A 288,358-nucleotide genomic window follows, 5' to 3' on the forward strand; every position below is an offset into this window, starting at 1 on the left:
AGCCCTCTCCTTCATATTTTTGACATTTTTGTTTAAAATGGTTCTGCGAGCCAAATAGCAGTGTGGAGTCCATTGTCGCTCAAATGCCATCACTGTGTCACGCACCTTGGCTCCTGATACCAGGACTCTTCACCCTTTAGCGTCTATCCAAAGTCACGAAGAACCAGTTGTTACATCACTGTTGGATTTATGCGCTTCAGTGTTTCCCCTGTCTTTCTCTCACCTCTGATCTGTGCAGAGTGACTGATGTGCGCTGCTACCGGTGTGTCAGTTTGACAGAGCGAGCCTGAGCTATTCCCACACTCCCATATCACACAGGCCACAGCAGGATAAAGCAGGTGTTTCGGCTGCATTCCTGGTATCCAACAGTCTTACCTACCACACTCTTCTAGTTGGTCTTGAGGGATGATTGGGAGGGATTCTTATGTCCATACATTATTTGATTGGAAAACTCTACATGTTATATATTTTTACATTTGAACTTCTTCTGTGTATCCTTTCAGCTGTGAGGAGCCTTGCCCTCCAGGTAAACACGGCTCCCTGTGTGAGCAGCGCTGTCCCTGCCAGAACGGGGGAGCGTGCCATCACGTCACCGGAGAGTGCTCCTGTCCCGCAGGATGGGTGGTACGACATCTGCACAGAAACCAGCTAATGTGCATGTTTATCTGATTTTAACTAATGGGGATTTTATTAATCCAAAATATGACGTTAGCATGTTTGTATTTTGGGCATCCATTTTCTACGTCAAAAAGTGGAATGTACACCCATGGCAAGAAAAGCCTCATTAATGGCATTTAACTAGGCTGGTCCTTCAATTATCTCAAAGAAAATATCAATAACAAGCAGTTAAATATAAAGATAACAGATTATGACACAAAAAAAACATCCAACTATCTAAAAGATGATTTTGAATTTCGAGCAAGTAAATGATGTGTCACCCTGAAAACTTGGTCAGAGGTTGTCTTTAGATATATTCGATAGGCTTAAAAAATAAATCAGAATGTCTTTTTATGTCCGGTTAAGACTATTTAGTTACATTTATTGTACGGCTAGTAATGTTAGAACAAATTTAAACACTGAAAAAATGAGAATTGTTATATTTTGATCAAAAAAACAAAAAAAACATGACTTTGGTATATTCACTGTAACTCAAAATGTGTTGAGCAAGCAATGTTAACATGAGGCTTTTTTCACACAGTTATTCCTCTTAGGTTTTGTATTCTCATCACCTTTTCCTCCCCAGGGTCCGGTGTGTGCACAGCCGTGTTCGTTCGGATCGTTTGGCATCAACTGCTCTCAGGAGTGCACGTGTCGTAACGCAGGCCTGTGTGACCACATCAGCGGTCAGTGTCAGTGCACTGCAGGCTACATCGGAGAGAGGTACAGTGGAAAAGTGGACTAATACAATCATATGAAAACTTTATTGGACCCCTCCTGGGAAATTAGCTTGTTGCAGCTAAAAATATTGATAGAATTCACCGGGGGGAAAGATGAATGTGGGCTCACAGCAGCATATATAATAAACAGTAAGTACAGAGGGGGAAACTAATAAAAACAATAAGGCGCTACAGTTGGTGTTAATGTAAATGTCTTAGTATTAAATATTTATGTAGAGTATAAAATGCAAAGTTTGACAGCACTTGAGATGTTTATACCAAGCCTGAGCGCTTCTTTAAATACTGCATGGTTTACTAAATTAGTAATAGCTGGTATTTACATAGAATGCAGCATACTAACATGTTGTTTACACAGTGTGGAATCATTTTGGTGTCAGAATTTTGCATTAAAGTTATATAAAGTTACCCACTATAGCTTGTTGGGCATAGTAGCTAACGGAATGATGTCATAGCAGAATGTGTGTATGGATGTTTACTAAACAATGTGCTCACATTACCATACAATTTGACCATGCATACAAACGGTTGACCGATTTTTACGTCAATTTTTTTTTAAACAAACTGCAACACAATCCATCAAATCAGGTCGAATCTTCAGGACCACATTTGCCTTAGCAAGCGGTAATCTATGGATGAAGTCATGAAAATCAGTTAGCCTGTTGGTAGTTACTAAAGATAACAGTGTGCTTGTGCGAATGAATGCTACCCATCGGGATATTCCGTTATATTCAGAGATAGGTAAGTTAAATACGCAGTAAAAAACATTTCAAAAATATTTGGTTTAAACATGCCTCTTATAACTTAAATACACAGTTTTTAATCTACCGGTAACTATTACAATGATTTGAAGAGACCAACTTGTGTGTTGGTTCTGTTAGCACAGCAAAACAAATCAATATATTGCACCATTTGTAAATATAATTCAGAGTAGCAAAAAGGTAACGCCAGAAAAGACCCATATCCTTGCATTCCCAATGTGTACTGTATGAATATAATTATCTGACAAGGTGCATTTTTGAGATGATTACCATTTCACACGATTACCCTCTTTTCACAGAAGGAAAGTCCTAAGGACATAGTTTAAACAAGTCTGTCGATACAGTCAGCGTTATTAGAAGTGACGACAATCGAAGACCATATCTTCTCCTAGTCGAGTAGATCCTATCTAATGTAGTTCTTCAGCTCCTAAGTCAATACATGTTTAATGGATTGAGCTTAATTCTCCTACTTCTTAAGCTAAATAAACTATTTAAAAAGCCTCTTGGACCAGCTGGAAAGTGCATCGGCACCCAGCTAAATACAGGGATGTTTTTGTAAGCTCATTAAAGTTAAATTTTTCGTAATTGACAGCTTCAAAGCTACAGCAGTAAATGCTACATACACATGAATGCAGCAGTATTATTAATAAAAAAAACATCATATATAGTAAAATAGTAAAACACCAGGATAGAAAACAGTTCTTACTATAAGTACATTTTTCAGAACATTTTGTAATATCAACAGTTTTGTATTACTTTAGTATAATATGCAAATTAAAGCATCTAAATATGTTACAGTGGAGGCACAAAATATACAAATATTAAAATGAGCGTAATAGGGGCACTTTACGTTAAGGATCTGTATTCTGTATGGGGGCGGCTGTGGCTCAGTGGATAGAGTGCTCGACTTCGAATCAGGGGCTAGCAAGTTCGAGTCCCTCTGCGTTCAGCATTTCATTGTGTCCCCGGGCAAGACAATTCACCCCAAATTGCTCCTGTGGGGATTGCCCACAGTACTGAATGTATGTAAGTCGCTTTGGATAAAAGTGTCTAAGTGACATCCCAGCTAGACATTTTTGGTTCTAAAAACATTCTGAGAATGTTACAGTCATTGTTCTAGGAAGGTTTTCAGCGGGAAGTTTTTGTTTGGTTCCCAGAACGTTCTTCTGAAAGGTAGGATAACGTTCTCTAAAAACATTCTTAAAATGTTTGGTGATAACATTGTTAGAACATTATGCCCTCCTATTCTTAAAACGTTTTCAGCGGGAAGTTTTTGTTTGGTTCCCAGAATGTTGTTCTGAAAGGTAGGATAACGCTCTCTAAAAACATTCTTAAAATGTTTGGTGATAACCTTCTTAAAATGTTTTTGAAAACATTGTTAGAACATTATGCCCTACTGTTCTTAAAACGTTTTCAGCAGAAGCTTTTATTTTGGTTCCCAGAATGTTCTTCTGAAAGGTAGGATAACGTTCTCTAAAAACATTCTTAAAATGTTTTGATAACATTGTTAGAACATTATGCCCGACTGTTCTTAAAACGTTTTTGCCAGAAGCTTTTATTTTGGTTCCCAGAATGTTCTTCTGATAGGTAGGATAACGTTCTCTAAAAACATTCTTAAAAACATTGTTAGAACATAATGCCCTACTGTTCTTAAAACATTTTCAGCTGCAAGTTAGATTTTTTATGTTGCCAGAATGTTATTATTTTAGAGAAGGATAACATGGTTTATGTTAAAGAAATTATGCAAATGTTCTATGGTAACCATTTACTAAAATATGTTTACATTATTTGAACATAAAGACATGGGTAAGTGGACTGACCACTGTGGTCATTAGGATGATTATGATAGTTTACTTAACTATTGGAATTTACTATTAACACATGTAAAAGGATGACACTGAATCAGCTGGTGAAAGTAACATTTGTTTATTAGAAAAGGGGAGCTGGGAGTGGAGGTTGGTTATGGCGGCAGTGGGAAACAGTTGTTCCAGGGTGGGTAGAGAGGCCTGGCTGGTCTTGGGAGTGTGGAAGGCCTTGGATTCCTCCTGGGAGAGACACAAAAATCAGTGTGAGGCAAAAGCAGGCAAAGTTGTCAAAGAATATGCTGGTAAAAAGCTAGAGCGGCACGCAACAAACCGTTCACGGCAACAATCCGGCAGGGAATGAGTGCAGGCTGCAGGCTTTCATAGTGTGGCTGACGAGCAGGTTGCAGGTGTGGTTGATTGGAGATTGCTCCCAGCCGTGTAGAGCATACTAGCAGGCAGAGAGAGAGACACACAGTAGAAAGAAACACATACAAACACTAACAGGGGTTCCAGGGACGGGCAGTGATAGTTGGTCCGTTCTTCTATATGTCTGTCTTTGGTTTTCTAAGTGTTATTCGATCCATATGACAATAGAGATACGTATGTGCATAAACAACAAAAACACTTGGGGTATAATGTTCATACAATGTTATCACCAAACATTTTAAGAATGTTTTTAGAGAACGTTATCCTACCTTTCAGAAGTACATTCTAGGAACCAAAATAAAACTTCTCGATGAAACCATTCCTAGAACAATGAATGGTAGCATTCTCAGAATGTTTTTAGAACCAACAATGTCTAGCTGGGAACTCAGACATGCCTGCGCAAACATGCAATATCATGAATTACGTGCTTGTTTTTTTCTAAAAAGGAAAATGTGGTGACATCAGATTTCTTTTAAACATCCTTTTCAAACAAATGCAAAAACTTTGTTTTTTAAAGCGCACCACAAATAAATCTGACGTTGACCATGACCCTGTTAATATTTCGCATCACAGGAACATTTTATAAAAAAATAATAACCTCCTGAAAATATTATCCAAATGTTGCTTCCAAAATGTTCTTCTTTGGTTATCATGTAACATTGAGGGAATGTTCTATAAAAGAACATCTTTAATGTGTTACCCCAACAACGTCCAAAACACATACTTAGAGTGTTGGAGGCAAAACATTCCACCTTTGTTGACTTATCACATTAAAGGAACATTTTATAAAACACTTTCTCTCATCTCAGGCCTCAATAACATCCTGAAAACATTTTCAGAATGTTGCTTGGAGAATGTTCTTTATTTGTTATCATGTAACATTGAGGGAACGTTTTATATAGAACATATTTAATGTGTTACCCAACAACGTCCAAAACACATCCTTAGAATGTTGCAGGCAAAACGTTCCACCTTTGTTAACATATCAAAAGAAAGGCCTCAATAACATCCTCAAAACATCCTCTGAATGTTGCAGTTAAAATGTTATGTCTTAGTTAACCTTAAACCTTATAGGAACATTATTTGAACAAATAAAAATCCTAAAAAGGTTCTTTGAACATCAGATTAAAACGTTTCTTTAAAACCTTGTTAGAACCAATAGGTAACGTTAGCCAAAGTTGTGAGAACGTTCCCCGCTAGCTGGGATGTATTTATTATAAACGTTAGTCCTTAACATCTATCACTGTGTATATCACCATTCAAACATATTTCAAAAGTTGAACAAATCCCACACAGCTCTGTGAAATGTTGACTTTATTTAATCATTTCAGTAAAAACTAACGTTCATATTTCTCTTTTTGATTATAATACTGATGAACGTTCAAAACAAAGCACTTTGGCAACTTACCACATACGTTTTAAAATGCTTAATAAGCACCGTAAGTTTCATGATATAATTTCTCCGTCATAATCGGTTGTTTCCGTGAACGGCCGACTGTTGTGTGATGGCAAATGCTGCGGCTCCAAGGCATTGTGGGGCAGCATTTTCTCCTCTCCTTTCGGTAAGGGAGGTTCAGTGGTTCCTAAGTTAAAGGAGGTTATAAAGGAAGTTTGAAACCTCCTTTCCTATCATGTAGAGAATTTGAACGGCACTTATTATTAAGATGTATGCGCTCATACATCTTAAGAAAGTTATCACCAAAAATGGTAAGAATGTTTTTAGAGAACGTTATCATACCTTTCAGAAGAACATTCTGGGAACCAAAATAAAACGTCCCTCTGAAAACGTTTTAAGAATAGTAGGGCATAATGTTCTAATAATGTTATCAAAAACATCTTAAGAAGGTTATCAAAAACATCTTAAGAAGGTCATCAAAAACATTTCAAGAAGGTTATTACCAAGCATTTCAAGAATGTTTTTAAAGAACGTTATCCTACCTTTCAGAAGAACATTCTGGGAACCAAAATAAAACGCCCCGCTGAAAACGTTTTAAGAACTGTAGGGCATAATGTTCTAATAATGTTATCAAAAACATCTTAAGAAGGTTATCAAAAACATCTTAAGAAGGTTATCACCAAACATTTCAAGAATGTTTTTAAAGAACGTTATCCTACCTTTCAGAAGAAAATTCTGGGAACCAAAATAAAACGTCCCGCTGAAAACATTCCAAGAACAACTAATGGTAACAAACATTTCTAGCTGGGAACTCACACATGCCACCGCAAACATGCAATATCTACTTACAGCTTATCATGAATTACGTGCTTGTTTGTTTTTTTCAAAAGAAAATATGGTGACATCAGATTTTTTTTAAAACATCCTTTTCAAGCAAATGCAACAAGTGTGTTTTTTAAAGCGCTCTAGAAATAAATCTGACGTTGACCATGACCGTGTTAATATTTGCCATAACAGCAACGTTTTATAAAAAAAGAATAACATCCTGAAAACATTTTCAGAATGTTTCTTGGAGAATGTTCTTCAATTGTTATCATGTAACATTGAGGGAACGTTTTATAAAGAACATCTTTAATGTGTTACCCAACAACGCCCACAACACATCCTTAGAATGTTGCAGGCAAAACGTTCCACCTTTGTTAAAGTATCACATTAAAGGAACATTTTATAAAACACTTTCTGTCACCTCATTCCTCAATAACATCCTGAAAACATTTTCAGAATTTTTCTTGGAGAATGTTCTTCATTTGTTATCATGTAACATTGAGGGAACGTTTTATAAAGAACATCTTTAATGTGTTACCCAACAACGTCCAAAACACGTCCTTAGAATGTTGCAGGCAAAACATTCCACCTTTGTTAACATATCACATTAAAGGAACATTTTATAAAACACTTTCTGTCATCTCAGGCCTCAATAACATCCTGAAAACAATTTCAGAATGTTTCTTGGAGAATGTTCTTCATTTGTTATCATGTAACATTGAGGGAACATTTTATACAACCCTTTCTCTCATCTCAGGCCTCAATAACATCCTGAAAACAATTTCAGAATATTGCTTTGAAAATGTTCTTCATTTGTTATCATGTAACATTGAGGGAACGTTTTATACAGATCATCTTTAATGTGTTACCAAAACACGTCCTTAGAATGTTGCAGGCAAAACGTTCCACCTTTGTTAACATATCACATTAAAGGAACGTTTTATAAAAAAACTTTCTGTCATCTCAGGCCTTAATAACATCCTCAAAACATCCTCTGAATGTTGCAGTTAAAACGTTATGTCTTAGTTAACCTTAAACCTTATAGGAACATTATTTGAACAAATAAACATCCTACTGTAAAAAGGTTCTTTGAACATCAGATTAAAACATTTCTTTAAAACCTTGTTAGAACCAATAGGTAACGTTAGCCAAAGTTGTGAGAACGTTCCCCGCTAGCTGGGATGCAATGTAATGTGTTGTTTTTTCCAACAATGACATGGACCAACAGTATATTTTAGCGAAACATTTTGTGAATTTGTCACCATTTTTTGTGGAGGACTCTGACACAGTGTTTCTAAAATGTCAATTTCTAACCCTGACCCTGTGTGTGTCCCTGATCTAGGAGTCTAAAGGGCATTACAAGTTCAATTCCTTGTTGCATGTTAGTCCACTTTGCTCTCTCATTGTGTCTTCTATCTGTCTCTACTGTAAGTAATCAGATAAAGGCAAACTGCTGAGAAAAACAATCATTTTAAGGAAGAACTAACCCATGCTAATTCATAAATCAGTCCTTGTTGAGCTAATACATCTCTCCCAGTGTATATGAGAAAAGAGTCCTGCTACTAAAAACAACTGGTCTACACCTCACTGCATTTCTCCTAATTAGAAAAAGATTGGGACATTTGAACTGTAGCTACAGTGCATTTGTCGTGCAGAATATTACTTTACTGGCAGCGTTTCTTCCATCCTACTCCCTTCCCACATAATAATGCTCATGATCGCTTTCTTATCCGCCCTCGCATCACCAAGAGTAGGGGATTTTAACCAAGAGCCATTTGAAATTGTTTTCGTTTGTATTTCTTCCATCATCTCAATCTATTAGTTGAAATAGACTTTCTGCAACCCAACCTCTCCTCTGGTCAGCGCTGCCTCCTCCCACTCTCTCTATCTCTCTTTCTCTCGCTCTCCATCTTTAGTCTCAATTGAGCCAAATTACCTCCATTCATTAAGGCCCCAGACAGGTGAATTAGCCTACACGGAATAATTCCTAGATTGAGTTCTCCTCCGCCCCGTCCACGTTCTAATGGAATTAGCCGAGATAAGAGTCCTGAGGAAGTCGGCATGATTTAAACGTGACACGATACAGAACTCCTCACTGAGCCAGTTTAATTGAGTGATTTGTCTATTTCTTGATGGTTTCAACTCGCGGACGTGTCGAGAATGAAGCCGAGAGGTGCGGCTTCAACTTCAACATTTTCTGTTCAATGCAGTTCTGCGTGTTCAGTGGTGCTCATTATAAGGACCACTCGGGGTCCCAGCATAATGTTGTAGCCTGTTGACCTTATGATGGTGTGAGGGTACGTGGCGGAATAAGAAGAGCTCTCTGCCACTGTGGCATGATACCTCTCAGGTTTTACTGTCAGGTAGCAGCGGGAGAAGGATCAATCCTTCTATGAATTGGTAATGTCTTGAAAAGGTACAACGTGTAAACAATGGAGAGAATTTTCGAACGAACTTATTATCAACAGAAGAGGTTGTAGTGATGCATTTTTTTTAAATAAGAGTCTTGGAGATATCTTCCAAAATTAGCATTCTAACTGACAAGCCCAATCCATTACCGGTATGTAATACCTATAACAGCACTTGATCTGGTATCAAACATAATACCAGAAGCACAACTCTTAATGCATTCAAACTTAATGTGCAATCTTTTTGGTTTATTACAAAGCGTTGAATAAAAAGAACGCCATGACTGTCCTTTAATGTAGAACATTTTAATGGACAAACCAACAACTTTATTTATTTGACATGCAAAAGCACTCAATCAATCAAAGACATGCTCATAACTTTGTGAGAAAGAAATCATTCGGCATTAAAAAATCTATACAAAAATGACTTATCAACTAAACATGTCTTAGCCCTTTATTTTATGCCTGTCATTCTCATTTGCCATGTTTGCCCAGAAACACTCACATTTAAACCAACACCATCTTCCATATACTTCAAACCTCTCCTCACCACTCCCCCTGTATTATATGTATACCCCCCAGATGCCAGAACGAGTGCCCAGTCGGCACTTATGGGCCGCAGTGTGCCCACAAGTGTGACTGCCAGAACGGAGCCAAGTGCTACCACATCAACGGGGCCTGCCTGTGCAACGAGGGCTTCAAGGGCCCCAGCTGCCAGGACCGCTTCTGTCCCCCGGGCCTCTATGGACTCATCTGCGACAAATACTGCCCCTGCAAGACTGCAAACACTCTCAGGTACTGAACTGCTGGTCAAGGAAGAAGGAAAGCTGCTGTGCTTTTATAATGTATGGAATTACTGCTTGTTCAAGTGCCCGTAATGAGTCAGTATTGTGGTTGTTAGCCTTGTACTTTTTATCTAGTTCTATAACCAAATCTAAAGCCACATTTATAGACTTTTTTGTTTTTTAATTACGTGTGTTAACAGCATTAAGGATTTTAGGGATTGATCATCTGGATCTTATATGTTAATTATCAGGGAAATAAGTGTGAAAACCAGCAGCAGCCCGACTCGGGGAGAGAGAGAGAGAGAGAGAGAGAGAGAGAGAGAGAGAGAGAGAGAGAGAGAGAGAGAGAGAGAGAGAGAGAGAGAGAGAGAGAGAGAGAGAGAGAGAGAGAGAGAGAGAGAGAGAGAGAGAGAGAGAGAGAGAGAGAGAGACACAGACACAGACACAGACACAGAGACAGACAGAGATCTTTTTTTTTTGTCGCAGGTTCCATTTTTTTTTTACAAGATACAAAACCTCTTCAATGGGGAAAAACCTCTTGGAAGAAGCTGAAGTAGCATATTTACGGATCTGCAAATTGTTAAAAAGTCTCTTAAAGTCTCTTAATTTAAATGTGAATTTAAAGTCATTAATAATACATTTTAAATGTCTTACAAATGAAATAAAAAGTAGGATTTTCTAAATAGATTTGTATGATGTTGCGTTGTGAAACATAAAAATAATTAATAATAATAATAATAACATGTTTTTTTATATAGTTTACCAAAGGCATTTCACATTATTGTTTAAAAAATAAAAATAATTGTTAACGGCTGTTTTTTGGAAAGACCTATAATGCATCTAAAAAAGGTATTAGATTTAATTCCCAGCTATATTATAAGACAACAACCCAGCTAGCGGAGAACGTTCTCACAACTTTGGCTAACGTTACCTATTGGTTCTAACAAGGTTTTAAAGAAACGTTTTAATCTGATGTTCAAAGAACATTTTTAGGATGTTTATTTGTTCAAATAATGTTCCTATAAGGTTTAAGGTTAACTAAGACATAACGTTTTAACTGCAACATTCAGAGGATGTTTTGAGGATGTTATTAAGGCCTGAGATGACAGAAAGTTTTTTTATAAAACGTTCCTTTAATGTGATATGTTAACAAAGGTGGAACGTTTTGCCTGCAACATTCTAAGGATGTGTTTTGGACGTTGTTGGGTATCACATTAAAGATGTTCTTTATAAAACGTTCCCTCAATGTTACATGATAACAAATGAAGAACATTTTCAGAGCAACATTCTGAAATTGTTTTAAGGATGTTATTGAGGCCTGAAATGAGAGAAAGGGTTGTATAAAATGTTCCCTCAATGTTAAATGATAACAAATGAAGAACATTCTCCAAGAAACATTCTGAAAATGTTTTCAGGATGTTATTGAGGACTGAGGTGACACAAAGTGTTTTATAAAATGTTCCTTTAATGTGATACGTTAACAAAGGTGGAACGTTTTGCCTGCAACATTCTAAGGATGTGTTTTGGGCGTTGTTGGGGTAACACATTAAAGATGTTCTTTATAAAACATTCCCTCAATGTTACATGATAACAATTGAAGAACATTTACCAAGAAACATTCTGAAAATGTTTTCAGGAGGTTATTCTTTTTTTATGAAACGTTGCTGTTATTGCAAATATTAACACGGTCATGGTCAACGTCAGATTTATTTCTAGAGCGCTTTAAAAAACAAACTTGTTGCATTTGTTTGAAAAGGATGTTTTAAAAAAAATCTGATGTCACCATATTTTCCTTTTTAGAAAAAAACAAACAAGCACGTAATTCATGATAAGCTGTAAGCAGATATTGCATGTTTGCGGTGGCATGTGTGAGTTCCCAGCTAGAAATGTTTGTTACCATTAGTTGTTCGAGGAATATTTTCAGCGGGACGTTTTATTTTGGTTCCCAGAATTTTCTTCTGAAAGGTAGGATAACGTTCTTTAAAAACATTCTTGAAATGTTTGGTGATAACCTTCTTAAGATGTTTTTGATAACCTTCTTAAGATGTTTTTGATAACATTATTAGAACATTATGCCCTACAGTTCTTAAAACGTTTTCAGCGGGGCGTTTTATTTTGGTTCCCAGAATGTTCTTCTGAAAGGTAGGATAACGTTCTCTAAAAACATTCTTGAAATGCTTGGTAATAACCTTCTTGAAATGTTTTTGATAACCTTCTTAAGATGTGGTTGATAACATTGTTAGAACATAATGCCTCATATTCTTAAAACGTTTTCAGCGGGAAGTTTTAGTTTGGTTCCCAGAATATTCTTCTGAAAGGTAGGATAACGTTCGTTAAAAACATTCTTGAAATGCTTGGTAATAACCTTCTTGAAATGTTTTTGATGATCTTCTTAAGATGTTTTTGATAACTTTCTTAAGATGTGGTTGATAACATTGTTAGAACATTATGCCCTACTATTCTTAAAACGTTTTCAGCGGGAAGTTTTAGTTTGGTTCCCAGAATGTTATTTTGAAAGGTAGGATAACGTTCTCTAAAAACATTCTTAACATTTTTGGTGATAACTTTCTTAAGATGTATGAGCGCATACATCTTAAGAACAAGTGCCGTTCAAATTCACATTAACAAAGGTGGAACGTTTTGCCTGCAACATTCTAAGGACGTGTTTTGGACGTTGTTGTGTAACACATTAAAGATGTTCTATATAAAACGTTCCCTCAATGTTACATGATAACAAATAAAGAACATTCTCCAAGCAACATTCTGAAAATGTTTTCAGGATGTTATTGAGGCCTGAGATGAGAGAAAGTGTTTTATAAAATGTTCCTTTAATGTGATAAGTCAACAAAGGTGGAATGTTTTGCCTGCAACATTCTAAGGACGTGTTTTGGACGTTGTTGGGTAACACATTAAAGATGTTCTTTTATAGAACATTCCCTCAATGTTACATGATAACCAAAGAAGAACATTTTGGAAGCAACATTTGGATAATGTTTTCAGGAGGTTATTATTTTTTTATAAAATGTTCCTGTGATGCAAAATATTAACAGGGTCATGGTCAACGTCAGATTTATTTGTAGTGCGCTTTAAAAAACAAAGTTTTTGCATTTGTTTGAAAAGGATGTTTAAAAGAAATCTGATGTCACCACATTTTCCTTTTTAGAAAAAAACAAGCACGTAATTCATGATATTGCATGTTTGCGTAGGCATGTCTGAGTTCCCAGCTAGACATTGTTGGTTCTAAAATCATTCTGAGAATGTTACCATTCATTGTTCTAGGAATGGTTTCATCGAGAAGTTTTATTTTGGTTCCTAGAATGTACTTCTGAAAGGTAGGATAACGTTCTCTAAAAACATTCTTAAAATGTTTGGTGATAACATTGTTCGAACATTATACCCCAAGTGTTTTTGTTGTTTATGCACATACGTATCTCTATTGTCATATGGATCGAATAACACTTAGAAAACCAAAGACAGACATATAAAAGAACGGACCGACTATCACTGCCCGTTCCTGAAACCCCTGTTAGTGTTTGTATCTGTTTCTTTCTACTGTGTGTCTCTCTCTCTGCCTGCTGGTATGCTCTACACGGCTGGGAGCAATCTCCAATCAACCACACCTGCAACCTGCTCGTCAGCCACACTATGAAAGCCTGCAGCCTGCACTCATTCCCTGCCGGATTGTTGCCGTGAACGGTTTGTTGCGTGCCGCGCTAGCTTTTTACCAGCATATTCTTTGACAACTTTGCCTGCTTTTGCCTCACACTGATTTTTGTGTCTCTCCCAGGAGGAATCCAAGGCCTTCCACACTCCCAACAGAGCCAGGCCTCTCTACCCACCCTGGAACAACTGTTTCCGACTCCCACCATAACCAACCTCCACTCCCAGCTCCCCTTTTCTAATAAACAAATGTTACTTTCACCAGCTAATTCTGTGTCATCCTTTTACATGTGTTAATAGTCAAATTCCAATAGTTAAGTAAACTATCATAATCATCCTAATGACCACAGTGGTCAGTCCACTTCCCAGGAATTTTGAGTTGAACAATTACAGGAATATTATGTCTTTATGTTCAAATAATGTAAACATATTAGTAAATGGTTACCATAGAACATTTGCATAATTTCTTTAACATAAACCATGTTATCCTTCTCTAAAATAATAACATTCTGGCAACATAACAAATCTAACTTGCAGCTGAAAATGTTTTAAGAACAGTAGTTATCAATGTTATCAAAAACATTTTAAAAATGTTTTTAGAAAACGTTATCCTACCTTTCAGAAGAACATTCTGGGAACCAAAATAAAAGCTTCTGGCGAAAACGTTTTAAGAACAGTCGGGCATAATGTTCTAACAATGTTATCAAAAACATTTTAAGAATGTTTTTAGAGAACGTTATCCTACCTTTCAGAAGAACATTCTGGGAACCAAAATAAAAGCTTCTGCTGAAAACGTTTTAAGAATAGTAGGGCATAATGTTCTAACAATGTTTTCAAAAACATTTTAAGAAGGTTATCACCAAACATTTTAAGAATGTTTTTAGAGAGCGTTATCCTACCTTTCAGAAGAACATTCTGGGAACCAAACTAAAACTTCCCGCTGAAAACGTTTTAAGAATAGGAGGGCATAATGTTCTAACAATGTTATCACCAAACATTTTAAGAATGTTTTTAGAGAACGTTATCCTACCTTTCAGAAGAACGTTCTGGGAACCAAACAAAAACTTCCCGCTGAAAGCCTTCCAAGAACAATGACTGTAACATTCTCAGAATGTTTTTAGAACCAACATTTCTAGCTGGGAACTTTCAGAATCAAGTCTATTGCCAAGTTAGGAATTTGCTTTGGAGTATAATAAGAATACTTATTCATAAACACAGTAATAGGATTTAGGTAATAAAAAAGGAGAACATATAGAACTATTATAATAACTTATTTTAAAAACAACTACATTTTTTTTAAAAACAATAAGATATATAAATATACAAAAATCCAAACATTTATATGCAAAATAAAATATGTGTAGTATAACAGAATGTGGAATAGCTGTGCAATTGTAAAAGAGGTAGCATTGAACAGGTGTATTTTCTGGCTTCTTATTGTTAATGCATTCTGTTCCTAATTCCAAAGAAAAAAATAGCTTTTTTTTCTCCTACATGCAAATTAAAATATTCACTTCACTATCTAGAGGACTAACTTGTAACCTCTTTCCCTCTCAGCTGCCACCCTCTGTCGGGGGAGTGCACCTGTGCAGCAGGATGGGCGGGACTCTACTGTAACGACACCTGTCCGTCAGGTTACTATGGCGAGGGCTGCCGAGAGCTGTGTGCCTGTGCCAATGGAGCGGACTGTGACGGCGTGGCCGGGGCTTGTTTGTGTGCTCCGGGATATATAGTAAGTGTTCAAACACAAACGTGACCCCGCTGATTTATATCTCATGCTGGAAAGCTTTCCAATTGGCTAAGTCATTCTAATCTGCTTCTACACTTTGAATTAACATCCAGATGCAGGTGTTTCATGAGATTGCTTCTGAATACTCTCATTTAATGCACAGTATACATTGCAGCAGATGTAGATATGTACACTGCAAATATAGCAAGACCAGGCACTAAAGAACAAATGGCAATGAAATGTTAAAAATGTTTTATCTTTTTCCTTAGAACCTTCAAACACCTGTATACTGCATTACATTTCTAAATGAACAGTTTAAAACAGAAATCCACCTCAAGCAATAAAAAAAGGTCTAGATTTGTTTATGTTTCACACATAATTGAAATAAGTTTTTAATAATAAGTAATAATTGATGGTCTCTCAATAATATTATATATATATTCTTTATAACATATCCCTTGTAGTTGACATTGGTTAACTGATAAAAAATATGATATCAAGGAGCCGTTCTTATGATTTTTGTTGTTCTCCCTTTCCTGGGAGTTCTCTCCCCCCCCCCCCCCCTCCCCTGCCTCAAATGCCTCCATTGGACTCCATTGTTTACTTTAATTACAGTGACATCTCTATGTAACACATACTCTTCTGTTGGCTAGCGCTCCAACATATTGTATGTGATATGCTAAGGGACGGGACATCTCTAAGCAGTTGACCAATCACAACAGAGCAGGCCAGCTAACCAATCGGAGCAGACTGGGCTCTGGTTTCAGACAGAGGGTGAAAAGAGGTGCTGCAGCACAGGCAGTATGAGAAAAATAAAGAGCTTGTTGAACCCTAAAGCATGGAAACATGTCACAGTTGAAAATGGGGAGAAACAAGCAAAAGGATTTCCCATAAACATTACATGTCACTTGTTAGACGCTTTTATCCAAAGCGACTTACATTCTCAATACTGTGGACAATCACCACAGGAGCAATTTGGGGTGAAGTGTCTTGCCCAGGGACACAACGACATGCGGACTGCAGTGGGGTTTGAACCTGTGACCCCCTGATCTGAACACCAATGCACAACCCACTACACCACCACCATAAAGCCCTTAAAAGTTAAAATGTATATTTTTAACGTCTACAAAATAAAATGCACACATTGTATCATAATCCCTTTAAGACTTATAAATAAAATAACATCCTTTCAAAGAACAGATATTACTTTTTACAACTAAATTGATTGCAGGGTCTCAGGATTGAAGCAACATTACTTGTGCTTATGCTTTGCGGCAGCAGGTGCAGAACATGCTCTGAAACATGCTGAGGTTAACTTATCAGAGGCTGTTGACTCTGCAGGTTTACAGTGCACAGTTTGTAATGGAGAAAAGCTGCTGCAGGTGCAACCCCATCATGTAGGTCAACCTAAAGGAAAGGGCGTGGATGTCAGGGCAGTGTTGTGTGTGTAAGCAGTAATAAGAGTGCAGGTGAGAGGGGAGTCACTTTATCCAGATCTCTGGAACAATGTTCCGCATGTGTGTTTGTGTGTGGACTTGTTTAGCTTGCATTGTGAGACCAACTTTTGAAGTAAGAGTGTCTCATTTGCACTTGTGTCCACACTTATTCCAAGGAGGTTGTTTTTAGGCCAATATGTTTGTCTGTTTGTCTTTTAGTTTGCAACACATCTAGACTATGACTACCCTTGTTGAGAGTCATGGCCCTGCCTGAAACGCTTCCTTTGTTTACTTCTGTAACATAGTGACATCACCTGCACCTCTCTTGGCTGGCGCTCCAGCACATTGCACGTGATAGGCAAGGAAGAAGAGGGCCTGGGCCGGCCACACCACGGGTCGTAGGACCCAGAGCTCCCCTCCCCTACCCCGAGATCTAACAAAACCCTACGGGGAAAATAAAGCCGCGAAAACCTATACTACCAGGTCCTCCAGAGTACACATATAGACACAATAACAAAAGGGATCTACAGATCCAAACAGCAGAGAGAGATTGTCCAGGGACGGAGTCTTCCGGCATAAGGATAGGGAGAGACCTCTTCCCCTCCAGCTTCTCCTTTTAAGTCCCCAGCTGAATGGAATTAGGACACCTGGGGGAGGCGGAGCCAGGGGCGGACCAGGTGTACCTGCACAGCAGAGAGACAGAGAAGACAACAGAAAAGGGAGCACGTAACACCCCCACCATGAGTTAGTGATTTAAAAAACAAAAACAATCACAACAATCAACTCAGTTCACGCGCTCACGACTATGCTTGTCTTCACCACATTAATCCTTGACTTGTGTCAAGCACCCAATGCAAAAAAAAAAAAACGCAAGGGGGCTGTGATTGTTATGAACAGTGACACCTCAAAGTGGTTTAAAGCCAGAACCATAGCCAGTGCCTCCTTTTCGATGGTGGAACCAACGGTGAAACACACCCACTGGTGGGGATTGAATTTCTTGGAGCGGTATGACACAGTGCGCTCCACCTCACGATCAGTTCCAATACATCTGCAAGGCTTAACGAGCACTCTGCCACCGGCTAAATCATTCCCCAAGACCAAATCTACCCCTTCAATGGGAAGACATGGCCGAACCCCGACAGCTACCGGACCTGTGACCAGATCTGACTCAAGGTGAATATTATGCAATGGCGAACCCACACACTGCATACCAAACCCCCTCACAAGAACACCCGAACCCACAGCAGACTCCTCAGAGAGGGGCAACACACCCCTCGCAATAAAGGATTGTGACGCTGCCGTATCCCTCAAAATGGACACTGGAACCCTGTTGTTCTTCCCCGGTAAAGACACCATTCCTTTAATGAGAAACGGAGCAAAAACTTCCAGTTCTGATTTGAGAGACCCTGGCTTCGAAGTACTCACCTTAGTCTTAACAGGCTTCTCCTCATCCCGTAAAGCATAACAATTCGCAACAACATGACCTCTTTTCTTGCAGAAATAACACACTGGGCTATCCCTAGGTCCCAAATTCACCTCCCCCGTTTTTTCCTCAATATTTCATCGCCTGCTGGACTGCCATGGCACGTTAGTGGAGACTGGGGTTTCCCTGATGTTGTTGTCCACAAACCGGGTCTGCCCCCTACCCCTCTCACTGAAGACAGACTTGTGAGTAAGAACATACTCGTCAGCCAAAACCGCAGCATCAGACAGTCTTACGGGTTTCTGCTCGTTAAGATATGTGGCCACTCTGTCAAGCAAACAGTTTTTTAATTCTTCCATGAGTAATAAGGTTTTTAGGTCCTCTAGAGACTTTACACCCGTAGACGAGCACCATCGTTCAAACAGAACCTCTTTCTCACGGGCGAACTCCACAAAAGCCTGACAATCTTTTTTTTTTAAACCACGAAACCTCTGACTGTATGGCTCTGGCACCAGCTCATAGGCGCGCAGAATCGCAGCTTTTACACTCAGTATTTCAAATAGGTATTTTATTTTGTGTTACTCACCTATTTCTATTGTACAAAGAAATATGGGACAATAGTTTACACTAACTATAATGCTTTTATTTTTGTTTGCATGATGGCCACAGTTCAGTTCAAATACACAATATAGTTTGAATACATAATATACTCGACCCATGTTGAGGTTAAAAACGTTGGATCAAGAGTTCAAAGAAAAATAAGTTGATGTTAAATGAATTGGAGGCAAGTTCAAATAATAATTTTAGACAGATTTGGGCCAGGCTCGTGTTAATATTAAAGAGACTTGTATCAGTGTATGTCAGTGTGTGTGGCTTCTGCCTGTGTGTGTCGCTGTGGCCGGCCCTCCTGCTGCGCTCCCTGATCTCACAGTGACTGAGCGGAGATCAGACACCTTTAAGAGGAGCAGGGAGACGACAGGGACTTTGATAATTGGACTAAGAATATCAGGGATTTTCAGCTGATGAAAGTAAGATGTGTGCTGTTATTGAATGTCCGTTTGGTTTATAGCAGCTAAAAGCAGATAGATGTTGCTCTCATCTGAGGGGTTATTGATTTGAAGAGAATTTATGCTGCGCTGATAACTCTCCATGTGTGACACTGTGAGGACAGGAAGACAACTTTAAACAGAATCTCTTCAGGTATTTTCAACACTTTGGACAGCTTCGATCGATATCTTTAAACCGGTGCAGCTCTGAGCCAAGGTTTGAAATCTAGAAAACATTACTGATGCGTCGTATACCATGACAGACTTTTGTGTTGGTTTCAGGAAAAAGGAAAGAATTACAGAAAGCTTTCTCCAAAAATCTGAAGTCTCTAAATCAGAAAATGTAAACCCTGCAACTATCAACAAAACGTAATCTAGATACTGTCAGAAATGTTATTTGCAGTCCCTAATTGTTTCCGCACACAGGATACAGTTCTCCCCATGGTGGCAAACAATCCACCAATGTGCCAGCAAAGTCATCAGTTGTAGTTAACATAGATGCAACAATGCAGGATTTAAAATACTTTTGAAAAAACATAGACACAATTTAATTTGGTGAGTAATGCTAAAGAAACACAAAAAACTCCAAAAGAGAACTTTATTGTGTACTCTTCATTAGAGAAAAACTAAATTAAGTAACATTTTTAGTCAAACTTTGTATTTATTTATTTGTTGTTTAAGAACTCTGACAGTGAGCCACCACATGACTTGAAACCACATAACTATAAATCGTTCTTTTTAGGTTAGGACCTAAAACATAACCCTATCCGCACAATGCACACATGAACGTGAGGCAACTCAAACATGTGGGTAAGGGGATATTTTTGTAAAAAATTTGAAAATGTTAAAAGCGAACCTATTTGGGGATAGAACACATGAAAGATGGATGCTCTTCAAATACCATAATTGGTGGATGTGAAGTCGGTGATGTGATGTTGGACGTAGCTTAATATTTTGAAATGTCAGAAAACTGACTGCAACTTAAAATTATAAGATGTATATGGGTAAATTGGCTTCTCTGACATTGTCAACATATATATTTGTATCATATACATCTGTTATGTACAGTGGGCTTAATTAATTGATTTACTAACTTTAAAATGAATCCTTTAGTCCCTGAATATGCTTTTTTTTATTCACTCTGATTTTAGCTGTAATGTTGCAAAGATATGATACAATATTCAAATCCTCTGAGCTCTGAGCCAGGTATCGGAGAGGATGCCCTCAATAACCAGGGCGTCCCAGTGACCCCCGGTTGAACTCCTACACACTCGCAGGTGTCTGAGTGCCGTCTGTGGAAATCTGCCCAAAAGAGCTTTGCACCGCTTTCTTTTTAGTTTGGTCACATTCTGATCATTAAAAGGTCATTCCACAGGTTTGTGCCGTTTGGAGAGTCTGATTGTTTTGCATCAGCATAGTATGGGGCTCTAACTAAAAAGGAACTGTAAGAAAAACATCTATTTTGATTAACTAACCAGTGTAGTTTTTGCATAGAGCACATCCTCTGCTCCACATATTCAGGATAGATGTATGTCTATATGTTTGCCATTACTATCTAAAGGATGTTAGAGGGATCCTAGCAGCTGTGGGATGTAACTACTTGTAAATGCATTTACTCAGGAACATTTTGATTTTGTTGAGTATTTCCACTAAGTTAGTTTCTCTGCGGATTAATAATAAACCTCAAATATACAGGACTGTCTCAGAAAATTAGAATATTGTGATAAAGTTCTTTATTTTCTGTAATGCAATTAAAAAAACAAAAATGTCATACATTCTGGATTCATTACAAATCAACTGAAATATTGCAAGCCTTTTATTATTTTAATATTGCTGATTATGGCATACAGCTTAAGTAAACTCAAAAATCCTATCTCAAAAAATTAGAATAGTTCCTCAGACCAAGTAAAAAAAAAAGATTTATAACAGCAAAACACAATCAAACATTTGAAAATGTCCATTAATGCACTCAGTACTTGGTTGGGAATCCTTTTGCACGGATTACTGCATCAATGCGGCGTGGCATGGAGGCAATCAGCCTGTGGCATTGCTGAGGTGTTATGGATGCCCAGGATGCTTCAATAGCGGCCTTTAGCTCATTAGCATTGTTGGGTCTGGTGTCTTTCAGCTTCTTCTTCACAATACCCCACATATTCTCTATGGGGTTCAGGTCAGGGGAATTTGCAGGCCAATCGAGGACAGTAATGCCATGGTCAGTACACCAGTTACTGGTGGTTTTGGCACTGTGGGCAGGTGCCAGATCATGCTGGAAAATGAATTCCTCATCTCCATAGAGCTTTTCAGCAGACGGAAGCATGTAGTGCTCTAAAATCTCTTGGTACACAGCTGCATTTACTCTGGGCTTGATGAAACACAGTGGACCAACACCAGCAGCTGACATGGCTCCCCAAACCATCGCTGACTGTGGGAACTTCACACTGGATTTCAAGCAACTTGGATTTTGCTCCTCTCCAGCCTTTCTCCAGACTCTGGCGCCTTGACTTCCAAATGAAATACAAAACTTGCTTTCGTCTGAAAAGAGGACTTTGGACCACTGTGCAACTGTCCAGTGCTTCTTTTCCTTAGCCCAAGTCAGACGCCTCTTCCGTTGTCTTGAGTTCAGAAGTGGCTTGACCATGGGAATACGGCTATTGTAGCCCATTTCCCGGACACGTCTGTGAACAGTGACTTTTGATACCTGGACTCCAGCTTCAGTCCACTGTCTTTGAAGCTCCCCCAAATTCTGGAAGCGACTCTTCTTCACAATGCTGTTAAGGCTGCGGTCATCTCTCTTGGTTGTGCAGCGTTTCCTGCCACATTTCCCCCTTCCAACAGACTTTTTGTGGATGTGCTTTGAAACTGCACTCTGTGAACAGCTTGCTCTTTGAGAAATTTCTTTTTGTGTCTTACCCTCCTGATGGAGGGTGTCAATGACGGTCCTCTGGACAGCAGTCAGATCAGCAGTCTTCCCCATACTTGTGATTTAGTTTACTGAACCAAGCTGAGTGTTTTTCAAGGCTCAGGAAACCCTTGCAGGTGTTTCGAGTTAATTAGACGATTCAAGTGATTCGTTGAACACCCTACTAGTATACTTTTTCATGATATTCTAATATTTAGAGATAGGATATTTGAGTTTTCTTAAGCTGTATGCCATAATCAGCAATATTAAAATAATAAAAGGCTTGCAATATTTCAGTTGATTTGTAATGAATCCAGAATGTATGACATTTTTGTTTTTTTAATTGCATTACAGAAAATAAAGAACTTTATCACAATATTCTAATTTTCTGAGACAGTCCTGTATATAGCACCTTTCATGGAAGATGCAGCCCAAAGTGCTTTACGCAAGAGAAAGATAAGATACATAGAAACAATGACAATGAGTACAAATCAAACGTTTTATTTTGAAAACAAGTATTAAAAACTAAATCAGAAAGAGTTAGGTCAGAAAACCATAAATCAAATAAAACGTTTAACAATGATAGGACTAAAATGAAACCAAATCAAAAGTCAAATAAAACGTATACATCTTAAACTTATTTAAAAAGAATCCAAGGCAGTTTGCTGTTCTAAGATCTGAGAACACATTACATCTAAATCAGTGAATAATTCATGAAGTATTATTATTATTATTATTATTATTATTATTATTATTAAGCAAAATAGCTTTGTGATGAACACATTATCGCATGAATAATTAAAATGCAATTATATAATATAATGTAAATATTTCAGAAATATTAAATAACATTATAGAAATATTATAAATAATATATATATATATATATATATATATTTATATATATATTTATATACATATTATTATATACATACTATAAATAATCATGATATAAAGAATTATAAAGAATATGCCACTCAACATAATGAGGATCAGCATCGTTTTTCGACATTGTGGTATTAGTCGTTTTTTGTAGAGGATCTAGCAATCTTACCATCTTGTTATTATAAGAATATGATATTTAAAGTGATTACAATAATCCGGATCGAATACAGTTTTTAGCAACAAAAAAAACGTACCAGTTTATTTATTTATTCGTCCTGATTTAGGATTTGATATGAGAAAAAAACACTGATAAAGCTCCAAACAACTCCTTTGAAGATAAAATAATGCACGTTAAATATCAGCATCAATCGATCCAAACTTATTTATTATTCCAGAGATCACTTCCCCTTTGAAATTCTGATGATACGCCTTATCGGGCACATTATTTATTAACAAAGTCTTGTTTTTTTTAAATATATATATATACATTTTAATTAGGCTTCTCTCTTCTCCTGTCTTTGCACACTTGGCTGGCTTTGTGAATATTAGATTAATAGCGATTTAAAGGCAGCAGGTTGTGAACGGGCCGCTTTAATTAGCACAGTTTACATGTCGAAGGGTCTGATCAATGCCGGAGCTCTAGGTTTACACAGAGCCTGTTTCACAGCGTGCTGAATAAGGTTAGACATCCTGCTAATGCCAAGCTGTCTCAGACCATGTCCTCTGCTGATTGGACAAGCGCAGACATCATGTTCCTCTGCAGGGAATGCAGTCAGTGATGATCGCGTCCCTCCTCCATAATACATGCGCTTGTTTGCTGCATCTCCGCCATCAAATTCAAAGCAGTCTTGGGCTCATAATAAAAAATTCAAAGGTGAACCCTGAGCAAGACCTGTTTCCCTTGAGCTAAGCTGCAGGAGAGAGGCAGTGAGAGCTTGCTGTCTGTCAACTTGTTACTAAAACTCCAAAACCTGTGCGCTCAGTCACAGGACGGCTCATGAAGAATTCAAGAGGCAAAGAAAAAAACATCTCCGTATTTATATTTATTTATTTAGCTGACAGACACAATGTAATTTTCACATCTATGATATACAGTCTAACAGAAGACTGTTTGTGTTGGTAGAAAGACATGCCACGGACACTGCTTTTTGTTTCCAATGTGGAACTATTGAAGATCTAGCATATATTTCACATTTTTTATCCAGACTTTTCAAAAACCAGGAGCGATTTTATGGAAAGTCCTTACTTTATTTTAAGATGTCTCTAATTAACTTGTATTGTTACTGATAACATGGTCTCCTTACTGTTAATAATGTTTTACCCATTAAGCTAAAGATAATACACTCGGTTAACTGTTTTCTGTATGCCTTCTTCCTTTCTTCATTTCTCGATATACTATATTACATCATTTATACAAATCGTAAGTGAGAGTTAGTAAGTCAAATAATGAAATGCATCATTTTTAAATTAAATAAGCCTTTGGTATGAGTGGTATACATTATTTAAAGGGCCCTATAGGCTAGTTGCACGGGATGACGTATTTCCATTTCCGGTTCATTGAGTGTGCGGTTGTAAACTTCCGGTCTACGGTAGAGCGGTAGAGGGAAGAGCGATATATAGCGTATAGATAGCAATAGATAACGAGAGAAATAGCGTATAGATATTATATAGGTACTATTTTACACTCGATGTCTCCAAGACCTACTGAAGGTTAACATCAGTGATGTACATCGGCTGGTACAAGCGGCAGGCTTAGCCCCGAGGAGCAAAAGAGAAAAGGGGTTCAAGATGTAGCTACATATCCAGCTATGTCGACAATTATGAAGGTAAGTGACAAACAAAGCTGTAGTTACTGGCTAACTTTGACAACTTGACAGTCTTGATACAGTGTAAAGCGTTTTAATTATGTACTATTACGTTTTTTTGGATAATATGAATGATATCCAATTCCCCACATTTTCAAACAAAGATCTACCTTCAGGGAGATTGAGCATCAGGGCTAGCTGTTACAGGTCCATGAGAAAGCATGAAAAGCCTCACGATCTCAGAGTAGGGAGGAAAATAAAAAGTGTTAATCGGTTCAAAGCCTCAATCAGGTTCATGTTCTGGGGTTTTGATGTGGCTAGAGTAGGTAACCTGTGATTTAGGATTCAAATAATCCCAGCTAGCTGACGTGTTGCAACAGATTACATAGTGACAATACATTTGCTCACATCAACTGGTAGCTAGCTGTGTGTATCTAGCATGAAGGGACTACAGATTTATTTTCGTTTTGTAACCCTCTCGTGTAAAATGATAAATACATTAGCTAAATCCAAACTTAGCTTTCATCAAAGATTCTTAATGAGAGGTTGAAGACCGTCTCTGCTTTCATGGAAACCCCAGAAACTGGTTGTGACAGCTGCTGTTTTTTACTGAATGGTTAGTATAATCCATGTAGGGTCCAATTATTTGTATTGGCCAGTGTTAGGTAAGTGCTGGTTTTGTACCCTACATCTATGTTAAGCTGTTCAACGTTCCACTAACACTATTTCAGTTATAATACAAGATAATAAATTGAGAGAGCTGAGACAGGCTATACAAGCGTATCTGTTTGAATGTCCTTAAATTACAGTATTCCAAACAGCAGAACTTCTGTGTATGTGATGTGACTGACAACCTGACATGGTTTAGCCTTTTCCCACACCTATTACTTGCCTGATCAGCCTGCTCTCAGCTTTCTCATTTGTCTGTGTTGTATTGAAGCAGTGTTCTAAATGTAAAATGACTGACATTTTGTTTTAAGAACTGCTCACCTGTGGAGATTGCAGTGGCAAAGTGTTCCTGTGTAGCTGGAACAGCATTCTGCAACCACAATGTTGCACTGCTGTTCCAGACCGCACACTACTCCACACTCAACCTGGCTGCTGTACCCCCTGTCCTCAGCTGCACTGAAACAGAGCAGCGATGGCACAGGCCAAGAACCATGGTAAGTACAGTATGTGTTCACAACCAATCCACGGTTTAATGAGTATTTCCTTTGTGCCAAGAGCTGATTTAGTATGTTGCATCAACAACCTTTTCAATTAATTTGACAATTCTTTTGTGTAGTTAATAGGGTGTGAAACCAGGCAGAGTGAGTGACATGGTGTTCACTTCCACTAAGCCAAAGCAGTTTACAGTTGCTGACGGTCTAAGGTAATATATATTGTCCTAAGTAATTGTATGTAGCCTGCTACAACTTTGTGATTGTTGTCTGAGTGTAAAATTGTTCTTAAAGTCCTAATTATCATATAAACATGTTCAAAGGAGTACACGTTACAAGGCCGTGCGGGGGGAGCTGCCAGACCCAGATGTCCTCAAAGTCAGCGAGGCATACAAGGACTTCTCAGCAGACATTGCACCACGAAAAAAAAACGAATGGCTCACTACTCAACTCAACGACTAACACTCTTTCAGAGGATATGTTGGAAATGCACACATTATATATATTTTTTGCATCTACTTTCTGGATATTGTACATCTGTTCATCTGTTATATAAACTAGCATTACTTAAATATGCAGAGACTAATTGAAATGTTTAAATATGTAATTTTTCCCCCCGATATAACATCAACCTATGTTTTGTAAAAGTTTATTAAATTAATCTGTAAAATGTTATCATATTGTGGATTTATTAAATTATGTATTTTCCTTTGTTATTTATCAGTGTGTTTGTTTTGAGGATATAATTCATTAGTACCTAAACATATGGTATAACTGCTTTTTGTAATGAAATACACAATTGGTTTGGGAGAAAGAAATCTTTCAATCGTTGTTGCCCAGGCTTGCCGAAATGAATGGAAACTTATCTCCCGATTATAACATTGTGTAACTTGCTGCTGTTAAATACCGTCAAACTATGTGCTTTATGTGCAATATAGACTTGATATACTTTATATACATATGCCATCTTTAATAACTGTAATATATACCGGGCTGCTAAATCCTAAGAACTGCTACAGGATTTGATTTGTAGATTTGATTTGTTTTTTATCTGTATTTTTGAAAATGATGTAACTTTTAATTTTTAAAAAGCCATTAATTTTTTTAGCATATTGTTTATTATAATATAACTTAGTACTTTTTAACGCATGTAAGATATGCAACACTAAGCTGTCTGTGGCTCTTTCCTGCTGTAACGCTGCAAATTTCCCCTCAGTGGGACTAATAAAGGTATTCTGATTCTGGTAACGGGACAAATTTGTACAAAGGGGCACACAGCAATGTAGTGCCGACTTTCTTACACGCTGGAAGGTCAATCGCTTTTCTTTACCCCGAAATCCGCTCATTCTTGCTCTCGATGTGTCATAACAAACTGTCAAGCTGTCAAAACTCAAACCGGAAGTACTCAGCCTCACACCCAGCCGCCGGAAGTTGATAGACGCCATCTTGTGCACAGAGCCTATTCTGCTCATTTCCAGGTTTCATATTAGTAGTTAGTGTCTCTACTGTGACAAGTCTCCATGCTTTAATGTTCAAAAAGCTCTTTATTTGTCTTGTACTGCCTGTGCTGCCGCACCTCTTTTCACCCTCTGTCTGAAACCAGAGCACAGTCATCTCTGATTTGATTGGTCAACTGCTAAGAGCTGTCCCGCCCCTTTGGACAAACAATGTGTTTGAGTGCAACATCTGTAGCTATGTTACAGAAGTAAACAAAGGAGTCCAATGGAGGCTGTGGATGGAACAGTTGTAAAAGTGGACACAGGAAAGTAGAAAAACTGAAGTACTGAGGTGCGTGTGCGTGTGCGTGTGTGTGTGTGTGTGTGTGTGTGTGTGTGTAGGGGGACGACTGCTCCATCAGCTGTCCCGCCGGACTCTACGGGACAAACTGCACCTCCTCCTGCTCCTGTCACAACGAGATCTCCTGTTCACACATTGACGGATTCTGCATCTGCAGAGAAGGTACACTGGTCCTGTGCTACACTTTTATTTACTCAATTTCTCCAAACTATTCCTTTTTCAAACACAACTAATCATTACAGTAATTTAGAAGTACTCAGATCCTTGAGCAGCAACAAAAACAATGACAAAAAAAAAAATACTCCATTACTAATATGAGTTCTTCATTCTAAATCTTAAATTAAACCACAATCTAAATGTGACACATTTAACAAATACACACTACATATGTGTGCAATGTCGCAAGAAAATCATGTTTAAAAAAGTAAAAACGTATTGTATTGTAGTATTTTTTTTTGTTTAATGTTTCCCTGTTATTTAGTAGAAATTAATTACATTCTCAAGTTAAATACAAACACCTACATTTTTAAGAAAGATACAGATACTTTACACCACATTGAATTTCACTATTGGTTTCTAGCCTAAGAAATACTCTGAGCAAAAATACCAAAGTTTAGGTTTTCTTCATTTTTTGAGGGTTTCCTGCTTTTCTTTGTATTTCTCATGTTTTCACTGTTGGTCAATTAATTAGAATAGAATCGGAGGGATGAAACCCTCTTTAATGGTCACACATCCAGAGCACACACAGTGAAATGTGTTCTCTGCTTTTAACCCATCTTATTACAAGAAGTCTAGTACTAGGAGCAGTGCCCGGGGAGCAATGGGGTGACTTGCTAAAGGGCACCACGGCAGGGCCCAGGAGGTAAACTGGGACCTCTCCAAGTAGCAGTCCAATCTCCATATTTGAAGTCTGTTCATGGACTTTAACCGGCAACCCTACGGCTCCCAGTCCAAGCCCCTACTGACTGAGCCACAGCCGGAATTACTCAATTTAAATGGATTCAAGAAATTGTTATGGCCATTTTTCACAACCATTTTCTGACATTTTTAAACTAAATTCACAATCACATAGAGCAAATAATGGGCAGAGCAGCCCTTATCAATTAAAGTAAATTCCTTATTTGTTGTTTAATTTTGGTTTTCTTTCCTGCTCTAAACTCACCTGTGAATCTCGACCTTGACAATCTCCAGAACTTTTCCCTGCTTCTTATTTCTGTTCTCCACTTCACTTCCCTAATATATCTCAATATCAGCATCCTTAAATATTTATGTGCCACTGGGACTCGTGGGGAACACAGGTAATTAAAGTGGAGAGGCATCTGAGCCCGAGCGCGGGGCCAGGGGCCCGAGAGGCTGGAACAAGTACCCGGGTGTCTGTCTTCACCCTGTGAGCCCTTTTTCTCTCAGAGCTTCTGAGGGGGAGCTCTAGTTCAGGCTGATGAAAAAGGCTTGTCAAACATGAGTTGTACTTGTAGATGCATGTAGAGCAAACGTTCCATAATCTATACAGTTCATATACTGTTAGGACTCCTAAAGAAGCATGAGGTATAATTGGGGGCCAAGAAAGAAAGGATATTTGACCATTTTTACATCTGAAGGAAGGAGAGAAAATCAGGACACATACGTGTCCTTTCTTATTTATAAATCCAAGGATCAATGTTTCAGCACATGTTTCTATCTTCCAGATAAAAGCCAGTCATAACTGAAATGAGAGAAACACTGTATTAGAGATGAGATTAGAAACGTATAATTAATACCCGACTCATAACTTCAACGTCAACACGTCCACAATATTTTTAGAGGGCATTTGTACGCTGTGTGATAAAGCAGACAGTAGAGAAATGACAGGAAATGAGGGGAAGGCAAAGAGGATTGTTATGAGACAAATGTCCCTGGCCGGATATGAACCAGGGCAGTAGCAATTTAATGTTGTGCCCTAACCCCAAGGCCACCAGGGGGCCCAAGTATGTACACATTGTAAAACCAAGCATGTAAAAAATAGACAAAAAGGGCACAAAATGAAAAGAATAAAGTTACTTAATTTCAACATTAACTATACTAATCCACTTCATTCATAACAATACCTTCCAGGTCTGGGTGAAAGCAAGAACTATTTGTGCATTTATATAGTTATTATGCATGAAATGGTATCACTTGTTAAGCTACAATTGGTGATTGTGGCCAAAATGTTATCTGATTATAACTTCTTAATTGTGGTGCATGCAAAGTGAATCATCATTTTAGTTTTCTACAACTTGGGACCTATTTTCATAGTTTTATCCATTAGTCTAAATAATACAAATGTATTCCCATTGTGGATTGCTGATATCAGAACATTTTACCGCATTGCTAACATTTATTAAAACGGTTCTAAAAAACACAAGCAATCAGATAAGTTTTGTAAAGAAACCCCCAAATAAAACCAATGTTAAGTGTTAAGTTATTTTCCAAATATTCACAGTCAACAGATTGACTTCCTACACTTCTCTGTGGGTATTTTGGGTATAAGTAGATTTTATTTTCAAATAGGCATTAAACATTCAGTGTCAGGTAGTTAAATTGTACCCTCCAATAAAGTGGTTTACTTCTTATAACTTCTACAACTTGACAGCTTGTGTTTCTAGCCCTGTATGACTTAATTGTAGCAATGTAACTGTGATCCAAGATCTCAGCAATTACTTAGTTGAGTACTTTAAAATAACTGATGGAAATAATGGAGTTCACAGGTGCTCAGGAAGTACAATTGACTAAAACTAAGTGCTTTAAATGGCTTTCTGATGGTCTTTGGACGGTGTCTCTGTCTCTGATAGGTTGGCAGGGTGTGGACTGCTCCATCCCGTGCTCCAGTGGTACCTGGGGACTGAGCTGCAACCAGACCTGTCAGTGTGCCAACGAGGCGGCCTGCGACCCCTCCAACGGGACCTGCACCTGCTCCCCGGGCTGGAGGGACGAGTACTGCGACTTACCGTGTCCTGTAAGTGGAATCTTTAGTTCTTTTGAGGAAAATAAGGTGCAGCAAAGTTTGGGGGAAAAAGGGTTTGAGCTTCTTTAAATAACAATACAATGTAATGCAATAGAAAATTGTATAATAAAATGCAATATGATACAACGCTATACAATACAATGCAAGATACGGTATGATACGAGTACAATGAGTTACGATGCAATATGATATGATGCTGTACAATACAAGGTACGATACAATAGAAGATACGATACAATATACCATATAATACAAGATACAATGAAGTATGATACGAGTACAATGAGATACGATGCAAGATGCAATATGACACATCATACGATGCTGTACAATGCAACATACGATACAATAATGATGGGAACAATTCAAATGTGCTGTTCTCGACATGGTTTGGGTCAGAGAGTTGTAATGGTAAACGGATTCAACGTTTCTCGAAGGCTTGACCTACAATCTTTAATCCATTGATGATATGGAGCAGTTTTGACTTTTAAGTGATAAACAATATTTTTACCATCTATAACAGCTATACTGTAGATGCCTGACAAACGCAGATGTGAAAGGCAAAATAAGAATTTGTGTTATTGCCCTAAAAACCTAATGCAGTGAAACAAATTCTTTGTTTGGTCCTTTTACCAACATATTCCATGTAATTACTGGAAAGAAGATGATCTATCATCCCACTCGAGTTTGTATATGATAGTACCTTGTGTATTTATGAGAGATGGATGGTGAACCAAATAGTGTTCTATAACTCCACGCAAACACTTTGTTGTTGTCAGTGTTACCTTACAGAGATGATAACACTGTATCATCAGAATACTTAACAATTCTGATGTTAAGACAGTCAATTTTGTTAATGCAATATGTCTGCTGTGTTCTGGCTGTTAGGAGGGGTCATATGGGCTAGACTGCAGAGAGAGATGCGACTGTTTCAACGCAGACGGATGTGATCCGGTGACCGGCTTCTGCCGCTGCCTTGCAGGCTGGACCGGTGAGTTTTGAGGCTGCTGTTTAAGACTGATAAAACACTGGGATCACCAGAGTTTAAGCTTCTGGCAACAGGAATGACGCCCGAAGACTCAAATTGTCTGGTTTCACAAAACTTCTTCCTTAAGTAGGTCTAAAAAGGAAACAACTATTCTTCTGGAGGTAAGATGTACAACAGTTTGATTTATTTTAGGATACCGTTTGTATTAGACCAACATAATAAGAAAACCATTATTTTAAAGTGAAGATTTTATGAGGGTGTTTTGTGCAACTGATTTTATTTTAGGTAAGCTGTCACAGTTTGTGAAACAAGCGGGACCCAAATGCAGATATAAACTGAAAAAACTCCTTTATTTCAAGGCTATGATATATATACAATGACAAAACAGAACACTCACCTCAGAACTAGTCATGGCACAAGACGAACCGACAAAGACAGACAGAAAAAACCCAGCACTTAAATACACAAAAGACTAATCACACAACAAGACACAGGTGAGGAGGGAGGAGGAAACACAGGGGCCACAGGTGAAAACAATTAGACACCAGGTGAAAGGACCAGACAATAAACAGGAGGAAAACATGACAGGGAAAACAACAAAACACCCAAACCTAGACATAGAATCGTGACATAACCCCCCCCTCAAGGGACGGATTCCAGACGTCCCAAAAAATAAAAGTCCAGCAGGGTGGGTGGAGGGGGTCTGGAGGACGGGTCTCGGGCGGACGGCCCGGGGGCAAGGCAGAGTTCAAAAAAGGGGAATTCGGGCGGACGGCCCGGGGGAAAGGCAGAGTCCATGGAGGGAATCTCGGGCGGACGGCCCGGGGGCAAGGCAGAGTCCGAGAAGGGGTGAAGACCAGACAGCTCCGGAGGCCGGTCAGGAGCCGGTGTCGGCAAGATCCCCCATGGAAGAGGACACAGGACCGGCAGGACCCCCGGCAGGAGAGCAGTCGGCGGAAGCCCCAACGCGACAGGACATGGAGTTGCCAGGACCCCGAGCGGAAGAGTAGTCGGCGGGACCTCCAACGTGGCAAGACATGGAGTTGGCAGGACCCCCTGGAGTCGGAAACATGGCTGTGTGGGCCAGCACTGGAGCCGGAAACATGGCTGTAAGGTCCGGCTCTGGAGCCGGAAACATGGCTGCAAGGTCCGGTTCTGGAGCCGGAAACATGGCTGTAAGGTCCGGTTCTGGAGCCGGAAACATGGCTGCGTGGGCCAGCACTGGAGCCGGAAACATGCACGGCTGTAAGGTCCGGTTCTGGAGTAGGGGCCATGGCCGCTGGGGCCGGCACTGGAGCCGGAACCATGGCTGCTGGGCGCGGAGCGGAAGCCTGGACCCTGGCTTTGTAAGCCAGGTAATGGAGTATGGAAGCAAAGCTGCGTGGGCCGGTACTGGAGCCGGAACCATGGCTGCTGGGGCTCGGGCTGCTAGCCTGCCCTTGCGACTCCTTCTCTTCGCAGCCGCCTGAATACTCCGTGGACCTCCATAAGCCAGACGAGTTCCATCATACGACTCCTGAACAGGAGCAGGAACTGGGGAAGAAGCAGGGGTTGACTCCGGACGGTACACACCGAGACGTTTGTAGTCAGCAGGCTGGAAATCACACACTGAGAGAAAGTTCAAAATCCAGCCAGGTAAGAATTTCACCAAGTCTGGCCTCCTTCTGTCAAACACTGGACGCTCCCTTCCACCAATCAACGCAGCAAGCCAGATAAAAGGTAAAACGCTGCAATTCTACCTCAAACGGATCATCTGCTGGGTCCATTTTTGGTCGGTTCGTACTGTCACAGTTTGTGAAACAAGCAGGACCCAAATGCAGATATAAACTGAAAAAACTCCTTTATTTCAAGGCTATGAGATAGAGATATAGATAGAGATATAGATAGAGATATACAATGACAAAACAGAACACTCACCGCAGAACTAGTCATGGAACAAGACGAACCGACAAAGACAGACAGAAAACCCAGCACTTAAATACACAAAAGACTAATCACACAACAAGACACAGGTGAGGAGGGAGGAGGAAACACAGGGGCCACAGGTGAACACAATCAGACAATTAGACACACCAGGGAAAAGGACCAGACAATAAACAGGAGGAAAACATGACAGGGACAACAGCAAAACACCCAAACCTAGACATAGAATCGTGACATAAGCCTTAACTCAGAATGTAAGGAATATCAAAACTAACAATGTTAAGTGCAACTCTCAAAGCGAAGACATTCTGAAGGATGTGTGGCTGGCGACAAGAATACACAAGAAGACACAACAGATCAATATGACACACAGAAAAAATGATAAATATATTATCTCTTATCCTAAAACTGATGAAATTCAAGCATGGTTTTGACAGCTTCACAAGATGAAGCACCTTTTACGACTCTTTTAGTTGTTGTTCTTTTTTTACATTAAACCAACATCCTCCACAGTGACATTGCACTTAATACGCCATATTTAAGTTGCTAAACTTTTATCCATTAATTGTCAATCAGAATAGTGGTGATCGATATGAGAGCTGATGAATATGGAAAATATTTTATGCATTGCCTCAGGGATAAAAAGGTTATGAAATGACATTGGGAAAAAACTCAACATATTGATGAATATCTCGATTCAAATGTCAGACTAAATAACTAATAACTAAATAAATCCGGCTTGCAGAAGTAAAGTGTTTTTTTTGCTCTATGCAATTACAGTGAAGTGGTTAATCACTAAAGATAAATGGCCCTATGAGATAATAGGAGTGTAGCTTTTTATTCAAAGTAACTAAACAAGCAAAACTTGATATGTTTATGTTATGCCACTTTTTCCTAATGTGGATACTCATGAGGAACAATCATATTTTGACTGAACACGTTATTTGTTAGACATATGATGACATAGCATACACCAAGTTTATCAGACATTTCATAACAATTTTCATTTTTTTCTCATCTGTTGTACGATCGCCAGGTGACATTGAAATGTGCCATTTGTGATACAAGTTAATCTACGGGCATCTGCATATACACAGTATGGTGTGCTCAATCACATTTAAAGACGGTCTTTTGAAAGACATTTATAGTATTGCTCTAAATCAGTGGTTCCCAACCTTTTTTCCCAAGAGCCCCCCAAATGACTCCTGTTGGTAGTTGCGTTCCCCCACACACACACACACACACACACACACACACACACACACACACACACACACACACACACACACACACACACACACACACACACACACACACACACACACACACACACACAAGGGGGGGGGGGGCAACAGCGGTAATTAAAGTTTCAAAGTCTCAAAATGCTACAACTACTGTCACAAACTGGATGAATGTGAAGTATTTTGTTAAAGGAGGATGAAAGCATAATTAAGGAGCACTATTGTAGTGACTTTGATGGTTATTGGACTCAGGATTCATCCATTTGGATTCCCGCTGTATGAAGAAATTAAAGGACGGCGCGGAAGTGGAAACAATTCACAAAGGGATTAAACTGTTTAAAACACATGCTCAAAGTAAACCGGATTTTGCCGATGTGTTTATGTGGATTCAAAAGTCGTAAATAATCTACAAAATGGAGGAGACCGATCTGATCGGAGCAACTGTGACAAATAATCCAACTGAAACCGGCATGGACAATGACTATGTTTTAAAAATGCGTTTATCCAGAAAAGCTCGGTTTGGACACTTTACGGGCAGAAGAAACATTTCTATTAAAGAAAGAATTACACACTTCTGTCTTTTTATGCCTTTAATAGCTACTAACTTGAATTGTTATTCAAATTAATTAATCAATTATTTTTTTGACAATCATGTATTGCGTTACAATTATGTGTAAAAAATAAATAAATAAAGAATAAAATAAAAAAAGGCACGCCCCCCAGGTTGGTAACCACTGCTCTAAATTGTTAATTTGAAAAGTGAAATAGTTGCGTAATATGTAATCAATAATAAATGAAGTTCCAACCCTGACTTTAATCTCACCTTCGCACAGTGAATATGGGATTGTTGGTTTCGAAAGTTACAGCTATGGTAGTACACAGCTGCCAATAGTGATGTCGAAAAGGTGTGTGATTTTTCGTGTCCGAAGCTATCCAATCTTCCAACAAACACTTCTGTTGAATATACTGGCAATTAAGAAGGCAATACATTTGCAAGGTTTAGAGGAGGTATAATATAAATATGTGACATTAGAAAGTTTAATTCTATTCCAATTTTAAGTCATTTATAAAACTTTTTTGACGTTTGATTCCCTACTACCTTTCATTTTGAAGAAGAATTGCATTCTTTAGCAATAGTGTCTATAAGCTACGCTCATCCACGCTTATCCAAAAATATTTTTGTTTTTGCATACTGACATCTTTAACATGTTGAATTGTGTCACAGAACAAACTCCAAATCCTGAAAAAATATATTTAGTGTGGAGGGACACAAGATAGTATAACTAGTAGGTGCATACACTTGCAGTAACCCAACGTTATACCCAAGCACAGTCACTTTTAAGTGTGTGTCTTTATTTGTTTTGGACTGTGTCTTTCCTTTACACCGAGTGTTATGACCTGAATTGTTATGTTTTATATGTCAAGGCAGAATTTAAAAAAGCATTTCAGTGCTGCTGCCTCTTGAATACTAGGTATTAACATTTGGCCTTCTTCTGCTTCCCATCCTCCACCTTCCTTTGTTTTAACTTCAACGCATACAGCTCCAGACTTTCACCCACTTTGTGGCTCAGAGGTAGTTTATTAATTGAGTTATAATGGCTTCCTGTGCCTCACTCTCATATTCTCTCATATTCTATGTCAAAGGAAGTTTCTAATGAGCTGCAGAGATGCCAGTCTGCAGAGAGGAGGAGGGTGTTGTACTGTATTTGCACATACACTATTCTTACTCTGTCTGTCTGTTTTTCTTTATTTAGATGTGGTGTTGAGCGTATTCCTGTGTGTGTGTGTGGTTGAGTGTTACCAAGAATGAATGTAATGTGAGTCTCTCGGGCGCAGCAGTCTCCAGACTGTCCCCGGTGAGCACCGAGGGCTCTGATCCTTTCTGCAAGCCTGCTTTTGTGTAGACAGACTGCTGCCTCTCAGGACACGCACACACACACATGCAAGACTGATGAAAGAAGGAGACACTTCAGCAAATGATTAAAAGGCAAAAAGTCCTGCGCAGATATTGTGGAATTAAGGTTTTTGGCTAAAATGTTTGTTAATGAAAACGTATATATCAAGTGAAGCCAATTGTATCTATATACTCAATATAACAAACGCACATTTGTCTCATGTGGCTTTACAATCTGTAAACCATACCACACCATCTGTGCAAAAACACCTTCAACAGATAATTAAATGAAAGAACCTTAAGGAAGAGCAACAGAAGAGAGATCCCTTTCCCAGGATCGAAAGATGTGTAAAAGATGTATGTCTCTGGAAAAAAACAAGCTACCAAAAATCCATGTGACAGTGCTAACATAATGTAAAGCTAAATCCTGAGCAACTGAACCTCCTCCTATCTGGACTATAATTATTTAATTCTGAAGTTAAAGGGATCTCAACTTTACTTAGCTAACCCTTTTCATACTCACTTCATGTATGTGCCTTAAGAGTTTAGAGCCATGCTAGCAGCTATGTTAGCTGTCATGCTTTGAGTTAAATGCTAATGTCAACATGCTAACATGCTTATAATGAAAAACCAAGCAATGTTTACTATGTTTACATACAGCGCTAACAAAATGTATAGCTACATTTTGAGCCACTAAACCTCCTCCTGAACATAGGCCTATCCGGACTTTAATAATCAAATAAGTAAAGTTAAACTTAACTGCACTTAGCTTACACTTGATCAACTACATAACCACTGTTTTGGCTCTCCATACCTCATATAATTCCATTACTCTTTATTAAAAAAAAAATTAAACTAAAGGTTTGGAGCTTGCCTTCTAAGTTTAGCATGATAGCACACACAACCAATGCATCACCACATGCTAATTGTATCCAATATTCTGGCATTTAATTGAATAATTACTCAGATAAGCACAATATAAAGTAACTAATAGATTAATTCAAAGATCCCTGAATAACTGCCAGTGCTTTACGTTATTTCCTTGGAGGATTTATATCTGTTTGTTTAAAAAATAAATGTATTTATATTTCCTACAGTCAATCTAATGAAAACAGCCAAAACCAATAATGTGTTTAGTCAACTCTCAATATTTCCGGTCTGTGGTTGCATCCCAAAGGCCATTGGTTCCAACTGAAGACGTTTGTCTTTAAAAACACCTCACAGATATATAGGTTGTGTTTACAAAGGCTCATTTATACCCTAAACAGCTGACATTGTAGTTTTTATAAAACTTTACCCAAACGAAATAAATAATGTGTTTGTTGTGGTTGTATTTGTCTGCCACTTGCCTCAGACACAAAGGGAATATCCAAAATATAATAAAAGCAACTTGCACCCAACAATGGAGATCTGTGGCACAGAGGAATAAGATATTCATTCTTTGATTCAAGCACAATACTTGCTAGTATTTTCAATTTTGGTTTTAGTCTTTTTATTCTTCTCATGTGAATACCACCAGCTGTATCCTTCAACAGGGACTTCAAAGGACTTGTCTCTTTGCGTCTCTGATCTGTCACGTCTGTCTTCTCCGTATGTCTCCTTCACACTCTTTCCTTCAAGTACAAATATGAAGGTTTGTGAGCAGCGTGGGGGGAATCAGTTTGACTTCACTAAGCTTCACGATAGACTAAAACTGTGTGTGTGTGTGTGTGTGTGTGTGTGTGTGTGTGTGTGTGTGTGTGTGTGTGTGTGTGTGGGCGTGGGCGTGGGTGGGCGTGGGCGTGGGTGTGGGCGTGGGTGTGGGTGTGTGTGTGTGTGTTTTCTGCAGGTGTCCATTGCGACAGTGTTTGTGAGGAGAGACGCTGGGGGCCAAACTGCTCCTACAGCTGCACCTGTGAGAACGGAGGCTCCTGCTCCCCGGAGGACGGCACCTGTGTGTGCGCTCCGGGCTACCGTGGCACCAACTGCAGAAGGGGTAAGAGACATTTTGGACACTCTCATTTCCCCCACATATACTGGGCTTTCACTATCGTAGTTGCTGGACAGTGGAGGAGGGACTTGTGAAAGTGAAAAAACAACATAAACAACTATACTACAGTTGGAAAATGTAAATCCTTAAGAGAGCTTAAAAAAATAAACTAGTATTTAAATACATTTTTCACATTAAAGTCTGTGAAGAAGGGCGCCTGTCAGACTATACCCGCCTCATGTTCATCAATAAGGAAAACCGACAAAATGATGAAGTAATCATTTCCCTTTATTAGAGTCATTAGAATATGATATGCTCAATTACAGGTAGAGAAATCTTAAACACTAAAATGTAATGTGTCACTGAGCTGAAAAAAGCATTTTCCAGAGTTTGAAGCTTCTACACTTTTTAGATATTCCTGCTCAATTAAATGTCATACTAATGGTCCCATCTGACAGGGAATTTGGTTAAAGGGCGTCTTATGATCAAAAGCTTGACGGTTATTAAGTAAAAATTGCAGATGCTCCTTTTGTATTGAAATGTGATTATGTTTCCAGTATCTGCCAAAGTCTCAGATGTCAAACGTTTATGATTTGTAAAAGTTTGAAGCCTAAATTGTTAACATTAATTTTTTCTCGCTTGCACTCTTCTTTATCTCGCCTTTAATGATGGGTTGTTGCTTGTATGTTGTTACGTTATCACCGTCTGTAGGTCATTGAAAAAGAATAGAGCCAGTGGCAGGATTGTTTATCACATGACCCAAACGTTCACTAGAACAAAACAAAAAACCAACGTGAAAATGTGTTTCATAGTGCCGATAGTGCTCACAAACCCTCTTTTTATATTGCAAGATCCTAATCTGCAATACAACCACCAATTGCAGCCAAATGATTAACAGCTGAGAAATAAAATGTTTTAGAAAAAAGCGAGAAATCCTCCCAAATTGGTTAATAAAGTACCTAAAAACAGTTGTAACTAACAAACATGCTTTAAAAAAAACTGTAATCATTAAGCTTCAACATTAAGAATCTCTTTGAGAAATGTTTATCTCTCTTCATTCTTTTTTATTAGCAAAGATTGAATGGAAAACATTTAGGTTGGTCACGTCCTTGACCTAAAGAAAACATAAACATTAACATAAAGAAAACTATTATTTAATTTTTGCATTTCGATCGACTGAATTTATCACAAATTAAACAGAAATTGACAAAAAAGGACAATGGTGCATTCATGTGCTCCTCAGAAAGACAATGCTATGGTTTGCTACCAGCTGCATTTTGTTCTAACAAAACCCATGGTATAACAAGCAAAACATCCTGCAATCTTCTAGCATATTTCCCATCTCCATGTTATTTATAATATTTTATGGGTGGATAATGCAGTAGAAATTCTTTGTTTTCAGATAAGTCACCGTGTTTTTTCAGCAACCAGCAAGAGCCTAGTGAGAAACGAACCTCAGGTCTAAAAAGGGTTTATGTTAAATCTGAAGGATTCGGGGACCATAAATCAACGATTGTAGAATCTGCTTAAAATAGAGCCTACCTGTTGATGTTGCTAGCAGTGAGCTGTTCTGCTGATACGTACACAACACACACCAGTTTCTCATCAGCCTCTCTCTGCATCAGATAGATACTTGTAAGGGCTCTGGGTTCACAGTTTAGGCAATTATCTTAATTAGGAAAATCCTGTAGTGTGAGGGAGGCGGTGGACCAACCTGCACCGGCTTGTCTGACCACTTAGAGTAACATCAATTAAAACAAATTAAAGGCCTCAGGAGGATACACGGCAGAAGTGAAAACAAAGAAAAGCTAACTCTGCCAACAGGTTGACAGCGGAGAGGAGACAGCAGCCATGTTTTCACACACACACACACACACACACACACACACACACACACACACACACACACACACACACACACACACGCACACACGCACGCACGCACGCACGCACGCACGCACACACAAATATACAGATATGGTGGACAGTAATAAGCTTTCACATATGTGGGATTTAGTTTAAATTGAGACTAGGTGGAGCATGAAATCAATATATAAAATGACCAAAGAACTAATCAGCGAACTAATCAGAAGTTCTCTTTACACTCTGGAATTGACTTTTCTCTCACACACATACATAGACATCTTTGTAACAGTGGTGTGTGTGTTTTCCTGCAGCCTGTTCCCCTGGTTTCTACGGACATCGTTGCAGTCAGTCGTGTCCTCAGTGTATCCATAGCGACGGGGCGTGCCACCATGTCACCGGCCACTGTGAATGTCTCTCTGGCTTCTTCGGCTCCCTCTGTAATCAAGGTCAGTCTAGTTTTACATTTGTGTATCATCCCAACAAAGATTACCCTGTGTCTGTTTAAAGCTGGAGTACAGAGCTTATGTCCTCTCGCCCTCTGGCAGTGTGAGAAATCACTCTACAGGAGAGATCGTAATAAAGAGCAGCAGATAGGAGAACGGCTAACGCTATTTTTCTGAAGTGGATGATTCAGATAAAAACAAAGCGATCAGAGGAAGTATTAAAGTAAAAGAACATTTCACTGGAATTCTTGAAAAGAGCGGGGGAGATGCAGTGAGCTCACCTGGAGGCACCCATGCACCACAGACACCAGACAACAAATATTTAATGTTCTGCAAAACACAGAAAGCTTTCCCTGACGGCAATAGGCTTTGTTGCTCAGCATCATCATGGCCAGGGCTTAAATGTAACAATCTTTCATTTGTATGTAAAAGTCCTGCACCTGTTACATTGTTGTATTCATGCAATTAGAAAGAGGATGTTTTTCACTCCTCATTAATACAAAAAATGATAGAATTAACCTTGATTGACTGAAAATAGTTACATATTTGTAATAAAAATGTGCACGATATGGGCAGTCGTGCAGCTCTCTTGTTACAGTTAGCAGCCCATATACCTCTGCTTGGTCCCCATGCAGAGGACCCGGGTTCAAATCCGTCTGAGACCATTTGCAGCGTCTCATGCCCTCCCTGTTTAGTTTAGTATGGAACTTTAATAATTGTGTGGGTTTTTGAGAGGAAGATTATTATAAAGAAAAGCTGGCTAAGATATCCTTCATTCTGGTTTAGGCCAAGCTTCAAAAACTCTAAAAACTACATTTCCCAGAATGCAATTCTGATAGTGTCTTTCATTATAGGAAATAGGAAATCCCTTGTTTGTTTGTCTAAAGAACCCTGCACCCTGTATGGACTGGTTATTAAAAGGGTTTAAAGCATTGGTACAACACCACTGTGACACACTTCCACCCACATCAAAATGTACCCAAAGTATTTGACCGACTGTTGCCACCGTATTTTTAGACCCATCTCAAACAATGTCAAATGTGATAAGCCTCTTAGATTGCTGTGTGGGTCTGTGTGAGTGACAGAGTATAAGAACATAAGAGTCAGAGATGCCCTGTTCTGGTCAAGCTCCAAAAACAATCAATCTTACATTTCCCAGAATGCACTTCTGATAGCGTCTTTAATAATGGTATCCTTTGCTGATAGATGCCCGAATCTTTAAACCTCTAACTTTTTGCTGTAATGTAACAATTCTATTTGTAGTCTCCAACCCCAAAAGACTGTGAGACACTTCCACCCAAAACAAATTGACAAAGGATTTGACAGATTGTGGCCAGTGTATATTTAGACCCATCACACACAATGCATGGAATAAGCATGTCAGATGGTTTCATGCTGTGTGTCAGCATATGCTCCATACAGATATTATTATCATTTGGTTCTTGAGTCAATAGAATTCCCAGGAAGTTGCTGCTAGATTTAACTTCATTTGACGCTGTTTCGTATAGTTTCGTTGGTTTTTTGGAACCAGACAGAAAACAGCTGCTATACTGTTTCAGATTCTTGATATCCCCATTCAAACAACCTATTTTTTTAGTAAAACGCTTGAATCTCTTATTAACTTTAGGCTAGTTTTAAAGCCTTGCACACAAAGCAAAGCCCTTGAATGTCTGCGTTTGATTAGAAGAGTAAGTAATGAAAGAGAAATCGAAACCGTTTAGCTCATTCTTTGTCCCCCTTTGAACAACTTCTTGCACCTCTTACTTTTATCGGAATAATCTTTTTGTCGGCTCCTCCTGTACATCATTATTTCAGTATGCTTCGGCTCACGCAGGTTAACCAGGTGTTAATTCTCCTACGAAGGCAGTTGGCCCAGGATCCGTTGCCAAGTCGAATTTTAAATAGAGGCGGTGCAGTAGTATGCTGTGAAATATTCATCATCATTAAACATGAAGACGGCCTTAGTCCTGCCCTGTCCTACATTAGCCATTCTGCTGGCCAATGAATTTTTGAGCAGGCCCATAGATAACTGGGCGAGCCTTGATAAATCAGACGTCTGGCGCAGGGGCTTCTAACCGCCTTAAGAGCCAGTCCTGCTCCATCCCTGTCCTCTAGACGTGTGAGAGACTTTGGTACCAGCTAATGATGTTATTGACTGGAGTGAAATGAGACAAAATGGGTTTTCTCTGCTTTAATCAAGAGATCACATTTCTTTTTTAAGTGGAAACTGTCCAAATTGTAACTTTTGTATAAAAGATATATCCTCATAAGAACAATACATTGTTCTCTGTCTCATCCGAACCACCAACATAAACCTTAAAGAGGCCCTCTTGTGCTTTTTGGGGTTTCCCTTTCCTGGTGTTTTTGTGCATGTGAATGGTCTCCAAAGGCTAAAATCCCAAAGTTCCCTCCAGAGGAAGTTTCTCTCCCATTATCAGATTTATTTTTCAAAAACCTACTTCTTCGGTGGCTATAACAGCAGCAATGAAACACACAATATATTTTACCCTAAACCACATGAAATAATGGCTTCATATCTGCATATAACCCTTATTAATGGTACCCGTTCAAACCATGAACACTTCCTTATCTGTAAATTATATTTGACATATGGTTCGGTGTTGTTAGTTTATTCTATTTGAATATAATGTCCTCCTTCTATACTCCTTGAGAAATATTGTATTAGTTTAATGGTTTTTCAATCAATATTAAGGTGCAAATTCTATCTAAAGAAATCATACTAGAAGGTTGTTTCTTGGCCAAAGCAAGGTGCCTCCGAATACAACATCTTTGAATACAGTGTAAAAAATCAAACACAATGCTGCTTCAATGCTATAACTGTAGGCTGATGGAGATTTATTATATAGAACCATTACCTGTATGTCAGATATGCACTCACTGCCACATATTCTGTAATAAGTGCAGCGACACATCATGCTGTAATGGCCATAGCACATTGGATTTTAAAGTTGATGGATGATTGATTGATGGCTTTCTTCCTCGATCTTTACCACCTGTAGAGTAAAACATTTAAACATTTAAAACATTTAAAGCTTGGCACTGGCCATCTGTCTAACGCTGTCAGAATCATTTGATGCAAGACTTGGACCAGCTGTGAAGTTATTTAGAGACCTGTGGACCATGCTCCATGATGGCGCTCCATTGGTTCTAACAAAAGCAGATTACCAAGCACATACGCTGAAAACAATTTTCGGGCTTCGAAAGGCTTCCGTGTTTTGGGTGCATTACAGTCTTTAAAGTTATTACATTACAGTTTTGCCTGAGCTGACTGACTTCCTGCTGCACACATGAATGCCGTGAAATCATTTCACTTTAGCGGAAACCTTCTCAGCTCATTAGCTCCCCTAGCTTGTAGCTCTTCAAGATCTTTTTATTGAAATCAATTTCTTACTTTTTTTCAACACAGAGTCCTTTTGAAGTGTTTTTATGATAATGAGTCATTTGTATTGACTGAACTGCTGTTCCGACTCACCATTCGTCTTCATTTTTGTCTTTATCTTGTTTTCACAACTTTCTATAGGCAATATTATCCAGAACTCACCATGTTACTTTAACTAAGTTTTTGCTTACGGTCTTCGATTTAATTAATTTGATCTTTAAACTAACAATTATTCTATATAACTTTTGCACCAATTGAACGTATACATCTCTCCAAAAGTTGTCAAAAATATTTAGCTTTGGACCAACGTTTTGTCCACACTTGATGACATCACCAGAAACTGAAGCTAATTGTGTGCTCAGTGAACAGAAGCTCATCAGGGATCCGCCGAACGGTCCCTCTCCTGCTAATTATTTTAGCTAAACTTGGTTTTATTCATGTGCGTATATGTACGTTTATTCCTTTGATCCAAACTTTACAGACACTAGTCATACATTGGGTACTGTTACATAAGTTTAGGGACATCATTAAAGCTTTCATAGTGATCTTTATTGCTCTGATATTTCCGGGTAAAGAATTCCCTCCTGGGTTTTATTATTCCAGCAAAAAAAATATCCATGGCTCGCTAATGGCTATCATAAACATAGACACGAGAACCTGTTAATAAAGTCTATATATTATGTGTAACAGGTAGAAATTGTAGTAAAATGCAAATGAGCGAAGAACAGAAATGTAATATCATGAATATCTATATAGCTCATGTATGTATAATTGATCTTAACTAAATATTAACATGAGGAAGTAGCACACATTCAGGAAATTGTAATGCGTCTTTAGTGTTTAATGAAGATTACCAAAGCATGTGCTGCATCTTTATTTTTGTCCTAATTATGCAAATACTCATTAAACATTTAAATGTTTAGTGTTAGGAGGTTACGTCAGGTTAAACACCAGCACTTCATATTTTAACATTTTAAGAATGTTGAACATTTCACATGATAGTTCCAAAGCCTCTTTCTCTCCTTCCCTCAGAATAACACCTGGGAGCTTATATGTATATATATATATATATATATATATATATATATATATATATATATATATATGCTAATAAAATGTACTTTAATTTAATAAACTTACAAATGTAAGTTAAACCCAAAGTCTACATTGATGTATAACATTAAGTAGTGGGAGTATGTTCTCTCATTTTAATTGGCAATTTTCCAAAAACCCCAGAGCAGGCTGACAAATGACCAAGTTTGCCTCACGCTAACGTCATTTAGAGATCTGAATATAAAATAAAGTTGAATTATTACATCCTTAAGCATCCAGGATGTGCATTCCCTAAAATGATTAACTATAAAACAATCTTCCTCCAGCTTCTTTTTATGCACGTGGCATGATAACATGTTTCTCGACCTTGTACTATTTTCTGCAGAGACGCTTATCACATTAGAAACAATCAGCAGAGATGATTAAATTAAGACTGTTTAGTATAAGGACGTATGTTTCAAAGCAATTTGCAATCAGGCAGCGAATTGAAAACACACATTTCTCATTGTAAGAGAAGGTCAGTTATTAATGCTTCCTGTTGAATGAGTGTGGAACTTCTGAAAAGAGACATTCCGTTGAATCCTATTTTCCCTTCAATTCTGTACAGTTTCTGTTTTAATATGTTCCATATTTTATTTGTTTTGTCCCTCCCCCACTTTATGAGAGTTTGACAAATACAAATTGAAATATTTCATATATTTTATGAAAATGTAAAATAATTGAATCATCACAATTTTTAATGTTGTAGTAATCCCTTGTGCAATTAATCGAGATGGCTAGAGTGAGATTAGTGCTGTTCAACTGATACTAATCACCTTCTTTGTTGGGGTGTTGTGGAATATGATACAAAATAAATAACATGAATATAAGATATGCAGAGATAAATAAAATGTGTAGTAGTAGTAGTAGTAGTGGTAGTAGTAGTAGTAGTAGTAGTAGTAGTAGTAGTAGTAGTAGTAGGGGGAGTAGGGGGAGTAGGAGTAGTAGTAAAACACATAAGTCTTTTAAATTCCCTTCTCGGATCAACATGTCAAAGCTCTACCCACCACCACGAAAGAGAGTAACCTAATGATGCCTGTAATGTAATAATGATTTACACCAAGCCATTATTTGCGTATACACATTCATGTTCCTCAGAGGTTGAATCCTAATGACTTTGATGATCCTCTGAATTTTCCTATAGCTACACCATGAGATCTAGTTGTGTGTATTTGGTGAAATATGATGGATGTATTGCAGTTCAAATTTCATACACAAATGTTTTCACTCAGGATGAATTTAAATAATTGTTGTTCATTTTACCAATATATTGATTTACAACTGAACCTGTCAAACGAATGACTAATGAAGCTATCGTGTTATTATATATACTTGTGTTACAATATAGATACATGTTAGCATTTTATATGCTAAAAATCTCCATTTTAGCATGCTACCCCTCAAAAAGGAAGATAGATGTAGAAGAAGAAGTGAACCGGCGACCCTTTGGTTCAAAGTCCAAGTCCCTACAGACTGAACTACTGCCGCCCAACATATACTTTGGTTCAGTACTTTGGGTTCATTGCAAATAAGCAAGCATGTCAATATGTATACTTTAATGGGGGCCATTTTAGCATTATATCTGCTAAAAACCTGTATCTCAGCATGCTATCAGGAGTTAGCATGTAGCTCAAGTACAGCAATGCAGAGCAATGTTAGCATGGCTGTGGATTTGTTTATTCAAGTTCCACTTCTTCACTTTCCATCCTCATTCCACTATTTTTGACATTGACAATTAATAATGAATCAGTTTATAATGTGTCAGGCTGACTGATGGTATTGCTCTTTCAGATGACATATTATTTTTAATCAAAATCATGAATTTCCTTTTAGCAAATCTACATAATTCACTATTTATCACAACAAGAAAGTCTTATGTGGCATACTTGTCAGGAAATATTAGAACATGGCCGCTAGTGTAATTTCATTTTTGTGCTGACAACATTGTATTATACAGAGTTACTGTAAGTAACCCAGTACATCTACCCACGTAATGACTGTAATGTACAATTTGATGAGTAGGGGAACACTTTCTGATACCTTATTCTTCTACTCCACTACATTTCATAGAGAAACATTTTACTTTTTACTAAACTATATTTGTTATAAAACTTAAATAGCTTTGTAGATTCAGACCTATACAGTAATAAGAAATATAAGGAAATAAACATAATAATAAGAAAACAATTATGATGCATCATTATAGGTACGATACAACTTGATTGATACTTGGGGGGAAATCACAAGCTATCCTGCAGTAAACATAGTAAAAAGAAATATGTTTTAAACTTTACCAGCTGCAACATTATAATCCAATGATATGATATACAATATATAATTCAGAAAAAGGCCGTTCTGCATAACGAGTACTTTTTTGTGTGTTTCAAGTACATGTTGATGCTAATGTTTTTTCTACTTTTACGTAAGGTTTGTTGTATTTCTTTTACGTGTCTCAAATAATCTTTACAATAAGGTAAAGCTTCGTTACAGAAGTAAAATATCTGACGACTTCTTCCACCAAATCAGCCTGGGGCCTCATTTATAAAACTTTGCGTAGGATTCATTTGGGAAGGTGGCTCACGTAGGACAAAGCAAATAAATATGCACAAAAATATTCCGATATATAAAACACTGCGCACACACGTCCTACGCTGGTTGCCCTTTATGAATCACAATCAAATCACAAATGCGGTGCAGCTTTTGCGGGCTTCACGTAACGCCCATATTTGCCTGTAAATAGTCAAAGAAACGCCCATTCATTCATTTTGGCTGACTTTATGAAGAAAATAGCAGGAAATGATGACAGAACAGCTAAAAAAAACATCTCACACCATGTCAGATTTTGGTTATTTTGGGGAGGTGGAGATAAATCATATTGTTTGGTTGATGCAGTTTGAACCAGAGTAGCAGCATGGAGGCCGGATCGTCACCAAAATAAATAAATAAGTCGTCCGAAAAAGTTTAATGACAAAAAAAATACACATAGCCTTCCTCAGGCATTGTATTTGTACTGGGGACAGGAGACCCCCCCTTGATGAGAAACTGTAAGAAATGATCGGGGAACCCCTCCGGAGTGGAGTCATGACGACTGGATATTTTTTTGTATTTGGTGGTTTGTGTTCCAGCTGTTGATCAGCTGTGCGCAGCGTCTCCACTGCAGCCTGTGCGTCTCAACCCCCCCGCAGCAACTCTATATCCACCAGTTAAAGGAAATAAAACTAATGTGTTGTGTTATATTATCTGTACAATTTACCACATATGGTGTTCTTAGTTTCCATACCTCCTATGTTTTACGAGCGACTTATCAAGTAGGCTATTGGCAAACGGCATAAAACATGATTAAACATGACAGTATATAAAACCATGCTCTACAACCTATAGAAATGCAAAACGGTGTCAGTTTAAAGTAATTATATCCTTCTGTTTACCGCATCATTTATGAGAATACATTTCTTAACAAGAGAACATATTCGAGGGGTGATCAATAACATTTTCGTATTTATTTATTTATCCAAGTTATGTTTTTGTGCACTGAGGAGTCTCAAACAGGCATTTGCTAAATCATTTTAAGATTGGCTTGAATCAATTTGTGAAAATTAATTCTTCATATATGATACATTTAATTTCATTTTCATTTAATAGTTTATTTGGCAGGGACAATGCACAGTAATGAACACTTAAAACATTCAAATGTATCAAGCGTAACAGTGCCAGATTTAGCTTTGAGCCAATTTCCATCCGCAGTCCCTCACATAAAACATTTAAGAAAATTACATTTTACAAACATAGCAAAAACAAAATACATGATATGCAGAAAGAGCATGAGCAGCATAAAAGCATTTACCACATGGCAGTACAATGTAGCAACTACGACATATAAAGTGCACGAGAAGATAAGAGCTACAAGTGCAAGAGGAGAAACCCCTGTGTTAAAGTGCATTTAGCGGTGATTGCACGTCTGTTTGTTTCTCAACCATTCTTTGAGTTGACCTTTAAATCTATTGAGAGTGGGACAATCCTGTATCTCAGTTGGGAGGCTATTCCACAATGAGCTGCCTTTAATGGAGAGGACATTTTGTCCAAAAGTGGTCCGTCTACAGTGGACTTCACAGTCTCCTCTGGTTTCTGACCTAGTGCTGCATCCAGTGTGTTTTTTTTGGATGAACTCCCCTAAGGGAGGGGGGGCCAGTCCATGTAAACATTTATAAAAAAAACACATACTTTTAAAAGACTTTAAATTGTCAAAACTCAAGAAATTGTGTTTTTCAAGGATGGTACAGTGGTGGTATGAATGTGGCTTTCTGTCAAACACCTTGATAGCTCTCTTGTACAGGTAATGAGAGGTAACATTTTATTTATGGTATTATTTCCACATATTTCTTTCCATTCTTCCTTCTGCCAACGGTGTCGCAGTTTCTCGTCCCTCCCGTTTTTGTGCGTACCGCGTACTGATGTGTCAGAGTGTGCAAGGAGGACCGCACATTTTCCTGTCATGTTAGTTTTTTATAAATCGCAAAGATTGCTTAAAACTGGCGTACGCCATCTTTTGAGCGTACGCAACGTTTATTAATGAGGCTCCTGGTCATTATGACTCACTCTATAGGATTGTGTGTGTCTCCCTGCCTGCAGTGTGTCCCAGTGGGAAGTACGGTAAAGCCTGTGCAGGGACGTGTTTGTGCACCAACAACGGCACGTGTAATCCCATCGAAGGCTCCTGTCAGTGCTACCCGGGCTGGATCGGCGAGGACTGCGCCAAACGTGAGACACTACAAATAATCTCCCTTCCTCTTTCACACTCACTCTCTTCTCCTTCTCACCTCAGCATTTATCGACCACTTCAGTTGATCACGAACCAAAGAGAGACAACTGGAGAAAAATAACCCAAGGCAATTACTCCATTGGCTCTGACATTAATTATCCATCTTGCATTGAGCAAAGCTGCCACAATCACCCAATCACTTGTGAAGCTAATGAAGGCACTGCCCGTTCTGATGACTGTTACAGAGGGAGACAGTTAAATGGAGTGCGTGGGCGTTTGTTCATCTTCCCTTTTTGATTTTTCTCACTTTGTGTGTGTTTTTGGCAGCGTGTTCTCAGGGCTCATGGGGTCCCGACTGCATCCACACATGCAACTGTCACAACGGAGCCCAGTGCAGCGCCACTGATGGGGAGTGTAACTGCAGCCCTGGATGGACGGGACTCTTCTGTACTCAGCGTGCGTTAAACACACACACACACACATTAAATAAGGGAAACAGTGTCTTCTCCTTACCACTTTTCCTAAACCTCAGTGAAAACCATCATGGAGTTAAGGAAAAATGTGAAGGAGAATTCACCAAGACTTAGAAAAAGACAACTTCTGTACTAAAAAAAAAAAAACTGCACTTAAATTAGGCGCTGTAATTATGATGCACCAGCAGATGTTATTGCTGTGCATCTGCTTTGGGAACATTTTCCCTAAATGGACTATTAAAAGCGCATATACTGCAGATACTTTCCCCAGTGCGTTCTTATCATGTTGTTTTATGCGGTCTTTATAAACGTGGACAACAGTAAAAAATATACTACTTCATTACCATGGTTTGAATTCAAATTTAAAAAAGGGAAATTAAAGTAAATGGCTGCTAGCGCTCTCGCTCAAGCCACATTAATCTCATGAATCCCAATACAAAACTATTTAAAATAATTATACTTTATGCAATATAAACATTACTTGCAAGGGCTAGGCATATACTACCGTGCACCATTCCAACATTAAACAAGTCCAAGAAAGACCACTCAACTCAGGAAACACTGAAATGTTGACTTTATTTGATCGTTTAGCAACAATATTCAGTGTATCGTTCAAAGTTCGCATTTGGTTTGGTTTGAGCACTTTGAATAGATATGGCATAAGTTGAACAAATTGTTAATAAGGAATGTAACTTACCTGATCTGTGTTTTTGGGTCACAATCTCTTTTTTTTTAAGTCAACGGCCAAGTGGTGCGTCACTTTGAATGCAAGGAATTATGGGGCAGCATTATCTTCTTTCCTTTCGTCAAGGATCATCCAAAGTATCCAATGCTAAGTAGATAATCATCCTATCACCTAGAGAATTTGAACAGCACTTATCAAGGCTAACACCCAGGTACTTCCATGTCATTTCACTTCATTAGCAAACGTCCTAAGCTAATATCCTCTCGCACCTCCACCTCATGCAGTGTAGTCACAGAGGGCCCCCGCTTTGAGCATCTCAAACCTGCACCTCCATCTGGTGGCAGTTTGAAAAAACGACATGCCTGAAGACATTTCTTCCTACTGCTCCTTAAAGTCCTTCATTCTCTCCTTCTATCCCTACTTCCTTCTTTACTTCAGTAGTTCAGTGCCACCGAAAAGTCATAATTTGATGTATCATACATACATTAAATGCCAAGACGTCATGAAGTCGGGTCAAGATTCCTTAGGTTGCTTTCACTTAGACTTTATGTCCAATTCATTTGGTTCACACTTTTAAATGTTTCACTTTTTTCTGGACACTTTGTGGAGATGGTTGTTATATCTGTAATTATACCCAGTTTTGATTTAATGTTATGCTACCCTATCTAAACATCTGAAAATAAATCAACCAAATGTATGCTATCATGTAAGTATTTGTTAAACCATTGAATTGGAAAAAAGAAGAAGAAAGTATTTATAAGTATAAAGCGTCAAAACTAAGCCTGGAACTCACTGTTTCCTATAGATGACATGGTTAACATTTTTAAAATGTGCATTATTTTTTCCTCCACATTTGTTAGTTTGTTTAAAACCTGTGTGAACATCACGCTCCTTGACTAACTCTGCTTTAGTGATTGTTTTGCATCACAAAGACAAACAACCACTTGGGTTTCTTCAGTAGTTGCAGACTGGGTTGGTTCATAACTGCAGAGATGATCCATTGTGACGGAACAGATTATCCATTCACAGAAAAGATGCTCTCCAGATTCATGGATCATCTCCCAGCTGATGGTGATAGGTGGATCGTTTCCTCTATTTGACACCTGATGCACTGATCACCATAAGACCTGCTGTTGTTGTGTGTTCCTCTCCAGGCTGTTCTGCAGGTTTCTACGGCTCACAGTGTGCTGAAGTGTGCCGCTGTCAGAACGGGGCGGACTGCGAGCACATCAGCGGACAGTGCTCCTGCAGGACCGGCTTCATAGGACAGAGCTGTGAGCTCAGTGAGTGACGGCACATCCTTATTGTTGTTAAAGGAAGACCAGAGGTGCAGTCATTCCATCATCTTTCCATAAATGCAATAATAAAATGCTGTTTGGCATTGGTGATCTGTCTGTTCTGATTAGACTTTGGCCTTTCAAATCATTTTAATGGAATAAACAATTATATCTTCTAAGGGGAGGCAAAACAAACGTTTTCCATGTACTGGTCAGTCTCAAGATCTATTTTGCTCCCGGAAAAGTTGATAGAAAACATCCAAAAAACCAATTTTGGTGTTTATTTCACTAACTGTGTCTGTTTGCGTCTGTAGATTTTTTAAACGTCCACTAAAATTCGCATTAAATAAAATTAGCATTAAATAATTTGCATATTTAAATGTACATTCTCCGAAAACCTGTAATACAAAAAATATATTGACTTTCGGTTGGAAATGTATATATCTATCTACCTATATTTTGATGTTTTTTATTGAACGGGAGTTTGTACTTATGTCATTCAAAACCTAAAAAACATGGAAATTATTTTAAAAAATTGACATTTAGTGATGAAAAAAGATACATCCCATAAGTCTAACGTAAACAAAAATGTAATTTTGTCAAATGTTTCCAGATTTCTGCTCCGGGAATGTTTGCAAACTAGTACATATTATAAGATAATGCCTAATTTGCATTTTATCTATACATAATATTTGCATAAATTCCTATAACATTTTAGTCCACTTACATTTTTAAATGTTCTTCTGGAAATCTGATCAAGATATCAAATAACATAAACCCACTGCTAAGTAAAGATAGTAGAAGAAACCTCGTGAAAATAGGAATAGAATTCTCTTTGTAATGAACGTCTGCTATACATTTTTACATGAGGACATAAGTGTAATATGTGTGCCCCCACCTGTAAGATTTGAGGACATATTAAAGCTCTGCTCCTGCGTGCAGAGTGTCCTGCGGGGACGTTTGGGTACGGCTGCCAGCAGCTGTGTGAGTGCATGAACAACGCCACCTGTGACTACGTGACGGGAACCTGCTACTGCAGCATCGGCTTCAAAGGCATCCGCTGTGACCAGGGTGAGAGCTCATGGTCTCTGTACGGAGGGAAATGTGTTTGATGCAGCCTGCTTCTGTTGGATTCAGATGACAAATAAGGAATACAATCACAGGGGGACAGGACATTCATTATCTCAGACTGGAATACAGAAATGTACAGAGGAAGTGTTTCTGTAAAGGTAGTCATAGCTCTCTGGTGGACTGATGGAGTAACATGTCTGCACAATATTTGATCCATTATACAATTAGGTTTTTGTCTGTATAACTTTTTGAAGGCTCTGCACTGGCGATGTGGCCAAGGACCCATTGACATGTCATTTGTCACATTTTTGTCAATTTGATATCTCAGGAACGCCTTAAGGGAATTTTATTTGAAGAGATCATTTTATGCTAACTTTTTAGTTTGTATTAGTATTTTGTGCCAAGTGATATGTTTAAAAGCTTTAATGTTCAAAAAGGTCTATTTTGTCATACTGCCTGTGCTGCAGCACCTCTTTTGAGATGCCTCGCCCCTTAGAAAATCACGTGCAATGTGTTGGAGAACGTGTGTGGGAGAGAAACTCCCTCTGAGGGGAACTTTGGGATTTCAGCCTTTGCATGCACTAAAACCTATAACACACTACAGGAAAGAGAAAACACCAATAAGCATAATAGGGCCCCTTTCCATTTGGCACCATCTTTCACTGGGACTTTAAGATTAACTGTTTAAAATGTGGTAACCCAAGAATTCACTTGCTAATTAAGTGAATTTTACATAGCCTAATTGTTGACTATGTAAAGAAGAATTCATCAATCCAAGCTCATCATAATGAATTATATCAACACAGAGAAATAGTGGTCACAAGTTCAAAATAACCAACAGGGATATAATTGGGTTCAAGAAATTACAATTAATTGGCATGCAACCTTATAAGACCCCCATTTACAGCTTTGCAGACGAATACTTTGATGAGTAAGATTTGTAATGAAAAATACCTAGATTTAGAGCCAGTAGCAATAATAGATTTTTTTTTTTAAATCAGTAATTAGTTAAAAGTTAGGACTCAACATTTAACATGAGGATTTGTTTGGAAACCCTGAGAGGCCACTCAGAAAAATAATGAGTTCTTATCTAAACTGTTTACTTTCTTGTGTTCATGACTTAATTTGAAAAAAAGGGATTGCCAGGGTATTCTTCTTAATTTATGTAATTGTTTATACACACAGGTAGAAAAGTTTTGCTGGAATAATTTGTCTGAGATGCTTATTTTATTCTTCTGTGAACCACTAGACCTGGTTCTAAATATTCCTTAAAACATTCATTTTTTCTTTAATACATGAAAGGAATGTTCCAAAAATTGCTAACAAATATATATGTATATGGTGTTTATTATTAGAAATGAAAGCTCACCTGGATGTGAATATAATTAGTTATATTATGAACACCAAGTAGTGTTGCACTTTAACCTTTTGTGGCCCAAATAAGTATGGAAAAGAAACTAACACACAAAAAAGCCTGTTTCAACAAATGCAACATTTCTTTTGAAATATTATCCTTACAAAACCCATTTTCACAAGTCATAAACAGAGGAGAAAACTATTTAAACAGACTTTAAAAAAGGCTCACCGTTTTTTCTTCTCAATAACCTCCTAGGGCTTTGTAGGATTGATATAAGCTATAACTGTGTTATGTGTTAGTTTTATGAGTTTAGTTGTTACAAATGTGTAAAACACCAATGTGAAACCCCTGTTCCTGTCTGCTCAGCGGCTCTGATGATGGAGGAGCTGAACCCCTACACCAAGATCAGCCCGGCCCTGGCGTCAGAGCGCCAGTCAGCCGGGGCCGTGCTGGGCATCATCTTCCTGCTGCTGCTCATCATGGCCATGCTGGGCCTGGTGGTGTGGTTCCGCTATCGGCAGAGAGAGAAGGGCCACCACGTGCCCAACGTCACCTACACCCCCGCCCTGCACATCAACTCCACCGACTACTCCCTCTCAGGTAAGACAGCCGCAGCTCTGGGTGTTTATCTACTTTCAGGTGCTTTTCTCGCAGATTGGAAAACCTGAACATCGACTGGAACTGATTATTTTTCAACCAATCTTTTAGTATATAAAATGTCAAAAAGTCGATACAAATTGCTAAGGTGCAAGTGCTTTAAAATGTTTCTTTTATCTTTTAAGAGGCTAACATAAAATACATTATCTACATTTAAAGAGGAAAAAAGCTTTAAAAGGAAAAAAATCAAAATGATAGGAAAAAAATCAGCATGTGTTAAGCATTTTTGCTTGATAATCAAATTATTGAACACGAATCAAGTCAATATTTCAGATCTACAATGTATAAGATCATGAATGTGAGTGAAATTTGTGTAACCCTTAACCTTCTCTGACCATAAACAGGAATAAGCAGGAAAAACAAACCGCACTAACCCCTAAGTTCCCCCTTTTTATTCCAGTTGGACGTCCTTTCATTTCAACTTGCAGTTTTTTTCAGGACCACTGTGTGCATGTATATATGATGTTGTTGTGTAGAGGGGAGGATGAGAACATGTGCTGATGCTGTGCACTGCAGCAGGGCTGCAGTGCACAGGCCTGCTCTCCTCTCCAGACTCCTCTCCCAGTAACAGCTCTGCAGGTCGCTGCTTCTCCAACTCCAGCTACCGCACCCTGGGGCCCCGCACCCTGGAGCCCTGCACCTATGCCGCGCACTACGCCAAGCCCGACAAGAGGTGCGCCGCCAAGGTGGGTCTCAGGACTCCCACAGTATGTCCTCAGAGAAAATAAATGTTGTTAGTTTGGGCTGGAGGATGCTGACAAGTATTCATAAAGCAATTTAATTGCTGTATATTTTAGACGTGAACTCATTTGCATTTTGCTTTATGCACGATTTTGTGGTCATAGTCACCTTATTAGACCCCCATGTATATGTGTGATTGCAGAGGTAAATTAGAAATACATTCTGGTGTTTTATTTTCTTAGTCTGATCTGAATAGACTTTTTTCCTGTGACCTCATTTGCAGCTTGGTTTATCTAGAGACACATACAGTGTACAGGATCCATTCTAAGTTATAGCTTGCTAGCTATGGTTAGTAAAACATCTGCAAGTGACATCAAAATCCGGCAGAAATGAGAAACAGCTTTTGTCCGGCTGAAATCAGGGATGCATCGTCTTTAAAACTACTATAAATTTAGAGGATATCGATGGTTGTAAACCTTATTTTTTCACCAGTAAGCTTAAACTACATGGCAACAGTAACCAAGAGGGGCGAAACTAACCAAATGTACATTTTAAAATAAATAAGTTCCTCCCTAAGAATTGTATCTACTGTATACATCTATTTCCTGTCACTACATCCTGTTTCGTTTACAAATAATTCGAGTACCATTTCTTTGGAGCACAATGTGTTTTGTTATTTCTTTAACAATGTTTCAGTGTGTGCTCTCTCTTTGTACATTTCCCAGATGAAGTCAAAGAAGCGGCACAGGAACAGTGCTCCAGAGTGTGGGGCCTACTGTAACCTCAACGACCTGGGTCAGTCTGACTCTGTTTTAGCCAGTTTCACTAGCAGATCTCCCACTCAATGGCAGCCATCTTGGCTATGTAGCTTAGTTGCGCACCTAGCAGTGGCTTGTTCCGTCAACAAAGCACTATACAAATAAAGGTTATCCATGTTATAAATGTTTCTATATTAAATAAACATTAATCTACACTGGTTTTGAAAAAGAAGCCACTATTCATTTTATCAGGTTAATAGCTCAGTCTGTTATGATTTGGTACAGAGAACAATAGTGTTTCTAGCTAGGTAACAGCGGTGGTCGTCTCTTCTGATAAGGGCACAACCGCAGTGTGGGATTTGGGAACACTGTGCAAGGGTTCACAGTGCACAACATAGCATTATACTAAGGATAGTATGCAAATGAAGACACAAAATCTGCCTTAATCCCTCTGTTGGCGAAATGTTTCCATACCACCATGGAACCATTGTATAACCATACAAATGTTGACTAAATAATCCAAGAGAGTATTCAAGTTTTTGCCATAAATGTCCAACTTACATTTCGAAGGTATTATTCTTTCACTTCAGAATAGATCTAATACTTCGTAAAATGTGTTTTTCAAGAACTGTTGTGGTCTTTTCGTTCTTTAGTTTTTTTCACCTTTTTGCGCACCTTCTCTGTGATTTCTGTGCAGGTGTTTACCGCATCGACCGGCGCTTCAGCTACCATGTGGAGCCGCGCTACAGAGGTACAGTGTCAGGTGGACTGAGCCTGTGTGACCTCCTGACTCCTCAGCCAATCCTCTTGCTCGAACAGTTCCCTTGGCCAATCATGGCCTGTGTTGCATTTTGTACCTCAGCCTCACGTCTTAGTTCCCTGTGTTGGCTGTGGATCGCTGCATGTGTTGTGTGACGGGAGATGAAACAGTCTACAGCAGGCATGGGCAAACTAAGGCCCGCGGGCCATATACGGCCCGTTGGGCTTTTGAATCCGGCCCGCCGAATATTGGTACAAAATTGTCCAAATTATAGTAAAGACCGCATTCATTTTGCCTTTTTCCTGCAATACCCGGCATTTCAGTTGATCCCACTAGATGGCGCACTAGACATAATTTACCTTTGCTGGAGTCTGGTCTATTCTCTCAGCTGGCCCCACTCGGCAACCCGGCAAGGTCGGCAAATACAAGTAACAAGCAGTAGCGCTGAGCAAAGTGACTAGAACGCGACCACACACTTATAAAAAACACTTATAAAAGTCAGGCAACACTAACCAGGCTTAGTGTGATTCTGTTTATTTTACCTTACTTTAATAACCATCCGTTCACCGTTATTAACTATTGTGAAGAGGCAGATGTTTTCCTTTTGTTTTGTGTTATTGCAACTATCGGATGGAATCAATACATGGGCCCTTTCTCATTTCATCAAATCCCCCTCCTCGACTCCTCGACTCTTCGACTCCTCGGTCCTCCGGTAGTGACCCGGAAATGAATTTCAGCGAAGTTGAAGTTGAAGGACATCTCATTTCTCTAAATGCACTTCGAGGACCGAGGATCGAGCAGGCTCTCTGGAGGAGCTATAACTGAGGATACACTGATGGGTCCTCCACGGCTCCTTCGTAGATGCATTTCCGGGAACAGAGATGTTTCAAAGAGTCGTGACGCACGGCCGGATTTATCTCAGCCAATGACAGCTCTGCATGCATCATCCCCTGGATATTATTTTATTAACTGCTTTCATCGCGACGCGATGTTTACAGTGGGAACTACTCTCTTTATTTGCTTTAGTTTAGTAGATATCTACAAACAAAGAGTCGATATTTTTCTAAGACCATATAGTGCTTCAAATAATAAAATACACAACGGCTGTTAGGCTGTCAGCTGTAGGTGCGTGTGTGTGGTACAGTGTGTAGGTGTGTGTGTGGTACAGTGTGTGCGTAGATGCGGCGGACAGACAGGTCTCAGTTGCAGTTGGTTTGGTGTCCTCTGCTTACTTTTAATACTTGTAAATAAAAACTTTTGGCCCGTAATTTATTTTCCTCATTGTAGCGACCAGAGAGAGGGGGGGATATATCCACTCTCTGATTGTGTTACGTTATTATGAGAGTAGGCCTACTCTGTTTGATTCTGAAATTGTATATATTAAAAAATATATACGTGTGTGTGTGTGTGTGTGTGTGTGTGTGTGTGTGTGTGTGTGTGTGTGTGTGTGTGTGTGTGTGTGTGTGTGTGTGTGTGTGTGTGTGTGTGTGTGTGTGTGTGTGTGTGTGTGTGTGTGTGTGTGTGTGTGTGTGTGTGTGTGTGTGTGTGTGTGTGTGTGTGTGTGTGTGTGTCCGAATCTGTAGCCTGTTATTGTCTCATTATACCGCACTGTGAATGAATTAAAAGTAAATATATAAGTCGTCATGAACACATCTGTCCATCAGACAGAGGGCTGCTGTGCCTCCTGTCACCATTAATGGACGTCTCTTTAAAATGACCGCTCAGAGGAGAGGAGTTCTCATTTCTCTAACCGCCTGCTGCTTCCCCTCTTCTCTACTCGGTTCCCCTCCTCGGCTCCTCCGCTCGCATCTCCTGTGGGCGGGACTAAGTTTCGAGGATAGGAGTCGAGGAGGGGAGTTAGAGAAATGAGAAAGGGCCATGGGCTACATGTGGCCATCACAAGTAAAATCATAACGAAAACTACTCCGGTAAAATATGTGTGAAAACGGCTTATTCCACAATATGATAGCAACAAGTAGTCAAGATAGTTTGATGAGCTTGCTATGCTAACATCACCTGTAGAATTCCCACATTCATAACAACGTTGTGATGCCAAACAGCTTTCAGACTAAAACACATTCACTGATGGGGATGGGGGATATTTATCAGCTGCTTGTGTGTGACAGTCAGACAATGAAAACTTTACAGCGGCCGCTGCCGCGAGTTAACGGGAGAATAAACTCCGGTGCACGAGACATGTGATGATCATGTCAGATTTTCTTCGTCCTCTTTGCCCTCATTATTCAGATTTTCTACAACATTGTACCTGTCCAATAGTGAGCCACATGTTTTAGACCAGAGAAGAAAAGCCTGATTGCTTCAATATTTTTGCCTTGAATAAACGGATGAATAAAGGGCTTAGTATCTAAATCTGAAAAATAATATTAACAGATGGCATAAAAATAATTATTTTTTACTAAATGCAAAATTGAATTTGATTTAAATGTACACATAGGATAATTTATAGGAGAAAATACAATTTAGAAACAGAAAATAATCAGAGTCTGAGCCCTCCACAGTCCCTATTATCAAAGGTTTAAGAGAGGACATCATCCTCTCTTTTTTGGGCAACTTTCAAGCTCTCCTCCACTCTGTTTTGAGATCAAAGGACCCTAAGGAGCGTCGGAGTCTGCTTTTTGTACATTTTCGGGTCAATAATGTGGCCTTTTTGGCAGATTTACTAAAGGTGTGCAGCTGCTGCTCTGAGGAAAGATCAGGCTGAATTTACAATGGGCCTTAATGGAGACTTGTTGAAAGTTTGTGTCACTTCATGCCCTCAAGAGGCATTTTCTGTAATTTGTTTGCTTACATTTTTTTTATTTTTCAACGTAGGAGAGGTTTTCCTACAATTCAAGCATAAAATAATGTCCAAGGAGTGTAGGGTTTTGGAGTTATGGCAGGTTTAAAACATTTTTTTGGGCGAATTTCAAGCTCTCCTGCACTGTTTTGAGATCAAAGCACTCTAGACTTAACTAGCTGCGCAATACACACTAATGTTAAAATCTGAAAAAGGCCTCTCTACCAAGCTCCAAACTAAGTTAAATATCCCAAAAAGTGTAAAATAGGATTTTATAGCTGAAGGTCTTTTGATCAATTAAAAGTTGGAATGAAGTGTCTAGCTGAAAGTATGTGGAAGGAGTAGCATTTGGCGCAAGGTGTAGGAAAAAGACGATTTGAAGGTTCCTCCCATTGAGTTACATGTTAAAAAAAGAGTTTAAAAAGCTGAATATTTTGAAAAATATAAAATATTTTGAAAAAGTTGAACGTTTCCCATCATGTGCTGAAAAGGCTGAATATTTTTGATATTTGATTGGTTTCTGTAGCTGAAAGTAGGCTGAAGTTGTAATTACAACCCGTGCATCTTACAACAGAGTCCTGCTGTTGAGAGAAGGTGCAGCATGAAGCCCCTCTCAGACCCTGTACCTGACTCAGTGTCCTGGAATGTAATGATTGTTACTGACTTGATATTGTTGATATGTACCAACAAGAGCTCACCTGTGTGTTTGTGTCTCTGCAGGACGACCTCTTCCCCTCTGTGTGTTTCCCGTCTCTGCTGTGGTCTTCCTCCTGCTTTGACCCCCATCACTCCCAAAACTCACCTGGGGAATCTCTCCTTCACAATAACTGAATGCTGTGTGTTTTCTTTTCTCTTCCTGAAGCTGCTGTTTTAACCTGAACTGCTTTTGAATGTTGATGTTAGCCTTGCAATGTAACCTTTGTTGTCCAGCTATGTAATGACTCTAACATGTATTGTTTCCTAAAGGCTAAGAATGGTTGTTTTCTAGGTGTTTTTACTGCAACACCAGTGAAAACACCAAAACCAACCATGACTTCAGTAGCCATGTTGATTGACCATACAGCTCAATTTTTGTCCAAAGACTTTGTTGAAATGTGTGACATGTCCCTTTACATCCTGAACACACACACTATCATTTATTTTTGACTCAATCTAACACACCGTCCTGCTGCCTCAAATAATCAAAAGAGTACCAAACATGGATTAATCCGCTGCTGAAAATAGTCCCAGACAAATGTTTATTTTTTGTATTTTTAGCTACTGATTTCTGATGAATGCAGTCACTTTATATAAGGAGTGTGAGTCACAGAGCATTATTTTAAAGTTCAAATGATTGATATATATTGTTTTATCTTTTAGACTACATGAAGGGCTCCTTGTCCAGCACCTGCTCCCTCAACAGTGAGAACCCGTACGCCACCATCAACGACGCTCCGGGTGCGTGCAAACACTCAGAGAGCAGCTACGTGGAGATGAAGTCGCCGGTTCACCATGAACACATGACACACTGCTGCCCCGCCGCCATCATCACCACAGCAACCTCCACCACCTTACCCAGCAAGAACATCTACGACATGGGTAGGTTTACGGCTAGAGGCGGGACAAAATCTCTTTAAATCTTTTTTAATCTCCCATATTTGCTGGGACAATATGTAATATTTATATTATAAGAGGGTTTACCCAACCACATAATGCTACACAAGTGAACATTTAATAAATATTTTAGACAGCTATGACTGTAGGGTAAATAAAATGACTAATAAATCACAAAATCTACAAATAAAATAAAACACAGAAAGGCTTTAAAGCTGCAACTAATGATATATGTGTATGTTTAATTAACAGCCAAAGAACCCAAATGCATTCAGTTAACAGTCTCTTAAAATTTAGAAAAAAGCAGTGAATCCTCACGTAAAAAAAAAGATAAGTTACTTAAATCATGAAGCAAAAATGATTGTTTCTCTAACTGATTAATCAACCAAATAATTTGTACTTGAATTCCTATGTTTCATTTCCCAGAACCTTCCATCAGTATCATCCAGGGGGCCAACGGCATGGTGGTCCCCAGTTACCCCCAGAACCCGTACGACCTGCCCAGGAACAGCCACATCCCGAGCCACTACGACCTGCTGCCTGTGCGCCCCAGCCCCTCCCACAGCCACAGCCTCACCCTGCACAGCCACAGCCCCCCGCTGCCTGGCAGCCCCTCCAGCTCGCTGCTCTAGACCCCCTCCAAACCTGGGACCAGACTGGACTCACAGAAGCAGCAAACTGTGAACTGGGATAAAACGGGGAAAGATTATTTTGGCAGTGCTCTAACTGCTGTTTATCACTGTATTATATCCAAACAGTTTTTGTGCCAATCAATACTACATGTGTGTTGTATTGTAAATTCCCTTTCATCAACGACATGTCAAAAAAGGGAATAAACGTTGTAGTATGCACAAAGTATACCTTTTTTCTGGTATGCTGATACATCAGAAGATGGAAGGTCAAGGACGACCGGAAAAGAGTCACAGAGACAGACTGCGTGTAAATGAATCTATATTGCAAAGTAAATGTGAGAGCCAAATATAAGACTGAGGCCCTATTTACACCTGGACTAAGTGGATCTACCAAGCAAGGAAGAAGCGTCACACGGGCATTATTTCTCTAGTGCAAACAGACTTGTAATTTATGGAAAAATGGAGGAAAGGTGCTCTTTACCCCCGTATTCTCCCGGAAAAAGGAGATAGTGAATATGTGAAATACGCACAAACCTCTGTCTGGTCAGTTCCACACTACCTGTATAATTCTGGGATTTTTACATATGTTTTTCTTATTTCCTGTTTACATATTTAAAGGTCCTGACAGGGATCTATATTTTCTCTCTGAAAAGTTATCTTTTTGTAATTACTGTAGACAGAGTGGTGTATTGGATGTACACTTACTGTACACTAGTGATTATTAATATGATTTCCTTTTGTGTCAAGTTTAATGCACATGCATGCCAAAGAGTATTCAAAAGATAATATTTAGCCAGAATTCCCTTAATACGTCCTTTGGTGCAAACTGAATACTCTCCTCTGACTGTCCAACATGTGAACGGATTCAATATGCTTTTTGCGAACAGATTGTCATGTTTGTTTTTCAATGAATCGATAAATCATTTGACCAATGAAAAAGTGGAAATTGTCCATGATGATAGCTTCAAATGTCCTTAAGCAAAATATATTCAGTTTATATCACATAATGGAAAGATAAAGCAGAATGTTATCACTTTTTTTGGCTTGAAAACAATCAATCAATCAACAAAATAGTTGAAAAAATGTACTTATTATTAAAGCATTAATGCACTATGGTTTTTTGCAGCAAGGTCAAAAGTAAAAGCTACTAAACAGGCCAATAAATGATTTCAACGATTTTCATATTAAATAAGAAACACTTCTGTAATGTGTGAAATCCTGCTTGATTTTTCGATGACATGCAGATCACTTTTGGTAAAAATGCTCATGATTGTAAACAAGCAAATAGCAATTACAGGACATGTTGACAATCAGATGTGAACCGCTTTGTTTTCCCATGTATTTGGTTTCCTACCCATGTATTTGGAATCCCATTTGCTCTAACTCTATCTTTCTAGTTACGTCTTTCCTTAAGCTTTGTTCATAATATTGAATAGTTTAAACTACAATAGATGTATAGAGTGCTCGGTGGTCATTTTGTTTCAAGCCCTTAACTTAATAAAGTTGTCATAGCTCAGAGGAGTGGTGTCGTGTCTTGTTACGCAGCAGAGAACTTGCTTCTGGTACAGCATTTAAACAGTTGTGATCATCAAGAAATGGGGATAAACAAATGTGTGTCTTCTGCATATCAGCAATGTTTTTACATCATGTTGACTGACCATGTTCCCCAAAGAGAGTTTCTTAGACTCAAATAAATATAGAGCAGCCTGTGTGTTAAAGATAAAGTAGGTAGCATTGTCTGCTGCTTTTTGTATACACACAATCAAAGTTGGCCCCTCCCAAACAGCTGCGTTCAAGTAAGTAAGCATGTGGGTGTTTCTCAGGCCGTTTCTCAATCTCGAGGATACTGGCTTCCAAGCCTATAGAGTGGCGAAGTCACGCCCATTTACTTCCGCATCAATGGACCTTATTACGAAAAAATAATACATTGAAGTCAATGGAGAGAGAAAACTTATCTTTTGATCCCGTTTGAATTGTGCCATGAATTACACATATGTTGTTTGTCAATCTTAAAAAAACATTTCCATGTCAAAAAATTCAAAGTTTGTCTTAAAACTGTTGAAATATAAGACTATGAAAAATACGCAACTAGAAAGACTACAAATCCCAGAGTCGCGTAAGTGCTGTCATAACTGATGTATTCCCTCCAGATAGCTAAAAATAAATTTACTTACAGTGCAAACAAAATGCCTGTGTGCTTTGTACCAGGTTGTTATCATACCAGTAATAGTACCTCTTGCTCGTTCTCGAAGAGCAACTAAAACAAAACACGAGAGTGTACCTTGTTAGCTAATGTTAGCTAGCTGACATTAACGTTACACATTACACTCGTGTTACTCACCGAAACCTTGTAAAGCCGGTTCCGCATGCTGGCTCTTACGGAACCGACTAACTCCCCTTTTTCGTATGTACAGCTCTCAACATGCCCAGACTTGTAGTGATTTTCACCTCTTTTAATACTTTTCGCCTCATTCTGAAAGAAAGAGGTGAAATGTACCAATGTGACGGCCATCTTGGTGTTGGTGACGTGTGCAAGACCAGAGTTGTAGTTCATTGAGTGCTTCACACAAAGCAATGCGTAACTTCACAGTTTTACGACACATTTGAATTTTTTTGACTTGCAAAATTATCTTTTAAATTCACAAACATCATATGTGTAATTCGTGGCACAATTCAAACGGGATCGAAAGATAATCTTTCTCTCCCCATTGACTTCAATACATTATTTTTCCGAAATAAGGTCCCATGGAGGTCCACCGGAAGGGGAGGGATTTCGCCACTCTATATTTCAAGGATGCTACGTCATTGAATCCCGACGAAGTACTGTTCCAATGTCCAGGATCCTTGGAATTCTACCGAGGACTGAATCCTTCGTTGCGGGAAATTTCGACTATGCACCAATGTATCCTCGGCGGTCTTAAAATCTCCACAATGCTTTGCGCACGGACCAATTTCCAAAATCTTTGGGTCCTTTTCACTTCGGTTAAATTGATTCCTTGGCCGTTTCTCAATCGCGAGCATACTGGCTTGGTAGTCGCATACTTCCAAGTCACTTCCTTCAGAAACGAAGCAACTATACTTCCAAGCCACGGCTTCGGAAAACAAAGAAGAATGGAACAGGCTAACAAGTGTGCCACTCTCTCTAACGGTTTCAACATAAATTGTACCGAAAATAAATACCTCACGATGTCTATCTAATTATGAACTTGCTTTACTTTCACGGAACACATTTTTGGTGATAACAAATGCAACAAAGTAACATATTTACCAACACATGTTCTACGCCACTACATACTTACATTTAAATGTGTGCTGTGATGCGTCGGTTCAGCTAGTAGGCTTGTTTGAGACGCGTTGCGGCTCGCCTCGAAAGTAGACGAGAATAGCCGATCGCAGCCGGGGGAGGTCTCAAAAAGCTCGCCTGAAGTTGGACAGCTCCGAGTCTGCTTCTTCTTCGCCTTCTTCTTCTCTCGGTTTTTTGGCGGATTGCAAACAACTTTAAGGTGCATACCGCCACCTCCGGAGTCGGCTTGACTCGGTTTGCATTTATAGAGAATGCACACGTGTGTTTAATCGTTAATGTCAGATATGTACTAAGTAAATACATTTGTTCCTGCTCAAGATTAGATTAAACTTTATTGTTATTGTACAGATTACAGGTACTGAGACAACGAAATGCAGTTTAGCTTCTAACCAGGAGTGCAACAAGCAGTAAAGTGAAAAGTAATGTACACAATCTACAGAATAAAATATAGAATGAATTGAATGATGAATAAACAGTGAGGGGTATGAATATACACAGCAGCCTGTGAGCAGTATGAACAGTGTGTATGAATATGCTAAGATATATAAAGTATGAAAATGGTAAGCAGTGCAAGTATAGTATATAATTTCATGATGATAAACATTGTGGAACAATGATGAAAAATGTTAATGGAGGGGGCGCAGTAGGGCCTGGCTCATTTTGTGGCATCTGCAGGCAGTGGCAAGTACTTCCGGCATCTGCCACAGAGGCCGCTACTCCGTGGTATCTGTGGCAAGTATATGCCACAGATGCCACAACTTGCCGTGGCAAGTATATGCCACAACCATGCCACAACTTGCCGTGGCAAGTATATGCCACAACTCGCCGTGGCAAGTAAATGCCACAAGTTAAGAGAAGGTTTATGGTAGCTGCCACTCGCCTTCCGTGGCAAATGCTGATATTTAAACCCGTATTTATCGCGTAAAATGTCGCTGTTTTGGCATGACTTTATCGGACTGATCTGTACACAAGACTGATGATCTGTTACTGATGGTCCGATCTCTATTTTTCAAAAAGATAAAACATGATATGTTCTATAGATTTTACTTGGAGAACGTGGTTTGTTAAAATAAATAAACGTGCTATTTTTATGATAATACTCAAGATATATTATTAGTAAGTTGACATAAAGATCTAATATTGTTGACCAGAGGTGGGAAATAGGCTAACTTGTATACTCAAGTACTGTACTTGTGATTTAGAAATAGCCTACTTGTGCTATAAGGATAAGGACAACCAAGCGCAAAGCCTACAAGCACTGAAAAGCTGGCAAGGGGAGACGGATGAGCCTGACTCAGCGTTCTGTCAAGAACTCGAACAATATAAATTGTTCGCCAGTTTCAAAGCGCAATAAAAGGGTGGATAAAAAAGCATGCATTGTGTCTCGATTTTTAATATACTGTCATGATTGTCTTAACGGAATAACATGGTTTGTTTAGATTTCACTGATATCAATATCTAATAAGAATAATCTGAAGCATTTAAATAAAAATGTTCAACCAGAATTAAAATATTAAACAACAAAACAGATACAATGACATTAATCTGTTTATTAACAACGAAAATAATACAAATTAAGTACATATGCCTGGATTTAAAATAACACATTTATACATGTGTACAATCAAATATATACGGAGCCCCCAAGGGGACATGGAGAAGAAAAAAAAAATAATGTTTTGCGAGATCTCGCAAAGGTTTTGCGATATCTCGCAAAACATTTTTTTATTTTTTCTTCTCCATGTCCCCTTGGGGGCTCCGTAAATATAACTGTCCTTTGCCTCATTTATAAAATATAAATCTTAGCATCTCACTAGCAGTGGCAACTGCAATCAGTTACAGCTGTCCTAAATCTGTAGCCAAGTCTAATAACACCATTGTACACGTTGCTGTGTCAATACAGATATTTATTTTTTTAATATTTGTCTTTACTAGTAACAATACACCTGGTTATCGTAGCAAGCAGTGGAAACTCCCCTCAAGAAGCGACAATTGCCAAGGGCTTGCGTTGCAACGCTCACTTGCCAATATTTCTTTTTTTATTACAATATAGGCCTATGTTTAGCCTACTATCGCACGTTTGTTTATTTTAGCAAACCAAGTAGGCTATTCCAAGTAAAATTGAATATAAATGATAATTTATTATCTTTTTGAAAAATAGAGATCGCACATCAGTCCTGTGATAGTCCAGCGACATTTTACACGATAAATACGAGTTTAAATATCAGCATTTGCCACGGAAGGCGAGTGGCAGCTACCGTAAAACTTCTCTTAACTCTGGCATCTTGTGGCAACTCCCGTTCAGCATGCGCAAATGCCACGGCAAGTTGTGGCATATACTTGCCAAGGCAAGTTGTGGTATACTTGCCACGGCAAGTTGTGGCATCTGTGGCATTTACTTGCCACGGCAAGTTGTGGCATATACTTGCCACGGCAAGTTGTGGCATCTGTGGCATATACTTGCCACAGATGCCATAGAGTAGTGGCCTCTGTGGGAGATGCCACAAATGCCAAGGCACATGCCACGGCGAGTAGTGGCAACACTCATTGTGTTCTAGTATGATCAATAAAATAACATTGTACCTTGAAAATCAATGCATTCGTTCATTTGATACGTTGGTGGTTTTAGGTAGGCTATACAGCGACCCCTGGCGGTTCTAGTGTGAAGTAAAAGTAGAAGTAGCCAACCTAAATGTTGGAATACTCTGTTACAAGTAAAAGTCATGCATTAAAATGTTACTCAAGTAAAAGCGCAAAATGATTAGCATAACAATATACTTAAAGTGCATATTACATGTTTTCATTATAATGATTGATCATGAAAGTGTTCTCAAAGCTGGTAAAGGTGCAGCTAGTTTTAATGACTTTGTATACTGTAGGGCAGGGGTGCCCACACTTTTTTGGCCGGTGACCTACTTTTGAAATGACCAGCTCACGGAGGTCTACCAACCAAAAATAAAATCCCAAATTGCAAGGGGCTGAATAACACGTTTTATTTATACTTGGGATAACTACAACAACTCTATTTGGGTTCTTGAACAGAAACAAATACATGAATACATAAAACAAAAAGGCATGTTAACCTCTCTCTCTCTTTCTCTATTTCTCTATCTCTCTCTCTATTTCTCTATCTCTCTATTTGTCTCTCTCTCTCTCTATTTCTCTATCTCTCTCTCTCTATTTCTCTATCTCTCTCTCTATTTCTCTCTCTCCTCTCTCTATTTCTCTATCTCTCTCTCTCTATTTCTCTCTCTCTCTCTCCTTCTCTTGCTGACTGTCCCTTCATTACCCTGTTAAGAAACACATAAAAACAAGCAGGGTAAGAAACCTCTCTCCATGGTCCTGATATAATGCTGCAAAACACAATTCAATATATTTAGGTGGGTCCCTACCATATTCGGATGACTTGCACTGAATGGAGTCCGTCAATGTTGCATAATCAGGACAGTAACTGCTGATGGCTAGTCTCAGACAGGCCTCCAAATGTTTATCAGTTAATTGGGAACGGTATTTCGACTTCACTATCTTCATTTGGGAGAAGGCTGACTCGCATAAATAAGTTGAGCCGAAGAGTGAGGTCAGTGAGGTGGCACATTTTCTGACGTTTGGATACTTTTCAACCCTGAATAAGTTCCAAAACTGTCCGGCATGGGCAAGCGCCTTTAACTGAATGTCGGCCTGCAGCGACAACATCTCATCCTCCAGCGCAGACGGGTTCAGATGAAACACTGCTCCGATGTTTTGGGCCAGCGAATCAATATCATGGTCTTCACTAAACGGATAGCACATGAATGTGGCAATTGGCTCGAGCAAAGCGAAGTCTCGGAAGCGTTTCTCGAAGTCAGATGTAATGTTATTGACTTGCTCTGTGTAGCGCACACTGTCAAGGAGCGCGCTGTCCTTCCCTTGCTTCTCCAGCTCAGAGGCGATGTTTTTGAAGTTGGACAAATCTTTGCGCTGCAGCTTTGAACACAGCAGATGCAGTCTTCGTTTGAAGGCATTAACTGAGCTGATCATGTCAACCACAGTTCTGTCTTTCCCTTGTAGCTCCAAGCTCATTTAACATGTGTGTAATGCAGTGGTGGGCCGTCAGGGCCAGCAAGGCCTTCTCTGTTGGCCTAAACATCATCAGAATATAAATTAAATTTTGATATATTTTTTCCACAAAGATGTATTAAATTATTCCCTGTAGTCTATTCTCTTCATTTCATAGCTTTCCTCTTGGTTGCGCTGCTTCCAGCCTCAGAACGAGATTTGGAGGGTTGGCCTTTATGTTAGAGCTTTTATCCAATCATATTTCAGCCATAATGTGTTGCCAGGGTCCAAGAAATCTGCCCTTAGGCCTTCAGAATCAACAGTGCGGGCGCCTGTAGATTAAAGTGAACGGAAACAAAACTGTGGCGTTAACCAATCAGATTTTGAGTTGGCGACAACGGGCCAGCTAGCAGGCGTACGATGACGTTAGCACGTGCACGTCTTTTGATTGGATACGCACTATTGAGAGGCAGAGCTATAGCTAGCAAACTGAACTTGAATTTGAACGAGCTAATTTGTGTAGATTTCTACAAGCTGTTTTTTTTCAACCCACAATGGCTGAAGGAGGAGAAGAGATCGATTTGGTCGCAGATATAATTACAACGCCATTTTCAAGACGAACTTTTCAAGAAAAGCTAGACATCGTGAGAAGAGAACGGCCAACCCCGACGCTAGCGAGCCTATCACAGCGGGGGAAAGGGTTTGTCCGCCACTTTCAAATCACTAACTACGAGCGGTACCCCTGGCTCACAGCCTCCGAGAGGCACTGCAAATTGTACTGCTGGGAATGCCTGCTATTTGCAACTGATCGATTTGGTGTTTGGAGCCACACTGGATTTGCAAACTTGAGTTGTCTAACCAAGGCAGCAACGAGACACCAAAGCACGGCTGGGCACTTACAAGCAATGGTGCTTTTGAAAACCTTTGGGGACACCCGAGTGGATCTACAGCTCAACGAACAAGTGCGCCGGGAAACGGAGCTCCACAACGAAAGGGTGAACAAAAATAGGGAAATATTGAAAAGACTGATTGATTGTGTCCTGTTTTTGGGTAAACAGGAACTTTCATTTAGGGGACACGATGAAAGCGCCGAGTCCAGAAACAGAGGAAACTACGTGGAGCTTCTTTCTTTGCTTGCTGAGAACAACACAGACTTGCATTACCACCTGTCCACAAACAAAGTGTTTACTGGGACGTCAGGCAAAATACAAAACGACCTGATTTATGCTATTGCTGAAGTGATGGGAGAAGAGATCAAAATGGAGATTTAAAAAGCACCCTTTGTCGCTGTTATGGTGGACGAAACGACAGACGTGGGTAATGTAGCACAACTGGCACTTGTCCTGCGTTATGTGACGGACACAGGTGTCAAGGAGCGGTTTGTCAGATTTGAAGATGTTACAAGCGGCAAGCGAGCTGATGACATTGCCGCTCTTATTTTCCGTTTCATGGAGGAATATGAATGTAGTCTGGATAAAGTTGTGGCACAGTGTTATGATGGCGCAGCGGTCATGGCATCTGGACTAAACGGGGTGCAGGCTAAAGTTAAGGAGAGGGCACCTATGGCCTTATTCATTCACTGCTATGCACATCGACTAAATTTAGTACTGACTCAAGGGGCCTCAAAGCTTAAAGAATGCAAGGTCTTTTTTGCCAGCCTCAATGGCCTTGCAGCATTTTTCTCCAGATCCCCTAAGCGCACGCAACTGCTGGATGACATTTGCAAGCGTCGTCTTCCTAATGTTGCACCAACGCGGTGGCAATATACATCGAGATTGGTCAATGCAGTCTTTGAGAAGAGAGTTTCCCTAAAGGAGGTGTTTGACCACATACTGGAACATCATGAGGAGTATGATGGGGATACTATGCTTAGCGCTGATGGATTTAATGCACGTCTGGATGATTTTGAGTTTTGTTTTTTGCTTGAAACATTCAATGGGATTTTTAAGCATTCAGATGTGCTCTTTGGAATACTACAGAAACAAACATTGGATGTACAATTCTGTCTGACAAGGGTGAACGAGTTTTGTGACACAATTGAGCGAGAGAGGTGCCAGTTTCGTCAGATCTACGAGGACACAGCGCGCATCTCAAGTGGTCCGAGCGCACGCAGAGGCCCACGTACAGCACAAGGAGACCTTCGCGCATACTACCAACAACTCCACAGCAATATTCTGGACAACATTCTTTGCCAGATACGGAGTAGGTTTCAAGACCACGAAAAATTAATGTTTCTCTCCCTCCTGGACCCCCAGGACTTTCAGACCTACCGGAAAAAATTCCCGCATACAGCCTTAGCCAAATTAACACAGAGTCACGGAACACTGTTCGATCTGTCCCGGCTAAAAACAGAACTGACTGTAATGTATGCCATGACTGATTTTGAAGGGAAAAGTCCCATTGATCTCCTTGATTTCCTTAAGCAGAAAAATCTGAGTGAGAGCATGGGGCAGCTTTACACATTGGCATGTGTGGCAGTGACTATCCCTGTGTCCACTGCTTCTGTCGAGCGGTCATTCTCGGCCTTAAAGCGAATTAAAACTTATGCCAGAAATTCTACTGGACAGACTAGGCTTTCATCATTAGCCTTCATGTCTATAGAAAATGACTTATTGGTGGAACTGAAACGCACAGATAAACTGTACAACAGAGTCATTGAAGTCTTCTTGAGGAAAGAAAGGAGGATGAATTTTGTATTCAAATAATCAGTTGTTTTGGTGAGTACAAAGCATTTTATTTTTTATTTTATTTTAATATATTTTTGTCATTTTATGTCGTTAATATTAAATCAATATTAACGAATTAATATATATGTAATTAAAATGACAAATATATAAAAAATAAATGTTTGATGCTTCTGCAAGAGATATAGAGATGTGTCTGGCGCACTGGCTCAGCTGTGCAGTAAAAGTATTCAAGGAGACTTGTTGAATTGTTTTGGTTTAACCTTTATCAAAGTGGACATTCAGTGCTAGGAATACACTTTCACCACTGTCGCAAATATATCCTCATGAACAAATGCAAATTATTTGTTTGTTTTCTTTTATTTTCAGTGAATAGTTTGTGTCTTTATCGTCACGTTTCTTAAATGAAACTGCTTTGGGTGCGACAATGCGCTGTTTAGTGAACAAACTTGGTTTGGTGGACTTAATAAAACTTTGTAGACTAATGCCTTAAAAGCCCCTTTTATTTTTAAGTTTTGACCGTATCCAAGCGATCTTAAAGCTGGTAGTTTAACACTCTTAATTGTAAATGCGGATATATTGATTATAAATGCTTCGGAAATATTAATATAACTCTGTTGTACTTGACTATGTTAAGGTGATGCAACGCCCGGTTATACTGCGTTTCTGTCTAAATGTATAGTTTCTAGAGCCATGGCGTCATAATGATGGTATTAAGAGGTGGAATAATTCAGGTAGGACTGTGTAGGACAGGGGTCCCCAAACTTTTTCCAGTGAGGGCCACATAACTTTTCCCTTCTCTGATGGGGGGCCGGGTCAGTTTGTAACAGAAAAAGTGTGACGATCGCAGTGGTGCCTAAATGTAAGAATTTATTGTTTTCCAAAAAGCCACACATAAGCAAATATGAATAACCCTTTCTGAGATCAAATAACCCCCTCTGTGTTCTTCACAGAAAAATTTAACTCAGGAAATATATAATAACACTATTTATGAAATCAATAAAAATCAAATAACCCTCTCTGGGTTCTTCACAGAAAAAAAGTCAGGAAATATGTAATAACAGTATTATGAAATCAATAATACCCAAATAACCCTCTCTGGGTTCTTCACAGAAAAAGAGTCAGGAAATATGTAATAACAGTATTATGAATACCCAAATAACCCTCTCTGGGTTCTTCACAGAAAAAAAGTCAGGAAATATGTAATAACAGTATTATGAATACCCAAATAACCCTCTCTGGGTTCTTCACAGAAAAAAAGTCAGGAAATATGTAATAACAGTATTATGAATACCCAAATAACCCTCTCTGGGTTCTTCACAGAAACAATGCTTCTATTGTGCTGTGCACAATCTTGGTAAAAGTTCAGCTTCAGTTGTCACAGCAAAATCTCTTAAATGACTCATATGAGCAGTCTCTCAAAGTTCTTGTGTTCTTTCCTTATAGTCCAGTTGTGTAAGTTCCAGTATTATAGCCTAGTAGACACCAGTGTTTGCTCTCTCTCATCAACTTCCCCCTGAAAAACACAAAGCAAGCAGGCTGAGAAACCAAACTAAGTGATACAGCACCTACACAGCACAATACATTTCAATACAAGTATGGTTGTGGAGATGGATTTTTTATAGTGAGCTTACCTATGTACTGTATGTTCATCAGTGTGAACTGTGGGCCTGCATCTGGCTGGTGAGAAGTTCAATGTCAGGTTCCATTCTAGTCACAGCCAGTCTCAAACACTGATGCAGATGTTCATCTGTCAATCTTGATCTCCTCTGAGTTTTCAGGTGTTTCATGCGTGAAAAGGTTTGCTCGCAGATATACGTGCTGCCAAAAACTGTGGACATCTTCATTGCGTGTTTTTTTATGTTAGGGTACGTGTCTTGAGGGAGGGCGGCATAGAAGTCAATGAGACTGGTGGGCTTGAATGAGTCTTTCAGAACATCACAGCTCTGTAACTCGGCCAGCTCAAACTGATAAGAAGGCTGGGCTTCATCGATGTCGGCAACAAAGGGGTTCTGGAAAAGACGGATTTCTTTTGCATGAACATGTAGTTCACGGAATCGCACACCGAACTCCGCCTTCAGCATTTCTAGTGCTTCCACACACTTTTCAGCTGGGAACGGGACCGCTGGTTTCTCTGCAGAAAGCTTTTGGGTAGCAGGGAGATGGGTGAAGTTGTGCTTTTTCACTTGCTCCAAAAGCAGCGCTTGTTTCACCTCAAATGCTTTTATGTGGGAATACATGTCGCAAATGAGTTTCCCCTGGCCTTGTAGCTGCAAGTTAAGGCCGTTCAGCAGTTCTGTCACGTCTGTAAAAAATGCGAGGTGCCATTTCCATTCTGGGTCGATCAGCTCTGGGACCGTTTTGCCTTTTGAATGAAGAAATGCGTTAATTTCAGGTAGCAGCTCGTAAAAACGCCTCAAAACTCTGCCGCGGCTCAGCCATCGGATCTCTGTGTAGTATAATACATCTCCGTGCACAGACTCCAGGTCAGACAGGAATTGTTGGAACTGCCTGTGTTTAAGTCCATTTGCTCTGATGAAGTTTATGCATGATACCACCACCTTCATGACAGAATCCCACTTCAACACTTTGCAGCACAGTGCTTGCTGGTGAATTAGGCAGTGCACTTGTAGCGGGGCGGTGAGACCCCGCTCTTCCATCTCCCGGTTCATGCGTCCTATCAGACCCCGAGTCGCGCCCACCATACTCGGAGCCCCGTCAGTCGTGATGCTGGCAAGCTTTGCCCAGTCCAGATCCAACTCTTCGATGGTTTGACATACTTTGCCGAAAATATCCTCCCCCGTCGTAGTGCCTTTCAGACTTTGGAGGGCTGCCAGCTCCTCGCACATGTCAAAATGTGCGCTAACTCCACGAATAAAAATAAGAAGCTGCGCTGTGTCGTGCACGTCCGTGCTCTCATCAAGTGCTAATGAAAAAAAGTCAAATTCTTTTGTCTTCTGCTGCAGCTGGGCATATACATTACCCCCAATTTCTTCAACGCGTCTGGTGATTGTACTCGAAGACAGACTCACGGCATTAAAAACATCTTTCTTCTCGGGACACACCTCCTCCACGACAATATTCAGACATTTCTTGACAAACTCTCCCTCAGTGAAAGGTTTACCGCAGCTTGCTATCAGTTGAGCAACACGGAGGCTGGCACGAACAGATGAATGGTTCAGCTGAGTTTGGCGTACAAATGTAGTCTGCTGAGCTAACAGTCCACTTTTTAGCTTTGCTAGTTTGTCTGCTCGCATTTGGCCTCGCAAGCTATCATACTTGTCTTTGTGATGGGATTCATAATGTCGGCGCAGATTGTATTCTTTGAATACCGCCACGGCCTCTTGACAGATGAGACAAACAGACTTTTCTTTGCATTGAACAAAAAAATAATCGTGTGTCCACTGCAGGTTAAATACCCTGCATTCTGAATCAATTTTTCTCTTACCTAACCTTTTTGCCATTATTCCGTTCTGGGGGGGGGGGGGGGGGGTAGGTTCACGTTTTATGATTAGGGCAAAGACAGTGAGGTCGTTAGCAACATTTTTTTAGCGTCATAATTCAATTCAAATGAGCTTTATTGACATGAGGAAACATTTCAGGGATTCAGTCGGGGAGGCTCACTTCACCCAGTTCTATGCGTGCATTGGTCTCGATCGCGTGGCCCGACTGAAAAAATAATAATGCGGGGGGGGGGGGGGGAGGGGGGGAGGTAATGCGTCTCTGATATTGGAAATTGTTCAAGGGGCCGGGTCAAATGTGGAGGCGGGCCGTATCCGGCCCGCGGGCCGTAGTTTGGGGACCACTGGTAGGACATCACTGAAGGCCTAGGTGTGCAATGCACGGCCTGCCACTGGTGTAATGTCTGTTAAAAACGCCAGATCTAACAGCCACTCCTCGTCATCTAGACGTGCGTACTCCGCGAGCTTGGTGCCATGGAGAAATTCCTTTATCTCCGGTAGAAGCACTCGAAATCTCTGGAGAAAATTGCCCCTGCTCAGCCATCTTACGTCGGTGTGTAGTAAGAGGTCAGTGTGAACACAGTCGGCATCCTCCAGATATGCACGAAACAGCCGTCTTTGAAGAGGTCTTGCCCGAATAGAACAGGCCACTTTAAGTGACACATCCATGACCTCTTTCCTGTTTTCAGAATTTTTGCACAAAGTGCGTGCTGGTGTATGATGCAGTGATAATTCAGAAAGTCAGGGAATGTGTCATCCTCTCTGCATTTTGCAATGAAGCCATTACAACGGCCCACCATCGCAGGCGCACCATCCGTTGTGATGGAACTCAACTTAGACATGGGGAGTTTAGTGTTGTCAACAAAGTTTTTAAATGTCCGAAAAATGTCCTCGCCCCGAGTGTGTTCCTTCATTGGCAGAATTGTCAGCAATTCCTCTTTCACCGTCATGTCTGTGAACACCATCCGGATAAAAACGCACAATTGCGCTGTATCGCTCACGTCAGTGGACTCGTCTAGTTGGAGTGAGAAACACTCGCAGTCTTCTATGTCCTTCCTGAGTCGCTGGGTCAAATCCTTAGCCATGACTTCACAGCGACGTGTGACTGTGCTCCGTGATAATTGGACGGCCTTGATAGCGTTTACTATTTCTGTTTTGTTTGTGTAATCCCTAAACAAGGCGTCTGCTGCTTCTACGAAGGCTTCTTTCACCATCTCTCCATCTTGAAAGGATTTTTTGTGTTTGATTATAGCGTGACTCACTCGTAGAGATGCTTCAGTGGCTGCCTTTGCGGTGGATGTCGGCTTTAAGAAAAGTGACTGCTGTCCAGCTAATTGTGATTTAAGTTCCCTCACCTTTCTCTTTCTTTACTCGCTACTCGGAGGGAAGTCGCTGTCATATGCCTTGTGAACACTCCGATAATGCCTCTCCACGTTAGCTTTCTTTGGCAGAGCGACACTTGCTTTACAAATAAGGCAAATAACCTTTGAATGTGACATCACAAAAAAATATTCTTCCTCCCATTCTGGATGGAAGTGGTATGTTTTTAGCTTTTTCCTCGGTCCCGCACTCATTTTGTTGGTTTTATCTTGTTTATCTCTTTAACTTAATTTGAGTTTTCCCGGCACTTGACTGATTTTGTATCGCTTTGCATTCTGGGTTAACAGACTGGAAAGTGATAGGTCGCTTTTTCTGTCAATCAAGTAAACTCCTGAATTAAGTGGCAGGGAGGCCAAGGGAGGAGGGATCAAAACCTGTTTTGTCTATTTTAACGGAGCTGGATTTTTGTTTTTATGAATGACTCGCGATCTACCAACATTGCCCCTGCGGTCGACTGGTCGACCGCGGTCGACGTACTGTATCTTGTGAATTTACTCCAGGAGTAACTATAAAGTCTGATTTAAGACTTGATTATATGTATCATCATTAATCAGAATCTGTAGTAAGTAACTAAAGGTAGCGTATTAAATAAATGTAGGGGAGTAGGCTACAATTACACAATTTACCTCTGAATTGTAGTGGGGTAAGTAACCTACTACGTAACATACCATTTACATACTCAACTAAAGTACAAGTAGGCTATTTCTAAATCACAAGTACAGTACTTGAGTATACAAGTTAGCCTATTTCCCACCTCTGGTCAACAATGTTAGATCTTTATGTCAACTTACTAATGATATATCTTGAGTATTATCATAAAAATAGCACGTTTATTTATTTTAACAAACCACGTTCTCCAAGTAAAATCTATCATGTTTAATCTTTTTGAAAAATATGATCGGACCATCAGTAACAGATCATCAGTGTTGTGTACAGATCAGTCCGATAAAGTCATGCCAAAACAGCGACATTTTACGCGATAAATACGGGTTTAAATATCAGCATTTGCCACGGAAGGCGAGTGGCAGCTACCGTAAACCTTCTCTTAACTCTTAACTTGTGGCATTTACTTGCCACGGCAAGTTGTGGCATATACTTGCCACGGCAAGTTGTGGCATATATAAGTTGTGGCATATACTTGCCACGGCGAGTTGTGGCATGGTTGTGGCATATACTTGCCACGGCAAGTTGTGGCTGTGGCATATACTTGCCACAGATACCACGGAGTAGCGGCCTCCGTGGCAGATGCCGGAAGTACTTGCCACTGCCCGCAGATGCCACGAAATGCGCTTGCTGTCTCTCAGGGGGCGACGTAAAACTGACACAAAACAACAACAAACTTTTGCCGAGCCAATTGGAGAGTTTCATCACCAGCACGTGGTAAAAACCACCCATGAGCGCTCAGCTCGAGATACCAGCGAGTCGTTTCCCATCAAGCATTTCCCTCTGCAGCCCGTGGAGAGGAACTGCGCCGCCTCGCCGCGCCTCGCTCTCAAGGCTGCAGGCACATGACATGCCGTGTGTACATTGAAAAGATAATACATTTGCAACATAGGTAGTCCAAATGTTTGGAAATGCATGTGTGTATAATAGGAAGATCCAGGACTTATGATCCAGGACCACAGCCACGACTCAAGATCCAGGGCTCGCGACCCAGGACACAGGACCGCAGGATCATCCATGACTCCGGATCCCAGCATATATAGACACCAAAAAGAAAGACATTTGGGGAAGCTGGGTTAATCGGAACATGAGAGTACAAAGGTATAGACAGAGAGAAGGAAGAAGTAAGATGTCCCCCGACAAACTAAGCCTATATCAGCAAAACTAGGGTCTGAATATAATCAGCCCTAACTATAAGCCAGGGCTGCCAGTGCCAACACTCACGCATTGAGCGTGAGAGTCACACAATCAACCCATATCTCACGCACTCACGCCACACTTGCCTTTCCTCACGCTAAATGTTCGTCCAAAATAAATGTAGGCCTATATAAATATAAAAATAAAGTGAAGGAACAGCAAACCGAGCGGTCTACGAAATGAGACGGTCTTCTGGCTTAGTTCAGTAAAGTTGGAACGATTTTGGGAGATTCTGATTTCACGGATCAATAACTCATGAGAAAAACGTTATTCAGACACAAATGACGTCTCCTAAGTACCTTGGTAAGGTTGACAACGAACTACAGTCACATTTTGATTAAAAAAAAGCCAATACGCGCCGTCCTCCGAGCTGGACACATTACATTGGTCTCTATCCCCAGCCGGAGAAGAAACGAGTGCTCAGGGACCGTCTGCAAAGTGCAACTCCCAAAAAAGAGAATACAATAATATTCAATCACTATTATACAGCTTATTCCTACCAAACTCACTACACACATCAATAGTCTCCTGTCTGTCATACTACAGCAAGGAGTTTGGAAGAATATGCTTTTGAATAATTTTGGGGAATATTTATAATGTAAAATCTTCAATAAATATGGCATCATCTTAAATAACTGTACTATTATAACAGTATATTTCTACCAAACTCACTATTTGCATTGTTGTTGTTAACATCTGGTTAGCTTAACGGATATTAGAAGCTGTTTCTAACAAGGAGAGGGAGAGCTCTGTCCTGTCAGACTGAGAGATAACTACAGCTCAGTGAGGTCAGGGCAGGGGCGGACTGGCCATTGGGAATACCGGGAGTTTCCCCGGTGGGCCGGTGCTGTGTGTGGGCCAGGGCCAACAAGTGTGAGACCTAGCTGGCAGTTGCTTACAGATGGATAAACAAGCTCCAAAGCGTAAAGGCGTTTTTGTATAGTTTGTGAATACAGTATACAGTAGCGAGCCCTGGGTTCAGAGGGAGGGGCTTGCATAGGGGAGGGGGGGTTAGCAGGGAAACGGGGTTCAGGGGGAGTGGCTGTACGGCTGTACCCGTAGGATAGAAAAGGGGGAAGTGACGTCTGACTCAGAGGTCGCGCGGCTGTTGAGAAGAACGTGTTGCCCACATTCTGTTACTGAGTTTAGGCTTTTGTCTCCACTTGCTGTTCAAATAAATGTTGAAAGAAAAAGTAAAACTGTTTACAGTTCTGTTTTATATGGGTGTTGAAGAAGAAGAAGAAGAAGAATTGGGAGGGATGAAACCCTCTTTAATGGTCACACATGCAGAGCACACAGCACACACAGTGAAATGTGTTCTCTGCTTTTAGCCCATCCTAGTACCAGGAGTCTAGTACTAGGAGCAGTGGGCAGCTATTGTACAGCGCCCGGGGAGCAATGGGAGTGAGGGGGGAAGGGGGATGTCCGGTGCCTTGCTCAAGGGCACCACGGCAGGGCAGGAGGTGAACTGGGACCTCTCCAAAGAAGTCCACACTCCAAATGTAGGTCTGGTCGGGGACTTGAACCAGCGACCCTACGGCTCACAGTCCAAGCCCCTACTGACTGCAATAGATTTAGTCCCTAATTTTGCTCTCAAAGTGCACCAGATTGATGCATTTAACTTCAACATTTAAAAACAAATCTTCCCGGGAGAGCTTGCCCCCTGACCCCCCTAGAGGAGGTGAGGTCCAACACCTGCCCACACCCCCTGTTAAATTGTCTCACCGACATTGAGGATGCTTCCTACGCCCATGTTTTATTCCATGTGTCAAGTCAGGCAAATTGGGTCCAAATGTTATTGCATCAATGATCTGTTAACATTAAAATCACTAAATATATGCTGTAACTATTTTGCTCTAGGCAACTCAAGGGCTCAGGTAATGTGATTACTATATGAATAATTGTCCAAAATAACATAAAATGCTTAGGGTTTTGTTAAGTAACATACTTCCGTCGCCGGCCGGCCGATACATGCCGCGCATTAAGTGGGCCTGTCTGTCAATTAATCCCCGGGCCACTTTTCCCCCCAGTCCGCCCCTGGGTAAGGGACTCTCTGTTTAGATAGTTACCTTTAGTCTAGTTATCTCAGTGGGTCTCAAACGTTTTGGTCACCATTTATGAGAATAAATGAAAAACAGTTATGAAATAGGCCTACTATATGACAGTAAAACAAGAATACAGTTTAAAAGGTGAGTGATTTGTAAAATATCCATAAAGAAAAATAAAACCTGTTTTCCATAAATTCATTTTGCTCTCAAAATGCACTATATGCCATTGTATATGCTGTGAGCTGATTACCGAGCCTTCATTTTAAGGGTCGTGGGTACACTGTCTGTGTATGTGCGTAATCCACTTTAGCGCCCGGTACATTAATGGGAAACCCTAGTTTGTACATGTTCAATACATTTGTAACACTGTACACATGAACGTTTCTTTTTTCGGTTCACCAAAAAAAAAATCTCACTCCAAGCTGAATTCAAATGTTGGCAACCCTGTATAAGCTTTATCAAAAAGCAAGGTCTTAAGCGCACTCTTAAAAACGGATAGGGTGTCTGCCGCCCGAACACAAACTGGAAGCTGACTCCACAAAAGTGGAGCTTGATAAGAAAAGGCTCTGGCTCCCATTGTACTTTTAGGGACTCTAGGAACAACCAACAACCCTGCATTCTTGGAACGCAATGCTCTAGTAGGACAGTAGGGTATAATGAGTTCTTTAAGGTAAGATGGCGGATGCCCATTAAGGGCTTTGTAGGCGAGAAGAAGAATTTTAAATTATTTTCCTTTGTTCTATAGGGAGCCAGTGTAAGGCAGCCAGAACAGGAGTAATGTGGTCCCTTTTCCTAACTCATGGTTAGTACACGAGCTGCAACATTTTGAATCAGCTGAAGCGACTTGACTAACTTCTTGGTACACCCTGATAATAAGGAGTTACAATAATCCAGCCTTGAAGTAACAAATGCATGGACTAGTTTCTCTGCATCGTTTTGAGGCAAGATATGCCTGATTTTTGCAATGTTACGTAGATGGAAGTAGGTGGTCCTTGAAATTTATTTTATGTGGGTGTTAATGGATAAATCCTGATCAAATATAACGCCAATATTCATTACAGTCTCACTGGAGGCCAAATTAATGCCATCCATAGTTAGTATATCTTTAGATAATTTGTTTTGTAGATTCTTCGGGCGAAGTACAATAACTTCAGTTTTGGTCGTGTTTAACATCAAAAAGTTTAAGGTCATCCACGTTTTTAAGTTCTTGAGGCAGTCTTGAATTTTATTTAGATGATTAATTTCATCAGGCTTGATTGATAAATATAGTTGAGTATCATCCGCATAACAATGAACATTTTGAATCTTGATTTTTGTTTTTACATTTATTTTGATGTGGCTCCAAAACGTTGTGAACTTTATCGGCACCCTATGGCTCTGAGAAGGTCGTGCGGGGAGACATGGGCAAATTGGCGACCCAATGGAGATGTCAGGGGAGGCCATACATTTTCACCAGTAATTGGTTTTAAAGCATAATAAAAAGGGAGGTCAATATCCCATGAGCGGAGGTCAACCAGACATACAAACAAGACATATTCATAATATTTAATAAAGAAGTGCTAATTAATGGAAGAACTTCCTTCAACAGCTTAGTTGGAATTGGGTCTAAGATACATGTTGATGGTTTAGAAGAGAGAATCATTGAATTTAATTGTTCAAGGTTTATGGCTGAAAAGCATTCTAGTTTACTATCTAGTGTAATATTAGAACTTACGTTTCCGGGAGCTGTTGATAACACTATACTGGTCAAAGGCAAGAGGTCATTGATTTTGTTTCTAAGAGTAACAATTTTATCGTTAAAAAAGCACATAAAATCATTACTACTGAGTGCTATGGGAATAGAAGGCTCAATAGAGCTGTGGCTCTCTGTCAGCCTGGCTACAGTGCTGAGAAGAAATCTTGCATTATTCTTATTCTCATCTATTAATGAAGAGTAGTAGGCTGCTCTCGCTTTACGCAGTGCTTTCTTCTATTCATTGAGAGTAATATGGCAAATTAAACGAGATTCTTCAAGTTTAGTGGAACGCCATATCCTTTCAAGTTGTCTCGACTTTTGCTTTATTTTGCGGGTTTCGGCATTATGCCATGGAGCTAGTCTATGTTGTTTTATTTTCTTCTTTTTCAAAGGAGCAACAGAGTCTAATTTTATTCGCAGCGCATCTGTAGCACTATCAACAACATGATCAATTTGGGGTGGTGTACATTTTGTATAAGTTTCCTCCCTTACATGCAGACATGCTATCGAGTTAAGTATTGGTGGAATCTCTTCCTTAAATTTGGCTTTAGCACTAACAGATAGGTTTCTGCTGCAGGAGCTTTTGACTAATGCTTTGTAGTAGTAACAGTACTTCAAAAGTTACTAAGAAATGGTCGGATAAAGCAGGATTATGTGGTTCGACTAATAGTTGCTCGATTTCAATACCATAAGTCAGAACAAGGTCGAGAGTGTGATTATAGCAGTGGGTTGGTTTATTTACACTGTCAGAAACCAACAGAATCTAATGATGTCAGCGACATCGGCTGTCATGTCAAAAAATAATTATCCAGGTTTAAACACATATATTGTATAGTTGATGTGTTGGCAGCGTATTAAACCATGTGAATCATTAAGCTAAAGATGACTCCGAATTTCAATGCTAGGATATTTTTTCTAAAATGGTGGCTATGGGGTAAGTTGAGCCAGTTTTTCAATGGAGAAATTAATGAAAGTAGGCCAAGTTGATAATAAGAGCTCATTGTAGGCTACATTTAAAGTTGAATTTACCCTCTCATTGTAGGTTACCTTTAAAGTTGAATTTACCCTGTGTTTGATTGGTAAGATGTATAAAATTGTATCACCATTTGTATGATTGCTTTTCCTTTTAACATGTTAAAAAAAAATCAATCAATTCAATCGAAATTTATATTAAAAATATTTGAAAAACTAAACTTGTATTTGGTTTGTTATTTATTGTTTATAGTTACCTTTAAGATGTGTTGTAGGTATGCCCATGTTTGAACAGGTATGCCCAGGTTTGAACAGTGGTTCAATTTACCCCCTGACCTGGATCAACTTACCCCTAACCCGGGGCAAGTTGAGCCACAAGACCACTTTTTTTTTAGAAGTAATATTTTCACTGCCCTTGATCAAATATGAATTATTATCATTGCCATTGATAGGAGACATCCTGAATTATAGGTGTGTGTTTTCATTTTTACTATGTGTAATTTCTCCGTGCTTAGAGGACAGCAAAACTAAAAATAGCTCAACTTACCCCACTCTCCCCTAAGCGTGTTACCGAACTCTGAAGATGGTGAACCTGTTAGCACTGTCATATTGAGCGTGTTAGCATTGTCAATTTGAACTTCTCAGCATTATCCTTGAGCCAATGCCAATGATATAAAGAAGTAAATTAGATAGGGTTTAGTGGAGTTCAGTGGCAGTTGATGTCCAGAGGCATTTCATTCCACAGACGGTTTGAATTTGAATTAGGGCCAGTAATATGAATTGCTTGTTATTTCAATTAACTCTTAAAAACAGTGAAGTTGCCAAAAACCTAAATATATTGCTCGTTTGTTCCAACAAAAAGTCAAAGAATATTCAATTTAAAATGATCTAAAACCGAAATGCAGCAAATCCTCACATCTTAAAAGATGGATCCAGTTGTAAAAACGGACAGAGATCCAATTCATCCAAATTACATTTTTAACATTGGTATTGGATATTTATTTAACTATACTTTACTGTAAACTTATTACCAGATACATTTTATTTGTATTATTTCCAGATAACATGCAAGTTTAAGTCTGCCTGTTATAAGTAGCTACGTATTTACTTGAATTAGACTAGTGCAGAGTTGGCTAACAGTTTAGCTACAGTTGCAAGAAAAAGTATGTGAACCCTTTGGAATTACCTGGATTTCTGCATAAGTTAGTCATAAAATGGAGGAAGCCACTGCTGTCCAGAAAAAACATTGCTGCACGTTTGAAGTTTGCAAAAGAGCACCTGGATGTTCCACAGCACTACTGGCAAAATATTCTGTGGACAGATGAAACCAAATTTGAGTTGTTTGGAAGGAACACACAACGCTATGTGTGGAGAAAAAAAGGCACAGCACACCAACATCAAAACCTCATCCCAACTGTGAAGTATGGTGGAGGGAGCATCATGGTTTGGGGCTGCTTTGCTGCCTCAGGGCCTGGACAGATTGCCATCATCGACGGAAAAATGAATTCTCAAGTTTACCAAGACATTTTGCTGGAGAACTTAAGGCCATCTGTCCACCAATTGAAGCTCAACAGAAGATGGGTGATGCAACAGGACAACGACCCAAAGCACAGAAGTAAATCAACAACAGAATGGCTTCAACAGAAGAAAATACGCCTTCTGGAGTGGCCCAGTCAGAGTCCTGACCTCAACCCAATTGAGATGCTGTGGCATGACCTCAAGAGAGCGATTCACACCAGACATCCCAAGAATATTGCTGAACTGAAACAGTTTTGTAAAGAGGAATGGTCCAAAATTCTTCCTGACCGTTGTGCAGGTCTGATATGCAACTATAGGAAACGTTTGGTTGAGGTTATTGCTGCCAAAGGAGGGTCAACCAGTTATTCAATCCAAGGGTTCACATACTTTTTCCACCCTGCACTGTGAATGTTTACATGGTGTGTTCAATAAAAACATATAATTGTTTGTGTGGTTTTAGCTTAAGCAGACTGGGTTTGTCTATTGTTGTGACTTAGATGAAGATCAGAACACATTTTATGACCAATGTATGCAGAAATCCAGGTAGTTCCAAAGGGTTCACATACTTTTTCTTGCAACTGTATTTGCTATACTATATTGAGACAGTCAAAGGACAGATTACTTCCTGTATACGTATATGACGTTACCTCATCACCCCTTTTGGCCAAAATGGCACCACATTTGTCATGGTCACTGGGATGTTGCATTTACACATTCACTAAATTGGAATAACATGGAGTTTAGAATTATATTATTGCTTTTATAAAATAGGCCCTGCACACAATTTTTAAGCAAACTTTGAGGCACAGCTATAGCAATTTTTTGTACAGACTTCTAAACTTAGTGAAATGTTTAGGTTGGTGTTGTCCCAATACAGTATGCGAAGGATGAGTTTAAAGAAAAATGATACTCACAGACAGATTAATTATTTTACAGTTAAACAATGTAGATCCTAAGTAAAATACAAGATTATATAAAGGTTTATGACTGGTGCGCTTTATTAAGATGAGCTGATAACTTAAGATATAGACAGAATTGTACAATTTATCAATCTGTACAAAAACATAAAACCATTCAGTTTGACCCCCCTCTCACATTGTAACCCTCCAAGTTCATTGAAATGACATTATTTCACTTTTAACACGTTTTCACTGGAATTACAGTCAGTCAATATAGTAAAAAAGAAATCAAAACACACTATTTAAAATAAAAAAAAACAGAACAATGGAGGTACATGAATCAGAAATCATATTTTAAATAGAAAGGAATCACTTTGTCCTCAGCTCGTTGAGTGTTGGGGGGGCTCGGCTGGCGGCGCCGTCTGTTCTATGAAACGCCATTGGCACCGCCAGCCAGGCTCACACACTCCGGAGCTGCCCATCCACCCTCAGCCTCTAAACAAACACACAAAGCTCATGTCTGCCAACACCACCACACACTGACACGGCTATTACCTGGAAACTCAACAGAACACACACTCGGGCAAAGTAGGTTGTTAGCGAGCATTCTGGACACATCTATTAGCTAACCCTTAGCGGATTTCATGGACAGTAATGATAGCTACGTAAGGCGATACGACACAGAGTTGCAGTCGTAACAGAAAGCCATGCATTGTGTTGAAGTCAGAGGCAGCTCGGTGTACGTAGGCTTAATGTGACGGGGACAGCACGGGGGGCGGGGTTAATGGTGGTGGGGGGGTGACGGAGAGCTGTTAGCAGGTGGTGAGAGGCGGGACAGGTGAAGGAGGCACTGTGACCAGAAGTTGGCAAGAATGTGTCTGAATCCCTAAAGTGTTTCCTTGATTCCTCGCCTCGTCTTCAAGCTTTTTTGTGTTAGTTAGAGGATGTAAGGAAAGACTTTGAGACTCAGGCCATATTTTTGTTTTTTTGAAAAGTGGCACCGTCCTAACAGCGGTTCATAGTATCTGACAAAAGAGGTCCAGATTCTCCTCGTGCAGTACAAATCTAACCCTAGACAAGAAAGCATGTATTAACGATCAGTGCAAGGTTGTGACGCTCATGAATCCAGCCTACAGGGTGAAAGACATTTCATATTTCTCAGGTGCGTCCTAACTACAGTTCTGTGGTTACATGCTAAGTATAATTCGCAGGAGAATTTTGATTATAATATCATTGAGTATCATAAGAACGTTACATCTCATACTTCCACTGCTTTTTAATTCCTTCATTTGCACTAAGAAACAAAAGAGCCATGTGATTCTGCACAGTCTGCATTCTGTTCCCTAAGCAAGAAAAGGACTAATATGTCTTCAATCAGGAAATCATTCTCAGTATTCTCTGCGTGAAGCCACACGGAGACTTAAAGTGGAACATGAACAATCTGCATATACATGAGTTGTGTTGAGCTTTCACGGCGACATTACACACACCCTCACGGCAATGATAGTGTTCTACAAAGAGTCCAGATTGAGTCTGTCGCCTGAAAGACATGCAGCGCAGCAGAGACATGCAAAGCTGGCCCGACCCCGCGTGGACGAAGACGCCTGCTCACGCCCGACTCTCTCCACTGCGCTAACTGGAGCTCGGCAAAATAAAGTGTTTACATTTCAATAGCATGGTATTCACAGCAATCAGATCAAATGGTATGACACTACCGGAGCAGAGAGTCTACTCTGAGCTCCGTACATCCACATGTTTCCAAAACAGTACATTGCACTAAAGAGGGAATACACTCAGAGCAACTTTGATGTGCCTTAAATTCATATATACCTAGTAGTAGATAGAGAAAGATCATACAAAATGTGAAGAAATCAACATGAGCACAAAGTATGAAAAGGAAAATCACATTCATATATTAAGACATTTGTGACAGCGCATCTACAGTAATGAAATCTAAAGTGATATGAAATGCCTGCTGTCCTGCAGTAGCCTAACGACAGGGGGGGCTTTGCTTGGGGGGGGGGGGGGGTCTCCCCCACGCGGTGACTTCTTATACCGGGATATATTTACTTGGGGAGGGGGTGGGGTCAGGGCGGGGGAGGCAGGTACAGGTGAGGTGCAGAGGGGGGGTCCTCCCGCACCAACAGTACACTGAGGCAGTCTATTTTCTGAGGGAGGGGCTTCAGGAGGTGAGAGACAGGGAAGGGAGGGGGGGAGGCGAGGACCGTGGAGAGAGAAGGGGGGGGGGGTAGCAGCAGATCCGGAGCGGGCTAGATGTTCTGACAGCACTGCATCTTTGGTTTGTTCTCAGTGGGCTGCACCTGGATGTTGACCACGTTGTTGCTGGGGGACATGTCGCTCTCCTGGCGCTCCGACATCTGCTTCTGGGACACGATGCGGTAGATCTCTGGGGGGGGTTACATTCTGTTAAACTCTTACCATGTCCAGCTTAAAATCTGCCACAGACAGCGCACAGAAGGTTGCTTTTGCTGAATTATTTATACGTTTTTAGAATCAGAAACGGGTTTCTTGCCAAGTAGGTGAACACATACAAGGAATTTGTGTTGGTGTTTTGGAGCATACATAAACGTACATACAAATTCAAATAAAACAGTGATAACAAACTATTTTAAGAAAACTATAATAACATAAAAATATAGCAATAATTACACTGTTTACAGCTTGCTTTCAACTCTGCGTGCATTTTTCTGCTAATATTCATATTTGTCTTCTTTATAAAACTTCAAGCAGCAGCTCTTGTATACTCAGACCACAGGATTATTCTTTATCTATATATTTACAGAAGGCATGTGCCATCTTTTAAAATGTGTATGACCCTTTCAGTCCTATGTTAGCATGGCTAACCTACAGCTAAACGTGCTGATTAGCTTAAGATAAAAGGCAGCAAGATGCTCCCCTCCTCCACAGATAACTACTTTCTCTGACAACTTATTTGAGAAGTGCATTGCTAGAAAACAAAAATGTAAGTTTTAAGTTAGTGTAGATGTGAATATACTACCTGGGAATGGCACCTCTTTACCAATGTCTCAAAACAATGGAAACGCGCATGCTAACACGGCTAATTAGCAGCCACAAGACTTCCCAGATATACGAGGGCTGTGAGCGGGGTAATTCATTTACAAGTGGTTGCCCTGCGGTGAATTTTCTTGGTTCAAAGCCTAAGACTTAATCAGCAAGACTATAAAACAACTGGAAGTGTCACATTTTGCTTTAAATGACCTGCTGTACTGTCTAACCAAGGACAAAGCAGAATGACTTTTGTTGAAAGACTATTTCCTTTTAGCAATGTATGATAGACTTTGGGCTGGAAAATGTACATTTAGGAAATAGGATATGTACATTTTATATTTCGTAATACAAAGCCATATTTATTAAATGTTCTCAGTAAGCATCTACACACTCGTAATATAGGCGGTGGTGTGCACATTGCTTGTTAGATGCGGTGAATCAATCAGCTGGGAGTACACACAGTGTGGTTTTTGCTTTGTCCTGCAGCTGTAAATGCTGTAGTGGAATACTGCACTAGAGCACAACATGTGGATTATTCTGCCGCTGAATATAGTCCCACACAAATGCAGTGTCACAGCTGTTCAGAGCAAGGTAATACATAATGTAATCATGAAGCCTTTATTTGGTTAAATGGATAAGGATACCGATAAACTAACAGTCAATGTAGTGATGTTTAAAGGATAAGTACTAGAAATCACATAAAGACACATTTTGAATGTTTTCACAGGTAAAAAGTACCAAGACATTATTGGTTTTGGTCTTTTTATGAAATTTGTTGACAATAAGATGAACACAACAAACCGATAAAGGCTTTGATACAGATTTTGCAGCAGGACCATTAACACAGAGAAACAAAGTGTTATCTTTGCACTCAGTCATCTCACCAGTGATAACAAAAGGCAAGCCACTCCTATATGGGCTCAGAACAGTCTCATAATACACACATGCACACAGAAGGATTCACACTTGTATTTCATGATCCGCAAAAGGATTCACACTTGTATTTCCGGATCCACACTTGTGTTTTTCAATGCACACACAAATGTGTTCCGTTTCATATGTATACGTAAATAAAATCCAAATACAGAAAAAAGTTGTACATATGTATTTTTGATCCACACATATTTGTTTTCCGTTTAAAACCCCTGAACCTGCAAACACAAACCGCTTTCTGTGCACGGATCGCTGTGCATTCGTGTGTGGGTTTTTTGAGACTCCCCTCACGGTCAGCCGATTCGTACTTGTAATTTCTCTCATCTATAGCCAATCAGATGTCTCCTCCAGTCTAAGCCAATCACATGAGCGCGCCCCCACGAGGGTATGATTTATTGCGTTCATGACACTTCATATATACGCATTTTGCGCAGTCCGGTCAGCTCGCTAAACAGAGGGCGGAGCATCAGGTGATCATGCAGAGCTGCGTCTCTCCGTCAGACTCAGCAGCTGATCTGATCTCTCTCTCACGTCCGGTTATACTTCACTCGCGTTTATGTCCATATCGATCAGATCCAGCTTTCCTGATCGGCCTTTATAGAGAGCACTGATCAAACTATTTAGAGGGAATATCGGCCGATAATGCCTGGCGGGGCTCCCCCCCCCGTTGACAGTTCACTGTCTAGCACTGGCTTCGTAGTGCACTGATCGATTAGGCTAAGCTAACCTGTAGCTGCTCCCTCCACACTCACAACAACTTCATACAGACATAAATAAAGCAGCTGTATTCGCCATTCAGGAAACACATTTAAAACGGTTTTGCCTGCCGTGTTAGTGAACACAAGCATTCATCAATGGTTCGGAAAGTGGCGCTGTACCTTAATAACATAAAGGCTTGTATTTGCGTGCATTTCCTGTTCGGAAAAGGTGGCAATGTACTGAGAGTGGAGGTGTCCTGAGATTAGCGGACATGTCAGCTCCGGACTGCGCAAAATGCGTACATGAAGCGCTACGTCATGAACGCAAGAAATCTACCCTCGTGGGGGCGCGCTCATGTGATTGGCTTAAAATGAAGGAGACATCTGATTGGCTATAGATAGAAAAAATTACAAGTACGAATCGGCTGACCGTCAGGGGAGTCTAGAAAAAACCCACACACGAATGCACAGCGATCCATGCACAGAAAGCGGTTTGTGTTTGCGGGTTCAGGGGATTTAAACGGAAAACAAATATGTGTGGATCAAAAATACATATGTAAAACTTTTTTCTGTATTTGGATTTTATTTACATGTATATGAAATGGAACACATTTGTGTGTGCATTGAAAAACACAAGTGTGGATCCGGACATACAAGTGTGAATCCTTTTGCGGATCATGAAATACAAGTGCGAATCCTTCTGTGTGCATGTGTGTATTATGAGACTGTTCTGAGCCCATACTCCTAAAAGATAAGCCGTTCATATATTGCGTGATAAAAAGTGAGTCCAGTATCTCTGCCCGGTAGCACAAGTTCACTCCCCACCTGACTTCCCTCTCACTGTAATCTAACTTATAAAGAGGACACTGTTTCATTTCCTCATTCAATGTGAGGTCTGTGGACTAGTTTTACAATGTGTTCAAGTTTAGGAGGTGGTTACTGTGGAGTATGAAATTGCAGAAACAGGCATGTTAAGCATTAACGCAGTACACACCTGTCAGGATGGTCTGGAAGGCTGTCTCAACGTTGGTGGAGTCCAGAGCCGATGTCTCCAGGAAAGACAAACCATTCTTCTCTGTGGGGGGGAGTGAAGCAACACGTTATATGTCCAACATGTCACATTCCACAGATAGCAGAGCAGTGAAACCCTTTAAACACAGATTTGTGAACGTGAAACTCGTACCAACCACCATTACATCATTTCACCACTACATTACATCCAATCCCCATTACAATGCTTTTATCAGAATCATTAGGAATTTGAGAGGAGGGAGGAAGAAATTGTTTTGTCAGTCACAACGTCACAAGTCCAGAGTCAAGTACTGAGTCAAATCAAGTCGCAATTCCTATATGACCGCAAAGTTATCATATCCAAACTCATTTATCTTTGGTAAAAAAAAATGATAGCATATCATCTTTTTTTTCCTTTGAGCTTTGGAGAGGGTAGCAAGTATTTATTTTCAAGTTTAGGGCGAGTCACTGGTGTAAAAGGGGCCCTATTATGCGTTTCTCTTTCCTGTTGTGTTATATAGGTTTGTGTGCATGTAAATGGTCTGGGAAGGCTAAAATCCAAAGGTCACCTCCAGAAGGGTTTCTCTTCTTTTTTATATTTCTTTGATATTTGTATAAACACTACGACAGTCTCACCAGCAAAAGCCCGCGCCTCGTCAGTGGGGACGGCGCGGAGGTGACGCAGGTCGCTCTTGTTGCCCACCAGCATGATGACGATGTTGCTGTCGGCGTGGTCCCTCAGCTCCTTCAGCCAGCGCTCCACGTTTTCATAAGTTAGATGCTTTGCAATGTCATAGACTAGGAGAGCCCCCACCGCCCCGCGGTAGTACCTGCAGCACAGAGAGCCAAATCACAGCAATATTAAAGGAGAGCACTATGATTCCACTCCAACATGTCCATGTCAGCCTGTGGAGTTATTCCAGCAGGAAACCTCAGAGGCTCATTGGGTTTCAGCACATTGTCTGACATTTGTCCAACAGCTTGATATTTCTGATGTGCTTTAGGTGTAGGATTGCAGGAAGTGAGAGATTGAAAGCTCCAACATGGACATTGTTTGTGTCTTGATGTCACCTCTACCTCCTGTTTAAGCAGGCATACAACGGCTCAGCAGGAGTTCATAAGTCACACACTGTGGAGAAAATATGAATGACTGGACTGAGAACATTTTGTTTTTGAAAAGAATAAAAAGCAACAAATACAGATTAAAGAAGAATATTTATTTAAATAAAAATATGTTTTGATCTTTCTTCATTTGTTCAATACATTATTGGCATTTAGAAAGTAGAAATACTTGCTTTGAACAACATGAATACATGCACAAAAAAACATACAAAATGTTATTTGTTGTTTAGAAAAATCAATACATCCCTAACATAATTTAAAAAATGCAGTTCAGGAGGAGGTTTTTGAAATGAATCTGATAAATAACAATTCTGGAAGATTGAAAGGAGCCGCCCTTTAAAGTACACTCTGAATAGTTGAATCAGCTGTGTGTATTGGACTAAAGTCTGTTGGCAGACAGTTGTACTGTTTCTCTCCTCTGAACTCACGCTGAGGTGATGGCTCTGTAGCGCTCCTGCCCCGCTGTGTCCCAGATCTGAGCCTTCACCGTCTTGCCGTCCACCTGGATGCTGCGCGTGGCAAACTCCACTCCGATGGTGCTCTTACTCTCCAGGTTGAACTCGTTGCGAGTGAAGCGGGACAGCAGGTTACTCTTCCCCACCCCCGAGTCACCAATGAGGACCACTGAGACACAGAGTACAGAGAGCAAGGTTTAATACAAACTATAAGAATGATATACGTTAGAAAATGTACTTCTCTAAATGTCCACCTGTATGCGTCTTACTTTATGAGATTGTTTTACAGTAAAAATGTCAAACACTCTGGTTTATGATACTCATTTTGAGGATTTGCTGATTTTTAATTTATTTTACAAGACACTAAACTGAATAGCTTTGGACTGATTGTTGTTATGATAAAACGAGTTACTTCAATTATATATATATATATATATATTGTTACATTATTGCATTTTTTGTGACAATTCAAATAATAAATGATAACCGAAAACAATTATGAAAACAATTGTCGGATTATTTAATGTTGAAAAAGAGATTCACCCTAGTGTTAATGATGCATTACAACGTGTTATACACATATTGCCTACTCAGTTAGGTGTAATAAAGGTACTCATACAGTATGTAAGCATGCTTAAGCTTTTTATACTTGGTGCTCTTTTATTCCTTTAACTTTTTTCATCAATTTCACTTTATAATCTATACTGTATTCTTATTTGACTTTGTGCATGTTGTTGTGCGTTGTGCATTGTAGCTGCCAGAATATGTTGAACCTTTAGAACCTGTATGTGTTAGGGTATTAAGTCATCTTTAATTTATTACCAAAGAAACATTTATTCCAAATGTTGTCGAACTAAAATTGTTGCCCGAGGAGGTAACACAAGTTTACTCCACCACCTCAACAGAAAGCACTCATTGGAGTACGAAGAATGTATGGTAATATGATCTGTTTGAACAACCAACGCTGGTGAGATTTCTAAAGTCATGTAGAGTCAAACGTATAAATGTAAATGCATTTCCAATTATTGAAAAATAAATAAATACCGTGATAATGTTATAACTTTGAAAAATACCGTGATATGAGTTTTTTGTCATACCGCCCAGCCCCAACTTATTGTATGTTGTTCAATAAGGCAGTATATAGACAGGTAATAAGGACCAAGTATGCGGTGCTAAAGTACACGTAATGCTAAAGTAGTGTACACGTAATGCAAAACCAGTGTCAGAATGATCTGTGTTGGAAAGTCAAACATTCTTGAGAACTGTACCTTTTGTGGTCATTGTACTTCACTTGAGTATTTCTATTTGTTTTACTCCTACTCTACTAAATCCCAGAAGGAAATATTTGAGTCTTTACTCCACTACACGCGACTTTCAGATTATTATTATTATAGATTTAACAACCCAGCATTATATAAAGTAGTTGAATTAATGGAATACACTTTAAATAATCATAGAAAACAAACCAAAAATATAACACAACCACATAATATTAAGCACATCATTAATCCATTAAAAAAATTAAAACATATTGTTAAATTGAAATTTTTTATATCTAATCGGAACACTATAAAATAGTCAAAAACAATTTTTTGACTCTATAACAGTGGAGTAAAAATAACAATATTACTAAAATAAAATAAAAGTACCTTAAATCTTAATTTAGGTACGGAACTTGAGTAAATGTACTTCGTTACTTCAGGAGGATCTCAGTTTGTTTACACTGACCTCATTTTTTGCCAAGCCGGAGCTGCAGTGCAGTTAATAAATTAACACTTTAACTGGAGCTAGTTAACGTTAGCTGCAGGATTCAACGTAAACTAATGATTAAGCGTACACTTAGATTTTCGTTTCGTTAATTATTCTGTTCGCTTGGCTGGTTAGATACTATAACAAAATCAGCGATACGCACAGATATAAGTGCTTCACAATAAAAACATAAAATAAAACAGTAGACACTGTAATGTTTGAATAACCAGGTAAGAATAAATATAGTAGAGGAATAAAGTTAAACAATGGATGATTACAATATAATGCAATAACGGTGAACGTTAGGTGTGTCGGATGTGAAGCTGGTCCGCGCCCACTGATAGCAAGCTAACATCAGCTAACTGCTAACGTTAGCCTACGTTCAAGACGCCCTGTCGTTTAACGATAACTACCGTAAGGTGACGAACTGACTGCTCATATAACCTCCATTGTTCACAGAAGGGTGGCTTCAAGTCCTGCACATTGATTAAACATGCTGACATCTCTCCTAAAGCTCGGTGAAAAGCACTCGGAGCACAAAGGTTGACTGCGGCTAAGTTAGCATAGCCTGACAGTTAATCAGCTGGCCCGTTTTACACTGTCAGCTAACAAGACAATAAGGAGAAAAAAAGGCTTTGGTTTTACCTTTGAACAAATAATCATATTCATCATCTCTAGTACCCATCGTCTTATTGGGAAATGGCAAGTCCAAGATTTAATTTGTGTTAATTAAAGAAAAGCGATGATCTACTGTATTTTATTCTTCTTCCAACGGGAATCTGTTTGGAAGCCCTACTTCCGTAATTCCTTCTTCTTCTCTGGCAGAGTGTCAGCAGCACACAGAGGACACTCCGGAACCTAGTGGTCAGGAAAGGAAACTGCAGAACACTTTTGAGCAGATAATTAACTTAGTTGAAAGTAGTCTAGCACAACGTGAAAATTCTCCCCTACAAGTAACAGAGTTATTATTTAAACTACCTGTTTTTCTATTTTTCTATTATTGCACCACATGTTTGTTCTACATTGGAAAATAGGTTATAGTGGGAATGTCATGCAGCAAAGGGACAAGGGTCATATTTGAGACCCAGGTCTCTGAGGATTCCAATGCGGACATTGTTTGTGTCTTGACGTCACCTCTACCTCATGTTTTGCATTGGAAAGCAGGCCTGCTGCAGCCGAGCAAAAGAGGTTATAGTGGGAATGTCATGTAGCAAAGGGCCAAGGGTCATATTTGAAACTCACGACTCTAAGGACTCAGGCCTACCAGGAGAGCTACCCTACTACATACTTGATATGTATGCATGTATGTGTATGTAGTGTGGACATAATGTACTGCACTGCATACAGATAGATGACAATAAAGCATCTTATCTCTTCTAGTATTGTAGCTTTCTCTTAGCGTTTCAGCCCTATAGAAGATTTTTTTGGTGTTTTGAAATAAAGACACTTTGTACTCCCAAACACCTGTTAAAAAGCTTCAATATTTACAATCAGCGGTGTTCCCCTTTAATACACATCATATGAACTTGGTTAACACTCGGATCATCCAATCAAGTCAAAATACACACCTTATTGACATTGTGAACTACTGTGGGATTGTCACTTCATATTATTGACTATTATATCTACAGCAGCAGCTGTTACGATGTTTCTGTATTGCCTCAGGGTTGGATTCAAATGTTAGGTGTGACAGACTTTCTTCTGTCAAACATGGCTGCTAGTGAAAATAATTCTTGATTTGCATTGACGTCATTGTGGTTTGGGGCCAGTTATAAATGTTATCTCTTTTTGTTTGCTGTTTTTTTTATAGATTGATAATGAGAGATTAGATAGAGATTATTGTTTATTACATTTCACAAAAAAGTAAAGTAAAACAACACAATTAACATAATTCAGGGCTCCACTTCTAATCGATTTTCTTACTTATTAAAATGTTTTTATAAAATGACCTTATTTAATACTAATCTAATTTTTAGTGTCAGGTAACAATGATCAACAGTCAATTCCACACGCTGAGTCCTTTTTATTTCTTATCCTCAGGAAAAAATGTCTTCCAAACAATATTCTGCAAACAAAAGAAAAAATACATCAAATTTGATATTTCTGCTCTCAATAACATCCACACCACTCATTATTCTTTCAGACTTACATTTTTCCCCCAGATGGATTTGGACTTCTTGGTCTTCAGCTCTTCCAGAGACTCGTACATGTTGCCCTGGGCGATCGCCGCCTCCCCTAAGATCTGCTCATATGTGTCATCCGGCAGCTTCTGGGGAACCTCGGCATACATGGGGTCTCCCTGCGGAGCTGAATCCCCCCCAGGCCCCCCCGAGGTCTGGTACAGCGGGTTGGACTTCAACATCTCCAGACCACCACCCTGCTTCTCTGACATGGAGCTGCTTGCCCTCGGACTGTCCCTGGGGCTGTGGAGGGAGTAGGTGTGGCAGGTGACCTTCTTCAGAGGAGTGGGTGAGTAAGATTCTGATGTTGCTAAGGAAAGCGTGCTGAGCCGATTGGAGTGCTCCTCCAGCTCCTCTTTCCTTTTTTCTTCTTCTTCCTCCAAGTTGCTGCTGTTTAGTCTTGGTAGAGATGTGCTCCTGCTCCCCACATGTGTCAACTCAGAGTATGTGATCCCTGGAGGACTTAGATCACCTGGATAACTCATGTTGGAGGTGTTGAATGAGTCTCTGTCAGAGACTTGGTTTGTGTTTCCTCTGAGTCTCTCTGATCTGTTTGGTTCGGCGTAGGTTTCACTTGGATGTGATGTTGTTTCGGGGAAAGATCCTCTCAGGGAGAAGCCCAAAGGAATACCTCTCTTTGGTAATGGAGGAACACCCTGAATGACATAATGGAACTACAATGACAATATAGTTGATTAAACAATCTGTCCTCATGGTCGCTTAGTTGCAATCTTACATGATCTTCCTCAGTAGGGAAATGAGTGTAAACATCAAAACTAACAATACTTTCTTACTTCCCTACCTTAGCTTACACTAATCTACCTTTGCTTTTTTTTTTGCCAATTGGATACCACCGAAGACTATCTTTACTCACGGTAAAATATGTTCATTTTGTTGTATTGCCAGCGATTATCTCACTAGTTTAGCATACTCAGCCTGGTTGTTGGCCCGGAAAGAACCTCGATTTTGGAGAGCCAAAAAACTGTGAAGTAGTACCTGCTAACCGGAACTACGCCTAGTGGAAACACAACCAAAAACGGTCCGGGCCAGGCACGGCACGCTTAAGCCGCGCTCCGCGCTGTAGTGGAAATGCCATAAGTTCTCTTTTTGGTGTGAACGCAAAATTCCAGCCACTAACCGAACTAAACGGGAAAAGTATGGGTCAAAGTACTCCAGTGTGAAAGCGCCTATTGTTTTGGATCTTTCAAATATCTGAATCAAACATACACTTTTTGTCTCAATAAAACCTTTATTTTTTTAGCACATTGGCCTTAATTTAACAGAGGGCTATGTAAAAAAGGGGGAGAGGAAGGTATACGACATGCAACAAACGTCCGGTGGCCAGAACCTAACCTTGGACATTGTGATTATGGTATGCAAGAGAACCAATTGGGTGCCAAAGATACTTACTAATAAAACCTTTTAATGAAGTTCAAATGTTCATCATACCTGTGAGAGGGACACTGTGTCTACAGAAACCACTCCTGTCAGTTTTCTGTTTTTGGGTTTCAGCGGCAGTGCAGGTGTAGGAGGTCCATTTTGCTGCTGGGTCCTTTGATTGTTGCTAGGGCCGCTGTGGTCATCTTGTTTCTGGTCCCAACGAGTCCTCAGGGCTTGGACACTCACCCCAGGCTTCCCTTTGGTGTAATTTACCACATCATACAGCTCACCTGAGTCTACCTGAAAATAACAACCATTTTATCTATTCTTTGAGACATAAACATGATGCTGGTACCAGTCAAATGGAACCAGTGGTGTATAACTATGTCCTTTCAAATGTCAAAGTTAGAGTTGAAGTGCAACGCCTAGTTGTTCAGCGCATTATAATGTCTGGCTGCAGGATGGAGGTGTGTCAGCAAAATAAAGTAGTAGGCTACAACAGTAAATCATCTGGTTTACAAAAAATGTATGCTGTTTCAATTATTTCATTTCCAACAGATTAAAAAAGCAAACTCTTGCTAGCCTCATATCATAGCCAATAATGTTTGCTGTGTTCGCCGTTTTTAGCGTGCTATTATGCTAAAGTCTCCTTATTCGCACTAAACAACAGTACAGCGTAGTCACCTAAGTTATTGAATTTTGTCCTGTGGGCATCACAAAATCATCATTTTGTTTCAATCAATCCAATAGTTGTTGAAATATTTAGTGAAACCTAAGATGTTAACCTTATGGCCTAGACTAGATGAAAAGTCAGAAGATGATTAGGTCTTCTGGGATCCATGAACGTTTGCTGCCAATCCTTGTAATATCTTGGAAAATGTTTGACAAAATTCTTAATAGAAAGAGGAAGAAAGGAACTAATACACACTTACATCAAATTCTTCATTCTTCACCTCATAAAAGCTGGTGGTCAGATATTCTCCAAAGGGCTGGATGGGGCTGACTTTGAAATGTTCCATGAGCTCTGTGAGGCTTTTGTATGTCTGACAGTCTCCTGCTATGACAAATTGTCCGTATTGATTCTGGGTGATGACAAAATGGCGGCACCTGTCGTGTCCCCTTTGGAAGAAAAAGCACAACTGGTGAGATGAAACAGAAAGGCGGTTAAGAAGCAAAGGAACAATGTTGAACAGACTTGATTGGCCTCACTTGTAGGACAGGATGTAGCCGATGGCTTTATCACTGAGGCGAATGAGAAAACAGCCCTGAGCCTTATCTCTCAGCAGATCTTCTGTGTCCCTGAGGCAGACGGCAAAGCAGGACAAATTAAACAGACTTGTAGGCCAATTAGATTTGAATATCCATGCCGTGTGATGAAACCTCTGTTTTCTCTGAGTGAGGTGAGTGAAAGTGAATCAAAGATAGATAGGCCTACAGGCTGGACCAATATGATTCATTCCTTTTACTTCTAGAGTTATTGATACTGTCAAAAACATTGATTTCCCCCCTGCACATAGCCTTAATATCTGGAATCAATGTATTATCATGTTCTCCATACCTTTAAGCAAGACTATGTTACTTTTATAACTAATGAATAAAACGCCCTGGTGTGAAAGCTACAGACTGGTAGCTTTTGGCTAATGTTAGCAAATTAGGTTAATCCTTTGAAACTGCCAACGAGAGATCAAAGGTTATTAATTATTGAAATCATTTAGATTTGATCTGTTTTGTTCAGTTAAAATATTAAAATACTGTTTAGATATGCCTGTATATTGCATTTTATATTTGAGAATCGAACTTTATACACAAAATTGAATTAATTATGTGTAAATAGCACTTTACTGTTGCATCTTGAGCTGGAGTTAATTTTGACTTGTATTTGGTATTTGGCTTGAGTAATAGCCAAATAGCAAAAAAAGGAAGTTACATTCCACCACCGCAAGACTTCATAGCAATGTAAAGACAAAAAAACATGGATGAACAAAATGTGCCTGCTTCAATCTATTCAAAGTCAAAGTAGAACCTACAGAGCCAAAACAAATGTAGCTTCTTATATATAAAATAAGTCAAAAATAAAATACTCAAACTTCTTTCCACTCTGTCACCACATCCTGTGTTAGGATTATGTTCTTACTTTCGTGCAACGAAGCCTTGAAACCAGTCAGGGAAGTTTCCGTTGTTGAGGATGAGCGGCGCCTGAGTCTCAGTGAACCACCTCAGCACCAGCTCCTTCAGGCCTCCCTCGGATGTCTCAGAGTTCAGGTCAACACCCGACATCTTCTCCGTCCTCACAGGTTTGCCAGGAGCTGACAGAGCAGTGGTGGAAAACCATGCATGCTCTTTGCTCAGTTGACGTTTAACCCTCTAAAGGAAGAGGATAGGATGTATCTCATTTGACTATTTCTGATAGCATCACTCTCATCTGAATAGTGGCATTGTTTTTAGTTTATCTACAAATGACTCTAGCCTATTGCTCATTGGGCTGCCAGTTTCATTTTACTATCTGTGTTCCCTGTCCAAGATTGAACTTTAAAGGTTGATCACGCAGTATTATTTCATTTTGTTTGTTCATTAATTTATATTTAAAAAAGAACTTTCTCTACGATACTTTACAAAATGTAAACGAGCAAAGAGCTTCAAAAATAAATATCTCTGTGTGCGTACTTGTATTGATCTGAGTTGAAAAGATGTGATTGCACAGTTTTATCTCTCCCATAACATTTTTACAAGATAAACTATTCAAATGTAGGTTAAAATGTGAGCAACCATTCCAAAAAGCTGGAACCACATTCATTATGCAGGTGATGTGTCCACCAACCAGAGAATTGGTAAAATGTTGAACGCTGAATGTGCACCAAAGTTATTACAATTCATCCTGAAGGCCAGGAAACATAAATGTTTCAGTTCAATATATTTATCAATATGGATTCATCTTCTGGGGAATATGAATATCAGATATCACAACGGATTTCATGAAAATCCATTTATAAATTGCCCATATTTTTCACTCAAACATGTCAACCTCCCAAAAGGGCAAGTTGAAAAGTCAGGGGATCATTACTCATTAGGATTCATCTTCTGGGGCACATGAATGTGAACAAACATACTAGATGTGTTCAAAAATGTGATCAGAATTAGCTCATTACATTTTTCTAATGTGTTGTTTGCTAAACGTTTTGGTGGAAGTGTTATGGAGAAAATATCAGGTGGGCCATAGTGTATTATTCTAATGAATACATTATAAATGGAAATGATTATAAAAAAGTGTATATGTTCTGGATCAAGACATGTAACCAGCAGGCTAGATTAGAAAATGTAAAAGAAAAGGACAGCCAGCTGAACAAGGGAGAAGTGCCAATGCAAGTGTGTTTTTGAAATGCTTGAAATAATTTACATTTACTGGTACAAAAATCAATAATGTTTTTTTATTAATGAGGCTGAATAAGAAAAGGTACACAGACAGTATACTAGAACGCGCAAAACAACAGGTGTCATAGTTTCACGTGCGAGCAGAACAGATGGCCGGACCAAGGGGCACAGCGCGCGCACAGACACGTCTACGCCAAACCTCATTTATATTATTGCCAAGTAAACATTTACCTTAATTTCTACAGAACTACATACCTGATTTCACACATTCGAATTTGCATTCTGAGTTGCCTTGTCTTAGTTTTTCATTCGGCATGAACAAAATACACACAATATGTGTAACATTTAAGCAGCAGTGTAAACACAAAAACAGGAATATGTTCAAACTTACTGATTTGCTCGGGTCAGTTACCATGCATTTACATTTGGCCATGGGTTAGGTTTAACCATTGTAGTAGGCTATGGTATTCGGGTCTGTGGGATCCGTTTTCATTATTTATCTAAGGAAAAATTATATGATAAATTATTTGTTCAAACTCATGCTCATTTGGCAAAAGAAGAGGATGAGATTGAGCATCAGCTAGTTACAAAGAAAAGAGGAGCCAGTACCAGCTGGTCAGCACGCAAAAAAACGAGTCGCACTTTAATTCATTAATGTGATCTAACAAATGTAAAAGGGCAAATATTAACCATACATGCTCTTTATATTACTTGTAATTAGGATGAAGTAAACATCTGTTGAGTATTTTAACTTAAAATAGTTTGATTGTGTTGAATTGAAGCCCAAAAAGGCAGCGGGTCCACCAGACCCACGAACACTGCTGAATAACAAAAATATGAACACCACATAAGGGTTAACAAAAAGCGACATATTTTAGCATCTCAGTTAAAAGTATTAACACGAAATGTTTTCACACTGAAGTGCAGTGTGACTCTCTCCCCAGGCTGGGGGGGCGGGATGTGTTGTTGGGACGTCGCAGAGTCCTCGTGTGCTCAGCGTTAGAGACGCACACAGCTGGGCAGCAGGAGGACAGGGGGATCGACACGTGAATTTCTACATGGTAATACATTTTCTAAACTATTCATTGATTATTTGTATTTGTTGTCCTATTATTTTTGATGACTTGTAATAGTTACAATTATAGTTTCCTTCTCCAGACAAAGTCAAGTAAGCCAAACTGTCAGTGGGCGTCTACATTTCAACTGCATGACATTATTTTTGTATAACAGGATATTATTTTAAATCGTATCATTCATTTTTATTAGCTTTTTTTCATGATATTTGGGACATTTCTGTTCCAGATGGTGAAACAACTGTTGTCTGATATTTCAGGTAGGCCTAAAGAGTAATGAAGAAAATGTATTCTCCTACAGACATCAGTGAGGACTGCAGCTATGGACTTATTCAAACAACAGAAAGTGGAGGATTTCTATGAAATTGGTGAAGAGTTGGGAAGGTACACTTATGCATGCATCATATCTACTCGTTCACTTCTTAATTTTTTAATAATTGCATCTTGCATTTGATTTAATCAATAATGCTGGGACAGTAATCAAAATCCAAATATCGTGTAGCGTAATGCAAACACTTCTAACAGTATCGTACATGCCAGGAAATGACTTCATATCAAGAAACTGAGCTACAACATAGGTCCATATTTCAACTCTATGTTACAATCTATGTATATATTCTTTAATTTCAGAGTCAGCCAGGATCACTGATATAAAATAATGATCTATGCTAAATCTAAATAGTTTAATTTTTCTTATTTTATTTTAAGGCATACAGCACAAAATTAGATGAAAATATTTGGAAATGTTGTTGTTATTTCTTCACATAACTACCACAATATTCCAATATTGTACATCATTGGTTAGACATCCGTAATATACCCGAAACAACTTCGTGTTTATTATGAAAGTTTTGTTTGTTTTTTTGGTTGTAGAATGCTATATGCCTTTCAAAAATAAAACATCACTCAGACTGAAACATTTGCACACAGAAGTTGCCTTTTCTCAAAAGCATGTAGGTCACGGCCCCAAGCAGTTATTGCTTTGCTATAACAATACGAAGATCACACTGAATCATTGACTGCATGCTGCAAATAACAGGAGTCAAACTGTGTGTGCCTAAGCCTCCTGCACAACACAAGTGTTTTAAATTACACCAAAAGACCCCTGGTCTACTTGTGTAGTTTGTTTCTGTGCGTTGTCAGGTGGGGACAACTGTTATGCATGTCAAGCTGCTTTTTAAAGGACACTTCTATCTTTAGCCGCAGCTATATCTACTCCCAGACTGCCGATGTGGAAGTGGAGTGTTAGATTACAAACCATTCTAGTGAACCAGAACTGAAAGTATGCAGCTGTACAGTCCTGTGACATTTGCATTTCAATGACTGAAAGACACAAAACCCTGTATTTAACAGAAGTGTTTGCATTAGTGATATGGAGACCAGTTTATCGCTTTGGGGCATAGCAGACTGTGTTCGACACTATAAATAAACTGCAGTGGTGGGAAAATGCAAGTGACAAAAATAAACCACAATCCAACCAGAGTTCTGTAGCATGTGTTATTGTGGGGTGCCTAATACTTATTAAGCTTTCAGTAACAGACACGATTAAAATAACTTGTTATTTAATAACTTACATGAATGTATAACCATCCCTACATGTACAGGCTTATTTGATATTTATTTTTAAAGTTAGATTTGTTCTCCTTTCATTGAAGTGCAGGTATCAGGCCAATCTTTTTAACTTGTATATATTTCCAAATTAGTTATCCATCCTCATTGGGCCTATCAGTATTCCATGACTCTTTAACTGCTATTTATTGAAGTGTTTTTAGTTTAGCCTCCTACCTCAAGACAGACAAACTGTGTGAATCTAGCTGGTGTGTTTAATGGGGAGAAGAACCTGAATAGGATCAATTTGCCTGTAAAAAGATTTTGTGATGTTATAGCCCATTTCATTACTTGATTAATCACGAAAATGGTTGTAGCAATATATATTGAGGTAAGTGTTACAACCCGGCTCCCGGGCTGTAACAAAAAGCAGGGAGGCGAGACGAGGGTTGTAAATAAAGAAGACGTTTATTTTAAATGCCACACAATGATCCAGCAGCACCAGCAACAGATCCCCGAAGCTGGCCCGGCGTGAGTGCCCAGAGGAGTGAGACAGACGTAACCGGCTGGGCTCCTCTTGAAGGCTTCCGGCCAGGTGTAGCTCATCAAGCTTCATGCAGCTCGTCCACAGGTGTAACTCATGAACAGCTGCAGCTGGAACCTTCAATCAAACACAAACACACACACATCCAGAAGGCACCCCACGCGGTGTGGAGGGGTCGTCAAAGTAAGCCACATAGAAGACTTAAGCGATTAGAGTACATTGATGTGAAGCATCTTCCAAATGAGGTGATGGCCCCAAAACAGTGACAGGACAAGGTTAGGGTTAGGGATGTAACATGCTCAGTGCTATCTGCTGGACAAATAAACTAATGATGATTTGTAAATGACCTCAAACATTTCAAGGACCAGTAACAAATATATCTGTGATTATCCAGGCGACAATCAATTTGGTCAAGCCACTCATAGTTTTTCAGACGTAACCCCATGTAATGCCTGCTCTGTGTTTCAGTGGGCAGTTTGCCATTGTAAAGCAATGCAGAGAGAAAAGCACAGGGCTGGAATTCGCCGCCAAGTTTATCAAGAAGCGGCAGAGCATGGCCAGCTCCCGAGGAGTGCGGCGGGAGGAGATAGAGCGGGAAGTGGACATCCTGCAGCAGATTCAGCACCCAAACATAGTCACGCTGCACGACGTCTACGAGAACCGCACTGATGTGGTGCTCATCCTGGAGCTGTGAGTGAGGGGGATCAGTTTATTTGAAGTCACAAATGTATTCATAGTACTGTTATTAAAGCATGTTGCTGTTAATCATAATATATAAAGCGTCTTTGGCTCATATCAAACTGGTAGGTCAGTCAACACATGCACACACTCTGTGATTTAGAACAGGGTTCAAAACTTTATTTGAAATGTTATTAGACAGCCTTGGGTCAACACACATACCTATGGGCTACATATGCCAAATAAATCATTGGAGTGTGTGTGTGTGTGTGTGTGTGTGTGTGTGTGTGTGTGTGTGTGTGTGTGTGTGTGTGTGTGGCAGGGTATCTGGAGGAGAGCTCTTTGACTTCCTGGCACAGAAGGAGTCTTTGAGTGAGGAAGAAGCCACTCAGTTCATCAAGCAGATCCTGGAGGGGGTGAACTACCTACATGCAAGGGAAATCGCTCACTTTGATCTTAAGGTTTGTCCAGACACGTTACACGGTTTTCCCGTTCTAGAAAAGGTTTGAGGTTCTTTATCGTCAAACTAACATAGCTACAGAGTAATTATGTCGTTGAAAATCTTATGTCACAGGCTTCTCCAACAATGCAACACAATAATACAGATAAGCAGACAATATTAAAGTATATTATATTAAAAGTAATACAAAAAGAAAAATAGTTCTAAAAAAAGTGAGAAAGTGGAATAGTGCAATACGAGTCTATACAAGCTATTGGAATGATATATTAACTTGTATATAGACTCGTATTGCACTATTCCACTTTCTCACTTTTTTTAGAACTATTTTTCTTTTTGTATTACTTTTAATATAACATACTTTAATATTACTTTAATACCACAAAAGAGGTCACATTTTCAAGTTTCAGATTCACTCTCAATCGACCTCATTCAGCTTAGCTGTGACATTTCATCAAAGCGGCAAAAGCTTATTTTCTAACTAAAGGATACTGCTCATAATGATTCAGCATATTTTGTTCGGCAAAAGAAGGAAGGTTCATTTTTACAGCAAAGTTCACAATGTGCAAGGCAACTTAAAGAAAAAATATTTTATATATATATGAAAAATATAGTGCAAAAGAAACCCAGTATTCAAATATATTTATATATCAAAAACAAAAAGAGTATTTTAAATATTATTACTAATATGATTTGTACATACTATTCCACATTAAATCAATACAATGTTGCATTGAATGGTTTTGGGCACCTTTTCCTTCACATTTTGTTTCACTTGTCAGAATTAAGATTGATGAATCTAAACTTGACTTGACGAAGACTCAAATGAGAAATGATCAAAAGCTCCAGAACAGACACTAAATCGACCTTTGTAAGATCATTATCTCCTGTTTCCCAGGTAAAAATATAACTTCAAACCCCAGCAAATGTTTTTTTGGGTCCATCTTGACTCCCTTGAGTTTATTTTTCTGTAAAGAGGAGCGAAAATGTTTGGATGTTTTTACTGCTGCTGTCCAAGTGGAGGTCTAACGAGGACGATGACCTTGTCACTTTAGTAAATTACAGGACACATATTTGTTCCACTAGGGGGAGCAATAAGGTCTGTTTAATGTAGAAAGTATAAATTGCTACATTTGCATACAAACTTAGCTATTTCCTGTGTGTCTATTTTTTCCTGATTTTTGATGAGGATAAAAAAATGTGTATTATGTCAAATAAATGCCTTTCTCTCTCATACCTGCAGCCAGAAAACATTATGCTGCTGGACAAGAATGTGCCGTTACCAAGAATAAAACTCATAGATTTTGGTCTCGCCCACAAGATTGAAGCCGGGGTTGAGTTCAAAAACATATTTGGAACACCTGAGTTTGTAGGTAAGACAATGTTTTTAAACAAACTCAACCAAGAAACAACAGAAATGCCATCAAGCATCACTCACCGGACAGTCAAAAAATGACATACAGTAAAACTGCATTCTTCCTCTCATCTATTTGCCTTTCAAGCACCGGAGATTGTCAACTATGAGCCACTGGGATTAGAAGCCGACATGTGGAGCATTGGGGTCATCACCTATATCCTGCAAGTGAACCACAAGCACCATATTGTCACTTCTACTGCAGCTACCGTCAAACTGGGTGATGAACTTCTCTCTCTGCTCTTTTGTTTTGCTCCAGGCTGAGTGGTGCTTCACCTTTCCTGGGAGAGACCAAACAGGACACTCTGAGGAACATTTCAGCCATCAATTATGAGTTTGATGAGGAGTTCTTCTGTCACACCAGTGAGCCGGCCAAGAAATTCATCAGCCAGTTGTTGGAGAAGGATAAGAGGTACAAATAAAATGACATTGTCCTTATGACAAGGTTGTGCGTCAACAAGAAAGTCAATCTCTGTCTTGCTTTATAATTGATTCAGAAGGAAGACTCTTAAGTCAGATGTAGTGCTACATGTTGAGGAGGTGGATGTTGGGGACCAGTGTAAATGTCAAATCGCCCTGAATTAAGAAAATATAATATGAATTAGTTTATTGGATTGAATTGAATTGAATAGCCACTCAGTGATTATATGTACGATCATCATTTTTTGGACTTTCACTCAAATGTTCTCTTACAGGAAAAGATTAACAATTCAAGAAGCTCTTAATCATCCATGGATCAAGGTAAAGAAAACGAACTCTCTATTTTTTTATTTATTTTTTTGTCTGCAACTTATATTACAGGTATTGGAGCCTGAATTTGAGATTAAATCAACATTTTATTTATTATATATTTTATTTAACATTTATTTCTAGATCTAAACTGCCTGTAGAAGGTTTAATCAGCTGCTATATGTTTTCCGTCTTTGCTTGAAAAAGGGATATTTTAAAAACAGATTAATTCGAAGTTTTTGAATTTGAATCTGTCCCTCGATCATTATTTGACCAGAAACGTTGCAATTTGGCTCTAAATATTGCACTTTTCTTTTGGCCCTCTGCAGTTTACACATTGGTTAGGGTTAGGAGGTTAAATCATTGATTTGTCAGCCCATAGTATGTCCAGCTTATTTTCTATTGTATTTTCATCAATCGTAGAATATGTGTAGAATATTCACATTTCTGACTCTGCATTGCATGTATTTGTGCCTGGTCCTCCCTCTTTTGGACACAGATCCTAACTCTCCCTTCTTTATCCCTAAAGTCCAATGAGCACAAGGAGGAGAATAAAGCCAAGGAGCCAAAGAAACGGGAGCGGCGCCAGCTGAAGACAAAGCGCCTGCGGGAGTACACTATCAAGTCCCACTCCAGCATGCCACCCAACAACACCTATGTAAACTTTGAGCGCTTTGCCCAGGTGGTGGAGGACATTGATCAGATGGAGAGCTCATTTGTCAGCCTGGCAGCAGCCCATGACTCCCTGCAGGAAGACATCGATGCCATGGTCTCCATATATAATGAGAAGGAGGCCTGGTATAAGGAGGAGAGTGAAGATGTGCGCCATGAGCTCTCGCAAATCCGCTACGAGTTCCGTAAAGTTGAGGCCTATAAGAGGAGCCTGCAGGACGACATGCAGGCCTTCAGCTCCAGCCTCGACGGAATCAGCAACCGCTACCAGGAGAGACAGAACCACTTCGATTCGCTGCGTCAAGAGCTCAGCAATGAACTGAAGTGGGTGCAGGAGGTGATGGGTTCATTTCCCATGGATGGAGGTGGTGGAGGATACCCCAACCGCAGCTTCTCCACCGTCTTCAACAACGACGTAAATGAAGCCCTGAAGGAGCTGCTGAACCGCTCCTGTGGAGGAGAGCTGCTGTCCGGGATCAACCTGGACTTAGAAACCGGACAGCAAAGATAAATGCTTCAGTTATTCAATAACCATTTTAAATCATGGTGACTAGTAAAATATAAGAAATAAGGCTTTCAAAAGGGTTTAAGTTCTACCTACAACCATTTGCTTCTGATGAGAACATCAAGAAAGAGTTCCCTTGTAGGAATAAGGGTTCAATTAAGAACCTTTTTCTTCCAAGTAACCATTTTTGGTAGAAAGAGTTCTTGAATGATTGATGACAGCATGGGTGTTAATAACCTTCCTGGCCACACCCCCATAATGAATGTGATCCAAGAATGTTCTGGGTAGCCTCATCAACCTGGTCCTTAAAGTAGCCTATATCAAAGACTAAAGCCACTGGATATGGTTTCCATAGAAAATAGCTGATATGTTAAAGTAGAACCAATTTTAGGTTGCTCGGACTTCCCTAACCACAATATGTAATTAATGGGATTCAATCATTTTGGGCTCTAAAGTACACTGCAATGTGGTTCTTCGAGAATTCTCAGAAGACAGGGTGATAATGGGTGAAACCCTTTTTAAAAAGCTTCTGTTTAGGTCCCCTGTGAATGTTCTAGATACAATCCTTATAATATAAAAGGATTCCCAGTAAAAAATCATGGGTTTTTGGCAGCACCTGTATACAGTGTAAAGGTTCTGGATGGAACCCCAAGAGAGGGGTTTTGGGTAAAAAAACATTCACGGATGGTTCTAGATATATCCCCTTTTATGCTCTGATAGGTTAGAAGGTGGGACCTTGAACATAAAAAGGGTTCTCCTATATAATGGGGACAAGCTGAAGAATGCTATATTGTTCATGTAAGACCTTTATTTCTAAGAGTTTACATACCCAATGTCACAATAGGGAGGTCTGTGTCCGGCCCTAACGGATTATTTCTGTTGCAATACAAATATTTCAGTCAAGTCAGAAAAGTATTACCCAATCTTCACATTTTTTAATTATTTGAACAACAAGGTATGTCATCACATACAGTGCATACAATGCAATGGTCAGCAGACTCATTTTGGTATAAGTTTTAGTCAATAATGTCAATCGTTGTGCTCTGTCCTGGAGATAAAGGTACTATAGATGTTTGTATTCTTAAATGCTTAACTGTATCTTTCAATGTCCAATCAAATATTTAAGAAAAAATAAATAGAATCGTGTACACACTAAAAAGCAGGTTATTTCAGATCAATGAATACTATGACAGCCAGCTGATATTTACACAAGCATGTTTACACAATAGTGTTAACTTGGTACCACTTTACAATAAGACTACCCTTATAAACGGTTTACAAATAGTTTGTAATTTATTAATTAGGTTATGAACACTTATAAATCATTAATAAGCTTTTATAAGACATGAGATAAACAGGGCAACTGTGACCGGTTGCTTGCCAAATAGAGAGCACATTTGAGCCCAGTGACTCTTTGTCATAGTGTTCCACATTCAACCGGATCGAATCAGAGCTGGTAGCATTTTAGAATGTCAGGGGGTTTGCAGGTTATGGAAAGATATCTTTCTTTATACTTAAATATCCAAACTGAAGTTCTTAAATGGCTTCAGTTTGGATTATAAAACACTATTTTGGTTGATGGAGAAGTTCTGATGATTAGTCCTGTCATGCAGCAAAGTTACAAGTTGTTTTTGTTTTTCTCAGTTTTTTTCGGTGGTAAAAATGTCTCATGATTTATCTGAAATGCCATTTCATTTCAAACTTGAAGACACACTTGGTCACCTTGTGAATCTTGGTTAGTTATGGAGCATTAGTCATGGTGGCAATGATGAGAGGTGCTGTCTGCCGGGATAAGCTGGAACAGATCAGAGACAACATGGTACTGGAGGGTCATTTTTACCCCTTTTTTGTGAATGGGTCCACTTTTGAGGAATTTCCACATACTCTTTTTTTCTTACAATATTTAACCACCAACTGAAGATTAAATGACTATAAAAAATTGATGAATTATCTTAATGAGATTCAGTAAACGTTATAAAGGCAGCATGACTGAGAGAATGCAACACATTCAACCAAGGGTGTAACTTTGGTTTGAGAAGTGGGGGGGACACACAAAACAGGGGGTCTGTGGGTTTCCTTCGCAACGAAAAACGATTTGAATCCCATTTACTGCCTTTCTACAGATATGGTGTTAAAAAATCCAAGCAAAATGTGTTGTGTATAATGAGTGTGCAAATGTATCTATTATCCAATCAATGTCAACCTGCTTTATTTGGGGCTGGACCTCACATCAATTAGGGGGGTCCAGGGCATCCTCCCCCGGGAACAATTTAAAAAAAAAATGTTAAAGTTAAATGCATCGATCTGTGGAACTTTGAAGGGAAATTAAGGGATTTATGGATACAGCTCTCAACACTCATGAAACAGAACTGTATATATTTCAATAATCAAAAAATCCTTAGGATCACAAACAATAACAAATAATTTAAACTTGTTTATTTTATAAACTCCTCACTCCCTCCTCTCCCCTATCCTTATCTTATGCTTCCTAGTTAGCATTCTTTATCATATTTATGCATATTTTACTAATCACTGGCCTTTAAACTGTATTTTAAAAATGTTACTGTCGTATAGTACACATTGGAATGATTTCTTACCTTATTTTTTTACGACTATATTAAATAGATTCTCTCTCTCTCTCTCTCTCACACACAAAATGCGCACACACACAGGGGCTGTGTAATCCTCCGTGGTGATGACCAATTGCATAAATAAAACAAAATTAAACACTATTGAAAAGTGGGGGGGGACACAAACAGGATTTTGAAAAGTGGGGGGGACATGTCCCCCCTGTCCCCAGTGGAAATTACGCCCATGACGCACAAGAAATAACACGTTAAGCCAGTTTACCTCTCGGAAATGCTTTAAAGTGGCTATTTAAAAGCATTTCACTGAGCTGAACATGTACTGGCTGTTAACTTTTTCACATCACCCTTAGAAACATTTGCTCTTTGAGAATAACATGGCACTTTTGATAGGCTCCCATGCCAGCAAACTTTTTTTTTAAATGATGTTTGAGCAGATAGCCAAACCAGAAGAGGATTAATGAAACACTATTGTTTCAGGAGTAAAAATGTATTGTGGATTGGTAATTGTTTGTTGAGTATAGAAGTGGTGTTGAGAAGTAGTGTGGGGAAAAAACATCTTCACATGCCTGGCCATGAGACTCAGGAATGATGATATTGTTATGACGGACAGTAAGACAACCAACCTCATACATATCAGGCAAAAGCATCAGATCTAATCTATTTTCATTTGTATTCTTTTAAAGTCCATCAGTGCTGCAGCTTGTGCTAGGTTAATTCAAGGGCTTTACACACATTATTGACCCGGGGTTGACCGAAGCTCAAAGCTAAATGATTCACACTGCACTTCCAAGACCTTAAAACAGCCCTTGTATACCTAGCTATTTGTAACATCCTGATTTGTGTGAACCTTTTTTAAAAACATTTTTTTTAAATGCTAGCATATTATGTTGTATCAGTTCCTGGCCAAAATAGTTCCAGGCCTACTTGAACATCCACCCCTGCCCTTAATTACTCACATGCCCCTCAATTTAAAATTAATTTCCCTGTTTATACATAATACTGCCTTGCTTTCTTGTTACCCTGGCAGATTGTCTTTGTGATTTAATAGCTTTCCAGCATTTCCTAGTATTTGATTTCTATGATCTTGACTTTACCTTGGTTATTGGACATTTGCCCGCGCCCTGTCTGAATGAGTTTAATCCTTTTGGACAGACTATCTCTGAATGACTGCCTGTTTCTTCAGCAAATACCTTTAAACCTTAACCTTGTGTCTTGTGTCTCTGGATGGGAATCTGTGTTGTGACCAGGAAAAAGTTGCAACGTTAAGAGCAACAAGAAGAAAGAATGGAAGAAATATATATTATGACTCTTGTTAAAGGGGCCCTGTTCCCTGTTATGCCTTTTGGGGTTTTCCCTTTCCTGGAGTGTGTTATATAGGTTTTTGTGCATGTAAATGGTCTGCAAATGGCCAGACAGTCCCAGACACAGCCCCCCCCCCCCCTTCCTGAAACGTTTCGATGGGACACTTTTGTTTACTTTAAAAACAAAGTGACATGACTATGTAACACTTGTGCTTCTTTTGGCTAGCACTCCAACACATTGTACACGATTGAACATTAAAGCATGTGAATGTCACAGAGTAGAAGCACAAAACACAAATATGAAGATGAAAACTTAGCATATTAGGGCCACTTTAAGTAAATGACAGACTTGAAAACATAACAAAATGTTATTCAACTGAATAAATATACAAGCGCAGTGAATTGAAACAAATATGTGCCATAAAAATATTAAAGCTTTGCAATATTGCTGACTGTTTGATCACTGAGTAAGAGTATATTAAAATAGGCATTGATCGCATTGATGATTCGAAAAAATGTGTAAATGTATGTTTAATATGTTGATCCATACAAATCTCCTTCTATGCTAACACATTCATCCAAACATTAATTTCAATCAATCAATCAATCAATCAATCAATCAATCAATCAATCAATCAATGTTTATTTATATAGCCCAATATAACAAATGTTACATTTGTCTCAATGGTCTTCACAGTGTGTACAGAATATCAGTATGACAATACGACACCCTCTGTCCTTAGACCCTCACATCGTACAAGGAAAATCTTCCAGAGAAAACCCCACAGTTTAAAGGGGAAAATGGGAGAAACCTCAGGGAGAGCAACAGAGGAGGGATCCCTCTCCCAGGACGGACACACGTGCAATAGATGCCGTGTGTAAATCGAAAAGGTAATAGGTTTGCAGCGTAGGTAGACCAAATGTTTGGAAATGCATGTGTCTATAATAAGAAGATGAATCCACGAGGATGTCAGCAATCTTGTGGGAGCCATCGGGGAAGTAGTATGGTGAGAGTCAGGCAGGACCGCAGAGAAAGGTTCAGCCACGACTCGAAGTCCAGGACTCAGATCCAGTGATCAGGATAGAGGATCCAGGACACACGACCACAGCAACAGGATTAGCCTCGACTCAGGATCCCGGCATATATATGGACACAAAAAAGAGATTTTGGGGAAACTGGGTTAATCGGAACATGAGAGTACGCAGGTACAAACAGCCAGAAAGACTGAGTAAGGTGCGCCCGCCCCAACAGTCCAAGCCTATAGCAGCTAAACTAACATGTCTACATACATGCACTCCCTTAGGATAGGTTGAGGGAAAAGGGTAGCAAGTAAGAAGTAGGAAACAGAGGTGGAGAGGCACACGCAGGGAGAAAGGTCCCCACTGGAACTTGAATTGGTTAGAGGTATAGGAGTAGGTCAGTGGCTACAATCCACACTCCCCGGCCGGGCTAGGCGTTCTCTGCAACCTGTTACCCTCTAATAGAACCTCGAGAGGTCAGAGAGGGGAAAGGTTTTTGGATAAAGTTTTAAATATAAGATCTAAGTTTTTAGGATTTAAGTGAAAGAGTAAGAACTAAAATGTATAGGTGAAGAGGCACAATGTATCTACGTCAATGCACTCTTGTTAGATTATTTTATTTTATCACTATAATCTTTATCAAAAAGGAAGGTCTTAAGCGTACTCTTAAAAACGGATAGGCTGTCTGCCGCCCGAACACAAACTGGAAGCTGATTCCACAAATGTGGAGCTTGATAAGAAAAGGCTCTGGCTCCCATTGTACTTTTAGAGACTCTAGGAACAACCAACAACCCTGCATTCTTGGAACGCAATGCTCTAGTAGGACAGTAGGGTATAATGAGTTCTTTAAGGTAAGATGGCACCTGCCCATTAAGGGCTTTGTAGGCGAGAAGAATCATTTTATATTCTATCCTGTGTTCTATATAGGGAGCCAGTGTAAGGCAGCCAGAACAGGAGTAATGTGGTCCCTTTTCCTAACTCTGCACTGTAAAATATTACCATGATTTCACAATATTTTGCTGTAATATTTTACAATAAATTACTGTTTTACCACTTTACAGTCTTTACCTGTAATGTTCACAATATAATACTGTAATTTTGAATTTCACAGTGAAATCAATACAGGCACAGTTAATTACTGTGAATGTACAGGATAAATGATTACCAGGATTTCACAACATGTTACTGTATTATTTCACAGTAAAATACTGTATTCAGACCTCTGTGATAATAACACAACAAATTAAGGGATTTTCTTGCTTTTATCGCTCTTGCTTGGCTTTAAATACTAATTTATTTCTTTGGTGCAGGTTTTACTTAAATTGAAAGGGGCACCGCTGCAGGTGCCTTAAAAATAAACGATGCAACATATAAATCTATGTAAAATTGAAATTGTTGTCTTGGCTTATTGTTTTCAGGTGCTTCCTGGGGCCTCATTTATAAAGGGATATACGCTTGAAAAATGGCGTACGCCAGTTTCTACGCAATGTTTGCGATTTATAAAATACTAACTTGATGGGAAAACGTGCGGTCCTCCGCGCAAACTCTAACCCATGCGTACGCACTAAGCACAAAAACGGGAGAGACGAGAAACTGCGACACCGTTGGCAGAAGGAAGAATGGAGAGAAATATGTGGAAATAATACCATAAATAAAATGTTACCTCTCATTTATCATATATGAATTCTTTTTTCAAACATCGATCAAAGCCAGTCTTAAAATGATTTAACAAACGCCTGTTTGAGACTCCTCAGTGCACACAAAAACATAAATTGGAGAATACGGATATGTTATTTAAAACCACCTCGAATATGTTGTGTTAATGTTATGAAATGTTTTCTCATAAATGATGCAGTAAGCAGGAGGACAGAATTACGTCTAAACTGACGCCGTTTTGCATTTCTATAGGTTGTATACGAGCATGGTTTTATATATCATGTTTAATCATGTTTTATGCCGTTTGCTAAGACTTGATAAGTCGCTCATAAAACACAGGAGGTATGGAAACTAAGAACACCATATGTGGTAAATTGTACAGCTAATATAACGCAACACATTAGTTGTATTTCCTTTAACTGGTGGATATAGAGTTGCTGCAGTGGAGACGATGCACACAGCTGATCGACAGCTGGGACATAAACCACCTAATACGAAAACATAATTCAGATCCAGTCGTCATGACTCCACTCCGGAGGGATTCCCCGATCATTTCTTAGAGTTTCTCATCAAGGGGGTGTCTTCTTTCCCCGGTACAAACACACTGCCTGAGGAAGGCTATGTGTATTTATTTTTTGTAATTAACCTTTTTCGGACCACTTATTTATTTATTTTGGTGACGATCCGACCTCCATGCTGCTACTCTGGTTCAAACTGCATCCACCAAACAATATGATTTATCTCGACCTCCCCAAAATAACCAAAATCTGACACGGGTTGCGTTCCGATAATCCAAAAATCAGCTCCTAAATTCTAACCCTATCTCCTATTCCTTGACCTCTGAGTGAAACGTCACGGGGTTAAGCGATAGTGGATAGGAGAATTCAAAAGGATTTAGGAGAAGAGACTGCGGTACTTTATTAGAGAATCCGAATGCACTTTCACTATCCGACGTGTTTATGATGCGCCAGCGGACGTCATTGTGTGCGTCTGCTGCTGTGGTGAAACTATGGAAACTACAGTGTTCTATACGGACTACATGGATGTTTAATAAGAACGAGGGACTCATCTAGAGACTCTGCACCGTGCTCCAATGCTGTTGTTTTATGCTTTATGAACGTGGACAACAGAGAAACATATTCTTCATGACCAAAGTTTTAATTGAAATAAAAAAGGAAAGTGAAATGTATGCTCGTCACCCTCTCCCTCCGGTCCACATTAATACAAATGATCCCAATACGTATGATTGTATGAAAGTATCTTAAAATCAATACAAATGTATTTATTATAAACGTTAGTCCTTAACACCTATCACTGTGCACATCACCATTCAAACATATTTTAAAAGTTGAAGAAACCCCACACAGCTCAGTGAAATGTTGACTTTATTTGATCATTTCAGTAAAAACTAACGTTCATATTTCTCTTTTTGATTATAAAACTGATGAACGTTCAAAACAAAGCACTTTGGCAACTTATCACATACGTTTTAAAATGCTTAATAAGCACCGTAACTTTCACGATATCATTTCTCCGTCATAATCGTTTGTCTCCGTGAACGGCCGACTGTTGTGTGACGCAAATGCTGCGGCTGCAAAGCATTGTGGGGCAGCATTTTCTCCCCCCTTTTCGGTAAGGGAGGTCCAGTGGTTCCTAAGCTAAAGGAGGTTATAAAGGAAGTTTGAAACCTCCTTTCCTTTCATTTGGAGAATTGGAACGGCACTTAACATGGCTGCCACTGACGTACTTCCGGGTCATTTCACTTGGTTAGGAAGGTTCCAAATGGACTATTGGAACGCAACCACGGTGTGAGATGTCTTTTTTTTAGCTTTTCTGTCGTCATTTCCTGCTATCTTCTTCATAAAGTCAGTCAAAATGAATGAATGAATGGGCGTTTCTTTGACTATTTATAGGCAAATATGGGCGTTACGTGAAACCCGCAAAAGCTGCACCGCATTTCGAGTCGATTGTGATTTATAAAGGGAAACCGGCGTAGGAAGTGCTGTACGCACTTTCCTCACCGGTACGCAATGTTTGGTGAATCGGAAAATGTTGGAAAAATGTCTGTACCTATTTTTTGGATTTCTACTACGAAAGCAACCTTCCCACGTGAATCCTACGCACGACGTTATAAATCAGGCCCCTGGGCATTAATCCAGAGACGGGCTCGAAAGCCAAAAAGAGGCATGGCAATTTAAACCCCCATGTCAGCACATTCTTCAGAAAAATGGTTGACTTTGAGTGGATGTTTGTGTAGACATGTGTTACGTGCTCCCCTCCTTGTTTTCTGCACCTGGTCTACCCCTGGCTCCGCCTCTGCCCAGGTGTTCCAAATTCCACTCAGCCGTATATATAAAGAGAAGCTGGAGGAGAAGGATGTCTCGCCTATCCTAATGCCGGGAGACACTCTCCTCAGAATACCTCTTTGCCATTTTGAGCTGTAGGCCATATTTTTGCTATTTTTTTAATGTGTTTATGTTTATTCTGGAGGACCTGGTAGTCCAGTTTTCGCGGCTTTATTTTGTTTCCCACAGGTTTTATATTTGATGGTTAGGGGGGGGGGGAGCTCTGGGTCCTACGGTCCGTGGTGTGGCTGGCTCGGGTTCCCTCCTTCTGTTTGTTCCTTTTGGCCAGTCCTCCAGACCTCTTTTTGTTTCCCATTTCGCTTGTGTGAGCAAACGGCTGATTATCAATAAATGCTCGTTACCAAGTACCGGTTATTGCGTGTATTCTTTCATGTTGCGATTCTCAGCACAAACCACTACTGCGGAGTAGAGGTTGGGGCCGTAACAACATGTCCAAGACACTGTTATATGTACTTTGCACTTCAATGGAGTAATACAAAGTTTTCTCTTTGTTGATTGAGCTGATTGAATTGTGTAGTTATGGTAAAATCCCAGTTAACTAGTCAAATTTACAATATATTATCGTATTATTTACATTTGTATATTTAAAGTACATTACTGGCTACTGTGTTGCATTACTTCTACAGTAATAGTGTGAAAATACAGGTAATTACTGTAATTTATGTACAGCAAGGTACCATAATACCACAGCTCTGTACTGCTATATCACAGTAATTCCATGGGCATGGCAACTGTAAAGTCACAGTATTTAGTTGTATTTTTATTCTAATTTACTGTAAAATATCTACAGTAAATTACTGTGAAGTATTTACAGTCAATTACTGTGAAATATTTACAGTCAATTACTGTGAAATATTTACAGTAAATTACTGTGAAATCCATGCAACTAGTAGCCAGTAATTTACTGTAATTTTACAGCCAAAGATTTTACAGTGTGGTTAGTACACGAGCTGCAGCATTTTGAATCAGCTGAAGCGACTTGACTGACTTCTTAGTACTGTACACCCTGATAATAAAGAGTTACAATAATCCAGCCTAGAAGTAACAAATGCATGGACTAGTTTCTCTGCATCGTTTTGAGGCAAGATATGCCTAATTTTGGCAATGTTGCGTAGATGGAAGTAGGCGATCCTTGAGATTGATTTTATGTGGGACATAAAGGATAAACCCTGATCGAATATAAAACGAAGATTCCTTACAGTCTCACTGGAGGCCAAATTAATGCCATCCATAACTAGTATATCTTTAGATAGTTTGTTTCGTAGATTATTTGGGCCGAGTACAATAACTAACCAAAAACTGTAAGGTCATCCACGTTTTTAAGTCCTTGAGGCAGTCTTGAATTTTATTTAGGTGATTGGTTTCATCAGGCTTGATGGATAAATAAAGTTGAGTTTCATCCGCATAACAGTGGAAATTTACAGAATGATTCCTTATAATATTGCCTAGCGGAAGCATATATAGTGTGAACAAAATAGGTCAAAAAAATAAAGCCCACAAACTAATTGAGAGGATCAGCTTCTGAAATAAGATTTGACCTGCAATTTAGGCGGAATTCTCTGTGTCTGCACCGGTAAGATAACCTCAAAACACTCTAGCACAACTTGGCATTCATTTTGAATGATAGACTTTTGCTTGTACAGGATATTTCTACATTGTGATTTTACTTGTACTGACTGATTTACCTAAGTAAAAATATATGAGTACTAATTCCGTCTCTGTTCAATAAGGATAAAATGAGTAAACTGACATTATAATATAATTATAGTATAGGGCTACTGTAAATTGCTGTGTGTGTATGTTGGTAAAGTAGCATCAAGGGTAAGTGTATCAGTGTATGTAAAAACAATAGACTGTATGAGGGTAAATGTATGCAATATCAGTGGCTATTTTATATTATAAATGCCATTTAATGCTTACCAAGTGTTCTCATGTTAAACCGCTGTGTGTTTTGAACCTCTTTGTTTTAGTGGGCGTGAATGTTTGCGCGTGAACCACTGTTGACGGTATGGTATGAGAGAGAGTTAATGCAGGCAGACAGGCAAACATAGCAGACATACAGACAGACATACAGACAGGCAGGCAGGCAGGCAGGCAGGCAGGCAGATAGACAGTCAGGCAGGCAGGCAGATAGACAGTCAGGCAGGCAGGCAGATAGACAGTCAGGCAGGCAGATAGACAGTCAGGCAGGCAGATAGACAGTCAGGCAGGCAGGCAGATAGACAGTCAGGCAGACAGGTCCTAACGTCACAGTCAGGGCTGGGCTGGGGCTCGTTCAGGGGTTGGGACTGAGCAGACCGCTCCCCAGAGTTGCAGTGGAAGCTACGGGAGAGGCGGGCGGAGGCATGGAAATCCATGCATGGCTCTGTCTCCTTTCATAGTAACCATATCGAAAAGCGTAAGGATATCTATTGAACTCTTCGATTGCAATGAAACACATTGTGTAAGCACAACGCACAGAAGAGGAGGCATTTGACGTTTACTGGTAAGCGAGCTTTATATTCCAGCCAGCGTTAGAAAGTGCAACGTTAGCTAGCGAGCTAACCTGCTTGACGCTATGATACAGCAGATAAGCCAACCTAATACTGGCCAAAATAGCTTCCACAAATGCTGGGCTTTTAGACAGGTATGCACAGCGCTATGACTTTATAATAAGCCACCTGTCATACCTTTTATATAAGGGTGTTACGTGTATGCTTTGGTGTTTTATGCTTTGCTAGCTGAGTGACGTGAGGAAAGTTAGCTAACGTTAGCTAACATAAACAGTAGCGCAAGTTGACAGTCGGTGCACAAACAACTGCCAACAATATTGCATCAAAGGTTTGTCCCAAGAGCTTGTAAGTCTAATGCAAACGTTACTGGTTTGATGCCATTTCTGAAATGTTAGCCAGTGTCCAGTATTGTCAGCGATTTGTTAAACAGATTACCACAACAGGAATCCTGGGTTTCTAATCTGACACAACAAGCAGGCTAACAACCTTCTACCACTTAGAAGCCTGCTGCTGTGTCATGGTTACTTAGGTGTCTATTGTTGTCTTCAGGTGCTAAGCTAGTAACGTGCCAACAACCTCTGCTTAAACTATAATTACATTATTGTTAGCATGGGCCGTTTCTGCAGATGACTTGTCCTGTTCAGTTAGCTAGCTAGATGCTAACCGCCTATAATAACACCAGCGACCTAAACAACTGCAGTGTTGACTGTAACCTCAGTGGGTCTGTCAACATGGTGAAGGGGTGTGTGAAGAAAAGTACTCACCTTCAATAAGCTTAAGCAAAAACAGACACCAAGAATGGTAGCAAGCAGAACAATGTCAATGATAAACACATTTGTTTATACAACAGGAGGGTGGATTAACAGCAGCCCAGGCTGTAGTCAGAACTGGATGAATCTTTTAGACCCAGAACTATGGGCATTGTAGCAATACTCTGTGGTCAAACGTTTTTCTTTAAATAAAAGTACACAAGTATAAGCAGCAAAATAATAGCCGCAGTTAAAATAATCATAAAGAGAGAAATTATACTTTAGTACAGTACATGACTCTCAGTTACCTCCCATCACTGGTTGAAGTGAACATTTAAAAGCAGTTCATCTCTTGAATTTAAGCTATTATGGATTAGTAAATATGACTTTAAAGAAAAAAATAGCTGCATTTTTATCCACTTCATTATGTGGTTCTATAGGTTACATACTGGCTTTGGATATGGAAATAAATGCTCCCCTGGCCTGTCCTATGGGCCTGACCTTCTGGAATGAATGCTGTGATCAGGTCACTTTCTGAGTCTTTTGTTAATGGCCCACTTGGTCATAACAATGTTGTAGGGTTTTGTGTGCTCTCACCTGGTATGTTGCTGATACTGATTTCTCCACCCTGCACAGTATGTCAAATAAGAATCATCAAACGTCTTCGAGTCTGGAATTACATTTTGTATTTCACCTTACAGGATATGGCCAGACTGATAGTCGGCACGCGGCAGTTGTTTGTTATGGCAGAATCCTTCTCTTGTCCATACACTTATGCAGTTGCTTCCACAGTAATTCATTTAATGTCCACAAGTCATACTAAATCAATGCAGATGCTGTGTTTCGAATGGGATTTAATGTAAGGCTGTAAAATAATATATATTTAGGTTTATATTTAATGGATTTATGAGCGATTGTCTCTATGATTGGTTTAAGTGGAAGTGCATTTGATTTAATATTCAGTTTGGTTCATGAAAACTGATGTATGATATAAATCAGAGAATAGCAGGACATCCTTTTACTTGAGAGGTGGCATAACAGCATTTTTGCATGAACAACTAACTATTCATCGATTATCTAAAAACAGTTACAAATTATTTTTTTATCGAACCACTAATGGATTAGTTGACCTATTGTTACAGCTCTACACTACAGTGAACTTCCCAACCTTGCTCATCAGCCTTATTGTCCTCTGGCTCTAAAACATTCTATAGATTTATAGATCATAGATTTTGGCTGCAATCCTGGATAAAAACATTCCCGGTAAATGCTTATTGCTGCTGAATCCTCATGCATGAAATGCTTGGTTGCTGGGATAGATTATTGGTAACACCTCAATCCCTCCCATACACACAGGCTGGATCTGAACCTTGTTCAGTTGAGTTTACTGATTACTTATCACCCTTTTACTCAAAGGGTATTCATCATATTTCTTCACAAGAGAGTAGTAGTCGAAGTTCTAATATAAATGCATTTTGATATGATATTGGCTTTCATATGACCCACACAGCACATTTCATATCAAGATTAAATCAAAAACAGTACGGTTGGCTACAGAAAACCTGTTCTTGGTTGCACCTAGTGCCTTTTTTTGCCAATTATTGATTATTTAAAGCAAAGTTTGGAAACTCTCTGACCTGTTATACACAGTTCAACATGTGTGTAGTGCTTACAATATGGCCGACTAGATTAAGTCCTCAAAAGTATTGCTAAACATTTTGCAACATTTATGATACAATGATTAAATACTTTAAATTAGCATGATAAAGTATTTAAAACCTTAATTTACCAGGGTAGTTTCACTGAGAGCAGGGCTTTTTTTTCAAAACACACTCATTTACTCTATATGGTATGGTATGGTGTACAATCTAAGTTTTTCAGTCAACAGACAATTCTATTCTATTGGGCAAATATTTATAATCTACATTTCCTGTTTGATATATAATGGGTCTCATTTGCCTCATATGCTTTAATGGGTCCATTTGAAAAATAACTTGTTTCATAATCTTGTTTCTTATGATTATGCAATTAAGTAGCAGTCTTAAAGAGGACATTGTGCTAATTTTCAGGTTCATATTTCTATTTAGTGCTTCTACTGTGACATGTCTCCATGCTTTAATGTTCAAAAAGCTCTTTGTTTTTCTCATACTGCCTGTGCTGCAGCACCTCTTTTCACCCTCTGTCTGAAACCAGAGCCCAGTCTTCTCTGATTGGTTAGCTGGCCGGCTCTTCTGTAATTGGTCAACAGCTTAGCGATATCCCGCCCCTTAGCCTGTCACATACAATGTGTTTGAGCGCTAGCCTATAGTAGCGTGAGTGTTACATAGTGGGGAGTATTTGGCCCTTAGAAAATAAAGCATTTGAAAATGTGATATTTACATGTTGTATGATGCTTTCAGGACTGATGGCTCCAGAGTGACATGCCATGGCTTTAATGATCCCCCCGGTGAAGCTCAAATGGCTGGAGCACCTAAACAGCTCATGGATCACGGAGGACAGCGAGTCCATCGCGACACGGGAGGGAGTCTCTGTGCTCTACTCAAAGCTGCTAGCTAACAAAGAGGCTGTGCTGCTGCCCCAGCAGGTGCTGTGTCTGAAAGGACCCCAGCTTCCAGACTTTGAGCGTGAGTCCCTCTCCAGCGATGAGCAGGAACACTACCTTGATGCTCTCCTCAGCAGCCAGCTGGCCTTGGCCAAGATGGTCTGCTCTGACTCTCCCTTTGCCGCAGCCCTGCGCAAACGTGTGCTGGTGCTTCAGCGCATCTTCTATGCACTTTCCAACAAGTACCACGACAAGGGAAAAGTCAAGCAGCAGCAGCACTCTCCAGAAAACAACTCGGGCTCAGCGGATCTGCACTCGGTCAGCGAGAGGCCGCGTTCCAGCACCGACGCCCTCATCGAGATGGGCGTTCGTACCGGCCTCAGCCTTCTTTTCGCTCTTCTGCGCCAGAGCTGGATGATGCCTCCTCCACCCAGCCCTGGTGGAGGTCCCGGGGGCAACATAAACTTGTGTAATGATGTCATTCACACAGCCATTGATGTGGTCAGCTCCCTGCCACCCCTCTCTCTGGCCAACGAGAGCAAGATCCCACCAATGGGGCTGGACTGCCTGGCCCAGGTCACCACATTTCTGAAGGGGGTGACCATGCAAAACTCTGGGGCGGATATTCTAGGGCGGCGGCTGGCCTCAGAGCTGCTGCTAGGGCTGGCCTCCCAGAGGGGCTCCCTGCGCTACCTGCTGGAGTGGATCGAGATGGCCCTGGCTGCATCAGCCGTGGTCAGCGCTATGGAGGAGAGTAAGGGGCTGCAAAACCAAGAAGGGCTTATTGGCTACGATTGCTTCATGAACATCCTCATGCAGATGAGACGCTCTTTGGTAAGTAAACATTGACAAAACTGTCGGATTGGATGTTTATTTGAATATAGTTTTTATTGATCAGAGCTGTCAAATTGCTTAAAAATGCCATGCCCTTGTCTGTTCAACCTAATTTTTCTTGTCCCTATTAATAGCTCTTGATGACTTCATGAAGTGAATATTTATTCTCTTTATTGTGCACATATTATGTGGTTAGGAGTGATGCATGAAAATATTTATTTGAAGTTGATCATAGAAGCCAGAATTGTCATTTAAATGAATTCTTACCAAAATAAATACTGAAATACTCCTATGGAGTATTATTATTGGTACAACATATTTTTCATTCAGCCTTCTTTTCTCTCAATAGAAAGCTCTGGAACAGTTAAAAACAAAAAAAGATAAGGATTCAATCACTAAAACATGTATTTATATATCTGTATGTTCAGTGGGATATCGGAAAGCATTTACTTGTAGTTGTTGATTTAAAGACGGGATATCTTTTAAATTAATAACAAATACAGACATGTCATCAATTATATAATATTATATTTTATATAGTGTTTTCAAAGATTTTTGACATGTATAACATGACGTGGGTTGTTTTGGACTGCTACTAGATAATTGAATAAGTACAAAGTGAATTTGATGTCATGATTTCATTGATTTGTGTTTGTGTTTATCTCAGGGCTCCTCATCAGATCGCAGCCAGTGGAGAGAACCAACGCGGACGTCTGATGGCTTGTGCTCATTGTATGAAGCGGCACTCTGTCTTTTTGAAGAAGTAAGATATTAAGCAGTATTTTATTTTCAGGACTAGTTGTACCTAACACCTCAACATGCTTATTTATTAGGGATGCACCGAATATTCGGCCACCGAAAATTATCGGCCGAAAATGGTTAAAAGGCCCTTTCGGCTTTCGGCTGAAAGTGTTTTAGCACCGAAAAAATATCACCGAATGTCAGAGAACAGGGTTACGTTGATCATACTCCGCATATTTGTCCGGGTGTTTTGATTTCAAGTGGTGGAGTAATCCCGAAGTGGTGAAAGTCTTTGCAGTTACACCCCCTCGAGAAATGTCAGCTGAATACGTTTTACAAATCGCAATCCGCGCCTCTCTCTCTCTGATATTTTGAAATATCTCCAAGCGGCAGACATGTTGGCTGTGAGCCAGCCGCGAGCATGGTCGCGCGCCGAGCTTGTCGCCGCGTTTTGATTCACAACAACACGTTAGGTTACCAAACTTATAGGTGCATTTGTTGTTGTTGAAGGCCTGGCTGTTAGTCTTTATTTACACTATTTTGTTGTAGGCCTACTGGCCTAGATGTTTATGCAGTTTTAAAGCACCTTGGCTTTGTTCTGAATGCACTTTGTTGTAGTTATCCTACAGAGAAAAGAAAATGCACTTGACTTGGAATCAATGTACTGTATGCATTCAAAAGTGCTGAATAAATGTTTTATGGACCCATAATAGTGATTATTATTTAAGTTAAGTTTTGTCATAATCATGTCTTTTTCCATAATCAGGTAGCTGAACAACATTGGTAAAACATATATACATTTTATATATATATTTCTATTAATCATTTTCGGCCTTTCGGCATTCGGTTTTCGGCCAACTGTTTCCTATTTTTGGTATCGGTTTCGGCCAAGAATTTCCCATTCGGTGCACCCCTATTATTTATTAGAGCGGATGAATCCTTGTGCGAAAAAGCCATACTAGTTACTCCTGTGAAAGTTACATTGTAAAAACATGTTGGGCTTTTCTAATACCTAGATATGATTTGAAGAACACAAAGATTATCCCAAATAGAATCTCTCTGGAGCAAATCTTTCATAGAATACTCTTTTCTTCCAGGTATGTCGAATGGCATCAGACTACTCTCGCACCTGTGTCAGCCCAGACAGCATGCAGACCGGAGAAGCACCCGTGGTGTCTGAAACCTGCGAGGTGTACGTGTGGGGCAGCAACAGCAGCCACCAGCTAGTGGAGGGCACACAGGAGAAGATCCTGCAGCCCAAGTTGGCGGCCAGCTTCGCCGATGCACAGACAGTAAGAGAAAAGAGTTTACACGTCTTCTGTAGAGCTTGATGAATACAGGCCTTTATCCACATAGCCCCTTTTTTGGCAGAAAGGCGCTGGCAGGCAATGTGCTGCATATGGCGATAAGAGTATTTCACTCAGAGGCAGCAACATCCAATATATGCTCCAACAAAGGGTTTTTAGTTTTTCTTATGATAGTTTCTGTCTGCTAGACACCGGCAAAAACAAACTTCTCCTCCAATTTCTACAGGGATGTGACTGGCGTACACAAAACGTACAATATGTTCAATTTTAAGCACTTGGAGCTTGCGCACAAAAAGGTCGGGCTCAAATAAAAGACGCTAGGTGCTTTTTCACATGGCGCTGCATGCCACGGCAAAAGTGTTGTTGACTTTAAAGAAAGCGAATCAAAGCATTCATTATACTGATCAGCTTAAAACAATGGCTTGGCATATACTTGATGACATAATGCAAATATCTCTAGTTTTTCAGCAGTGCATTGCTTTCCATTACAGCTGTAGACTTTTACTCTGTAACATGGATGAGCAGTGCTCTGGGTTCTTCTTCTTTTTTTAAATTAAACTTGCACAACAAAGATAACAGTACTTTATTGCAAGTTGAATACTCAATTCTGATTCCGCTGCAAAAGTTAGCAGACAGTTGCTAAAGCTCCTCTGATCAAGGTCTATGTGCAGTCATACAGACACTTATCTTCTTTGTATTTTGCAGATTGAGGCGGGCCAGTACTGCACTTTCGTTATCTCGTCTGACGGCTCCGTACGGGCATGTGGGAAGGGCAGCTACGGCCGCCTGGGCCTCGGGGACTCCAACAACCAATCGACACTCAAGAAGCTCACCTTCGAGCCCCACCGTGCCATCAAGAAGGTGTCGTCGTCCAAGGGTTCAGACGGCCACACGCTAGCCTTCACTACGGAGGGTGAGGTGTTCAGCTGGGGAGACGGTGATTATGGAAAACTGGGTCACGGGAACAGCTCAACCCAGAAATACCCTAAACTCATCCAGGGGCCGCTACAGGGGAAGGTAGGGTTTCACACAAAATGGCTTGACACCATGGTATTTTATTGATATGACATTAATGTATTCTTTAAAATCCAGTAACATATTTAAATGTATTCTATATATGATCTTTTTTTTCCTACTTCATCAACACATTTATTATTTGTCTTGTAGCTGCTCACTCCTATGCATTCAGTTCGGAAATGCAGTATATGTATATTTGCTTGTGCGTTTACCAGCAGTCATAAAGCATGAGGACGTGTGTTGTTATGGTCAGGTGGTGGTGTGTGTGTCTGCGGGCTACAGACACAGTGCTGCAGTCAGTGAGGATGGAGAGCTGTACACATGGGGTGAAGGAGACTTTGGAAGATTAGGTAAGTTGCTGAACCAAGTCATCCTAAAATTAATGTGTAATGTGCAGTTTACAGATTCCCAATGCATTATTGAGAAGGATTCAAGGCTCTTCTGTGGGTGGAAAGGGTTCGGATTCAGCTTTGACATTTTACAGTATGTGTCATCTTCTCCAGATATCACCCTGAATCATCATTTGGACAGCTTCCAGTTAAAGGGGCCATATTATACTTTTTGGGGTTTTCCCTTTCCTGTTGTATGCTATATAGGTTTCTGTGCATGTAAATGGTCTGCAAAAGCTAAAATCCCAAAGTTCCCTTCTCTTTCACACACTACCCCCTGCCTGGAACGCCTCCATTGGACATCATTATGTAAGATTGGCGCGTCTATTGGCTAGCGCTCCAACACATTGTAAGTGATACGCCAAATGTCGGGAAATCTCTAAGCGGCAATCGGTTCAGACAGAGGGTGAAAAGAGTTGCTTCAGCACAGGCAGTCTGAGGCAAATAAAGCACTTTTTGAACATTAAAGCATGGAGACATGTCACAGTAGTGCAGTGGTTCTCAAACCTTTTCTGTCAGGCCCCCCCTTTGGAGAAAAAAAAAAGTCGGCCCCCCCCAGAGCCGAGCTTTAATGAAACACAGAGACCGAGACGTAATAGTACTGTATCATATTATTTTCGAATCAATAATTTTTGAATTTTTTTTTTTTTTAATAACCATTTTTCCTCCTGGTCTCTCTTGCCCCCCCCCCCTGTCATGCCTGCAGTAGTGGCACAAAATACTAATATGAACCTGAAAATGTGCTTAATAGGGCGGCTTTAAAATGTTGTCTCTAAGCTGAATCGTAGTTTTGAATACACAGGAAGTTAGATGTGCTTATGTGGATACAAACCGTATGTATTGCCCTTTTCACCCTCCATTCAGGCAAAAAAAAAAAACTCCACCTGTTGTGATTTGGACGTGTTAACAGTCGGAAATTTGTCATTGTTTTGGAACACAGGCCACGGTGACAGCAACAGCCGAAACATTCCTACCCTGGTTAAAGACATCAGCAATGTAGGCGAGGTGTCATGCGGGAGCTCCCATACTATCGCACTGTCAAAGGACGGACGCACTGTGTGGTCCTTTGGAGGAGGGGACAACGGTGGGTTAACCCTTCAACGTGACTTACATGTTAAATTTCATAACAAGTCTGTACATTTAAAATCAATTTTGAAATGTATCGTTTTTGCATAAGAGCTTGCAATTTTGTATTTTATTGTCTTTAGATTTCAGTGTGTCAAATTGTTGCATATCAATACAGTGTGTGTTTATACTGATGCCCTCTAAAGAGAAACCATGTGTTTTCCTGCAGGAAAACTAGGTCATGGTGATACTAATCGAGTGTACAAGCCAAAAGTAGTGGAGGCCCTGCAAGGAATGTTCATTAGAAAAGTGTGCGCAGGAAGCCAGTCGTCTCTCGCCTTAACCTCTACAGGACAGGTAGGACATCGTTGTTTACCAAGACTGGTTTTTAGAGGAAAGGCAGAGGCTTGAAGTTCTTTAACATTTCTCACTTTGAGAGAATTTCATACAGCTGTTGATGCATTCCCTAGTGACAGCTGGTTGGCCAATAACAAGCAGTTCAGTTATCATTTCTGATTGTTTTCATTTATGACCGATCTTTAGTATTCTCTTGAGCATATTCAACTGTTCATTTTGTCTCTCAAAGATATACTCTTACTTTTTTCTGGAAAATCATTTTTTCTCAGGGAAAGGGGTAAAACAAATGCTTATGCTGATTCATTGTTTTTTTCCAGGTGTATGCTTGGGGCTGTGGTGCTTGCCTGGGGTGCGGCTCTTCCGAAGCCACAGCACTCCGACCCAAACTAATCGAGGAGCTGGCTACCACCCGGGTGGTGGACATCTCCATAGGGGACAGTCACTGCCTGGCCCTGTCGCATGGTAGTTGTCTCTTCCCTTTTTTCATGCCCTGCCTCTTTGTTGCATTGGTTTGGAACCACATTGGGTTTCATAAAAGTTTGAAAGAGGGTAGAAGTATAGCTTGGTAGTGCTTGGTAGAGCTTGCCGCAGATGTACTAGGGTTTGAATCTGACCCAGGACCATTTACTGTCTCCTCTTTCAACTCTGTCTCTCCAATGAAGGTGCTGGTTGCTAAAAACAGAACCGATGCAATAGCATGATGTAATAGCAAATAGACCATATTTGTTTAAGCTAATATTTAACCTTAGCGCACCTCATTATTATTCAATAATATTGTGCAGTGAAAAACAAAATCAATACAGCCGTGTCTAATTTTGTGTTACTTTTCTGTTACTCAAACTCCATCCAGACAACGAAGTATATGCATGGGGCAACAACTCCATGGGTCAGTGTGGCCAGGGGAACTCCACAGGGCCGATCACCAAGCCCAAGAAGGTGGTGGGCCTGGACGGAGTCGCTATTCAGCAGATCTCAGCCGGCACCTCCCACAGCCTGGCGTGGACCGCGCTGCCCAGAGACAGGTCAGTTACAACACAGTAAACACACTGAGTGGAGCCAGAGTAACTGAAGATAACCTGGGTTTTACAGGAATTATTCACATAGGAGGGAGTTAGGGTAAAGGCCAGTGCTGATGTCACAACAGCCCTTGATTACTTTGTTTTAAAGTTTTTGAGGTTGTTTAACATAGGTCAAAGGTCAGTAACTGCATGTGAAATCTACAGCAGCTTTGTTTCCCTTCTGTGTTACAAATAACTCACGAGTGTGTTAGATTCTATTTTTTATTCAGAGAAATTGTGCTAAATAAGGTTAGATTAAGACATTTTGTATGAAAGATTATTTAGTTACATTACGGGAATTGTAGGATCCAGCCCTTTTTAAGCTCAACCTATCGACAGATAAGATTTTGTTACTTTGATTTTTTATTTGTAAATGCGCCTTCTGTTAGTCCCCTGACCTTATGGAAGTGTGATTTAAAATCATTGGACAACTGCTTTAGGAGCAAACTTATCACAATAGTTGGCAAATGATTTGAACGATACAATTAATAATAATGGTGAGACATTAGGGAAATATTTCATACTCCATCCCCATATTGATGAGGAAGTACATTCACATTAAGGGAATTTGATTTGTAAAAGTTTTGTTACGGCTTCAATGTACAAAGTACTTATGAACTGATCCATTTAGGAAATGCTGTTTCCCTCCAGATTACATTTTTTCTATGTCAATTGAAGATAAACTCTGTGATTCCGTTAGAGCTCTACATGTAAAGTACTGAAGCATTTAAAGTCAATTTTTACTCTCTCTGGCTCTCTAGGCAAGTGGTGGCTTGGCACAGGCCCTACTGTGTCGACCTCGAGGAAAGTACCTTTTCCCATTTGCGGTCCTTCCTAGAGCGATACTGTGACGGCATCAACAGTGAAGACCCCCCTCTTCCATTCCCCTCCTCCAGGTAAGTGCATGCACACAGCCTGCAAGTCACCATCAGTGCTAGTGACAGCTTTATCAATTGGCACAGCTGTGATTTCCAAAGACCTTCGAAGAATTAGGAAAGGGGAGATTTACCCCGTTTTTTCTATTTGTTTTGGTAATGGCAAATGAAAACATAACTAGCCTGAACGTTTTAAATAAATGTATGCTTATATATTTGCAGGGAGCATCATAACTTCCTCAAACTGTGCCTTCGGCTTCTGTCCAATCATCTGGCTCTGGCTCTGGCTGGGGGCGTGGCCACCAGTATCTTAGGTCGGCAGGCCAGGCCCCTGAGGAACCTGCTCTTCAGGCTGATGGACTCCTCCGTGCCGGATGAGATTCAGGAGGTAGGAAAAAAGAACATGCACTGTTGGGCATGTTGGGAAAATTGTTCGCAGCCTCATACAGAGAATACGTCAAGGCACAAGAAATGTTCAGGAAAAAACATTGACACTATGATATTTTATTTTCTGGGATAGCAAGAGTGGCGGTTCTAGAACATTTGACATGGGGTGGCAAGAGGTCATGCCAGGGTGGCATGGGAGGGTGGGCAGTACGTGGTATGTTGTACTGTATATATAACCTATTTATTGTTAAATCATGCCCTAACACAAGTGTTCTTAATGCACAAGAGAAACAAGGTGTTCAAACAAACAAACTAACATATAGTATAAACCATCAGAAAATACTCATGACACCCTAGAATTCTGTTTACTGTAAGTACAGTAAGAGTACGTAGTTATAATTAAGTACACACATGACATCATCCATCGCTTAAGACAGCTAAAGGTGACCTGTGCAGCAACACATTTCAATAAATATGTGTCAATACTAAGAGCCGCTAGATCAGGGGTGGCCAACCAGTCAGAGGTTAAGAGCCACATTTTTTCAATGTTACTGCAAAGAGCCACATCAAACACACAGTCACTGATACCGCTTGTTTCAGTTTTTTGTTTTCTGGAGACAAGATTTCAACCACGTCACTGATGCATTTTTGTGGCATTGGGATATATATTTTTTAAATCCTCTGGAGCAGAGAGAGGAGCTGTGGATTATTGTTATTGATTAATGCATCAGTATTTCTTAGGGTCAAAAACACCAAACTCACAACTTAAAATGGAAGCGTTTAGTTTATTTAATAAAAGAGCACATGTTCAATGTGAAAAGTGACAGTAGTTATAGATTATTTGCAATTTGGTGCAATATATATATTTTAAAAAAAATTATATATATTTTTTAAACACCTTGAATTTCAGGGGGGGGCGAGGCGGAGCGCCCCTCCAAGACAATGGTAGGGGAAACACTGGATATTGTTTAATCAACGACAGGTTTTCCCCCCCTCAAAAGTGATTCACTGCATCGCAGGTATTATTGTGATTGGCTCTTGGGCCACATCAAAATTAGATGCGCTGTCATCCTCTCATACTGACACCTGACATCACACATACACACGTAGGAAGAGCCGGGACGAAAGTAACACGGGACGAAAGTAACACGGGACGAAAGTAACACGGGACGAAAGTAACGGAGCGATTTTATCCGAGCCCAAACAACTTTGACCGTCCAAATTACCGTAATTTTCGGACTATAAGCCGCGCCTTTTTCCCCATTTTTCGACCCTGCGGCTTATATAACGGTGCGGCTAATCTATGGATTTTTACAGCTAATGGCCACTAGGGGACCTCCTAAATCTATGGATTTTACAGGTTACAGTCCACCACCTTTAACTCTATGGGCTCTATGGCCGGTCCGCGCCCCCCACCTTTAAGCGGCGGGCTCCAGCAGGAAAAGCTGGAGGCCGGAAAAGAGTGAGACAGGTAGCGCGCAAAAGTAAAAGTGGAACCGAGAGTGGTACGAGAGACAGAACGAGAGCAAGACAGACAGACATTACGAGAGCGAGACAGTTTGTCCCCGTACCACTGGTTGAAAACCACTGCTGTAGATCACTGCCGGTTCGTGTGCTGGGAGCGCACCGTTTAAGTTTGAAAGTTGAAAAGTTTGTGTGTCTGAAACGCTATGTGATACAGTACAGTTTACACAGCACAGTACATGTTCTGTAGCTACTATTGCACTAAATGGTAACACTTGAATACGTTATGCAAATATGCAACTTGTTTGTTGAAATGTTAATAAATGGGAGCTTCCTCAAACAGCCATCTCTTTCCCGACAATCCCCTGTGTGCACGAATCCTTACATATGGTAATTAAACATTAAAACACCTGCGGCTTATAGTCCAGTGCGGCTTATATATGTACACATCATTCAATTTAGCTGCTGCGGCTTATATTCAGGTGCGCCTTATAGTCCGAAAATTACGGTATGTCAGAATTATCAGCATTCAATACTTAACAGACCTACTAAATATCAGGTTTAACTGTCAGGAGTAGTGTTGTCACGATACCAACATTTTGGTTTTGATACCAAGTCCAGAATTGCGATTCCGATTCTTTCGATACTTTTCTTAAAAAAAGGGAAACAGTCTTAAATGTAATTATTGTGCTTTATTTCACACCAAAACCATAACCATAACACAAACTTTTAAACAATGAGAACAATAAATAAAATAAATGACAAGAATTCGTATTGAATAAAATTAATACATTTCTTACAGACAGGCCTCGTGGTGTCCGTAGGCTTGCCCTCACTGTCAAGAGGTATAGCTAAAATATCAAAATTTCACTTCTGGCGTCTTGTTTGTCAACAAGGCGAGGCGCAGCGGCAGATGCACTCCCACTTGCAGCCATGCTTCTCGTTTTCTCACATGCTCTGGCAGCTAGCGCGTGCACGACAGAGGGGAGGCACTTGAGCGTGCTTGAGAGGGGAGGGACTGCAGGCACGGCTGCAGTGCAGGGAGTGGAAGCAGAGCGCTGAACACACACGGCTCTTATTAAATCTGCGCTTTCTCACCGGAGTACGTCCCCCCGTCATTCTTAAAGTACCGATACTAATGAAACTGAGGAATCATAACGTTTTTAACGGCAGGGTATCGCGGTACCTTTCAAGTATCGGTACACCGTGCAACACTAGTCAGGAGTCATTGTCTCTCCCCCAAACTCACACATATAAAATTCGATATGAACTGAAGAGCCGCGGGTTGGCCACCCCTGCGCTAGATTGTGCTGCTGAAATGGAATATGTATGCAAGGGGAATAAAACATACCATGTGGTCCAGCTGGAGTCTGATCTGCCTCCTGATCCCTGCCTCTGTCCCTCTTTCTGACACTTACTCTTTATTCCTCACATACATAAAGAAATGTCAAACAATAGCGAAACATTTAGAGACACTCCCATTGGGAACTTTGAGATTTTAGCCTTTACAGACCTTTTACATGCACAGAAATATATTACACACTACAGGAAAGGGAAAACCCCAAAAAGCATAATATGGCCTCTTTAAGAGAACAATTCTGGTTCGAGTGAATAAGAACGTTTTGGACGATGATAATGACTTCAGATATGTCCATGTTTTCAATGTCAGTGAGGCAGGAGTTGTGGTTGCAGACATTTTTTGTTGAGAGGTAAAGCTGAGTGTCATCTCCATGACATTAAGAAAACGGAGGTTTCTGTAATGGAGGGTCTGTCAAAGTGACAAACTATTAAACTGTAAAAAGAAAAATCCTACAAACCATAACAATTATTAACACAGCATATGTCTGTTTCAATAATTATCACATTAACTATAATTTTGAAACTGGGAGACGTAACTGCTTGGCTCTTGCTTTTGTATTCCCCCTGAAAAGGCTTGTAATCACTGCGTAATTGGACCAATTATTTTTGTGTTTTTCATTTCACATTTCCTTTACAGAAACATCGTGTTCCTTGTTCTTGATTAGCACATGGGACATAAAGACAGACATTTACTGCAAATGTCAACAAGCTCTGAATAATTTACATCACCTGCAGCAGAGGAATAAGTAGGTGTGTGTTTGTGCCATCAGGCGGTCATCGAGACCCTGTCGGTGGGGGCGACCATGCTGCTGCCTCCGCTGAGAGAGAGGATGGAGCTCCTGCACTCCTTGCTGCCTCAGGGCCCCGACAGATGGGAGAGTCTCTCCAAAGGACAGGTACCCTATGCTATTTACACACAGAAGCAATGTCACTGGATGCACATTCATAATTATCACCATGTTTTTCCATTTCAAGATGTTTCCTGTTTTTTACTTTATCATGTATGGATGCTTCCAAACTGAGCTAAAACAATGTAGACCCTTTTCTATAGTAGACATAGTTTTTTCATATCCCATTAATCTCAATTTCTGTCAGAACCTCCAAGTTAAAAGCCACTGACATACAGTGATGCAAATTAGTCGCTTTTCGGCGCCTCCCGCTTTTTTAACGCTGCTTTGGGTGACTTGTGTAATTCGTGGAGAACCAAAGAGTTTTCGTTTTGGGGGGGGGGTTCGCCAGTCCGTCCGTTAGTCCGTCCGACTGACGGACAACTTCTCACTTCAAAAAAGAAGAAGAAATCTAGATCGCAAAATAATTAAACAAGCGAGTGCCTGTTTTTTCCTGGCCAAGGACAGGTTCCTTGAACACAACACGTGACGTGTCTTCACGTGGTTATGTCTCGTCTGAAAGGAGTGTAGACTAGAGTGCTGACGGAGAGCAACGGAACGCCGCTCCAGCTCTTCAAATATTGCAGTACCCATAAGGAGCCGTACACATGCCGCAGTGTTTGCGTGGCTGTGTCTTTAGTTGTAAGCACAGTGGCGATCTGTTGTTATTAGCATCTGGTTAGCTAGCTATGCTAACGAATTTAAAGAGCTTTTCTACAACCAGGTGGAAGAGAGCTCTCTCCTGAGAGGCTCAAATAACCTCAGCTCAGTGAGGTTAAGGCACACCTTGATATGATCATTATAATTATTAATGAGACATTAGAGACTAAATGAAAAACAGGTATAAAATACTATATGACAGTAACACAAAAGTTGTTAAAAATAACAAGAATAGAGTTTGAAAGGGGAGTGATTTGTAAAATATCCAAAAAGAAAAATCTGCTTACAGTTCTGTTTCAAATGGGTGTTGAAAGATGTACCCATAGATCTCCTCATGTTGCCCTCAAAGTGCACCAGATTGATGCTTTTAACTTCAATATTTTAAAAAAAATCTTCCCGGGGGAGCATGCCCCCGGAACCCCCTAGAGGAGGTTAGGTCCCCCCCACTTAAATCATGTTCACATGGATACTAAATACATTTGCACACATCTTGTGTCCATATCTTGCTGTTTTGGTGCTCATGCCACACCGTGCACATGCATGCATGCATGCATGCATGCATGCGCGAGTCATGGTAAGATATCTGGATTAAGAGGTTGCTTTTTCTTTGCACAGCATGAAAGAAAGGCCAAATGAATGGGCTGTGATTTTAATTTTTTTAAGCAGAGGTTGAGTTCAATCATTTGTACGGCCCTCGGAGGATGTTGTAAAAATTGAAAGGAAAAAGGTTCCCCACCCCTGCTGTAAATAATAATAAAAACCCTTGATTTATAACTTAACATCTCTGTCTCCTATTGATCTGAGTATTTTATAAAGAACAGTTAATTGAAGCATTATATCACAGGCCTTTGTCAGATGGTATATTACGCTGTTTTTTTCCTGCTTCGAATAGTTCTCTCTTTTTTCACCATACCTGTGTTTGCATCACTGGAAATAGATTAATGTACTTGAGGTTTTTATAGATGAACAAATGCCTAATTAGAAGGGACTTTAAGTTAGCTGCTCGGCTAATGGGTCCCTTGTTTGGTTTTGTGTTCTTTCAAGTGGTTTCTTATAGCCAGAGTTTTGATCAAAAAATCCTCAAGAGCGTGCCCCATTTTACCAATATGCTAAAGCTGCCAGTAACCTTAACTCTAACCCTAATCCTGCTAATAAATTGTCTTGGAGATACAACTTTTTGAAGTTCTTGTGGCAGTCTGGACAATAATGGCATCTTCATGGTTTATTATTGAACTTCTGTAAGTGGCGTTGGATTAATGTAATGTACAGACAGCGCCCAATAGTATGCAATGTAATCGCAAAGTTTTACACTTGCTAACACCGACGTCATGCTACGCAATGTTGGAATGGTGGACATTGGATATATGATAATGGTCAAAACCGGGTAGCGACTGTTTTGACCGGTGATCGGTTAAAGGTAAAAGGTAAAGACATATAATACTCTATTACTAAAGGCCATGATAACCAAAGTTAAGGCCAACTTGATGACTGCCCATACGTTGGCCTGGGGGGGAAAAAACCTCCGGTGACTGACTTGTCGTTGTCCCCAGTATGAACCTCAGTGTAAAGTTTAAATCAAGTGTTTGGACTTACAGGGTCAGCAGTGTTATTGAGATGTGTTTGTCCCACAGAGGATGCAGCTGGACATTATCCTGACCAGTCTCCAGGACCACACCCACGTGGCCTCGCTCCTGGGTTACAGCTCCCCCGCCGACGGCCCGGAGGTACTTTGTTCCGGCCCGGGTTTCACAGCCTCCCCGGACCCCACATACGGCGCCACAGCAGGACACCCCGACACACACCTGGCTGAGATCCTCATGAAGACGCTGCTTAGGAACCTGGGCTTTTATACTGTAAGCAGATGCTCTGTTCAGCTCCATCAGAGAGCATGGAGTTTGCTCTTATTGATTTCTTTGTGTGTGTTACGCAGTAACAAACCATTATTACTGGGATCATATCGATCAATTCAGGACTGACAAAGGCAGACATTACTCAAGAAGGAAGCCATCAGTGAAGTCGACATATTTTTCCACCGTTGTTCCACTCCACCGTGACTCCATCTCCCTCGTTTCTGTCAATATTGGAGTGGTGGCAGAGCATGACTCATCTCATATAATCCTTTATTTCTACCTGCCGCCTCTTTCCTGGCACATCAGTGGCTCGCTTCTGTTCCTTGGCTTCTAAAAGATGGCATTTAATTGATTAAAACACACACACACACACACACACACACACACACACACACACACACACACACACACACACACACACACACACACACACACACAGATTATGCAGGCCTGAGCAATGAATGACGATTAGACTGCAAGGCTTTCTGAATATGAGTCACTGCTTTTGAATTCATTACCTCCCAGTGTATTTTCTCTTTTTGCTCTTCTTACGCCTCTCTTAATCCATAGAGCCCCGTCTTCTTCTATTTTTTGAGAATCACAAATTCAAAAACACACATCTAGATGAAAGAGTATAGTAAACCAAAAACCAGTTATTCAATGCTGATCTTCTAAATGGCACAATACCAAGAATCCAGAATACAAAAGTTGTAAGTGGAACAAAGTAATATTCTGTGTAAGGCAAATTCACCGAATATTCACCCTCTCTAAATTGCTCATGGTTAACATTTTTAGTAGAACAGTACATTCCAGTTTCATTTAAGAAATTGTTGAGGAACAAAGTGAAGCCATGTTTTAAGATGAATCTAAAAATAAAAATGTTTCAGGAGGACAACAAGCTTCTGGATAAATGAATAGATTCTAGTATTGAAGGGACTCATCCAAGTCATTGTGTTCAAGGCTGCTTTACGTTCTAGATCCATTTGATAGCTGTTTTCAAAACAAGCTCATGTTTTCCTCTGTGGCTTATAGGGCTGTCCTGAATACCATTCTCCGGATATTCGGTAGTAATCAGCAGCGAATATTCGAATATTCGGTGCGGAGAGATTTGTATATTTTTTTAATACATTTTGTTTTTCCAAAAGGTTTCATAACACGCTCCGAATCCGAGACACCTGACAACACGCTGTTAAGCAGAAGCGCAGAAAGAGCATACTATTACGTTTTATATTTATTTATTGTCTCAGTACTCGCAAACTTTAAAACTAAATGTGTCCTCTGCATTTAACCCAGCCGCAGTGCAGCACCCGGGGACCAAATCTGGTTCCAAATTCCGTCTATAACATTTTACAACCTGAACAGTCAAACAAAGATACAAAACACAGATTTCTGTTATAAAAACAATACTTTTAATAACATAGCCGTAACAGTAGGCCTAACAGTGTCATACTTGTTACCTTGTTACCTACTTGTTAAATTAAAAAATTAATATAAAAAAACAATTTTGTTGCTTGCTTGCAACTATTTTCCAAGCAAAGTAAGTGCACGTTTTTATCATGTGTAACGTTACTGTTTAAACGGCGGATAAAGCAGCTTCATCATGACAACAGCTAAGCTAAGCTAGGCTACTACTTACAGCATCCAGGTGACTTTTCAGAGTTGTTGTGCCACCGTGGTGGGCCAGTTTCTTATCGCATATTTGGCACACTGCCTTCTTCTTACCGTCGTCCAGTTTAAAATGGTCCCACACATTTTGTGTTCGGGTGTGTGAAACGGGGTGAAGCGAGGTGAAGCGTGCCGTTTGCGTTCGTGACTGAGAGTGAACGCGATGTCAGGAGCACAGGCTGAGATTGTATATATTTCCGCATTTTAACAGTGCAATTCAAAAGTATAAATATAGTATAAGAATATGGCAATTCGCCTTTATTAATAGCATACATTTCGAAAAATAAATAAATAAATTGAACAAAAAACGAATATCCGAATAATGAAATTGAAACCCGAATAGTTGACCAACGAACGAATAGTTGAATATTCGGGTACAGCCCTAGTGGCTTGAAATCCCAAAACGTTCTCAAGAAAAGAAAAAACCTTGTTTTTAAAAATAAAATAGGAATTGGTAATTGATACTGCTTGAATGTCAATGTTTTGTCTCAGAATATAATTGTTTTTCTATAAATGTAAATCAAATGATTTGGTCTTCTTCTGTGCCTCCCACAGTGGCCTCATTGCCATAATGATGAGCACATGAGTGAATGAAGTCGAATGATGAAGGTTTAACAGCGGCAAGCAAGCGAGATAGATAATGTTAAGTAAACCTTAAGTCACGCCTGAAAAAAAAAGTATATATAAAATAATTTGACAATGACTAATGACTTTTTGCCAACAAATCACATTTACAAAGACTTGCTGGCTAACGATCTGCAGGAAATCCATATGGCCCGTTCTAGAGCCTCCAGCAAATCAATAAAATGTCACGCCATTAACTTGATCCGTGTCTCAAACTATGCCGAAAAATAATGGAAATACTCAAATTGTACTTAAGTATAGTACTTGAGTAAATATACTTTCGAACACTTTAACCCTTCCTGCTATAAGGTGACAGCCAATGAAATGTGGTTTGTCGAACATCCTCTGTTATCAAATCACACTTTTTTTCACTTAGTTGCCTTTTTTCTACATTACACCTTTTTCATCTTGGAAGATGCCTTTTATACCTGCGATATCTGTGAACATGTTATTGTTGATGTTCTGATTTGTGTGTGTGTTTGTTTGCAGGACCAGGCATTTGGTGAGCTGGAGAAGAACAGTGATAAGCTGCAGCAGGGCATGTCCTCTTCCGACAGCAGCCAGCCTGCTCACCTCCACCAGCTGCTGTGCTCCCTGCAGAAGCAACTGTTAGCGTACTGCCACATTAACTCCGTCACCGAGGTACGCACTCTCAGCTGTGCTTGTTGATGTGAAGCCTGAACTCTCCTCCAACTGTTTTATCATGTAAAAATAGTGTTTACACAATCAAAATGTCTTCATGTAGTTATTCAAACTGCTTGGTCTAGTGCCATTGGGATCATGTGACACTGTTGAGATGACAACATGATGTTTGTTTACCTGAAAGCCAGATGCCCCACGACTAATTCAGTCAATTTGATGTTATTTACTCGCTACTGCACATCTTGTTTCAGAACTCGCATGGTCTTGTTTAATTTTTTAATTACATGAAATTGCCTTTATTGAATAAAAACATGTTTGTGTCACTAATGCATGACTCAAGTTAGTGCTATTTGCATACCCTGTGTATCTTTGAGCTTATTCTTGAAAACATTTAGTGGATATTAGTGGCTTTTGCATTTTTATTAATCACAATTTTAGTTTTGATTAACAATCTTAACACCAGAGTCTTATGAAAACATTCTGATCATCTTGTTTTTCTGCAGAACTCCAGCAGTGTGGCTTTACTCCACAAGCATCTGCAGCTCCTGCTGCCTCACGCCACAGATATCTTCTCCCGCTCAGCTGCTCTGATAAAAGAGAGTTCCTGGAACGGCAGCATACGAGAGGAGCTACAAGGTGAGGAGGATCAGTTAATCTCTTTTCTGATCAGGGAACAAACCTTATTGTTTCCCTGATTACGCTACACTACATTGTGAAAGATAAACACACGCAAGCTAGCTGTTAGCAGCCCATCTACAGCATATTCCTGCCTCGATCGAAAACAGTTAATTAGCCAACAAGCTAAATAATTTAGCTAACGTTAAAATAATGATGCATTCAAACTTCATTCAGTAAACATGGTGAAGGCAAAATATAAATCAATAAAATGCATTGCTATCGAATGTAGATTTGGGGCTTAAAACTTGCATAAAAAATGCTTTCACAGCAATAAATAGATATAAATACATCAATAATATAGGTATTCAAGAGGGAATTCTAACCTGTTAAACATTCCTATCAAAAGCCAGCATGACAGCAAAACAGCAATCATTAATAAAGAAGTATATCTTGAAGTAAATGGGATTTATTTGTATTTTATTGTCTTATCGAAGTGTAGAAATTCACTGCTACTGGCATGGAGTACTACATTTCTAGTATGGTAAATTCCCTGCTCCTTCTCTAACCCTGTTGCTATCCGGACACCATTATTCTCCACAAAAAAATAATAAGGTTATGTTTTTGTAATTAAACTCAAGAATAATTTATTGAAAGTAAACTTAATATTAAACACTTCTTTCCCTTTTGACAAAAACAATTTTTCTTTGAACAGTACCATACCTCTATGCTAACCATGTCTCTGTCATCTCCAGATGTGATCTACGTGTCAGCGGCAGGCAGCATGCTGTGTCAGATAATCAACTCCCTGCTGCTGCTTCCTGTGTCGGTGGCGAGGCCTCTGCTGAGCCAGCTGCTGGACCTTCTGCCTCCTCTGGACCGCCTCAACAGGCTGCTGCCCGCCGCCTCGCCTCTGGAGGACCAGGAGCTGCAGTGGCCTCTGCATGGTGAGCATGTGATCTGATCTCTCTAAAAATCTATAGCTGTAGATCTCTCAATACCTTAATATCCCTTTAAGAACTGAAACTATTTGGAAGCCTTTTAGTTTTTGAGCAGTATCATTTATGCTGACCTTCTATGACGCTCCCCTTCTATCTGTCCAGGTACCTCAGACTTTGCTGAGCCGGGCTCGGGGATGTCTCTGCCGCAGCCGGCGTTCTCCTGGGTGTGGCTGGTGGATCTGGAGAGGACTGTTGCCCTGCTGGTGGGCCGCTGCCTTGGTGGGATGCTGCAGGGAGCCCCCACCTCTCTGGAGGAGCAGGATACTGCTTACTGGCTCAAAACGCCTCTCTTCAGCAACGGCCTGGAAGTGGACATCACTCAGCTGGGTAGGGAGCGGACAGATACAGAACTGTGATGGCTGATTCATGCATGTTTTAATGTTGATCACAGGTAACAAGCATTTGAGTAAGGGCAGAGCAATATATCACAATTATATTGAAAAGATTATTCAAAATTAGATATCATTTTGAAGAGGGCCTTTTATGCTTTTTAGGTTGTTCCATTTCCTGTAGTGTTATATAGGTTTGTGTGCATGTAAATGGTCTGCAAAGGCTAAAATCCCTGCAGAGGAAGTTTCTCTAACTGAATACAACAGACTGTTTGTGATGTTCTATGATTTGCTCTTACTCGCTTGGTCTTTAAATCCACATTAATGCTGATCATTTATTAATAATTGTTATCTTTTTATACTTTGTGAAAACTACAACTGTCAACCCTGCAATATTGTAACAACATAAATATTGGTCAAAAATATATTCTTTTATAGAATAATATTTTTAACTTTGAACCTTTTATTCCATTATATGTTGTTTCCTCAGTGTTCTTTTATTAAAGATTAGAGTTGAAGATAGAGGGGATGACCCTCCTAAAAGGCCACAGCTCCATCAGGTGATCTATTCAGCTGCCCCCTCAGTGACTTGTTGAGATGATTATGTGCTTGTTCACTTGTGTCCTCCAGACGCCTGCATCAGCTCATTACTCGAGGCGGCGCTGTCCGGTAATGAAGAGCAGAAGCCTTTCGACTGCACGCTGCGTCCTGAGTTGAGTGTCCTGGTGAATTTGGCTCTGTGTTCCTCTAAAGAACCCGCCAACAGCCTCTGGATTAACATGCAAGACTACGCCATGAGCAAAGGTCCACGGCTTTGACTAAGCATATAATCAATCTATTGTCTCCATCATTAGTCTTGTAATGACTGACTGTACTGTGTGTTCTGTTGCAGACTGGGACAATGCCACTCTCAGTAATGAGTCACTGTTAGACACTGTGTCCAGGTTTGTGTTGGCAGCCTTACTGAAGCACACAGGTATGCTGGACCAAGCCTGTGGAGAGGGCAGGTAATGTAACATGACATTTATGATGTGTCTGCATGAAGGTTTGCACACTGTGCCAGTCTAAAATTAACCTCACATGTCAAAAGTTAATTTTTTTATATTTTCCCATCAGGTACCAACCATCCAAGGCTCTTGCAGAGGTGTATCGCAGTGTCTATAAGGTGCGAAATCGCCTGCTCGCCTGTAAGAACATGGACTTCATCCAGACAAGATCCACTTCACGTGAGAGGAGGGTGAGTGATCAAAAGTTGCTTGCACACTTGGTCTGCACACTTAATAGGAATTGAATCAAAATGAAAACCACAGTAGGCATTGTATTTGATACAGGCAAATAATGTGTTAAAGAGGCCCTATCATGCTTTAGTTTTTTTTTCCTTTCCTGTTGTTTGTTATTACAATCGGGTTGCAAAACATGATTCTTTTATAAACAATATGCTTATAAAAAAACAGAAGCAAAGAAAAGACATCATTTAAAAAAAAATATATATATGAAAACACGATTTATTACTAAGTTTAACATCATGCAGAATAGTTTAAACTGGTTCCACAATGGTACCAATTTCTTTAAAGTCACCTTTCATGTTGGGGAAAAAATATGTATTTATTGAATTCATTTATATTTGACTTAAATAGTTTCCCACAGATTTTTTTATTTATTTAAAACGATATTGTGAAAGATTATGCATTTGATAAAAAAAATGTTCCTTTTTTTTATATATATATATATATATATATATATTTCCCTCATGGATGTCACATGATTTCACAGATTTCAGACAATCAGGACTCTCTGGACATGGACCCTCAGGAGCACTCGTTCACACGCACCATCGACGAGGAGGCAGAGCTGGAGGAGAGAGCGGACCGCGAGAGAGAGGAGGGCCACCAGGAGCAAGATGACGAAGAGGAGGAGAGGGAACATGAAGTAATGACAGCTGGAAGTAAGTACGCCTGCCTCCAACTGTACGTCTATATGCTTTCATTTCGCTTATCATTAGGAACATCAGGCGTATCATTTAAAACTTCTATTTTACAGTTCATTCATTTGAGTATTGACTGCTCCTATTCATTCCCATTTCAGCTTTATTACAAAAAGGTACTAAAGTGTTTGAAAAGCAATTACAAAAAACAATACATTTTTATTAGCGTTCTATCCTCTTGATGTTTTGGTTATTTATTTAATAATTTGGGCAGTTTGGTGCTGAATCCAAATGTAAGCCTTATTGTTTTTGATATTAAATGACCTTGCTATAGTATGCTGTTGTTGTAAGTTACTGATTCCAAATAATGAGTCCAGTGACCAGTTAGTTTAAGGAAAAGATAAATATTGCGGCTTCATAGAATGTCATGATAATTGTTTAATCTTGCTCGATTTGGCTTTTTCTGAATACAGTAATGATGTTGCATTTAAGTTCCTTGTTGTAATGTAAGATTTTTATCGTCATATCAAAATAATGTGGATGGATGTGTCATTGTGTCAGTGTCAGGCGCTTCTCGATGTGTTGCATTTGCATGGGCTTTGGTTATGAACTTTGCACTCTAGTAAACCTCGAGTGTATTGTGCGGCTGCTGCTTGTCCTCTAACCCAGCATCTTGTGTGTGTTTGTTTATTTGTGTATGTGCAACTTGCACACCACACAGAAATCTTTCAATGTTTCCTCTCAGCGCGGGAGGTAGCACGCAGCCGGGACCGAGAGCGGGCCAGCAGCAGCACGGGACTGGGCTCCGGCTCTGTGTCTAGGAGCGTAGGAGGAGAGGAGGACACTGTTCTGTCCCAGGAGGGCAGGAGGGGCAGCACGGGGCTCCCAGAGGGCCAGGACCTGTACACCGCAGCCTGCAACTCTGTGATCCACCGCTGCGCCCTGCTGCTGCTCGGGGTGAGCCCGGTGCTGGGAGAGCTGACCAAGCAGGACCAGGAGGAGGGCCAGAGCCAGTCAGCCACAGGAACACAGGAGAGCCTGAGCTTCATGACCAGGTCAGAGTGCTGCACACCTAGAGACAGACAGGAGGGAGGGGGGGGATACATCAAATGAAGTCCATCAACTTTGCCCACTACAGGCGGAGCATGACGTAACTCATTCACAAAAAGAAACCCTTTATCAACACATAATTATATAAATATAAGATTATGACTGAATGCATTATTCCTAAATCATGTCACACCACTCCGATGAGACAAAAACTGTTGTTCCTATTCTGTGCATAAAAGCATATTAAAGTTCAGCCAAGGCTAATGTGATGTGATCACAGATCTAAAAATACAGTGTATTTTACAAAGAGACCAAAATCTGTTTGTGTTTTCCTGGATAATATTTTCTTGTTGAGCTGCAGTGGAAAATAGTCACACAAGGAGGGCACTTTTTATCAGAAGGCTGCAGGTTCAGAGTTTTCATTAGGGTTATTCAGACGGCTGAAGCCTAATATTAGCTCTCGCTGACTGTGTGCATTTTTGTGTAAAACAAGCACTTTGGATTTTATCTCTTAACATTAGAAACCTACACAGCCAACACGGCACCCAGACCCCATGCAGCATTCTCATCTGTTTGTCATTACTGGTGTCATTTTCTGGTTGCTAACGCCATTGTAACACATAATCACTGATGTCCCGCTGTAACGGTAGTGGACTCATCAGAACAGAGTGGGCGAGCTGACCAATCAGAGCACACTGGGCTCACAGGGAGGTGGGGGGCCGGAGCTCCAACAAGCCGTGTAGGACAGAGAGTGAATACACATACTATACAGAGATGCTGTATGAGAAACCAATGTGAGTTTGGAACATTGAACAATGTAAATCTATTCCAGTAGACCTCAACAATGGAATTATGATCAGTAGAAATGGCCATGACATGGGACCTTTAAGAAAAAATCATGAATATAAAAAAAAATGTAAGACATCAACTGATTTAAAATGAAGGAACAAATCAAAGATAGAATAAACATAGTATAGTATGTATGTATGGTAATTGCAATATAATGTAAACGCATAATGAGAAGTCCGTGTGTGTATATGTATTTACTAAAAGATAAAGAAAAATAACTTAATTAAAAATGGCATTTTAAAGCATATACTAGGGCAGAAGTGAAATTATAATCTAAAATGATGTAAATAAGTGTTAAATAATTTTGTTGTAATGTACACAGCAATATAATATTTGTATAGACATAAAGAGAAGTAGTAATATATGTATATACATATGAATATATATGTAAAAAAAAAAAAATATATATATATATTCAATGGGGGAAAAAACTGTAACATTTCTTACTGGTGTGGTATTGGCATGATAAAGAGGATAAATAACAGTTTGCTGTGTGTTTGCAGGAGTGAGAGTCTGAGTGCAGAGAGCCGCTCGGTGCAGAGCAGCCCGAGTTACAGGCTGATGAAGTCCAGGAGCGAGTCGGACCTCTCCCAGCCCGAGTCAGACGAAGAGGGTTACACTCTGGTAGAGCACACACACACATTTGTTTCCACACAAACTCAAATCTTTCTCGGCATAGATATTTATGTATTCCAGATCTGTACAAAGAGTTATCTGGATTGTAAAGCTACATCGGTCTTTGTTTTCTCTTTCAGAGTGGAAGGAGAAATGTTGACCTGGACTTGGCGTTTTCTCACAAAAAGAGAGGTAAAGCTAATTTGAAAAGCTCTGTTTAATGTTGGGAGTGAGGATGATACAGGGCATCAATCATACTCTTGTCTCTCTGTCTTTTGATTCCTGTGTGGATAGTTTATTTGCTCCTCTTGGGCCAGTTGAGCCCCAAACACAAGAGGAGCTACAAGCAAGTAAACGATGGCATGTTTCTTCCTCTTGTTAGACCATACTTCCATGACTGTGATGCCTCTTCATTCATCTATCATGATGAGGGCCTTGCATTGAGCTTTACTCCATATTCTATTATCTGTGCTAATGCATAGAGGGCAAGAATGAATAAAGACCATACATATGTGCTGATAGTACTAATAGCAGGTCATTCTTCTGCTAAGATGAAGGCTCACTCCCCTCAGAGTTTTCATGGAGTTACCAGTCGCACCTTTTTAGATAAATCATCACTGCAGATTATTGTTGGTGCTTTCACTTGTAATATGGCAACACTAGCTCTGTCACCATTTCACTTATCAACCGACTGCAGCGTTTTCCTCAGTAGTTTTAGGGGTGACTGATTGTTTAGGCGCATAGCAATGGTGGGCAAAAGCTTTTGAACATTTAGAGCATGTAAACATGTCAGAGTAGAGGCACACAATACAAATATGAACCTGAAAATGAGCATGATAGGGCCCCTTTAAATGGAGAGGAGCGATGCCGTGAGTCCATGAATGAGACAAGTGTTTTTGTGGTTGGTTCAAACTTCTGTTATAATCTTATTTGAGTAGAAACTTTGATATATACACGGCTATGGTCGGTTGAAAAAATTAAATGAAAATAACGTTGTCAGTCGCCTATGTTATAAACAGGTTTGGTAACGCACAACGCATTAAAGAAGGGGATTCTGTGTTTCTGGAAATCTGTAGCGCTATTTCTGCTACTCCTTACGAAACATGTGTTTACCCTACTACCACACAAGATTACACCATGGTGAGGATGCTCAAATTGTGTACCATCCATTTTTAAGTAATATTGTCGCTGGCGCTGCCTGTGTTTTGCCCACCAGCTACTACGGTTACTCCAATTGGAGAAACACATTATATCTGAATCCATAATGGATGATTAAGACTTGTGCCAGCCCAGCATGTATAATAAGCATATGGCCATTTGATGAATTCTTATAGATCAATAATGCATTGCACTGCTTTAAGTGCTTTTAAGCAACATGGTCCATCCATCAAAAGAGTTCTGTTGTGCTTTAATGCATCTGAAAGGCTCCTCTCCTCATCCTCCCGTCTTTAGGCTTACTCCACAGCTCCCCAGACTCCCTGGCTGAGTCCTGGTTCCGCGCCAAACTGAGCCGCCAGCGGAGCTACAGCTCGGCGTTCTCCTACGAAGAGTCAGAACTGGACCTGAGCCGCTCGCTGGGCATCCACGCTCTCATCGACAACATGGTCAGCTTCATCAGTGGCGATATAGGCCTGGCTCCAGCCTTCAAGGAGCCGGAAGAAAGCATGTCCACCAGCCCACAGGCCACTATCCTGGCGATGGAGCAGCAGCAGAGCAGAGCGGAGGTGTGGGGTTCTCTCAGGAGTTTGAATCCAACTAATTATTTAGACTTTCTGAAAGTAGCAACATATTATTGGTAATAGGGCAGCCAATATGAGTAAAATACAGTCCAAGAGTTGTTCTTGTGACCCTGTTAGAATATCCACTTGACTTCTGGAATGTGTTTTATCTCCAGCTGCGGTTGGAGGCGCTCCACCAGATCGTCGTGTTGATCTCTGGCATGGAGGAGAAGGGCAGCCAGCCCGGCAATGCAGATCGAACCAGCGGTGCCTTCCCGTCCTCCTCCCTGCTCACCTCCGTCAGGTTGCAGTTCCTGGCGGGTTGTTTTGGCCTCGGCACCGTGGGCACCGGAGGGCTGAAGAGAGAGAGCGTGCAGCTACATCATTATCAGGTAGGAGGCTGATAGCTGCTGGCTGATAAACACTTCCAGTCAGTTTGCAGATGTCCCACTATTTGATTTACAATAGAGTACAAACCCTTTTATATGCATCTTTACATATTGGTGCATCCTTCTTTTTTCGCAGGATGGTGTAAAAGCAGCTAAGAGGAGCCTCCAGATGGAAATCCAGACAGCTGTCCATAAGATCTACCAGCAACTGTCTGTCACACTGGAGAGGGCTCTGCAGGCAAACAAGCACCACATAGGTAATGGAGACCTCTATTGTCCATACCCAGCAGGGGAGACCTTAAGATTTATTGGCATTACTTGTTCGGACCCAGTCTGTTATGGGTTACGAGTTGGAGAAGTGGACCCGTTTATTTCTATGAACATTTCTCAGTCGTACATGAAGTCAAAATGGCCCAATTTTCAAGAAGCACTTATTTTGTGAATGGGAGGGAAAATAACTCTGGATTCAGCTTTTAGTGCATTAGTGCGTTGCATAGTGCAACACATTTTAGGAACTAATGATTAAAACAAGAGCTATTCAAGTTTTCATCCTGGCAAGTTGACTATCATTAAAAAAGTTTGCTGGTTAATAGACGTCTCTTTCCGACTGTAAGTCACCGTTTGGCCACTAGGGACATTTGCTTTAACACCTGCCTCTCTTTCTAGGTACTTGGTTTTGTCTCATCTCTTTTTCTTGTCCTCTCTCCATACTAGAAGCCCAGCAGCGCCTCCTGCTGGTGACGGTGTTCGCCCTGAGTGTTCGCTACCAGCCTGTGGACGTCTCCCTGGCCATCTCCAGCGGGCTGCTCAACGTGCTGTCGCAACTCTGCGGGACAGAGACCATGCTAGGGCAGCCGCTCCAGCTGCTGCAGAAACCCGGAGTGTCCCAGCTCAGCACCGCCCTGAAGGTGGCCTCCACACGCCTGCTGCAGATACTGGCCATCAGCACTGGGTAAGAGATGGGCGGCACGCTACAAGGAAACACTTAGATTTTCACTATCCATCTAGAGAGATTTGGGCTTTGCTTTACTTACTTTGTCGAATGGTGTTTTAACATTTCCTTTAAAGGGGACCTATCATGCAAAATGGGGCTGCAACAAATCGGATAAAAACTGATCCAGATTTGAACACTTTACTGACGTCAGTACAGTGGCGCTACGGCTATTGGGCCAACTCTCCACCTATCAGGGGAATGTGGGGTTGGGCCACGGCCGGCCATTCCAACTCGAAAGCGCTGGAGACGCTGTAGTACATATGCCAGGCCTGTAAGTGGCGCTGTAGTCTGCCACAAAAGCAGCGAAGAAGACTTCCCTCGCATGGTTGCCATGGTTGCCCTTCTGGCCTTCAAGCGTTTGCTCCCACTGCTATAATTCAATGCAATCCCTCCCCGTCGAGGCAAGCCCTGTAATTCTCTCCGGTTTTGTCCACCAGCAGATGACAAACACCCACCTCTCCGCCTCTTCCAAGGAACGAGGGCACCGTGCGGCAGAGTTTCAGTTGATGTCCGTTAAAGTTTAAATCTTCCGGACAAAATTAGAAAAGTGCCGGTCAAAGGTCTTCTTTGTTATTTATTGAGCTTTAAAAGAAATGAATAATGACTCTATATAATCATATAATAAAACACGGAGGACGGAGATCTCTTTTTCTCCCCCTCTTCTGACAGCCCAGCAGCTGATCTCAAACCATGGTCCCCTCTCCTGCAGGGGGGCGTGGTCAGCTGCAGCTCACAGAATCAGCCCCCTGCAAAAACAGGGCTGGAGAACAGCAAATAGAGCGAAATGAGGCATGGCTAAAATGCATGATCTGTTTGGTATTTTGAAAACAGACGTATAAATATACCTTATAGGTATGGCCCTACAATATATCATTTAAATATAGCATGATAGGTGTAAATTCACCAAAAGTTTGAATTTGTCTTTACCTGATTTTAATTCAAAACATACATATTTAGATAACTGTTAATACAAAACCAGAATGTCATAATGTGAGTAATAATATAAGCTGTGTCCCAATTCAGAGGCTGGGTCCTCCTGAGGACCCAGCCTCGCAGTCCGCGGAGGACCCAGCTTAGGTCCGCCGCGGACTGCGAAATGAGACGGTCTACGGAGCATGTCCTTGTACGTCACCGGCAGTTACCCCTACATTTTGCCGCCCCCGTCACCTAGCAACCAGCTGCAGTCACAAGTGCCAGTAATAATTTCTGACACTAGGCAAAATATTTTCAAACGGTTTTCAAAACTGTTTTCAAAACTGTTCAATATGCAGTCAGATCTAGCTGTACTTATTTTGGTGTTATATAATATGTTTAAATTATTTTCCCGAGGTCGCAACAGGCCGCCGTGAAGAGGGCTTCATTCTCCCCGCGCATCTGGATAAATTGCGCAGTCTGCTCCTTGCTCCCTATCAAAACAAAATTGTTGCAGTAAGATTTGTATAACAAAAGCAGTTAAATAAATAAATTAGATTTATAATGAATCCCAACAATATGAAAACCAAACAGGGTTTAGAAATATTTTCACTTCATATTATTTTATGTATGTAATATAAAGAAGACATCTCCAATTGCCCGTATATTTAAATACACAAATTAAATAGGTTTACTTTTCTTTCATGTCGTTTACTATTTGGGTGAGTACATTTAAAAACGAATCCAGCTGAAACCGTTGTAGCCGTTGATGGGACGTTACAAGCCATATATATATTTTTTAACTAATTCGTCACAGTCACCCGTTGCATCCTGGGATATGGTACACCGCGGAGTATCCTCCAAATCTGGGGAAAGAAGGCTGCATTTGCGGGCCGCATTCGGAGGAGTCTTGTCTTTTTTTTAAATTGGGACAGCCTTCGTTTGGCGGAAGTGACGTATGCGGTCTCCGAATGCATCCTCAGGAGGATGCGGCCGCTGAATTGGGACACAGCTATAGTATTGTTAATAATATTTAATTGATGTATTAGTTATTTATTATTATAAAAATTATGACGGTTCTTTTTGGGTTTATGGAGTGATTTAACGTTTAAAAAAATACCATATTCACCCGTAGTGTCTTCTCTTGGGACATTTAATACTGGAGGAATGAGGTTGAGATTAGAAACTTTGTTGGCCTTAAGGAAGTATTACATTGTGTCTTTTCTTTGTTTTGCAGGACATATGCAGACAAGTTGAGTCCTAAGGTGGTTCAATCGCTGCTGGACCTGCTATGCAGTCAGCTGAAGAACCTGCTGTCTCAGGCAGGAGTCAGTCTCCTCTCTCCTGGGGAAGAGCAAGAAGACAACAAACAGGAGGACAGTGCTGACTCTGAGAAGAAAGACTTCAGAGGTGATCCTGGAGTTCTTTATCTTTTTTGTCAGTTTCAGTCACCTGATGAGTGGGCTCTGTTGTCCTTCATGTGTTTGATAGGAAATACAACCTACTGTATTGGTGTATTTCAGTTTTGGTTTTTCAATAACAATAGCTATGATCAAAGACATTATTTAACATAAATGTGGAGAAAAAAAGCTCCTAAATGATAAGATTGAACCTTGTACATTTTTGTCAACAATGAAGGTTTTTATTCCATGAAATGTAATAATTGTGTCGTCTTGTTTCTTCAGCATTGCTCCGTAAGCAGCACACTGCTGAGCTCCACCTTGGAGACTTCCTGGTTTTCCTCAGGAGGGTGGTGTCTTCGAAGGCCATCCAGTCCAAGATGGCCTCCCCTAAATGGACTGAAGTGCTGCTCAACATAGCTGCACAGAAATGCTGCTCAGGTACCACCACCTTATGTACCTTATCATTTAACTGCTATAAATGTGCAGTACTTAATCTGATGAAAAACAAAGCTGAGACATTAACTCTTGGTTGGTTATTGCTAGGGGTCCCTCTGGTTGGGAACTTAAGAACTCGGCTCCTTGCTCTTCATGTATTGGAGGCTGTCCTGCCTGCCTGTGAGGCCAATATGGAAGACGACCAAGTCACACAGGTATGTTATTATCACTATACGCACCTGCTCCCTGCCGATATCCCGCTTATTATCACTTAGAAATAAGTCTATTAATTTGATAACATTTTGATTTTTACAATATGTTCTTGACACCTGCTTGACTTAAAAATACAGCAGCACGTTTTCTGCGTCAAAGTCTGTTCACATTTATTTTCAATGAACCAGTCTGTTGCACTGAGAGCATACCGTGTTCCCTTTAGTGTTTACATTCTGTCTGTCTCTCTGCTGATTTCTTTGTCCTCCAACTCACTGAGTTTTCTGAAAACGCATGTGTTTTTTTGCCAAAGCTGACATTAAATGTACCGTACTTCTTTCTGCTGATTGATATGACGAGCGTCTTTAGCAAGCTCTGCTATGGAAAAGGGCGGACAGCACAATGTCCAAATTGACCAATCAGAATTGAGTATTCTACTAAGCTGTTTAATAAGCCCTTAAAACAGTCAGTGAGCTAATACCGTTTGTTCTCCTTTAGGTTGTTGAGCGCCTCTTCGCCCTGTTGTCTGACTGCATGTGGGAGGCTCCCATTGCCCAAGCCAAACATTCCATTCAGATTAAAGAAAGAGTTCAGGAACTCAAACTACAGGTACAAACCAACCCATTCTCTATCCCTAACAACCTTTCTGTATCATCAATTGTTGTTTGAGTGACTCGTGTTTTTTTTATTCCACAGGGAGAGGCAGAAGAGGAGGACGAGAACCTTCCCATCCAGGAAGTGTCCTTTGACCCAGAGAAGGCTCAGTGTTGTGTGGTGGAAAATGGCCAGGGGCTGACGCATGGCAGTGGGGGGAAAGGATACGGCCTGGCCTCCACTGGTATCTCCTCTGGATGCTACCAGTGGAAGGTAATAAGAACATTATATATATTTTAAGAGGAACCCTGCATCCGGTTAACTCAGAATTTACTAATCAAAATCGATGTCATTCATTTCACATTTGATTTTTTTTTCTTTGTAGTTTTACATCGTCAAGGAGAACCGCGGCAACGAGGGTACGTGCGTAGGCGTTTCACGATGGCCCGTGCACGACTTCAACCACCGCACCACGTCTGACATGTGGCTGTACCGGGCATACAGCGGAAATCTTTATCACAATGGAGAACAAACACTGACACTTAGCAGCTTCACGCAGGGAGACTTCATCACCTGTGTTCTGGACATGGAGGCCAGAACCATCTCCTTCGGCAAGAACGGAGAGGTGAGAGACGCAAGACACAACCTCTCGAAGCGCTTCAACAACACAAGTGGCATGTGGAATAAAAACTGAATTTCAAACACTGATTATAAGTGTCTTAAAATAATACAAATAATATAAAAATCTACTTCATTTATATAGAACCTTTCATGCACTTTCACATAAAAACAAAAGATATTTAGAAAAGCTTTCTATGGCCTCACTGTCCTGTGTCCACCTCTAACTGCTAACTTGTGATTCCACAGGAACCAAAGTTAGCCTTTGAGGATGTTGACGCCACAGAGCTCTATCCCTGTGTGATGTTCTACAGCAGCAACCCAGGGGAGAAGGTAAGACAACACAAGTGTCCATCTGACTGAAAATCCTTCTTGTTCTCCGTCTGTATGAGGGATTTAACCTCTGTCGTCTTGCTCGACTGTGTTTAGAGTGACCCAACAATTACCTGGGGCTGAGATCTGTTATCTTTAATCTTTTGCCTCAGCACGGTCAAAAGACAAGGTCACTGTGACCTTTTATGGCCAGACCTCAAGAATGAATGTGCTCATTATGAACATTTCCCACAAAAGTCTGTTCTGAATTAAAATGTTGAAGTGGGGACACTTTGGACACACATGGATGTAAAATCGAATGTCCCCTAAATTGTCTTTGGGAACAAATGAGCTGTCAACACCTTTTACATTGATGTTGTTTAATGTGCATTGTCCTTTTAGTCTTGTTTCTTTGGAGAAAAGAAACGATAAAAGAGGCACCTGTAAATTAACATGATACTAATATATGTTTATAAGAAACATGATATCAATATTTCTATGGTATTACATTCAACTTATTATGTATACACATATTGTATTTATGTATGTATATTTAGCTTATTTATTAAAAAAAAAAATTCCAGGTTAAGATCTGTGACATGCAGATGAGGGGAACGCCTCGAGACCTGTTGCCTGGCGACCCGGTCTGCAGCCCCATGGCCACAGTCCTGGCCGAGGCCACCACACAGCTGATCCGCATCCTACACCGCACAGACCACTGGACCCACTGCATCAACAAGACCATGACGGAGCGCCTCCACAAGATCAAACTCTGCTTCAGAGAGTCTGCCAGTGCAAGCGGCAGCGGTGGAGGTCAGAGGCTGAAGAAGAGCCGATCGGTGCAGAGCCGCGAGGAGCACGACGCTCAGAGCGAGAGCCAAGAAACCCCCACGAGGACGGAGGAGGAGAGGGGCCGCCACGGACGACAGCATGGCTTGGGAGAGCTGTCGGAGCACCACCTCAGGACGCTCTGTACGGAGGTGTGGCCGGTCCTGTCGGTGATCGGAGGGGCGGATGCGGGATTACGCGTCGGTGGGCGATGTGTGCACAAGCAGACCGGGAGGCACGCCACTCTGCTGGGCGTGGTGAAGGAGGGCAGCACCTCGGCCAAGGTGCAGTGGGACGAGGCCGAGGTCACCATCAGGTACCGGCACACATGTTTTGCTGTGGCATCTTTTTGTCACCTGTCTTTGACATTTCTCTTTGTCTATACGCTGCTAGTATGTTTAATTATTTTTAACTAATTGTCAGCTGCTGATACATTTATTTTGATTTTGACAATATTTCATGACAAAAGGCCTCCATACTTTTACTTAGTTATGAAATAACAAGGGGAAAGTCCTTGTTATTTCCAAAAGATAAGGATCACATGATCTCTTATAATTCAATATTCGACAATAATGTGACTGGTCCAGGCCAGTAGTTCCCAACCATGTGGGGTTGCAATTGCTTGACTTGTCGTTAAGTTTGTACTTTCTGGATTTTATAGAGTGCAAGAAAACGTTTAAACCTCACAGAATAAGGACACGATAACTAGTCAACAGCCTCATTTAGCATTTTAATAATATGCAGTCGAAACTATTGGAACAATGGCCGAGAAAATGCAAGAAGGAAAAACTGAAAAAAAGGAACAGATTAAATAGTACGATTTTGAATTAAATTAAAAAAAACACACAGAGCTGTATGCAAAGGTTGGGAACCACTGACCTAGGCAAACATTGATCAGCACTACATGAATGACTACATGGCTAAAATTATCTTAAAACACCTTTGGAGCTGAATGTTTCTTCACCTGTACTCACATTCTTCTGACACTGCATTAGCCACCTCATTACTTTTAAATCACCTTTTCATTTTCCCTCGCTCTTATTTACTATTTCAATGTTGGTGTTATTGACTTGCCCCTCGCGTCATTAATCCATAACTCTTGTGCATGGCCCATTAAATCATCGATCAAGGTTTTGGTCTCCACACATTCCATCTCTTGATTTGTTTTGCATGCCGTGCTCTCTCTCGTGCCCTTTCCCTCACTTTGTGTTTCCTTCCCTTGTCTCCTTTCACTCTCCACTCCCTTCTATTAAAGCTTCCCAACTTTCTGGTCGCCTAGTGACACTCCGCTGTACAACCTGGAACCCTGCGAGCCGCTGCCCTTCGACGTGGCACGATTCCGCGGCCTCACCGCCTCGCTGCTGTTGGACCTCACCTACCTCACCAGCATCCACGAGGAAACCTCCACCAAGCTCAGCGCGCGACGCCACGACAAGAAGCATCGCAACGCGGCCTCCACCGGGCACGAGCCCACGGGTAGCGAAGACAAGGCGGAGAACGACGGGCACAACCGAAACGAAGAAAAAGATAACCAAGAAGCATCTGGAGCTCCAAACACCTCTGACATGCGTGTGTCCCACAGCCTTGATGAGGTGAAGGCACATGCAGCACCCAACTCAAAGTCAGAGAGCGAAATCTCCTCTGTTGTGAGCGGAGGAAATGAGACCCTCTTCACTGCAGCTCCTCACACTCCTGTTGAGGGAAGCAGGAAGAAAGGCCATGAGCACGGCTCCCGTAGTCACGAGACTTCTCCCTCCTCCATCGCCATGCAGTCGGAAATCCATGCTGTGCAGCTTTCCTACCTCTACCTGGGAGCCATGAAGGCCCTGAGCGCCCTGCTCAGCTGCAGCAAGTATGCTGAGCTGCTGTTAATACCAAAGGTACTTGGTACAGTTGTATCACTTCTATGTTCTTCAGTTGTAGGAGTAACCTTTTTAAGTCAACATAGTTATAGTAGAACCTTTCAACATTTTCAGAAATATTTTTTATTGGCTTTCCGGCTAAGAGTTAGACGATGAGATTTGTGCTCAAGTATCAGTCTCATCGTCTAATTATCTGCGAGGAAGTGAATGTGTGCATTCTTGCAAAAATGTTATTCTTTTACAATCAAAACTAATACAAATACACATAATGTGAGTCAAATGTCTTACCTGAAATCAATCCAGGTCAAATATCGGTCAGATGTATGCTAACTTATCCTCTCTTGTAACATCAAGGTGTTACCGGACGCAGCATCAAGCGGGCACAACGCTGATCTGAATGCCAGCACCAATGGGAGTACAGCTGCCACCTCGCCGGTGTGCCAGGAAGAGGTGGAGATGCGAGCGGCTCTGCAGTTCCTCATGCGCCACATGGTGAAGAGGGCAGTGATGCGCTCCCCCATCAAGCGGGCCCTGGGCCTGGCAGACCTGGAGCGGGCACAGGCCATGATCTACAAGCTTGTTGTGAATGGGCTGTTGGAGGAGCCCAGTGGAGGAAAAGCTAAGCCTGGTGAGAATATATAAACATTTTAGATTGGATAAGACATTTAAAATCTATATATAAGATAGAATAAAACTTAATACACCAACCTATGTTTAAAATGATAGACACAGGATACTATTTACATATACGGTGTGATTACAGTAGGTAAACATTTTTGGGGGGGGGTTTATAAAATGGAAAACAGAGTGGAGTGCTATTAAGACCTGTTAAAAAGAGAAACTAAAGAACCTACGAAGTTTCAGTTCTCTGCTAGCCTTGGGTTAGGTCAGGGCTATTCAACTACACATTCAGTTGGGCCATATTTTATAACTACAAAATTCAGCTGGGCCAGACATTCAACGGCCTGTAAAAAGCGGGTAGTGACACATTTTAAACCAACACATATTACTGCGATGAAAAACATGCAATTTTTATTCATTGTTCATCTAACAAAGGTACGTCAAAAAGTGCATAAAAACACAACAAATTAGCATTAATTTAACAGAATCTGAAAAGAAAGTGCACAGTTGTAGCATTACATTTGTTTGCTTTAGAAGTCAAATATTCAGGTTATGTTTTTTGAACCAGGCACATCACAAAGTGCATTTAATGAATACAATAATAGCAGTCTTAATAAATGTCCTCACATACAAAAAAAACAGCTAAAGAGCTCCAATGCAACACAAAGAGATAGTACTGTAGCAATACTATTTTTTCACTTTTCAAGTAATAACAAAAAAATCATACGTTTTGGTCACATTTGACCCAGACACATTAAAAAGTGCATTTAAATGAATACAGAAAGAACTGTCAAGTTACCCTTCGGTGCACAAACACATAACAAGGGATACGGGTAACTATATGAATGAATACTACAGTACACGTCTACTATAGTAAATAGGTGCTTACTATCACCTCATTTGTGATTTGTCATCGCTGACTTTCTCAATGGGAGAAGGGACATTTTTAGTTTTGAACAAGAGCAGTGATTTTTGGCTCATAGGATGTCAATGCAATCCTAAGACATTGGTGAAGACTGCTGTCAGTCAGGGAGCAGCAAGTGCTACTTTTGATAGAGTTCATGTGTGAAAAGCTTGATTCACATGTGTATGTTGATCCAAACATACTGAGCACAGAGATCACTACTTTCTGAACGTTAGGGAACTGCTGTTTTTTGACATCACTCCAAAACTTCGCTGGCCCATTAGTGCGCTGCATGTCAATAACTTCCAGTGTATAATTCCCCTTGTCGATGCAGGGGAGGGGACCACTTCCTTTGCTCTGGTTGATACGTCCCCCTCTATTGCAACAGTGAAGGGGTCTCTGGCAAAGCCCATCATCACCTCTGTGGGCAGAGCAAGTCCATCCAATCAACCGGCAAAGTTCTCTTTCAACCTCGCAATGAAATCTGTCATCACATCCGTGATTTGTGCCGGAGATGTGATGTGTTTGGGGAGCGTCGGAAAATGCAGCATCCGACCCTTGCTCAAGTCGGTCGCGAAAAGGTCCAGCTTGACTTGGATCTGCTCCACAAGATCAATGACCGTTTTGTCTCTGTTTACGCTTCAGAGTTGAGAGAGACATGTTTTAGAGTTGTTATCATAGGACCACCGTTACTAGCAACACTAGATGCACTTTCAAAAAACGTGCTGCGTTGTGGTTTGGTGGTTTCTATGCAACGCGGAGTGTTGCGTTCATGGTCTGTACTAGTGTAGGAATTTGGCTACGGGAGGCTGGGCCACTCGGGAGTTGGTTCTGGCCCGCGGGCCGCCAGTTGAATAGGCCTGGCTTAGGTGGTATAGAGTGGTGCCGGTATGAGTCCTAAAACTGGGAAATTAGCTAGGATTTTACTACTTGGGGTAAAATCCTAAAGTGTCCGGTGAGCAGCTGATGATGGTTCTATGTGATTGTTTATTACTGCTGGGAATTCTTAAAAGATAACAATAACTTTTCAGCTTTGTCTGTCTTTTTACACCCCTTCCTCAGGAGTGAGAAGTGAGCCTGAAGGGGAGGGGGACGGTACAGAGGGGGAGCAGTTGGCACAGACTCCAGTCACAACCAGCCCCTCTGCCTCCAGCACCACCTCCTTCATGAGCTCCTCACTGGAGGACACTACCACTGCCACCACCCCCGTCACAGACACAGAGACTGTCCCTGCATCAGAGTCTCCGGGTGTCATGCCTCTCAGCCTCCTCAGGTCAGAACAGATGGCTGTACATACTGTCAGTTGACGAGCCTTGTTTCTCATGTATGATTCAATCGAGATGATTATTTCAATGCTTCTCTGACAGGCAAATGTTCTCAAGCTACCCGACTACCAGTCTGGCTCCAACCCGGCGAGCTCAGACTCCCCCAGTAACCTCTCTGCCAACCTCCCCCTCAGACGAGGTGGGCCGCAGTCAGAGTCTCACCTCCCCCGACTCCCAGCCCTCCAGACAACAGAACAGGACGGGTACCTGTAAGTATGCCTGACTGCCATGAGTGTAAATATCGAGAGACAATTTTCAGACAACAAACTTCATTAAATTAATCGAGAAAATAATGTGCATGTGATTTATCAATAATGAAAATAATTGTTGGTTGCAGCCTATTAGAATAACTTTAAAAAAAAAAAGAAGAAATCTCAAATTAATATTGTTTTTTATAGTGAAATAAAATGTGACAAAAGCCAAAATCATGTGCTAGAAAAAGTGCGCTACAATGGAGGGGAGTTGTAACTTAAGTTTTACTAAACTTGATTTAAAAAAGAATGATATTAATAAAGTATTATTTAAAACAAAATACAATGGCAAACAATTTTGTAGCTTGTTGACCCTGGTTTGGATTCAATGCAAACCCATTGAAGACTGATATCGTTCATGACAAGGGATTCCCCTTTGGTTCATCTTTAAAAGAGCTCTGTCAGATTACAGTCACTGATGCAAACATCAGAGAGCTGATGATACAAACTCCAATATTTAACCCATTTAACTCCGTTCTCTCTGTTGGGTCAAATGTGTTCTCATTGGCAAAACAAAAGTGATTTTCCCTTACATATGTCCACCTTTACTTCTTGTAAAAACTGAGATTTGTTTCCCCTTGTGACATTGCAAACCGCTGCTCTGATAAATCATGCAAAGTGAAACTACGATGAGTTCAATGGACTAATGTAACCTGACAGTCTTAATCAATAGAGTCTGACGCATCACAAAGCAGGTTTTAAACTTTTCAAAAAAATATCGATATATTCAAATATTTTCAGAGAAAGGAAACACATTTGTAAGAGTATAAGGAGGCAAACAATTGATTTTAGTAAATAAAATAAAACGTATTTCCTAAGTGTAACTTTAATTGTTAGACATAATTCCACTTTTTGAGTAAAGGCTGCTGTTTAAATCTAAGGACATTCTTATTATTTCATGCTCCAGTATAACGAACACATACAGATTTGTACTAATTGTGGTGGTGTTGTTTACTTCAGCTCTGTCGGACCCCAGCAGTAGGCTGTCCACATCCCCCCCTCCCCCGGCCATCGCTGTGCCCCTGTTGGAGATGGGCTTCTCCCTGCGGCAGATTACCAAAGCTCTGGAAGCCACCGGTCAGTCCGAGTTGCATGCCCCCTTTTTTTCAAATTGTATTTAATTGAAACATTTTTAAATTTATTTTTATAAAATCGACTATATATGGTTATTGGAGAACAATGCTTGCATTATTACAATCACAAATAATGAAATGTCACAATAATGTAAAACAGAAAAGCAACACATTTCACATAGAAGGAAACAATTGATTGTGTAAGTTTGCATTCAACAGGCTGAATTGGGTCTTTGTGCAAAAACTACTAATAAAAAAGGATACATTAAAAGAGATTTAAATACAAACACAACAGAAACTACATTAAATGCACTACAAGGTACTTGATGGTGATGACTGAAAACATGGAATAAAAGGGGGAAAAGTTATCACTATTTTCAGTCGACTACAGATTGGTACAGGAACAGCTGGTAATGGATCAAAAAGTGTTTGGTAAGACTATACATAGTGTAGTATGATCATCATTGTGCTGTTCTGTGCTGTACCCGTTAACTCAGGTGCCAGTGGAGAAGCAGACGCTCAGAACATCACGGTGCTGGCCATGTGGATGATAGAACATCCCGGCACGGAGGAGGAGCATGAAGAGGGTCACACCAGAGGCAGTGGTGTCGGCGGCGACGGCTCCGACTCGTCCTGTCCAGGAGCAACAGCCTCTTCTGGAGGCAAATCTCTGGACAGGAGCCCCTACCTGGTCTCTCCTGGAGACATCGCCAGTGCTGATGCATCAGAAATGGAGGAGGGCTTCAGCGAGAGGTACAAAAGCTTTTCCTCTAGGGTTGAATAAAGCGAATAAAGATACATTCAGAACAACAGTTTACATGCTTTAATGTAAACATGTTCTAATAGAAAGATCCAAAAATGACGTACGAGCCTAAAACTCAACACATATATATATCTTCTATATCATTCTCCTTTGAATGAAGATATCTGCATGGCATGAGAAAACAAGAAGGGAGAATAGTATCATTGTCTAGTATCTATTACCTTCAGAATGATGTTAAGGCTTTTGTAAGTCTGTTTCTCCTTTTGGAATCATGGTAGACATGAATGATGTACATTAGTTTAAATCATATACCACGTCATTATAAATATTACAGTTTCTTACCCTATCCTGAATGCCAGAAGATTTAACATTTGTAATGTATATTCAATATTTGAAAAGCATTTATTTGTGTTCTTTTGTAGTCCTGAGGGTCTGGAGCAGGACAATGCATCGGCCTCCAGTGGCGGTCCGCTCAGAGGCCGCTCTGCTGCAGGCAGGAAACACCGCTTTGACCTGGCAGCACGCACGCTGTTAGCCCGCGCTGGTAAGGAATTCCACAAGAGCCTCATTTACCTTTCCTTATAACTTTATCGCCCGCTTCTTCACTTTACTTTAAACCTCCTCCCCTTCAGCAGGACTGTACCGCTCGGTGCAGGCGCACCACAGCCAATCACGGCGGGAGGTCTCGTCGCTCCAGCAGCAGCAGGACCCCGGCGCCCTCTACGACTTCAACCTGGACGAAGAGCTGGAGATGGACCTGGATGAGGAGACCATGGAGGCCATGTTCGGCCAAGATCTGGCCAGCGACACGGATATTCTGGGAATGTGGATCCCGGAGGTACTGGACTGGCCAACATGGGTGTGTGTGACTTTATGCTTTGTCCAGAGGGCTGCCAACTCCATTCTGCTCTTTACCTACATCCCTTCTCACAGTTAGCTCAAATTATACGTGCACGCTAAAAGGCCTACATATAGGGGCCCTTTATGCTTTTTGCGGGTTTCCCTTTCCAGTAGTGTCTTGTCTTGTCTTGTGCCTGTAAATGGTCTGCAAAGGCTACAATCCCAAAGTTCCCTCCAGAGAAATTTCTCTCGCAGACAACCCTGCCTGAAACGTAACATAGGGACATCACTTCTTAACACTAGCCATTATACTGGCTAGCACTCCAATACATTGTATTTGATAGTCTAAGGGGCGGGACATCTCTAAGCGGTTAGCTAACCACAAGAGACGACCAGCTAACCAATAAGAGCAGACTGGGCTCTGGTTTCAGGCATAGGAAGTATGAGAAAAATAAAGACCTATTGGAACATTAAAGCATGTTAACATGTCACAGTAGAGGCACCTGACAATGAGCATATGTCCTCTTTAAAGTCACTTGCTTGCATATTTATTCTAAGAGCCCACTCACTCTACTGATCTAACTGGCATGGAATGAAAGAATTAACACTAACAACATGATTATTCTCTGGCTGTTGCTTGGAACAGATTTTTGTTGATTTCTAACACACCGCATGGATGCCTACCTGCTGCTCTGAACAACTCTGTCTTGTTTGTCTTCATCTATGTGAATGTGTGTGTCACTCTGTCATTTCACCACACCTCACAGCACGTGTGTGAAACGGATGATCGCGATGAAGTTGTGGTGTGCGAGCTGTGTGAGGCCAACGTCGCCAACTTCAACCAGCACATGAAGAAGAGCCACCCAGGATGCGGTCGCAGCGCCAACAGGCAAGGTTACCGCAGCAACGGCTCCTATGTAGACGGCTGGTTTGGAGGGGAGTGTGGGAGTGGAAACCCTTACTACCTGCTGTGTGGAGGCTGCAGAGAGAAGTACCTGGCCATCAAAAGCAAAGCCAAAGTCCCCATTGTGGAGAGGTTGGTACACCCAAGAAGATCGAGTGAACATGAGAGCGCATATGTGTCTTCACTGTATCTTAGCGTTATTAGCCCTTACATCTAAGCTGCTTACAAAGAGGACCGCTTTAGGTTGGTTTGTTCATGCGGCAAAACACAAGCTTTGCACAAGTGCTTTCCTGAAAAGTCAGGTTTTCTTAATTTAAAGTGCTTCCAAACAGCACCCCAAAATGGCTAGGAAAGAAGACGCCGAACGCAGCGCTCAATCGCGAGATGGCAATTTCTTTTTAGCAAAGACGTTAGCACTCGGGTTCGTATGATTACAACTATTTGATTAGTGTTCTCTTTTGTTTATTATTATAATTTCTTTTATTGTGATTTGAGGAACGGGTAACTCTCCAGACCACTTTTAAAAGCTTTAATTCCTTGTTTGGAAACATACATGTACTGTACATCTGTACAACTGTTTGTCATGTTGAAATCATCAGACATTCGGTTATATTTTAATACATGAATCTGATGAATTGTCATGTAATCTTCTCTTTGACATGTTCACAGGTATAAGGGACAAGCTCCTGACCTCCTGGGGAAGCAGGACAGTGTCTATGAAGGTATTGTCGATTTTAAAATGTCAAACTGAATTCAAAATCCAACGTTCTGTGCAGTAATACACAGACCTTTTTGCTTGGCTTTGATTACAATTATATTTGATGTCTGTCCGTCCCGCTACAGAGGACTGGGACATGCTTGACGTTGACGAAGATGAGAAGCTGACGGGAGAGGAGGAGTTTGAGCTCTTGGTCGGACCGTTGGGTCTCAGTGAGCGGAAGATCGTCCCAGAGGCTGTCCAGTTTCCAGACAGCGACCCTCTTGGAGCTTCTGTTGCCATGGTGACAGCCACCAACAGCATGGAAGAGACCCTGCTGCAAATAGGTGTGAAGAAGATCCCATAGAGTGGTGCAATGAAGAAGTTAGCGACACAAACGCTCTCTCTACAAAAAACAATGGAATTATTTAAAATTGCAGAATATAAGCTAATAAGTCGTAGAACCAATCTTGAACATCTCTTAAGCTTCTGTGTGTGTTTGTGTTTAGGCTGTCAGACCTCGGTGGATAAGAGTTCCTCGGGCAGAGTGACCCTCGGCGAGCAGGCGGCGGCCCTCCAGAACCCTCATGACCGGGTGATGGCGCTGAGGAGGGTGACGGCTGCAGCCCAGGTGCTGCTGGCCAGGACCATGGTGATGAGAGCCCTGTCCCTGCTGTCTGTCAGGTAATTGACATCAACACAAGAACATGCCTACACACTGCCTGGGCCTGGGTGTTTGTAATAGACCTGCATGTGGAGCTTTGTAATGTGCTCTCCTGCCATGTTGGATGAATAGCAGTTCCAGATATATATAGGTTTTCTGGCTATTTGTACAACTTATTTCTTACTTCTAAGATTTTAAAATGTACAACCTGGGCAAAGATGCCATGATAGTATAGAAAAGTGGTTCTTATGCACCAAAATAATATAATTACAACTATGAAATTGGGATTCTTGTTAGACAAAATGAGTTGCTCAGGTACTGCACAGTGTATTTCAACTTGTGTTGATGTGATAAAATATTTGCAACCTATTTCCTTGTTTATCACTTAATAAGACTGGCTATTTCAAAATCAATAAGTTAGGTGAGATATAACGCAGTGATCTTCGTAAAATATTTTCTCCATTTACATTTTTGGTTGAAGATGTGGAAGATTATTTGAATATTTTGAAAATAGAATATCCTTCTATTTGTTATGTAATACATGGCTTCCCTCTCTCTTCATTCCTCCCTTCTCCTCTATACTCCCCCCTCTCTCCCTCCCTTACAGTGGCTCCAGCTGCAGCCTGGCCGCCGGTCTGGAGTCTCTGGGTTTGACTGACATCAGGACTCTGGTCAGGCTGATGTGTCTGGCGGCTGCAGGCAGAGCCGGTCTTTCCACCAGTGCAACATCGGGCTCCGGTCACTCTGAAAGGCCCCGCGGGGCCGCCAAATCGGGCAAACCCATCTCCTGTCTGGCTTACCTCAGCACAGCTGTGGGCTGCTTGGCCTCCAACAGCCCCAACGCTGCCAAGCTGCTGGTGCAGCTCTGCACTCAGGTACATCATGTAACTCATCATTCGGCTGATTTAGTTTATCATGGCTTGATTTAAGCTGTATTTAGTTTTGAAAGAGTTATATTGCCCAGTAAATACCGTAATTTTCGGACTATAAGGCGCACCTGAATATAAGCCGCAGCAGCTAAATTGAATGATGTGTACATATATAAGCCGCACTGGACTATAAGCCGCAGGTGTTTTAATGTTTAATTACCATATGTAAGGGTTCGAGCACAGAGGGGATTGTCGGGAAAGAGATGGCTGTTTGAGGAAGCTCCCATTTATTAACATTTCAACAAACAAGTTGCATATTTGCATAACGTATTCAAGTGTTACCATTTAGTGCAATAGTAGCTACAGAACATGTACTGTGCTGTGTAAACTGTACTGTATCACATAGTGTTTCAGACACACAAACTTTTCAACTTTCAAAACTTAAATGGTGCGCTCCCAGCGCACGTACCAGCAGTGATCTACAGCAGTGGTTTTCAACCAGTGGTACAGGGACAAACTGTCTCGCTCTCGTAATGTCTGTCTGTCTTGCTCTCGTTCTGTCTCTCGTACCACTCTCGGTTCCACTTTTACTTTTGCGCGCTACCTGTCTCACTCTTTTCCGGCCTCCAGCTTTTCCTGCTGGAACCCGCTGCTTAAAGGTGGGGGGCGCGGACCGGCCATAGAGCCCATAGAGTTAAAGGTAGTGGACTGTAACCTGCAAAATCCATAGATTTAGGAGGTCCCCTTGTGGCCGTTAGCTGTAAAAATCCATAGATTAGCCGCACCGTTATATAAGCCGCAGCGTCGAAAAAAGGCGCGGCTTATAGTCCGAAAATTACGGTAGTCCTTTCTTCTCACTTACTGTTAGCAGACGCAGTGGAAAAATAAACAATTCTTAAATGTCACAGCATGTAAAAATGATCCAACAGTCAACTATGAAAAAAACACATTGGATTTATGAATGGCCTGACTCTGATGCAATTGGGTTAGAAAGTTGCCCCGCGGTATCATTATTATTATTCCCTGAGTAACCTGTTTAAAAAGTAACGCTGCAGCCCCATATACTCTTTATATAATCCAATACCTCTTTCCTTTCCAGAACCTGATCTCCGCAGCTACCGGCATGAATCTGACCACAGTGGACGACCCCATCCAGAGGAAGTTCCTGCCCAGCTTCCTGCGAGGCGTGGCCGAGGAGAACAAACTTGTCACGTCTCCAAACTTCGTGGTCACTCAGGCTCTGGTGGCCCTCCTTGCAGATAAAGGGGCCCGACTTAGACCTGCCTATGACAAGGCTGACATGGAGAAAAGAGGTTTGTAGACTGAGGGGAACAGAAGATGGTCCTCCATGTTATCCAACTGTCGATGTGCGTTTATTCAACTCGTCTTATTGCAATTATGTTTTATATTGGTAGTATTTATGATAAGTAAGTAGATATAATATAAGTAGTTTTCTTTCCATACTTTACATTTACTCTCATAAGGGTAATTACAAATCTGTAACTAGCACTGCCTTTATTAATTGTGAATATAACTTTACTTTGAACAGTTCCCTGCTCTGGGAAGAATAACAAAAAACTGCATTATTACATTTTGGTGATTCTATCCCATCAGTTTTTTTAACACATATAATGTCAAGGCAATGTTTAATTATGTATTTTTAATCACCTCATGATGATTTTCATGTATTTTTGTAACATATGTAGTTATGGCATAATTCACCAGTAATGTATGCCAGGCTTTCATACACACTTGACTCATGCATCTGCCACCTTGGCACTGCCTCTCTCTGTCACTTTTCGGTTTTTTCTGTGCCTTTTTCGTTTTTATGTTTGCCATTTTCATTTCTGTCCCTTCTCTCACTCATCGGGCCATCGTGTCACCTTTTGTTCCGTATCGAGCAGGTCTAATTGCGCAATTATATGCCCATCCTTCCCATAATCCCTCCGCTGTAGGGCCTCTGGAGCTGGCCAACGCTCTTGCGGCCTGTTGCCTGTCCTCCAGGCTGTCCTCGCAGCACCGTCAGTGGGCGGCGCAGCAGCTGGTTCGCACGCTGGCCGCCCACGACCGGGACAACAACAAGAACAGACCGCAGACCTTCGCCGACATGGCTGGGGACCTGCGCAAGTGCTCCTTCATCAAGCTAGAGGCTCACCAGAGCAGAGTGAGTCATTACAGGATTAGGAATGGTTCCCTAGCTTGGTTATAAACTGTTTGGGGTTAAATCAAATCTATGTATTTCCCTTAGGTCATCACATGTGGGTGGTGCAGTAAGAAAGGCCTGTTGGCGACGAGTGGCAATGATGGGACAGTCAGGATGTGGAACGTCACCAAGAACCAGTACACCCTCCAGCAGACCTGCATCTTCAATAAGGAGTAAGTCTTTCTCAAATACTCCAGTCTCTTGTTCTTACTCCTGATAGTTTGAAGTGTAAATCAGTGCAACAATCAATATTTTTGCATAAAAAATACATTTCTATCGACATTTTGTTGCAAAATCAATATTCTTAGATGGAATCAGAGCAGACTGGGCTCTGGTTTCAGACAGAGGGTGAAAAGAGGTGCTGCAGCACAGGCAGCATGAGACACATAAAGAGCTTTTTGAACATTAGAGCATGGAGACATGTCACAGTAGAGACACTAAATACAAATCTAGGGCTCCTTTTAAAAAAGACCACGCAGAGCTAATAAAAAGTTCATGTTGGGCATACAGTACATTCAAATGAATGCTAACTGCCAAACACTTTGCCCATGAAAACTTTATGAGGTGTTAGTACGTTTAAATATTTCCCATTAACAACTATGAGGTGATGTCCTATTCTTTGACTTTTGTTTTTCCTGCAGCTCAAAGCTCTCTTGTCCTTGGTGTTTATTCTGTTTTCTCTCATCAGTGATGGCTCAGAGGAGGGCATGTCAGGTTTAGGATCTCCCAGCGACCCTTGCATGTCTCCTCTGGCATGGAGCGTCACTGGAAAGTATCTGGCTTCTGCCATGGACAAAATGGTCAACATCTGGCAAGTTAATGGTAAGAATGTATCTTTTATAGCTCCTTCGGGGTAACTGCTCTGTTTCAATTTACTTATACGACATGTTAACGATACGCTCCTTTTGAGTTTAATGAGGGAAACTGATCGTAAAATGGTGTGGCCCAGCTTTTTCAGTGCTGTGTGAGGTCAGCGGAATATGAATGAGACGGCATTAAGATGTTATAGTTCCCCATTAAAAGTAGATGCTCTGAATGTGCTCCAATGATCACTTCCTTTCCACACACACACACACACACACACACACACACACACACACACACACACACACACACACACACACACACACACACACACACACACACACACACACACACACACACACACACACACACACACACACACACACACACACACACACACACACACACACACACACACACACACACACACACACACACACACACACACACACACACCAGCCTGAAACATCTGTCCTCACACTTTCAATCGCCTCGAGGATGAACATCCAAAAATCACTTTTATTCGCCTAAGCACATTTTCTCTCTTAAAATGTAGCTGTGTCTGTGTATTATCATTTAACTTCATTGTTGTGCAATTCCCATTATTAAAAATGGGTGGCAGGTAGCACAGTCTGTTGGGACTTGGCTTGGGGGAAATGGAGGATCCCTGTGTCAAAGCCCAGAAGGCACCTAGTTTGAAAAGGAGCCATTTTTCTTCTGGGCACTTCTGAACAAGGCACCAGGCCCCTGTACAATATAATAAATAATAATAATATGTTTGTTTATTTATTATAGCACCTTTCAGAGAAATAGATTTCACAAAGTCCTTCACAAGTAAGAACAAAAGTTAAAATGAAGACCACAGAAACATGAATACAATAACCACATGAGGCATACATTTAAGGTCAACATAAAAACAAAACCCAGACTACGTGGAGTCCTGAAAGGAACAAACATAATAACAGAATACATCACACACATTTCAAATAGAAATAAAAGCCAATGTAAAAAGATAGGTCTTCAGTAGTTTTTTAAAAGCTTCTACAGAGGCTGCAGAGCGGATGTCTATAGGGAGAGAGTTCCACAGTGTTGGAGCTCCAGCTGAAAGGCACGGTCACCTTTAGTTTTTAGACGAGACCGTGGGACAGCCAGTAGGCCCTGGTCTGAAGACCTAAGTGACCTACTGCAATGTAAGGATGGAGAAGGTCACATATATACTCCAGTACATTTCCACGCAGGGCTCTACATGTAATAACTGCTAATATGCATGTTAATTAACAACTAGTTGATGGTGAATTTCTGTACCTTAATATAGAGTGTTACCTATTTTTGAAAAACAGTATAATAGTGGACCTTAAAAGATCATTTCATAAAACTACCATTGGACGTGATAACAAAGTTGTCAGCCAATGGGGAGTAGTGGATGTGATAGGAATACAATTATAATGAAATAAATAAGCATATATATGTAGTGCCATTCTTTGCTTTAATTGTGTTTAGGTAGGAGAGTAGAAATGATTTCTGTTTCACTCACTCCCGTTTATTTAAATGTGTGCGTTGTGCAGCTTCTAAAATCAATTCTAAAACGAGTTGGGAGCCAATGTAAGGATTTAAAAATGGGTGTAATGTGTGCAATCCTGCTGGACCTGGTTAACAGCCTGGCAGCAGCATTCTGGACCGTTTGTAGGCGGTTTAGAGATGACTTGTTGAGAAATGTGAATATGGAGTTACAATAATCCAGCCGCGATGATATCAAAGCATGAATGATCATTTCAAGCTGCGCTAATGACGCAACAGACCTGAGCTTTGCAATATTTCTGAGATGGAAAAAGCATGTACGGGTCAGTGATTTAACATGCTGATCAAAATGCATTGCCTGATCAAATGTCACACCAAGATTTCATAGATTGCACCGAACAGCTGAGGAAAGGGACCCTATACTCTTTGCAACTTTCGGAGCTATACTGTCTGACGCAATGATGAGACCCTCTGTTTTGTCTGCATTAAGCTGCAAGAAGTTGTTAGACATCCAGTCCTTAATGGTATTTAGACAGTTGCTGCCACAATAGCTGCCTACTGCTCCTAGAACCAGGGTTGGTTGAGTGCAGGGACTACATTTCACTGTGTGCAATGTTGTGTAGATATAGAAATGTGTGACGATTAAAGGAGCCCTTTATGCTTTATGAGGTGTGCCCCCGCCTGTAGTGTGTTATATAGGTATTTGTGCATGTAAATGGCCTGCAAAGTCTAAAATCCCAAAGTTCCCTCCAGAGGTAGTTTCTCTCCCACACCCACACACCCCCACAACCACCCCATGCCACAAACGCCTCCGTTGGATTCCTTTGTTTACTTCCGTAACATAGTGACATCACTAAATAACACTCGCCCTTTTATTGGCTTGTGCACCAACACATTGTGCGTGATAGGCTAAGGGGCAGGACATCTAAGCGGTTAACCAATCACAACAGAGCAGAATAGCTAACCAATAATGCACCTTTTTGAGCATTAAAAGCATGCAAACATGTGACAGTACAGACACTAAATACATGTTTTGACAATTAGCATAATATATCCTCCTTAAAGTAGGAACTCATTCAGATCCTTCAATTTAATTTCTCATAACATTTTTAATTACAAAGTTAATAATTTAAGGCTCAAGCTTTTTTGTTCCCTTTTTAATAACGGCCTCCATTTTTTTTAAATGACCGGGGTGATAGCTCCTCACTAACTGTGACCTCTCCTTTAAGGTGGTAAGGGCATTTTGGACGTGCAGCCTCACTGGGTATCGGCGCTGGCTTGGCCTGAAGAGGAAGCAGAGTCTTTGTGGTGCGGGGAACCAAAGGACATGCTGTTGGTGGGACGAATGGACGGGTCTCTGGGCCTCATCGAGGTGCTGGACACCTCCAGCATGCACCGCACCGAGCTGGAGCACTGCTACAGGAAGGATGGTAGGGAAAGGGAACTTTTAATAAGGGCTACATCTATGTATTTCTCTGGGAATGTGTTCGACTAAGACAGTCTAAAGGACAGATTGTCAGAAGTGTAAAACTGCATCTGTTAAAGTGAGTTGTTCTTCCTCCCTCAGTGGCAGTGATGCACATTGCTTGGTACAGTGAGGACAAGCCTTTCGCTGTGGGCTACGCAGATGGCAAGCTGCTGATAGGGTCCAAAGAGCCCTTAGAAAAAGGAGCCATCGTAGTCATTGATGCACACAAGGTAAACTATTTCGACTTATTTCTACTCTTTCTTGAAGTTCCCCTCAGGACTGACTCCTCTGCATGTTGTTTTCCCAGGAGTCGATCACCAGCATGAAGTGGAGTCCCACGGGTCAGATCCTGCTGACCTGTGCCAAAGAGGAGACGGTGAAGCTGTGGGCCAGTCCGGACCCTCACTCTGACTCCGACTCAGGTTCTGGTTGGCGCTGCCTGCAGAGTCTGAGACACCCCTCCCCTGTTAACGGTGTGGCCTGGTGCAGCCTGCTGGGGCGTGGCCCAAAGACCCTCAACATGTTAGCCATGTAGGTTGTCTACAAAAACTTGATTACACTCACTGATTGGATGAATGGTTATGAGATGTCTCTTCACATCCTACACTTATGTTGCCATCATCCTTTAAATGAGATCCTTCAAAATGCCTGTCTACCGTTTTGTCTTTGGTAATGTGACAATATTGCTGTCTGTCTACAAGAAGGTATACAGTCATTATGAGCAGAAAATGGGCAATATTCTCAAAGGCTCTTTTATGTGCTAGATGTGATGTAAAGTAACTAAGTACATTTACTTAAGTATTGTACTTGGGTACAGTTTTGAGGAACTTTCCCTTTATTGCTTGTTTCAATTTGAATCCAAATTGGCTTCTCCTCCACTAAATCATTAATGATCTGATATCAAATCTTAATACGAGTTACTTTAAATATTTTTAAGTTTTTTTTACAGCTATAGCAGTAATATGCTGCAGTGCATCGGTAATAATATTCATATAATATAAATAACTACCAACTGTTATAACTCTGAATTGGACCATTCTGCTGCAACAACAAATACTTTGAGTTGAACACTTTCAATGAACTTTGCTGTTAATACTTTAATAAATAAGTAAGAACCTTGAATACAGTACTTTAACGTGGGTATTTTTAAAGAGTGGTGTTGCTTATTTTACTTCATTCAATGATCTGATTACCTACTCCAAATATGGATTTAACTGTATCGGCTTATTTACAACAGTAACTTAACATTCAAACAGGCCTATTTGAAATGTTTTAAGTTGCATTCTCAAGGAAACATTTTCATTCTCATCTGTGGTATCCTTTTTAGCACATGGATGATATATTTACATGAAATACTATTTATTGTGGGTTTTAATGTGTCTCTGTGTATTTTCAGATGCTGCCAGAATGGCCTGGTCTCAGTCTGGACTGTTCCTCAAAACATCTGCAATTACCCAGAATCCGTTTCCTCTGAGTTGGAGGGATGGTGGGAGAATGAAGCAAAACCCAGATTCATGGTACATATTCATAAATAATAACCTGAGATTATGTTTTTCTTTTATTAATTTGCAATACTACTTTTGTAATGGAGGCAAGCTTATGTATTCCTGTACGTTTGATGAAGGATTGAGGGCATTTTGTCTTGGCTTCTTGATATTGCTGACACCTGTTTTATCTCTTCACACAAACATAGAGTCGTAGGAGAAAAGAAGCTGCATTCTTCCACTCACCTGCTGTCACTGTGTTGCAGTCTTCCCGGTGGTCAGGTAAAGGTGCAACGTGTGTTTTCCAGCTGAAGGGCCACATCACCCCGGTGAGAACGCTGGCCTTCAGCCCCGATGGTCTGGCTCTGGCATCTGGAGGAGTGGGAGGCCTTATGAACATCTGGTCCCTGAGGGTAAGATACAAACAGAAATGCAAATACTGCAGGTAAAAGTCGTATGCATTGAAGAACAAATGATTTAATTCAAATTCATCTTACTGTCTAACTGGTTCATCTTGTGTTTGTGTATCTAACAGGATGGCTCAGTGCTCCAGTCAGTAGTAGCCGGTTCAGGTGCAATCCAAAATATAGTCTGGATCCCAGATGTAGGTGTTGCTGTCTGCTCCAACAGGTCAAAGGTACGTTGTCTTAGCCTGATGTGTATTTTTCATGTTTATATTCAAATTTCTTTATTAGGATAAACCCCTTGAGGTGAATCACCTCGTTTTCAAGGGGGTCCCAAGAAAACAAATAACAAACAAGTACAACATACAAACAACATTCACACACATACATCGGAAGAAATAACCAAGAAATTACAAACATTCAGCCTAAGCATACAGCACATGGTAATACATTATAGGCGGTTACATTGAATGCATATCATTGGGTAGAGTAAAGTAGAGTAGCTGTACTATATATACAAAATCATAACAATAAAGACTTAGAAATAAAGACTTAGAAATGGGCAATAGGTGGGTCATCTCATGAGGAGATGGTGAAATAAGATGGAACCTCAACAACCCTTAAACAATAAATAAAGTACTTCAGGTCATACAAAAACATTCAACCTTGAGGTGAGACGACAATGCACGCTTGAACAAAGTCAGAGTAGGGAGAGATCTGATGGTAGCAGGTAAGTTATTCCAATCAGCAGGAGCTTTAAATTTGAAGGCTCTTTTGCCAATGTCCTTTTTAACTAGAGGAACGGTGAAGAAGAGCTGAGAGGTATGTCTAACTTGGTGGGTTGATGTAAAACGAAAGAGATACTGTTTCAAATATGGGGGATAATTAAAGTTGAAACTTTTATAAATGAACTCAAGCCAGTGCAAATGTCTTCTCAAATCAGGAGAAGGGAGATTGAGGTTTAGGTACAGTGCACAGTGGTGTGTATGGAAATCACAACCGAGAATAAATCTACACATTCTATTGTAAGCAATGTTTAGCGGGGCTAGAACAGATTTCGGAGCATTGAGATAAACAACGTCACAATAGTCTAATAAGGGAAATAGCAGTTGGGTAGCAAGTTTTTTCCTAACTTTTAAGGTAAAACAGTGCCGAGAGCGGTAAAGAGTACCGAGACCAAAGTTTACTTTATGCAGTATATGATCAATATGAGGTTTGAATGAAAGGTTAGAGTCAAGCCATACCCCTAAATATTTAAAACTGTCAACTCTATGCAGAATTGAACCATCATTGCAAGAAATATCATATGAGCCAGTCAAAGATTTGAGTTTGTGTCGGGTACCAAAGATCATAGAGAAGGATTTAGTTTTGTTCAAAAGTAACTTGTTCTGGAATAGCCAGTCTTGCAGGAGGTTTCTATCGGCATCACTGAATCTTTATTGTCTCTCTGGTCTGATAAATTCCAGGATGTGCTGGTTGTGAACTGCTCCAAAGACTTCATGGTATCCAACCATGTGCTGGCCACTTGCCGCACCGCTCTGAAGAAGCAGGGCGTGGTCGGCCTCAGCATGGCACCCTGCATGAGGGCCTTCCTGGAGAGACTGCCTGTCATACTGCAGGAGCAGTACGCCTACGAGAAGGTATAGGGACAGTTTTGTATCTATAGCCTCACAACATTTAATACATTATAGTATTTAATAACCTAGATATGTACAAGACCAAACACAGTTTGAACTTTTTTTTTTAGCACAAAGGGTTTTAGATCTAAGTAATTCAAAGCATTTGCTATGTTATTATTACTCCTTTATCTTTTACCATAAGCATGCAATAATGGCCCATTTCTCAAAATCTTTGAAAGTACAACCATATTGTATAATTAGACTACATCCAGCTAATGGCAGCTTTTAACCTACTGTAAATAACAACATCCCTCCAGCCTCTCCAGCCCTGTGTAATGGTAACCTGATAATACACCTGTTATATTACTTAGTCAACAATGAACATCCAACACACTGTAGCCCATGTTAATAATTAACATGTGCTTTTATCACGTCAGCCAGCAGATGGTGGCAGTGGAAAGTCTAATATCATGTTACCTGATCATTATATAGTCATGTCAGTGGTGATAGCAAAACATTTATTGATCAGTATGTTTAACACAGTTGAGTTTTTAGAAGCTTTTTGAATGTTGGGAGATATTATTTTCCCAATATACACAACATTAAGAATCCCCAATGCCTAGATGCTGGTCTTTTTAACACATACCAGTGTTTCCCCTAGGATGGAGTCATAGCAGCGGTGCCAAGGCACGTGGGCCCAGCATAATGTGAGCGCGGAGCGCGTGGAATCTTTTAGTGTGTGCGCGTGCGAAGTGCGCCCCGCCCGCCAATTTCTTTCTATGTGTCAGCACAAGAAAGGCTCTTGAGGCCTAGTACCAGGGCCGGATCTAGACAATTTGCTGCCCTAGGTGAGATTTTAGGCGACATTTTATATAAAGAATAAATGAAAAATCTCTACAAAAGACAAATACACTGCAAAAACAGAAACTTATTGACATAGGTAATATAAGTCAAAATGGCTTCAAATGTATTCAGTATTGTATAAACATGTTTGAATTGGGGGGTGGACGTCACATCCTCTAGGAGGGTCCGGGGGTATGCCCCCCGGGAAGATTTTTTTAATTAACATTTTACAGTAAAATGCTTCAATCTGGTGCACTTTGAGCACACAATTACTAGAGACCTGGGGCCGTATTCACAAAGCATTTTATCTTACCGCTAGGAGTGCTCCTAACTGGCGCTAAAACATTTTACGTAGGAGTTTTTTCTTAAAAGTTATTCACAAAGCCGCTGAGACCTACTCATACTAAGGATAAATCACTAAGAGTGACGCGCCGTTGCTATGGATTACGTAAATTCTCGTGCATGAGTTTAGAAGCGGTCAGTACGGTGATTGGTTGTTCAGAGCAGGCGGTCTTGGTGAAACTCATCCGCAACATCCCACAAACGAGCCCACAAAATCACAGAAAAACAAGGAAATAGCCTAGGCTAGAAATGTATTCCTATCAAATAGTTATGGACAGTGCAGTTAGCAGAATACACGCATGATGACAAGTGTGTGCAGACCACGATAATGACGTTGTATATGCACGTTAAAGAGAGAGAGCAAGCAATACAAATACGTAAATTGCATTAAATCAAGGAGGCAATTAAAAGCACCCTGCAAACTATTATCCAATGAGCATATTTCCAGCACTTAAACACTTTCAATAACAGCCCATACCGCCGTTCAAGTCCCCCTATCATGATGAATGAAAACAATCTGCGTGTTGATGGAATGTACTTTCTTTCTCATGACGAACACGTCCTCATCCTTTGATGGCGCAATTATTTGTATGTGCGTCCCGTCAATAGCACCGACCACACCGGGCATACCTGCAATTGCCATGAAGTTGGCTTTGATCCTGTGTAGTTGTTGATTGTCCAAAGGAAACCGGATAAACTGTTGGATGATATGTGGTCTAGAGAGCACGTTGATGGTTTGGTTTATGGCACGGCTGACTGATGGTTGCGATATTCCTAAATCGTCGGCATTGCAAAGTTGCATTTTCCCTGTTGCTAAATATCGTAGTGTTGCCAAACATTTTATTTCCGGACTAATCGGGTTATTCCTGTTAGTCGGGGATGTTATTGCATCCCGCACTAATTCCACAACAAGTTTGATACCCTCACCATTTAGCCTATATCTCTTGATCAATTCACGGTCTTCCATTGTCTCCAAAACATTTCGTCTCGCAGCCATTTTGAGATTCTTTGTCTGAGTTAGGAGTCCTCTCGAGGACTTTTAAGCTCTCCCAGACTTAGGTGCTACTTTTAGGCCTAAAACACTTTGTGAATTGCTCTTAGTGAATAAAATGAGGAGTCCTAAATTTAAGACTGACACGCCCATTATGTTTAGGAGTTTCTCCTAAATTCGCCAGTTAGGAGCTACTTTTAGCCCTAAGATCCTTTGTGAATACGGCCCCTGATCTAGGGGGTACAACTCTAAAATGCCCATATGAAAAAGATCGGTTTACATTTGAATAATCAAATAAGTACTGTATATGAACATAACCAATAACCTACCATAGCCAATAACAAATAAATGTAGCTTATTTTATTTTTGTTGTTCATTCATATCTTATTTTACCTAGTTAACATTTATTTATTTATGCATATTTTTGTATCTCTCCAAATTTAAACGATACTTTTGGTTTACTGTCCTATAGTATACATTGGAATGATTTCAAACCTGTTTTTATTTATCCTAATAATTATAAATGAGGGCCTTGGAAATATGTGTTTACATAATTTGTGGTCAAAACGTTTGAGACCCACTGAGATAACTTAGACTAAAATTAACTATCTAAACACTCAGAGTCCTTTACCTCACTGAGCCTCTCAGTCTGACACGAGAGCTCTCCTCCACCCTGGTTGGAGAAACATCTACTTCTTATATCCGTTAGCGCAGCTAGCACCAGATTCTAATAACAACAGCGCCGGTACCGGTGCGCCCTCTCCCTTGCTCGCTCTCTCGCTACCACGCTCGCACTTTGGCTGTGAGCTGCGGGCGCCTGATAAGCCAACATCCCCCACTTTCATCACTTACAGCGCCCATCGTACAGAGCAAATTAAACGTGTAATCGGGGTGAAAAGGATGTTACATTTACTTAATTATGAATGTTGTTACATCTAGGCCGAACATTTGGATGAGCGCCAACGGTCAAAAATGTTTTTTCCCTCCCAGAGCAGCGCCCCCCAGATCTGGCGCCCTAGGCGACCGCCTGTGTATTATGCCAGAAATTGGCCCTGCCTAGTACATACAGTGGCAATGTCTCAAGATTTAGCAAAAATACACCTTACACCATACAGTAACACAAATACTACAAATCCACATAACAAACAATCAAAAATCAAAAAGGGTTGCCACTTATTATTATTTTAAGAAAAAAAGAAAAAAGTAAAACTATTATTTTTGGTACCTTGCTGGCGCCCCCTAGCAGCGGCGCTCATATTTCAGCAGCGGCGCTGCGCCGCCACTATTTGTATATAGGGGAAACACTGCATACATTCTATGTATGAATATAAATGTAATTTTTAGTGAAATCGAGGCAGAAATGGTCACATTGTAATGCTGCAGCTCTTGTATGTAATTATATTATTTTTCATACTTAAAATAATCCAAGCCAACTCTGAGGCCTGACTCCAAATCAAGTTAACATCTGTATGACAAAACTAAATTAACTTATTTTGTTATTACTAAATGTTTTACAGAACTATTTGAAGACAGCTTGTGTCATTACAATCACAAACAGCGTTGCACATGTTCAGGCAGGGCAGTTGGTAAAGTCAGGACCAGTGCAGACTTCCGATTGGACGGTTTAATGCCACACTTCCACTCCCCACTAGCTGGTTTATCACGGCACTAAATGCGGCGGACCGTTGACGCAAACGCAAATTGAGTGGAAATGTTCAGGGAGAGGGGGTGGATTGGAATTGGTCCCGAGTGTGAGCTGCAGGAATGATGACATGTGGTGCTGCTCTTTATGGCCTCGCCTGCTGTTTAAATGGAGCACCATGCTGCTTTCTGTCACGTTCTGTCTCTATTTAGCTCTACGCTGAGGAAGCAGGCCCTTTTTGATTATAGGAATGATACATAAAAGTAAAAAGTAATACATACAAACAAAAAAAAGGAAGATGACTTTGCCTGAAATGACTTTAAAGCACCTTAGTGTTATTTTAATTTATTATTGCCATTATTGCTAATGTTTCCTTCTTATTTCCTCCCCAAGCCCCACGTTGTATGTGGGGAGCAGCTCGTTCACAGCGCCTACATGCAGTGCTTGGCCTCCCTGGCTGTGGGTCTCCACCTGGACCTGCTCCTGTGTCGCCCCCCTGTGCCTCCTAGCTTCCGCCACTGCCCCCCAGAGTCCGGCACCGCAGTCTGGTCTGCCAGCGAGTGGGCCTGGTTAGAATGCTTCTCTACAACCGTCAAGGCGGCAGAGGCCCTCGCTCGAGGAGCCACCTTCTCTGAGTCCTTCTCTGTTCCCGACATGGAGCCTGTGCCCAAAGATGAGATGACTCTGCTTATGGTGAGGGAGGGGGCTGCTGATTTTCCGAATGTAATTAACACCTACTGGTGTGTGTAATAACTGTGTTTGCACTCTGTTTTTCCAGGACAACAGTAAATGGGCGCATGGGGTGGATGAACAGATCATGTCCTGGGCCACCTCAAGACCAGAGGTAATTCAGACTGAGACCCAGATTAGCTGTAATAAGTGGTTTGTCTGGTCTGTTCTCCTCAGACTCAGCTGGTTATAACTGCTATGTTTCATACGTGTGTTTGCAGGACTGGCACCTTGGGGGGAAGTGCGATGTGTATCTGTGGGGCGCAGGGCGACACGGCCAGCTGGCAGAGGCCGGCAGAAACATCCTGGTGCCGACCAACGCTCCGTCCTTCTCTCAGGCACAACAGGTAAACATACTGTATGTCATGTCTTAATAAACCACACCAGCCTGTTGTTTGTCATCACATCCAGTTACATCACAGTAAAGGATGTATAATCTATGTAGAAGATTATTTGTGCAAAATGAAAACCCTTGGGTCAAAAGTGTGATCTTGTATATTGTGCTTTATAAATAAGAGTGTTGGTTTACTATACAATTTGGCACTATTAGTTGCATATTTTTGCCTCAAAGGAATACTTCACCCACAAAAAGGTAATCTGAATATCTATTACTCACCGGGTTTCACCTTGACTTTGTTTTTCTTGCATGCACCCAGGGTCAAATATGAAACAAAAAAATAGAAAATGATAGATCATTTTAAGTACACTAACAAAAACTGTACTATGAATGTATCAAAACATCTGTTTACAAACTTTAGCATAACCCAAGACTCTTTAATCCACGCAAATGATCACTATTCCACAAACCTTAATATTTGAAAGAGTTAATGTGTCCAAAGTGTTTTAAACTCGAGGCTAATAAAGGTAAGGTAAGTGAGGAATCATTCGTTAACAAACGGTTATTTTGACTATGAAGTATTATTTTAACCCTTAGATGCACGAGTGACTGGACCCTACACTCTTCCATAAGTGGGTCTAAAAGGACCCGTATTAGAATAATATGTGTTTTTATGCCATTTTTGAAAATATTTTGTTTAATTTTTCACAATTTATAATTTTCGACATTTTTTCAACATTTTGAATAAAAACATTTTGAACATATTGTCCCAAAGATCTCCACTATTCTGAGACCCTCACAGTATTCCAGTCCCTTTTTAAAACGTATCTCTTCTTCTCTGTCTACTCATAGCCCCCCATCAATCCATGCCGGTTGATCAAGCTTGATAGTCCTATACCCCCCACCCTAACCTGCGATTTTGAGTCCTTGAAAAGCCCTATACAAATATAATGTATTATTATTATTTAGTGGGAATGCTGTTAACAGCATTCCAACTACTTGTTCTTCTACGCAGAAAAAGTTTATTATTATTATTCCGCCGACTTATTTTGCGGCACTTCTTCTCCCGCATTGAACATTGCAGAAACTCTGTTCAAACATCAAAACGTTCAGCTCGGTAGGGAATCGATGGCTATTAGTTTTCTCATTCATAACTTTCATAATTCCAGAGATACATCCCATAATACATCACATTTTTAACCATTGAAGTCAATGGAGAAATTCTTCAGACTTCAACAAATCTTCATGCGACTTCATCTGCTAACTGTTCATTCATACTTTCACTCAGAAACCTCAAACTTTAATATGTTACACATCTTTCTGACATTATTCGAGGAAAACAACTTTTAAATCTGATTCTTACTTTTAGACATATTAAACATTGTTCAGACCTTGTTATAGAGGTTTTCTTCAGATTTTAACATTAACTAGAGTGCGTGATGTCACAGCTAGAGGGTAGAAAATCTTGAAATGTGCCTTCATATATTTTTTTTAAACTGCCATAATTCCCAAACCCTACATTCCTGAGACATAATTTTTCATGACAAACGTAGGACAACATCTTGTAGCTTGAAAAATGACAATTAAACCAAATGCTTTTTGAGGGCATGAAGTGACAAAAACCTTCAACATTCCTCCATTAAACCCCATTGTTATTTCAGGCTGATATTTCCTCACAGCAGCAGCCACACACCTTTTAGTTAAACTGCCAAAAATGCCACATTATTAACCCGAAAGTACACAAAAATTACACTCCAGATACTCAACTTCCTTGACATGCTTCACGTTTTCAAATTTCACAGATATCTGTTACGGTTCTTCCACAAAATGTTCACATGTAAGAGGTTTATCTCTCATTCAGAACAATGAAAACCTTTGATCTCTGGACGCCTCGTTAACTCAAATATAAACACCTGTGTAATGGAACACGATGATGTCATCGTTCCAACTGACATGCTCAGAGCAGCAGACTTCAGATAAAGGGTAATGGTCCTGCCCTCAACAGCTCTAAGGTTATGGCTAGAAAGGATCCGTCTAATGTAAATATGACGTCACGTTCTCGTTCTAACTCTCGTTGTAATCAGAGCGGCTCGGCTGTAATCGGAAAGGGTCGGGGTGGGCGGGACGCGGGAAGATCGCGGGAACATCGAGAAGAGACGTCGTTCTATCTCTCGTTGTAATCAGAGCAGTGGTAACCACTCAAAGTCCTCAAGAGATAGGAAACGACAGCAGTGTGGGACCTTATTGCGGGAAATTACTGAGCACACATACCACCTACAGGATGAGACGTTCATGTGTACAGTGATATCAAGACTAAATGATCTTTTGGAGGACGTAAAGCAACACACCCCACATGACAGTAGTCTTCCTCTCACCTTCACGCCCCCCCAAACACAAAAGGCAGAAGAGGACCATAACACCTCTCAGTACCAGCCATCGTAGACACCCTTTTTCAGGCCGGGTGGGTCATAAAGCTGAGTTCATGAGATCCAACTACAGAGTGGACAGCTTGAACAAGATTTTAAAAGCTAAGTCCCCAGAGTCTAATGCGGGAGGAGCAGGCAGGGGTACGAAGAGGAGGATAGATGCTTTAGGTAAGAACAAAGTATATTTACTTTTGCCATCTCCTCTATATTCACAAAACACAGCCAATCATCCATTCCAATCCTATGTGACATGGCACAGTTCATTTCACTCCAATAGAAACTGATATAAAAGAGACCATTAGTCTTCTCATTGTGCTTATTGCTGTGGATAGGTGTTAACTATTGTTGTTGTATTGTATCATATCAAAAGTTGTTTTCATCCAAGGCACCACCGCCAGGTGAATGTTGGAAGCTTGGAGATGAATGGAGCTGTAAAGAGGTGCTAAGTAAAACAACCTTTTGAATCCATTGCATGTGATTGATGTAGTTATAAAAAGTATATCATAAGCTGTCATTACAGTCTAAATATCTAACAGCAAAAGGAGGAGAGGAGATGAGGAGAACAGAGGAGAGGAGACAGCAAAAGGAGGAGAGTATGAGGAGAGGAGAACAGGAGAGGAGAGGATACAGCAAAACGAGGATAGTCTGAGGAGAAGATGAGGAGAGGAGAACAGAGGAAACAGGGAAAGCAGAGTAAAGAGCAGAGTTGAAAGAGAAGTTGAAAGCAGAGCAAACAGTAGCAGGAGAAGTAGAGCAAATGTACAATTAACTTTGAAAAGTATCAGCAAGAAGATCAGAGTTGCATAATGTTATTTTGTTTTATTCGTTACTGTTATATTAATGTTGTATGTTCATTTTTGTACATAGCATAATAAAGATGATCTTAACCTTGAACTCGATTCATGACCTCATTTCATTATTAAAACCTTAATATCAAATTACAGACTGGATTCAAATTAGGATCTCCAAATGTGTTGATGTAATGTTTGTGATAAACTGAAGGATAAAGTGTTCCTTTATGTGTTGAGAAAATTCTCCTCCCTCTTAAGCCAAGTAAGGTGTTTAAAAAGCCTCTTGGATCAGCTGGAAAATACATCATCACAAAGCTGAAAACAGCTGTTTCACTTTACTTTTGAAAGATACGACAGAGACAAAGCGACACATATATGATGATATTATAGAATATGGTGCATTGCTGCAGATTAAACTACCCAACGGGATATAAAAGAGGTAAACACATCTACAGCAGTAACATGCAACATACATTTTATTGCACCAGGAGCTATCTTGGGACTTTTACTGCAACAACGTTGACTTGCCTGTGAATACAAAATAAACCATAGTGTTGCTGATCTACAGTGTTGTCATTCTTCTTTCAACAGCAAGACCGCTAACAAGTATTTACATATTTAATATAGTTTAGTTTCTCGCCATCCCAAACGTAAACATTCAGCCACGTGACTGCGCTTCCGAGCCGCTCCGATTACAACCGAGCCGCTCCGATTACAACGAGAGTTAGAAAGAGAACGTGACGTCATATTTACATTAGACGGATCCTTTCTAGCCATAACCCAGCTCTACGTCAATTATGGGGCGTCATCATCATATGACGAAGGTCAAGAGAAGAGAGAGAGTAATATAATAAAACACGGTTTTCTCATAACTTAAGTGAAAATACTCCAAACAGCCCAAAACTTCACAGATTTGGTAACGATGCAGCCATCAACGCATCTAAGCGTATTATGGGGTGTCATCAAATGCCGTTGCCATGGCGACAGACCACTCGCCATGAAACAGGATGTCGCTGTAAGTCCAATAGACACGGTCCAATCGTCCCCCAATCTTCACTTGTATATCACCGGTCCATGCCTCAACAGCTCTACGCAAAATATGAGATCTCACCATATGCCGTTTCCATGGAAACGCATCCCTCGCCATAAAAAATGATGCCGCTATAACTCCTATGAAAATGTTCAAAAAGTGCTCAAACTTCACGTGTGCTAACAGTCCAGCCGTGAAGACATCTACGGGACAGTTTTGAGATTTCTTCAAATGCCGTTGCCATAGCAACACAATGCACGCCTTGAAACACGGTTTTCTCATAACTTCAGTGAAAATACTCCAAACAGACCAAAACTTCACAGGTTTGGTAACGATGCAAGAATACCCACTTATGCATCTAAGGGGTAAACAAGTAAAGTAGTATCATCAAATAAAGCCCATTATGCATATAGGATCTCGTTGTTTAGGACTAGAGAGAAAAAGTTGAGCAAAGTACTATCACTGTTTTATTTCATGTATCTGTTTCCTCTTCAAACCTTTGCTCCTTCAGGTGGTGTCTGGTCAGAACTGCACCTTTGTGATCCAGCCTAACGGGACGGTGCTGGCCTGTGGGGAGGGGAGCTACGGCCGCCTGGGGCAGGGCAACTCTGACGACCTGCATGTCCTCACCGTCATCTCAGCTCTACAAGGTGAAGCGGAAATACCTCTCGTTTCTTATCACGCATGCTGTTAGATGCATATCAATGAAAATGCTGATTCATAATTGTTTGTGTGTTTGAAAATAAGATGTGCTCACGTGTCCTCTTGGGATTTGATAACATATCATCAAATCTAAATCCTTTTGAATCACTAATTGAATCTAATAATAACAAAATGTATAAACGACTAAGGCTCAAAACATATATAATAAGATTTGATTTGAGAAAGTTTTGAATTTAATTAATTTTCACTACCTTTAACCTGAAAGTGTTGATTCAAAATGGACCTGACACATCACTGGTTTACTTGAAACATACTCATTGCACTGATAAGAGGGGAGAATCCAATGAGGGATACCTAGATTGATTGAATGCTTTAGCAAAACCTACTCATGTGTTAATAGTTAGTAGTTAGTAGTTTTGTAGCTACCTCCGTCCTGACTGGTCATCTCTTTGCCCCTCAGGTTTCGTTGTGACTCAGCTGGTGACGTCCTGTGGCAGTGACGGTCACTCCATGGCTCTGACTGAGAGCGGGGAGGTGTTCAGCTGGGGGGACGGGGACTACGGTAAACTAGGCCACGGGAACAGCGACCGCCAGCGCAGACCGAGACAGATCGAAGCTCTGCAAGGAGAGGAGGTGGTGCAGGTCAGTTCTCATCCTGTCAGTAAAAAGGGATTCTATTCTGTTCTGGGAACAGTACAGACTGCATTAGACTATGTCTCATGTACTTAAAGGTAATATATCACTTTGGCACTTGCAGTCACAATCTTCCTTTCTTTGCTCTCTTTGCCCTTTAGATGTCCTGTGGGTTCAAACATTCGGCAGTGGTGACAGCTGATGGAAAGCTTTTCACATTTGGTAATGGGGATTACGGCAGACTGGGTTTGGGGAACACCTCCAACAAGAAGCTCCCAGAGAAGGTCACCGCTCTGGAGGGCTACCATGTCGGACAGGTGGGAAAGAACATTGAAAAATGACCATGGAGAGATGATGAGATGTATTTAATTAAATAGATTTTACTATTTTCTACAAGATGCTGAGTTTTTAATGGTTAACAAATATAATTGATTACATCTCAGCGTTAAATTGCCTTGCGTTCGCTCCTCAGGTGGCTTGCGGTTTGAACCACACTTTAGTCGTCTCTGCTGATGGAATGATGGTTTGGGCGTTTGGTGACGGAGACTACGGTAAACTGGGACTTGGCAATTCCACAGCCAAGTCCTCTCCTCAGGTAAGAGCTGTGATTCTGTGAGGCCTGCTGTTTCTAGTGAACACTCAACACTTGATGTTTCACCTCTGAGAATAGGTTCTTTTTGACTGAATTAATGAATGCTTATTTTGAATTTGTGATTTCTCAGAAAGTGGATGTGTTGTGTGGAATCGGCATCAATAAAGTGGCCTGTGGAACACAGTTCTCAGTTGCTCTAACCAAAGATGGCAACGTTTACACGTTTGGCCAAGGTACGTTATGGTTTGATGCTTTTTTTCCTAACAAACTTAATTAAAATGATTAGATCTGAAGTGATTACCAAATGTTGAATTGTTTTGGATGTGATTATTTTAAGATTTTTGTCGGCATACAAAAATCTCTAAAATGACAAAATACTACTACTATTCGAGTAGCTTTGGTTACTTTTTTCCTACTCATATACCCTAATTATAGAACATTTTTGCAGTCAACCGCAAGTGCAATATTTTCACAATTCATGTTAAGACCCTTTTCTTTTATTAACATGTTATTATTATTGTTATTTTGTTTTCCTCCCCTGATTGCAGACCGCCTCATTGGCTTACCAGAAGGCCGGGCCAGGAACCACAACCGGCCCCAGCAGGTGCCGGCCCTGGCAGGGATCCACATCCAGGATGTGGCCGTCGGAGCCGAACACACTCTGGTGCTCTCCTCAACCGGAGATGTTTACACCTGGGGCAGCAACTCGGAGGGACAGGTAAACTGCTGAAACACACACTGAAAATAGAAAATTGTCATGATGCAATTATTAACTTCACAGCCAGCGTCCCCTCTGGATTAAGGAGTTATTGGCATTTAGTTAGAAATTGAGCACCATATATATATATATATATATATATATATCACCACTTTTTTGTGCTTTTAAAGATATGTTTTAAATAGTTTTCTATAGTTCATAGTTGATACTAGATAATGATATCAAAACGTCTTCAGTCAATCAGTATTTTATTCTTTTTGAATGACCTTTTAATCACATTTCACATTTCTCATTCCCAGATGGAGTTGATTCACTTGAGTTTTCACACAATTTCTTTTGACAGTTGATATTTTGCTTCCAATTGTTAATTTAAGTAATTGTTTACGTTTTATGTAGCTGGGCCTGGGCCACACCAACCACGTCAGAGAACCCACAATGGCCACAGCGGTGCAGGGCAAGAACGTCCACCAGATCTCTGCCGGACGCTGCCACAGCGCTGCCTGGACGGCTCCCTCTGTGCCGCCACGAGCACCAGGTTAGACACACACACACACACACACACACACACACACACACACACACACACACACACACACACACACACACACACACACACACACACACACACACACACACACACACACCCCCCCTAACATGCAACATACTGTCCCTGTAATGGCATCTATCTGGCAGACACTTTATCCTGGAGGTCAGTTTCCCTGCAGTGCTGCTGGCACGTGAAGTAAATACCAAAGTGGGGCACAGCACAGTGTTGTCAGATGAGGCACCAACATAGTTTGATGAATGATGGATGAGGAATTGAATGTATTGTAGTTAGAAAGTGTTGAGTCCTCATGTGCACACACCTAAATAGAACAACTAAAATTATATATATAATTCAACCACAACTAAAGGACTTACTATATTTAGAATAATGTGTCCAATGTGACTTGTGGTAGACCCTCATCAATATTTATTTCAATCTTTTTCCCCTTGACTTATTACCTTCCTGGTCTGGTCCTTCTCCTCCTCCCTCTTCCTCGTCCCTCCTCCCTCTTCCCTCCTCTTCCTCCTCCTCCTCAGGCTCGTCGGTCCCTCTCCAGCTGGGTCTTCCCGTGGCGGTGCCTCCTCAGTACAGCGTGCTAAAAGAGATCAGCATTGAGGCGGTGAGGGCTCGCCTGAGGCTCCTCTACCACTTCTCCGACCTCATGTACTCCTCATGGAGGCTGCTCAACCTCAGCCCCAACAACCAGGTGGGCAAACAACACAGAAAAGGAAAATGTCAATAATGATGAAGAGTCACCTGATGCAAAGATCTTGCTGTGCATATTAAAGGAATGATCTATCTTTGCAACTGAAAAGCCCTGACATTTAAGAAGATGTCTTTTCTTTTTGTTGAATGAATTTAGCATAATATTCTGAAAGATTTACTTTTCAATTACTCCCAAGATCACAGCCATCAGTGTGTGAGTGTGAGTGAGTGAATAAGCAGTTTGGCACGTTGTATGGAACCATGGTAATGTGTTTGTGAATGGTTTAATCTCTTGTAGTGTGGAAGGGCTTTAATCCTTTAACTGTCAGCGCCATCATTTGGTAGAGCACATTTTGTGTCTTGATATCTTGTTGAAAAAAAAGAAAGAAAAAGTTTTACTCCAGCCAGCTCTACCCTTTGGTTGACATGTTATGCACAAACAGCCTCTAGATGTCACTGTGGTTCGAACGGAAAGCCCTTCAGCTAGCTCCCATTGAGGAAGTTGGCAATGCTAAAAATCACTGCTGACGAAATCACTTTTTGGTCAACTTTTGTAAGGTAGGTAACCATATCATTTTTGACATATTTTTGTGTCAGGGCACTGACTTAACATAATTAAACAACTTGATGCACAAAAAAAGTTTTAACAAGGGTGTAATTATTCTTTAGAAAATATGCTCAACCAATCGGTCAAATTGGCTTTTTATGGTAAACTAGCAATATGACTTTTTCAGAGTTTCAGAGATGTTTTCCAATAAAATATGGTAAATAAATGGCTAGATTCATGGTAATATTACTAAATCTAGTACTGCCTTATGAGTCTCAGAGTGAAGGAGTGATAATAATTTATAAAGCACCTTTCATGCATGGCATTCAGCCCAAAGTTGCACACAGATGAGCAAGTTAGGCCAACACAGGATATAGACATTTGCTGTTAGGCCAGTGGTTTCCTGTTGGGCCAATTAATTATATACAGTAAGATGAGCAAGTCTTTTTTTTATTATGAAAAACACTTTACTTTCCTTTTTTTTTTTTACAATTATAATTGATCTTTTATGAATATATCTGATTGTATATATTGCTCATTTTACATAAAAGAAACAAATGTATTTGAGTTTGTGTTTTATTTGAGTTTGATGCTTAAAAATACTGTACTGTATATGATGATTGTTGAAAATGCACTTTTACCATAAAAGGCCAGCTTGACCAGTTGGTAGAGGCTCATAAAAAGAAAACTGTGTGGTCAGTCAAAAAAAAAAATTCCATAGCTTTTTTCTTGGTCTGGCAGTTAAAGGGTTAAGTGGTTGGAGCACTAGAAGGGCGCTACCTGAGTCCATTACCAATCCATTTACTGTGTATCACAGTATGTAATGATGGTCAATGTAATTCTTTCTCTGCAGAGCTGTACGTCCCACTACAACGCTGGTACCTGGGGGATCGTTCAGGGCCAGCTGAGGCCCCTGTTGGCCCCCAGAGTGTACACCCTGCCTATGGTGCGCTCCATTGGCAAGACCATGGTGCAGGGCAAGAACTACGGCCCCCAGATCACCGTCAAACGCATCTCCACGCGGTCAGTAATATGCTTAGTCTTCACTTATGGACTCAGAAGTACAGAGGTTCGCTAATTTGGAGGGACAATTTATATCATGAAATATGCAACAAAAAAAAGGGTTGGTGGGTTTGCATTTTTGTGTAAACCTTGAGCTTATTTGTGAAAAGTGTTATCAAGTACTTTTGGGCTTTTATAGAAAAACATGTTTATGCATGTAAATACAGTCAGGTGAGGCAAATACATTATTATATAAAGCAAATACTGCATAGAATTAGATAATAACAACAGATAAAAACACTTTATAGAATATCTCCTTCGCATAATATTCCTGTTAACCTAAAAGCAGATGTAAAAAGAAAAATGGAATATGAAATAGAAACACCAATAAAAAAAGAACTGAAATATAGTAATACTAATTTAAAGAAAATCTTATGATATGTTACACAATGTGTTGAAATCTGACTTTTTTCCCCTTTTGTACTCCAATGCTCTGCAGAGGACGGAAGTGTAAACCTATCTTCGTGCAGATCGCCCGTCAGGTTGTGAAGCTGAACGCCTCGGACCTCCGCCTGCCCTCGAGGGCCTGGAAGGTCAAATTGGTGGGGGAGGGGGCCGACGACGCAGGAGGGGTCTTTGACGACACCATCACAGAGATGTGTCAGGTATTGTTTGTTAAATGTACTCTTGATCAGCCAGTACTACGAAGCCAGTTCAACAGACCCTGGATATGTTTGAGTTATCTTAACTAACCCTAACAAATGAGATCTCGCTAAGCGGTCCTACGACGCTAGTTATCAACTCGGTAAATCAACCCAGGGTTTCTCTGTCCAGCTGAGAGAGCGTTCACATGAAAGGGGTGGGGTTAGCAACATTTGACCAATCACAAACAGGGAGAGGCGTACTGACAGCGCAGGGTCACACTTCATGAATGAAAAGTAAACTAACTATCACGTTAGACAAATATGAAGAAGTTAAACTTTAAACATCCATGACTTAAACCAGGATAAAAGCCACATAGTTTTACATGCAAGTTGAATACAGAACAGCTGGTAAAAAAAAACTAAAAACTACAGAGTGTTTGAATGCGTACATTAACAGTTTATGATATCACTGCCCCGTCTAATACATGAGTGGATCTGACTTTAATTGCATTTGAGTGTTTCTTAAACTTAACGTGTTGCTTAAAATAATACTTCTGCATACAGCATGTGACAATGTAAGTGTTGCACGGCCAAATACGGCTTGAGAAGCTGACTCAGATAAGGTAATATATGATATATTATACAGTATGATCAATGATGTGATATGAATGATAAGTGCGACACGTCGGCGTCTTCCCTGCATGCGGCAGCTTAAACTGTATTTCCTTTATCCTGTAATATGACTTGATAGCTTTAAACTCCGCACACTGAGCTCCGGAGCAGGTTAGATGTTCAGCATCAGTTACCATGGAGATCTACCCCGGTAAGAAGTGAACCTGCGTCGTAGGACCGGAAACTCCGAGTTAACCCTGAAGTTACCTCGCTAACTAATCCTGCTTCGTAGTACAGGCCACTGGTGTTGCTGGATGTGTTATGATACAGTGATGTTTATCTCCTTTTGTTCTGTTAATGTCTTTGTAGGAGTTGGAGTCGGGCGTGGTGGACCTGCTCATCCCCTCCCCCAACGCCACGGCAGAGGTCGGCTACAACAGAGACAGGTGAGGAGGGAGCATGTAGGCCTGGGTTCTAACACTTCTGAAGGATATGGGTCGAATAATATGCCAACAAAGAGATAAGCAAGCAGAGGCATTGGTATATTACCAATCATTTCCCTGCAATACATTATTCTTTCTTTAAATTAAGTTAATTCATATAGTCTGACTGAAAATGTCACAATCCGTCAACTATTATATATAAAATCTATATATAAAAATTATATTGGATTAATAGGATGTTTATTTTATTTTTTGAAGATATTGATCAGTATCGAAGTAAACACTTCATCGAGTTTTCCCGGGTCGCCGAGGATGCTGGCGTTGTTTGTTCGCCGCTCCTCCGCCGCAAATATTGTTCTTTAGTCCAGATTAGAACCTCTCCTGTCTGGCTCTCTACTTTTGAAACGTCAGTCATCAGCAAAAATAGCAGATGTGTTGTCATCTCCAACCTGCTGGCTCTTTCCTGCTCATCGGTCCCTAGCCCGCTAGCTAGCTAGCATTATCGGACCTAGCAGGCTGCTACCTAGATGCTCCTCGGCTCCCTGAAGTCTGCCGAGCTAACAATTCTGTCTCCACCCCAACTCCACCCTAACTCCAGCCTAACTCCACCCTAACTCCGCGGCTCGTGTGGGTCTTCCCATCCCGCTGCGATCAGCCGGCTTCCCCGCTGACATCGTCTCTCCCTGCCGCCTACAGCTGGTGGCTAACAAGCTAGCTAACAAGCTAGTAGGCTGGTCACCCGGCTCCCACTCTGCACCAGGCTGTCAGCCCCTCCTACGATTCTCCTCCGGAAACCACTGGAATCATTCTCCTGAATGCTGTGGATTATCACTCTCATTTTATCTGGACTCACACCGCTCCTTCTTCTACGGTCATCCGGCTCCTGGTCTCTACTGCCCGGGTCCCCAGCATTAGCTAGCTCCGTGCTAGCGCCACTTCACGGGGTCATGCCGCCGCTCTACTCCCTGTCAGATCTCCACTCCTTTAATAACCGCCTGCCTCCGGACTGCATGGACATCCTTGCAGATAACGAAATACTCCGCAAACGCCGTCCTCCACACAGAGGCTCTGGCCGTAAGTTTTTATTTCATTCCACGTCTCCACACTCCATCCCGTCCATTCGGTCCTGTCATGCGCCCACACTACGCCATCACAACAAAAAACACGTGAATCTGACCAATCTCCTTCCACTTCCCCGGTCCACACAACCCCCGTCACCTCAGAGCAGCCCTGCTCAACACACGCTCCATCCACAATAAAAGCCACATTCTGAATGAATTAATTAAAGACAATAACCTGGACTTTCTGTATCTGACCGTAACATGGCAAAAGCCCCTGGACTATTTTTCTTTAAATCAAATCACCCCAGCAGGATTCACATACATTGACAAACCTCGCCCACAAGGGCGGGGTGGTGGTATAGCTGCTATTATCAGAAAGGAAATAAAAGCTACGATAATCCCCATCCCTGATGCTTCTTCATTTGAACACCTGGGGCCGTATTCACAAAGGATCTTAGGGCTAAAAGTAGCTCCTAACTGGCGAATTTAGGAGAAACTCCTAAACATAATGGGCGTGTCAGTCTTACATTTAGGACTCCTAATTTTATTCACTAAGAGCAATTCACAAAGTATTTTAGGCCTAAAAGTAGCACCTAAGTTTAGGAGAGCTTAAAAGTCCTCGAGAGGACTCCTAACTCAGACAAAGAATCTGAAAATGGCTGCGAGACGAAATGTTTTGGAGACAATGGAAGACTGTGAATTGATCAAGAGATATAGGCTAAATCGTGAGGGTATCAAACTTGTTGTGGAATTAGTGCGGGATGCAATAACATCCCCGACTAACAGGAATAACCCGACTAGTCCGGAAATAAAATGTTTGGCATCATTACGATATTTAGCAACAGGGAAAATGCAACTTTGCAATGCCGACGATTTAGGAATATCGCAACCATCAGTCAGCCGTGCCATAAACCAAACCATCAACGCGCTCTCTAGACCACATATCATCCAACAGTTTATCCGGTGTCCTTTGGACAATCAACAACTACACAGGATCAAAGCCAACTTCATGGCAATTGCAGGTATGCCCGGTGCGGTCGGTGCTATTGACGGGACGCACATAAAAATAATTGCGCCCTCAAAAGATGAGGACGTGTTCGTCAATAGAAAGAAAGTACATTCCATCAACACGCAGATTGTTTTCATTCATCATGATAGGGGGGCTTTAACGGCGGTATGGGCTGTTATTGAAAGTGTTTAAGTGCTGGAAATATGCTCATTGGATAATAGTTTGCGGGGTGCTTTTAATTGCCTCCTTGATTTAATGCAATTTACGTATTTGTATTGTTTGCTCTCTCTCTCTTTAACGTGCATATACAACGTCATTATCGTGGTCTGCACAAACTTGTCATCATGCGTGTATTCTGCTAACTGCACTGTCCATAACTATTTGATAGGAATACATTTCTAGCCTAGGCTATTTCCTTGTTTTAGTGGGCTCGTTTGTGGGATGTTGCGGATGAGTTTCACCGAGACCGCCTGCTCTGAACAACCAATCACCGTACTGACCGCTTCTAAACTCATGCACGAGAATCGACGTAATCTATAGCAACGGCGCGTCACTCTTAGTTCACTCGTAGTGATTTATCCTTAGTATGAGTAGGTCTCAGCGGCTTTGTGAATAACTTTTAAGAAAAAACTCCTACGTAAAATGTTTTAGCGCGAGTTAGGAGCACTCCTAGCGGTAAGATAAAATGCTTTGTGAATACGGCCCCTGATCTTTAAACTCTCTGGTCCCACTCCCCTGGTCACAGCCATCATCTACCGTCCCCCGAAGCCAAACCCCTCCTTTCTCTCCGACCTCTCTGACATTCTCACTCAGCTTTCTGCCATATCCCCATCTGTTCTCCTCTTACGGTACGTCTACACTACAGGCATCAAAAAATGCTTTCAACGCTTCGCCCATTCACTTGAATGGGGTGACGTAGAAGATTTTGAATCTTCGCCGAACTGCATTGTGGGGAGCATGGCATGGCTTTGCAAGCATCACGAGCATCTATCGGCATCAAAAGTTGAACAATGTTCAACTTTTGAGGCTCGATGCTTGGCATCAGCCAATGAAATCCCGTTTATGCAAATCCCGCCAGTGCAAGCGCAGCCAATCAAACCGCGTGCAAGCTGTGAGAGCCAGACCGCAGTTCATTTCCTCATATTCCAAACGAGATATTACGGTAGCAAATCACCCGGTTCTTTACGACCGGAACTATTTACCGGGATACAAACCGGAGGAACCAGGCATGGAGGGAGGTGGCAGAGACAGTGGGTGAAACTGATAGTTTTTTCGCCTGTTTGGAGAGTTTATATCCAGTTTACTTCGTTTTAACATTGCTATTGCTTTGTATGTCGGGGGCGGGAGATTCATGTGATTGGTTGCTCGCAAAAAATCTCCAAGCTTCAGACACGCCCAGCTTCAAGATTTTTTCATGCCTGTAGTGTAGACGGGCCGTTAGGGGATTTTAACATTCATATTGATGACCCGACCTGCAAATATGCCTCTGAATTTAAGGAAACCCTTCATTGCTGGAACTTCTCTCAACACATCAACTTCCCAACACACAGCCGTGGTCACATCCTGGACTTGGTCTGCTCCACTGGTCTCACCATCCATCATCTGTCCAGCCTCAATCTCCACATCTCTGATCACCTGGCCATCATCATGGATATCAACATCCCCATCCCCGCCCAAAAGCAAAAACGCACAATAACCTACAGAAACCTCAAATCCATCTCACCTTCAGCAATCACTGCCTCCATTACCTGCAAGATGTCTGCCTCCCCCCCCCCCCACTTTCTGAAAACCCATCTGAACTTGTGGCCTATTATAACAGCACCCTCTCCTTCTGTCTCAATGAACTGGCCCCCACAAAAACAAAAAATGTCTCTTTCATACACTCCGTCCCCTGGTATACCCCCGAACTCCGCCAAATGAAATCAAGGAAACGTCAACTTGAACGCCAACACAAGAAAACCACACTAACAGTCCATCTTCAAATCTACAAAGACTATCTCCAGCAGTACAGTAATGCACTCAAAGCAGCCTGGTCTAATTACTACTCACAACTTATTCAGTCTGGCTCCAGCAACCCCAAGTGTCTCTTCTCCACCATCAGCAAACTTCTCAAACCCTGTGAAAACGCCACCTCGTCCTTCACCACCAAACAGTGCAACTCCTTCCTTTCGTTTTTCCAAAGCAAAATCAGCAACATTTACAGCAATCTGACACCCTCATCAGCACCCCCCACCTCCTCTCCTGGCTCCCCCCCGTTCACCTCACAGCCCCTGTCCCACTTCTCCCCTGTGACCCCCATGCAACTGTCCCACTTCATGACTGGAATTAACTCCACCTGCACACTTGACCCAATGCCCTCCAAATTTGTTAAAGAGAGCCTCCCTGCCATGTCCCAGCTCATCGCCACCATCATTAACTCCTCCCTCATATCTGGATCAGTTCCCCCCTCTCTCAAACTGGCTGCTGTCACACCCATTCTCAAAAGACCTGGACTCACACCTGACATCATGTCCAACTTCCGGCCCATCTCAAATCTCCCCTTTCTGTCAAAAATACTTGAACGTGTCATTGCCTCACAACTAAAATCCCGCCTCAGCTCCAATGACCTCTTTGAGCCATTTCAATCCGGTTTCCGATCAAAACACAGCACAGAAACAGCTCTTCTGAAAATCACAAACGACCTCCTCCTCTCCTCTGTTTCCGGCAACCTGAACATCCTCATCCTCCTCGACCTCACCGCAGCATTCGACACCATCAACCACACCATCCTGCTGTCCCTCCTCGAATCATCACTCAACATCACTGACACTGCACTCTCCTGGCTGAAATCCTACCTCACCGACAGACATCAGTTTATCAACATCAACAACTGCACCTCCTCCACTGCTCCTCTGTCCCAAGGCGTCCCCCAGGGTTCGGTGCTTGGCCCCCTCCTCTTCATCCTTTACATGCTCCCCCTTGGCAAAAATAATTTGTCGCCACAACCTTCAATTTCACTGCTACGCCGATGACATCCAACTTTATATCTCAACAAAAACCATCACCCCCACAACACACTCCACTCTCACCAACTGTCTCTCAGAAATAAAAGCATGGATGCAAACAAACTATCTCCAACTGAACAGTGCCAAATCAGACATCATCATCATCGGCCCCCCATCCCGTATCAAAGACATCCAGAATTTCAACTTCACCATTGACACACTCTATCTCCCCCCCCTCACATCCGCAACCTCGGAGTCATTTTCGACAGTCAGCTCAAATTCAACCACCACATAAATCACATCCCCAGGACCGCCTTTTTCCACGTCAAAAACATTGCCCGTCTCCGCCTATCACTCTCCTCCTCTGCTGCTGAAATCCTGATTCATGCATTCATCACTTCACGACTCGACTACTGCAATAGCATCCTCTATGGCAGGGGTGCCCACACTTTTTTGGCTGGTGAGCTACTTTTGAAATGACCAGCTAACCGAGGTCTACCAACCAAAAATAAAATCCCAAATTGCAAGGGTTGCTGAATAACACGTTTTTATTTTTACATGGGATAACTACAATAGGGCTGCAACAAACGACTAATTTGATTATCGATTAATCTATAGATTAATGAAACGATTAATCGACTATTCGGACTACTACTGTGTGCCTTGCGAAATTTCTCAAACGCTCTTATTTAGCCATCAACTTTTAGATTTAGTTTGAGGTTGTTTTAGGCATGTGGAAACTAACAATGAAGACAATAAAGATGAATACTTGATTCAAAAATACATATATTATTAAATTAACTCAACAAATTGTGAACAAAATTAACATTGCTTTTTATTTGAATTAAATAAATAATATTTCACATCAAAAGAAACAACAATGTTTTAACAAATCTTCATAAATAATCTGATGACAGAACTGGAAACAGAATAGCTGAAACTTTAACAAAATAAATAACTCAGTTACCTCTAATCATTAACCCATGTTTGTATAATGTAGTTAACTCCGTGTGTTGCTGCTAGCATACATAACACCTGATGTGGAAACGTTACTCGTGGATGGTGCTACAGAGCTACTAGAAAGACAGTCGAACCCGGTGCATTCCTCCGTCTGAATGTGATGCACTTTTGCTAAATGTTTAGACAAATTGCTCGTGTTACCGCCCTTACATGCTAAACACTTTTGGTGACGAGCATTGTCCACCTCAAGACGGGTAACATGTAACCACACCTTGGAGCGCTTCTCTCCACCATCTCCTCCGTGTGTTGCTGCATGTAGCAGATGCGTGTGTGTAAACTGCCCCGCCCCCTTGCAAACAGACGGGGGAGAGAGAGATCTCTTCTGGATTGGAAAGATAGAAAATACACCGACCATAGACGCATTTGTTTGTCTTTTTGCATGTTAGAAACGAGTTGGCGACACTAAGACTAAGAGATAATGTTTGTGTAGCAATAATACATGACCTTTCTCTTTCTCAACTCGCTACTCGGAGGGAAGTCGCTGTCATATGCCTTGTGAACACTCCGATAATGCCTCTCCACGTTACCTTTCTTTGGCAGAGCGACGCTTGCTTTACAAATAAGGCAAATAACCTTTGAATGTGACATCACAAAAAAAGATTCTCCCTCCCATTCTGTGTGGAAGTGGTATGTCTTTAGCTTTTTGCTCGTTCCCGCACTCATTTTGTTGTTTGTCTCTCCCGGCACTTGACTGATTTTGTATCGCTTTGCATTCTGGGTTAACAGACTGGAAAGCAATAGGTCGCTTTTTCTGTCAATCAAGTCAACTCCTGAATTAAGTGGCAGGGAGGCCAAGGGAGGAGGGATCAAAACCTGTTTTGTCTATTTTAACGGAGCTGGATTTTTTTTAATTTATGAATGACTCGCGATCTACCAGCATTGCCCCCGCGGTCGACGTACTGGGCACCTCTGCTCTATGGCATACCATCCAACCTCCTCAATAAACTCCAACATATCCAGAACTCTGCTGCCCGCCTCCTCACCCACACCCGCTCCCGAGACCACATCACTCCCATCCTCCAGAACCTCCACTGGCTCCCCGTCCGTCAAAGAATCCACTTCAAAGTCCTCCTCATAACTTACAAAGCCCTCAACAACCAGGCCCCCCCCTACCTCACAGACCTGCTGCACCACCACACCCCTTCCCGCTGCCTCCGCTCATCAGAAGCCAACCTCCTATCCATCCCCACCCGCACCAATCACCGGACCTGGGGGGACAGAGCCTTCTCCGTCGCTGCCCCCTCCCTCTGGAACTCACTCCCACAACCCATCAGAGACTGCACCGACCTCACCACCTTCAAAAACTCACAAAAACTCACCTCTTCAATCTGGCTTTTCATGTGTGATTGTTTTTGTATTATTTGACTTGAACTTTAACTATATATTTATTTGTTGTTCCTTTCTTCTCTTTTCTTTTTTTCTTCACTATTATCTGTAAAGCGTCTTTGAGCACCTGTAAAAGCGCTAACAAATTAAATCTATTATTATTATTATTATTAGTATCAGGCATTCAGGCATCAGGCATTCTTTGCACTCTTTCTTTGTTACATTAGCAAGGTCAGTTTTGCTCTCATCACCTCCTTTTGCAAATATATGACGGAACTCTCTGAAACACAAGCGTAAAATAAAGTAGCTCCAAATGTAGCTCCATCCGCCCTTTAAGATAGATACTACTTCAATTAAGGTTTTCAAAGCAAACTTTAGAGAGCAAGAGAAAAATCTCTTTTGAGTTGAACATACTTGAATTGTCGTTGAAACCCCACATTGTCAAATATTTTCCTAAATGACTCTCTGTTCTTGGCCTGCAATGCTGTATGGTATTTGTATGCTCATGCTAAACAAACTTTAACACAGCTAAACAATTGTTATATTTATTTATTTCCCTAGGTTCCTCTTCAACCCTTCGTCCTGCATGGACGAGCACATGCTGCAGTTTAGGTTCCTGGGCATCCTGATGGGCGTGGCCATCCGCACCAAGAAGCCTCTGGACCTGCACCTGGCCACGCTGGTGTGGAAGCAGCTGTGCTGCATCCCCCTGCAGCTGGAGGACCTGGAGGAAGTGGACCTCCTCTATGTGCAGACGCTCAAAAGCATTCTTCACATTGAAGACAGCGGCATCACAGAGGAGAACTTCCATGAGGTGGGGGAGACATTGTATAAGTCATCATTTAATACAGTCATAGAAAACACAGCTTCTTAACCGAGAAAGAAGATAATTAAATGCAATATCTGTAATATCCTTACAAATCTAATTTTGTATATAACAACTTAAGTGCCATGTGTTAGAAATGTGGTTAAAAGAAGATTTCCTGCTAAGGCAAATATCTCATCAGGACTGGATTCATGAGGGGTAATGAGATATATAAAATGTTATTGAATATAATAGTAATTCCAGTTACACACGACCACATCACACTGTGTTTACAGCTCATCTCCGCCTCCAACTGCACAATAAAACAAATGTAATGTCAGCATTTACACGCTGGTGACTGATGGCTCACAGGGGGACGGATGTTTTGACAGAGCAGGCATACCATGCATGTATAAAGAGAACTGGATGTAGCGTTGGAGGAGCCGCCCCGTTTATTCCTATTAAAGTTGCTCAGTGGTGCACGAAGCCCAAAACAGGTCGGCTCTGATTGTGATTGGTCAACCGATTAGAGATTTAGCTATGCCTATGATGTGCAATGGGTTGAAGCGCTAACCAATAGAAACACAAGTGTTACATAATGATGTCATTATGTTGCGAAAGTGAACAAAGAAGTCCAACGCCGTTTCCGGCAGTGGGGGTGGGGGTGTAGGAGAGAAACTCCCTCTGGAAGGAACACAGGGTTTTCAGCCTTTGCAGACCATTCACATGCACCTAAATAACACGCTACAGGAAAGGGAACACTCCCAAAAAGCAAAGCAAAATGACCTGATGAATTAGAACGGCAGTGTAGTCAGGGCTCTCGACTAACTTTTTTCACCATCCTCCCGGAACCGTCCCGAAATACAATCTAAGCCGTCCCGAAATTAATGTGGACCGTCCCGAATTTAAAATATTAGTTTTTCTACTACTTATCATTAGTTAAAATCATTCAAAGTGACCTTTAACATAAATAAAACATCATACAAATCATTAGATGATAATTCATCAACCTTTTTATTTGAGTAAATCAGTCAATCACATGACAAAGGCCAAATATATTTAAACAAACACACAAACGAGAAAATTACTAATATTGAATCAAATCAAGTCCCATCCAATTATCAAAAAAAATCCAACACTCTGTCCGGAAGACAGAACCCAGAGTAACCACTAACCAGGAGGACAGTCTGTAACACAGTCAGGAGACCTTTACAAACTGCCCCGCCCCCTCGCACACAGACGGGAGAGAGAGATCTCGTCTGGATTGGAAAGCTCGAAAATACATCATAGACGCATGTTGTAGTCTTATTGCATATTAGAAACGGAGTTGGCGAAACTAAAACTGCCATATAATGTTTATGTAGCAATACTACATATGACATATATTTTTTAAATGTCTCCAGTACCAATAAAAAGTCAGATAACGTCGGAGCTTAACGTTACCACTGTCTTTAATAATTCCGGCCCGGGCGGAGCCCGTTTAATACCGGGGCTCGGTACCCATCCATACATGGGGAGAGGCGCAGCATATTGCTAAGGACTAAATATGATGGGGGTTCTCATCTCAGCCTTATTACCCATAGGGGATGAAGTGGAGTAAGTAAATAAAGGGGCCGGCGCTCCAGGGTCTGGTTCTGCTGTGCGTTTTTGTGATGTAACGGTAAAACATTTCAGAATTCCTCCACGGGATACCATTGTCATTTTACTTCACTCAACCCGCGAAATACACACACTCAGTACATAGCCTACTGTAGATAGACCCGCGAATTTGCGGGCCAGGAATTCGCGGGCACAGCCAGCTGTGCGGCTGGCTGACAGCACATGGGCACAGCTTATGTATGTGTGTGTGTGTGTGTGTGTGTGTGTGTGTGTGTCTGTCTGTGTGTGTGTGTGTGTTTGTGTGTGTGTCAGTGTGTGTGTGTGTTTCGCGGGTTGCTAAATGTTTTGTGTGTTTATGTTGACAAGGAGGTTTAATAATTGTGTGCTACACACAACGTGCAGTCGATTTCATTTTCATCGCCGTTTGTAGTAGAGTTAGCAGGGTATTTTTATTTTAACTCTCGTCCCAAATTCGTCCCAAAATTATTTTTTATCCTCCCTGACACTATTTTTTTCGGCCCCGGGACGACGGGACGTCCTTAAGCTCGAGCCCTGAGTGTAGTACCACCGTTTGGCCAAACATTTGCTACAACCTTCCTGCGAGCTCGGAGCATACCTCCTCTGCCACGTGAACCTTTGATTCATCCGAATATCACACGTGCTGCTAAAAAGAAGACTGTTTTTTATACCAATAGCCAGTTTCCACTATCCCACAATAAGCTTCAGAGGATGACACAAACCGCAGCCCTACCACACCCAGTGAGCTAACGGGAGCCAGCAGGGAACATGATGTGATTGTAGAGGAGGGTTAATCCTGTTTTCAGCTGCCAGAGTTTATCATTAAGTTAGCAAACATTGCCCCCAATCTGTGTTTACATTCAGACTGGCTGAGAAAGCAGTGACAGTAATGTGTGTCTGTAGCCACTTTGAAGCGCAGTGAGAGCTTGATGTTAACCCTGCTGGGGGGTGCTGTGGTTAAGCTTTTAAAACTCTCCCAGCGCTGATAAAACCTCAGCGTGACTGTGGCCCTGACACACAGACCACACACCCCACCCCTAAAGGCTCTCTGGAGAAGCAGAAAGCCCCTTTCCTGTCCAAATAACCTCACACAACCCCTGCACTGAAAAGCCCCCGGCCTGCAGGAATGCCAGGACCGCTGTTGATGCTGCACATCCTGCCTGCCGGGGACCTGGCCCCGCTCCCAGACTCCGGGAGGAGGAGGAGGTCTGGAACCATAACACTGGCTCCATCAGCCAGGAGGAGGGAGGGAGGGGATAGGGAGGCTGCATCTGCTGCTCTGGCATGAAAAGACAACAGAGTGAGGGGATCAGTGTTGGCTCCTCTGGTTCCACGAGCTGCCAAATGTCTCAACGTGATTTCACATTCGCTCGTTGCTTTCCAGGATATTAAATAAACGCTCTGATTTCAGCTTTTGTAATAAATCGTCTGCAATGTTTTCCAGACAGAGGAAAGTTGACGTTTATTGCAAAACACTGTAAGGCTGCTGACTGAACAGTGCTGAGGGAAATGCCCTGGATGACTGTTCATTCAACAACCCCATGTAGCTGTTATTGTTCACAGACTGGTTTTGTCTGACAGTGAAGACATCATCCTGACCAGGGGGCAACACATCTGCCAGTCCGATACATCTGAGTCAGTGTAAGGTCTGCCAGTAAACCACAGGAAATGGCATTACTCGACTACCTAACTAGATTTAAGGTCATTTAGTCGGACCGTAAAACTTCTTTGTGATTATATATCAATTATTATATATTAACTTTTTCAGATTCAGCCTCATTTTATCTATTTCTTTCCTTCAGCTGTGTCAACATATTATACGTAGAAAGAAAAAATAAAAGAAAGACAAAAGAACAACATAAATAATTGTTAAATAATGATAATATTAATACAATTACAAAAAATATAATATTGATGAAAATAATATGAATAATAAACACAATAATTTAAATAATAATGATTTTTATAATAAAATATATCTTTTTATTTTAACATGTCTTGATTACAATTCTGATAAAATGTATCAATATAGTTTATCTATGTAAAATGTATTTACTGTTGATTTATATTTTACCAAAATATCGGAATCGCCAATCGTCCACTATCATTCGGGTCATGTGAAACTGAACATTTTATATGGACTACTTCAAATCAACGTCAAATAAAACGTTGTTTTTTTGTCATTACTGCATGTTGTAATCTCATGCTGTCAGCCACTGATTAACAGATAGATGGATTAACAGATCCTTTTTAAGCGTCACCGCCAACAACTATCAATCAGCTGAAGACTGAAACAGATATCGCATCGCCCTTGTGTTTCCCTGTGTGTGTATGGCACAAACAAAACAATAACAACGTGTTTCTACAGTGCCACTATAGTACTAAAAAGGGTATCCTTGACTGTTATTGAGAGACGCAATTATTTTCCATTTGAGTCTTTACAATTCAAAGTAATACGTGTAAAGTCGACTAACAATCGTTAAATGTACAATGTTTGTCTCCCAGATGATTCCTCTGGATTCCTTCGTCGGGCAGAGTGCAGACGGGAAGATGGTGCCCATCATCCCGGGGGGAAACAGCATCCCGCTCTCCTTCTCCAACAGGAAGGAATACGTGGAGAGAGCCATCGAGTACCGGCTGCATGAGATTGACCGACAGGTGTGGGCTGCTTGGGAGTACCACATGTTACCCTTCTGTGTTAAACATCCTTTAGAAACATTTAACCATCTCTTATTACAAAGTGACAAAGTCAATCTCCTCCTGGAGCTCTAGCTAACTTTCCTAAAGGTTTTTAATACAATGGAGGAAAATAGAATCTTGTAATTGATGAAGAAATAATTTATAATGAAATTAGAGAATCCACAATAGCTGTTAATTAAATCTTGGGATGACATACTTTTGTTTTCAAAGTCAAGCATGAACGTTTAACCTCCAAGCTTTTGGTCACACAGACGTTTATCAGAGCAGCGGCTGCACTAAAGAAAAAAGGAAAGAGCGTCTTTTTCCACACAACAACAATGTCTAGTTCTTTAGGAATTGTTTCTATAGGTTCATGTAGTCCAATACAAACTGCTCACTGTGAAAGCCAGAGCTGAAACAATTAGTTGAAAAAAAAAAAGAACCCCAGAAGTTATTTCTTAGTTTCAGCTTGTTTAAGTGAAAAAGTAAATAAAATAAAATAGTTGTGAAATAAAGAAGAAAGTGAGGTAAACTTCTCAGAATTACGAAGTCAGAATTGAAAATGTGTAAAAATGAGTTTTAGGAGGGAAAGAATCCTAGTGTTCTGATGTTTTATAGACCATCGATTAATGTTTAGCTGTAGTGAAGAATGTGAATAATAAAAAGAGATATCTGTGTGTACGGATGATGAACACATCGTAACCCCCCCCCCCTCCCCCTCCCTCAGGTGGCGGCGGTGCGTGAGGGCATGTCTTGGATTGTGCCGGTGCCGCTGCTGTCCCTGCTGACGGCCAAGCAGCTGGAGCAGATGGTGTGCGGCATGCCGGAGATCTGCTGCGACGTGCTGAAGAAGGTGGTGCGCTACAGGGAGGTGGACGAGCAGCACGCCCTGGTGCAGTGGTTCTGGCAGACGCTGGAGGAGTTCTCCAACGAGGAGCGCGTCCTCTTCATGCGCTTCGTCTCCGGGCGCTCGAGGCTGCCCGCCAACACGGCCGACATCTCCCAGAGGTTTCAGATCATGAAGGTGGACCGGGTGGGTGACGCAGACTCCACTGTGTGCTACATGTTGTCCGAATACGTCCATTTACTAAGGATTTAAGGTCTTTTACAGGCATGTTAGACGGTCAAATTGCTGTGAGGTTGTTAATAGCATTCATTTCAATGTTTCCCTATGGGACACGCCTCCATCTGTTTTCCTCTAAAGCGTTTTTGGAGGTAAAACGTTTTATTCTATCAAATAAACGTATAATACGTGGTTTTTTTCAACTTTGGACGAGTACAGGGTCGGACTGACCATGTGTTTGTTGTGGAGAAAAACAACCACAGTAGTCCAGAGCTTTAATTTCCTCCAATGAAGTTGCACACTGACAGGTTACAGAAGGTGACAGCGCTCATAAATCATGTAGTTACTCGCCAAGTAAAGATATTTAGAATAATATTTTGAGTCCAGATCTAGGCATTGTGACACTGCTGGTGCGGGCTTTTGCATTTCCATGGCATCAATTATTGTGGGCAGGGCTGGCTCAGAGTCTGCGGCTCTGTACTAACAGACATGAGAGGAAGTGTTATCTCTCCTCTGTTGCTGACTCTGTTAAATATGGCAAAGTCAGCAGAAAACAGTGCCATGGCCAACAATTATGGCTTTCTTTACGTTTTCTGCACCAAAAGGGAGTATACCAGTACAGTTTAGACATGCTCTATAGTAAGAGTGCCTCGAGAAAAATTGTAATATGATGTGGCGCTATATCAATGACTTCAATTGAATAGATAAACCTTTATTGATCCTCAGAGGGGATCTTTGGTTGTTTTAGCCGAACCAAGACTGAAATAAATGCAGAGAAAACTAAATAATAGGAACTATTTCAAACTGAAATAGTGGATAGAATAAGCAAAGAGCATTATGGAGACAAGAATTGTACGATTTTTAACAGCTTCTTCATTTCCCCCCCTCAGCCGTACGACAGCCTGCCCACCTCTCAGACCTGCTTCTTCCAGCTCCGCCTGCCTCCCTACTCCAGCCAGGCCGTCATGGCGGAGCGGCTACGCTACGCCATCAACAACTGCCGCTCCATCGACATGGACAACTACATGCTCTCCAGAAACGTGGACAACGCAGAGGGCTCCGACACGGACTACTGACGCAGGCAGCCCCACACGTGAACACATGAATGATCACCTGCACACGGACTGTCTTATCGAACACGCACACACAGAGCGAGATGCTTCATCATCGCTGCACCAGTTGTAGGGAACTCCTGAGCAGACACTTTTTAAATCCATTTTATGTACTTTCAAACAGCACAGGTTTTCCTTTCTCCTTGCGGTTTATTAGCAGTTTTTAAATGACACAAGAATCCACACGAGAAGTGTATTTAGTGTTTGTTTTTTGCGCATTACTCCACATCCCATTTTCAGGGTTTCTGCATGGAGGTTGTTTATTTGTTTGGATGTGTATAGAATATTCAAAAAAAAAGCACGAGGAGGAAAGGAAGAATATTGTACATTGTGTAAAATGCTTCATTATGGAAATGTTTTGCATAATATCCATATTTATTGTTTTCATTGCCTATGCCGAGTTTCCCAAAGCATACAAAAAAACAACAATAAATGCTGCATAACTGAATTGTAGTTGGGTTTAATTTTAAATGGTTGTAGAAAAAAGACAAACATTTCCAGAAAGAAGACATCACATTTATTTCAGAAGTAAACATGACAAAGGCCATCTTTAATGGGAAGTAACTATAATATGAAAATGAAAAAAAAACAGATGTACATTAAAGGAAAAATTACACGACTATTCAGTGTGTTCAAAATAAGTGCCCATGTTGGCAAGGGGAGACGTTTGGATATGAATTTTCTCTCAATCTCATGTACTTTGACAGTGTTTTGGTTTCTGTCATAAAAAATATAATTCGCAGTGAAAGCAGCTTCTGACAGGAGGCGTTCAGGGACTACTGAGTGTGGGTCACCTGCATTTTGGAAGCCCTCTGTCACAAGATCACTGTTAATATGTAAAAAGTAGGAAAATGGAGGGAACTTTGGGAAGGGGAACCCCCCAAAAATCATGTTATGGCCTGAGGGATCCACTAATCAATTTCCCACGCGTAATCATCCATGAAGCCATCTCTTAGTTACTCTGCCGAGACCTCATTATGCTCCAGCTTCATGAGTCTGAGTTCAACCAAAGTGGGAATCTTCCACCTTGGCTGTTTAGTTTTAGTACAATATTCAGTTTCCTATACCTTTCACAGCTTGTATGGAGTGCAGATAAAGATTACAGCAACTGATAACCCTCTCAAAGTACATGTGAGGATTGTATTGGGACTAACTGGAACAAATCTTTGAAATGGTGGCAGGAGATGTTTCTACATTTCCTCTGGGGTCCCCGTGATCGTTCTGTTTCCCAACAGTGTTGAAATGTTTCAACTCATATGTGAGGCGTGAAGGACAAGAACTGACCAACAAATCCAGGTTTGGGGTATACAAAACCTTTTTAAATCCCTCTGGAAAAACAGTAGACCTCAAGCTAATTATAGTGAAAGACTCGCTTTGGATATATTTCACTGGGTAATGGTAAACCTCAGTATAGGAAAGAACTACACCCTAAGATTTCTTGAATGTACGCTGCTTTACTCTGCAGCTTGTGTAAAACTTCAAAGGTTTCAGATCACTGACAGTTCTGTTGTGCTGACACGGTCAAACTGTGTGCTGTCTCAGCATGAGGTAGAGGAACCATTGGAAACCCAAAAGAAGTGTGTGTTTCAATCAGAAGTCTCCGAGTGTAATGAGCTTCCGCCCATATTTCCAACCCCAGAGTTACCATTCCTCTTTGTTCACTCCTCTTGTGTTGAGGTGATTCATCTCAGTAACATTGTTTTAACATTTGAACTCATTAGAAGATTAAATCCATCCAACTCAAATATCAGTGAAACTCAAAATGAAGGTCCAATGTTCTCACACGCACTTTTGAAAAAGTCCTTCAAGTCAAGCGAGGCCCGTTTTCTCTTCATCACATTCTGATTCTGAAGAACTTGAAGTCCGAGGCAACTGCATTTCCACTGTTTAAAAAAGATATAGAAGACTTTGAAACATGCTTTTTTTAAGGCCTTGTAGTGTCTCATGTGGGAGCCCAGATCTGACCCCGGATCAGCCTCTGGTTCTCGGCGTCACCTCTCAGGACCCCGAGCCCCCGTCCTCCGCCCTCCGGGGTGTGATGATGCTGTCCTTGGCCTGCAGGAGTCTCACCAGACAGGGCGTGGTGAACTTGGCGGGCAGCGCCCCCCCCCGGCTGAGGTGGCTGGGGGGGGCCGAGAGCGAGTCGGTGGAGGAGGAGACGGCGCTGTCCTGGGTCGCCCCCTGGCTGCAGCACGCAGGTGGAGGGGGGGGGGAGGCCGGGGGGGGCTGGCTGAGGGTGGATTCAAGAGTCTTCAGGGAGCAGATGGGTGACATGTGGAGCCGTTTGAGGCGGGTGGAGGAGTCTGAGGAGCAGAACGACACCGGCGAGGGTGGAGGGGGCGGGGCGCTGCTCTGATGCTGCTGGAGAGGAAACATCAGTGTCACAATAATGTCTACCATCAACACATCTCCATAATTATTAAAAGTCCGTTAAGCTCAATTGAATTACTTTTAATAAATAAATTAAGAACTGTTCCTTCAGCTCAATTAAATAAATATCATACAATTAATACAAAATAGTTCCTTCAACACAATTCATATATTTTTTTAACTCACTTAAAAAGTCAGTTTAACTCAGTTAAATAACTTATTAAATTAATTTAAAAGAAATGAATAGATATTATAAAATGTATTAAAAATTGTTGGTTTAACTCAATTCAATAAATATTAACTATTGATAAACTATACACTCAAATATGTTCCCCCAAACTTTCAGTCTGGTTTGTATTCTGTGAACCCTTCTGCAGTTCAGATGGTTTTGCTGGTTTTTAAATGTAGAGGATCACATTCTTGAGTGAGGGGCCGCTCTGGTTTTCCCCTCATTATCTGACCCCTAGCCTTCTTAAGAAACGATTAAATCATCGCCAGTAAAAATAAATGTAGACCCCGGCTTCCAGGATTCTGTTACATAATCAGACTCTTCTCACCACCAGAGACGCGAAACAGACCGACCGGGAAATGAACTTCACCGTTAACGATGATTATTTATTATAATGACTTCAGATTGAGATACTTGTTAGTGTTATATCCTCAATTCATCTAATTTAACATGAGCAACATTTTCAATGCTCAGATATTTCCTTTACTGTCATAGACAATCTTAACATTTGAATAGCTGGGATTTTTTGCTTAACTCGCTGGAAATCGATAATCAGAATAAACTTGGTAACCATGGTTGAATAATAATTACTTGTTTACCTTTCGCTTCTTAGCCGGAGTGCAGGGCTCTGTGTGCGTCAGGTCTGGTCTGATGTGAGGAAACCAACTGTGCAGCATCTCTGCTATCTTCAGTACAATGCTGAGGAAGCGTCCTCTGGAGGGGAGACAGAAAACACAGGTTGGTTTCCACCATTTTCACATCTTCACAGGTTTAACATTGATGTGGAGGTTACACGCCAAGAGATGCTGCAATGTGCCACAAAGACAGAAGACTCACTGCAAACTAGTAAACACAGATCTAAAAAACTTAAAGTGGTATTGCATCTTAAATCATTCAACATATTATTGGAGTTAAACAAAGGCAGGAGATTACTTTTGTTTGTTTAAGAGGACATACCACAATGTAAAAAATACTTTGTTACGTAACGGCTTTTAAAAGATATGTTGGACACAAATAGTCTGCTTCAATCCGTTGTTGTCATTTAGCCCTTCAAAAACGACATTTTATATCTATGTTACAAGCTGATGAGTTATATGCTGATTTCATAAAATGTTTTGATTGGATACAATTTTGTAAACTTGTTTATGGTGATGACATCATAACATAATATGACAGACATTCAAAGCTTCACTCAAAAACCTTATACAAGCTACAATTGAAAAAAAAAAGAACCTCATTTTATGCACAGAACAATGTGTTTTATTTTAGAAAAAAACAACTTAATTATGAATGAAGTTATCTGTAGGATAAAGTTAAGCTACGTTCTTGAGTAAATGTACTTAGAGAGGTTCCTAGCACCAGAATGTGACATTTGAGGAGTTTTCCTCCGCATATTACAGAGGCAGAGCCCTGCAGCTCAGATGGCTTACGGATGTCTCGCAAATGGCCATTACATAAGCCCATAAAGCCTGTGCCAACACATGGCTGCACCTGATTGGTGGACAACATGAAACAGCACAAAGACAGAATAAATAAGAAGCCTGTGTGGGGGGGGGGGGAGACAGGGTGGAGTACGGACGACTGATCCGAGTGTATCTGCATTCCTCTCCGTCTGTGATGCTATCTGACGGCCACATACATCACATGAGGAGGAGGAGGAGGGAGAAAAAGAGGAGGAGGAGGAATGGAGCATGTTCAGGTCCACATGAGAAATGTGACCACACACACACTCCCGCTGCAGCACACACGTGGCAGCAGGAGAAGGATCTTGTTCCATTCACTGGCTATAAATAGAGCAGTAAGCCCCGGAGCCAAGCCCCGCCCACTGCCCACAGCCACGACCGTGTCTCACACACACACACACACACACACACACACACACACACACACACACTTCTGTCATCACACTGTACACTTAAATAAACTTGAGACCAACAAAAGGTCTGGAGTTCATGGAATATTAGAGCTGCAACTAATTATTATTTGTATTAATCTCTCTGCCAATGATTTCCTTTATTAACAGTTTTTCAATCAAATGTCCATTGCTAAAATTCTAATGTCTCTTTTTGCTTGGTTTGTCAACCACCAGGCCAGAAATGGAAAATACTGTATACAGACAGGTGAGTCTATTGTTTAGCCTACCCTTATTGATACCATTGAGAAACAGCTCTCTGTACAAAGAGATTCAGGAGCAGCACAAACTGCCTCCTGCTGAAGGATCATACAGTTGAATTAAAGCACAAAAAACTGTTTTAAGAAGAGCGGTTATCAAAGCGTAATAAATACTGGAATGATACATTAATACAAAAAAGACTTGCCCATTTAGTTCAACTTCATGCTCATTTTTGGTTCCTTTGTGTTTGAGTTAATGAAAAGCTCGAAGTGACTCCCCTACAGCTTTTAGGACACAACTTTGCAGCTCAATGGTTTTGGTTTATATTCCGCGCAACTTTACTGTTTTGCTTCACTCTCATGCTTCTCATCTGTGTCATTGTTTTTAGTTAACAAGCTCCATGAAAAAGCTGTATAGTCAATAAAAGAATGAGTTATTAAGAATCTGGTAAAGATAGTGGAGAATTTAGCAGCTAAAGTATGTTCTCAGATCAGTGTCAATATTTATAAATGCCCAAATATGTTTTGTGATTTATATATGTGGGACTCTCCATACAAATATTGTACAGTGCACTGCTCACACAAATAGTTGAGTGACATGCAGAGCTCAAAGTGAGTTAGGCTTAGATTAATCAGAGAGAATCAGAATGAATGATTACTGACGGATGTGGATGTGTTGTGACGTAATTCATAAGATGTGTTAATACTGAAAAGGCGAAAGAAAATGTGTTCCTTATTTTGAATGTAACTATTTTGTTTCATTCAGATTTCCTTTCTCATACAAATACTCAACTAAAACAATTATTCCTGAATTAAGGCTGTAGATATTTTAGAGTTTGACTTCCTTTCTCTATCTCTGCCTGTTTTAATTTATTCTGCCAAATGTGAAAAAAAACATTGAGCAGTGGATCTCATGCACCAGGACGTCCAGTGTGTGTGTTGAATGTGACATAATTGGGACAGATGTGAAGCCAGTTAGACTGCAGCGCTCCTCGTGTGTCCAGCTCAGTCTGAACAGAGGTTCATTTTACACACGCTACATTTACTGCACATGTCAAACCACAAGAAGCTGTAAAACTGTTCACTATGTTGTTTAAGAAAGTAGTCCACAATAAAAATGGACCTCATTGTATAGTATGCCAAAAATATCAGAAGAAAGGATATAGTACAGTATGTGGGGAAAAAACGGCAAAGTATAGAATGTTGAAAATTCTAAAAACATAGCAAATTATATTTTTTTAAATGCCATATTATACTAAGTAAAACATATAAGAAAAAGCGTCATAGTATAATTAAAGTCATAGTAAGAAATATCAAGAAAAAAGTATTTCTTGATCTCGGGAAAATAACGGAAGTATGGAAAAAAGAAAGAAAAGATAGTCCAAGTATATTATAATATCAGGAAAATATATAATACATCTAAAAATTCATAGAGGGATACATTATTAAACATGAATACAAACAGGCACAGCTTGAAAAGCATTAATATAGGACAATCTGCAATAAATGCAAATAAGTCAATCAATGAGTATGTATGAAGTAGAAAATTAAGGAGCAGCCTCTTAATATTTAATTCTTTTTTATTATTATTTCAGTGTTTTTTTCCAACCTACTCGTGTTTTCCCATGATTGTCAAACACACCTCTTGCTGCTCATTGTACTTTTAGAGAGATAAACTCCAGCCGTCCTTAAAGCTGCTGACTGATGCCAGCTGGAGCCAGGCTCAGGAACATTTGTGTAGTCAGCGTCATTGAAGTAGTAATGCCTCCTGTCTGTCACGTGACGGAGGTCATACAAAGTCCAGGAGGAACTTATCACTTCTAAATTAGTCAGTGGGAAATATGTCTTTCACACCAATTACATGTCAAACCTTTTGTTTACAGCTTTTTCAACACATGTTTGTCTCCACAGTTATTATTCATGTTTTAGCTAGTTTTAATAATAATAATACATTACATTTATAAAGCGCTTTTCCTGGTGATCAAAGCGCTTACAAGCAAGTAAAACAAAAAAAACAACAAAAGTAGAAAGTGCTAAGCTAGGTGGAATAAGGGCAAGGGGTTAGTTGATTAGGAGTTGAAGGCAAGAGTGAAAAGGTGAGTTTTGAGGGATTGTTTGAATGATGTGAGAGTCTTGGCAGATCTGACGTGGCTGGGGAGGGAGTTCCAGAGTGTGGGGGATGCTGCTGCGAAGGCCCTGTCACCCCAGGTCCGGAGCTTTGTCCTGATGGGCTGCTGTAGGTTAGCTTCAGCAGACCTGAGGTGACCGGTGGGGGTGTGTCATTGGATGAGGTCACAGAGGTAGGGGGGGGGGCAAGGTTGTTGAGGGTTTTGAAAGTGAAAAGTAATATTTTAAAGTCAATGCGGTGTTTGATGGGGAGCCGGTGGAGGTCATGGAGGATAGGGGTGGTCGGAGCGTCGGGTGGAGGTGAGCAAGCGGGCAGCTGAGTTTTGGACATATTGAAGTTATTTTAGGATGAATGCAGGTGATCCAAAAAGTATGCTGTTGCATTAATCCATTCTGGATGTTATAAAGGCATGGATCAGAGTTTCAGCAGCGGTCGATGAGAGAGAGGGTCTGATGCGGGTGATGTTCTTTAAATGGAAGAAAGCGTTTTTTGTGACCTGGTTGACGTGAGGGAGGAAAGTGAGGGTGGGGTCGAGGATGATGCCAAGGTTACGGATGTGAGTGGATGACAATGGAGCCATCGATGGTAAGAGAAAAATCTTCGGTTGTGCGGGTAATTGAGTTTGGGCCAATGATTATAAGATCCGATTTGTCACACTTAAGTTTTAGAAAATTGTTTTGCATCCACATTTTAATGTCGGTGAGGCAGGTGCTGAGCTGGGAGTGTGTGGTTGGAGAAATAGATTGTGTTGAGGTAGAGCTGTGTGTCATCAGCATAACAGTGAAACTGGAGTTGGTGTTGACGGAGGATTTGTCCAATTGGGAGGATGTAGATGATGAACAGAAGCGGACCAAGTACAGAACCCTGAGGGACTTCATGATTGACGGTGGCTGTGGGGGATTTGGAGTTGAATAGATGTCAGAGAGATAGGATTCAAACCAGGAGAGGGCAGTACCGGTAATGCCAATGGAAGACTGGAGGCGGTTGATGAGGATGGAATGGTTGATCGTGTCAAATGCGGCTGTTAGGTCAAGGAGAATGAGAATTGAGAGGGAACCAGAGTGAGCAGAATGTAGAGAGGAGTAGAGAGGAGAATGTCGTTGGTCACCTTGACTAGGGCAGATTCTGTGCTGTGGCGAGTACGGAAACCAGATTGAAAAGGTTCATGAAGGTTATTGCAGTCCAGATGGGATTTTAGTTGGGAGGCAACAGTTCGCTCTGGAATTTTTGACAGGAATGGGAGGTTAGAGATGGGCCTGTAGTTATTGAGGGAATCAGGGTTGAGACCAGGTTTTTTGAGTATGGGAGTGACAGCAGCGAGTTTCAGATCAGGGGGGACGAGTTCAGTGGACAGAGAGGAGTTAATGATTGTGGTGATAAGATGAGTGAGTTGGGGGAGGCAGTCCTTGACAGGGGTGGAGGGCATGGGGTCCAGGATGGAAGTTGAGGTATTCATGCCGGTGACTTAGGCAACTATGCCCAGTGAGGTCGTTTGTCTGAAGGCTGTAAAAGGGTGCCTGGAAGGAGGAGGGTAGGCAGTTTCCGTAAAAGGATGGGTGGTGGACGAGACGGAGGAGTTGGCTATGTTGCTGCGTATTATTTCAATTTTGTTTTGGAGGAATGAGAGGAAGGATTCACACTTTGAGGTGGTGAAGGAGTTGGACATATTATCCATGGGGTTGAGGAGCTTGTTAATAGTTGAAAAAAGGGACTTTGGGTTATTGCTGCCAGATTGTATTACAGAGGAGTAGTGGAAGGAGCGTGCACTGTTGAGGGCATCTTTGTACTGCTGTTGGTGGGGACTGCAAGTCTTTGAAAGTCTGTAATATTAAGTTTTAAAGAAAGATTTCCCAGATTGTTTTGTTTAATAGCAACGCCAAATAATCATAGGATCCTCAACCTCACTGTCGATACATTTAATCAACATTTCTAGGTTTTTGTGTTTCAGTACTATTTGAACGTTTTTCTTTTTATGCAATCAACAACAATGAATAATCTTTGGATACATTTTGGCTTGCTATCTTTATAGATAAGTCCATTTTATAAGAAAGCATAGACACATGTCCTTATTTTAAGGTCTGTGTAGGTTCTTAAATTGAAGGTAAATATTATTTGGGCTGATACATTTTCACAGAAAAACAGGAGGGAACGCTTCTTAAGCTTCCATATTTTGACATAATTTCCTAATCAAATGGAGTTTTTCAGGCAGTGAAAAGTACAAGAGGAATTAAAATCAAATACTGTTGCATTTGATTGGACTACTGAAAAGCGGTCTTTTTTCTTTTAAATGAAGCTACAGAGGACTGTTGCAGATTGATGACGTTTTGTTCTTGCTCACATGAACATGTATTTTCTTTACTAGGTGCGAAATAAGACACAGAATGTGAACTCAAAGGGTCAAAAAGGCATGTTTCATCTCGACTTTTAATTAGGTTTATTAGCAGCTAGTAAAAAAAAAACAACAGTAGCTCCATCATTTTAACTTAGCTCCACCTTTCAGTCCTATAACTGCAGCTATGCAAGAACATTAGTGCATACAGCCGTCAAATTAGATTAATCAATCCAAAGTAACCACTGACCCAAACCTGTTTCAAGTCAGACTTTTTGGGGGCATTTCTCATCCATCTTTCTAAAACTATGCTGTCCTAAAGAAACACTCCTGATGGAATTCAATCAGCCCTCTAATGCTTCCAACTACTGTGTATAACACAAGGGAAATGAATACTATTTCCTTATAGAGGATCAGGAAATAAAAAGAAGCAAAGAAGGAAACATTTTTGAACATGCTGTCATTAAAGCTGCTGAAGTATTTTCAGGATATTTACCCCATGTTTGGATTCTGAAGAACCCCCATTATTCTTTGGATCCGGTCCATGGCCACGCTCTCCTGGAAACTGCTGAAACCTGCGGGAGAAATAAAGAGAAATGATGAGGAGGAGAGGAGGAGAGAAGGAGGCACGTGGCCTGGCCACTGTGACACCACCTTTTCAGTTCTAACCTCCTCTGTGTCGTCCTCCGCTCTGTGCGCTGAATCTTTGACGACACTGAACCACATCCGACTGCATGATGATTAAAGCTACAGTTCATTTTGGCTACAAGAACATCCCTCCTTACCTACTCCCTCAGTTATTCTGAAAAAGCCTCCTGGATGCAGTCGTATTGAGCTGTACCACACTTCTCAATACACAAACCAGGAAGTGGAACAAGGAACAAGGAAGACCACAAAACACCAGCATTAGGAAGTAACCGCAGCACACTGATGAACACAGCGTGCTGCGGTTAAAAGCTCTACACTGAAAGCTGCAAGAATCAACTTTTTGTTAGCAGTGTGGCTTTGTTAATACATTCACAGTCCCCAGAGGATAAATCGTAAGGACTTTGGTAAACCTCTGAGATTTCCTCTAACTGCACCATGAGGTTGTGTTTTGAGTGAAAATGTCTCAACTACTCTATGATATATGGTTTCTTGTACACAAAATGTCAGTATGCTACACTTAAATCTTGAATTTTATGGTAAATAATATATAATTGCGGCAAAACCTTTTATTTTGTACTTACTGTCAGACCTGATGATAGGATACATGTATTCTGTTCATCTCATACCTACCATAAAGAAAAGTTGCGAGTTGTGGTGCTAGACTATTTTAAAACGTTGTCGCTTATTTTTGGCGCAGCGTGCAGGAAGGAGTGCAAACAGCCGCTCTTAAATCATACATCACTTAAATTGTGAGGCTGCAGATCCGGTCTTTCATCTCTGCAGCACTTTCAGTTTAAAAGGATGCTAAATGACTCGTGAGGCCTTTGATGCTTTCATTACTTTGTTCTGCAGCTGTAATATCCAGTCTTCTGCCTCTCAGTCTTTTATGTGGACATTCAGTTTGAATTATTTCTACACGTACGTGTCTACATTGATAAAATACTCTTTATAATCAAAGGAATATAATTTCATTTAACATTGAAAGCTTTTCATTACATCCAAATCACTTTCTAATGAATGCTTTATCTTAACTAGGTATTTGATTTCAATGAAATGTAAAATCTTAATATATATTCACCAACCATCAGCTATCATACACATGTGCAGACTCCACTAGCAATGATAAAGGATTGAGGAGTTAAATCCAAGTAAATTGGCGTTATACATCAAAAGTGTATTTCCAATTAAAGGTGGTGTAGGTAAGTTTGAGAAACCGGCTCGAGGTACACTTTTTGTTATATTCCATGGACTGCTCTTAACATCCCGATAGCAATGAATATCTTAAGTGCTTTGACAACAAATCAAAAAATCCATAAAAAAATGTCATCTGTGGAAGCCGTAGCGCTGTAAAAAGCACGACCAATCATTTTAGCCGGCCCGTCTAAAATAACTGGATGGCCTACCTGCCTGTCTGCCTTCCATCTGTGCACAAACTCGTGCCCTCATTGGTGCTGTGCGCATTCGTGTGTGTTGGAGGAGGGGCTCTGTAAGGAAGTGGCAGATATTTTCCAGCTGTTTATTTTCAAATTCTAGTGCACTCGAGCTGGTTTCTCCAAAATGACCTAGCCCACCTTTAAAAGAAGATGTCAGGGGCTTAGATAATATGTGATGAATAATGTTTATTACAATGCATAAACTAATACAACTACAAAATAATTTTAAGAATAAATCTTACTGAGTTTGATATCTTAGCTAAACTCTGATTTGAGCTAAATGCTAATGCTTAGAATTAGCATGTAAACATACTTACTAATGGTAATATTGCCAAAAGTTGTGTTAGTGTAGCAAAATTCATGGTTAGCGCAGGAAACTCATTTTGTTGATTACTTGTTGACTGTTAGATGAGAATATCTGAATTAGGACACGGTTTGCCTAGCTTAGCATAAAGACTGGAAGCAGGGGGAAGTGGCTCTTCTAGCTCTGGCCACCTGTCCTAAGGTGTATTGGTTAATACATTGTACATCATTTCTTTAATAGGTACAGAAACAGAGAGATAAAAGTAACGCTTATATTTTCTTTAAACAAAAAGTTATATGCTACGTGAGCGCTGCATAAACAAAAAACGTATCCAATAGCAAATGAGAAATGTGACGTCACCAAAGCAGTGCATCTTTTCTCTGTTGGCACATGTTGTGTGGGTCTTATTCGGAAGAACATCCAGTGAAATGCTTTTATAATCACCTCTGTTTTACGTCAACCATCCTCACATAATGTATCTATCTTTGGCAGTGTGATCTGCAAACATCGTGTCCATTCATAAATCTGCAGAGCACTTCTTGTGAAAACTGGGATTAGACACTTACGTTCAGAGTACCTGCCTGATCTCAGGCCCCGCAGGATGTCCGACAGAGACTGGATGTAGCACTGCAGCTCCGTGCACTGTGGAACAGAGAAGTCAGTTAGCATTCATGCTATCAGTGTTGCACCACGTAAAGTGCTTTCTAATAGCTAATAGCAGCGCACTGCTTATTGCTTTCCTTAAATAAATCATGTAATCCCAAATACCTACATTCATTTATAGAGTAGTGTGTCTGTGTGCTGCATAGGATTCACAGCTTATCTGATTTTTTGGTGAAAAGCTCATTGATTTACGGCTAAGTGGCTGATAACCCATTTACGAACGCTCCAGTTTGATGCCATTAGTCCAGTTTTAACACAGAAGGTAAATGTCCACAGGCCTTTAATAAGAGGCTGCCTTTAACATGCTAATAGGGAAAGTGATCGCAATCGACAGCTTCACACGTGGCTCGCCAAGCTGCGTGTCGCCTTCAGACGGGTACAGGACACCCAGCATCACCGGACTACCATGAAAACTGGCACCATCAGATCCTCTTACCCTGTTTGATATCACCAGGCTGGCATTAGATCCCTCGCTGCAGCTACCCTGTCATCTGGAGCTGTAGTTTACTTTTAGGCTGCACAGACTTTCCCATGGCAGATTCCCAGTGCTCCTTACATTTCTGTTGTTAATTTCTAGGAACACATTTTTGACATACACTAGGCAGACAGCTGCTTGTGGCCTTCAGCAGTAAACTGCAATTGAAGAATCTTTATTTAGCTGCATTGCATCATGGTCTTTCCGCTACTGCGATTAAAGAAACCGTTTTCTGTGTCTGTTCTCTCTTTATGAAACACTATACGGACATATGTATCTGGACACACCTGTTTTATTCTATGCTTATGCTCTTGGGCTGTTTTCTATGGTTTAGCTTACACCCTCACCCCAAAAAAATACATTTTTATGCCACAAAATACAATTTACATTTAAAATTGAACACAAAAACACAAATAGATTGAAGATTTAGTTTAAGAACATATTTAAAAGCGTGACATTTCATATTTCATATCCTTTGTCCTAATCATTGTGCGGAGACTACACATCAACTAACTTGCTCCTCCAGAGAAGTGAATTGATTAAAGCTCATATTCAGGTTTTATAATTGTATACTGTCTCTCTACTGTGACATGTTTACATGCTCTAATGTTCAAAAAGCTCTTTATTTACTGCCTGTGCTGCAGCACCTCTTTTCACCCTCTGTCTGAAACCAGAGCCCAGTCTGCTCTGATTGGTTAGCTGGTCGGCTCTGTTAATCGGTCAATTGCTTAGAGATGTCTCGGCCATTAGCCTATCATATACAATGTGTTGGAGCCCTATCCGTTTTTAAGAGTGCGCTTAAGACCTTCCTTTTTGATAAAGCTTATAGTTAGGGCTGATTAGATTCAGCCCCTAGTTTTGCTGATATAGGCTTAGTTTGTCGGGGGACATCTTACTTCTTCCTTCTCTCTGTCTATACCTGTGTACTCTCATGTTCCGATTAACCCAGCTTCCCCAAATTTCTTTCTTTTTGGTGTCTATATACGCCGGGATCCGGAGTCATGGATGATCCTGTGTGTCTGCCCAAGGACAATTTAAGGTAAAACCTAATAGAGGTGTCATACATAATAACCTAATAAAAGTAAATGTAACAACTACTACAGTGCAACAAAACAGGAAGATTAAATGTGGTCTCTTAAACATAAGATCTCTAGCATCTAAAGCAATACTGGTAAATGATTTAATATCAGATTATAATATTGATATATGCTGTCTCACTGAAACTTGGTTGAGACATGAAGAATATGTCAGCATAAATGAGGCCACTCCACCCAGCCATATCAATACTCATATTGCCCGAGGCACGGGCCGAGGAGGTGGAGTTGCAGCAATCTTTGACTCAAGTTTACTTATCAATACTAAACAAAAATTAAATTATACCTCCTTTGAAAGCCTCATTTTCAGTCTTACGCATCCGACCTGGAAAACTTTGCAGCCAATCTTATTTGTTACAGTGTACCGTGCACCAGGTCCTTATTCAGAATTCTTATCAGAATTCTCTGAGTTTTTATCATCTTTGGTACTTAAAACAGATAAAGTAATTTTCGTAGGTGACTTTAATATTCATGTTGACGATGATAAAAATAGCCTTACTGTTGCATTTAACTCTATATTAGATTCTGTTGGTTTCTGTCAGAGTGTAAATAAACCAACCCACTGCTATAATCACACTCTTGACCTTGTTCTGACTTATGGTATTGAAATTGAGCAACTATTAGTCGAACCGCATAATCCTGCTTTATCCGACCATTTCTTAGTAACTTTTGAAGTACTGTTACTAGACTACAAAGCATTAGTCAAAAGCTCCTGTAGGAGAAACCTATCTGTTAGTGCTATAGCCAAATTTAAGGAAGAGATTCCACCAATACTTAACTCGATAGCATGTCTGCATGTAGGGGAGGAAACTTATACAAAATGTACACCACCCCAAATTGATCATGTTGTTGATAGTGCTACAGATGCGCTGCGAATAAAATTAGACTCTGTTGCTCCTTTGAAAAAGAAGAAAAATAAAACAACATAGATTAGCTCCATGGCATAATGCCGAAACCCGCAAAATAAAGCAAAAGTCGAGACAACTTGAAAGGATATGGCGTTCCACTAAACTTGAAGAATCTCGTTTAATTTGGCATATTACTCTCAATGAATATAAGAAAGCACTGCGTAAAGCGAGAGCAGCATACTACTCTTCATTAATAGATGAGAATAAGAATAATGCAAGATTTCTTTTCAGCACTGTAGCCAGGCTGACAGAGAGCCACAGCTCGACTGAGCCTTCTATTCCCATAGCACTCAGTAGTAATGATTTTATGTGCTTTTTTAACGATAAAATTGTTACTCTTAGAAACAAAATCAATGACCTCTTGCCTTTGACCAGTATAGTGTTATCAACAGCTCCCGGAAACGTAAGTTCTAATAATATTACACTAGATAGTAAACTAGAATGCTTTTCAGCCATAAACCTTGAACAATTAAATTCAATGATTCTCTCTTCTAAACCATCAACGTGTATCTTAGACCCGATTCCAACTAAGCTGTTAAAAGAAGTTTTTCCATTAATTAGCACTTCTTTATTAAATATTATGAATATGTCTTTATTATCAGGCTATGTTCCAAAATCATTCAAAGTAGCAGTGATAAAACCGCTTCTTAAAAAGCACAACCTCGATCCAGAGGTTTTAGCCAACTATAGACCTATTTCTAATCTTCCGTTCCTCTCAAAAATTCTTGAGAAAGCAGTCGCAAAACAGCTGTGTGATTACTTAAGAAACTATGATTTATTTGAAGATTTTCAGTCTGGCTTTAGAACACAACATAGCACAGAGACAGCTCTGGTTAAAGTCACAAATGACATTCTAATAGCCTCTGACAAGGGACTTGTCTCTATTCTTGTCTTACTCGATCTTAGTGCTGCATTTGATACTATCGACCATGATATCCTATTGCAAAGAATAGAGCACTTAGTTGGCATACAGGGAACTGCTTTAGGCTGGTTTAGGTCTTATCTATCTGAACGCTCTCAGTTTGTACGTGTGAACGATGAATCTTCCATGCAAACCAAAGTTAGCCATGGAGTGCCACAGGGCTCAGTGCTTGGACCTATTTTGTTCACCCTATATATGCTTCCGTTAGGCAATATTATAAGGAATCATTCTGTAAACTTTCATTGTTATGCGGATGATACTCAACTATATTTATCAATCAAGCCTGATGAAATTAATCATCTAAATAAAATTCAAGACTGCCTCAAGGACTTAAAAACGTGGATGACCTTACATTTTTTGATGTTAAACACGACCAAAACTGAAGTTATTGTACTTGGCCCGAAGAATCTACGAAACAAATTATCTAAAGATATATTAACTATGGATGGCATTAATTTGGCCTCCAGTGAGACTGTAAGGAATCTTGGTGTTATATTTGATCAGGATTTATCCTTTAACGCCCACATAAAATCAATTTCAAGGACCGCCTACTTCCATCTACGTAACATTGCAAAAATCAGGCATATCTTGCCTCAAAACGATGCAGAGAAACTAGTCCATGCATTTGTTACTTCAAGGCTGGATTATTGTAACTCCTTATTATCAGGGTGTACCAAGAAGTCAGTCAAGTCGCTTCAGCTGATTCAAAATGCTGCAGCTCGTGTACTAACCAGAGTTAGGAAAAGGGACCACATTACTCCTGTTCTGGCTGCCTTACACTGGCTCCCTATAGAACACAGGATAGAATTTAAAATTCTTCTTCTCGCCTACAAAGCCCTTAATGGGCAGGCGCCATCTTACCTTAAAGAACTCATTATACCCTATTGTCCTACTAGGGCATTGCGTTCCAAGAATGCAGGGTTGTTGGTTGTTCCTAGAGTCTCTAAAAGTACAATGGGAGCCAGAGCCTTTTCTTATCAAGCTCCACTTTTGTGGAATCAGCTTCCAGTTTGTGTTCGGACGGCAGACACCCTATCCGTTTTTAAGAGTGCGCTTAAGACTTTCCTTTTTGATAAAGCTTATAGTTAGGGCTGATTAGATTCAGCCCCTAGTTTTGCTGATATAGGCTTAGTTTGTCAGGGGACATCTTACTTCTTCCTTCTCTCTGTCTATACCTGTGTACTCTCATGTTCCGATTAACCCAGCTTCCCCAAATTTCTTTCTTTTTGGTGTCTATATACGCCGGGATCCGGAGTCATGGATGATCCTGCGGTCCTGTGTCATGGATTGCGAGTCCTGGATCTTGAGTCGTGGCTGCGGTCCTGGATCATAAGTCCTGGATGGATATCCTCGTGGATTCATCTTCTTATTATACACACATGCATTTCAAAACATTTGGACTACCTATGTTGCAAATGTATTATCTTTTCAATTTACACACGGCATCTATTGCACGTCTGTCCGTCCTGGGAGAGGGATCCCTCCTCTGTTGCTCTCCCTGAGGTTTCTCCCATTTTTCCCTTTAAACTGTGGGGTTTTCTCTGGAAGTTTTTCCTTGTACGATGTGAGGGTCTAAGGACAGAGGGTGCCGTATTGTCATACTGATATTCTGTACAAACTGTGAAGTCCACTGAGACAAATGTAACATTTGTGATATTGGGCTATATAAATAAACATTGATTGATTGATTGAGCCCTAGCCAATAGAAGAATCTAGTGATGTGACTGTACGGAGGGAAAAAAAGAAGAAGAAAAAGAGTTGAATTAAGGCGTTTAAGGTAGGGGGGAGTGTGTGGGAGAGGAACTCTCTCTGGAGGGAACTTTGGGATTTTAGCCTATACAGACCATTAACATGCACAAAAATCTATAACACATTACAGGAAAGGGAAAACCCCTAGAAAGCATAAAACGACCCCTTTGAAGCTCCTTAACCTTTAAATTGTGACTAATTTGATGCAATTTCTATTGAACTTGTAGTGACATCTAAATGAATCTAAATGTAAAATAATGCTACATTTGGTAACAGAAAAGCCTGAAGATCCAGAAAGAATGTTTCTCCTGTTTAGTGAGGGACCTTGACTGGTCTCACAGAATTCCGACCTCACCCCCGCCCAGCACCTGTAAGATGACCTGGAGCACCGACTGAGAGCCAGAAGTCACCTGATCTCTAACATGACTGTTTGAATTCACTCCCTCTCATGTCTGGATGGGAGCAAATCCCTGCAGTGGGTTCAACATCTGGAGGAAAGTAACTAAATAAGAACGATTATTCAAGTACTTTACCACAATCTTGAGTGAGAGTTTTATTTTACCTGAGTGTTTCCTTCTTATGGTATTAATAATTCCAGTACATTTTAGACAAAATAGAATAATTTCTTTCACCCTGTTTGATTTATTGGATTAAAAAGTGACATACAAAACATTATCATCTGAGTAGCAGTAGTTTAGATTAGCTACATCATATTAATGTAATTATCAGGAATACAATTATTCTAATAATATAATTTGAGTTATTAAGTTATAACAATTAAATAGCATCATTGCTTCCTTAGATTAGCAACAATAAACTACTGGTCACAGCAGACCATCCTCAATGTATCTTGAGCGTTGTATTGCTCATTAATTAAATACTTTTGTTTGAATAAGTCATATTCCTTTTCTTTAAAGTAGCATTTTCTCACTTTAAGTGAACGATTTGAGTCCCTTTTTGTTTTACTCCTGGTAGAAATAATCTGGTTGATCTGAAATTCAAACTGTGAGATTTGATGCATAATGGACTATATTTTTGTCCACGTAATTAAGATAAACATTGAGGCCAAAGGACAGCTTTCGAAAGGCTGTCACTTTTTTATCGTGAGACGCCTCAACCAAAAAGACTAAAACTAAAAAGAGACCTTTTCTGGCAGATATCTGAAGTCTAACTGTCAAGATCTCCAAAAGAATACAGTTACACTACAAAGAAAAACCAAAGGAACAACATAAAAAGACTGTGTGAAGTACATTTGCACGAAAACAGTATTCATTATATCTCACCTTCTGCGAGAATTGTTCATTTTCTGTGTCAGTTTGAGTCTTTTCACAGAGTCCCTCCACGTGAGTGCTGTGCACTCTCTTCCGGGTGTAATGATGCTTTGACCCCTCTGAAAGCTGCTCACAAACAGAAGTTAATCCCTGAACTGGACTGAGGGTTGGGGTCTGCGAGGCGGGTGGAGGCCCAGTGCAGCCGCTCCACCTCCTGCCCTGCGGCGCCGCTGCAGAGTGGATGCAGCTTTTATGAGTAGTGGATGAGGTTGATGATGGCGGTACAGGCGACTCCTCTGCATGTTGAGGACTTAATCTCGTTAGGGTGTCATAGTCGTCCTCATCGCTGGCGAGCCAGTCAATGGAGTAATCCGAGTCTGAGGTCGACATGTTGGAGATAGTGGCTCATCCAGCCAAGAGCATCACGCACCTGCCAGGTAAACACACCGATTTGTAAACAGCAAGTCAAAAATAAATATCTTAAAGTGTGTCAAGTGTTTCTGTGAAACAGTTTGTTAATGCCTAACATTTTAACCTTCTATTCACGCTGACTTTGGTCGAACCTACATATGGTATTTTAAACTCAAATTTAGATACCAAACTTTACAAAGACACTAAATATGTCCGACTGGATGTTGTAGGAAAATGTGTGTAAAATGAGCCACCAGACCTCAAGTATTTGCATTGGATAGGTTCAATACAGACCTAGAACAGATAAAATAACTGAATTAAGATGATTTTAATAACACTCAAGCTACCTAGGAAATAAAAGGATAAAGGCTAATGTTAAAGAGGTTTGTCATCAGAAATGGTCCATCAATGCCAACATTGCTATTATTGTTTATTGTGATATAATTTCTTGGAGTATTTTTAAATCCTGAAATTCTGTACAACCAAAGAGTCAATAAACTGTTATAATAGGGGAAAGTGTTGAAATTGTATTGTAAATATACAAAATAAAGACATAAAACATGTTTGTTTAAAGAAACTTAGACATGTAGAAACATGAACAGATCTTTTGTTGAAATTCCATAAGCTGTTATAAGCAGCCTCCACTTTTTTCAACTGGTTTAGCACCACATGTTACATAATAACTCCATTACGTCATTACGCATACAATTATGAAGACGTTAACATTTTCTTTTTGTCAACAAATATTTTAAATAATTGGTTATGTCATTTATCAAGCGAAATGCCAAATATTCACTTTCAAAAGTCTTGAATTCTCCGTTTTTTAAATATCAATTTAAATTAAACTGCTTATTAATTTGAATATTTTTATCGTATAGCATCATTTGGTCTATACAATATCAGAAAGAAATTGTCAAAATAGAGTTTGAAATCCCTAAATATTTCATTTACGCTTCTAAACCATAGACTGTATCCAAACCAGGAAATGTTTAACGTGAACAAACTTAAATATGAACAAATCCATTTTTTAAATGGTTTCAGAATCAGAATACACATTTCAAGAGTCACGTGTAATTGAAAAGTTAAATAATAGAAAATGTCACATTTTACATTTTTTACAGCGTATTCTTTCAACATGTTGAAAGAACACGCTGTTTGTGTTTGTGGGAGACTGGCCTCCGTATTTTTCAAATCCTAGCTACGGCTCTGCTCCAGTAAGTTCCCAGTATAGCCCGTACTGTACATGAGCCGGAGTCCTGCAGACATTACAGCACAGCCCCCTGAGATGACTGAATATTCAGGCCAGGAGATTAAATAACCCTCCTCTGCCTTTTTCAAATTGGCAGGTCGTCCAACATTATGTAAGAAAAAGCATCCAAACACATGGCCCTGTTTCCCCTCGCCTGTCAGTTTACATGCTCACACGCTGCTGATACAAGTGGCATGGTCTACACACCGTGACCGTAGATTCACACATGTATTTTCTCAACTTCACTTAAAAAAGCAACACATGCGACAGCCATACCAAAAAATTAACAACTGTGTACCATCTGAGTACGTTTACAACATGCCATAATGAATACAATGTTATACACATTAACCTGTCCTGTGTCGTTAGGACGGTGCACAGCTGCGGTTCAACCCGAAAACATCACTTCTACAATCTGGCTTTTAATGCCAGCACTGCTAATTTTAGTAATTACATAGGCCTAATACAATTAAAATAAATCCAGGTGAGTTAAGAATGAACGCGACAAGGTGTGTGTGTGTGTGTGTGTGTGTGTGTGTGTGTGTGTGTGTGTGTGTGTGTGTGTGTGTGTGTGTGTGTGTGTGTGTGTGTGTGACTGTGTGTGACTGTGTGTGAGAAAGAGAGGGAGCAGCAGAATGGTCACTTACCAGAAGTGAACCGTGTGTTTCCCGTACGGCTCGGTGAGTTGAGGGCATGCGGCAGACAGCGGAGTGAGTGCGGACGCGCCGACGGACCGAGCCGACTGATGAAGATAGAGTGAAACCATGAAAGCAGGAGTCCCATCCAGCGCGTGCAGCCTCTCCCTGGGCAACGTGTCCGAGAGAGGCGGGGCACAACCCTCTCCTCTCTCCGCCGGCCTGGAACACTGCACCGCCCCCCCCCCCCCCTCTCTCTCTCTCTCTCTCTCTCACGCACGCACACACACACACACACACACACACACACACACACACACACACACACACACACACACACACACACACACACACACACACACACACACACACACACACACACACACACATACACGCAAGCAAGCAGGAAATCACTGTGGAAAAATAAATAAAACGTTTGGGAACACACGTGATCATGTGTAGCGTCACCGCCGGTGCTCCTTCAATTAAACTCTCCCATTGGATCAGAGTCGCATTGCAGCACGTGAGCGTATAGGAGCTAATTAATGCTGCGTTAAAGGGCATCGATCTTGGAAATAAAAAGGAAAAACGAAAGAAGTTTACATTTGATAGCCTACAGTTTATTGCTGATGGAAGCCCATTTCCGCCAATAAAAAATAAATAAATAAATAAATAAAAAGTCATAACTATGAGATACAAATTGTGCATGCGCTGCAGTGGCTGTCTTCAAAGGTCCCTCCATCACCTTGCTGCTCTCCACCAGGGGCGCCGTAAGGGGGTGAAAAGTTAGGACGATTCTAAGGGCCCATGACTGACAGGGGCCCAAAACATTTTTAGAACATTAAGGAAAAATGTTTAAGAAAACCTTTCATCAATCATCAATAATTAAAATTAATATAACGTTAAATTGATAATGTACTCACTAAACTTACTATTCATTTCACTTTTTTTCTTCCAAAAGTTAATAATCCAAAAATAACATGTTAAAGGGCAAGGCTATGGTAACGATATTGGATCACTACACACAAGATGCATGATGAGAAAAAGACTGAGGACAGGTAATAGGCTCTGATTTAGCACCACCATCAGGCCTTTTCCCTTCCATTTCCGTGTTGTTGTCCGTTTACACTTTAATACCCGTCTATTTTGTAGTTGGTATGTATATTTAATTAAAAAATCTGCTGCTTATGTTATTTTTTTTGTTATAGCATTTTATAAATGATAATATTGGTGTTAATGTTCACTTTATTTTAATTTAAGAGGTCATGTATATTTAAGTTATATTTATTTATGAATGTTCCATTCAAAAATGTTATTAAAAAGGCATGTACACCATAAAAGATGGCTATTGAGATCTATTGTCAGGAATGTTAGTGTTATATCAAATAGTGGATTCTACTGCAGCAGAATGTTCCACGTCTGCACAGTGTTATATGTTCACAGCTCAGTGTCAGTAAATATTGTGCAGTTAGTATTGGACTACAAGATAGATGCAAGCCTGTACAAGTAGAGTTATTTAAAGCATAAATGAGTCGGTTGGGTTCTGGAGGTGTGGTTACAGCATTGTGCTTGGTTGGCGTGGCCTGAGCCTGGTGGTGGGGCCCAATGTGATATCTTTTCATGGGGCCCAATATCCCTGCTCTCCACCATGCAAACGGCATGCAGTCCCAGGGCCGTGGGAAGTAGGGGTGCTGAGGGTGCTGCAGCAACGTTTTGATCACAATTTATGTAAACAAATATTTCCAAGGCACACCTTTATAATTATTAGGATAAATAAAAACATGTTTGAAATCATTCCAATGTATACTATAGGACAGTAAACCAAAAATATCGTCTAAAACTGGAGAGATTTAAAAATATACATAAATAAATAAATGTTAACTGGTAAAATAAGATATGAATGAACAACACAAATAAAATAATTTACATGTATTTGTTATTGGCTATGGTAGGTTATTGGAAATGTTCACATACCTACTTATTTGATTAATAAAATGAAAACCGATCTTTTTCATATGGGTACTTATGAACCCCGTACCCCCTAGATCAGTCTCTAATTGGGCGCTCAAAGTGCACCAAATTGAAGCATTTTACTTTAAAATGTTAAAAAAATCTTCCCGGGGGGGTACCCACGGACCCCCCTAGAGGATGTAAAGTCCACCCCCCAATTAAAACATGTTATAATACTAAATAAATTTGAAGCCTTGTTATATAAGCTGTCCACCATGTCAATATATTTCTCTTTTTGTAGTGTATTGGTCTTTTGTAGAGGTTTTTCATTACCAGCTAAAATCTTGCCTATAGGGCAGCACATTGGTCAGAACCAGCCCTGGTGTCATCCCCACAGCACCCCCCATTTGAAACATGTTCCCACGGCTATGTGCAGTCCTAAATAAGGTAACTATTACAGAACACAGAATGCCCAGGAGAAACAAATTGTGAAGTATATTAGTGCATATCTTAGAGAGTCAGACAGCACCTCTCCCTTTTCCTCAGATTTTGCACAGGATCAGATTCGTTCACAGGAAAGAGCATCACTGTCAGCTTCACCCAACTTCAGGGATTTCAAAGAAGACCTGTTGCTCATATATGTGGCTGTTACTTGGAGTTGCCAATCAGTTACGACAACTACCCAGACAAAGTCTTAGATAGCAACGTGTGGCTAATGGATATTGTCTAAGACACAAAGATTTCAGCTTACAGCAACTAGACTGCAATCAGAGGTTCACGTTTAGGATTTGTAGGTTTTCCAGATTCTTGTGAAGGAAGTAGCTACACTTGTTTAACACTTGAGTGCCACCGCATCAACATCTTTTCAATATTTCTTTACTGCTTTTAGCCACTTTTGTTGAACAAAAGTGAAGTGAAGTTTAAGAACATGTTTACGTTTCAATGCAGAGATCTCAGTTAAGGAAGTAGTTTAAGATTGATGGTTTATATTGCGAGACTTCACTAATAACCTGAGTCTAAAACAGTTATTTCAGACAACATACTGTTATGGTTATTAGATGGTTTATATGTGGTAATGTCTAGGATCATTTGGGATATGAAAGACAAATGGAACAACCTTACACTGTGTTTCATATGTTATATTTACAACTTGTGTTTATTGAAAATGAAAAGCATTTGACATTCATCTAACCTCCAGAACACATGCACCAAATAACCAGCCCCACTGTTCTTTCTGAAGAAACACCACTTGACATCAGGTTCACCCGTTACCATGTTGGGAAATAAGTGATTTATTACAAAAACCAAAGATATCACATAATAGTCCAATGTGTTACAAATGACATATTCCTTTTTTATGCACTATTCTATTCAGGTGCTGTTCTTGTTATTTACCAAAAGACAGCTTGGCATTCAAACCACTCATAAACGTATCGATGGATTAAGATTAAAGGCTGCTGATGCTGTAGAAAATTAGATTAAAATGCAGTCAAAATGAAAACAGCAATTTTCTATGCTATTTGTTTAAATAATTCAATAAATAATTCAATTAATACATGTGTGTATTTTTCATTTTGATCCTGTTCTTACACATAGTCAGTCTAAGGGCAACACATTACTTTGTTTGTGTGCAAATACAAATAAATGTACTGAGTATATTTGGTACATCTTTGACGTGTCTCAAACAGCTACAATTATATTTTCTTTCATCACAGGTTAAAGTATATTATAATTCTGACAATTGCAATCAGTATATATATTTAATTTTGTCCTGCAATGGAACAGGAAACAAATACACATCTCTGAAATATAAATTGTGACACTGGCCCAGGAAAGTTAATGATCTAGTTCATCAGTTGTCTGAGCACGATATACAGGTTAACGGTTTCAAAGACATCATTTGTTAATTTCAGATTATACTCTGACATTAGATCCACACAGATATGGAACATATCTTCATCATGGTCCTTGAACACACACTCATCAAGGCAGACTTGAACTTTCTCCAGGTCCACATGGTGCAAACAATCTCTGCCTCCATTTAGATGAGGGACTGCGTGCAATATGGAGGGACGTCCATGGGGTGATCGTGAGTTATGGACTTGACGGACTCTGTGAGTGTTCCAAGTCAATACAACCTCATTAAGTTCTTCCTAGGAGGCAAATCATATTCAGTCAAATAGAATGTATAAAAATACTGGGCAGTGGTTATTACGGCCTTAGTCAAGTAGTCCTGACCCATGGTTTGTTATATTTGTGAATTGTCTTCTAGTTGTACTATTGTAGGTTGTCACAATCATATTAATACCTGTAAAATGTAAAGTGCAGCAGTGCAACTAATGTTATATCTCAACAGCTATAAAAATGTGGTGGATAAACCCGAAAATAAAAAAGGCTTTTAGATTATTTTGTCATGCCATTTATTACACTGGTAATTCTTAAATCCCTACTTATTTCACACAGCTATCTGAATACCCACATGTTTTTGTTAGCCAGAAACAATAACTTATTATTCACTCTCTCCACGGAAAACAGGCATATATTTAACAAATGGTCATTTGTGGCTCTTTAAAAATATTCACCACATTCAACATTTATTTATTTCTTAATGTGACAAGTACCTGTATTATTTGTAGAAAGCAGAACTGGATCAAGGACTTGTCCAAGAAGTTGTCTGAGAAGTAGCCGTCTACTCTCAGTTTGTCAAAAAGGTCCATTCAAAACTGGACAGACTCACTTTGCAAGGTCAGCCACCATCGTTCAATACGCTGGTTTCCAGTGATTGGACCAAAGGTTACATTGTCTGTTTCAGCTTGGTTCTCAGAAAAATGCAAAAACTGCTGCATTTCAGCCATATGGCCATTTTCTGTTCCTAAATCAAGTCTGAGTCTGGCAGGGCACCCACCAGCATTGATAACAGCATCAATAAAGTAGCCAGCGATGATCTTCGGGTCTTTGTTTGTTTTTTAAGCTTCAAGCCATATCATCTTTCTGGAAAATCCGTCAATTTATCCACTGATTGCAATTCCAAATGTCTTAAGCTTTTGGTAACCATCAATGTGCCATACATAGTTTGGACCACAGCTGTGGTAGATGCGCCTTTGCAGTCTGTTTCTTGACCTCAGATCAACACCTTCACCATCCAATAACTGTACCAGTATTCACACTGTTTCTCTGTCAGTCAATCCATCTGTAACCATGACACTGACCAGATGTTTCCAGTTGCTGTTCAATGAAGTTTGCCACCTCAGCCACAGCGGTTTTATTCTTTCGACGCCAGAGCTGCTTCTTGCTTAAAACCCTTTCAAGGGTGCGTTTGCTTAGTACAACTCCATGTGAATCAGCAAGCAAATTAAGTATTTCATCTGTTGTGAGTCCACGTTTAAAGTAGTCCTCAATGTACTCACAATCCATTTCCGTCTCAAGATAAATAGGAGAACTCGAGCCAAAGAGCTGCTAGTTTGTCTGTTGTGACAAAGTATCTCATAATGACTTTTTATCTCATTATTTCGACTTTCCTATCTCATAATTATGACTTTTTATCTCATTATTATGACTTTTTATCTCAATATTTCGACTTTTTTATCTCATAATTATGACTTTTTATGGGGATTTTTTTTCTAAGTGGTGGCAATGGGCTTCCATAATTGCTGACACATGTTCACAATAAAATTATCTATATACTGCAGGCAAAATTAACTGATAGAAAACATAACAACGACTTTGACATTGGAACTAGAAAATAAGAAGAAATAAGAAATACTCAAAACGTTTAATAGCACATTTATTACCATCCAAATATACTTACAATGCAAAAAGAAAAAAAAAGTAATCATTCACAATATTGATATGAAATTGATATAATGCCAAGCCCTACAGCTGGCTGGTTGTAGGACTGAAGCCATCTTTGGTGTTGCTGCTTGTTTAATCCTTGCACCAGTACAATGGAGACTCAGACAACTGAGCAATATTTAATCTGAATGGAGTTGCATTGACATGAGTCATGACCCATTTCCTGTTGGAGGTTTTCCTGCCAACTGTGTCATAGCACAAATGTTCTGGGCAGCAGGAATGTTGAAACCATTCAAACAATACTATAAAACAAGGACAAACCAATTAAACTGAAATGCACTACTCACAAGCAAATCTACTGCAAATGATGCATATTATCCCATGAAAGGACTCAGTCTTTTTTCTGTGTTTGTTTTCTATACTATGATATTTTCCTACAGTTAGATGTTAAACGTCATAATATATGTTGACGGTGTTGTAATAAATCGTTTTTACCAATACACAATCGTTATAGTAGTATTAGCAGTAGTAGTTGTGTGCTGTGCCTTGTTCTGCATAAGGCTGTTTATTACAGCACATGGTTTTGAAATAATCTCCCGGATAATATAATTATCTGAGTTTTTTTGAGATATGATTACATTAGCCGGGACGCCAAATCTGGCAAATGCCAAGGGCCCCTTCCCTGCTTGCTATCCCCTTACTTCCAGTGCCCTTGTTCCGACCACGCCCATCTTCGCACTCAAATACATACATGTGTTGGTCCTTGGTACTTTAGTATTAATTGTACTGAGTAGTGGTGGTATCAGCTGCTGTTTTGCTACAGTTAGGTTTTTGTTTCAGTTGTTTCAGTTTTGCTGTTTTATGTTTAGGATTTTAGTGTATTCTACTGTTTGCTCGTTTGGACCAACTGGATAATTGTTTCTTCTGCTTCATACTCATTTGTTGTTTCTTTGACCCTTGTAGTGGAGTTGGAGCAAGCTAGTGGTGGAGGCTATAGTCTGATCCCCTTCACGGCTTGTAGTGGTAGGAGCACTGGGACACAGTTTGTAGTGAGCTTTGATTTGCAGTGAGTTTTGATTTGCAGTCAGCACCGGTGGTGGGTAAGTGGGACACAGCCCTGTTAGACTGCCTCCCCCTGGCTGGCATCTGCCCACTACCCTTTTCCCCTCATTGATTTTTAGTAATTTTCTATATAAAGTGTTTTACCAAGAATAAACAAATACATGTGATTGACATATTGAAATAAACTGTTAAACTTTTTCATTATAATTGAACCACGTCTCTGTCTTGTGTCAGTCACACTTGTAGAGCCTTCTTAGTTCTGAGGTGTAAATTAAATATCTCCTGGGGCAAAATTCCCCAGGTGGCGTTGCCAGGCATTTTGGTATTTGGGTGGCTCTGCCTAATAAAAACGACCACCCCGCCACATTTTGTAAAAAAAACGAATAACTATAAAATAAAAACATGAGCTTAAGCTAGCTTTACTTAAAACACTGAGCCCCAGCCTTATCAGTAAGCTACATACAATAATTGTAGCTACATTTGTATCATAGACCTACTTGGGTTATATTGATCATACATGTACTGTGTTCATCCATATGTTGTGTTGCCTACAGCTGAGGTGATGCTGAATAAACCGCAAAAAAAGCTCAATAATTGTAGCCAGCAAGGTAACGCCAATTTATGTGTGCATACAACTAATGTTTGTCACTTTATTCTTCAGTATAAAAAAAGAACTCAAGATTAGCACTAGTTGATTAAAAAAACGTTTGAAACTTCCCCATTTTTTTTACCACATTGTAAAAGACTGAAATTGCAATAGAAAAATAAAAACTTGTTCTACTTTTTTTTTTATATATAATAATGAGGAATTAATATACAATATAATTTATTGAGCACTTTGAATATAAAGTGCTAAAACCATAGCAATACAGTATTTCTGGCCACATTTTACAGACTCAGATTAATTGCACCCATATCAGGTGAAAGATCAAGTCTATACTGGTACATGCTATTTACTGTATTGAAAGTCTTAATAGATCAGCAAGCTAGTATTTCATTCTTCCTCAAATTTGAGTGTAAACCAGCCTTTTAGTGTGTGCGAGTTGAGGGAAATGTTCAAGCTACATAATCCCATTCATATTTAATTAATAGAGGCTGGGGCTGCTGCCCTCCTGCAGCGTCTGAGAGATGAAAAGCTGTTGATGATGTTCTGTCAGGTGTAATGATGCACACTAAGTGAAGTTGTGTGGGTAATAACCATAGACTGTACTACTGTAGACTGTAGACTGTAACCCTAAGGTGCAAAGCACACAAAGCTAATATTCGTTACATGTTCGTGTGTGTGTTTGTGCGTGAGTTTGCATGTGTGTGTGTGAGTTTGTGTGAGTTTGCATGTGTTTACGTGTGTTTGCCTGTGCATGAATGTTAAGACGTGAGTGCATGAAAGGTAATAGACAGTGTATGGATCAAAGCAACAGGCAGGTGGATCAGTGAGGGTGATTTGCTTGTTTTAGCATAAATTAAATACATATTTTCAAAACAATGATGATTTAATTTCAATGAAGGGCAACACAGATAACAGTGATACCATTTATAGTTAAGGTGTCTGAATAATTCCATGAAGTATGGAATGTAAAAGGTCTTACACTGAAAAAACATGTTTGTTCATAAAACATTCACTTAACTTATTAGCTGTATAGTAATGGCATTACTGTAAGTATTCCTCTTTTGGTAGAGTGAGGGGTACTAGTGATGCAGGAGCAGTAAACGTGGTATGTAGTAATGAGTTAGTAGCAGTAGAAGTAGATGTCTGGTACTTCCACTTCTACTGCTCTTCTACTACGCCTCTCCTGTTGGTCACATGTAGCTTTCTGTCCTGCTAGTAAGGTGTGTGTGTGTGTGTGTGTGTGTGTGTGTGTGTGTGTGTGTGTGTGTGTGTGTGTGTGTGTGTGTGTGTGTGTGTGTGTGTGTGTGTGTGTTTTCACTGCAGGCCTTTACTCTGAACCTATGACCCAGATATATTTCAACGCAGTTATGTAACTCTGATCTCTCTCTCTCTCGCTCTGTCTCCTTCCCTCTCTCTCTCTCGCTCTGTCTCCTTCTCTCTCCCTCTCTCTCTCTCTCTCTCTCTCTCTCTCTTCTCTCTCTCTCTCTCTCTCTCTCTCTCAAACAAACAAACAAACAAACAAACAAACAAACGCACACAGCCAGTTAGACTCTAGTCTAAAATGTACCTCTGTCAGTGAGTGCATGTGTGGGTTCTACAATGATGGGTTTAATTGGGTCTGAATCAACAATTTAAGCAGCACATCATTTCATTTTAAATAAAAAAACAGAGGGATTAGAGCAAGCTAGTTTCATGGGATCTAATCTCTCTAATTATTTAATTATATAAAACTTTGATAGAACAGGAACACCAAGAGATTATAACCATGCATGCAGCTCTCTGAGGATGTACTGTCTCAGTACAGCTTGAGCTAAATGCGTCACCACTAACGTTGCTGTCACCAAGCCCGCCTTAACCTGCCACCAGGCCCTGTTTTGTAGGCCCCCTATTTAAACAACAAATCAAAGTCATTTATAGCCTCGGCAGGCTCCCCTCCACGTAGCAAGTCCTCGTCGTCCTCTCCATCTCCTCCTCTCCCTCCTGTCTGTTTTTCCTCTCCCGCTACTCCATCGCTATCAGAACCAAACGGCCTACTTGGCTCCGAGGCCCCACGACCGGCACCGCTACCGCTCGGTACAGAACTAATCTGTCCTTCCTCCTCATCCTGGCCTCCAGGTTTAAAATAACCTGTAAGCTTCTTCATTTTTTGTAATAGCTGCTTTTCTCTAAACTACTTTTCCCTCAACAATATCTTTTTCCGAGCGCCACTCTCCTAAACAACCTTCATCTGTCACTCAATCACTCGCAATTTGAATAAATCACATGTGAAACATATTCTTATTCTGATTGGCTGTTAAGTGGTGCCCACTGACTGTTAATGAGTCATCATTTTTGAGGAAAATCTCTGGAATCCATCGATCTGATTGATTAGCGGAGCAAATGATCAAAATACTACGGAGGGAAGATATTTTCGTTTGGATTACTGGTCTGGGGGTAGCTCACGGGTGTGTGTGTATACATGTGTCTGTGTTTGTGTATTTTTGCGTTTGTGTGTATTGTGTTTGTTTCCCGGGGAAAACACTCACGAGAAACACCGGCTGTTCTATTTCGTATATGGCTTCGCCCTCTAAGGCTATCGCTATTGGGTAATCCCCCTGCGCCCCCGTACAGGACTGAAACACTTGTAGTCCACGCCCACCCACAAGGTGGGCCCCACCCTCGGGCCTCCTTCCGGTATAAACAGGAAGGAGGTCCAGCAATCTGCTCCCTCTTTTTTTCAGCAAACCAGCACAGTTACTGAAGCACAGCAATTGAGAATCATCATGAGCAACAACTGCGTCCGTTATTGTCCCTCATGTGGCTCTGGGTTCATAATGACTTATGACCTGCCTGCAGAGATAAAAGCAGTATGCGAATCCTGCCGGGGGTCAGAGCACGCGTACGCGGCTCTAAACCAGCAGGTAGCATGCACTGCGCTCGTCTCGTCTCCCCTCGGGCGACAGGAAGCGGAGAGCGGACACTCTTGCTGCTGTGGCCGAGGAGGACGATTGGCCCGTCCAGGCTTACGACCCCGCGGACGGGGCCTCGTGTCCCTGTGGCAGAGTGCCGGGCAGGAGTCCGAAGCAACTCCTGCCCCGCCTCCCTCCACAGTTCACCGTTCGGTTCTCCCCTCCCTCCTCTCCCCCGGACGGGGGAGACAGAGTCGGAGCAGGGTGCAGCTTGGCGGCCGAACATGCTTTCCCCCTCTCCGTCACCACAGCGCGGCGGCGTCTGTTACGGAGACGGCCAGAAAAGGGCTTCTGGACGCTCCAATCAGCCCGGACGGGAGTCAAAGGGGATTGAGGCTCCCCTGCTCCTGGTCTGCTCCGCGAGAGCCTCCGAGGAAGCGGAGCCGGTAATTAAGCCGGCTGCCACTAATCTGTTGATTAAGTAGACAGCAGGGCTCCCTACAGAAGCCTACTGGTTTTAACCTATTGGTTAATACACCTGCAGAGCTCGCGGCATTCCCCTGTCCGAGATACGCCTCCTACACACGGTCATAATAACCCATGAGCGCCGGTATAACACCTCATGTGGACAGCACTGCACACACCTCCACTCATCCCCTGAGCGTGTACACGCCTCATGATGACAGCCGGAGTGAAACGCAGCGTGTGGAGGTTTCCTCGCAGCCCTTTCGCCTCATGGGCAGCGGCGGCGAGGGCAATGGCGTGCCTCGTCACCATGACGACCATTACAGCACATCACAGAGAAGCCAGAACGGGGGAATGAACAGTATTCCAGGCTGAGTGCCCCCAGCTGAAGCGCCCGCAGCGCCATGGCGCCAGGGCTCGCTGCAGAAGCCTGCTGGTTTTAACCTATCGGTTAATTAACTGCAGAGCCCGCTAATTAAGCCGGCTGCCACTAATCTGTTGATTACCAGCAGAGCTCGCTGCAGAAGCCTGCCCGTTTTAACCTCGGTTAATAACCTGCAGAGCTCGCGGCATTCCTCTGTCCGAGATACGCCTCCTACACACGGTCATAATAAACCCATGAGCGCCGTTATAACGCCTCATGTGGGCAGCACTGCACACACCTCCATCCATCCCTTGAGCGTGTACGCGCCTCATGATGAGAGTCGGAGTGAGACGCAGCGTGTGGAGGCCCCCGCGCAGCCCGTTCGGTCCAAGCCCACCTGGAGTTGCCTCACGCCCTGTGTAAACCAGCTGCCTATAACCTGTCGGTTAATAGCCAGCAGGGCTCGTTGCTAAAGCCTGGTTTTAACCTGTCGGTTAATACATTTCAGAGCGCGCTAATTAAGCCGGCTGCCACTAATTTGTTGATTAGTAGACAGCAGGGCTCGCTGCAGAAGCCTGGTTTTAACCTGTTGGTTAATAAACTACAGAGCTCGCGGCATTCCTCTGTCCGAGATACGCCTCGTACACACGGCCTTAATAAACCCATGAGCGCCGTTATAACGCCTCATGTGGGCAGCACTGCACACACCTCCATCCATCCCCTGAGCGTTTACGCGTCTCATGATGAGAGTCGGAGTGAAACGCAACGTGTGGAGGCTTCCTCGCAGCCCTTTCGCCTCACAGTGGCGGCGAGGGCAATGGCATCACAGAGAAGCCAGAACGGGGGAATGAGCAGTATTCCAGGCTGAGTGCCCCCAGCGGCAGCGCCCGCAGCGCCACGGCGCCAAGGCTCGCTGCAAGAAGCCTGCTGATTTTAACCTATCGGTTAATAACCTGCAGAGCTCGCTAATTAAGCCGGCTGCCAGTAATCTGTTGATTAAGTAGACAGCAGCAGGGCTCGCTGCAGAAGCCTGCCGGTTTTAACCACGATTAATAACCTGCAGAGCTCGCGGCATTCCTCTGTCCGAGATACGCCTCCTACACACGGTCATAATAAACCCATGAGCGCTGTTATAACGCCTCGTGTGGACAGCACTGCACACACCTCCATTCATCCCCTGAGCGTGTACACGCCTCATGATGAGAGCCGGAGTGAAACGCAGCGTGTGGAGGCTCCCTGGCGTGGCTCGTTGCCATGACGACCACATAACATCTCGAGCATGTGCGCCCGCTCTTAGAGTGTTTCTCAGAGTGGCAGCGCGTGTGTCTGATGGACAGATGGATGAGCAGGCTGATCAGCAGAGGATACGTCCTGCAGTTCGCCTCTCCCCCCCTCCCCCCACAGTTCAATGGGATACAGGAAACACTCCTGTCCTCCCAGAAGCTATGTCTTGCGCTCCAATCCGAGCTGCTGGAACTCCTGTTGAAAGAGGATATTTCCAGGGTTCCTCAAAGGGAGAAAAATCAGGGGTTTTCACTCCCGTTATTTTTCTAATCCCGAAAAAGACTGGGGGAATGAGACATCCTCGATCTGTCAGTATTCCACATGCTGACGATCAAACAGGTGCTGGAATGTGTTCACCAGGACGACTGGTTCACTTCCACCTGAAGGATGCATACTTCCACGTACCCATCATCCCGAAACACAGGAAATTCTTGCGTTTTCCATTCAGGGAATATCAGACCAGACAATCGTCTGCCGTTCGGATATTTCCTGGCTCCTCGCATTTGTGTAGAGAAGGCTGGAGCCACTACACAGAGGAGGGATGAGAGTGTGTTTCCTCTGGACGACCTGCTATTTGCTGGCTCGCTCCAGGGAGGAAGTCGCTTTACAGACGGTACATCTCGTATCGCATCTCTCAAAGCCTGGGTTTCATAATAAATTGGAAGAAGAGCTGTCTTCTTCCCTCCCAGACAATCGTTTATCTGGGAGTGGAGTTAAACTCAGCCAGCATGAGAGCGCGACTCTCGCGGCAGCAAGGGGAGGAACTGACAGCTCTCCTCCGGCGTGTCACAACCCACACAGCCCTCTTCATGACGCAGCCGCTCGGCGTTGGCGTCAGCTGGTCACGTGATGATCCCCCTGACTCTCTTCCAACAGGGGGACACTCCAGAGGTGGTTCGTTCGCTGCAGAAGCCTGCTGTTTTAAGCTATTGGTTTATAAACTGCAGAACTCGCGGCATTCCTCTGTCCCAGATATGCCTCCTACACACGGTCATAATAACCACGAGCACCGTTATAACGCCTCGGGTGGACAGCATGCACACACCTCTCATCCCCTGGGCGTGTACGCGCCTCATGAGGAGAGACGGAGTGAAAGGCAGCGTGTGGAAACTCCCTCGCAGCCCTTTTGCCTCACTGGCAGCGGCGGCGATGGCGTGGCTCGTCACCATGAAGACCATTACGGCACTTCACAGAGAAGCCTCTCCCCCCAGCAGTTCCATTGGATACAAGAAACACTCCTGTCATCCCAGGAACAGTGTCTTGCGCGGTTTTTACCCCCGCTATTTTTCTAAATCTCCTCCGTCCTGTGCGCGCGCTGTCTTGCTATGTGGCGCGTACGGCGGCCTGGCGCCGTTCTCAGCGCCTGTTTGTGCACTATAGAGAGAGCACGATCGGGCAACCTCTATCTGCACAACGGCTGTCACACTGGCTGTGTGAGGCTGTGTCACAGGCATGACTCCTCTGGGGTGGATCCCCCGGAGAACATCAAGGCGCACTCCACCAGAGGAATTTCCTCCTCCACGGCTTTGCACGGAGGAATGTGGAGTGGAAGATATTTGCACTGCTGCATCTTGGTCTTCCCCCTGTTCGTTTATTCATTTTTATTTGAGGGATGTCTCCCATTCCTCTCTGACACACCCTGTACTGGGTGTCCTGTCAGAGTGAGTGACGTCAGGGATCCAGCTGGGCGCTCTCCTACCTGTCTGACACGCAGAGAGCTGCTGTTCCCCCTCTATGATCGCTGCGCAAGGTGGGACCTTCGTCTCTACTTTCTCACAGCGGCCGGTATGTATTGTTCCCAGCCTTCACCCCGTCGGGAAGATAGGCATGTTTTGCTATGTTCCAGGGACGGTGATGCGCCATTACGCATGGCACAACAGGCATGGGGTGTTATTTAGCAGGTGTGTCTGTGCTTCTAGTGCCGGGCGGACCCAGTGGGGCGCAGACTACATCATGCTTCGCCCTTAACCCAATAGCGGTAGCCTTAGAGGGCTAAGCCATATACGAAATAGAACTGAGGTTACCTACTGTAACCCCAGCTTCTATGAGTAAATGGCGCAGCCCTCTAAGTGCGGGGCCCCACTGGCTCTACGAATAGCTGAAGAAAAGTTATTTGGTATGGGAGCAGATTGCCGGGCCTCCTTCCTATTTATACCGGAAGGAGGCCCGAGGGTGGGGCCCACCTTGCGGGTGGGCGTGGACTACAAGTGTTTCAGTGCTGCGTGGGGGCGCAGGGGGATTACCCAATAGCGATAGCCTTAGAGGGCTGCGCCATTTACTCATAGAAACTGGGGTTACAGTAGGTAACCTCAGTTGTTAGGCCTGCTGTGACGTCAAGTTACTCCGTTCTCCGCTTGTAATTATGCCGTTACAAGCTTCAAAGTTGTATTTATAATCTGAATTTGCCGAAACAAATTTAATATTCTGAAAGCCAAGACTTTGTTTATTTGAAACCAGATGAAAACAAACTGTAACGGACCCTGCCGTGTTATCTATGATTACTATACGCCTTACATTCATAATTTCAGCGGAGGGAAGAGTGGCGATGGAGAGCTGTCTTTTTCCCTTTACAAGCTTCAAAAATGTATTTATCGTGTGATTTTGGAAATAAAAGTTTAATATTCTGAAAGCCAAGACTTTGTTTATTTAAAATGTTTTAAAAAACATCCGAAATAAAAAACTTTTCTTTTTTCTCCGTAGGCCCCTGGGCTTCAGCCCAGGTTAGCCCGTGCATTAAGGCGGCCCAGGCTGTCACCATGACAGTGCTAGCATGTTGGAGTTTAGCAGGAAATGTTTAAATAAGTAGCAAGAATTTCAGTTTGTACATTGTGCGGTAGATTTGAAGCCAGACAAGCCAAACATGAGACAGCAGACAGACTGCAGACAGAAACGTCGCTTATCTTAGTACAAAGACTGGAAACTTGAGAAAATGTGCTTGGCTCCACCCAAAGGTAACAAAAACACCTGCCAGCTCCTAACCTCAGTAATTAACATGTTATATTGTATATACCATATGTTAGTTTGTTTGACCTGAAAAAGCAGAATATCAAATAAAAAAAGGTTAGGATTTGACTGTGTCTTATTTGCGGGAATGTTTCTTGGCCATGCAAACATTTTTTGTACCATTTGCTTTTTGACTATTATCAAATTAGCATAATTATTTTTGACCTCAGAGCCATGCAGAATGTTTTTCTTTAATTTGTCCAGGTTTTGAGATCTCTGTCCACACGCCAACACAATGGCAGACAATGTGGTGCAGAATTACATCTACGCATTATTTTCCTTATTTAACCATTGTTATGGGATTAAAGAGACAGTAAAAGTAAACTAAAGCAAAACCCATCTGCATCGCTATTTATCTTCAGTGGTAAATGAAAATATATTATTTAGGTTCACATACCTTTTAATGTGAGATAGGGGGATTGTCAGGTATTTCCCCAATCATGACATTGTGATAAGGACATCATGATAATGACCGCTGATCCTAATCTGGTCAAAAGACTATTTCAAGCTCCTTCATGAGACAAAGGAGGAATCAGTATACAGGATCAACGCTTACGTCACCACAAGGAGAGAGTGTCTCTTATCTCATCCAACACATTTTCCTGGTCGGATTCTGACGTCATGTTCTTTAATTAGATCAGTAGAATGGCTGCACTATTAGTTCAAGTAAAATATTAAAGGATTTAATAGTTTTATGAACATGGTTTGGTCTATTGTTGGAAACGAGGCCTATTTCTGCAGTCTCCTGGCAAACTTCACACAAAAAGACCATAAAAAGACGGCAGATAGAAAACATTCACCACTGCATGTTCCAGAATGTTCCTGGAATGTTTGTAAAGATCTTGATTTATGGGTCAGAGAGAAATCAAAAGTGTTCAGAGTTGATGGATGTGGCGGTACGCCGCCTACATTGAAACACATCCCTAATGCCCCGAGGCTTTGATTTCCAGATGGTGAGTTTTAGTGTTGCAGAGTTTAGAAGTGGAACTAATCACTAGAAGGTTCAATGTGATGTTTAGTCATAGAGGAGATCGGCCTCAAAACGTTATAATGTCTGAAGAAAAAGGTCACATCTGTAACGGAAGTGGACATGGTTATTAAAAAGAGCTTTCAGTCATGTCTGGTGTTGGGTTCATGGAGAGCTGTTTGCTTGGTAGGAAAAACAACTAAGCCAATTTGTAGGCAGGATTACAAATTCAGATTTCATCTTCCTGTGTCACAGACAGAAAAAGGTACATATTGAATACATTTAAAACGTTGTCCTTAACCTATGTTTGTGCCACTAAATCAACCACATGTGCTATGAGGCACATGGTGTCCACTATGTTTCGTTAGATAACACACACTAAATGTAGTATGTTGCACTTAACCACGTCAAGACCACACTTTGTAATTTTAATGTCAATTAGATGATGTGTATCACATAAGGCTGAGTTCCTGTACACAGCAGCTGGCGCTGTGACTATGGCTCATAGTAAACCTGTAAATGTCATCAGGCCATTACTCTTATCAAGCTTATCTATAAGGGTCCCCCCTTATGTCCACAAAAAAAGTTTTTGGATAAGGGTTCCCCCTTATGTCCAGAAAACACTTTTAAGATAAGGGTCCCCCCTTATGTCCGGAACAGATCTTTAAGATTAGGGTCCCCACTTACGTCCGAAAAAGTTTTAAGAAAAGGGTCCCCCCTTATGTCCGGAAAACACATTTTTTTTTAGATAAGGGTTCCCCCTTATGTCTGGAAATGCTTCTTAGATAAGTGTCCCCCCCTTATGTATTTAACTGATTGTTTAGATAAGGTTTCCCCCTTAGGTTCAGAACTAACTTTGTGGATAAGGGTCCCCAATTTTGTCCAAAACTTTACATTTGGGTTAAAAGGTTTATGGGTGAATGGTAAATCACGTTTTAGATAAGGGTTTGGACCAAATATTTTTGATAAGGTTCCCCACTTATGTCAGGAATGTTTTTTTAGAATAGGTTCCCCGGGAACAAACTTTATAGATAATGGTCCCCCTGTCAGGGCTTTGGAGTGCGGACCCAAAAGCAGGGAGACAGGTGTGGGGATGCAAACAGAAGGCAATTTTATGAAATGTTATGTTAAAAAAAAAAACGAGAAAAAACCGGGAACACTCAGGAGAGCAGACCAGGGATATCCAGACTTCAGAACCAAACCCCGCGAAAAACTACGATGAACCGACAAGGAACACGAGGGAAGACACGACTAAATACACAATGGTAATCACAGGACAAGACACAGCTGGAAAGGGGAGGTAAAATACAGGCAACAGGTGAGGAGGACAATCAGACAATCAGACAGGAGGGAAAACACAGGGAGGAAGACAAGGCAAGACACAGGGAGAACGGGAATTTCAAAAATAAAACAGGAAACTATACACACACAAAACTAAAATCATGACACCCCCTTATGTCCGAAGTCTACTTTTTGGATCATAGACCCCCTTATACAGTATAGAGAGTTAACTTTTTAGATAAGGGTCCCCACCTATAACAAGTTTACTATTTGGATATGTGTGTTATATATCCTTATGTCCTGAGTCCTGCATATTATTTTTAGATAAGGGTGTCCCCTTATGTCCAGAATCCTTTTTTTAGATGTTTAAGGGTCCCACATAACTTAAAGGTCCCATGTCATGCTTTTCCGGTTATTACCCGTCCCCTTGTGTGTTATGAAGGTTTTTCTGCATGTAAACGGTGTGCAGAGTCAAAACCCTTAAAGTACACCCTGTAGCGAGTAGAACTCTAACACAGAAAATACCTCCCCAGAACACCTCGTTGGTAAAACGTCATCATCCATTTGATTCTTCCGGGTACGTGTTTACGAAAGCACGTACCCGGAACTAAATGGGCCAATCCGTGGAGCCGTTATGCCCGCAGAGCCGTTACGTTAAGCCCCCGCTGATTGGTACAAATTGACCAATCCACACACACACTCAGTGCATGCAGATCTGCTGATCTCTCCTCCCTGGCTGCAGGCTGATAACGGACAGTTGGGATTGCGGCGAAATTCTCTCTGCAGACCAATTCTCACAGCGTTTGTCAACCTATAAACCTTTTTCTTACTTAATATCAAGCCACACTTCTTGTTTTTATTTCGGCTGTGACTTTGTGTGTGTTCAGGTTGAGTTTGGCTGTGTTGGCTGTGTATCGCTAAACAAGGAAATCACACCTCCACGGAGCTCAGCGCGATTCGTACCGACCAATCAGAGCACACTGGGCTCACAGGGAGGGGGGAGCTGCAGCGAGCCGTTTAGTGGAGAAAGTGAATACTGCTGAATACACATACTTTACAGAGATGTTGTATGCGAAACCATTGTGAGTTTCGAAAATTGCACAGTATTTTTCTATTTTAGTATACCTCAACAATGGAATTATGATCAGTGGAAAAGGCCATGACATGAGACCTTTAAAAAGTAAACTTTTTGATTGGGTCGCCCTCTCCGGAACTAACTCTGTGGATAATGGTCTCCAATTTTGTCCAAAACTTAAAATTTGAATGAAAAGGTTGGATGAATGGTTAATCACTTAAACAATTGATCAGTTGTGTATAAATAAGTTTAAAACTAACATTCCATAATTACTTTCTTCAACTCGAGTTTAAACTGGGTTGAGTAAACGTTTCCAAAAACATCTTGATATCATTGTTGTAGTACCGTTTACATCCCGACATTAATCAAATGCTCTAACAAAAATCGGAGAATGGCTCGGAGGGAGGAATAAAGAGATTAGTTTTTTGCTATATTAAGCATTAATCTTAGCTAGCATCTAACATTTAGCAGCACTAGCTCCAACAATAATTATTAGTGCTAGTGCTGCTAGCTGCTTTCATTGGAAAACAGTTTGCAACACTGGGAAGGTCTTTTTCTGTTTAATAATTAAAAACTTGCTGGAGTAGTCACTGTCTACAAGTGTGTTGATCTTTTTCTTTACTTTTCCCCGAAGCCTTTCTAGTTTGTTGTGCTGGATGATCCGCCCACTCAGACAAAACATGAAGTGTCCTTGGGCGCCCTGCCCTCCCTGCTCCTCTCTGCCTAGTTTCACCATAGTAACACATGGACAGCAGAGGAGGTGAAGCAGCTCTCTGCTTGCTTGAGTGTCACGTTGTTTTAGTTTTTTACGCTGTTCACATATTACTCACTGCAGGCATGTCAAGGTTATCCATGTTGGTGAAAGGTGGAAATAAACGGTTCAGTGACAACACAATAGGCCTACTTGTCATGTGTTTTTCCCATTCAAGCATGAAGGCACACTAACATAATTAAAATAAAAAAACAACTGAAAGTATATTTTTGATACAGTCCCCTAGAATGACACACAGAAAAGTTTCCGACTACTACAGTAAAAATAGCATTGTAACTTTTTTTTTTAACTCAGGCTGTTAACCCCACCCAACCCTTATCTCAAACTCTTAAATACCTCTGTCCTCAGCTGAACAGTGACTTCCCTTGTGACTGTTTTTTTAATAAACTCCAAGCACTCCAAGCTGAATTTTCCGGCATTCTATACAGAATAAAGCAGATTAAGCGTTTAACACAGGTGAAATGTGACATGTTTTTTAATGAATGTTATTGATTTGTGTAGATTCTGAGGTAATTAAGGATATTTATTTTCCAGAAAGTCTCCAATAAGACACATCACATCATCATTAGTAAATACCGGAAACAGACTTAAAAGATTTTTTAAAAATAAAATAATACTTCATTCCGAGTGTGCTTGCTTTTCTCTTTGAAATTCATCACATAACGGCATTGTAATACACGGTTCGGCTGCATTAAATATTATATATCTGCCGTAGTTCTCTATTTATAGAGCCCTGATGAGAAGACTTCTAATCTAGACAAACATGAGGAACTGCCGCCAACACTGAAAACGTGACGTGGATCATAAATATATCAGCAATTAAACAACATCTTACATTTCTTTTCACACAATACGTCTCCTCGCAGTATCAACACTAATTCGGCAGACTTTTATATTTGATCCAATTGGTAGATAGGCTGTATTTATACCATAAAGGTGCACAGCTGATAGAAAGGGACACCTAGTGGTTAAAGCATGTTATTGAATTTCATTATTTTTATTATCAGATATTAATAGGATCCCTATAAAGTATATTCATTACTTGTTATTCTCTACTAATAGTTAATTAAAGACTGTATATAATGACTATTTTGCACATCCCTTTCAAGATTTCAAGATTTTCTAAGGTTTATTGACATATATACACAAACGGTGTAGTTATGCAATGAATGAAAAACTTGGGTCGCAGGTTCCTCAATAGTGCATTACAAGACATCTATCAATATTTGTGCATACCTCCACCAATGTTAACTATGTTGAAGCACTTATTTTAACTGATATTATACATATGTATTATACTCTTATAAGATGTATGTAGATATTTCATCTCCGGCCTTGTCAGGTATTGAACAATCAATAAATAAAGAACACAGAATTATTAAATATAAAACACAGAATTTGTGTGATTATACTAAATGATTTACAAATAAACACCACTGCATATTTACAACTGTTACACATGCTGATGTAACGCAAATGTTTCCAACTTGGGATCAATAAAGTATATCTTATCTTAAGATGATCGATGGCTTGGAAAATGTAAAATGAAAATGTGCGGTCCTCCACGCACACTCTGACCCATCAGTACGCGGTATGCACAAAAACGGGAGGGACGACAAACTGCGACACCGTTGGCAGAAAGAAGAATGGAGAGAAAAATGTGGAAATAATAACATAAATAAAATGTTACCTCTCATTTATCATATATGAAGAATTCCATTTTCACACATTGATTAAAGCCAATTTTAAAATGATTTAACAAACGCCTGTTTGAGACTCCTCAGTGCACAAAAACATAACTTGGATAAATAAATAAATACAGAAATGTTAATGATCACCCCTCGATTATGTTCTCTTGTTAAGAAATGTATTCTCATAAATGATGCGGTAAGCACGAGGACAGAATTACTTTAAACTGACGCCGTTTTGCATTTCTATAGGTTGTATAGATACGAGCATGGTTTTTATATACTATCACGTTTAATCGTGTTTTAATGCCGTTCGCCGCCTACTTGATAAGTCGCTCGTAAAACACAGGAGGTATGGAAACTAAGAACACCATATGTGGTAAATTGTACAGCTAATATAACAGTGAGTTATCCGATCGGCCCACCACGGTACCGCAAGTAAATACCGCTAGTAAATTGTCGACGGGAGGGGGGGGGGGGTGCTAGTGACTTATCCGACCCAATGGCCAGTCCGCCACTGTCTCAGAACCTCACTTATATAGAGGTGTCATGTCATAAGTCTAAATAAATAAAAGCATAAATAAATGTAGGAATAAAAACATGAATAAATACAGGAATAAATACGATTCAGGGTTTTCAGGTAGATTCAGTGTGTGTGCTGTGGCTCAGCTTGAAAGCAGTTGACTCACAACCTTGTGCGAACCAATTGGCTGGAAAGCTTCAAAGCTTCATAAAGCTTCATCTCGCCATCACTAGTGGAAAGTAACTAAGTACATTTACTCCACTGTGCATCTAGGTACTTTACTTGAGTATTTAAATGTTCTACTACCGTGTGCTTCTACTCCACTACAATTAAGGCAAAAAACATTATTTAATTAATTAATTAATATTAAAGGGGACCTATCATGCAAAATGCACTTTTTTATGTCTTTTATACAGATATATGTGTCCCCGGTGCATCAGAAAATAAAACCCTTTCTCTTTTCCTCCGTACCCAAATCTCTAAAAACGGGGGTACAAGGGAGCTGATCCAGATTTGCGGCTGATATGACGTCAAATCGGCGGCAGACCCACAGCACTATCAGAAAGTTGCTATTAGAAACAATGCCCGACTGTTTTGGCACAATTCCGTTGTACAGACCGACGTTAACAAAAGCTCTGTCTGTGCACACGGAGACCGACTCTGTCGTCCGGTGATCTAACCGCCTTCTGGAAAAGCTTCACAAGTACGTCGGTACGCAAATGCGCTTTGTGACACAAGAGACGGTACGCATTTCGGATTGTTGCCGCACATGCGTACCTGCGTACCAGTTATGTGCACCCCTGTCTATAGGCCTATGCATTTATCTATCTTTGATAATGATCAATATAAATTATATCTGAAATGGGCCATAACAAGTTGCGATGTGAAAACTCTGCTGCCTTCCTTTCAAGAAGTACTGGCTTGAAACGATACAAAACAGCATTAAAATAATTTTAATTGCAGCCATTTGGAGAAAAGTGTGTGGGAGAGAAACTTCCTCTGCAGAGAACTTTTAGATTTTAGCCTTTGCAGACCACATGCACAGATATATAACACAAGTATAATAGGGTCCCTTTAACGTAACAAGGTATTATATTTTATAAAGTTTGCCAGTGTTGCGGTTGTTTTCCAACTAGCAGCTGTCAGATACAGTTTTATTATTGTAGTATAAAGAAGCAGAACATGGAAATGAATAAAGTAAAGAACATGTAGGAGGACGTAGGAGAAATAATCTATACATGCAGAAACCTGACAAAGGGCATATGAGGTTTCTGCTGCCTGTGCATAGAGATTGCTTAACCCCACCTCAACTCTTCACTGAAAAACAAAATGTAAATTAAGGACAGACACTCTCGACTCGCCTTATTCGACCTGAAACTTGCAGCCAGCTGTGTCATAGGTCGAAGCTGCAGAAATATACTGCTCACGTGGCCGAGGCAGACACACACAGTATATAACATGATGTTTAATTCACAGCCCTGGCTGTGGTCCAGGCCGTCCTCAGGAAACCTCACATCCTGCTGTTAACATACTGTAAGCCTATCTATCGTGCTCTCGGCCGAGCTAACAATGTAGGGATTTGCAGAAGCAGATAAAATGGAACAAACAGACTGGATCCAGAGCTCCATTAAACACAGACGACGGGTTTTTACGGCCCTGCTGTGACAGCGGCTATAACTTTGTCAAGATACACTCTTCTTGTATTTCGTTTTGATGGGTTGTGAACTAAATGATCATATGTGTAACGCTAGAAAAATGTTAAACTAATATACGAATGTCCTTACATTTTTAGAGGTTGGTGTTTGTGCTATAACTTTATCAGCTGGGAAAAGCAGACCCAAATGTTGCTGTTTTTATATCTTGAGTGATAACAAGATGTTGTAAAAGGGGCACTTTGCTGACTTTACACATGAGGACAATAGAGGATTGAAACTACAGTAAAACTGCAAAAAGCAGCATGTGCTTTTATTTCCTTTAGTTACCAAATGTTTACTTATTGTCTGTATTTAGGAAAGGCGTCTTTAAAGGACAGGCCCGTTTAATTCCTTTCCCACAAAACATTTGATCAGAAAGGATGGGATATACTAGGAAATTGTTTATTTGAAACTTGTATAAATATTAGGCTATTGAATAACGTCTATCTAGCTCTGATTTTGCTAACAAGGCTTGTATCACGGCACCCAAGGCTTACGGCACTAGCATGCAACAAAACTCTATATCGTCCTAAAGAGAACAGATTACGGTCATCATGACATGTCTCCATGCTTTAATGTTAAAAAAGCTATTTTTGTTTCTCATACTGCCTGTGCTGCAGCACCTCTTTTCACCCTCTGTTCCATACCAAGGACTTTAAGGCAGACAATAACTCAGAATAAAAAAGAATCTCAAAGGAAATCTGCCCTCCAACTTTAAGAAACAGCTCTATATATGTTACCTAAATGAATCATTACTTTGAAATATTGTAAAATGTACTTTAAATACCTGCCCAATTTCACATATGTGTTGCAATGATGAAAAGTAAACTCAAAATCTTTTAAATGTTTAAGATGTTGATCAGTTTGTGTTATCAAAAACAGCACAATGCACAATATTCACTTCATATCCATGACTCATTGACCATGTACAGTAACTGAGTAACCCATAATGTTGATCATTAATCTATATGTTTGACATTGATGTTGATGAAAATGGCTGTGTGCCACTGTGTAGGGTGAAATAAGGTCCCGAGCAGTGATGAAATCACAGAGAATTACACAGTTGTGTTGGAAACTGTGTAGCAATCTGTCAGTTTGTGTGTTGATGTTTGTCAGCCACCTAGTGGAGAAAACACAATAAATGCTGTTTAAAAGATAAGTCTGGTGAATTTTTTTTGTATAACTCTTTAAAAAATCTCATATAAATAACCAAACCAACAGTGATAGTATGTATTAACAATAATTGTGTGTACCAAAACCATTGTCTTCTTTAACAATGACATGTTCCTACACTATCCAATTAAAGGGAAAAACAGTTGAGAACAGTATAAAGTCTATAACCTATCAACATAACACATACATTCATCCACTATATGCAACAGATATGGGAATAAAGCGAAATGTTTTGCACAACTGATCACGAACACTGGATAACTGAATTGAATGTGGTTCACAACTGCTCAATTTTTACTTTTAGTATATTATTAAAATAAAAAAGCTTTCTTTCTCTGATATGCTGTGTATAGTGTTTGTTCTACTGTGCTTTATAGCCTGGTATTGACTTCAGTTATCCAGTGTTCGTGATCAGTTGTGCAAAACATTTCGCTTTATTCCCATATCTGTTGCATATAGTGTATGAATGTATGTGTTATGTTGATAGGTTATAGACTTTCTACTGTTCTCAACTGTTTTTCACTTCAATTGGATAGTCCTTACACATGCCTACAAACGCTTAGTGGAGAACCTACTAAAAGTATACTAATAGTCAACTCTAGATTAGTTGACGATCAACAGATAGTCAACTAAACTCTAAAGTTGCTTATCTGTTGATCATCAACTAATGCTTATGTAATAGTCAACTGAACTTTAGTTGCTTATCTGTTGATCATCAACTAATGCTTAATGTAATAGTCAACTGAACTTTAGTTGCTTATCTGTTGATCATCAACTAATGCTTAATGTAATATTCAACTAAACTTTAGTTGCTTATCTGTTGATCATCAACTAATGCTTAATAATAGTCAACTGAACTTTAGTTGCTTATCTGTTGATCATCAACTAATGCTTAATGTAATAGTCAACTGAACTTTAGTTGCTTATCTGTTGATCATCAACTAATGCTTAATGTAATATTCAACTAAACTTTAGTTGCTTATCTGTTGATCATCAACTAATGCTTAGTTACTTTTCGGTTTGAACGGTGCTGTTGAATGTCAACTGATGCACTGTTGACATGCTACTAAATGTCAACTGATGACTTATAGAGTGTTAACTATGGACTATCAAAATAAAGTGTTACAGACACGGTACAGCAAATACAACAGCACAGTTTGTGCAGAATATCAGTATGAGAAAACGACACCCTCTGTCCTTATGTTTCTGTTTTGGTGGTCGTGCCACAACCGTGCATGTATGCACAACTCATAGGTGCGCTATAAAATAGCACTACACCCCTGCAATGTGTGGGAAAGACAATAGACTTTACAGCATGTTTTTTGAAATTGAAGTTGGTGTTTGTGTGTTGGTTGTTGACGGCAGTGTGTGCCCCCCCCGCCGCCCCTTGGTAAATGATTGCCCCCCCCATTTGATTTGTTCTAGAGCCGACCCTGGATGGACATAAGAAAAAAAATTCTTAAAAAAGACGACAATTCTCAAGTGGTGGCTCACACAACAACCCCAGAGCCACCACTTGAGCCGGTTAAACAAGGTATGTAAATGTCGGTAAACTTCCAAGTTATGCGAACTTGTAAGCAAAGCATAAATTACAGCTACGTTGACGTTACTTTGACGTAAGCTAAACCGTTAGCAAGTAGCTATAGCTAGCCAGATATATTAAATAAACTATTTGTCATAGAATCTAAATGTAATGTTTTTAGCGTTACGTTGTGATTTCAATGAAAGCTCTCTGGAAAATGTTGACTTACTGTTCAACATGAAGCTAGAAGCTGCCTTACAGTACACAGTTGATCCGGAGTCCTGTCAGTTAAAGTGTTTCATAGTTAGCTTAGCTAAGCATCAACCTAGCACTGACATATGCTGATATATGGATGTTATGTGACAGTATTTTTGAGAAAAAGTCAGCTGAAATGGTGCCATAGTTGCCACTGCTTTACGTGTCGACAGCAACGTATTTGCAGCAGTAAATTACATTACATTACATTACATTGCATTTAGCTGACGCTTTTATCCAAAGCGACTTACAATAAGTGCATTCGACCAGGAAGACACAACCTTGAAGAAAACAGATGTGAATGTGGCTGTTTGGCCACTGACGTTGCCAAAACAACACCTGAATTTAAATGTGCAACCTCTTTTTGTGACAGATCTTTGCGTGAAATTATAATTCTTGTGAACATTATGAGACGGACAGCCAGAGAGAATAAATGAAAAACAGTTATGAAATATTATATGACAAAACAAGAATACAGTTTAAAAGGGGAGTGATTTGTAAAATATCCATAAAGAAAAATCTTTTTACAGTTCTGTTTCATATGGGTGTTGAGAGATGTATCCATAGATCTCTTAATGTGGCTCTCAAAGTGCACCAGATTGATGCTTTTAACTTCAATATTTAAAAAAAAATCTTCTCGGAGGACCCCCTTAGAGGAGGTGAGGACCCCACTAGAGGAGGTTAGGTCCACGGTGTTTACATGCTTATTTATACAATATGTGTGCTTATGCTAAAATCATATGACAAAAGTTGGTTCCGTGTTGTGTGTAGTGAGAATGCGCTAGAGTGAGGGGGGCCCCCAAGCCAAAGCTCGGTTAGGGCCCCCAAAAGTCTAGGACCGGCCCTGGTTTTAACACTGGGTGGCTTACTGGTATAAAAGGTTGGATGGGTAACAGGAGGCAGTGATTGAGGCTCTTGCGTTAGCACACAGTTGTTGACCGTTAAGCAATGCACTGTGGTCTGGTTGTAAATAAATGGTATTACAAGTAATTAGCGTTGTTGTTGAGCCCATGTAGCCCACTAGTTTTACCCAGTTTAGCAATCCCGGACCCTTGATGACATTGAAGGTTTCTCATTTCTCTAATTTCCCCTCCTCGACGTCCTCGACTCATCGGTCCTCCGGTAGTGACCCGGAAATGGATTTCAGCGTGCCATGTTGAAGGACATCACATTTCTCTAAACGCCTGCTGCTTCCCCTCCTCTCTCCTCGGTTCCCCTCCTCGACTCCTCCGCTCACATCTCCTGTGGGCTAAGAAACGAGGATAGGAGTCGAGGAGAGGGATTAGAGAAATGAGAAACCTTCATTGAGTAGCAGTGTTTACCACATTCACCTTAAATCTGCCTTCCTGTTCATAGGAGTTGACTATTGGCTCCACCAAGTGGAATATTTCAGTATTGCAGCCTGCCCCACAAATACTTTATAGATGAATGTGCTGACCATCAGGCGCATGATTGTCACCTGATTGTCAGCTCCTGTCAGCAGAGTGACCAACACAACCACGTTGGCTGACTTGGGACAAAAGCTGATTGAAGAATGGGAAGCCATCCCACAGCACTGTGTGACCAAGCTGGTGACAGCATGAGGAGGAGAGGCTGCTGTGGCTTCTATGATTCTTCCATACGCTATTGAGGCTGCTGTTTGTTAAATAAATAAATTGTTGAATTGCCAATATGTCCTGTTTCATCAGACTTCAATCATCCAATCCACCAAACAAGAGTCAACAGCTAAAAACAGCTGTTTGGCATTGGCAAAGAAGAATCGGCAAATGTTTGATGGGAGCACCCCACATACTCAGCTCTGCTGCTCATCCCACAAATGCTTGTTCCTCACAAATGTGGCACCATTTATACGGAAAATAAACAGGCTTTCCAACGGTATAATATTATTATTTATATTTATTTTTATAAACACATGAACAAACTTTGTGTGAGAAATGTGAATATTTTGTAAAACTCAGAAGCTACACATATTTTATTATTTGCTGGTTTACAGATAATTATAGACACCCACAGGCTCTGATATTAATCACTCAACATATTTTCACAGTGTCCAAACCTATGCTTAGTTCAAGTCACCTGAACATAGCCGAATGACACGAGTAGATATTCAAGTTCATTGAAACGTTATACTGTATATGTTCCTAGTGTTCATCTCTTACATGCAAACAGACAATAAAGTGTGGAAAATGATGAGTGTCCAGGTGGAACCTGAATTGACAAAGGGACAGATTAATTTAGTGTGGTCTTTCCTATACAAAAATATTCAAATTTAAATAAGAAGACAAATGCCTATAAACAACCTGGCAACATTAACTGGAAATCAAAACTTTATGAAAGATAGTCAGATAGTTCTTATTGTCAACCAATCTCATGATACGACTAAAACCAACAGGAAATGTAGGACTAAAAGGTATTGTCTGCATATCATATCGTGATACAGTATATCTTCTTCCTATGTGTCAAAAAAGGCGATATTTCCTAGTGACCAGCAGTTTAGGAGAAGTATCCTACTAAACATTTTTTTCCTCCTAGCGAGTCATGTTGCTCTCTGGATGTCGATCATATCGTCCATCACTTTGGTTCATACTTTAGTTTCAGTTGAAAGCTTAAATGTGTTCAAAAGTTTGGACAAGACCGACTCCCTACAAAAGTAATGACATTCACATGGGCCTGTGTTATGCTGATTAGCTTATTCAACGTTATCATGATGGTGAACATGATTATGCCTTGTTAACATCAGAATGCTAATTTGCTGTAAAAACCCTGTCAGCATAAAGTTTAAAACACTGCAATGCTAAAAACCTGCATAGAGTGATGCAGTGATGATGTATCTTTGTAAGCAGACACTCTTTTAGCAATGTCTTGGAGCTCTACCAAGTCTGGAGGGAGTATCTGGCTCTACAGTTGCTAAGTGCAACCCCCAGCTATTTTCTAACAGTCTGAGTGCTGTTTGATATGCCTCTTTAGTAGAAAACTGGACAGCTTTAAGCTAAGAGCCACAGACAGAAAGACAAAGTGATGATTTTTTTTTTTTTGACTTGTTGATAAAAAGAAAGCATTAGATTTATAGTAAAAGTATGTTTGGTCTGTATGACTGTGAAGTGTGCTTCATGTAAACATACCTGACTGATCCCCTCCACTCTTTGGAGCTGAGGTGACATACTCTAAAGAAACAAAGACATCCTGTTAACCCACAGTATCACAGCATGTATTATTTTTGATGGACTGTTAGTCCCGTCTCAACCTGTCAGACTCACCTGACATCCTGAACAGCTCCATGCTGTAGTCAGAGAACTCGTGGGGTTTGCTCACTGAACAAACGTGAGCACCAAAATCCTCCATGTCGACGTGTTGGATGGTTAGTGTGATGCTGCCGGGGCTGTAGCTGATGGTGTACCCCCTGGTGCAGTTCTGGTAAGCTTTGTGTTTGATGTAGTGACACAGCAGCTGGTTGTTTGGGCCCCTCCACTGCACAGACAGCTGAGGGATGTCTGTGTTATCCTCATAGTTGTACGAACACGGAAGGGTGACTTGCTGACCAGGCTGACTCAGCACTTTTACAGCACTGCCTGGGGACAGAAGAGCATTGAAGAGGTCCTCCACACTGACACACCCAAACACAGGCATCTCTTCCTTTGCAGCTGCCACAGGGCTTCAAGCCTGTTTAAATCACATCTCAATATCACACGGTGGTGAAAGAAATATTCAGATCCTTTACATGTAACTGTGAAAATACTTTACTTCAATTTAAATCTGATCAATTAATCTGATCATAATTTTCTCAATGAACGGTTTGGTAAAGTACATTTCCAAAACATCTTGTCAATGTGAAAAGCAATGGCTTTATATGTCTTGTTTTGTCAGTCCAAAACCTAAAGATTTTCGGTTTAGATATGATGGAAACAATAAAAAGCAGGAAAATCTACATATTCAAGAGGCTAAAAATAAGCGTAAAAGCTTATTTGATTCTCACTTTTTAGTCAACCAATTTTTGCAGCTCTACATTTTTCAGTAACATCTTCCCTATCAGTGTTGTTATTTGCTGTATTCATGTTTATGTTGCATTTTTTCTCATGTATATGTTTGTGATTGTACTAATTTATATTCTGTATTGGCTATTTTAATCTACTACAATGCAACATATTCTATAAAATGTGTTAGCAGATACATTTTCTGTAAAAAGACAACTTTTCACAAGCTCAGAGATACAGCCCTGTTGTTTTGTTGATGCATTTCCATTTTTTTTGCACTTAAGAATTATGAATACTTTCCATACCTATAAAGGAACACTTAATTCATCAGTTTGTCACAAACATCAGAATATCAGAGATACATGCTGTTCACTGGACAGGAAAGTGATGACAAACTTTAACTGGAAAATAAATCAGTGTCATTCTTTGCTAGAACTATGAAGCCAGACGTTCAACAGTATCAGCCATGGGTGATATTTAAAAACAAATAAATCCAAGGGATACAATTGTCGATAAAAGAAACGTCCTATATGTTAAATTAAATCTGATTATCTGTGTCATTGAACCTACCTTCTCCAGCAATTTGCGACATAATTATTCCGAGGAACAGCGCAGCCGTCGCAGTCTGTTCTAGTGTACTCCACATTTGGTGATGGATTCAAATACTTGAGTTCATGAATATAATTCAGGAATATCAAAAACCTCCAGCAGAGAGTTCAGAGATGATGCCTGCCTTGTTTCACTTTTGCTTTCAGTGTTATATTTAGCTGCATGAGATAGCACTCTGTGGTTACCAGGCATCATAAGACTGCTTGTAATAAGATCATATGTTTTGGTTTTAGTTTGAAGTGTATTTGTGTTTTTAGGGGGTTTAAACAACAAAAACAGCCTGTACACAAGATGGCTACATCGTTTCTAATGATCAAATCAAAAGATGACACAGAGAAAGTTAGACTCTGAAGGGTCGAAACTTAACAAAATAATAATATAGATTCTTTGTTTTATGTCATATATTATGTGTATGCTTTTATTACGCCAGTACCATTTAAACCACACTTGTGTCTCCTGCCAGCAGGTGAAGCTTCTCTTGCCCAATGTGAGCAGTCTACAGTGCAAATGATATGTTTACACACTGGTGGCTTCAATGTGCTTTCAGCCATCATGTAAACATTTTTATCGGAAACACGTTGCTTGCGACTTTTCCTAATAATTATGTTTATTGAAATTCGTACCATGCCATTTCTTCAGATAATATTTTCAAGAATAGAAAAGGTTGGTTGAGTTAGATAGTGACCCCAGATTTGCAAAGCTTACACAGGAAGGTTAAGGTTGGGCGATTGATCATAATTGATCAAGTTAAACTTTCCCCCAACTCTTATCAGTTCATCTTTACATCCAACTGAATGTTTTGCCAAATTGAAATGAATTTGCACCGAACCACACTAAGACATTCAGCTATAATGAAAGGTCAGAGGTACAATTAGTTTTATTTATGTATTTAGGATATTTATATTAATAAATGATCTTGCGAGTTGTGTTTGTGTATAAAGGATAAACGCAACATCACATCACTCAAATCACAGAAATCTGTTTAATATCAATCAGTGCCATTTATACAAATAGACTTTTTGTTTTCAAACACACTCAAAGTAAAATACTGTCTTAGCTAAACTTCCTTTGTATAGAACTACTGACCACAATAACATTATCACACTGTGCACAAAAAGGAGAACACACTGTACACTGCCACAGGCCCACTGAGGTATATGTACAAATACACACACACATGCAGTCACACACATTCAGTCTCATTGTGAAGTTTATTTACAGGTGCTCCACCATCTTAAATACGACTCATCTTAATACTTATGTACAAACTCGGTGAACGGAAACTGATCAATGATTTATGAAAGTTGTTGACTTCAGGCCTCGTGCAAGAACCTCGTGTGCGAAGACAGAATTTTAACATGTACAAAATGACTGAGTATGAATAAAAATACCGTAATTTTCGGACTATAAGCCGCACCTAAATATAAGCCGCAGCAGCGGCATACCACTCTCGGTTCCACTTTTACTTTTGCGCGCTACCTGTCTCACTCTTTTCCGGCCTCCAGCTTTTCCTGCTGGAACCCGCCGCTTAAAGGTGGGGGTCCGCGGACCGGCCATAGAGCCCATAGAGTTAAAGGTGTTAGCCGTTAGCTGTAAAAATCCATAGATTAGCCGCACCGTTATATAAACCGCAGCGTCGAAAAATAGGGGAAAAGGCGCGGCTTATAGTCCGAAAATTACGGTACTCAGTTTTCTACAGGGGAGAAACACCTGTTTGACTTAAAAATCTAAATGCCAATAATACATTTATGTTGTATTCATATGGTATTTTATTTATATAGCGTAACCCCCTCTCACGGTCTGATTTACCTTACTTATTTTGTAGATATGGCACATTTTACCAGTTTGTTTTATTCAGCTTGCTTTGTTAGTTATTTCTCTCTTTCTTTGCATTATGTTGTTCATGTTTTCAAGACATCATAAAACTAAATGAATAAAATAATCGTATTTTCTCAATCTGATATGTACAGCTTGAATGTTACTATAATGGAAAATAAATTAGTAAAACAAAACTTAGCATTGTGCCAATTGACTGAGATTTTTTTAAATTTTAAAAAAACAAACAAATCAAAGGGCTGCATTGGTGGGAGTGTGTTTCTTCAGGTATTTGAACATTTGAGTTCCACATTGAAAAGACTGAAGGCTTACCAGACTCCACAACACTCTACTGTGATAAAAACATACAATAATACAGAACTTAATACCTATGCAAAGCAGAGACTTGTGTCTTTCTTTTATTTTTTGGGCCAGAGTGCCTTTTTTAAGAGATATCGTGGTAAAGGTGCGAATCAGAGGGGAGGACATTGCCTGAAAGTTCGTCGAGGCAGATTCTAACCTGTGTACTGAACAAAGGACTTCACCTACTGGCCACTCAGCTAAATGGCAGCCTGTAACAAAACAATCTTTAACCAAATGTTTTTAGCATTTTCAATTCAGAGCGTTTCCCCTTTATTTAGAAGTATGGTTCTACTCTAATGTGAAATTGTCTTTAGCTGTATTAATATATTCAAATACTGAGTGATACTAATGTTACTTTTTTGGCCTGCTGATTTCTTTAAAAAAAAACAGACTTAGATCTCCACTGTGTTTCAGCCTATGATGTGTTTGTGAGTTAACAGGTGGCCCCGATAAACATAAGAGGTTGCATTCATCAAGTTTGAACAACAAATGTGTGCACTTAAGCAAACCTCAAAGCAAAAATAAAAAGAGGTTCATTATGAGAATACAATCATAATCTTGCATGAGGCCTGACGTGTTCTGATTTTAATTGTTGATTCACATTTTTGTTCTTGTGCTGACAGCTTTGAGTGTTCTAAGGGAAGTTAAGATGTGCTGAGTGTACCTGAACTGTGCTGTGCAGACTCTCCCTGATCCGCATTATCCATCATCACGGCCGACTGGAGGTTAAAGTTGGGCTACTAAACATGTTTCCAGCTTTAGGGCCAGTTTGTTGCACACATATTGGACTGAAGTGACCATCTATAGTTCAGTTAGCCCACTTAGCACCAGTGGTAAACCTTTACTTCAGAAAAAGACAGTGCTTAGGTGTTGTTACTTCTTGTGTGTGTCTTTTGTGCGCAAATAAGTACCTTACCACCCTGCTGCTGCTACTGTGAAGTACAAAATGATGTCACAAAACCAATGAGACACATAAACCATCACTGTACAAATGCATGTAATATTTTACTGTTTTAGTTTTCCTTCTGCTTGTGCCATTCTACTGGCTGGTGATGATGCAGCGCTTACTGGATGCCTCGGAACAAACACATCGCAAACACCATGGCGAAGAGCTGCAGAGAGTAAAGAAACAACTGTCATTCCCCTGTATGACATGGTTGCAGTGTTATATTTTATACTGTGCTGTACTTTGCAGTGAACTGGGTCAATTATCTGCAAAGAGTCAGTATATTTGAAATTACTAAATTATCTTACAGCAGATTTTGCAATAATAGTGTCAACTGCAATAATAAGTGCTCCGGCCCAAGCTGTGTGCATCTCTTTTTAGTGTCCCCGTTTCGGCGGACATGTTTTGGTGAGTTATTCTTCATTTGCATGTGTTTTGGCACATTTGTGTTTTTATATTTGCAGAGTTCATGAAAGTGCAGCGCGTTTCTTCTAAGGGAAATGTTTTGGGCCGTTGTAGCACATTTGCAAATGTCGACAACTGTACTACTCCTATGCACACACACACAAACCCTTTTTTATTTAAATTTGAATAAAAGCTTTCTTTAAATAGCATCAACACAAATAATTCATAAAATGATGCATGAAATCAGCATCCTAAAAGATAACCTGTAAGGAAAGTATGTTTATTAAAAGGAATTGATCAGATTTCTTTGGTGTAGAAAGTGGCAGTTTTAGATGTATTGTTTCTGTTGAAAACCTAAGTGTAATTATTGTTAACCTGCATCGCTGTCCTAAATCCCTGGCATAAAAACCTGGCATAAAAAGAAATAACAGGCGATAGACATTATTCAGTGTTTTAAAATATAAGGAAATGAGGAAACAGAACATACTTCAATAGTCAGCACCACGATGGCCAGAGCTCCTGCGGTGTAAATGTACATCTCAAAGTAGTCCACCACGGCAGAGTAACAGCCCTGCATGAATGAAACATACAGCGATATGAAGAAAACTGCCTGGGTATGACATTTTTTTTATATTTATCTAAGACAGCCATATGGTGATGTGTCCGTTTAACTGGAATAACGGGTTAGAATTAAAATACTTGTTGAATTATCAAACAATATAGTGTTTATAGATTTCTTTTTTTTTTTTAAATATCAATACTACAACTCATCAAATATTGATTTCAGGAATATTTATTAACTGAATAAATAAATCTGCATATTACCTTGTTGTGTCTGAACACCATGCTGCCGCTCACACACTGCTCCATACTGACGTCTCCGGGGTAACTGTTCCCCTGGCAACAGGCCTCTGGGACCATTTTAGTGGGGCTGAGGAGCCTGAAGAGGCTCTCGTCGAAGTCCTCTGGGCCACTCACACCACAGCAGTCGAACTGTACACAGACACATGAAGGGAGGGGTCAATTAAGGGTGGAGAGGAGGGTGAAAAGAGGAGGTTAGTGTAGAATCAATGCTTCACCGTGGTCATGATGGCGTTCCAGGTGGATGTGAGGACGTCAGTGTTGTTGTGACCTTGGTAGTGACGTTTCAGCTCCCTGCTGAAATACTCTCTCGTCAACTGGAAGTAGACACGAACACAGAATAGTTTAGAAACCTGGAAAGTAACTAAGAACATTTACTCAAACTCTGTCTGAAACCAGAGCCCAGTCTGCTCTGATTGGTTAGTTGGCCGGCTCTTTTGTGATTGTTCAACCTCTTAGAGATGAGTTGGAAATCTCACGTACAATGCGTTGGTGCGCTAGCATATAGAAGCGAAAGTGTTACATAGTGATGTCACTATGTTACTGAAGAAAACAAAGGAGTCCAATGGAGGTGTTTCAGGCAGGGGGGGAGAGAAATGGAGGGAGCTTGGGGATATTAGCCTCTGCAGATCATTTACATGCTCAAAAACTATACAACACACTACCGGAAAAGGAAATTGGGCCTCTTTAAGTCACATAATTGGGCCTCTTAAGTTCATTTTAGGTAGCCTAAATGTACTGTACTGTAAATTGGGAATGGGTGGGATGAAACCCTCTTTAATGGTCACACATGCAGACCACAAAGCCGACACATTGAAATGTAGTCTCTGCTTTTTACCCATCCTAGTACTAGGAGCAGTGGGCAGCTATTGTACAGCCCCGGGGAGCAATGGGGAGTGTGGGGGCGACATGTGCCTTGCTCAAGGGAACCACGACAGGGGACTTGAACCGGCAACCCCACGGCTCCAAGCTCCGACTGACTGAGCCACTGCCGGACTTGAGTATTTCCATTTTCCAGTACCTTTTTTTCTTTTACTTATTTTTACCACATTTCAGAGAAAAATACTGTGCTTCTTACTCCCCTGCATTTGTCTGATAACTTAAGTTCATTGGCCAATTCAGATTATTGATACAAAATATAAATAAGTGCATCAATGGAATAAGCAACCCAGAAGAATACAAATAGAATCAGCTCCACCTTTAGAAGGAGCAACATTCAATTAATGCACATATTAATGCATCAATAATTATAATTGATGATATAATGTCTATGATTGGGAAATTATTCTACGTTTTAGTACTTAAAGAATATTTTAATGCTTATGCTTGTAAACTTGTACTTTACTTGAATTCAGGGCTTTTCCTTATGGCAGAGTATTTTAACAATATAGTAATGCTATTTTTACTTAAGTGAAAGATCTAAGTACTTCTTCCGCCTCTGATCAACTCTTACGGCCCCTACACACGGCGGCGTGCGTTGCCGCTTCAACGCTTCAGCCCATTCACTTTGAATGGGGTGACGTCACGATTCGCCGAACTGCATTGTGGGAGCAAAGCGTAGTTTCTCTTGCGGTGCTCGCTGCAAAAGTAGAGCAATGTTCTACTTTTGACGCCTCGACGGAGGCGTCAGCCAATCAAATCATATGCCAGTACAAGCTCTAGCCAATCAAACCGCGTGCTTGTGTGTCTGGGGCGGGAGATTCATGTGATTGGTTGTTGGTCGAGTTTCAGCCCCCCCCGCCGGCAAGTGACAACGCACCCCGCCGTGTGTAGGGGCCGTTAAGGTACGATTGTCGGTCTGTTAAAAACACAACGTTACAACATAGCCAAACATTAGAGAAACAAAATATGTACTGCTTCAAACAAAGGATAAAATCTGCAATAGATATTCATGTGCCTCCCATGTCTCTGTTCACACATGCTCTTTGTGATTTAAACCTTGGACAACATCTTGGCACCACCCAGGGAGACTCAAGGGCCAAAGCTCAACACGGAGAAAGTTCAACTTTGCTTTGCCTCCCAGGGGAAACAGAAAAACCCCACTGATAGTTACGCCAACTCAACTAGGATATAAAACAAAAGATAATCTGATCCTCATGGTTCTTATAGCTTCACGATTCTCTATGAACTTTAATTAGCTTCTGGGCTACACTTAACATGTCCACAACTTGACGCTTCTTAAAAGGAAAAAGAAAGTGTGAACAGGGTTGAAGCTCAAACTACATTTTCTGCATCCATGTAGCTGCCGCTGTCTGCATGACATCAATTTTTTTATCTGTCTTTGAGGGTGCAGGTCAAACTTCTACAACCACACCGACTTTACATGTTGACTGCACCTGATCGAACACATCTGCTACACTGATAGACAACAGACAGTGTGTGGCGACATCCATACATCTTTTTACCATCAGCTGTTGAGTAAGGAGGCCTCTGACTTCCCCAACTTCCATACCCATAGTGCAACTTGACAGATAATTTTACGGTATTTGTTTTTAAAGATGTTTTAAAATTCAAATATATAACTAGAGAGCTCGTAAAAAAATGGCAGACCCCTCCAATGTCATGTATACAGAATAAAACTGTAACCATCAGGTAGATGCTAAAGGGTTCACGTTAAATACAGGAAAAGAAGAAGTAAAAGTAAAACTTCTAAACCCTGGACATAAGGACGGTGTGAATGAGGAGCGTAGATGAATGCACTTTATGTTGGCAATTAACAGCGTGAATGCACTCCACATCTGTTTAATGATATGTTTTATTTTATTTAGCAGACTTTATATCCAAGATCAATTTCCCTAGGGACAATTAAAGTGATTTTGAACTTTTAGCTCCGTTAAGACAGTACTCACATGCTCCCTGAAGAGGAACGCCAGGATGGCAGCCGCCAGCTCGGCCAGGAAGATGAAGAGGATGAGCATGAAGAACTGAAAACAGTGAAGAAGAAATAATTATTGTAGTCTAGGCAACGTATTTTTATGCAAAGATATTCTAATAATTATAGTTATACTCTGTAAAGAATGTCAAATGCCTAGTTATGATTCAAGACATGAATATTTTGACAAAAAACATAATTAAATTGTCCGTTAACTCAACATAAAGTGTACCGAGTGTGAATAATAGTTTGTCCATAATGAATTTGTCTGGTGAAGTAATGGCTGAATAAAAAAAAGGATTGTATAAAGTATCTTGTACTTTTTGTAGACATACATCACTACATTCCTCTAGGTGGCGCACTTGTATTGTTTCACTCTGCTATTACATAACTTTGTGCTCGGACAGAGACTTGTTTTGTAGCATTTTTACCACTTTTTTAAGGCAAATATTAAATCACAGCACTACATTTTAATAGAACAAAACTGCTGTAAGAAATAAACAGAAAAGGCTTCTAAGCGTTATTAGTATATTATTCTGGGACGAGAGATATCAGATTTCTTTATTTAAATTGTAAACAAAATATATCATCTGTATTTGTGAGTGTATGTATTCTTTCTAGAACATATGAGTGTAAATACATTATGTGCTTATTGAATACTAGCCTTAAGGTAAGATAGATCCAAATAATTAAAATAATAACCTCTGCTTTACTACGTGATTAGAGTTCTCCAAGGTAATGCATCAATCAATAGTAAAAGTACTTTACAGCATCATTCTAAATTTTAAAATGTACTTGACCCTGTTTTACTGTTACTGAAATAATCCTACAGGATTATTTTTTTTCTTGCTGTAACACTAAAGCAAATATGTCCCTGTGTTCAGAAGATGTGACACAGGTGACGCTGCAGCACACTCACAAACATCAGCAGACACTTGTTCTCCCTGATGGCTCCGCAGCAGCCCAGGAAGCCCAGCAGGAACAGCATGCTGCCCATGGCCAGGATGACGTAGACCCCGGTGAACAGCACCGGGTTGGCCGCCACGATCTCCCTGAAGCCCATCGGGTCCACCAGCACCCAGACACCCACACCCAGCAGGAAGGAGCCCCCCAGCTGGGAGAGAGAGGGCTCAATGTTCAGTTATTAAGACAACTTTCCCCTGTCACAATAACTTATTTTGTTGGAAAATATATGGTGCCAGAAAAAAATTCAATAAAGTTATATAATTAATGACCATTTGATGACACCAATGTAATGAAAATATAATAGGAAAATAATGCAAAAACATGATTTAAAAGAACAATTAACTTTGAATTCTTTAGAATATTAAAACATTTGAGTTAGAATATGAGAAATATAAAAATATTCTAAATAAATAAAATATAACACAACTAAAACAATAAATCAAATGGCAATTCTGGCACAATGGAGGGATGTTGACCACTGTAAAAATATATATGGTCATTTGAAGGACGAAGTTGTGTCCTGTAAACTGTGATTTTGGGTAAAAAAAATATGATGTTTGTTTTTACTTTAAAGTTAGCTCAATTAGACTGCTGGTCAAGTCTGATCTTCTAAAGTCAGATCTACAAAATGTAGCCCCTGTTGTGATAGACTGCAGTTCTATCTCACACAGGCTCCGCCCTCTACTGGATTCTATGGGTACTACTCTCATCAATGATACGCGAGCGTTCACACACTGAAGTTGTATAAACGTAGCCTGCCAATCGGGGCGACAGAGTTCCCGTTAGCCGGTAATTACCGGACTATGACTGGTAAAATATGCTGAAGACCGGCAAATCTAAATCTCTCCGGTCAAAGTGTCCGGTCAAAATAATTTCAATTTAGCGCAATACCGTATCAGTTGCGCAACTTGCGCCACTTATGTGACAGACAAAAGAGTATGTGACAGACAAGAATAGTCAATTCTAATGTCTAACGCTTAATATGGAGAAAGAGATGTCCTGTATGGGTTGATTGTGCGTTGATCTGTTGGTAATGCCTCCGGTGAGCATGTAAACAAATGCATAATGCTGCGCTATACTTTGCGGCCTCACCCGGTTACATAGCGACGCTTACTGTGTAGGTGTCTTTTAATAAGCAGGTAGTCATATCATTAGCTATAACTAGCTAGATCTGATTGATATGGACATAAGCGCGATTAAAGTCTAATCTGACGGGAGAGAGAGAGATCAGCTGCTGCTGACGAATCGACACGCAGCTCTGCATAATCACATGCAGCGGTGAGCTGAGCAAAACACACACGTATCGTAATATCACACGTTGCTATTTTAATTAACTCTCAAACTAATAAAGTAGTTATAGATATGTTTAGCTTTACTGTTGGGTCACTCATTACTGATCAGCGAGCTGCATGATACTGACAGGCTGTCAGTGGCGGCCGGCCCATAGGGGCGCCGCCCCCCCTCTTCCCACATGTTTGATTGTTAATAAAAATAAAAAATAAATAAAAATATATATTTCCAAAAGTTATATATTTTTTATTTGTATTTGTATTTTTAAAGAACAAGGTAAATATGATATAGTTGGTATCAGTAAAATGTATAATCTACAATAAAATCTCGTTTAAAATTGTTTTACGATGTCTAAAGTTACTGATAAGTCACATGTTTCCTGCCTGGCCGCAGCGTGTATCATTACCCTCTCTCGTCCGGGCGGTAGATAGACCCTCCAGAAAAACGCGGGCAAAAATCCTTGATTATGCGGGCTAAATTCCTTGATTATGCGGGCTAAAATCCTTGATTATGCGATTAAACATGCAGGGTTTTTATGTGATTTTATGCGGTGAAATTGCGGGAAGTGGCGAAATATGCGGAAAGTTGCGAAATATGCCGCAAAAAATAATAACAATTTTTTTAAATATTGGGCTGTCTTATTTATTCTCTCTCACACACACAACCTGCCACTAACGTTAAACCCCTTTACTATTCAATTAAACAAATTCAATGTTTAGCAATTGGGCTATTTTAATCTCTCACACACACACACACACACACACACACACACACACACACACACACACACACACACACACACACACACACACACACACACACACACACACACACACACACACACACACACACACACACACACACACACACACACACACACACACACACACACACACACACACACACACACACACACACACACACACACACACACACACACACACACACACTTCTCCGCCTCATTCTGTTTTCATTTACTCGTTCGTTATCTGACCAGCTTCAATGTTGTAAGCTCACTTCGTTTCTTGTAGCCCTCGAAAGGGTTTTGGAGGTTGATGCCTCGGTGAACCTGCGTTGTTTGGCTTTCTTGTCCGCAGCAGCAGAAAGCCTTTTCGAATGTTTGAATGAATCAAAGTGGGTCGTCACCGTCGATTTTCTCTTATGCTCCAACACACAGTTGCACGGGGTGCAGAATAGTTTCCCCCCACTTTTTGCCCGGTCTTTAGTAGAAATGTTCGTCGGTAAATGAGATGGATTAGATTTTTTCATCATTCTCTATCGTGTGAGCTCCACACGTTCACTCTATACAGTGTTGTTTACATTCTGTGATGTGCGAGCTGATGACGTCACGTCAAGAAGAGTTAACTTTTTTTTCTTCTCAACTTTGTGTGGAAAAATGTGGGGATTATGCGGCCTTTTGATAAATATGCGGCTTTTTTAAAATCTGCTCCATTTTGCTGATTATGCGGTAAATTCTGCGATCGCAGAATCGCATTTTTCTGGAGGGTATAGGTAGAAAGGAACCCTCAGCCAGAGCAGCTGCAGCCAACAAGCTGACTGTTGCTATCTGTAAACTATGCTGCCGAAACATAATTTCAGCCAATCAGCGTCGTCAGATCTGATGCTCAAAGGGCGCCCTTTCAGCGCCCTGACCTGTGAGTTGTTTAGACTCGTATCCAAGGTGACGCTACAGTAGGGGATGGCTGCTTCTGCAGGTGTAGACTCCGGTGCTAGTGGATCGCCGGAGCTGTAGATTAACATTTGCATGCTTATTGTAGTTGTAAGGGCAATGCCTGTGGCACCATGGAGCATATGTTTGGGCTGGACCTGTACTTTACAGGAAAGGAGTGATCAGAGGGTCGAGTTGTTGATTCTTGTTTAGTTTTCATCTTCCTCACCCTCTCAGACTTTGAGTTGCGCGCGCTGCTAAACAGACGCGCTACCATGGAAACCAAACAATGGTGTAGCTGTATTAAAGTCCGAGTGGAAACAGTGGTGAGTAAATCTGATTTTGTCAGAAATCGGGAGAAATGCGGGAGTCTCCCGCAAAAATCGGGAGGGTAGTGGCGGCCAGCCCATAGGGGCGCTAGGGGCGCCGCCCCACCTCTTCCCACATACAAAAACAAATATTTAAAAAAATATTAAATAAAAAAATATATATTTAAAAAAATATATATTTAGAATTTCATTTTTTATTTTTAATGAACAAGGTAAATATCATACAATTGATATCAGTAAAATGTATAATCTACAATAAAATCTTGTTTAAAATTGTGTTACGATGTCTAAAGTTACTGATAAGTCACATGTTTCCTGCCTGGCCTTGCCCTTGGCATTAGTTTATCATTACGGGGCGCTGCCCCCGAGCCAAACAGCAGCAATCAGCACGTTGCAAAAGTCTCAAGAGTAAACTGTGCCGCCGAAACATAATTTCAGCCAATCAGCGCCGTCAAATATTTTGGTCACGAGGGCGCTCACTCGGCGCCCACGTTGCTTACGTTTTTTAGACTCGTGAGGAACTGGGGTAGTATCTATAGTAACGCAGTGTAGGCGGAGCCGTGACGTCATCTTCAATGAGCTCCTCAGAAAAACAACACAGCCGTTAGCTCTTAGCACTCAGCGCTCACAGCTCTTCATATCTGTTCAGAAACTAGACAAAAGTTAAACAAGTACAAACCACATACTGTCGGTGTCATGGCGAATACAGTTGCTGGTTTATTTATGTCTGTATAGGCCGTTGTTGTGAGTGTGGACGGTCGCAGCATTTACAAAGTTAGCTTAGCGATTCTCTCTCTAGTTTAGACTGCGGTCAAGCCAGCCTCCACTCGGAAAAACCTAGTCAAGCCAGCCCTCACGTGATATTGCGGTGCGCGAATATCCTATGCATTACGGTAGAGTAAAGAAAATCCTCCCTCTGTGTTTAGATGACAATAAAACAAAAACTGTCCAGTATCAAAGAGTCATTTCACTTCAGGGTGATAGCAGGACATCCCATCTAGTCACTCAGAAAAAATCAGGACATTCTGATGTAGAGTTTCAAAATAAAAGACCTTTGAAATCTCTATTGTATGAGTTATCATCCAGGTTTTTAGATGAGAATAAAACAAAAACTGTCCAGTATCATAGATCCATCTCACTCCAGGTTGATAGCAGGACACCCCATGTAGTCACTCAGAAAAAATCAGGACATTCTGATGTACAGTTTCAAAATAAAAGACCTTTGAAGTCTCATATATGAGCTATCATCCCTGTTTTTAGATGAGAATAAAACAAAAACTGTCCAGTGTCATAGATCCATCTCACTCCAGGTTGATAGCAGGACACCCCATGTAGTCACTCAGAAAAGATCAGGACATTCTGATGTACAGTTTCAAAATAAAAGACATTTGGGGACAGGGATGATAGCTCATATATGAGACTTCAAAGGTATTTTATTTTGAAACTGTAAATCAGAATGTCCTGACTTTTTCTGAGTGACGACATGGGGTGTCCTGCTATCACCCTGGAGTGAGATGGATCTATGATACTGGACAGTCTTTGTTTTATTCTCATCCAAAAACAGGGATGATAGCTCATATATGAGACTTCAAAGGTCTTTTATTATCACGTGAGGGCTGGCTTGACTAGGTTTTCCCGAGTGGAGGCTGGCTTGACCGCAGTTAGTTTAGCATACTCAGCCCGACTCAGCCTGGTTGTTCCTGGCCCTAGAACCACGATTTTATGGGGCCATTACATCACCAGAATTCTCAATTGAAGGGGTAATTTCTCCCAAAAAAAATGTTTTTACTCACTATATAACAGCCCCACCAAAAATATTTTCCACCAGCCGCCACTTGTTGGCAAGTATGACACCCCCCCCCACAAACATGTCAGAAGAACCAGCGTAGAAGAAAACAAAATACTGTCAAACTAAACTGAAATTCAACCACTTGAATGTCACATCCCTGACATCCGCATCTCCGGAGCCTGGTCCTTCAACCATATAAAACCAGCGCCTCCAGATGAACCCCAAAGCAGCAGCTCTGCGGCCGCAGAGGCTGTCAAAACCCCCGCCGGCATCGTTGAACCGAAACAGGCTGGTTCCGACTGCGTGGAGGTTTGTTGTCGGGACATTGAGACGGGCAAATAAAAGCTTATTTGGGCAAAGAGAAAGGTACTTCAATGCAGAATGGTACAAAAACAGAGAGTGGTTAATTATTTGCAAAACCACCAAACGAGCCTTCTGTGAAATATGCAGATTTGCTGCTGTCAAACGGCTTGTAACTTTCTCCAAATGTGGAGATGACAGCGTTGTAAATACCGAGTTAATAACTGGAACTTTTCACAGAGCTTACTGAAGTCAAACACCAGTCAACATTCAGCTTGTCAAACAAGAGCGTAGCAGGAAAAAAGAAGAGATGGAATGAGCAACTGCGCTGTCATATGGCTGGACCTGTATAGTTTAATTTACAGGAAAGGAGTGAGCAGAGGGTCGAGTTGTCCATTCTTGTTCTGTTTTCTCTGACTATCTTCCTACTGAACACCCTCTCAGACTTTCATTTTCTCGCGCTACTAAGAGACACGTTACCATGGAAACCAAACAATGGTGTATTGAAGTCCGAGTGGAAACACTAACATTTGGTGCGTTATGTTAGAATGAAACAAATCAGATTTAGTCAGAAATCGGGAGAAATGCGGGATAAATATGACCCCGGGAGGAAAACGGGAGTGTCCCGCAAAAATCGGGAGGGTTGGAAAGTATGTCACATACACACGCACTTTTTGGCCCCCCCACTTCTGAAATGAATCCGGCGCCGCTGACGGGAACTCTGCAGGGCGAGCCTACCTGAATGCGCGCCTAGGCTCACAGTATATAAGGCACAGCTACACGTTCTGACTGTCATCCTTTTCTCTTCAGCGAGCGGGACAACACCTGAGAAAAGCATTCGAAACAAGTAAAAAGTATCTTACCTCCAGGCAAGCGAATGGAGTCGCCACTGCAGGAAACCCGGGCCTGTCCCTCATGACCAGCTTAATAGCGGGAGCCGATCCCCACCAGCTCTGGTTCGAGTGCCTGGGACCAGACCACGCCGAAGACGAGCTCGAGTTGGTGGACGTGGGAGACCAGGATATGGCCGAGGCTGCGCCACCAACGTTCGCCATACCAGCCGTGCGGGTTTTGGCTCTATTTGCTGAGGAGGAAGAAGATGACTTCGCCTCATCGGTGTCTGACACTTCCGGGTCCGGAATCCGCGGAAGTCCACCGCACATGTCTGCCCGCCAGGTCGCATCGGACTATCGCTCCCCCCACCACTACCGCCGAAGCCGGTAAGCAGGTTACGATCCGGCCCGAAGCCGGTAAGCCGGTTACGGTACGGTCCGAACGGCGCAACCGGCTTTCGTCTCGCCCCCGGTGCCAGATATCTGGCAGTGTGTGGAGGCGTCGTGGCAACGGCCACTGAAAGCGAGAGCTCCGGTGGCAGGAAAGGTAGGTATTCTGAGGGTGCGGGGCCACACGTAGACCTCATATCCTGGCGTTCCCCCCCCACTCGATGAGAGCCTGGCAACACATCTGCCCTGTGACAGGGCGGCTGCAAATAACACTGGTGTGTTGGGCGTCTCGCTGATTGCTCTTCCGCAAGATGCCCCCACCTCACCGGATCAGAGCGATTATTTGGCAGCAGCATCGGCCAAATTAATATCCTGGTCCACGTTATGGCCGCCGCTGCTTGCCGTGTGATGTCCCTGGCCACAGTGGGATCACGCCGCGTGGCACTTTCCAAAAAAAGACTGTGTTGATCTCCTGGGAGCCCCCGTGTCTACGGAAGGGCTCTTTGGATCGATTTCCTCGGTCACGTGGATGAGGAGAAGTCATCTGTGCAGGGTTCAGGGACGCTATAGCCGGCGTGCTGTTGTCAGAAAACACACATCGTCTGGTATAATAGCTCCGATAAATGCATTTCACCGTTAATGTGAAACATAGCATTAATACGAAGGCGCGCGGCCCCGCGAGAGTGGGACTGGGTTACTCACTCCAGTTCTGCAGCATCCCTCCCTCCATTCAGGGCTAAGAGAGGCAAATCTATCATCCCAGGAGGAGATAGGTTTCCTTTCAACAGAAATTCTGGCCCTGTTGCAAAAACGGTGGGTTACGTATTGTAAACCTAGTTCTATAGGCACAGGCGGAGCCCTCTATTTGACTTTATGCTCTCAGAAAGAGAGAGAGAAAAAAATAGAGGGCCACCAGAGAGTACTACAGCTTCTTAGCTGTGGCTCCACAGCTGCTTGCATGTCTGTCCCCTAACGGCCCGTCCACACACAGGCATGAAAAAAATCTTTCAAAGCTTCGCCCATTCACTTGAATGGGGTGATGTAGAAGATTTTTAATCTTCGCCGAACTGCATTGTGGGGAGCGGAGAATGGCTTTGCAAGCATCGTGAGCATCAAAAGTTGAGCAATGTTCAACTTTTGATGCTCCCGATGTTTTCGAAGCTGGCATCAGCCAATCAAATCCCGTTTATGCAAATCCCGCCAGTACAAGCTCTAGCCAATCAAACCGCGTGCAAGCTGGGAGAGCCAGACCGCAGTTCATTTCCTCATATTCCAAACGAGAAATTACGGTAGCAAATCACTCGGTTCTTTACGACCAGAACTATTTACCGGGATACAAACCGGAGGAACCAGGCATGGAGGGAGGTGGCAGAGACAGTGTGTGAAACTGGTAGGTTTTCGCCTGTTTGGGGAGTTTATACCCAGTTGACTTCGTTTTAACATTGCTATTGCTTTGTATGTCGGGGGCGGGAGATTCATGTGATTGGTCGTTGGTCGCGTTGCTCGCAAAAAATCGCCAAGCTTCAGACACGCCCAGCATCAAGATTTTTCAAGATTTTTTCATGCCTGTGTGTGGACGGGCCGTAACACAGTTTTATGGAGAATGGAAGCTCAGCTGTGCACTGACAGAATGGGTGGACAGGACACTGGGACTGGGTTACTCACTCCAGTTCTGCAGCGTCCCTCCTCCATTCAGGGCTGTAAGAGAGGCACATCTATCATCCCAGGAGGAGATAGGTTTCCTTTCAACAGAAATTCTGGCTGTTGCAAAAACGGTGGGTTACGTATTGTAACCCTAGTTCTATAGGAACAGGCGGAGCCCTCTATTGGACTCTATGCTCTCAGAAAGAGAGAGAACAAATAGAGGGACGCCAGAGAGTACTACAGCTTCTTAGCTGCGGCTCCACAGCTGCTTGCATGTACCCTAACACAGTTTTATGGGGAATGGAAGCTCAGCTGTGTACTGACAGAATGGGTGGACAGGACACTGTGACTGGGTTACTCACTCCAGTTCTGTAGCGTCCCTCCTCCATTCAGGGCTGCAAAACGTTCCACATGTTAAACAGTTACTGGAACTGGTGCAGCCGGGTGATTGGTTAAGATAAGATAAGATAGAGTTTTATTGTCTCCCTTAGGAGAAATGTTGTCTTTGTCCTGGTTCACAACCATCGACCTGAAGGACGCTTAATTTCATGTCGAAATTGCTCCAAAACACAGAAAGTATTTGCGTTGTGCCTTCCAGGGGATAGCCTACGTACGAGTACAACAGACTACCGTTTGGCTACTCCCTGTCCCCACGCACGTTCAGTGTACGCCCCCATCGAGAGCGAGGTGTAGGGACATTATTCAGAAATACCGTTCACATACACTTGTGAAACACTCTCACACACACATGAAATCCAAAGTTATTCACATTTACATGTGAAACACTCTCACACACACATGAAGCGATCTCACACACACATGAAACGCTTTCACACACACGTGAAACGCTCTCACACACTTGTGAAACGCTCTCACACACTTGTGAAACGCTCTCACACACACATGTGAAACGCACTCACACACACATGTGAAATGCTCTCACACACACATGTGAAACGCTGAGTTCAGTATTGAAATAATTTGCTTTTCAGTTAAAAAAGGAAGGCCTTCCTGTCACATGAAGGAAAATCAGGACATTCTGATGTAGAGCTTCAAAATAAAAGACCTTTGAAATCTCTATTATATATATATGAACAACCAAAACTCTCCAGTATCAAAGACTTATTTCACTCCAGGGTGAATGATGCTATCACCCTGGAGTGAAATAAGTCTTTTATACTGGAGGGTTTTTGTTTTATTCTTATCTAAAAACAGAGGGATGACAGCTCATATAATAGAGATTTCAAAGATATTTTATTTTGAAACTCTACACCAGAATGTCCTGATTTTCTCTGAGTGGGGTGTCCTGCTATCACCCTGAAGTGAAATAAGTCTTTGATGATTGACAGTTTTGTATTTATTCTTATCTAAAAACAGAAGGCCCATATGAGATTTCAAAAGTATTTTATTTTTAAACTCCTGAAGTTTTACATTCACTCAGTTATAATGTGGTAGTTATAAATAGTTTGTTTTAAATTATTATTGATCACATTATATAGTGCATATTTCTTAATTTAATCTCCAGTATATATGAATATGTTTGGTATATTTGTTATTGACAGAGTAAGCAATTTTATTTTGAAGGCAGTTTTTCCAGGCCTCTACCGTAATCCATAGGATATTGGCGCACCGCAATATAACGTGTGGGCGGCTGGCTGGCTTCACCGCAGTAGAATAAAAGTGTATATCGATTAAGAAATGCTTTCATTCTTCAATATGGAAGAAAAAGTTAAAAAAAACTCAACGCAGTTAACACAATAAGATGTCATACATCGGAAATGACTAACATTTATCATCTTTCGTCTTTGTCTCTTATCTATAATTATCATTTTTAATGCTTTTGTGCTTTTTCAATCTTTATTTATTTTTTCCCCTCAACACCACTAAATCAATTGCAGAGCAAAGCAGTGTTGTGCTTGATATCGGGGTGCAGAGTCTCTCCCTACAAGGGGAGCTGTAGTGGGCCGTTGCACACCGCGGGAGGGAAAGAGGGACGATAGCTGACCGTCCAGTAGGGGTGGGCGATACCACAAAATCTGGATTCAATCCGATACCAAGTATTTCAGGGCCAGTATCGCCGATACCGATACTTTTTTAAATGAAAAGCGTCTTATGTACTTTCATATAGGGGAGAGCGGCATGAGATGATTTTTTAGCTGAAATGATCATAAATAGACTAAATCTGAATTAATGTTCATGAATAAAGACAGGACAGTTTTTATTGACAAATAAACGTTTTACTTTTGCAAATTTAAAGTGCAAACATGAAAAATAACAATACAAAGTGGCCATAGTAGCGAACTGTCTTCTTGCAAACATCACAGTTTGTTAAGTTTTAATTGCCCTGCCGGCTGCTGTCAGTCAGCTTGATAATCGGCGTTCAGGCAGGGAGCACGCTGCGCGTGCGCGAGCCTCGAGGAGAGGAGGACAGCAGTGGAGAGGGAAGAAAAGAGCATATACTTGTGTTCGTCTGCACATAGTTTTTTGAAGAAATTGACGAGTAGAGGAGACGGGAAAAAAAGTATAAAAGTATCGATCCTATTGGCTCTCGTATCGATATTTTGAAACGTAACGTAATATCGGAAGTATCGATATTTTGGGATCGATCCGCCCACCCCTACCGTCCAGTGCGTTCCCACTTGCAGCTCCAACAGTCGTTTGCGGCCCGGTTGTGGCCACATTTGATAGCATTCGAATAGTCTCAGCTGAGGCAACAATACTACTTAGCAACGCTGCTGCATCAGTTAAGCTTTGTGCAGGCTGCTGAGCAGACATGATGCAAAATATTGTTTTCGCTTTTTTGAAATTTGCGGTTCTTCGCTGTTTTTTAAAAACGACTTCCTGTTCAACTGAAATGCCTTCCGTTTCAACTGAAATCCCTCTCAGACAACATACTGAAATCCCTCTCACACAACATACTGAAATCGCATTTCATGTGTGCGTGTGAGTGCGTTTCACATGTGTACATATATGAACCAGTTTCATGTGTTTGTGAGTGTGTTTCATATGTGTGTGTGAACGGTATTTCTGAATAATGTCCCGTACGGCCCCTCATACAAGGGAGGGGTGTACGCCCCCATCGAGAAAGAGGGCAGGCTACGTACCACTCTGTCAGAGAACAGACGGACGTTCCTGCTTCAGGCAGTTTTCAGACTGTGACGAGGGCAACGGTGACAGCCCTTACCATCATGCAGACTTTGGGTCTCATGGCGGCTGCTCACCAAGTGGTACCGCTGGGGCTACTGCACATGCGTCGCCTATAGAGATGGTTTGCCAGCCTTTGTTTAGATCCCAAGAGGCATAAACGACATCTGGTGACCATCGACAAGACGTCGTTTCAGTAGAGGGCAACCTCCGATACTGGGGGTCCCCAAAGCATTTGCTGAAGGGGAGGGACCTGCCTAGAGACAGCTATAGGTGGTGGCTGGTCTCTGACAGAGACCCGGCACATCAACCTTCTCGAGCTACAGGCAGTAGTACTGGTCTTACAGCACTTCAAACCCTTACTACAGGGCAAACATGTGCTGGTGAGGAGCGACAACCGCACCACAGTGGCTTACATCAACAGGCAGGACGGAGTCAGCCCCACCGCCTTGTTGAGCGCAGCGGAGAACCTGTGGTTGTGGGCCTCAGAGAATGCTTTTATCTCTAAAGGTCCCCCACCCTCCGGGACTGGAGAACAGTGGGGTCGGCCTCATGTCAAGAGGTGGGCCCCTGCCAGACGAATGGTGGTTCTCCCTGGCTCGGCAGAACAATCCACCCTTGGGGGTGGACACGTTTGCACACGAGCCTTGGCCAATATATTTGCTCTACGCCTTTCCACCGCTGCGTCTCATTCCCCCACTCCTGGAGAGGGTGAGACAAGAACAGTTGTCAGTCATTATGGTAGCCTCAGGTCGGCACTCGGCGCCGTGGTACACAGAAGTGACTAGGGCTGTCAAGTTAACGCAAAAAAAGATTAACGCCACTAATTATTTTAACGCGATTAACGCATGTGTATTTTTTGTCCTCGGCCGCCCCGTAGTTTCAGAGCGCATCGAGTTTAAAATACCATCTACAACAGGGATGGGCAAATGGCGGCCCGCGGGCTGCATGCGGCCCCTACCTCCTCTCTTTGCGGCCCTCAGATTAATTTATAAACAACGTAATTAATTAAAAAAAATAAAAAAAATAAAATGTTTTACTTGTAGTACTGATACCGACACATTTGTGTGTATTGTGTTTGTTTCCCGGGGAAACCCTCACAAGAAACACCGGCTGTTGTTATGCCTGCTGTGACGTTAAGTTGCCTCTTGTAATTATGCCTTTACAAGCTTAAAAGTTGTATTTATCTTCTGAATTTGGCGAAACAAGTTTAATATTCTTAAAACCAAAACTTTGCTTATTTGAAATCAGATGAAAACAAACTGTCACGGACCCTGCCGTGTTATCTATGATTACTACGCTTTTCATTCATAATTTCAGCGGGCGGGAGGGGGAGTGGTGCTGAGGAACAGCAGAGTGAGGGCTGACATGTGTCTGTGTTGACATTCCCCTTATTGTGGAATAAGGGGAATGCAGAGACTGGCTACAAGTGTTTTAGGTTCAAGTTAGACAACTAATGTCTGGGTTAGTGTTCATGACTTCATGTGTATGTCATCTTAATGGTTAATCTCAATACACACATATTTTCCGTGCTTTCCAATAGTTTAAAAATAGTTTTATTCCACTGTTTGATAACCTATTCAATACAAACATGCCACTTGTAAAAATGAAATATAACCTTTCTGTGAACTGATATTTTTTTAGTGAGCTTATTAGAGGATGTTCCCATTTTTTGGGGATGTTCCCTTTGATTGTAAAATGTCAATGAAGATGTCAGACTTAGTATATTTGTTAATATTTGCATACAACACATGGAATTTGTGTGTGTGTGTGTTCCAAGTGAATCTGCGGCCCCCTGGTGGCCAGTACATCAATGATGTGGCCCCCACCACCATCAAAGTTGCCCATCCCTGATCTACAAGCTGATGTTGACAGCCCCGCTCCTGCCGTCCGATTGTGGCAGACCACACTTCCACGCTCACCGGCAGGCACCGACTGGCCATCGGGAGGACCGGGAGGGTGTGTGTATGTGTGGCGCGAGAGAGAGACCTTACGTGTATTGTTGTTGTTGTTAGCATCTGGTGCTAGCTAGCTGCGCTAACGGATATAAGGAGCTGTTAAAATGAAAACAGAGGAGCGACATTTCGCCGACAACTGCGCCGAGCACTTGACTTTATGCAGGTAGCCAGACAGTGGTACATTGTACGAAAAGTCAGCACGGATAGTGCGCGCAACATGATTGCAACGTCCAGGCAGCTCCCGTTCGAGCATATGCCTTGAGTTGCACATAGCTCCAACACACACACACACACACACACACACACACACACACACACACACACACACACACACACACACACACACACACACACACACACACACACACACACACACACACACACACACACACACACACACACACACACACACACACACACACACACACACACACACACACACACACACACACACACACACACACAGTATTGTATGAGAGAGGTGAATATTTGTAATGTTCAGAGGTTGTTGTGTTTAATATTCATGAGAATATTTGTAATTGTTCAAATGATAATAAACATTTGCATAAAGCATATTTGTCCACTCATATGTTGATAAGAGTATTAAAAACTTGAAAATATCCCTCTAAGATACATTTAGAACAGATAAAAAATGTGCGATTAATGCGCAATAGGGGCGTTACCCACTCGGGGCCGATCTCTCCAGGCTTGGCTCCTGAGAGGGACAGGCTGAGAAAGGGTGTACTGTCTGACAAGGTAATTCAGACTATCCAGGCAGCAAGAATAGACTGACGAAGTGGTTGGGATTCCTGCAGTTACTGGAACTGGTGCAGCCGGGCGATTGGTTCACAACCATCGACCTGAAGGACGCTTACTTTCATGTCGAAATTGCTAGAAAGACAAAACGCAGGAAGTATTTGCGTTTTGCCTTCCAGGGGATAGCCTACGAATACAGCAGACTACCGTTCGGCTACTCCCTGTCCCCACGCACGTTCAGCAAATGTGTGGCCACAGCGCTTCGCGACCATGGCATGAGGGTTTTATTTTATCTCAACGACCTCATAGTCATGGCCAGGTCCAGGGAATGGGCAGATGTTCCACACAGCCCAATTGATCTTACACCTAACCAAGTTGGGAGTTTGCTGTCAATTGGAAGAAGAGCAGTCCCATACCTCACCAGCAGGTGGGGTATCTGGGGATTTTGCTCGATGCAGCCCCCATCGAGCGCGAGGTGTACGCCCCCATCGAGAGAGAGGTGTACGCCCCCATCGAGAAGGATGGCAGGCTACGTGCCACTCTGTCAGAGAACAGACAGACGTCCCTGCTTCAGGCAGACTGAACGTTGGTGTGAGGAAAGGAGTCTAGAGCCTCTGTCCGGTACATTGGACTCTATTCTATCCTATCTACAGCTAATGGTGGACAAGGGGCTTGCTCATACCACAGTCAAGGTGTATGCAGCAGCCATCTCGTCCTGTCATGAGAGATTAGGCGGCAGACCAGTCTTTAGCCAACCGCTTAAGAAGCGTTTTTTGCAGGGGATCAGGAGACAGCACCCAGTGGTGCATGTCTCCACCCCGCAATAATAACTGATATTGTTGCTCGAGGCTTTGGTTACAGAACCGTTGAGGCCACTGGGGTCCGTGCACACTCTACACGTTGTGTGGCTGTGTCAACAGCCTTGTTCGACGGCGTGAGTGTGGAGGACATATGTAAGGCGGCGTCTTGGTCCATCTTTTGGACATTTCTGGCTCCTTCTCATCGTCTGTGCTTGCTGGGGCAACACAGGACTGGTGAAAAGAGGGGGGCTGTGGGTCGGTAAGCTGTATCTGACCCCCTGGGACATAATACACTTACGTTTCCCCATGCTCCTTAGGGACCTGGGAAACGTGGTGCGCAGTGTGTAGTCACTTGCGCTGGCACCTGCAGGGTGGAGCTATGGGCTTATTCAGACCAATTAGGCTCTACCTAGCCAAGTAAGCTGCGGCCCAACTTCTCCACGGTCACAACCGGGTGATAGGAAGTTGGGGTGCGATGGCTGTTAACCAAAGGCCGGTCAGGGGCAGTGTGGTGGGTGGATGTGTGGGGCGACAGGGCGTTTATTCATCGGGGCTCCACCCACTGTACCCATAGAGTCCAGTAGAGGGCGGAGACTGTGTGAGATATAACGGGGGGTTACGCCGTGTAACCCTAGTTCTATAAGCACAGGCGGAGCCCTCTACCTAGGGGCCCTGTCTTCCCTATGCCGCTAGCTAAAGAGGGTGTAGGATGACAGTCAGGAGGTGTAGCTGTGCCTTATATACTGTGAGCCTGCGCGCACATTCAGGTAGGCTCGCCCTGATTGGCCGGCTACGTTTATACAACTTCAGTGTGTGAACGCTCGCGTATCATTGATGAGAGTAGTACCCATAGAGTGCAGTAGAGGGCTCAGCCTGTGCTTATAGAACTAGAGTTACAATACGTAACCCCCCCCCGTTTTCCTTTACAGATATACTCGATTCATATACAGTGGGGCAAAAAAGTATTTAGTCAGCCACCAATTGTGCAAGTTCTCCCACTTAAAAAGATGAGAGAGGCCTGTAATTTTCATCCTAGGTATACCTCAACTATGAGAGACAAAATGAGAAAAAAAAACATCCAGAAAATCACATTGTCTGATTTTTAAAGAATTTATCTGCAAATTATGGTGGAAAATAAGTATTTGGTCAATAACAAAAGTTCATCTCAATACTTTTTTATATACCCTTTGTTGGCAATGAAAGAGGTCAAACGTTTTCTGTAAGTCTTCACAAGGTTTTCACACGCTGTTGCTGGTATTTTGGCTCATTCCTCCATGCAGATCTCCTCTAGACCAGTGATGTTTTGGGGCTGTCGCTGGGCAACACAGACTTTCAACTCCCTCCAAAGATTTTCTATGGGGTTGAGATCTGGAGACTGGCTAGGCCACTCCAGGACCTTGAAATGCTTCTTACGAAGCCACTCCTTGGTTGCCCGGGCGGAGTGTGTTACTGATGGTAGCCTTTGTTACTTTGGTCCCAGCTCTCTGCAGGTCATTGACTAGGTCCCCCCTTGTGGTTCTGGGATTTTTGCTCACCGTTCTTGTGATCATTTTGACCCCACGGGGTGAGATGTTGCGTGGAGCCCCAGATCCAGGGAGATTATCAGTGGTCTTGTATGTCTTCCATTTTCTAATAATTGCTCCCACAGTTGATTTCTTCACACCAAGCTGCTTACCTATTGCAGATTCAGTCTTCCCAGCCTGGTGCAGGTCTACAATTTTGTTTCTGGTATCCTTTGACATCTCTTTGGTCTTGGCCATAGTGGAGTTTGGAGTGTGACTGTTTGAGGTTGTGGACAGGTGTCTTTTATACTGATAACAAGTTCAAACAGGTGCCATTAATACAGTTAACAAGTGGAGGACAGAGGAGGCTCTTAAAGAAGAAGTTACAGGTCTGTGAGAGCCAGAAATCTTGTTTGTTTGTAGGTGACCAAATACGTATTTTCCAGCATAATTTGTAAATAAATTCTTTAAAAATCAGACATTGATTTTCTGGATTTCTTTTTCTCATTTTGTCTCTCATAGTTGAGGTATACCTAGGATGAAAATTAAAGGCCTCTCTCATCTTTTTAAGTGGGAAAACTTGCACAATTGGTGGCTGACTAAATACTTTTTTCCCCCACTGTATAATGAATCAAAGTAATGTATACATGACATCTTGTCAGTGAAAAGCACAAGAGATTTAAAAGAGACGTAATGATCTCAGCATTCACTCACTGCTGAAATGTTCACAACATGAATATCTTCTGCTGTCAGTTAATTAAATAAGGGAATATTCAGACTTGACTTGAAAGCTTATAGTTAACATTTTAAACAACAAAAAAGCATCTTACAACAACAGGGAAAGATGCTGCATTTTAAAACATTCATTAGCATAAAGTTATATTGGAAAACATATCCAAGACATGATTATAATTTTACAGGATTGTTTTCTGATTTTATTCTGATGTTAAACCACAGAAGGAGAGAGCACGAAGAGTGTTGAACTCACAAAGATGAAGAAGTTAAAGATGAACATGAGGTACTTCATACAGCTGAGGCAGTCCCCCTCCATGGCTGAGCCTCGGGCTGAGACCTCCCCCTACAAACACACACACAAACACACACACACAGTGTGTTTATTTAGCAGCATGAGATACTTTTGATTATCTTTAGGGTTTGTGGAGGCGATAAAAGGGCTAAAAGAGGGTACATTCTGGACATATCATCAGGTGGACAAAAACAACAAAAATAATTATATTGTTTATCTTTAACTGCTGAATGTGAAAATAAGCAACCATTTGCTTTAACATTATATTATAAAAAAATAATAAAACGTGACAATATGTAACTGTGTTTATTTCTTGTTTCACCGCCCCCCAAGTGACCAAAAAATGTATTACGGCAGGTTTTAATTATGTAAGAGTGATTAAGAAAATACTGCTATCAGCGATGCAACAATTAATCCCCTGATACCTTGATTATGAATCAGCTTCCTAAAGTTGTGTATTTTTATGTCTATATCTCTGTAAATGTAATATCTTTTTGGTGTTGGACTGTTGTGAAAAAAAAAAAGCAATGTTACATTAAGATCTGGGATATTTTATTGAGTTTATTTCACAATGTCCTGGACCAAGCATTTAACTGATAAATCCAGAAATATAAGCACAGTAATTGATTATGTAAAATAATAAGTTGTTCCAGCCCAAAATCCCAAATCTTAAAGCATCATTCACATGATACGCAACTCTCTCTTTGGAACAGAGGTTGGACGCAGGGCCTTGTGGTTGAAAAAGATAGTTCAGTTTGAATTCTATCGTTACCTTACCTGCTACCTTGCAGCGGTGATCTGATTGGTAGGCGTCAAAAGATAAGCAGTAAACAAGGTCAAAGTTGAAACTATTTGAATTTGAGCGCAGCGCTAGGCAACAATTTAGAGCGGTGTGCAACGCCGACGGTAGCGCTTACGACTACTCGAGCAACACGTCAATGCAGACCCGTTTTACCGCATATTATGTGAATGATTCACTTAGTCCAGGGGTGGGGAACCTCAGGCCCCCGGGCCGTATACGGCCCGCGAGACAATTTGGTACGGCCCTCGAGGTAACTTATAAACACATGCAAAAAAGAAAAAAAATTGAGAAATCTAGGCCGCAAAAAAATTAAACAAGCGAGTGCCTGTTTTTCCTAGCCAGGATCAGGGTCCTTGAACACAACACGAGCCTAACGTGTCATCACGTGGTATATGTCTCGTCTGATAGGGGTGCAGTTCTGACGGAGAGCACCAGAACGCCACTCCGGTACTTCCAAAAATTACAGTACCCATAAGCAGCGCCATATAGACTGCCCATAAGGAGCCGTACACATGCCGCTGTTTTTGCGTGGCTGTGTCTTAGTTGTAAGCCCAGTGGCAATCTGTCCATCTGTCATACTGATCAATAACTTTGTTGTTATTAGCATCTGGTTAGCTAGCTATGCTAACAAATATAAAAAGCTTTTTCTACAACCAGTGTGGTAAAGGCACATCTTTATATTATCATTATAAAAAAATAAGAGAATAAAGTAAACAGGTATAAAATATAATATGACAGTAAAAAAAGTTGTTATTAATAAACAAGAATACAGTTTGAAAGGAGTGATTCGTAAAATATCCATAAAGAAAAAATAAATATCTGCTTACAGTTCTGTTTCATATGGATGTTGAGAGATGTATCCATAGATCTCCTCCTAATGTTGCTCTTGAAGTGCACCAGATTGATGCTTTTAACTTCAACTTTTAAAAAAAATCTTCCCGGGGGAGCATACGGGGGGTCCGGGGGGGACCCCCTAGAGGAGGTTAGGTCCCCCCCATACAATACATTTGCAGTTGCACACATCTTGTGTCCATATCTTTCTGTTTTGGTGGTCATGCCACAACCGTGCACGTGAGTCATGGTAAGATATCTGGATTAAGAGGTTGCTTTTTCTTTGCACAGCATGAAAGAAAGGCGAAATGAATGGGCTGTGATTTTAATATTTTTAAGGAGAGGTCAATCATTTGTACGGCCCTCGAGGATATTGTAAAAATTGAAATGGCCCTTGAGACAAAAAAGGTTCCCCACCCCTGACTTAGTCAAAAGAACAATCTAAACATGTTACAGTATATTGGATATTTTATTGAGATTTTTTCAGAAATGTATGGCAGTTTGTGGACAACATTTAATCAATGAATACAGAAATATTAAAAAATATATGAATATTGTAAATTAATAAGTTGTTGCAGCCCTAGTAATATAATAATCTTAAAGGCTAAACGTTAATTCAGCAAGAATCAAGAATATATTTTTCTGTTATTTTGAAGGCGTAAAGATGAGGGAAATTTCTTACATGACAACATGAATACCGATTTGTCGCAAAGTTAAAAAAATATGATTTGTCTTGCAGCATGCATACTGTAAATGTAACTCTATGCAGCATGTTGCATAAAGCTCCTGAACACTCTGTGTCTTATCTGCAGTCAATATGAGCAAACATGAGAAGCAGGACGGAGGAAGGTGCGATGACACTTTGTCAGTAACAGTTTTCGTCAGAGGACGTGACACTGCCAGCCTGTCCCTGTGGCTTGGTTTGACACATG

General features: G+C 40.9%; 10 protein-coding genes and 3 long non-coding RNA genes across 38 annotated transcripts in view; 4 read left to right on the forward strand and 9 right to left on the reverse strand.

Annotated features, from left to right (window-relative positions):
* The window catches only part of LOC307030159 (multiple epidermal growth factor-like domains protein 11), a 148,254-nt gene extending 83,799 nt beyond the window's left edge, over positions 1–64,455 (forward strand). For 2 of the 7 annotated variants that reach the window (XM_079666424.1, XM_079666423.1), the window contains 19 exons: positions 504–624; positions 1,244–1,380; positions 9,598–9,810; positions 15,018–15,192; positions 27,682–27,802; positions 30,451–30,614; positions 31,512–31,614; positions 38,498–38,644; positions 40,816–40,950; positions 50,069–50,197; positions 50,526–50,654; positions 52,511–52,639; positions 53,576–53,704; positions 55,428–55,661; positions 56,235–56,404; positions 57,125–57,194; positions 57,855–57,908; positions 62,074–62,292; positions 62,734–64,455. In XM_079666424.1, the coding sequence (XP_079522550.1) occupies positions 504–624; positions 1,244–1,380; positions 9,598–9,810; positions 15,018–15,192; positions 27,682–27,802; positions 30,451–30,614; positions 31,512–31,614; positions 38,498–38,644; positions 40,816–40,950; positions 50,069–50,197; positions 50,526–50,654; positions 52,511–52,639; positions 53,576–53,704; positions 55,428–55,661; positions 56,235–56,404; positions 57,125–57,194; positions 57,855–57,908; positions 62,074–62,292; positions 62,734–62,939 (2,785 nt within the window). In that variant the 3' untranslated portion in view covers positions 62,940–64,455. The other 5 variants (XR_013805562.1, XM_079666425.1, XM_079666427.1 and 2 more) reach the window with 5 other exon arrangements.
* LOC307030165 lies at positions 4,066–4,902 on the reverse strand. Its single transcript, XR_013805564.1, has 2 exons — positions 4,292–4,902; positions 4,066–4,200 (listed from the first exon to the last, which is right to left on the reverse strand). It is a non-coding gene; the product is annotated as an uncharacterized lncRNA (long non-coding RNA).
* On the forward strand, positions 24,129–26,870 carry LOC307030164. Its single transcript, XR_013805563.1, has 4 exons — positions 24,129–24,704; positions 25,664–25,846; positions 25,969–26,055; positions 26,167–26,870. It is a non-coding gene; the product is annotated as an uncharacterized lncRNA (long non-coding RNA).
* LOC307030163 (uncharacterized protein) lies at positions 31,943–33,533 on the reverse strand. The gene is made up of 2 exons (XM_079666433.1): positions 33,529–33,533; positions 31,943–33,144 (listed from the first exon to the last, which is right to left on the reverse strand). The coding sequence occupies exon 2, from the start codon at positions 33,017–33,019 to the stop codon at positions 32,489–32,491; it is 531 nt and encodes a 176-aa protein (XP_079522559.1). The 5' UTR covers positions 33,020–33,144; positions 33,529–33,533; the 3' UTR covers positions 31,943–32,488.
* A 9,288-nt stretch (positions 64,456–73,743) lies between the features above and the next one.
* LOC307028855 (general transcription factor II-I repeat domain-containing protein 2-like) lies at positions 73,744–76,320 on the reverse strand. Its single transcript, XM_079664209.1, has 2 exons — positions 74,597–76,320; positions 73,744–74,478 (listed from the first exon to the last, which is right to left on the reverse strand). The coding sequence occupies exon 1, from the start codon at positions 76,217–76,219 to the stop codon at positions 74,615–74,617; it is 1,605 nt and encodes a 534-aa protein (XP_079520335.1). The 5' UTR covers positions 76,220–76,320; the 3' UTR covers positions 73,744–74,478; positions 74,597–74,614.
* Positions 76,321–86,916: 10,596 nt separating this feature from the next.
* LOC307028857 (ras-related protein Rab-11A) lies at positions 86,917–96,665 on the reverse strand. The gene is made up of 5 exons (XM_079664211.1): positions 96,479–96,665; positions 94,058–94,253; positions 93,144–93,337; positions 92,491–92,571; positions 86,917–89,242 (listed from the first exon to the last, which is right to left on the reverse strand). The coding sequence occupies exons 1-5, from the start codon at positions 96,516–96,518 to the stop codon at positions 89,106–89,108; spliced, it is 648 nt and encodes a 215-aa protein (XP_079520337.1). The 5' UTR covers positions 96,519–96,665; the 3' UTR covers positions 86,917–89,105.
* Positions 96,666–97,663: 998 nt separating this feature from the next.
* On the reverse strand, positions 97,664–101,820 carry LOC307028856 (uncharacterized protein). The gene is made up of 6 exons (XM_079664210.1): positions 101,528–101,820; positions 100,603–100,692; positions 100,326–100,512; positions 99,463–99,693; positions 97,983–98,669; positions 97,664–97,898 (listed from the first exon to the last, which is right to left on the reverse strand). The coding sequence occupies exons 1-6, from the start codon at positions 101,668–101,670 to the stop codon at positions 97,857–97,859; spliced, it is 1,380 nt and encodes a 459-aa protein (XP_079520336.1). The 5' UTR covers positions 101,671–101,820; the 3' UTR covers positions 97,664–97,856.
* A 1,880-nt stretch (positions 101,821–103,700) lies between these two features.
* On the forward strand, positions 103,701–114,718 carry dapk2a (death-associated protein kinase 2a). 2 transcript variants are annotated; one of them, XM_079663642.1, is made up of 9 exons: positions 103,701–103,823; positions 104,137–104,219; positions 106,396–106,617; positions 106,928–107,066; positions 108,306–108,435; positions 108,565–108,640; positions 108,736–108,888; positions 109,172–109,217; positions 109,735–114,718. In XM_079663642.1, exons 1-9 carry the CDS (start codon positions 103,821–103,823, stop codon positions 110,386–110,388), a joined length of 1,506 nt encoding a protein of 501 aa, XP_079519768.1. In that variant the 5' UTR covers positions 103,701–103,820; the 3' UTR covers positions 110,389–114,718. The 2 variants fall into 2 exon arrangements, with proteins under 2 accessions (XP_079519768.1, XP_079519769.1); XM_079663643.1 differs by having other exon boundaries at positions 103,735–103,823; positions 104,096–104,219.
* A 6,709-nt stretch (positions 114,719–121,427) lies between these two features.
* Positions 121,428–208,707, forward strand: herc1 (HECT and RLD domain containing E3 ubiquitin protein ligase family member 1). Of its 12 annotated transcripts, none has more exons than XM_079663639.1 (80): positions 121,428–121,798; positions 124,954–125,930; positions 126,598–126,693; positions 127,769–127,963; positions 128,684–128,995; positions 129,249–129,345; positions 130,325–130,468; positions 130,679–130,806; positions 131,124–131,268; positions 131,657–131,828; positions 132,626–132,760; positions 132,962–133,127; positions 136,720–136,845; positions 139,128–139,349; positions 142,125–142,277; positions 142,781–142,913; positions 143,648–143,839; positions 143,996–144,220; positions 144,853–145,026; positions 145,115–145,229; positions 145,339–145,459; positions 145,996–146,167; positions 146,868–147,201; positions 148,549–148,669; positions 148,801–148,852; positions 148,955–149,020; positions 150,113–150,384; positions 150,555–150,770; positions 150,904–151,024; positions 151,482–151,719; positions 153,911–154,083; positions 154,359–154,514; positions 154,620–154,726; positions 155,220–155,330; positions 155,418–155,588; positions 155,701–155,940; positions 156,183–156,266; positions 156,830–157,389; positions 158,329–158,953; positions 159,290–159,563; positions 161,523–161,733; positions 161,828–161,994; positions 162,997–163,113; positions 163,607–163,862; positions 164,295–164,416; positions 164,505–164,731; positions 165,480–165,748; positions 166,286–166,338; positions 166,460–166,660; positions 166,823–166,997; positions 167,585–167,852; positions 168,946–169,159; positions 169,751–170,010; positions 170,095–170,222; positions 170,738–170,871; positions 173,601–173,801; positions 173,939–174,069; positions 174,147–174,370; positions 175,236–175,356; positions 175,590–175,736; positions 175,859–175,960; positions 177,194–177,367; positions 181,558–181,857; positions 181,943–182,008; positions 182,115–182,240; positions 186,989–187,127; positions 187,601–187,782; positions 187,935–188,090; positions 188,246–188,368; positions 188,496–188,598; positions 188,914–189,083; positions 189,480–189,618; positions 190,167–190,336; positions 191,736–191,905; positions 192,384–192,549; positions 193,510–193,586; positions 201,545–201,797; positions 205,911–206,063; positions 206,812–207,117; positions 208,038–208,707. In XM_079663639.1, the coding sequence occupies exons 2-80, from the start codon at positions 124,980–124,982 to the stop codon at positions 208,221–208,223; spliced, it is 14,982 nt and encodes a 4,993-aa protein (XP_079519765.1). In that variant the 5' UTR covers positions 121,428–121,798; positions 124,954–124,979; the 3' UTR covers positions 208,224–208,707. The 12 variants fall into 12 exon arrangements, with proteins under 12 accessions (XP_079519765.1, XP_079519760.1, XP_079519761.1 ...); XM_079663634.1 differs by having other exon boundaries at positions 164,508–164,731; positions 175,533–175,736; XM_079663635.1 differs by having other exon boundaries at positions 121,429–121,798; positions 164,505–164,710; positions 175,533–175,736.
* On the reverse strand, positions 139,532–142,062 carry LOC307028540. The gene is made up of 2 exons (XR_013805025.1): positions 140,983–142,062; positions 139,532–139,930 (listed from the first exon to the last, which is right to left on the reverse strand). It is a non-coding gene; the product is annotated as an uncharacterized lncRNA (long non-coding RNA).
* Positions 208,708–208,753: 46 nt separating the features above from the next.
* LOC307028538 (uncharacterized protein) lies at positions 208,754–229,421 on the reverse strand. Of its 3 annotated transcripts, none has more exons than XM_079663645.1 (6): positions 229,202–229,421; positions 226,907–227,324; positions 220,379–220,454; positions 217,924–218,002; positions 211,458–211,572; positions 208,754–210,617 (listed from the first exon to the last, which is right to left on the reverse strand). In XM_079663645.1, the coding sequence occupies exons 2-6, from the start codon at positions 227,282–227,284 to the stop codon at positions 210,258–210,260; spliced, it is 1,008 nt and encodes a 335-aa protein (XP_079519771.1). In that variant the 5' UTR covers positions 227,285–227,324; positions 229,202–229,421; the 3' UTR covers positions 208,754–210,257. The 3 variants fall into 3 exon arrangements, with proteins under 3 accessions (XP_079519771.1, XP_079519770.1, XP_079519772.1); XM_079663644.1 differs by having other exon boundaries at positions 208,754–210,620; XM_079663646.1 differs by lacking the exons at positions 226,907–227,324; positions 229,202–229,421 and adding an exon at positions 220,585–220,896 and having other exon boundaries at positions 208,754–210,620.
* Positions 229,422–257,487: 28,066 nt separating this feature from the next.
* Positions 257,488–260,241, reverse strand: LOC307030346 (uncharacterized protein). Its single transcript, XM_079666698.1, has 4 exons — positions 260,096–260,241; positions 258,812–259,123; positions 258,677–258,718; positions 257,488–257,762 (listed from the first exon to the last, which is right to left on the reverse strand). The coding sequence occupies exons 1-4, from the start codon at positions 260,169–260,171 to the stop codon at positions 257,710–257,712; spliced, it is 483 nt and encodes a 160-aa protein (XP_079522824.1). The 5' UTR covers positions 260,172–260,241; the 3' UTR covers positions 257,488–257,709.
* An 856-nt stretch (positions 260,242–261,097) lies between these two features.
* The window catches only part of LOC307028623 (tetraspanin-18B-like), a 50,937-nt gene continuing 23,676 nt past the window's right edge, over positions 261,098–288,358 (reverse strand). For 3 of the 6 annotated variants that reach the window (XM_079663809.1, XM_079663808.1, XM_079663807.1), the window contains 7 exons: positions 285,755–285,844; positions 268,316–268,510; positions 267,374–267,448; positions 264,743–264,841; positions 264,489–264,656; positions 264,151–264,234; positions 261,098–263,424 (listed from right to left, as the gene is read on the reverse strand). In XM_079663809.1, the coding sequence (XP_079519935.1) occupies positions 263,377–263,424; positions 264,151–264,234; positions 264,489–264,656; positions 264,743–264,841; positions 267,374–267,448; positions 268,316–268,510; positions 285,755–285,817 (732 nt within the window). In that variant the 5' untranslated portion in view covers positions 285,818–285,844 and the 3' untranslated portion in view covers positions 261,098–263,376. The remainder of the gene's footprint in view (positions 263,425–264,150; positions 264,235–264,488; positions 264,657–264,742; positions 264,842–267,373; positions 267,449–268,315; positions 268,511–285,754; positions 285,845–288,358) is intronic. The other 3 variants (XM_079663812.1, XM_079663811.1, XM_079663810.1) reach the window with 1 other exon arrangement.

The sequence above is a fragment of the Notothenia rossii genome, assembly GCF_949606895.1.
Source record: "Notothenia rossii genome assembly, chromosome: 2".
NCBI classification, from domain to species: Eukaryota; Metazoa; Chordata; class Actinopteri; order Perciformes; family Nototheniidae; genus Notothenia; species Notothenia rossii.

Coding starts and splice junctions, on each gene's coding strand:
- LOC307028857 (XM_079664211.1), bottom strand. CDS start 96,518: ATGGGTACTAGAGATGATGAATATGATTATTTGTTCAAAG. Junction 94,254..96,478: donor ATATGATTATTTGTTCAAAG/GTAAAACCAAAG, acceptor TCTGTGTCTCAG/TGGTCCTCATTGGTGACTCG. Junction 92,572..93,143: donor CGAGGCGCGGGCTTTTGCTG/GTGAGACTGTCG, acceptor TCCCCCCCACAG/AGAAGAATGGTTTGTCTTTC.
- LOC307028538 (XM_079663644.1), bottom strand. CDS start 227,284: ATGTCGACCTCAGACTCGGATTACTCCATTGACTGGCTCGCCAGCGAT. Junction 218,003..220,378: donor ATCAGGCAGGTACTCTGAAC/GTAAGTGTCTAA, acceptor TTTCTCCCGCAG/GTTTCAGCAGTTTCCAGGAG. Junction 210,621..211,457: donor CTCCGGCTAAGAAGCGAAAG/GTAAACAAGTAA, acceptor TTTCCTCTCCAG/CAGCATCAGAGCAGCGCCCC.
- LOC307030346 (XM_079666698.1), bottom strand. CDS start 260,171: ATGTGGAGTACACTAGAACAGACTGCGACGGCTGCGCTGTTCCTCGGA. Junction 258,719..258,811: donor GGAGCTGTTCAGGATGTCAG/GTGAGTCTGACA, acceptor TTGTTTCTTTAG/AGTATGTCACCTCAGCTCCA. Junction 257,763..258,676: donor GAGTGGAGGGGATCAGTCAG/GTATGTTTACAT, acceptor TTGTCAATTCAG/GTTCCACCTGGACACTCATC.
- herc1 (XM_079663630.1), top strand. CDS start 124,980: ATGGCTTTAATGATCCCCCCGGTGAAGCTCAAATGGCTGGAGCACCTA. Junction 150,771..150,903: donor TGCAGCTACATCATTATCAG/GTAGGAGGCTGA, acceptor CTTTTTTCGCAG/GATGGTGTAAAAGCAGCTAA. Junction 177,368..181,557: donor AGCAGTACGCCTACGAGAAG/GTATAGGGACAG, acceptor TTCCTCCCCAAG/CCCCACGTTGTATGTGGGGA.
- LOC307030163 (XM_079666433.1), bottom strand. CDS start 33,019: ATGGTTCCGGCTCCAGTACCGGCCCACGCAGCTTTGCTTCCATACTCC.
- dapk2a (XM_079663642.1), top strand. Junction 104,220..106,395: donor ATTGGTGAAGAGTTGGGAAG/GTACACTTATGC, acceptor TCTGTGTTTCAG/TGGGCAGTTTGCCATTGTAA. Junction 108,641..108,735: donor GGGGTCATCACCTATATCCT/GCAAGTGAACCA, acceptor GTTTTGCTCCAG/GCTGAGTGGTGCTTCACCTT.
- LOC307028856 (XM_079664210.1), bottom strand. CDS start 101,670: ATGTCGGGTGTTGACCTGAACTCTGAGACATCCGAGGGAGGCCTGAAG. Junction 100,513..100,602: donor GGCTACATCCTGTCCTACAA/GTGAGGCCAATC, acceptor TTTCTTCCAAAG/GGGACACGACAGGTGCCGCC. Junction 97,899..97,982: donor AATCCATCTGGGGGAAAAAT/GTAAGTCTGAAA, acceptor TTTTGTTTGCAG/AATATTGTTTGGAAGACATT.
- LOC307028855 (XM_079664209.1), bottom strand. CDS start 76,219: ATGCGAGCAGACAAACTAGCAAAGCTAAAAAGTGGACTGTTAGCTCAG.